The sequence below is a fragment of the Elgaria multicarinata genome, chromosome 11, assembly GCF_023053635.1.
Source record: "Elgaria multicarinata webbii isolate HBS135686 ecotype San Diego chromosome 11, rElgMul1.1.pri, whole genome shotgun sequence".
Taxonomy (NCBI): Eukaryota; Metazoa; Chordata; class Lepidosauria; order Squamata; family Anguidae; genus Elgaria; species Elgaria multicarinata.
The window spans coordinates 11490104-11770645 of record NC_086181.1 but is presented as its reverse complement, the minus strand read 5'-3'; the positions used below and the strand labels follow the sequence as shown (position 1 = coordinate 11770645).

General features: G+C 44.1%; 3 protein-coding genes across 3 annotated transcripts; all 3 read right to left on the bottom strand.

Moving 5' to 3' along the window:
• Window positions 1–42387: 42387 nt before the first annotated feature.
• Window positions 42388–51868, bottom strand: LOC134406226 (T-box transcription factor TBX21-like). The gene is made up of 2 exons (XM_063137545.1): window positions 51450–51868; window positions 42388–42444 (listed from the first exon to the last, which is right to left on the bottom strand). The coding sequence occupies exons 1-2, from the start codon at window positions 51836–51838 to the stop codon at window positions 42441–42443; spliced, it is 393 nt and encodes a 130-aa protein (XP_062993615.1). The 5' UTR covers window positions 51839–51868; the 3' UTR covers window positions 42388–42440.
• Window positions 51869–153985: 102117 nt separating this feature from the next.
• Window positions 153986–223878, bottom strand: TBKBP1 (TBK1 binding protein 1). The gene is made up of 10 exons (XM_063137368.1): window positions 223849–223878; window positions 206447–206727; window positions 205042–205164; window positions 200124–200228; window positions 198815–198956; window positions 193749–193939; window positions 190239–190300; window positions 157798–157916; window positions 156355–157076; window positions 153986–154580 (listed from the first exon to the last, which is right to left on the bottom strand). Exons 2-10 carry the CDS (start codon window positions 206666–206668, stop codon window positions 154452–154454), a joined length of 1815 nt encoding a protein of 604 aa, XP_062993438.1. The 5' UTR covers window positions 206669–206727; window positions 223849–223878; the 3' UTR covers window positions 153986–154451.
• A 13648-nt stretch (window positions 223879–237526) lies between these two features.
• On the bottom strand, window positions 237527–278867 carry KPNB1 (karyopherin subunit beta 1). The gene is made up of 22 exons (XM_063138516.1): window positions 278300–278867; window positions 276637–276695; window positions 268897–269079; window positions 268388–268588; window positions 267276–267428; window positions 264920–264979; window positions 262877–262966; window positions 262653–262763; window positions 261945–262046; window positions 260114–260338; window positions 258152–258343; window positions 257649–257779; window positions 249149–249296; window positions 247689–247760; window positions 247013–247157; window positions 243825–243907; window positions 242669–242776; window positions 241570–241713; window positions 241377–241482; window positions 240534–240648; window positions 239522–239683; window positions 237527–238734 (listed from the first exon to the last, which is right to left on the bottom strand). Coding segments are annotated over exons 1-22 (2631 nt in total). The 5' UTR covers window positions 278340–278867; the 3' UTR covers window positions 237527–238733.
• Between the last annotated feature and the right edge of the window lie 1675 nt (window positions 278868–280542).

The window sequence follows — 280542 nt, the reverse complement described above, 5'->3', positions numbered from 1 at the left end:
GGCCCGTAGTCAGAACGGACATTGCTTTTAAAGAAACAATCACAACACTCCAGGATTTCCACCTCTTTGGACAGCTCAGTCATGGAATTTAGTTTTGGTGCATCTAAGCAGAGGAGCTTGGAAACAGAAAGCCAACGTGTCATGTGCTACTCACAGGTAGAAAGGGGCTACCGGGCAGCATCTCTGACTGGGACACCAGTGCCACATGGCTAACACAGCCTGGCCCAGACCCATCATCTCTGCATTACCATGGATGTCCGTGACGAGGAAGCTTAAAGGTGTTACCCAGACTCTGGGACCCCGGTTGCTCTTAAACCACCATAAACCAGTTAGAAGTGTGACCTGAAACAAACTCCTGCAGAGTGGAGCACTGTTGTCCGGAGTAGGAACGTACGAGGATTTCACAGATCATGCAAACATGTCTCAATCACAACACCGAATGCGAACAGGAGTGCTTCCTTTTGAGAAATGTTTGCATTTTCCCAAATTTGTGACTGCATTACGAAAAATGGGAATTGGCTTCTTTACGTAGAATGCCCTCCCCTCCATATAGGTTCTTCACCTCTGGTTGCCAAATGTCTTGGGATGCCCCTGCAGAAGTCAATCAAACACAGGGCCCTTTCTCTCAACTGTGGCCTGCCAGGTTTCTCTGGGAAACTTACAGAGCACAGCATGATGGGAAGAGCCATCTTCTGATTCTCTCCAGCACCTGGTAATCGCACATATCGTGCTACTGAATATGAAGATTTCATGTTTATCTATCTTGGCCTATAGCAATTCATAAGCCTAACTATCCTCCATTCATTTGAAAATCCCCTTTTCCAAAATCACTCTCACCTACTGACCATCACATCGGCTTGCAGCAGAGAATTCCAACCCATATATTAATGCTGCTTTGTGTGAAGAAATTGTTCCTTTTCATGCCCTGAACCTACAAACACCCAATTTGATTGCATAAGTTCTAATTTTGAATGAAAAGAATAAATTACAGCATTTGCAATTGTATAACCGCCCCCTTCCAGTTATTTATTTAACTTCAGACCATGCCTGGGGAGAGAGAAACCCAGATTCAAATCCTCACTCCACCACAAAGTTCATGGGTGATCTTGATCCAAACACGCTTTTGCAGCCTAGCCTGGCCTACCTCACAGGGTTGTTGTCAGGCTTGTTGTTGAGGGCAGAAGAACTTTGTACGTTGCCCTGAACTCCTTGGAGTAAGGACACAAGATCAAAGTGTAATGAATAAAAATAAATTCTCATTTGTACCCTATCCTTCCTCTATAGAGAGCTGCATGGTGATTGTAGTGGTGGCGGGAAACGACGTGGTGATTATCTCATTCTCTCCACACAACAACCCTGTCAGGTAGGTTAGGCTGAGAGATAGATTGCTCAGAGACACCTAAGTGGTCCTTTCGCGGCAAGTGTAAGGATCTGAATCCAGGCTATCTCAAGAGACGTTTGGCATTCCCATCCTCACTATTCCAATACGGACTTGTCTCTTTCCCCCGAAACGGATTCGTGTGTGTTTGCCACAGGAGCGTTTGTGGCTCAAATAACTAGAGGAGAGGAGGCATCCAGGTTCTTCTCCCACTGACAACTCTTGTAGGATGGGTTTTTCCCTTCCGCGGTAAACTGGCCTGTTCCAAAAGAGGAAGAAGGCTGCACTTCCCTGCTGCACAAAGAGAGCAATGAGCTTCCCATCGCTTCCCTCGGGGAGGGGAGGGAGGATGTACCGCCGTCCTCCAGCTGGCTTCATCAATTACTGCACCAAGCCCTATTAGTTCAGTTCTAGATGATCTACTTTCCAGCGGTCAATATATTTCCAGGCCATTCCCCAGCCGCCCACCCTGTCCCAGCAGGGCTGCTCAAACAGAATGATACACTCTCCATCTTTTGCCTCTTCAAGGTCCTGCTAAACAGACGGAGACAGGTGTGGAAGTGGCTCTGTTTCTTTCTTACCCTCACTGACCTTAACCAAGTTCTCTACCTCACTCCTTCCCTTTTGCTCCCCTCCCCACTCTCTCCCCCCCTTCCCCTCCCCTCCCGCCACATTTCCGGTTCAGAAATAAGACACCGCTTCTATTTTCAGAGAAAGCGAGAAGGGGGGAGAGAAAGAGAGAAAGGCTCCAACGGATGGACAAAAAGCGAATGACTTGAGAAGCTTATTCCCAGGGCAAGCCTAAGACCTTTTGATATCTGAGGTGGAAAATCCCTCCCCCTCCCACCCCCACCCCCACCCCCATCCCAAGCCACATTCATTCATATGTGATTCAATCCACAAAGTAGTTTTCCTGGGCAAGATTAATCAAAATTAACAAGAGCTCTTGCCTTTGCTGTTCCCATTCATCATAATGGGGCTTGTGCAAAAGAACTTCTCAGTGAATTGGGTCCTGGCAAGTGTTAGATTTATCCTTCTTCTACCCTTCCAGGGAAGGGACTGAATTCTGCTCGTTAAGACAGATATCGACATGGTTTGCACATAATGAGAAGTCACTGTGGGTGAATTTCCCACAGGGAATTCTTGTTACTGTAGCGGCCGCCATTTTGATTACTCGAACTGTGGTGTGGGTACACCATAACTTGTCTTTATGTGCAAACCCAACAAGGGTGTATTTTTGAGGTAGTTGACAAGCCACCCAGATCCCATTGGCTGTTTTAGGGTTGCAGGTGGCTTGTCAACTACCCCACCCTTGCCGGGTTCACACATAACAACAAGCTACGTAGTCTCCTCACTGTAGCTTGGATATTCAAAATGGCAGCCACTGCCGCAATGAGAAACCCCACGGGGAAATTCACCCACGATGGTTTCTCGTTACACGTGAACCAAGCCTCTGTGTCGTGATAAGATTGATTATGCTAATCAAGGCGCAACTCGTTAGTGATCATCGACCCCCACCCGCTTCAGTACAGCCAAGAGAAACTAAAGCAGAAAGATCAGCTCTAAAATTGTAGACCCCTCCCCAACTCAGTGCATGCCATTTGCGTGAGGGAGTAAGGTTCCCTCATGCCTGATCTGCTGTACAGGGTACAGGAAGGGCAAGAGGCTGCATCAAGCATCACAGTAGCACATGCGAGATCACATGATGAAAGGAATTCTTTCACAGATTTGGAAGTTTGGCAAAATTAATCCATTCAACCTATTGAATTGCAAATATTTTGGGGTTTTTTGCTGTCAGAAATTCAAATGAGGAGGGGTGCTTTAAAAACAAATGGAACACATTAAGATTTAGGGCACGATCCTATCCATCTTTTGACACACACAAAAGTCCTACAATTCTGAGTGTTCCTCAGCCAGACATGCTTTTTTTCCTGTCAATAGATGCATGGGATTGCACCGTACATCAGTTGCACTTAGTTCTTATTGAAATCAATGGCTAAACTCACAGTTTAAGTCTATATTTGTCTACCCAGACGTACGCCCCACTGAGTTCAACAGGACTTACTCCAGGGTAAATGTGTATATGTTTGTGCTGTTAGTCTGGATTCAACAAAACACATGTAAGTCTTGGTAATAAAGAACCTCAAAACAAAAATATTGATTTATCAAAGCCAATAGCTTGTTTTTCTTTGTTTAGAATATCCACCCAAATCCAACAGCATCTATAACATGGAATTTAGGGAGGACAGGGCAAATAATAATCAGCATAATATAAATGCAAAGTGCCTTTATCTACACATGAATGTATTTATTTATTTATTTAACATCCCACCTTTCAGGCCAAAAATAACAGGTGATTGATTAAGTATGAAGGACAGAGAAGATTCCCTTCCCCCTCAGCAAACGTTAGAAAAAAATAAAGCACAATCATTATGCTAAAAATATAATGCCTGATGATATGACTAAAATATTCATTATTAGAAATGTTTAGTACATATTTGTGGTCATGAAGTACTGAAACATTCAGAGGAGTACATGGCGTGTGTGAGTCAATACTTAATACCAAATCAAAACACCTTACCATCGCCTCCAGAAGAAGCCCCCCAAACCAGGAAGTAATACAGAAGATCATTTTAAGTATGTTTGCATTTAAAATGGATCACTAACTAGCACTGTGTGAGATAAGGAAAAAATTAATAGCCAGGTTAATAGCTCCACCCACCCACCCACAGATGCATACAAATAGATTTTGCTATTCTAAAAATGTGTTAATCTGAGTGGAATTTTCCAACTGCCTCGTCACTAAGTCCTAGTGGAAAGAAGCCTGTTGGACCCTCCTGGGATCAATCAATGGGGGGGTGGGGGGTGGAGGAATTGAAAGACGTCTCAAAACTAATTCTCATAACTCAAATTTAGTTGGAAATATTGAAATCTATTATTCTCCTGATTTTAATATTTTTCAAGTTCTCCAGCTATGGATGATGTTGGAAGTATGTGCAGTGTGTGTGTGGTGTCACAGAATAAGTAAGCTTATTGAAAACCGGCACCTTATAACACACAAAAAGTTAATATTTCTTTTTCAGTTTCAAAAACAAAACTCTATTGCTTTTATATTCCTAAAACAAAACTTGATTGCTTTGATATTTCTAAAAACGTGAACTCAAATTCTGAAAATGCAGACTGTAAAATTGTGCAAACTAGTGTGCTTATTGAATTAATCATTAATGCCATTAATATCTTGGGTATGGGATTGCAGCAAAAATGGCTTCTTTTTGCTTCTTCTAATAACTGAATCCAAAAGCCAACATAGCTATTTCATCCAATTTACAGACCGCTCTGGGAAATGTAGAAAACAATTCAAGCATCCTGTATAAAAAGACCTCAGGTACTAAACGGTATGTATTTTACAGATTACAGCAATCGCACAACAAGATTACGTTCAAAATGTACTTTTAGGTGATGAGTCAGAATTTGTTCCTTACCGCAAAAATGCATTTGCATGCTACACGTTTACTGAAGTTTATCTAACTCTAACACCCATGAGGTCTAGAAACATTTTAAGAAAAATTGGATTTGATGCAATTTTGTACTTATACTCTGATGGTACCTACTTTAAAGATATAGTCAGCGCTTTATTGCTAAATTGGAGGGCTCAACTTTATTTGGAAGCCATAGCCTCTGCCCTGGAAACCCTTCCCCCTAATCCCAGGTTATGTAAATAGGATTAATTTGAGGCTGTCTCAGGCCAAGCTGGAAACCTGTTTTCAGAGCCAGGGCTTAGGTGTGTATGTAGTAATAACAAAGAGTGTGGCCCTAAACGTGTCTGGAGCTCATGGCTCAACAGTTTACTTTGCAGATAACCGCAAAGGCAAATGCCTAGTTAAAATTCAAAAGCTGGGACACAAGCACCCCACTGCTTATGCTAATGAAAGTTTTAATTGAAAACTGAAATTCCCCACTCACCCTGATTATTTGGGGGACTGACAATAAAGATGTCCCAGGGTATGAATGGAAGGAACATTCCCTTTGCTGAAGTTAACCATTCCCTTTGCTGGAGCTAAGTCAGGCATGCATAGGATTGTGTCCTAAGTAGATAAAATAACATTAAATGTACACACACATATCGTCAGCACTCATCTGGGGAATGATGGAAGTTGTAGGAGTTGCAAACACGCATAGGATTGTGCCTTTAACGATGAAGTCTTATACTCACTCACAGAAGAAGGTTACATTGAATTCAGTGGGACTCGCTTCTGAATGGACACACCTAGAATGGGGCTGTCAAATATTTATACCTGTTTTTTTTTTTTTCATCAAGGCAGGGTAGCGTCTGACTTTTAACACCTACATCATTGAGCCAGTGTGGTGCAGTGGCTAAAGTGTTGCTGGGAAACAGGAGATCTGGGTTCTAGTCCCCATTCGGCCATGGGAGCTTACTGGGTGACTTTGAGCCAGTCACAGACTCTCAGCCCAACCTACCTCACAGGGTTGTTGTTGTGAGGATAAAATGGGGAGCAGGAGGATTATGTACACCGCCTTGGGTTCCTTGGAGGAAATAAGGCGGGCTATAAATGTAATAAACAAACTTAACGCAGTGCTGAAAAAGAGGAAATGTAATAACCAGAAGAGGGGGAGGAGAGACATATTTGCATAAAATTTGCAGACATTAATGTTTATATATAGATACACATTTAGAAGGAATTACCAAAATTTAAATTTTGTACCATATCGGGAAAGACTGTGACCAGAGGACCTCCTCAGTTTGCTATCCAAGTGCTAACTGTTGATGGACAATTCCAGGGCCCCTGCTCTCTCTTCAGATGATTTTTTATCTTTAACTTGGACTAAGATTCGACAGCTCTTCAAATAACAGATGCCTTCAAACAGAGGACTGTTCCCGGTAAAGTAAGATACATGCCCACCCTAATTAGACCAGTGTTAGACCACATGGGATCTTATATATGCTTTATTGTGTTTCATGGAAGAACAATGGGATACAAATGAAACAAAAGCTTTTGAAAATCTGCTGTCTGCAAGAGCCCCCTGTACTAAATTTGAGTTTAAAAGAAACTAAATTCCTTCTGCTCCATATCAAAAGTTAGGAATGGATAAGAAATTTCCCAGTTAGAAGCATATATCTTAAAGCTGAAGGTAAAAATGGCTCTTCACAGAAGTTTTGCAAAATTCTCATTAAATTCGACTGGTTGACAGCTCTAGAAAAGTAAACTCTTCAAATCTGTAAAAATATACCGTATTTTCCGGTGTATAAGACGACTGGGCGTATAAGACGACCCCCAACTTTTGAGAAGATCTTCCTGGGTTAAAAAGTCATCTTATACTGGGCGTATAAGACGACCCCCAACTTTTGAGATGATTTTCCTGGGTTAAAAAGTAGTCTTATACGCCAGAAAATACAGTAATATGTTTTGCAGAATGCATGTTTTTGCCATGTATATTGACGATGTTGCTATATTGTTCCTGTTGTCAACAACAGTTTCAGAAAATGGGTAACCGCCCCAATCCATCAAGAAGGGTTGCTACATCGGTTGAAATCTGCACAACTGAAAGGATGCTGCAAAAGCTTGGTAAAAACAGCAACACCAAACATCTCTCCCCTTAAGCTGACTTGCTCTGCTTTATTGGTTTTGATACTGTTTTACTTATTTTTTTTTACATATATTTATTTGTTTTATTTATTATTGCCTTTGTATCCCGCCTTTTTTCCCTCCAAGGAACCCAAGGTGATGTGTACATAATACTCCTCTCCATTTTATCCTCACAACAACAACCCTGTGAGGTAGGTTGGGCTGAGAGTCTGTGGCCTTAGCTAGACCTACCTTTTATTCCACGACGGAGGAGGGAAGATCCCGCGATGTGATTGTCGCGAGATCCCTCCTCTGTTTACATGTGAGGTGCGACGACCTCAGGAGGAGAGATGATGCGCCTGCCATTTTTTTTAAAGCAACAGGAGCGCACGAGTGCTCGAGCGCCGAAAGGTAAGTTTTTTTAAAAAAATAATTTAATTTCCCCACACACCCCACACTACCCCCGATGGGTGCAGTGTGGCTCCTGGCTCTGCAGCAACGGGCCACACGTTCCTCAGTCTCGGGCTCAGCCCAAGACCGTGGAAAAATCAGGTCCAAGATGTTGGGCTCTATCCCGGGGCAAGGGAGGGATGATCCCTCCCTGATCCCGGGATCTCCTGTGTGTCATGTGGATGCACAGGGACGATCCAGGGGTTCGCCCCGGGATAAAGCCCCGTCTAGCTAAGGCCTGTGACGGGCCCAAAGTCACCCAGTGAGCTTCCAGGGCTGAGTGGGGATTAGAACCCAGATCTCCTGTCTCTCAACAACACTTTAGCCACTACACCACACTGGCTCAATGATGTAGGTGTTAAAAGTCAGAAGCTACCCTGCCTTCATGAAAAAAAAACCAAGTATAAGTATTTGACAGCCCCATTCTAGGTGTGTCCATTCAGAAGTGAGTCCCACTGAATTCAATATAACCTTCTTCTGTGAGTGAGTATAAGACTTCAACATTAAAGGCACAATCCTATGTGTGCTTCCAACTCCTACAACGCCAGCATTCCCCAGATGAGTGCTGACGATACGTGTGTGTACATTTAATGTTATTTCATTTACTTAGGACACAATCCTATGCATGCTTAGACCAAAAAGTCCTGCAACTCCCAGCAAATTGTAGGACTTTTTCTGTCTAAATATTCACAGGATTGCACCCTAAAAAATGGTATCCTGTAAAAAATCCTACAACTCCCAGCTTTCCCTAGCCAGCCAGACTTTGGCTGGGTTCACACAACATGCTAACCCACCGAGTGTGGGTTGTTGTTGAACCATGGGTTATCATGTTTTCTGAACGCAGTGTGTTTTCCATGGGGTTTCTCATTAACCATGCAGTGTGGCTTGTTAACCTCCCTGAACAACCCAACAACAAGCCATGGGTTCTCAAGGTGCCACGTTTGACGAAAGTAAACCACAGTGCATGGTTAACAAGCTACCCTGCGGAAAGCATGCTGCGTTCAGACAACATAATAACCCACCCTACGGGAAACGCAGAGCGTTCAGAAAACATGTTAACCCATCCTGCAGAAAATGTGCTGCATTCAGACAACACGCTAACCCATGGTGGGTTAGCGTGTTGTGTGAACCCAGCCTAATTTTATGCATAGGATAAAATAATATCAAATATACATGCACAGACCTTCAGAACTCAGGGTGCTATGCGCCACAATTCCCAACACTGTTGGGAATCCCTTAAAGGAGGGCTGGTTCTGAAAGTGTCAGCAGTGGTAATAATCACACCAGCCAAATGTATGGGAAGGGCTGAATCCAGATGTGGATTCTCTTTCACACCCCAGTAGCTTAATGTGCTGTTCCATTTGCTTGGAAAGTTCACATCTTGAAACATGTGCACAGAACAGTTTGTGGGTTGAATTCAGACTTGGTCAGAGTAGACCCATTGAAATCACTGGGGCGTTAATCATGACTAACTTTAGTCCAGTTTTCTATGGTGTCTACTCTTAAGTATGTCTAAGTGTATATCCAACCCTGTGTGTGCAAGCTCATGGATCGGGGCCAAGGACAAAATATTTTTATGTAGTCACATTACACATATGAATGTAAACACTCGATCCCAATGCTTGTTTCGTCAAAAGTTTTAGACTTAATTCCAAGCAAGTGCGCATAGGATTCCAACCATGGGCTCATCTGACAACAGACTTTACCAGGGTTCCTGACCTCCAACTCATCAGGATTGTTCCAGCATTTCTCAGCCAGAACTGCAAAGAGGGCTCTAAGCTTTGCCAGACACATTTAGAAACCAAAGGAAAATAAATAAATAAATCCAAATGTGTAACCCAGAATGGATCACATTACCTAAGGTGACCATATAGAAAGGAGGACAGATGTATAGAAAAGGGAATTTCAGCAAGTGTCATTTGTAAGCATGCAGCACCTGGTGAAATTCCCTCTTCACCTGTTAAATCTGCAGGAGCACTGCCCTCTTTTGTATCTGGTCACTCTACAGAAGAGGGCAGGGCTCCTGCAGCTTTAACTGTTGTGATGAAGAGGGAACTTTATCAGGTACTGCATTCAAATGACACCTGTTATAATTCCCTTTTTTTATTCAACAATTAAAGATATATAGGAGCCCTGTCCTCCTTTCCATATGGTCACCCTAACATTTCATTTAGCGATTTTAAGCCTAGAAAATAGATTTATTTATTTATTTATTTTAAAAAACACACTCATTCATCCTTACAAGAATGGTGTGGGAGGGTAGGCTGAGAGGTGGTGACTTCTCAAAAGCACTCAAGTGAAGTTCAGATCAATTTTATGACTGAGATTTGAACTAGCTTCCCCCGTGTCCTCCAGTTCCACACTCTATCCATTACACTCACTCCTCTCTGTGCCCCATTCCTAGTTTATTGGTCATGAAAAGTATTATTAGTCTAATAAAGTATTTGAATCAGGTTTCTGAAAACAAGGTTTGATTGAGCTACCTAAAGTATCGTTTTCAGGAGAAAGATGGGGTCAAAATTCAACTAAGAAATAAAATAAACAAATGAATGAATAAATAAAATCATTAGCCAATATTTAACAGGCATTCATAATGATGCCACTTAGGCTGCAATTCTGTATGCACTTATTTGGGAGTAAATCCCAACTGACGTCCCAATACACATGCATAAGATTTCATCATCTCCTTTTGAAAATGATGTTTAGAGCTCATTTCCTGCCGACTGCTTGAATAGATGGCACCAGACCTAAGCCAGCATGCAGTTTTGTTCAGGACAGGCATATAAGAGTGTTTCAGAGTTTGCAACAAATTCCTATTGTCCTATGAAAAATCCTGTACAACTTGAAGCTTGTCTATTCCTATGTCCAACAGAACATTGCCTAGTTAAAAACAACACACCCGGAACATACACACACACACACCCTCCAATTTTTAGTCTATTTTGTGAGCACCATATAACATCATGACTGGGAAACATAGTCAATGTTTGCATTCAAAACTCATCCCAGAATCCACAGCAGCTACTCTTGGGGTTGCATATTTGAAATGACAAGGATAAAACGTTTAAAAATCAATCTAATTTCATGGAATCAAGTTAAAGTTCCCTCTTCCGCTTTCTTCCTTACTGATACACAACTACCCGGCTTCCAGCTTCCCTCTTCCATCGCAGAGGTACACCCACCTGCCCTCCAGCTGGGAACATCTCTATGCAAAAAGAAGCAATCCATTCTCTAATGGCCAGCTCCCCAGGAAAGGCTAGGTCAATATTTTAATCCCATTAAATGGTACCGTTAAATCCCAAGAGGAAACAGCCCATCCACAGGTTCTGCTCTGATGGAGAAAGGATGGTGGTGGGTGTTCACCCCTCATTAAAAGTATATTGTGCCTCCTCCGGATTTACTCTGTCCTAATCAGTTTCTCAGCCTTATCCACACCACCAACCATCACACACACACACATACAAATCCAACTCAAGATCCAACTCAAGATCAAGGGTTAAATTTAAAAGGGCATTTGAAATAGCACCTCTGAGTATATGCAGAGTTTATTTTCACTGCTGAAATATAACACCAAGCATAGCTATCAAAGGAGTTCTAAATTAAATTCCATTCTGAAGGAAGCCCGTTTTATCTTCGCTGTGATGGCCTTCCAAAAGACAATCCTTTTTACGAAGGCATTTGGCCTGTGAATTGCTGTTTTAGTGAATTTGATTTTGAACTGTCTGGTTTTTTAATAATATTATTGCTGTGCTCTGTTATTTTCTCCTGTTGTAATAGTTTTGTATTGTAAGTGTTATTTAAAGAGTAATAATTTATGATTTTATCTTTGTTGTTAGCCTCCTTGAGCTCTCCAGGGGCAGGGCATAATATTTTAAATATTTTAAATAGATAGGTCAATAAATCAATCAGAGAATTTGATTTGAAGTCAGATTTGAATTCCAGCACCTTAAAAATGTAATAATAAGCAAACAGCAGATGTGATCGATTTCCTTTCCCCTACACCTATGAAATAATATGCTTAGCCTCGTTCTGTAGGGGCGTTCTATTATTGAAATTAGAGGGGCTAAGGTTCAACCTAACCATGTGACCCATAGCCAGAAATTCTGTGGTGGGTGAGTGTGTCCGGGGTGGAGTGGGGAATCATAAGTCATGCAAGACAGCAAAAAATTAAATAAAATATAATAGATTCCAATTCCAATTATTTAATTTACTTTTTTTAATAAAACATTATATTTTAGGTCACAAGTAATTGCCAAGCACCCCAGGACTTTACACCAGAAGGTAGGAATGAAAGCACCATAGGTAGGGTGACCATATTTGGGAAACCAAAAAAGAGGACACCTAGTGTGTGTGGGGGGAAGCAGCTTTCTGAGTCCTGCAGAAAGTACGTTATTCCCCCGCCACCTTAAAGAACCCGATTGGAGTGGAGGAGGGGAAAGGATTTCATTCTGCACCACCACCATCCACTCCAATTGGGGCCTTTTCTATAATGTCCACGAATGACCCACTTTCCCCTTTAAGACCTCAATTGGAGCTCGGGGTGGGGGAATGATGTGCCTCAAGAAAGCATGTCACTCCCTCCTGCCATGCTAATGGCAGCCTTAAAGGGGAAGGTGTGTCATTCCAGGACATTATTGAAAATTATAGAAAATCCCCCCTGACACCATGGAAAGAACAAAAACCAGGACAAATCCGTGGAAATCCTGACAGTTGGTCACTCTAACCATAGGCACACACACGTTTCCTAGCTTCATGCTTTCCTGCCATGTTTCAAAGGCCCCGTTCAGAAGACACCTTAAACCATGGCTTTAACCATGGTGGTTAACCCAGAAAGCTGGGCTGTGTTCAGAAGACATCAAATATCAGGAATGCCAACAGGCACATAACTGCGTAACAATTTTAACAATACAGTCAAACAGTGGTAATATACAGAGTGAAAGTAATGACTTCTATTTTATATAGTGCTCTCAAATAGAACAATTCAAGTATACAAAATTATAAAGATGACAACACAAGGCAGGACAAGGCAATAGTTGCTTCTTCTAAAACCTTGGCAATAAGATATAAAGACAGACTAATATACTGTATTATTAATTATGATAAGGTTCCGGCTATCTATCTTTTCCCGTTTCATCAGTTCATTTCAGACTTCCTCAGACGTATATTCTTTCAAGTCTGCCAATAAATAAACATTACTTAAGTAAATAAACTGGTCATGTTAATGAAAGTTGATGCTTCAATCAGAAGGCACCTTAAGCCACAGCTTTAACCATGGTGAATAAAGCAATAAGTCTTATTCATCACGGTTAAAGCTGTGGTTTAAGGTGTCTTCTGAATGGGCCCAGAATCACATCCCTTTTCTCTAATCTCAGAGGTGTAGGGTTGCTTATGGTTACTCAGCGGTCAAGGAAAAGCACTCTGCATGTGCTTAGAGAAACCTCATTTTTCAGGGCAAAGCCCTGGCATTGAAGGCAAGTTCTAGGGTAGGAGACAAGCGATGGGGGGGGGGTCCCCATGCATGAATCTAAACTCATTAATGATCGAAAAGGGGGGTTATTTCTCTATCCAGAATACCTGCTTCCATATTGAAGTCCCAAGAAATTTTGGAAGAAGTCTGGATTTACCCTCAAAAACTAATGCACTGTACCACTGAATTAACACCAGCAGGAATTCCAGTTATGAAGGGGTGTGTGTGTGTGTGTGTGTGTGTGTGTGTGTGTGTGTGTGTGTGTGTGTGTGTGCAGAAGTGGGTGGGTGGGTGTGTGCATGTTCCACACCCTCATCTTCCTTAGTATTATGTCCTGAGAGGGAAGGAATAAATACACAGCCAAGAATCGAGTATTCTCTAGCTGCTGAGTCATATTTTCCATGGAGTTCTCATGGGTCAGAGTGCTCCTGCTCAACAGGCCTCCTAAAAGCAGGGGGGAAATGCTGAAAGCCTGCAGTTTTTACACAGGTAGAAATTTCCTGAGTAATTTGTGTCCACTCATCCCCTTTTTAACGGCTCTGAAGGGAAGGGATGCTCAATCAATGTTTCTGGCTTTAGTCCACAACTCTGAGCCTGTCCGTCCCAGCAGAACAAAAAGTATTAAGACAAATCTATGGATCATGTTGAGTCATTGACAATAATAGAGGGACAACTGGAAAGAATTCAGAACTTTATATGCTGCATGAAGAACTACCACGTCTTGCAGCAAAATTTAAGGAAGATTCAGATGGATTGGCTGAGATAGCACAGCAGCTGAACAGCATGAAGCAGGAAACCCTTTGTTCAAATCTCACCTGGGCCACTAATTCATTAGGCAACCCACTGTTCCCTCAGCTCAGTGGCACCTCCAGATTTTCTGGAGTGGGGGCTGCTTTGGCAATATGCCTTCAGCGGGCCTCTCTTAATAACCTGGTTTGCAATAACAATAACCCATAGGTACAGGGTAAGTATTGGTTGTTGTTGAATTGTGGGTTGTTGTTATGTGCAAACCCTGCACTACGGTTTAACTATGGGTTGTTAAACACAACCAACCCAGAGTTTACAACCCAACAAAAAACCACGGGTTCTCTTCCTGCGTTGTTCGTGGTCAACAACCCATAGAGGGTTCAAATATAACAACAAACTACAATTCAACAGCAATCCACAATTCAACAGCAGCCCATATTTAGCCCATATGTTGGGTTGTTAGGTGTGAACCAGGCCTGAGTGGGTTTTCCCCGCCACTATCAGTGGTGCAAATAGGGCTGGACCTTGGAGCCAAAGTCCAGGGTCCTGTACCCCAAGCCCCCCCCCAAATTACCCATCTTATTCTTGTAGTCATGAAGATGCTATGATTTAAGTGAATTTAAAATGCAAAATTGCACATGCTCAGAGTATTTTTTTTATCAGGGTTGGCAAGCAATCTTCTAACTTACCAGGAATGTAGATGTTTTAAAGCATGGAATGGCAGTTGGAGAGAGGCAGTGGGGAGAGAAATAATAGTTCTGTGCTTCACAACTGAAGTAATACACAGGAGAATCCAAAGAGGAACCCATAAGACCTTTAAAACTAGGGTATAAAATAGTCTGGCTGCACCACTGCAGATAACAGGCAGCAGCAGCAAGGAGGAAGAGGACAGCCAGAAGAGTTCTGGGAGTCAGAAGTGAGGCAGTGGTACAGTGAGACAGCTGGTTCAGGCAGCAGATGCTGTGTTAGGGAGAGCAGTGGTAATAGGTTGGAGGACCTTTCTTGTGGTGGCACCCAAATCATAGAACCCTCCTCTCCCTAGGATTGTTTGCTTAGCCATGGTTAACCTTTACATCAGGCATGGCCTGAACTATTCTCTTGGGCTTTTAATGATATTTAAAAGCCCAAGAGAATAGACTTGTCCTTGATTCTAGCTCTTGCTTTTATCCTGACGTTGTTTGCTGATTTTTAATGGCGGTCACTGATATTTTTATGTTGATGTTGTATTTTACTGTACTTTATTTTTAAAAATACAGTAAGCTACTACCTTGAGGGCATTACTGCCACAGCAGAGTGCTTCCACTCAGTTCCACCTATGTAAAATAATGGGTTAGATCCACATTTAGTCATATTTAGAGTAGACCCATTAGAATCAATGGGACTTAAGTTAGTCATTGGGCCGGTTAGCACGTCACGATAAGCCACCCTGAAAATAAGGTGGTTTGATTGTTCACTCGCCAGGCCAACCCACATTACTCCTGACAGAGAATCAGGCACTCTGTGGCTTAGTTTACCTAGGGTGACCATATGAAATGGAGAACTGGGCTCCTGTATCTTTAACAATTGTATTGAAAAGGGAATTTCAGCAGGTGTCATTTGTATATATGGAGAACCTGGTGAAATTCCCTCTTCATCACAACAGTTAAAGCTGCAGGTGCCCTGCCCTCTTTTAAATCTAGTCACTCTAGTATAGCTCCTGCAGCTATATAGCTCCCTATATACAAATGACACCTGCTGAAATTCCCTTTTCTATGCAACTGATAAAGATACTGTCCTCTTTTTCATATGGTCACCCTAAGTTTACCCCTTAGTCCTCCTGTCTGCTCCCAGCATATACAGTATCTCATGGGCCTTTGTGGAACAACTTCAGCAGCCTACTTTGCTATTGAGTGCAAATAAACTCACTAGTGGAATACAGTTTATTTTGTACTTCAAAAACTCGCCTTTGGGGAGATTTGTGCATATTTAGTGTTATTTTTTTCACCTTCGGGGAACTTTGCATAAATTTAACTTTATTTAATTTTTTTAAAAAAAACACTTTTGGGGTGATTTGCCAAATTTGTTAATGCGCAGTAACTCCTGCACTTTCGTAAATTTGTGCAAATCTCCCTAAAACATAATAAAATATATAAATTTAAACTTGTGCAAATCTCCCTGAAGGTGAAAAAAAAGTAACTTTAAGTATGTGCAAATCTCCCCAAAATAGGAGGGGTAATGTGTCACTAGGGAGGTGACAAAGTGAAGGACTAAATTGAATAGCGTCATTTCAACATGTAATAAAGACGGGATATTGTTAGTGAGATCACGAAGAGTAAACAGGCTTTTCGCCACACTTGCCAGGTGGCTCTGTAGCCTTTTTCCAATTAGCCAAGCACAAGCCATTGTGCTGGGTTCACACATCATGACAAGGCATCTTGAAAATAAGCCTCCCTGAACATCTCAACAGCAAGCCATAGGTTCTTAGAGTGGATTGTGTGTGGTTAACAAACCATACTGAGGAAACAGTACTGGGTTTGGACATCACATCAAGCTGCCCTGAAACAAACAAGGCTGACAACCTACCGTGTGTTGTCGTGTCATGTGAAGCAGGTCATTATGTTATCTCCCACCCCATATCTTGTTTCTGGACCAGGGAACAATCCAATTGAATGGCCTAGTGCAGTGGTTCCAAATTGGTGGTCCGTGGACCCCATGTGGTCCACATAACCCACCTAGGGAGTCCGTGGCACCATTCACATATTCACCATTCATTTCTGGAGTCCACTGACGATGAATTCCTACCAGAAGTAAAACATAACATCACTGAGCACCTGCGTGATTTAGCAACTAGCTTCAGAGATTACTTCCCTGCACCTAATCCTGAAAACTCATGGAGAAGGAATCCTTTTGAAAGTGGTGATGTACAACTAACAACTCTGTCTGCGGAAGACCAAGATGCACTTGTTGACGTGGCTTGTGATGGTTCATTGAAATCATTTTTCAAAGAATATAGACTGGACCAATTCTGGGTGACGTTTTTTCCTGATTATAAGAAGTTAGGTGAAAAAGCTTTGAAACATCTAGTTCCCTTTTGTTCCACATCTCTTTGTGAACAAACGTTTTCGACATTTTGTTATATGAAGAACAAGCATAGAAATCGGCTTGATGTTGATCCAAATTTGAGATTAAAAGTAGGAAATATTGAACCGGATGTGGAAGGGATTGTTCGGGACAAAAAGAGGCATGATTTCTCCCATCACATTTAGGTTTAGTAGCTGCTAGAAAAGTCATAATTTGTTCAGTTGTAAACTAGACGTTAGTCAAATTAAATTCGTCTTTATATTCCTAACTAAATCATTGTCATTTTTGCGTGGTAATATCACAAATATCACAAATTTTATGGTCTGTTTTTTAGCATACCTAAAATCTTTTGCTTATTAGGGGTACCCCTAATTTTCTCCAAAAAATTGCTTCGCACAGGTAACTACCATAGAGATAAGCCTCCCTGAACATCTTATTTTTCAAAAGTAGGGGGTCCATGGGTTGGCATTTGAAAAACAAGGGGTCTACAGTACTTAGCTAATTGGGAACCACTGGCCTAGTGCTTGTGTGGCTGGGGAAGAAAACCCATCCTTGGTAGTGGTGGGGAGACAAATATATCAGGAATTACTTAAGATTTCGAATTGCTTGCAAAAGGAAAAGAAAGAAAGAAAAGAAAGAGGGAAGGAAGGAAGGAAAAGACAGCATAAAAAGTAGTTTTATAGTTGGTGTTTCTCAACCATTATGCCCCTTTCCCCTAGACTTTGAGGGGTCTGCTTTATTATGCAGATGTGCATTAGAATATTAATATCTATCAATATTGCCTGTATTAAAAAAAATGAATAATAATTGAGCAAAACATAATTGGCACAATGCCTTTTAACTAACCAATTAAGTCTGGTCAGCTTGCTGCTGCTACAGACAGGAAGTGTGTATATAAAAAAAGAACAGGAGGTTGCCAATATACAAGCGGAGACATATTTTCTCTTCTCAAGTTTCCCAAACATCACATCAAGGAATCAGGCATGCAATCACACAGAGGCAATGAGTGAGAATATAGGAAATTTTAGTGCAATCTTCTTGCAGTTCTAATAATTAGGGCAGCCATGCAATTATTAAAGAAATTGTAATCAATTAATCAAATGAACTTTAATCAATTAAGGATTCAATCCTATGGTCCCTGAGAGATAGCATACCAGGCGTTGGTTTGTTTTTCAAATAAAATGTAAGCTATTCTCATGAGCAGAGGCAAGGAGAGCATTTTTAAAAAAAATTGAAAAGCTGGGGAAATTTTAATTGTAATTTTTGTGTGTGACAACCCCCCACACAACAATTCCATTGCCCTGGGCCCCCACATTCCTTTGGATGGCCCTGGCATTGTGTGAAATTAAAATGGTGGCTTGAGTCAGCCACCTGGTGCCATCTGTAGCGCTGTTCAAGTCAGCTCCAAAAGGCCCGACTGAGGAGACCTATTAGAGGTCCTGTCAAAGCTGGTCTTAGCTGCAATGGGTGTGCAGTGAGGGAAAGGGTTAGAAAAGGTCGAGACTGAGATACTTGCCACTTCCTTTCAAAGATGATACAACCTGAATTGACCTCCTGGCTCATTTGCTAAATTATGTAAAAGAGCGTCTTCCAGAAAGGCAACAGGAAATAAGTTTGCTACTATTAGTAGCTGCTGGGGTGGTATTTGTTTGTCAGGCATTGGAAGCAGCTCAGAGCCAAACTAGATATGAAGTGGGAAATCAGTGACTGGACTTCCTGGTGTCTTGTTCTTTGGTTAAAAGCAGTTGCAAGGGCTCCCACTTTGGATTGGGGCTATAGCACTGAGGGATAGGAGGTTTAACTGTTTACCCCTGCACCATTTCGCTTACTTAAATCCCACCCACCCCGCCATGAAGGGGAAAATAACAGGAACATTATAGGACTTGTTCCCCCTCCCATAGCTAATAGAAGCTTTGGGGGAAGGAGGGGGTTTAAGTCAGGGAAACAGAACAGGAAGAAACAGTTAAAAAACCCAGATTCAGATCCAAATCCAACAACCAGAAGCCACTTTTAAATTGGATGGTGGTGGGTGGGTGGGGGGGGAGAAACTGGGATATATGATGAAAACAGATTCTAAGCAATATTTACTATCCAAAGTTTGTTTAATATACATTAAGACTGCAATTCTACACACTTATCTGGAATAAACGTAATTGAACTTACTTCTGAGTAGATAGGCATAAAATTATACTGTCAGGCTCCACTCTTGTACTCATTTACATGGGAGTAAATCCCATTAAACTCAGTGACACTTACTTTAGAGTAAACATTCATAGACTGAGACTTAAGGATTTAAACTTTTTGTGTGGATAAATAATTGTTACTGCAAATTGGAAAAATAATGCCCTACAGACAATGCATTCCTGTTTTGTCTAACATGTACTTCTATCTCAGCATGTTTATTTTTATTTATTTATTGGATTTATATACCGCCCCATAGCTGAAGCTCTCTAGGCAGTTTACAAAAGAATGTTAATATTATCCTATATGTACGGAGAGAGAGGGGGGCGGATATTATTTGAAAGCTATTTGTATTGAGGATTCTGAAATATTTTGCAAATATTTGATGCAATCCAGGACACCATGTGAGGGGATGATACAGGGATAGTGATGTGGGAACCTTCTGCGAACAGGTGCTGCACAAAGAGTGGACTAGATCACATCCCTAAATTGTTGGCAGGAGAGATGCGAAAGAATTTCCTGCAAATTCAACATTTAACACGTTTTTGACATTTGAATCCAAAATTTCGGGCACATTGAACATTCGTATATTTGCTTCTCCAAAAGGGACAATGAGAAACTGTCAGAAAAGGCTGCTTCTGAAGCCGCAAGCCACGATCTCTGCCCTGGAGGTTCTGCTGCCCCCTCTCTGAAAGAGACCAGCAATTTGGCAGATCTGCTTCCTGTCCCACTCTATGACCTTTTGGTGGATCACTGGCATAATATGGGCGGGGGTTCACTTTGCATAGACTGACTTTTCAGAAGGGGAGCTGAAACCCATCATCACACCATGGCAAAACAACAAAAAGAACTCAAGAGGGTGTGTGGTGGGCTGCTTACTTCCTGAGCCAATGTTGCTGGGGGAACGTGACACGGCCCACAATAACCACTCCGAGAAGATGAGCGGGAGGCAGCACAAGCCCTCCTTAACCTCCCCCCACCTCCAATGCCATCTTCCAGCTTGCTGCAAACCCAGAACTCTGCAGGTGTTGTAACCACTAGTCAATTGTATAACACGTTCTCTGGATTTAAACCTCATATAACATTGCCATGAAATTAATTTCTATTATAGCCATCTTACGGATGGGGAAAACTAAAGCTTGCTAAACTGGGGTGTAAATTCAAAGATCCCAATTCTGGAATGCGGTCTTTAGACCACACTGCTATGTTAAACGGTGACCAAAGGAGGATAAGGCTCCTATATCTTAGGCCTCATCTACACTAAGCAGGATATTGTACTATGAAAGAGATATGAAAGTAGTATATAAAAAGCAGGAGCTACACTACTGATTTATAGCGGTATTGAAGTGCACTGACAACTGTTGGGGCCCATTGACCCATACCTACAGTGACCATACATCCGGATCTGCCCGGACATGCCCGAAAAAGGGGGGGCAAAACCGGGTCTGGCCGGAAATGCCCATTTTCCTCCTTTTGTCTGGGAAAAAATGCGCCAAAAAGGCCCTCCAGGCTTCCATCGGGGCCTCTCCTAGGTCGTCGTCACTACAGCGACCAAAGAGAGGTCCCAAGGGAAGCCTGGAGGGCCTTAAACCGCGTGTTTCCGAAACGCGGAAACGCCCAGATTAAGCCATGCCCACCTCGTCCATCCGGGCCTCTCCAGTCGACGTTATAGGAGAGGCCCGGATGGACGAGGTGGGCGTGGCTTAAACCAGGCATTTCCGCGTTTCGGAAACGCGCGGTTTTGTTACAAAAGCGGCAAGGGCGGAGGCGGCAGAACAAGTGGCAAGGCGGAGGCTGCGGAACAAGCGAGGTGGAGGCGGCGGAACAAGCGCCGCCACTGCGTCTTCTTGTGCCGCTGGCATGCCGCTGCCAAGACACGGCGGGTGCGGGCGACAGAACAAGAGGCAGGGCCGGCAGCAGCGCAGGGACTGGAAGCGGAAGGGAGAAGGACACCGGCCGGCCACAGACCATGCAGCAGCAGGACACGAGGTGCGAAGGGAGGAGGCAGCTGACTGGGCTCCAACGTGGGAAAAGGTAGGCCAAGGCCACCATCCTCCTTAATTTAATTTTCTGGCATGGGGGTGTGGGGGGGAGAGGCTGGGACGTAGTGTTTGTTGACACATAAATTTAACCTTTAAAAAGTAAAAGCACTGTATACTTGTATGCCATATACAGGAATAGAGCCAATTCTCTGTGCCCCTGTGGAAAACATGACCTATAACAGCAGCAACCACCAGCAAAAACAAACAACCCCACCCATAATCACAAACTAAATGGCCTCCTGGGATACAGTATATCAGTGCAAATGTACATAGCACATTCATGTTAAAAGGGCTCATACATGATAGGGAAAGGCGGGGAGGGGGAGGCTAGAGCTTGAGAGTTTCTTCAGCCACTTCTGAAATGCCCAAACATTTGATGATGATGATATTTATTTATTTATATTATTTCATTTATATCCCGCCCCATAGCCGAAGCTCTCTGGGTGGTTTACAAAAGTTAAAAACAGCAAACATTAAAAAGTATAGAAAATTTTAAAACCATCAGAAACATAACAATATAAAAACAACAGTTTATTGATAATGATGATGCTAATAATGCTCCTTCTGTTGCTGGTGGTGGTGTTAAAGGATGCTGATGCTAATATTAATAATGCTCCTTCTGTTGCTGGTGATAGTGACCGAGGCCACGCCTCCTTGGGGGCCGGACATGTTGAGTTGGCTCCGCCTTGTGGGTGGGCATGTTGGGGTGGCCACGCCTCCTGAGGGTGGCCATTTTGTCCTCCTTTTTGGTTTCCAAAATATGGTCACCCTAACCATACCATATACTGCTTTCATACCGCTATAACCCTGGACTTTCTTCTCCTGCACCCCAATTTAACCTGCTTGCTTACCTGCCTCTTGCTCTGGTGGTGGGGAGGAGCAGCAGCAGGAGATGCCACGGCCTACTCTCGCCTTGGCTTTCTGCCTCTCAAGCAACCAAGTAGTAGCAATGTTGAGAAAGAGGCGGCGGAGCACTAGCAGCCGGTGATAATAGGGGCTAGAAGATAAACTCACTGACTGAGGGGGCCATTAAGGGTGTCTTGCTCAAGGGGCCCTCAAAAACCAGGCAGTACCACCAACCTACTGGATTCTTTCGTGAGAAGTAGTACAATCTCTGCCCTAAACTTTGCAATCTTACGAATTCTTTAAAATAATCATTCCCACCCATCTCAAGATTTAGTTCACGCACAACTTAATTTTGTCTTTTGTTGACAATACACCTATAATTATTATTTATTATTTATTTTTAATCACAGCAAATTCTCTTAAAATACAATGGTTTTGTTTGTTTGTGTTGCAATTTTCTTTTAATGTATCCGAGGATCAAACTAGATGAGATGATGGAGACTGGTGACCAAGGGCTTGTCTATACACCTTGGTCATGGCTGTGCAGTGGCACTGCATTGTATATATGACACAGCCACCAGCTCACAGCCACATCGGGTTTCCCCCCCCCCCAAAAAAATAATGCGCTTTTTCATGGTGTCGTTTTACCACGACATTTTCAGTTGCTCCAAGGTGACTTCAGTTTGGATTAAGGAAGTGGCCGTTGCTACGGGTCGATCCAAGTGCAGGCTAAGCCCGGGAACTCAGGGCAAGGAGCGGGCTTGACAAGCCAAATGTGGCTCTTAGCCCATGCTCCCTCCTGTCATGTAACGTTATCGATTCTGCCTCGCAGCAGCAATGCTACAGGGTTTTGAGGGAATCGGCTATCAAATTGGCATTGTATAGATATCCCCCAGATCGCCCATCTTTTAATTTTGTGTGTGAAAAACAGTCATAGGGAGAGGTTGGGGCAGATTTGGGTCAGGTCTGGAGGACGGCGTTCACCCTTTTCTGCTGTGTTGTTTTCCTAACGAAAATAATCTGAAAACCTGATATTTGCTTTGTAAGTAAAACTGTATAGGTACATGTAAAGTTTCCCTAAGAAGACAAATAGCAGCTATGAATGCAAATTTCATCAGGAAACCAATGCAGGGGGAAAGGGTAACCTCTCCTCCCCCAGCACCATCGACATGATCAGAATCCCTCTGTAAGAGACACACATCTCTCCGCACCCCCATCCTCCCCCTTGGATACCGTCCTGCTTGGCCTGTAGGATGCGCTAGGTGCAGATCAGGTATATACAGAGGGACGATCAATCCAGGCTGAGATCAGAGCACATGCAGTCAATCAGTCAAGGTCAGGCAATAACAGGAGTAGTCACAATAACAGGCAAAGGTCCAAACACCATGAACAGTCAGTACATTACACAGTCCAGAGGCAGAGTTGTTAAGCAGTCCAAAAGGTCAGTAAACAGGGGGCATGAGTCAGGAAACACGGTACAAGGCAGGATGGACCGAAGTTGTTCCAACACTGGTTGATTCCAAACGCAGGCTTTTAAGCCCAAAGCCTGTTGGGCCCCACCCAGAGCTCAGCTGCGGTAATCAAAGCTCTCCTTTCAGTGCCCTACTCCTGAGGAGACCCTTTCTCCCTGAGGAGACCCTTTCTGCAGATGAGTACTCTGTTGCACAGGAGCGTTACTCGCCTGTCGCTTGAGGCGACGTCGCTCCCGGGGGGTCAGGGGGGTGCTCAGCCCCCACCTCACAGGCAGAGTCCCTGGCAGGGATGGTCCTGCAACTACCTCCCCTGAGGGCTCAGGCCCTGCGGGTCTGATGGTGGTCTTTGGTCTGGGGCTTCGGCTTCTGGGGCACCCTGGGCTTCTAGCTCCGCCTCTGAGGAGGACTCCTCAAGTAGGGGCATGACAGATTGATGCTTACAAAATTTAAAGAGATGAGAGTTCTGGTTACAGAGCTGTATCATCTCATCTAGCTTGGCCCTTAAACCAGGCCTTCGGACTTTGCTGAGTCTCCCTACACCTCCACCCTGAATCTGAACTAGCACTCCTGTGAATATTTTCTACCCACCTTGACATAAAACAATATAGTAAGTGGTATTCTAGAGCTTAACTCTCAGCACTGTCTTTTGTTGTCGACTTTATGCCACAAAACCTCAAACGTTTGACAGAACTGAAGGCACAAACCTCACGGCAACAAATCAAAAAACTGTCTTATCGCAAAGAGGTAACATTATTTCTTTAAACACTTTGTTCAAACCTCCCATCCTTACCCCCAAGATATTACACACAGAGAGAAAGAGAGAGTTTTCCAACAATGCCCAGCCAGGAATCATAAAGAACATCAGAAGCAAGGCATTAATATCTCTTCTTCACCGTTGGATGGTCGAAGCACCGCATCTCTGGACCTCTGGCTCTCATGGCTAGTAAACGTATCCTTCATCACTCCAACTCAGAGAGTCATGGGAACAATAATAGAAGGCTACTTTCACACAGTGACTCTGTTCAGACAACATACTAAGCTAGGGTGACCATATGAAAAGCAGGGCAGGGCTCCTGTATCTTTAACAGTTGCATAGAAAAGGGGATTTCAGCAGGTGTCATTTGTATATATGGAGAACCTGGTGAAATTCCCTCTTCATCACAACATTTAAAGGTGCAGGAGCCGTGTCCTCTTGACCAGATACAAAAGAGGGCAGGGCATGTGAGATAGGACGTCCCTACTATTGTGTTGCTGAGTAGTAGCTGTTTGTAGATCCATGTATCCCTCTCAGCAGGGATTTGCAGATCCACACATAAACCTAGCTTTGCAACCATTGAACTCAATGGATCAATTACATATACTGGGGAAGGTTGGATATGCAAGTGGCCACATCACTCTGAGGCAATGGGTTCCAAAGGCTAAGTAGGACTGTCATCCAATTAAAGATATATTAGCCGAGGAACCCTACAATTTGTAATCAATTAAAGGATTAATCAGTTGCCCAAATCTGCATACTTTTGCATGTCAGTAAAGAAAATATTTCGAAAGGTGGGGAAAGGTAACTGCATGCAAGTGTCACACCAGGCACCTTTTTGGGCCTAGAGGGAAATATTCATGCAGAAAAATCTCCATCCACAACCTAAAACAGCGCAGCTAAGGCCTAATTTTACCAGCTGCCCAAGTAATCAGGAGCACCATCTTCTTTATCAATGGATTAACAAATGTAGCAACCCATCGAATTTGCATTGTTCTTAGAAGCACTTCCTTTGGTTAAGGCTAAATCTGCCATTTTCTGTGGAAAACCTCAACGTCTTTTAGCTTGTTTATGCAGGGTGACCATATGAAAAGGAGGACTCAGCTAAAAACTTTTCTTTTCCCTATAGCTTTTAAATATTGAGTTTGTTCTGACTCTATATTGTTAGCTTCACCCTACCCGGTGCCTGTTTACACTTCCCTGTGCCTGTTTGCATTCTCCTTCCCTCCTTATTGTTTACTACAACTTTATTAGATTGTAAGCCTATGCGGCAGGGTCTTGCTATTTACTGTGTAATCTGTATGGCACCATGTACATTGATGGTGCTATATAAATAATAATAATAATAATAATAATAATAATAATAATAATAATAATAATAATAATAATAGGACAAGGCTCCTGTATCTTTAACAGTTGCATAGAAAAGGCAATTTCAGCAGGTGTCATTTGTATGCATGTCACACCTGGTGAAATTTCCTCTTCATCACAGCAGTTAAAGCTGCAGGAACTACACTGTGACCAGATTTAAAAGAGGGCAGAGCACCTGCAGCTTTAACTGTTGTGATGAAGAGGAAATTTCACCAGGTTCTCCATATATACAAATGACACCTGCTGAAATTCCCTTTTCTATGCAACTGTTAAAGATACAGGAGCCCTGTCCTCCTTTTCATATGGTCACCCTAGTTTATGGGTTTGTTTGTTTGTTGCATTTTTAGAGGAAATTAATTATCCCCAGGTGGGGACTTGAACCTGAGTCTGCCCAGTCTGACACTCTAACCACTACACCACACTGGTTCACATTCCAGGCACTGATGTTCTAACATCTGATAGGTATATTTATTAGCTCCCGAACAATGGGAGCGCACCCTTCCTGCAACGGCTGAATCTTATATTGCCTTGGGGCAGTCCACCTTCCACAATGCTCATTCAAGTCAGGTCTCAGGGGTGGGGGCCACACTTTCTGGGACATAGTGATGCTTCTCGGATGTCCCTGCACCCCAGAACCATCAGAATGTCCCTGGTGCACCCTTAAGTCATATGTATTTATCTAATGTATTTATATGCCACCTTTCTGCCAAGGCACCCAAGGCAGTTTAAACTTTTAAAATACAAAAACAAGCAGATGGTTTTTTTTAAGAAAGCTGCACAGAGTTCTCTTGGGTCAACTAACGGTCTCTTCAGGAGCTCATGGCCTGAGCTCCATGGCCTGGGCATCCTGCCTTCCTTCAGGGCATGGAGGTTTTAAGCAGCCCTTGGGAAAGTGAGGGAGGGGAAGTCCTCTCAGGCCACTGATGACCTGTGTCCCAACAGATGTTGTTGGACACCAATACCCAGGAGCTTTAGAGCAGCATTGAAGTGCACTGCAGGATCTACACCACTGCTTTATAGTGGTACTGAAGTGCACTGACAACTGTTGGGGCCCATGACAGCAGGATATAACACTATGGGCCTTGGTAGACCTACCTGTTAATCCAGTGGGGAGTAGGGGCGAGCCCACGCTGCAGCTAACGTGGGCCGTCACCCCAGTCTACACGTGACACGTGACGGGGTAAGGGAAAGCCCCGTCGCGTCAGCCATTTTTTTTTAACTTAAAGGGGCCATGTGCACAGGAGCGCACCAACGACAAGGAAGGTCTTTTTTTTAAAAAAGGGTTCCCCGCTCCCCCCTGCCCCGATTTCCCCCCAACAATGTCTGATGCCCCCCGCCATGTCCGATCCTCCGCCCGCCCACCCCACTTGCTTGCTCGCCTGCCCCCCGCTCACTCACTTGCTCGCCCACCTGCCTGCTCGCCCACCATGTCCAATGCCCCCTCCACTCCCCCCCCCGGCCGCGATCTCCGATCCCGCCGGCTGCGATCTCCGATCCCTGGCTCCGCTCTTCCCCCCCTGGCCCCCTTCCCCCCCCCCCCCCCCCACTGGCCTGATGGGCACAGCGCTCCTATGGAGCGCTGTGCCCAGTGCCTGGTTTCTTCCAGCTACTCACGAGTAAGCCACGGAACCGGCTAGACCTTCCGCAGCCCTGGGCTTAGCCTGGGGCTACGGAAATACCGGGCCACAACCGGTGCAGGTTATCTTGGGTCAAGGGAGGGTTTAGCCTAGGCTGACCCCGGGATCCCCTGTGCGTCATCTGGATGCACAAGGGTGAGCCCGGGTATCAGCCCGGGCTAAACCTTCATCTAGCAACGGCCTCAGAAAGTGGTATGAAAGCAGTATAAGCCATGCGTCAATGGGCCCCAACAGTTGTCAGTGCGCTTCAATACCTCTATAAAGCAGTTGTGTGGCTCCTGCCTTTTATATACCGCTTTCATAGTGGAATATCTTGCTTGGTGTAGATGAGCACTAAGGGTGCTGCTAGACACTGATGGTTCCTAATGCTATCCAGGCATTACTCTTCAGCTATAAAGTACCCATAGCATCGCAACTGACTTTCTTCCACACACTGGGTGGCTACAGCACTTTTTGTATGTAGGTGCATCCTGCTATGTTCCGTCCACACTAGCAGGTGTGACATAGCCACAAGGTGGGAAAGCAACAATTCTCCTAAGCACACCTTTTTAAAATCACCTTTTCCCAGGCAGTTTTTAAAAATCAATTTTAAATTTGCACTAAAAATTGCACTTCTTTATTTAGATGCTGTTGCATGATTACTTAAGGTTTTTTTGTTTTTAAAGTGTTTTAGCAATAATTAACAGATGAGGGGCGGATAAATACAATGCTAAAATGGTGCTGACCATAATGACCATATAAAGATCCAGTGATTGAAAAGTAATTAAAGGTTTCTGTATGTCTGCTGTTCACCCATTTTACCATCATTTCAGTAATGCATGTTATGTACTTGATAGCTCTGTACTTTTAACTATATGTAGTATTGTATAATAGTAAAGTAAAAAATTTAAGTTTGTATGTGTTTCAATGATCTGTGGATTGAACAATAAATGTTTTGTAATGGCAACATTATTTTGTTTGTTTTAAATCAATGTTTAAGTTTGTGCTAAAATGAATCATAGAATAGCAGAGTAGGAAGGGGCCTACAAGGCCATCGAGTCCAACCCCCTGCTCAGTGCAGGAATTCACCCGAAAGCATCCCTGACAGATGGTTGTCCAGCTGCCTCTTGAAGGCCTCTAGTGTGGGAGAGCCCACAACCTCACCAGGCAACTGATTCCATTGTTGTACTGCTCTAACAGTCAGGAAGTTTTTCCTGATGTCCAGCTGGAATCTGGCTTCCTTTAACTTGAGCCCGTTATTCCGTGTCCTGCACTCTGGGAGGATCGAGAAGAGATCCTGGCCCTCCTCTGTGTGACAACCTTTTAAGTATTTGAAGAGTGCTATCATGTCTCCCCTCAATCTTCTCTTCTCCAGGCTAAACATGCCCAGTTCTTTCAGTCTCTCTTCATAGGGCTTTGTTTCCAGACCCCTGATCATCCTGGTTGCCCAGGATTTTAATGCTTTTAAAATTAAGAGCCATGATGCAAATGTCTTAAGACCTAATAAAAAATAGCTGAAAAGGAGGTTTAGTGCAAATTAAAAGATCAATTAAAAACAAAACTCACTGATAAAATGATGGTTACATGAAAGATGGGGTTACCTGAAAAGGCAGCATATCAATCCGTTAAAGAAAATAGCATAAAATAATAGGGAAAGTGTGCTGTCAAAATCACGCTTCATTTTAAACACACACACACACACGAGCACGATATACCCCGACAGAGGTTACACTACTGTTCTGTTCTTTCCACCAAGAAGGAAAAAGGTTAGATGTTCTGCAGTCTGAAAAAAAGAAAATGCACCAGGGAAACACTGGATAACATCAATGGCTCATAGAAAGGGTGTGAACAAAGTTTGGTTATTCCACACTAAACATGTAGTGTGAAAGGAGCCTTTGCCTAAATGTGTGTAACTGAGCTGAACATCTGCTCTTCTTCTGACTACCCTCCTTCTTCCTCCCCTCTCTCTGATGCCTCTCCTACGTTGCACTTTACTTTGTAAGCGCCTTGACACAGGGAACTCTACTTTTGTTGTTACTTTATAAAGTCGGACTATATAAATCAGGGGGGTAGAATCGTTTTGGGGCCAAAAGCTGAATTCCATTTTTGGAAGGGTCTCGGGGGGTGGGGCACATTCCAGAGGTGGGCAAGGCCTAAGATAAAAGGGGCGTGGCTATGAGCAAATTGGGTGAAGCTAGGGTGACCATATGACCAGATTTGCCCAGATTTGCCCAGGTTTTTGATGGCAAATCCGGGAGGGGGAGGGGAAATCCGGATATATATTTTTTTTAAAAAAGAGCAGCTCTAATGGGAATTAACAAAAATGCTTATAACTCCATCATTTTTTAAGCTAAAGACATGAAACTTGGCACAATGGTAGCTCTTAGGAAGGGCTTTAGTCATACCAAATTTGAAACAGATCCATTCATTCATTGATTTTTTAGGATTTTTTTTAAAATTGAGGTTTTAAAATTATTATTTTTAAAATCGTCATTTTTAAAGTTAAAGAGATGAAACTTTGTACCATGATAGGATTTAGGTAGAGCTTTAGCTACACCAAATTTGAAACAGATCCATTCATCCATTGATTTTTTTAGGAATTTTTTAAAAATTGAGGTTTTAAAATTATTATTTTTAAAATCGTCATTTTTAAAGTTAAAGAGATGAAACTTTGTACCATGATAGGATTTAGGTAGAGCTTTAGCCACACCAAATTTGAAACAGATCTGTTCATCCATTGATTTTTTAGGAATTTTTTTAAAAATTGAGGTTTTAAAATTATTATTTTTAAAACTGTCATTTTTAAAGATAAAGAGATGAAACTTTGTACCATGATAGGATTTAGGTAGAGCTTTAGCCACACCAAATTTGAAACAGATCTGTTCATCCATTGATTTTTTAGGAATTTTTTAAAAATTGAGGTTTTAAAATTATTATTTTTAAAACTGTTATTTTTAAAGATAAAGAGATGAAACTTTGTACCATGATGGCTTTTAGGTAGAGCTTTAGCCATACCAAATTTGAAACAGATCTGGGGCCAGTAGCAAAACCTGTTAACAACAACAGCAGCTTGCAATGAGTGAAGATAGTCAGAAAAGATATTTGAGGGAAGGGGAGAATGTAACACACAGAGTAGAGCAAAAGCTTCAAAGTACAGCAAAACCTACAAAAGTAGGAGTGAGTGAAGTTAATTTCAGATACATTGAATCTCTCACTTGTTCTTTATTTCAGTGATTTTAACATTAAGATGTTATGTAGAACAGATTTGTCTTAAATGTGTGCTGTAAAATCAGACATGTGACCAAGGCTATGTTCGGGTGGGCACACCCCCTTGGTACTGATCACGCCCCCTTGGGGGCGACCCTGTTGTCCTCCTTTTTGGTTTCCAAAATATGGTCACCCTAGGTGAAGCCAAAGGCCAGAGCTTATTGAATTTAAAAAAATGCTCGGTTTTATGTATGTTTAGTCAGAACACAAAGCATTTTAAAATCCCAAAGTAACATTCAGAGATCTTTTCTACACATGGCTGTTAATCAGCTATTAATCCACTGTATCTGCTTTCAGTTTTGTCACAGAATTGGGATCTGAACGCTATACGAGAAGTGTTTCCTTTTCCTGCTTTTCCACACATAACCTTTAGGTGGCACTGTCGTGGAACAGCACAAATACAAAAGAGGAAATCACACTTTCTTTCAGTTTCACAATTTAAATGCCGCATTTGCCCTGCTGTAAAAAAAAACAACTCACCAGCATTAGACACAGAAGCGAAACTGGAGGGTCACATCATCATCTACAGAATCCATAATCAACCGTAAGTAGGGAATGACGGCCTCATAATAAATGCTTTGTGTAGAAAAGCCTGGAAATAACCCACATCACACACAAAGCAATGCAACTAAAGGCAAAACTATTTTTTTCCCAACAAATATTTTTTGTTGGTAGTTTTATAAATACTATAAATAAAACAAATACAAATAACATTTATGCCTTCCCTTGGGCTGGTACCAGTGCCCACATGCCAGCACAGATACGCAGGAACAGTGTTATATAGGCCTAGGGCTTCCCTGCTGCTCTAATAGCCATAAAGTAATGGATGTACCCAGTGTGGCAACTGACTCACAGTGGAATCCTACCCATGTCTACTCAGAAGTAAGTGCCACCGAGTTCAATGGGGCTTAGTCCCAAGCAAGTGGGTTATAGCCTAAGCAGTGAGCCCCATTGAAACCAATGGCACTTACTTCTGAGCTGCCTTTTGGCCCTTTTCAAAGCTCAGTGATTTCCAGAATCTGGCAGTCATTGATCTCCATAAGAGCAGTGTGCTGCTTGCTTCACTCATTTGCAGTCCCTTTCCTAACAAATTCCCAACTCTGCCCCATGCACTAGGTCCAGAGATCCTTATGCAGAGAGATCTCCCCACCAAACATGTGGGAGGTGCTGTCATTGTTGACAGTGTTGATGTATTGGAAGGGAAGGGCAGGGCCAACATCAAAGGTAGGCATTTGCCAAGGGCCACGCACCGGCAGAGGCCCACTCACAAGAGCTCCCTGGAGTTTCTCCTCGTCACCATTGCCACCCACTTGTTCACCTGCCTCTTCCACTAGCCCAAACGCAATAGTGATGATAAGAAGGAGAAGCAGTATTGGCCTACCTGCTCACTCGTTCTTTGCCTATCAAGCGGCAATGACGAGAAAGAGGATGAGGAGCAACAGCAGCTGGTGACAATGGCAGTGAGAAGGTAGAATCCTTGAAGGGGGGCATTGAGGGTGTCTTGCCCAGGGCCCTCCAACTGTGGAAAGGGATCAGCTACCAGTTCCAAGCTCCTGGGGGCTGTCTCGAAATGTCTTCTTTGCCTCGCAGTGGCTGTGCGGTGGCGCTGTATCAGTTACATGACGCAGCTGCCTACTTACAGCCACCGCGGGGCTTTTCCCAGGAGTTGCGCTGTAAAAAAGTCAGGGACTTAACCTGACTTTTTCCTTGGAAGTAGGTCACCATGGGCCTTCTGTCGTGTGACCTTGCTCCGGCATCAATCCGGGGATGTTCGGGGGGGGGGGATGGTGACTGGTGATTGATCGCTCAAAGCTGGGAAGAGGGTGGGGTGGGGGTAGGGGACTCCAGTACCTGGGTGACTGCCGGAAAACGCTGCGCTCCCTCCTGGCGTGGGAATTTCCCCACCCCCACCCCTCATCAGGGATACTGTGGGGTTTCAGAGGGAAGGATCAATGAAGCGGCGCTGTGAAGACAGGGCCCTGTTCTCTAGCTGTACACATTTTGCAGACTTGATCCATCACAAGAAATGGAAGGAGCCACTCTTGACCCTGGATGTCTTTATGATGTTTTCAGGAAGTTTTAATAATGTGTAATCTTGCCAGACCCAAGCCTGGCCCTGCTGTCCCTGCCCAATGCTCTAAACCACTCCCTTACCCATAAAGAATTGGTATTTATCCTCCTTAAGGTAGCTCGTTTAGAAATCGCCGAACACTGGAAGGATCCGAAGGGCCCTACACCCACTGGATGGAAAGGGAAAGTGTGGGATATAGCCTGCTCTGAAAAATTAACCTACCACCGCAGAGTCTCGTCGGGCCAACTTAGCTATGACCCATTCAATGAAATAGGGTCTCCTTTTCTCGATTACATCAATGGCACAGATGTGGCATCCAACTCTGGTTTAACAAATCTTCCTCTGACCACAGTAAATTGAAGGAAACAAGCTCGGTTCGGCATCTACAGAAATCGTGTTTGTGTATTTATTAGAAACGCTGTCTGACTTGTGTGTTTTTATATATATTCTTAACTTGAGTTAAATAAATAATTTTTAAAAATGTGTACTAGGTTTTTGATTCAGTTTTATGTATTTTATACTTATTGTTGTTCTCCGCCTCGGAGAGGCGGATAAGAAATACTATTATTATTGTTGTTGTTGTTGTTGTTATTATTATTATTATTATTTGTCAGTGTATTTAATTTCACGCAGCACTCTTTTCTGCGCACAGCACCTGATCCAGAAGAAGATCTAAATGAGGAAGCTTGGCTTTGTACACAGACAGCTTTTGTTGTATAAGGCCTGCCGTGTGCTTTTGCCTTTTTCACTGCCTCTCTGCACAATGAGACTGTGGTACACTTTCCGCTGTGATTGCTTTTGCAGTTGCTTCTCAGCATTAAAACTCCTCTGCCATCTTATTCAACCCTTCAGCCGAGCTTTTAGAGATCCCGCTTGGGTTTTATCATCATCTGCTTGCCATTTTACAGGCCATCTCAAAAGACTTCAGTGTCATTTGCAAACTAGGTTATTACACTATCGACTCCTGTGTTTCTACATTGGTTATAAATATAGGGATTAAATCTTGCATAAATTAAGAATGACAGCTAATCTCAAATGTAATGCAGATTTTATAGAATAGTGGCGCCCAGTTCTAAGCATAAACAACATGGCTAACTAAAAGTGCGAAAGACTGCTCAGATTCTCTTCAATAGTACTTTACCGATACATACATTGTCCTATTTTACAGAGGACAGTCCTCTGTTTTTGAGAGTTGGCAGAGGACAGCCCTTGATTTGAAGGTGTCCTCCATTTGATGGGCTGTCTGGTTTAAAACAAAGTAACCGTAGGCTGGGTGGGCAGCCAGCAGCCTTGAAGTTGCCCATCCACAGTGAGCACCTGGACAGCAGGCGGAGAAGGTGGACAGGTCACTTGGTCAGTCTTCATCATGTTAAGGTTGCATTTCTGTTTAAATTATAGCTGTTGTTTTTAAATTTGCACCTGTCCATATAAATCTGTGTATGCAAATGTTATGCACATTTATGTCCTATTTTGGTGATACAATCCCTCTTTTGGAGCAATGTGTAATTGGCCACCATAATACATACATGAATGCGCATTACTGATTTTTTTTAATGCACGTATCCAAACAAATCTTTGTTACCCTATATACTAATACTGAAATTCTCTGAGGATGGATCCATACGTAGCCAAAAACAGCACAGTCCATATACAAATGGGAGGTGTCAGCACAGACTGAGGGGAACATCAAGATTTGCAGAAGTACAAAAAAAAAAAAAAAAACCCTAATGGGAAACACCCCCCAAAATAGCACAACTAAGGGTGAATCCTATTGATTGAACTCCAACCATCCTTCTAATCAACTTCTAATTATCCAATGCAAAGTGGGAAGAAAAATTGAAGCAATCTTTGCCTCCCTGTCCTCCCTCCCTACATTTTCCAAAAGATGGGCTTTTTGCCCATCTAGCAAGGGCACTTTGGAGGGAGAGGGAAGGCGGCTGAAGGTAGCTCAGGATAATTTATATCCTGACCTCTCTGGTCTCCTCCCCTCCACGCCCACTGTAATGCCTCTTTTTCTCCTCCTTCGAGGAGGCTTTTCAGACCTACAAGACCAGCTGACATGGTTCTTTCCATGCCAGTTGCGAAGGGGCAGGGGAGGGGTGGAGCTCTGATTCCCCCTTCCGAGTTTGGAGAACTGTCTCTGACCTCGGAGGAATCCAAACAGGTGTATGGTCCCTCAGACACTCTCCCCAGGACCATAGGATTGCTCTCTAAAGACTGAATATGGTCAGTGGACAAGGCATGGTGGGAAAGGAGGGGGAATGGAATACCCTGGAAAAGGTCATGGCTGGCTGGCTGGCTGGCTGGAACCCTGAACTGGTGCACTCCACACTGCCCCATTTTGTTGCACGTTCCATTTGTCCCTTTAACTTTTCCGGAGTTTTCCAAAGTCTCTTCCTTGATGTTTATCTGTTAGTTTATAGGCCATTATTCTAAATTGTTTCCCACCTAAAAGGCTCTGTATTATTTATTTTAAAATATAGTATGGGGGCTCTAAAGTACTAAAGTTTTTTTTTCTTTTGAAAGATGCTGTTTCTGCAAAAAAAAAAGTTCCAGAAAAGCAACCCTGAAAAGCAAATCGAGGGAGTGTGTGTCTTAATGTGTTTGCGACACCTGACTAGATGTAAATGTCACCGTTCCTATTCTCACATATTGAGTGCACTAATCCCCCTTCTCAATTTCTTTAAGATTCAGGGCAGGATACAACATCTCTAGCTGATGGTGATGGAGCAGCCTTCTCCAACCTGGTGCCCTCCAGCTGTGTCGCCTAGCTGGCTGGGGCTTGCTGGGAATTGTAGGCAACAGGGCTGGGACATACCAGGTTAGAGAAGGCTGCTTTAAAGCAACCAAAATGGGACCAAACGGGGAAGCATCAAGGTTCGAGCAACCTGCAGAGCAGGGGGCATCTGTTTCCATCCTATTTGGGGTCAGGAGGGATTTTTTTCTATGCCATCTCCAGGCTGACCTCAGTGAGGGTTCAAATCGGGATCTTCTCAGGGAAATGGCAGCCAGCTCGGAACTACCCCAAAATGGGGCGTTTCACCTGTTGCCGCCAGCAGTAGCTTTTGACTTGCAGAGCTCTCTGTGGTCACAGCATTATAGATTTCTCCACCTTCATTATCACCAGAGCTCACCTTGGCAGGCAGCAAGGGCCACCTCCATGGATCCTGCTTTTTTAAAAACAACATCACCACCACAATCCTGGTACATGGAAAACTAGGCTTGAATTCTTTCATCAGATATACTACTTTTTTAGATGAAGGGTGTTGTAGTTTTTTTAAAAAGCCCCTTGTTTCATTTTGTGTTGAGGAGCATTCCATTGGGTGCGCCCTTCGGTGTGGACTGAAGAAGAGCAGCCCAGGCACAGGTTTACCATCTCGGGGAGAATTAGGCCTGGGTTATTTTTATAACCTACTAACATCTCGACTATTCACAGTTTAATCACAGCCTCCAAAAGCCAGTCAATGGCCCACAGAGCTTTCTAGAAACTGTTCAGCCTTAGTCTTCTATTGCAATGGAGTGGAATTCCACATCCTTGAAGAAGGCCCCTGACGATAGCCCTAGCTGACTCCCTTTCTAGGCCTCATTTGAACCAGTGCTGTGCCCCCAAAACTGGTTAGAATGCTAGGATTCACCCATACAAGATGTAAATTTAAAAAGAGCACCTGTGCATGTACAAAGTCTATTTCCATTATCAGGGAGTAACCATAGCTTGGTCCCGGATATCTGGCATTGTAGTGGTGGGGAGGTCTTTCAGATTAGACATATGGGGCTTTTCTACACAAGGCATTTATCGTGCGGTCGTTCCCGCCTAATGGTTGTTTACGGGTTCTTTTGACAATGTTGTGACCTTCCAGTTTCGCTTCTGTGTCTAACCAGCATTTTCCGTAAGTTTTTTTGGAGCAGGAAAAAATGCGGCATTTAATTGTGAAAACAAAAGAAACCATTATTTTCATTTATGGATTCATGCTATTCTGCTGTACCATAGTGCCACCTAGAGGTTATGTAGCTGAAAGCAGGAAAGAAAACACTCCTCTTGCAGTGCTCAGATCTCAAGTCTGCCACAAAACTGAAAGTAAATACGGTGGATTAACAGCCGATTAACAGCCTCATGTAAAAAAGCTTAAGCTATGGCTCCATGACAGCAGGAGCTCCAGTATCGCCTTCCTTTGTTTTTAAAAAAGAATAAATTTCTATGACAGGAAGTAGAGCTGCCCATGTCCTGGGCTAGGAAAAGCCACATGGACAAGCTCGGGCCCCCATCTTCCCTGCTAACATTTGGAATTTTTGTCCACATTCGGAGGAGGCTGGTTAACGAACATGTGGGTTGACAGCTTCCCCAGAGGGATAAAGAGCAGGCACTGGGTGCCAACAGCCCCTTTGAGAAAGGAAGGTTCAGCAGAGGAAAAATTAACAGATATAAACACTCCCCGTGGGTGTGAGAAAGACGCAGCCAAGATCTTCATGGAAGAGACATAATTTGAGGCTTGGGGAAGTGGCAGGCTGTGGCAGGGCGGGGAGAGGATAGAAGAGGGAGACATATCTGGGAGGGTGATACAGCAGCAGGCCCACAACTGGCAACTTGCTCCACATTCCCCAGGCCCCCTTGAAAACATATCACAAGCTAGAGGGTTGCAGCTGGTTTGCATATCTGCCATCACACTTCATTTGCATATCATTTGCATCCACCTAGCACACACATTTGGGCCTCTTCTGCAATTGCACCCGGCGTGACACTGCACGAGCAAAGTAACTTTGCCCATGTTGAACTCAGCTGTGGACTGTTTTAGAAACTGGTTTGCCTCTCTCAGCTTCTCTCAATGAAACCTGGAAATGGTCGTTTTGCACTGTGAAGTTTCAGCCCAAACTATTCTGCATGCAGGAAATGCAATTTTAAAGAGAAAGAAGAAGAAGAAAGCCCCTTGACTTTAAAGTTGTTGTTGTTGTTGTTGTTGTTGTTGTTGTTGTTATTATTATTATTAGCCATACGATGTAGTGATGGTCACTAGTTTAAATGACTTTAAAAATGCATTAGAAACATTAATGGAGGTTAGGTATCTCCATCGTTAGGAATTCCATTAATTAGGAATTAGGATAGTGAAAAATGGAACCTCTGTTTTCAGGGGCGGTTTACCTCTGAGTTCTTCTGTTGGGGGCCCTATCTTGCAGAAATAATTTCTCTGAGATACATTATTTTTTATTATTATTTATGTACAGCATGTTCACTGTGCTCTTCAGCAGAAAAGGCTCCCAGAGTGGCTTACAAAGATTATTATTTGACCATCTGACAAATATATATTAGTTGTGGAAGGATGTTCAAAGCAAAAGTAGCTGTTTGGGTTCATTGGGTTTTAAGGTTCTTGCTGCAGTCATGTGTTTGTTTTACTAGATGTCGTTTAAGCTTATGCGTTTCAGTGACTGGATGTCACATCACATATTTTTCATAGCGAGGTGACTCATAAATAAATTTCCAGCTGTTGGGGATGTGAAAAGGGGGAGGGTGGAGAGAAGAAGAAAGGCCTGAGCCTTCTCAGATGTCAGGAAACACTTTTCTTGTAAGTGTGATTAAAATAAATGGGTGGTTTTTTTAAAGCCCAATGTGTTTCGAGCAGAATTTTTTTATCTAAGGGCAACTATATAGAAAAAGACAACATGCAGTTATTTTTTTGTATCGATATCCAGACTGTGGCCATACTGCACAACTACAATCTATTGCAGGAATGCGGCGGTTTCCATCTTGCCATCCCAACTCAGCTGCCGAGGAACTCCTGAACATCTGCCACGGGGCTCCTGTGCAGAGGATTCTGGGATATACATATTCTAGGACACATTCTTGATTCATGCGGGCCACTGGCTAATCTCGTTGGGCCCCACTGCTACCCTATGAGAACAGAGACTGGACCTGGAATGGATCCACCCAATGGTCCCTGGGGTTACACACTGCTGAAGAAGAGCAGTGTTGGTGGGTGAAAAGTTTTTTAGACCTTGACCACCGTTACCCATCTTCTCTTTGAGAAATGCCTGAGAGACTTTTGAGGAAGTGCTGGTTCCAGGATTCTCTCAGTGAGCTTGTGTCCCTCCGCCTCACTGATGTTGCCCATTTGCTTGCTCGTTCCATCAGGGTCCACTGTGCACGACCTCCCAGAGAGAGAGGAAGAGAGAGGTCAAGGTATGGCAACATTACTGCCCCTTTTGCCTCTTTCTTCTCACTGTTTGCATGCTTGGAAAGAGCAAGTAAACAGGAAGCACCTGAGAGAAGGAGAAACTAGGAGAGTCCAGAGATTGGCAGCGGGTCACCTATTGGACCATGAGCCTCAGAAGCTACCCAAAGATGCCGACCCCTGATGCCATCACTGCCTGGAACGCAGTTTGACTAAATGCTATACTGCAAATTAAATATCCAGTACAAAAGAGATCCAGTGTGGTGTAGTGCTAAAGTGTTGGACTGGGAGTCAGGAGATCCGGGTTCTAGTCCCCACTCGGTCATGGAAACCCACTGGGTGACTTTGGGCCAGTCACAGACTCTCTGCCCAACCTACCTCACAGGGTTGTTGTTGTGAGGATAAAACGGAGAGATGGGGCATGGCTAGATGGGGCGATTTCCCTGCAGATCACCCTGGGATCGTCCCTGTGTGTTCACATGATGCACAGAGGATCCCAGGAGCAGGGAGGGATGATCCCTCCCTTGGCCCGGGATATCACCCTACCCTTTTAGGCCACTTTTTCTGCAGTCTCGGGATGATCCCGAGACCGCGGAACGTGTGGCCGGGCATCGCAGGTTGTCCCAGCTCCTCGTGAGATGGGGTGGGGTGGGAGGAGTGGGGAATTGTGCACCACGTGTAGGCAGAGGGGGAGATCTCACGATAACCATATCACGAAATCCTACCCCCTCTGTTGCGCTAGATGCAGTAAGTCTAGCCATGGCCGAGGAGGATTATGTACGCTGCCTTGGATTCCTTGGAGGAAAAAGGCAGGCTATAAATGCAATAAATAAATTATAATACCTATACAAACTCAACTAGAAGCATTAGGGATCACACTTCCCTGCCCCTAAGAATTGCTTTCCTCCTCCTTTGATGTTGCAACCCACTGTGAACCTCTGGACATGGAGCGAGCTAAAAACAGACATGGTTTCATTGATAAATACATCAATAGCAAGACACCCCACATCATAGAAGCTGCACTGGGAGGCATCTTTTGCCCACCTGGTGAGCTACAGGAGTGATTTATTTTTTTTAAGGGAACCTTCTCAGGCACTAAAAAGTGAAAACAGAGAAACAACAAAGTCCCACCTTGTCAGAACTGAAGTTGCTCTCCAAGAAAGTCAACCCATTTACTGAGGTTAAGAGGCAGGCAGAGTGGAATCCCCAGAAAAGGAAGATTACAAGTTTTGGAGCAGTGCAAGCAAAGTTTTATTTTAGACCTAGCTGTGGATATGTTCAGGATAAAATTCTCTATGTTGGTATCTATTTTCTTTCTTTTCTTTCCCCTGATGGTGGTATGTTGCTGAAACGCCCCGGAGCACAAGACGGAGGGGTTGGGGGGGAGTTCTTTTTCTCTGATTGCAAACCCTTGAAGGGTGTGCAGGAAATGAAGCAGCTTTAATGCATTTAGACTTTCAACACATTAGGAGCGGGTTGGTTACAGCATCAAAGTGACAATCTCTGTCTGGGGCTTGAGAGCAAGGGAGGATATGAGAGAGAGAGAGAGAAGGAGAGGGAGGGAAGGAGCACACTATAAACAGCATGAAAAAGAAACAAAGAACTAGAAAAAAGTGTGTGTGTGTGTGTGTGTGTGAGAGAGAGAGAGAGAGAGAGAGCGAGAGAGAGAGAGAGAGAGAGAGATGCAAGAATCTGTAGGCCATTTCACATGGATTTTGCAGATGAACGTTTCCGGTTATATACTTGTCCGTTATTCATAAATACCGGGTGCATTTTGTGCATGAGAATAGGATTCTATCCTGAGTAAAATGTACTATATGTTGGATTTCAATTCTATAAGTCAAAGTGTTCCAGAGAGAGAGAGAGAGAGAGAGAGAGAGAAGGCATAAGAATGAAAGCAAAATGAGTATAACAAATAACGTAATGTGTTGTCACTCAGTACTGCCTTGAAGGATCTCACCAAGAATCCATCTATCTTCCAACAGTTTCTGGAAAGCTTAGAAGCCAGAAGTGGTGATACTCCCCCTGGTGTTTGCCCCAGCAATCGCAATACAGTCACAGTAACATGCTTCCTCCAGTGAAGTCTGGTGGCTCCGATGTCACCAACATCCACCAGCACCTTGGAGAGCTCCTTTAGAGTTCTGACTGAAACCCAGAGCGGATTCATTGCCCCACTGACATTGGGGCCACCCGCCTTTACTGACTTCCTCTGAATATGGAGGACCCCTCTAGTGATCATGGCTAAGAGATATTGATAGATCCAGCCTCCATGAATTTCACTAGTACTTTTTTTAAAAAGTCTTTCCCCGTTATAGTGAGATGTATTGTCTTTCTATTTAAATCATAGCAACTATTTCTACATGTGCATCCATACATATAAATTAGCAAATGCAAATTTTATGGAAATTTATGCCCTCTTTTGCTCTCTTTTTCACTGATCCATTGCCTCTTTTTTTGCCCATGCATAACTGGCCACCCTAAACTCAAGCCAGGGCTCTGGTCTCTTTAATAGTAGGAAACGGAATATCGGCAGGTCTGAGAAAACAAGGAAAGGGCATCCAGGAGTGAGAAATTATTTTTCTTTATAGCAACTAAAGGTAGAGGAGCCCTGTCCTAAGTATCTGGTCATGTTTATGTATGTTCTGAGCATCAGGTCCACACATTCAAAGAGAATGTCTGCCCACACTGGTCTTCATGTGTCCACATGGCACTGATGCCAGAATTCCTGTGCTAACCAGGGGGTTGGACTAGATGACCTCCAGACCCCCTTCTGGCTCTAAAATTCATGATTCAATGTGCTGCATGCACAGATAGCTTCCTCCCCATTGCTGTATCAGGACAAACCAGGCAAAGAGGACTCTGTTTTTTCTGGATTCGTCTCAACACCTCAAAGAGCCAATAGGAAACCATGTTGAAAACGCCTACTGCCATCTGATTCCTACGGCCTCCTGATCCTGCTATGAATCTTTCGCTTTATAATCTTGCAACACATAGATTCGGCGTGGGGGACACTGTTGATTACAACCTTTCATGAGATTCAAGATAGGGAGAGAGGGAGAGAGGGGGGAGGGAGAGAGAGAGAGAGAGAGAGAGAGAGAGAGAGAGAGAGAGAGAGAGAGAGAGAGAGATTAAGGTTTATTTTGTTCCCTCCTCTTTGGGGGAATGGCTGGTTCCTGCTTTTCAGTCCCATTTGCACAGAAGAATTTCCTGGTATGACTTATGCCCTCCATTTCCACATTTCGTGTATCTACTACAACAGCATGAAGCTTTAAAATTTTTGTTTTGTTCCCCCCCTGCAAAAAAGAAAGATTCCAAGATCAAATTCCTAAATGTGAAAAGCAGTTTATACATCCAAGCAGAAAAATGTGGTAACGCTCTTCTTGACCTGTCCCACTTCTAGCTGCAAGTGAGGGGTTAAGGGGGTGCGGGTGGAAAAGAAATCATCCCTGCATTTAGAAAAGTAACACATTAGAAAGTAGGCAAGGATGAACTTTCTCCATGAGATGCTAGTTTTCTACATTACGCGGGGGTGAATAGTGGAATATTCAAACACGGAACTCTCTCACATACACACCCCACACACACGCCTGCAGCCAGAATTTGTACCATTTGGGAAACATTTTATCAGTTGATTTTGTTGAATGTATCAAATTGTACCTATATTATTGCCTACTACTAATGCTGAGATCAAGGCTAACCCCACCTTTCCCTATCTCTTGACTTGTCTAAGCCCCAACTTGCCACCTCCATCCATGTAATTTCAACCATGCTGGCGATGAGGAAAGATAATGCCACAGATTGGGGGGGCGGCAATGGAAGAAACTAATTCTTAAATCTGAAAAGGAATGTGGGCCTAATGTCTCCGACGGGACTCATGAATGGAAATAACCCAGCAGACTTTATGATGTTTAACAATGGAATCCTTTACCAAGTAGTTTCATTTCTTCAAATTTCCTTGCCCTCCTCAAAATATCACCTTGAGGAGGAAATCAAAAATAAGAAAGTTTCAGAATTGTTATTACCGCTGCCCACTGCCCGCCACAAACTTCGAGAAATGACTTTGCAAATTTGAGAGGCAACATTCTGCAATTTGTGCTGGCAACTGTAACGGGCAGTTGTAATGACACTTGTAATTCATCTTAGTTGATTAATCACTTCATTATTTATATTTATTAGTCACCAATTCACACAGCCTTCTATTTGTATGGGTTTTAATTGATTGATGAATTAATTGATACGATCTGCACATATTTGCCTATGAAGAAAGCAATCGTTTGGAAGGGGGGAAAGCATATTTTGTTGCGAAGATTATTCACACAAGTGTCACAGCTAGCGCCATCTCAGCAGAGGTATTTCCGAAAATGAAGAGGAATACATCTTCTAAGATGGCACCTTCTGCTTGCAGGGTTGTTTTTTTTTTAAAGTACTCACTTTAAAAACAAAACAAAACACACAACCAACTTTATATATGCTGCCCAGTAAATCAGGGATCCCATTTTATTTAAGGAAAAGTTTTAAACTGATGACTCTGATCAATTGATTAAACATTGCACCCCTAATCATTATCCTAATGAAGAGCCCTGGGTGACTGAAGTTTGCTTAGTGGTTCATTCCCCTAGAACATGCTGGGGTTTAAACTTTCCAGGAAAGCCACACACTCTGATTTGGAAGCCGGCCTTCTAACCCAAATTTTGCAGGAATAAAACTAGCAGTAGTTATTCACTAGTGAGACAAAATGCACTCTGCACATGTTCAGAGACATTTTCTTTATTCTTTTACATGTTCTAAGATGGCTTGTCAAACTCATATCCTGAGCTTTCTTTTGATCCAAGCCTCATTAGAGCTCAACTGCCACCCTGCAAACCTCACAGGAAATACAGCGTGTGTCCATTTAAAAAAAATGTGTCCCTTTAGCGCAAGGCTTCTCATGTGGCTAAACAAAAATTCAGAAATATAAACTAATAAAATCAAATTAATAACCATAAATCAACAAAGCAGCAGACATTTCACACACACACACAGAGCGGCCAGGAGTATAAAAGGAGTAGGAAAATAAAAGGGCCTTTCTTCCTGTCCCCGAAAACATATCAGAGTGGAGTCCATGCAAGCCTCACTGGGGAGTGCATTTCGAAGGCAGGTGCCAATATTTTAATGGTTATCACTCGCTTAACTCCTGAGGGATGAGGCACCTGAATAAGATCCTCAGAAGGCTGTTTTATAGTACAAGCAGCTTCACGTGGAAGAAGGTAACCCTTCAGCTACTTTGGTCCCAATCTATGTAGGGTTTTAAAGGTAAGCATTAGCACATTGTGCTTGGGAATGGATTGGCAACCAATGAAACTGTCAGGGAACCGGCAGGTCTGTTCAATCACCTCGAGGTAGTATTATGGACTTGCTGAAGTTTCTGAGTAGTCTTCAAAAGGCAAAAAAGAACCCCAAACAAACAGAAAAAAATTAGCTTGGATCTGTGGTAAAAACTTGTTGATGTGTTCATTTGTAATCTGCCTCGGGACTGTGTTTCCGAGGATGGCAGGTAAGAAATGAAAATATGGAAATCCAATATGATGGTTTAGGATGCAATCCTATGTGTGTTTAAGTAGGGGGGGGGGGGTTCTACAACTCCCAGCATTCCCCAGCCAGCATGCCTGGGACTTGTAGGACTCTTTTCCCATCTAAACTTGCATAGAATTGTGCCCTTAAGAGCCATATTTCCCCCACCTTCACCATCACTTTCACCCAAGTAAGCAAAGTTGTGTTTGAAGGGGGACAGTGGGAGTGTCTTACTTTTGCGGTTTTCTCTTACTCTACCCCCCCTCTCTCTTTCACACACTCACACACACTTACTTGAAGTGGAAGAGTATGTCCCCCTCTTATATTACTACCACCCCACAAAGAGCATCCCATTGACTGGAGTCACAGGAAGTGATCCCACACTTCTTGGGGAGCCAGCTCTACCATTTAGGCAGAGTGAGGCCTGAGATAGCCAGTTTGGAATGTCATGCAAGGTCAGTCAACGGTTATTTAACTTATTATTGCTGTATTTTTACTGTTTCAGGGGTGGGGTGGGTGAGGTGCTCATGGTATTTTCTATCTCAGGTACCAAAATAACTTGACAGGCCTTGGCTTCTATGCACTTTGACTCGGTGGATGGAGGCTGTTTGCTGCTGACCCGTGGGCAGCAAAATGACTTAGGCTCGTCCTCCTCCCAGTAAAATCTTCTATGCCTTGTGGAGAGATGGACCCCTGAAAAGGGCTTCTGCAACTACTAGGGCAGGAATAGACAACATGGTGCCCTCCAGATGCTATCAGCCCAAGTCAGCATGGCCAATAGAAAGGGATTGTGGGAGTTGTAGTCCAAAACCTCTGAAGGGTGCCAGGTTGCCTACCCCTGTACTAAAGTAACATTTGGGCCAGCCAAAGACATTTGGCTGTCTGAGGCAAAGGATAAGATTATGCATCTCCCACCCACCCCAAATTCCATGTTAAAAAGCCAAATGGACAGATAGTTCAATTTTAGTTTGACATTGGTGAGAGGAATGCAACTTCCACCGCAACTGAGGGTTGTCCTCCAACATCTTCCTGCTGCTCCCCTTCTCCCCAGCAACTGCTGCCTGAGGCAGCTACCTCACTCTGCCTAATGGCAGGGCCGGCCCTGCTTCTCCCAGTAAAATGTAACTACATTTGCACATATTATAATCCACCCAGAGAATATTGGCAAGATAATAAATAAATAAATAAATAAATATTCATGCCTCCCATTATAGCTTCCCCTCTCCCTCCCCTCACCCCCCAACCTCTGTTGTCTCTGCCACTATTGAACATTAGGACTAAGGGCTAAAACTACAGGTGACATGAGAGAGATCGTGTGATTGCATCTGCTGCAGGCCTTTTTTCCTTTTCTTTTTTTAGAGAGAGTAGCGCAATCAGGGTAGCCACTTACGAATCATCAAAAAAGAGTACAAAAGAGGACGGAGATCTGCAGGAAACATGCTAATTTATAACCATAGATGCAAATTTAGAAAGAATTTCTATAAATCGAAGAGAACTACAATACATATCAACATAGTGGGGGATACAATGACCAGGTGACCCTTGGCCCGGCTCAGTCTGGTGGCCAGCAACTCACTGTGGAAGGGCAACTTCAAGGCCCCTTGCAGCCCTGCTGTCCCTCCTTATAGCTCTCTATCCTTAAACCGGACTTGGACTGGACAGCTCTTCAAATAGAGGGCTGTCTGGTCATCCTAAGTGCAATGGAGGGAATTGCATTAATACACCCTAACAGAGAAGGAAGGGGGAGGATTTATTTACTTATTTATTACATTTCTATACCGCCCAATAGCCGAAGCTCTCTGGGCGGTTCACAAAAATTAAAACCATAATAAAACAACCAACAGTCTAAAAACACAAATACAAAATACAGTATAAAAACCACAACCAGGATAAAACCACGCAGCAGAAATTGATATAAGATTAAAATACAGGATTAAAACAGTAAAATTTAAGTATAAGTTAAAATTAGGTGTTAAAATACTGAGAGAATAAAAAGGACTTCAGCTGGCGATGAAAGGAGTACAGTGTAGGCGCCAGGCGGACCTCTCTGGGGAGCTCATTCCACAGCCGGGGTGCCACTCCTCCTGCCTCACTTCCTTTGGCAGGGGCTTACGGAAAAGGGCCCCTGTGATGATCTTAAGGTCCGGGCAGGTACATATGGGAGGAAGCGTTCCTTCACATAACCTGGTCCTAAGCTGTTTAGGGCTTTGTATGTTAGTACCAGCACTTTGAATTGGATGAACAATGAGCAACCAGTAAAATAGAGTGGGTGGGTGGGGGAAAAAGAAACACCTTTCTCAGTGCTGCCAGGCAAAGAAAAAGGCCATAGGGAGTTTCAGAGCTTTATCACACCAGCATTATACTGTGCAATCAATGCGAATTGCATGCAAAGGACTCAGAAGTTTTCCACCTTATAATCTGCTTTGATTGTGAAATACTCCCATGCATCCTGCCTTAATTGTGCTATAAAGCCAAAAGATTTGCCGTATTTAGCCCCTACTTTTTGAGCGTGTCTTCCGAGCCGCCGCTGGGGCGCAGGAGCAGGATTTTATAGAAATGCTTACATCTGCGTAAGCTTTAAAGATAAAGACACCAAAATTGGCACAGTAATAGATATTAGGGAGAGCTTTAAGCGTACTAAATTTGAATTGAATTGGGTCATCCGTTGATTTTTTAATGATTTTTTACATTTCCCCCCTTCAATTCATTTCCTGGTAAGCAAAGGATTGCTGTCGCCCGGTAGCACAAACAACAACAACTGCGAAAGCTTAGCGCTATGGGGATAATCTGAGGGAAGCAGGTATGTGGGATGAAGCTTTGTGTCCCACACTGAGGCAAAAGTCAAAGTGCATAGTATCCAACCCCAGTCAATTTATTTTGGCACTGAAGGTAGAAAATCCTACAGGTGCTTCTCTCTTCCTCCTGGCAGTAAAAAATACATAATAAATTAGGGGATCAATCCTATGCATGTTTAGAAAGAAAAAAGCCCTGGCATTCCCCAGTCAGCATGGCTGGGAGTTGTGGGGTTTTTTCCTGTCTAAACACACATAGGATTGCACCCTGACAATTGGTTGCCCTTTCACGACACCCAAAATCAGCTGCCTGAGACAGTTGCCTCACTCTGCCCAATGGTAGGGCTGGACCCTACACATGTGCCCTTCGGACATGACATGTGCATTTTAATGTATTCTACATGTGTCTTTTGTACAATTCCAGCGCAAAATATGAAGTGAGAGCTAGCCCTCAGTTAGAACAGAGGCGGACTTGGAGCCCACTGTTAGCTATCTGCTCGACTTGAATTAAGGCTCCGTGTGAATAGGTCCAGGGATGGAAACGTGACTTTGCAGGGAGTGTGACTTTAAAAGGCCTGGAATGCACAAGGCTGAAAGAGGCGGAAAGGATTTTGGTGTCGCTGCAGCCTGTGTGGCTGTGACCCATATCATCTACTGCCTGGGGACCTTGCTTGTCTATGAACCTTGGCATCCATTCAATTTCTTTCTCCTAACCATCTCGCTCTCTTTATCATCGGCTCATATGGAACTCAAAGCAAGGCCTTGCGCAAGTGGAGGTGGGGGTGCAGTGTAGAGGAAAGGGCGAAAAACAAAAGCTCTTCTGCTCTCTTTCCCTCCCCCCCCCAAACACTAGCAAGATTGTGGAGGGGGGAATTCAGGTGATACATGCCTGGAGGAGTCCTCCCCCTCCCAGTATTGTAGAACTGATGCCTGGGGATTTCCAACTAGGTTGAAAAAAGTGCCTCATCACCATACCAGCATCCACAGGAACCTGAGCAGAAATGAAGAGAGGAAGGTGGAAAACTGAAGTGGGGGAAGAGGAGGCGGTGGTGGGGAAGGTGGTTAATAAAGAAGATTTGCTGACCTGACAGTGAACAGCCTGGGGGAGATATGTGGAAAGGTGAGAGAGGTAGGTGTAGGGGGGGTGCGCTCGCACTCACTGATGTTTTCAGTGCTTAATTTCTAGAAAAAGGCATGTTGACCTGCAAAAGTCTCTAGACACGCCACACTCTCATCTGGAAGCTCTTTTCACAATCTCTGATGTGTGGGAACTCTCCATAGTTACTCAGTAGTGAAATTTATTTATTTATTTATTTATTTATTACATTTGTATAATGCCCAATAGCCGAAGCTACACTCTGTACTTGCTCAGAGACACTGTATTCTTACTTCTCATTTGAAACAAAATGCCAAGGCTGAGCCCTCACACAAATCAAGTTTTCTCTCTCCATAATAAAGTCAGTGTAGATAAAATGATCACAAGCACACTCATTTTGTTTATTTAAAAGATGTAGATTCCCTTCTTCTTTGAAGGGCTCACAAAAGAGTTGTTGTTGTTTTTTATCCCTGTTCCATCCCCATCATGAAAAGCCAGGAGGTGTATTCACACATGACATTCAGTTTTGCTTTTGTTGGCTCTGCCATGGGGACACTATTGGCTAGTAGTGTGCACGGTCAAGTTTTAAAATGGCACTCTTGCAGTGACAAAATAGGTGCCCACGAACGCCACAAGACAGTTGCCACGGCACATTTCAGGCCAAGTGGGGAAATGGAAGGACTGGGGCTGTAAACTAGGATTCGGTGACTTTGACCCTGGGCCAGTCCTGTCTCCTCACATACTAACCCTCTCCATCCTTTTAAAGGTTCCTTGAAATGCCTGTAAGCTATATGATCTGCTCTAAGCTCTTTGGAGGAAGGGCAGGATGCAAAAGTCAAAATAAGTTAAAATAAAAGATAAATAACTGCACAAAAGTATGCATGACCTATTACTTCTTTTAAAAAAGAAACCCAGATCAGGCCAGGAATGAGTAACTACCAAATGTTAATAGAGATTGCACTTGTACAGTAAAAGTGTTTTCAAGCTATAAGAAAATCTTATAATGTTACTTCTCTTGGTTTGGATTTTGTGCATATTATGTTTATTGGCCTCTGCGTTCACACTGCTGTGCCTCATCACAGGTGCTCCACAACAGGAATGCCTTTAATGGGGCTTAATGACTCATATGTGTTTTAATTTGGGAGGTAAAATTTGTCCTCCAAATGCACGCACACACGGAATACAGGGTGTAGAATCAAGTTGCCCCGAGAACACAGTCATTGGCCAACTCTGACCTAGAATGTTTTCCTAAGTGACAAGAACATCTCATCAGAACATGCCACTCATGAATGTTATGACAGTAGGGCTACCAACCCATTAAAAAAAATAGTTGGTTAATCATCTGCCTTTTAGCTCATTTACAGTGCAATCCTATATATTTCTACTCAAAAATAAATCCCATTCAGTTTAATGGGGCTTATTTCCAGTATAGCGTTGTGGCTTCTGTTGCTTGCAATCAGTGGATTTCCAGATTATCAAGATTTCATTTTCATTTTTTATTTTTTCAAATGTCCCTTTTGGATATTGAAGGGTGTGTAACGTAATGCACAATTTAAGAAACGGAATCTGCCACTCATTGTGAGGCCATATTTAATATTTTCTTTTTAATTCCCTCTTACAGGAACACACCAGAACCAAAATAGCCTCATGGGGAAATGCATAAACAAAAAATGCCTCTAACTTTTAGCCACACACCCGTTATTAATCAGACATAACTCCCCCGCCCTTAAAATTGGTGTAAAAGTGATCAGATGTAGGAAGACAAATATGTAATTAGGACTTAACCTGTCAGGATCAACTAACTAAAGCATTAATTGGTTTATTTACTGGTTTAAATGATAAAAGTTGCACCCCTCTGACAAAGATAGAAAGTGGAAGAGCACCACTGAAAACATAAACATGCACACACACGCACACCGAAAAAAATCTATGTAATGTAGCTTTTACATTATTTTTAAGTGGGGAAGTTTTGGTAGCAGCCAGGTGCATGTGTGATCAAACCTTTGTTAAAGAAAGAAGAAAAGAAAAAGGCTTTCACCATGACAGGACAATCACACTCAATTCACTGAGAGCCAAATTTTTGTCCAATTAGAACCTGCCCTTCCCTTGCACAATTTTTTAAAAGTGTCAACATCCCACCAAGGGTTGTACACTGTCATGCCTCCGCCACTTTTCTAACTATACTGTTATTCTGTTAATCAGCAGTAGTAGTAAGTCAGTGCAAACTTACTTGGGGTGCACAACACTAGTGCTGGCCCCCTCCCAAATCTGAATTAATTGCAACCCCTATAGCCCAGAAGACACACTCTCAGAAACCTCCTGCCTTTTCTCTGCTCTGATTTCTTATGTAGGGAAACAGGTTCAAAGTTATAAGACAAAACTGTCTTTAACTCCAGGACCTTCACAACCCAAAGCTTTCCTTAGAGCCAGAGTCCCCAAGGCTTAGCTGCGGTATTTTCAATATTGCACCTCATCCCTGGGGTCGGGGTGGGGAGACCTCTGAGCATGTCCAGAGCACCTTGTTGCACCACTGAGAAACACAGGTCTCCCGGGCTTGTGGGATTGGGAAGCTGGGGCTCCAGGGTAGGGTGTGTGATAGTCAGACCTGAAGTCTGGCAAACAGCAGCAGGCCCTGGTATTATTCAAGAAACAGGGGGCTCAAAATGACTTATCGACCTTTCAGTTCGCTCCAAGCAAAATCTTTTCTTTCACCATGCGCTTCGACTTGTGCACCCTTGGCAAGGGCCAACCCAAGACAACTTGCTGCCCAAGGCAGAACTGCAAATGGTATTCACACAGGCACAGCCCTGTCCAGGCCAAAGTGCATAGAACCCTAGCTCCTCTCACCCTTGCGGCTAACAAAAATACAACAATCATAAATTTAACAACAATTCATGAAACCCCAAAACAGCCGCCTGAAGGAGCATCTCACTCTGCCCCAAACGGTAGGGCCGGCCAAGCAGATTCGCCTTCCTTGCCTGCCCCCCCCCTTTTCCGGGCACAAAATTCAGGACTGGGATGGGGAACCTGTGCCTCTCCAAATGTTATCAGACTCCAACTCCCATCAGCCCCAGCCAGCATGACCAGAGGTGATGGGCATTGTTGGCCAACAACATCCAGTGGGGTGCAGGTTGCCCACCAGGAATCCTAAATAGGGTCCTAAACCAGAGTCAACAACCTGTCTCTCTTTGCAAACACGGGGTAAAATCCAACAGAAGTCCTACTTAGAGTAGACTCATTGAAATGAATGGGGTTTAAGTTAGTCCTGGCTTAAGTGGGACTTGGGTGCCCCCAAGAGAAGATGCCCTGCCTCTCTTAACCATCTTCTCGGGCTCCTCTCCTGGCGGGCTTCATCCCAGTCAGACCCCAAAGTCCTCCGCGCAGCCCACACCAAGACCCCGTTCCTTCTTCCCTCTCCTAGCTCTGGATCCCGCCACCCCAGAGCCGCCGCATCCAGCCCCGGGGTTCCTCTGCCCAGCAGCCCGCCCCGCGCGGGTGCGCGCCTAGGAGACTGCTTCCCCGCGCGCCCTGGGCCCGGCTCACCTGCCCTGTTTGGTGATGATCATTTCCGTCTGGTGCTTGTGGAACTTGGCCCAGAGAGGGTAGTTGTTGAGGACCACCTGGATCTTCCCGGAGACCTGATAGCCGGGCACTGGGTAGAGGGGCCCCCGCGGGAACACGTGCTGGACCGCGGCCGAGTAGCAGCCTTCTCCGCCGGGCGCGCTGGGGTACAGGTCCCCGGCGCTTGGATAGATCTCGCCGGCTGACACCGAGTAGCTGGGGTTCCCGGGAGGGCCGGCCGAAGAGGGTGCGGGCACGGGCGGCGGCGGCGGCGGCTGGGGTCGGTAGGCAGAAGAGCAGCTGTTCACGGCTGGCCCCAAAAACCTGCCCGATGGGGCCGGGCTGCTCAGCCCAAACCCTCCCTGTCCCATCGGTCCGCCATAGGTCAGCCCCAAGTTGCAGCCGCCTTCTTGCATGTGAGGCTCGGGGTAGTAGAACCGCTCCTGGTGGGCGCCGATTTTTAACTCGGCGGGGTCTTTGGTGGTCGTCGTGGCTCCCTGGAGGTCTGGCGGCTCCTTGGCAAAACTTTGGCTCTCTGCCCCGTTCAGCATGGTGAGGGCAGCGGCGGTAGGATTGCTGGTGCCTCCGGTGATGGAATCCAAAGCGCCCATTGAAGAAAGGCGAGAGGGAGGCGTTCGGAGCCCAGGGTGGGGGGTGGGGGGAGCGGGAGGGAGTTGGCACCGAAGCGAAGGAGGGGTGGGGGAAAGGGGGGAGGAAGGCGACACGTCCGGAGGAGAGGCTGGAGCCCTCAGAGGCTCATCGGGGCTGGGAAAAGGGGACACCCCTCCCCGGGCGCACCCCCTCCCCTCCTCCACCAGACCGGCCTGGTCAATTTCAACAGCAGTCTGTCTGCCTGCCTGGCCAGTCTCCTTCCTTCGCGCCGCGCGCTTAGTCAGTTTCACTCCTCACTCTTCTGAAAAGCCGAGCTTTGCCCCGCATGGCTATGAAGGAGGAAACCTCGACAGAAGTTTTGTTGTTGTTTCTTTCCCTCACCCCCCCCCACCCTTTCCCTGTGCTGTTGCTGGAGGCGTTGTTTAGACGTAAAGATCCGGTTGGATGTGGCAGCTGATGGGTCAAGAAAGATCACAGCTGCTAACGCCGGATTTCTTCGCTACTTTCCCCAAGGATCTGAGCGGGTTTTCCTGCACGGTTCTCTATCTCTTCGTTGCCACTCTGCCAACCCATCCTCAGCGCCTTCGAAAGCGGCTCTCTCGACCTGCCTCCTATTAAAAGAACAGCGTTCCAGCTCTCGTGTCGGCTCCTCTTCCATTGGCTGGCTAGAGTTTGCAAGACACGCCCCCCCTTCGCTCTGCCTTCCCCTCGCAAGCTACAAGCGAAGCTTTCTACTCGAATGAATTAAGACAGGGCTCTCCCTCCGACTCTTGTTGCGTGTTTGTTTGTTTGTTTCTGGTTTGGGCTACAGCAGAGAAGTGTCTGGACTATACCACTTCAGGCTGAATGCGCCTCCATTAAAAAGGAGTAGGGGAAGTTACATCGAAATCCCTGCACATCGAAAACTAAAGTGTGCGGGGAAATGGTTAGGTAGAACTCTTCTTCCTGACATGCTAGCTTTCTATAGCCTTGTTCCGTTGTTATATGGGGTGTGGGGTAGGGTAGGAGAGCAGAGCAACACCGTACATCCAAAACACACCTTCATTATAAGGCTTGATAGAGCTTCCACACACTGAACTGTATGGATAGAGGTGACTGGGGGCCCTGAAAAAGCCGATCTTAGAAAGCTTGTTTGTTTATTTGAAAGGGAGAAGCATTCAGTCAGGTGACTCTGAAGTGGTAGAACCCAAACTCTGTTATTTATTTATGTTCAAGGTTGCAAATGCAGTTTCCCTCCACCCCTATCCCAATTTAATCCTCACTACAATAACCCTTTGAAGTAGATCGTTGAGAAACAATGGCTGCCCTAAGTCTGTCGCCCACTACGCTTCATGGCTCAGTGGGGATTTGAACCTGGGGCCTCCCAGCCCAACACTCTAACCATTAAAGCACATTGGCGCTCACACTGGTTTTACCACCTCGGTGAGAACTTGGACAGACTAGCAGTTGGCTCCCGGTGTTCTCCCCAAAGATGCCTCTGTTTTGGGGGTGACGGGGACAGTGACCCCCTGCCTTTTCACCACCCATTTGTGGCAGAGAATCCCGCCAAGCAGGTACATTTGTTCCAATGCACAGAACGCAGCTGCTGATTGCCATGCTGATCTCCTGCCCTCCTCCGACAATCCCTGCCCTCTGCCCCGCCAGTGTCTGTGGGCACCAGCCAACACTGGTTCCCCCTCCAAGAGACTGTCAATAGCAGCTTAGCTCTAGGGATGCTGCAGCATCAGATGCTCCCAGGTCATTCGGTGGGACAGGGCTCTTATCTGGCACTGACAGTGTGGGAATCATAGCAGTACCCCACTTTCCCACCCCACCAGGGTCCTTGCTAGGCAACATGGGTTCCTCCCATGGGTTCCCCCAGGCTTCTCCTTCTACCCTGGCAGTGTGGGAAAGAGCATTACTGCTGCAGCTCCCACTCTGCCAACCTAACGTAAGAACCCAATCTGGGCTTCTCAGCTTTTATCTAAAAGGAAAACCATTTTACATGTTTTAAACTTTGCATGCCCACTCAGAAGGATGCCCCAGTGAAACAGCTTTCAGGCAAGCAAAGGACTGCTCAATTCCATGCATCTCTACCCCTACTTAGGATCATGGGGTGATGAGGTTTTCTTCAGAGCCAAGGTGGGAAATCCATTTCTTATCACCAAATTGTGACTGGAGATAAGAGCAATTGAAAAGCATTTCAACTTTAAATACCTGGTTAAAGAGCAGGATGTTTAAACATTGGACCTCTCTAGGAGTGTCATCACACAGGGGAAAACTGTGTTTCCTTACTGTCACTTCTCCACCCACGTGTTTGTCCCTCATTACTTCCTCTTTCGAAAGAGGAAGTAAACAACGTGTAGGTGGCCCATTCAGTGGGACGTTTTCATCCCGCTGCTTCTCCTGCACACAGCAGGAGATAGCAGCAACTTCCGTCTTTAAAAATAAGTCGGACTCACTTGGTTGTTTTTTGTTGTGCGAAGAAGGCTAGAAGGGGCAGGAGACGCGCAAGAGGCAGACAACAACATGAGAGGGACCCACAAAAATCCGTGAGTGCCCAGCAACAAGCGTGAAATAAAACGCTTATCTGATGGAGCTCTAGATCACTGATCAGAGATGAGAATGGGGCATCCCTGCTGCTTGCAGTGGCCTTTTTCTTGGAGCCCAGCTGATCAGCTTAGGAGAGGGGGCACAAGCTGCAGCTGAGGGCTACATGTGGCCTACAGGTCACAGGTTTTGCACCCAAGTTTAAAAGGATGGGTCTGGTAATAATTGTGCCAGCTGGTACACCAGTTACAGCCTCTCCTGGACAGGGATAAGCTTGGCTACAGTGGTGCAGGCATTAGTAACCTAAAGACTGGATTATTGCAATGTGGGGCTGTACTTAAGTCTGGTCTGGAAGATGGAGCTAGTGCAGAATGCAGCAGCTTGGCTGCTTTTGGGAGCTGCCCCTTTTCAGCATGCAACTCCTTTGCTGAGGAAACTGCACTGGCTGAAATATTCGCTACCAGGCCAGGTTTAAGGTTTTGCTGCTAGTATATAAAGCCTTAAACAACTTGGGAACAGGATACCTGAAAGAGCGCCTTCTCCCCTATCCACCTGCCCAGCCACTGAGATCATCAGATGGGATGCTCCTCATGGTTCAGTTGGAGTCCACCCAGAGAAGATCCTTCAGAATGGTGGCCCCTTTCCTTGGAAACTCCCTGCCTCTAGACCTCAGGCAGGCATCAACATTGTATTGTTTTTGGCATCTGCTGAAGACATCTTTATTTGTTTATTTTATTTTTATTTTATTTATTACATTTCTATACCGCCCAATAGCCGGAGCTCTCTGGGCGGTTCACAAAAATTAAAACCATTCATTGTATAAAACAACAGTATAAAACCATAATATAAAATACAATATAAAAGCTCAACCAGATAAAAACAGCAGCAATGCAAAATTACAAATTTAAAACACCATGTTAAAGTGTATTTATAGATTGTTAAAATGTTGGGAGAATAAAAAGGTCTTCACCTGGCGTCTAAAAGCATATAATGTAGGTGCCAAGCGAACCTCCTTAGGGAGCTCATTCCACAGCCGGGGTGCCACAGCAGAGAAGGCCCTCTTCCTGGTAGCCACTTGCCTCACTTCCTTTGGCAGGGGCTCACGGATAAGGACCCCTGAGGATGACCTTAGGGTCCGGGCAAGTACATATGGGAGGAGGCGTTCCTTCAGATATCCTGGCCCCAAGCCGTTTAGGGCTTTAAATGTTAATACCAGCACTTTGAATCGGGCCCGGACCTGGACTGGCAGCCAATGAAGCTGGAAAAGGACTGGCGTAATGTGGTCTCGTTGGCCAGTCCCTGTTAGTAAGCGTGCTGCCCTGTTTTGTACCAGTTGAAGTTTCCGGACCGTTTTCAAAGGCAGCCCCATTTATTTCGACAAGTCTTCTGTGATTAACCAGCCATGTTTTTTATTGGCGTTCTGCTTTAAACAACAACAACAACAACAACAACAACAACAACGTGTTTTATTTCTTTTATTGTTCATCGCTCTGGAATCTGATTAGATGTGGAGTGGTACATAAATGTAAATAAATAAATAAAATACACAATGTTGTTAAATACAAAAAGGGGGGGATACCCGAATAGGCTCCATATAACGTCTTTAATAAATAGGAGTGATTTAAATACCAATGCTATTATATGGAAACATAAACACACTGGTGGTTCTGTGGCCCAGGTGCAAATGTGTGTGTAGAACTCATGACACATAGGGGCTACCTGTTCTCTTTTATGCATTCCTCAAAATTGTCTGTGTACAAGGAAGATTTAACATCAAGGCAAGTAAGGATCCTTAGAACTTCTTTCCAGCCCATAGATTTGCCAGTTCAAGCATTTTATCTTCTTCACTAAAATCAAGAGATAAACCAAGTGCATTGCTATCAATCATCCCCCATTGGTAGCAGATCCAATAATAAAGAGAAATCAAACCCCAAAAGAGGGTTTGGGCAAGGAAAGCTTCCGTACACTTTGCAGTACTTTTCAAGCCGGTCAGATCAAAAACATGCCCTTCTCAAATCAGTTTTCATAAGAGCCACCTGAGTTTGAAATACTGATCTTAAAACTCCTTGACAGGGCTCTTTTAAAAAAGAGTTCACTGCTTTAATTTGAAGGGTATATACTTTTTTAAAAAAATCAACCCATTTGGGGTCTTCCCCCCCCCCCTCTCTCTCACACACACAGAGAGGCAGGAAGTAGGGCTGAAGCAATTTATGGCAGTAGGCACATCCTAAGTTAAATTTGCCTCTAAGAACTCCATGTCTTTGAAACATTTTCAACATTCCCAATTATAGTATTGCGGGTGGGGGTGAAATCAAGGTATAAAAGCACTGACCTCTGCAAGCAAGATTCTTCACATCTTTGATTAAGTATGCTTCAAAGTCAAATTGCAAAGACAAAATCAGATTCCTCGCCCTTCAATAAATTGAATACTGGATTTTTTTATTATTATTTTTTTTTGCCATGTGCAGTGTGTGTTTTCTAACTGTAGCCAGGGAGTTGAATCACTACAGTTTCTGGTTTGGTTCTCGTTCACACAGAGTGCTTTCAGACAAGGTTTTTATTATGCAATCACTCTGCCTTATCTGTGGAAATTTGTGGGGTCCTCTTATGGTTTCCCGCAGCTTCTTCCATATTCTTTCTTTACGCAAAATAAATAAAAACCTATTTTGGAAAAAAAGATGGAATAGCTGCAAAATGAGCGCTCCCAGCGCTAGCAAACTAAAGGCAACGAACAGGTTTCCCCATCTTTTCTTCCTTAGCAGATTTTTTTTTCCAGTAAGAAAAAAAGATGAAGGAAGGGGTGGAAAAACACAGGTGGGCTACCAATTGAGGAGACATCATCTGGATTCCCCATAAAATTCTGTGGCTAGGCCATGTGACTGCACAATCACAGCCTGATCTGAAAGCTCTGGATATCTTTTGACTGGTAGAACTAGGAGTTATTTGTCCGGAATAACTATGGTATGGCCTGAAGGCACATGAGGCACCTTGTTGGAGCTAAGCAGGTCTGGGTCTGGTCAGTGCTTGCAACCTGGGAGCCGTTATTATCATAGACCTTGAATTCTATGATAATGATAATGATAATAATAATAATTTTATTTCTTACCCACCTCTCCATTTGGATCAAGGCAGGGAATAACAACAAGTATAAAATACATAAAACTGAATTAAAAACATAGTATACATTATTAAAACATCCTAAAGATATCCTAAAATTCCACTGGATAGGCCTGCCGGAATAGATCGGGGAAGAAAGGCGGCATATAAATGAAATAAATAATACAATAAATAGAAACACCTTGCAGCTTTCACAGCTCAAGCCGGTAAAGGTGTGGTAATGGATTCAATACATCTCTGCAAACTGTTCATTTCTGGTTCACACGGTGGAGCAAGTGAATGGGTCTTACACACACACTTTTTTTTTACAGCTATCGGCCACGACCCATTAGCAATATAAGTAATGTATTCATGACATAAAAACAACAAGAAATTAAGAATCGCAAGTTTTCAATTTGCACCGTTACAAAAGAATACAAATTAAATTGGGTTGCATTTTAACTTTTAAAGCAAGGCAGAGGTTCGATAGGGCCCAATTCAGTTTTGGAAAAACTTGGGGAGGGGAGGGCACATTCCAGAGGTAGGCGGAGCTGAAGGCAAAAAGGGCGTGGTGCCAAAGGCAAAGGGAGTAGAGCCAAAATACAAATACTGCCAGCATGTTTTAGGGTTTATCTACACCAAGCAGGATATTCCACTATGAAAGCAGTATGAAAGTGGTATATAAAATGCAGGAGCCACACCACTGCTTTATAGCGGTATTGAAGTGCACTGACAACTGTTGGGGCCCTTTAACAAATTTCGTATACGGCTTTCATATCACTTTCATAGTGTTATATCCTGCTTGGTGTAGATGAGCCCCGTGAGTGCCCAGTAACGAGCGTGCAGTAAAACGCTTGTCAGATAGAGCTTATTGTCAGGTGGAGTCAGAACTGGTGGGCAGGACCGGCTGTGCCATGACACAGGCTCAGGCACCGGCTTCAGGCAGCAGAGTGGAAAGGGCTGCGGATTCCACTGCTCCCCCTCCCATCAGGAGGGACCACCGGCTGCTGCCTCTACACCCCCTGCAGCAGGTGCTCTGGGGTGCTCTACCAACCACTCTCTCACTGTGCCATTGCCACAGCAAGAGCGCAACGGGCTGAGTTCTCTGGAGCAAGCTGCTGTCATGTGCCGATTCTTGGCCTTACCATTGGTGCAGGGGCCTCGTGAGAGCTTGACCAAACTCTTGCGACCCTTTGATAAAATGGGAGCCAGAGTGAGCAGGAGCAAATGGCCTTGCTTGAGGCACATGAAACATTGGGCCAGGCCTGCTGGTTGGAAAACTGTATTCAGAGAAGGCTCACCAAGGGCCCCTCCTTAACTGGAGAGCGGTTTCAAGTGGGATGGCGAACGACTCGGTCGTGGGCCCAGTGTGCTTCAACACTTTTATCAATGACTTGGGTCAGATTTACACCAAGCAGGATATGACACTTTTATTTATTATTTATTATTATTTATTTATATAGCACCATCGATGTACATGGTGCTGCACAGACCACACAGTAAATAGCAAGACCCTGCCGCATAGGCTTACAATCTAATAAAGTTTGAAAGGGGGTTGAAAATGATATATGGAATGTGTCATGGGCCCCAACAGTTGTCAGTGGACTTCAATATTGTTACAAAGCAGTAGTGTAGATCCTGCCACGGATTGCTCACATGAAGTCATCTGCCTCTCGTGCGTCTTCCGCTCCTTCTGGCCTTTGTTGCGCTGCAGACGCACCCCCACCCCAGAAAAAGTCTGGTTGCTGCTCTCTCCTACCGGACTGAATGGGCCTAATTACTTCCTGTTTTCAGGAAGCGACGTTGGAGCGACAACAGAGAAGCAACGGGAGCCGCGCATTTCGACTTTGATGTGATGGGGCTTAATATCAAATGTTTTGCTGAAATCTAACATCAAGAGAAATTACATCCACAGCCTTCTCACAATCCACTAAGTTTGGTTCCTCATATAAAAAAAGAGCAAAGCTTCGAGTGGCAGGATTTGTTCTGACAAATCCATGCTGGCTTCTGCTAATCACTGCACATTGTTTTCAAAATGCTTACAAATTTTCTCCTTTATAATCTATTATCGTATCTTCCCCCAGCGTGGAAGTCAGAGTGACCGGTTCATCATTTCCCTGATCCTCCCTTCTCCTCCTTTTGAACACAGGGAAAACATTTGCCTGTTTCTCCAGTTTTATGCCGCCTCATTCGTTTTCTCAGAGATGATAGACAGACATTCTGAGAGCACATCAGCAAATTCCTTAAGTTAAATCTTAAACTTTGTTAAATTTATACCTGGTGTTCCTTTGTTTTACTTAAAAACAACAGCATCCTTGTTAGGAATATTGACAAATATACAGATGGAAGATTATAAATTCAACATTTTCCAGGCAAATTATACTTGGGAGATGTTGACTGAGATTCTGAATGCCCTTTCTGTGGAACTCCCTGCCCCTGGAGTTCAGGCAGGCACCAACACTGCATTGTTTCCGGCGCCTCCTGAAAACAGTCTTATTCCAGGAAGCATTCCTTGACCAACAGCCAAGGTTTCTATTGGCATTCTGTGTTTTTTAGTATAATAACGGTGGTTTAATTTTTGTATCTTTTACTGCTTTAATTCTTACGTTTACTGCTCCGGAGCCTTTTAGATATGGAGCAGTACACACATTTTGTAAATAAATAAATCCCCCCATCCCTGATGAACTCTACAAAATACATATCAACTTGGTTTAATGCATGCCAACTGCAGAGCACCTTGGAGATCTCCTTTCGAGTTCAGCTTCATCCCACGTACCTGCTTCCCTCAGATTATCCCCATAGCGCTAAGCTTTCGTGGTTGTTGTTGTTAATTTTGCTACCAGGCGACAGTGATCTTTTGCATACCAGGAAGTGAGTTTATGGCGGGAAATGTAAAAAATCATAAAAAATCAACGGATGACCCAATTCAATTCAAACCTGGTATGCTTAAAGCTCTCCCTAATATCTATTACTGTGCCAATTTTGGTGACTTTATCTTTAAATCTTATGCAGATGTAAGCATTTCTTTAAAATCCTGCTCCAGCGCCCCAGCGGCGGCTCGGGAGATACGCTCAAAAAGTAGGGCTAAATATGGCAAATCTTTTCGCTTTATTGCACAATTAAGGAAGGATGCCTGGGAGTACTTCACAATCAAAGCAGATTATAAAGTGGAACACGTCTGAGTCTTTTGCATGCAATTCGCAGTGATTGCACAGTATAACACTGGTGTGATAAAGCTCTGAAACCCAGAGCAGATTCACTGCCCTACTGACATCGGAGCACCCAGCCCCCACTGCTTTCTAGCCCAGGGTTTTCTACTAATAGTGGCCAACCAGATGCTTACTGGAAGCCACAAGCAGGATATGTGGGCACTAGCACTCTCCTACTCCCGCTCAGGACTAGTAGCCATCAATAGCCTTATCCTCCATGAATTTGACCAGTCCCCTTCTAGAGCCATCCATGTTGGTGGCCATCGTTACATCTTGTGGAAATGAATTCCATAGTTAAACAATGTGCAGCTTGAAAAATTACTCCCTTTTATCTGTTGTGAATTCTGTTTCATTGGATGATCTCACGTTCTAACATTATGGGAGAGGGAGAGAAAAAACCATCCCCTGATCCACCTTCTTCACACTATGCCTGTCCCTAGAATTGAAGCCTTACACTCAAAAAGACATGAGCTATGAAGCCCAGCTCCTTCAATCTGTAGTGGGGCTCTTGCTTGCATTACTCTGCGGTAAGATAAAGGCGCTCTACACCTGCTCAAAGGCACATTCTTCTCTAGTACTATTTTGTATGTTCCAAAATTGTTCCAGGGCACAGAAAAATACAATCCCAAGCTAAAGTTTTCATCAACAAAAACTCAAATCTCCCTTTTCCCTGCTATAGAAATTTGAGAATTAGTTGTTGTTATTCAGTAGCAAGAGAAAAGCACTCTGCATCCACTCAGAGATGCATTTGTCTTTAACACCCATAATGGAAGTTAAACTCATGGCTGATTTACAGAATTTAGATAATGTTTCCATTTGCAAGGAAGAATGGATTGTTTCAGTTCAGGACCTGATGGGAGATCCAAGAATTGTATCCAGAATAACAGTATGACCCTATGCATATTTAGTCAAAAGTAAGGTCTTTTCTACATGAGGCGTTTATTGTTGACTTGTCATTCCTACTCATGTTTGTGTATGGTTTCTTTAGATGATGTTGCGACCCTCCAGTTTCATTTCTGTGTCTAATGAGCAGTTTCGGAGAGGTTTTTTTAGAGCAAGGGAAACGCAGCATTTAGTTATGAAAGCTAAAGAAACCATTATTTTCATTTGTTATTTTGCCACACCACAGTGCCCCCTAGAGATTATGTAGCAGAAAAGCAGGAAAAGAAATGCTCTTTGTGTAGTGCTGAGATCTCAATTCTCTGATGAAACCAAAAGTAGATATAGCAGATAGGGTGACCATATGACCGAATTTGCCTGGATTTGTCCGGGGTTTTGATGACAAATCCGGGAGGGGAAATCCGGATTTTTCCAAAGAGCAGCTCTAATGGGAATTAACAAAAAATGCTTATAACTCTGTCATTTTTTAAGATAGTCATGAAACTTGGCACGATGGTAGCTCTTAGGAAGGGCTTTAGTCATACCAAATTTGAAACAGTTCTGTTCATCCATTGATTTTTTAGGAATTTTTTAAAAATTGAGGTTTTAAAATTATTATTTTTAAACTGTCATTTTTAAAGATAAAGAGCTGAAAGTTGGCACCATGATAGCTTTTAGGTAGAGCTTTAGCCATATCAAATTTGAAACAGATTTGTTCATCCATTGATTTTTAGGAATTTTTTAAAATTTGAGTATTTAATTTTTTTTTAAAAAATGTTATTTTTAAAGATAAAGAGATGAAACTTGGCACCATGATTGCTCTTAACAAGAACTTTAGCTATGCCAAGTTTGAAACAGATCTGTCAATCCATTGAGTTTTAGGATTTTTTTTTAAAGTTTGAGGTTTTAAAATTATTATTTTTAAATGACATTTTTAAAGATAAAGGGCTGAAAGTTGGCACCATGATAGCTCTTAAGGAGAGATTTAGCCATGCCAAGTTTGAATCAGATCTGTTCATCCATTGTTTTTTTAGGATTTTTGTAAAAGTTCAAAGTTTTAAAATTATTGTGTTTTAAAACTGCTGGAGCCATAGCCTTCAAACTCAGGTTGTCAAACCTCCTCTTTGGGGTGTTGCATATTGAGCAGTTTCAGCCCTTGACATTAAGGGGATCTCCAGCCTTTAGATAAGAAGTCCTGGGCAAGCAGGGCACCTTTCCTGTTGCAGATTTGGTGTGCAGTCGGGTACCTGGAGCTCAGCAGAGGCAAGGCATCCACAAATCAAAATGTGGGAAATGAGAGGTCAGTCAAAACAGAATGGGCCAGAGGCCTTTTTCTCAAATGTCCACATCATGAGCGATGAAGGGTCATCTTTAGAGAAAAACCAGTCGAGAGAGAGGCTCTCTTCTTTGCGGATGCCCTGCTGCTGCAAATGTTCGAACCTAGCATATCATTGCTTTGCTTCTCTACCACTTCCCTTCCATTTCATTTTGTACACTTGTGAGCTAGGCTCTGACTGCACTGCTGGGATGCAATGCAGAACATTTGAAATGCATACCAGGGAAAAATAGATAGATTTGCGGCTTTGGCTGGCTGGCATATCTCTTAGAGACAGAGTTAGACTGAAGCCACAACTCAGAGATGGCTGTAGCTGAGCCTTGAGAGACTGCTGTACCACACAGAGCCTTTTTAAGAGTGTCTCAGAGTCTAGTTTTGGTGCAGGCAGAGGCGGCTGATGGTGGAGTTTTTTTAAAAAAAACAAGAGTCACTGGATGCAACCAAGCCATAAGCTGTTGCCCTACCCCCAGCCACAGGGTACAAGTGCACAGCCTGGCTGGACCGTTGGGAGACTTTGGCAGAGAGAGATGGGTGGGTGGGGAATTATTTGAGGCTGGAAATGTTGGCAGGCTGGCATAAGGCAGAGAGAGGCTGGAGGCAACCCAGATGCACCTGTAGCTTGGTCCTGAGGCTGGCTTGCCACACAGAGTGTTTTAAGAGTGCATCAAAGTTGTGCAAGAGGAGAGGGGGTGGAGGTGGCAGAGGTTTTTAAAGTATTGAGCAAAAGGTGGGAAATAATAATAATAATAATAATAATAATAATAATAATGATGTAAGAGTCACCAGACATGACCAAGCAATAACCTGCAATAAGCAAATCCCAAGCCACAAGTGTACAGCCTAGCTGGACCATTGGGAGACTTTGGGGGAGGGGAGAGAGAGAGGTATTGTTTGAGGCTGGAGGCTTTGGTTTGTCTGCAATGAGAGTGAGAGACAACAGAGGCTGCACAGACAACCCAGAGACATCTGTTGTAACTTAGCCCCATGGTGCTGGCATGAAACTTGAAAATATTTATTTTTATTTTATTAATTACATTTCTATATTGCCCAACAGCCAAAACCCTTTCCCTATTATTGCAACTCCAGGCTGAGGAAAGTGATGGCAAAGTATACAAAGAAATATTACCTATCTTCACAATGATGCAAGCTGCACCTAATGAATTTCTGCCTGTCATGTTTAGGCATAAAGGATGGCTGGGGGTAGGTGGGCGGGTGGAAGATCAATAGGCTGACCTAGGCATCAAAGATCCTTTTTGTGGTTTTGACTCTGACTGCTTTCACAATCGCCTGTTGTCTTCATCCCCATTTTATTTTTTAAAGTTAGATCAGGAAAGAAGTGCAGACATCCAGACCACCAGCAGGAAGGCCTGTCTGGGTCTATGGTCCCAAGTATACCCCCTGGGAAACTGTGAGAAGGAATTACTTGATGGGCCATGTTGTCCCCCCAGGGGGGTTGTGTATTGTGTCATCAGACAGAGTTTAGCAGCCATCTCAGACCATTCACAACTTACATTGTTTTTAGCTGTTTCTTCTTTTTCCTCTAGCATGCAAAAAAACCCTTTCCGGCTTCCTGAAAATTCCTCTGGGCTCTGTGAAGTTCCAGCATCCCGGAGAGGAAACAAAAATTATATAGGAAAAAAACATCTGTTTCGTTCTAGGATTTTACGAGTAGAGGTGTAAAACCAGCAAAAACAGAAACAAAGACAAAAACAGAGTGGCAGCAAAATCAGAACCGTGAAACCTGGAGGCAGGCAATGCTTTTGAAGGGAGCGGATGATGTTATGAAAGCAGCGCTGTTGCCTACGCTGTGTTTTCTTTTGTCCTGCTATCTTCTCCGGTCAAACAGGTGTGCAGGATTTGGAAGCACCACGCAAACCTGCAAAACCTATTTGCCAGGTTCAACAATGGGATAAGTGTACAACTCGCGAGCAAGGATTTTGTAGCAGCAGGTGTGGGGAACAGATGCGATGGGAGTTGTCGTACCGCAGCATCTGGGGGAACACTGCATTCCCCACACCTGCTTTAGAGACTAAAGGCGCAATCCTATGCACATTTAGATGGGGAAAAAGTACTACAACTCCCAGCATGGACTAGATTCCACTTCACGAGATGCAACAGATGCTTATCTGTACTGTCTGGCTTGGATCCAGCTTTAAGCATGTGCAGCTGAACTGGCAGAAGCGGACTTTCCTACACATTCTTCCTTCTGCCTGCCCACCACCCCCCAAGAACGTTAAATAGAGCATCAGGGACCTTGCTGAATGGTGTAGGCTTTGGTAAAGTGAGGGGGGGGATCCCCCAAATTGAGCAGAGGCACCTACTGTGAGCATAGCCCCTGCTTAATTTTCAAGGACCCCTTCTTCCCCTCATCCCACCGGCACCCCAGCCTACCCCATTCAGCACTATGCTCTCTCTGCAAATGGTAAGCTTGAATTGAATAGTCACATTGAAAAATCTGTTGCATTTAATTTAATTGCAATCTCTTTTGCCTTTCATTGCCAAGTAATGACCTCACTCTTTGCATTCCTCAACTGCACCCATCGTGCGCCTGCCAACTGGGGATAACGCGCTTTATGCATCCGATGAAGCAGACTATTGATTTATTTATTGCATTTTTATACCACCCAATAGCCGAAGCTCTAGCTCTAGTCCAAGCTTATGTCGTTATAAATGTGTTAGGGTGCAATCCTGTGCATGTCGCAGAGAGAAAAGTCAAGTTTGAATCAAGTTTGGTTTATGAGTGTAAACCACCTTGAGTGCCATTTTTCTTGATAGAAAGGCAGGGTACAACTCTAATCAAATCAATTAATTCCTACGGCTCCCAGCATTCCCCATCCATTCATACTGCCTTTAGTCTTTCAGGGTCCCATGTGGATTCTTTGTGTTTTTTATCCATTGTTGCTCTTTCCTTGGGGAATGTGGCCTTGTGACTTTTATTGGATAATGACTGCCGTGACAGCGCTAGAGAGAAGCAATGTGATTCCTCCCCCTTCTCCATGCCACTCCCCCAACACACACACACACACATTTTGCTGCCTTTTCCTTGCATGTTTGGTGCCTGCACACACTCCCACACTGTGCCCCCAGAAGAATCCCCACAAAGTGAGCTGAAAAAAATGCATGACCTCAAAAAAGCAAGGATCCCCCCTCCTCCTCCTCTCACATTCCCCTTGCCATTTCCAGAACCTTTTTATCCCCACAAAAGCTACCTGGCTTGCTGTGCAAATCCAGATGCATAAAAAAGCAATTTAAAAAAAACTTTATATTCCCCCCATATCTCTAGTTTATACCTAAAACTAGCAGATATTTTCCATCTAAGACAAAGCTGCAATAGCTTTCCCTGTAACAAGAGCCCTGGGCAACTGAAGGTGACAGTGCTCAGTTGAAATCAATGTCAGTGTGTCTTTTCAAAACCCTGGATCTCTTGCATTCCTGATGTGCCTGAAATCTTGGGTTGGGCATTTTTCTTTTTTAAATAAAAGCCGTCTCGGCTACCTGGACCCATGGTGCATCTCATGGGAGAAAGATACGACGCAGCCATCCTGAGTCAGGTTACCACAATTACTCCTGAAGTTTGTGCTGCAAGAAATTAGTCGATGAAACGGTGAAAGACTCCTATGAGTCCCATATGTCCACCCACAAAAGGAGGCTGACTGGTGCATCTCTCCATGACTCACTGTTCTGGCCTCAACTATGTCCAGTCCCTTCCAGGGTGGGATTATTTGGGCACATCTCTGCTACATCAGGTATGATTGGACCATTCAATCACTCCCAGTGGAAAATGATGATGATGATGATGATGATGATGATGATGATGATGATGATGAAGATGAAGAATTGCTTGTCCTCAAAGGATGCTGCCCATTGCACCTCTGAAAGATTCTCTCGTTCCAGAGAAGAGAACATTAAGGGCTCATGCAGAAACACAGAGACTGGGCTACTCTGAGAGCAGGAATTCGTAGTCTTTACAAGGCCTCTTCCAGATGGACAGCTCCTGGTGCTAGCAATCAAAAGACATTGAGGAAACATTGTTCTATCTTTTCCTCCTTAACGGATTTTCTTTGGTAAGAAAAAAGACAGAAGACATGGTGGGAAAGCAAGAGAGGGTTACAAATGGAAGATGATGATACCGGGACACAAACACCCCACCCTGTAAAATTCCATGACTGAAGCAGGACAATTGCACATGAAAAAGCTTCAACTGGAAGCACCCTCCACGTATGCCTCCTGTTTTATTATTTTGTATTGCCTTCAAAGGCCTTTGGCTTGAGAGGGATGGGCAGCAGGCTAAAGGTCTGGAGCAGAACCAGTGGCCTTCATGCAGCACTTGGACACTGTGTAGCCCACACAGCCGTTGGGGCCCCACTCAGAGTTTTCTGGGCCAGTACTAGTGTTAGTTAGGAAAACCTGGGCCTTACCTTGCCAGGGCCTTATCTTTTGATCCCAGGCCATGAACCATCTAGCTTAGCCTTTCTCAACCTTGAATCCCCAGATGTTATTACAACTCCCATTGTCCCTGAGCATTGACCATGATGGCTTGGAATGATCGATGTTGTAGTCTGGGGACCCAAGGTTGGGAAAGGCTGGTCTGTTTTTATATTATTTGCTTTGTTACATTTTTATCCTGACCTTCCCCCCAGGAACTCAGAGTGTTGTACTTTTTTTTTTTTTACCCTCACAACAACCCTGCAAGGTAGATTAGCTGAGCAGTAGTGACCGGTCAAAGGTCACCCAGTGAGTTTCATGGCTGAGTGCGGAACTGGAGTCTTTCTACACTGCACTCCATCCAGTGTTTCTGATCTTTGCTCTGAATGCAAAAGTCTGTAAAACAGTCTTGTGTAACTCAAAAGTTTGTTTTCAGTATTGTAAAGACAGATTGGTCTAATAAAAGGTCTCTCTCCTTACTTTCTGTTTGGTGTCAGAAGATAATGTTCCATCTATAATTTCCTGCACTAAGTTGAGAAGAATTTGTTCGTGAGAACTTATTAGGGAAAGGTTGTAAGGGGGTGTTATAGCATGAAGCTCCTTGATGTAAGAATGTGTTAATTCATTCTAGTTTTACTTTCTCCCCTGCAAAGGAAAATAAAAATAAATGTAATGATTACCTTGTGTAATCAAAACCTCCCAGACAGGAAGGGAAGAAAGTAAGCCACGAGAGGCTTAGAGCTAAAATGTCCCCTGTTTCAGCAGGCATACGTTAGCGTAGTCCACTCTGGACTTGTTCACATAAGCCAAACTAAAAAGTGCTCAATACCTCTCTATGTGTTATCAAGAATTAATTGCCTTACAAATTGCTCTTACCAAAGGTCGGAATCTGATAGTTTGCAGAGGGCTTTTGAAATCAGGCTGCACCCCAATATAATGAACATAGTGGTTACCTTCAAAATAGACATACTGGGATAGTGGTCCAATTGAAGAAATCCCCCCTTTTTTTGTTATTGATTGATCGATTGATTGATTGATTGATTGCATTTCTATACCACCCAATAGCTAGAGCTCTCTGGGCAGTTCACAAAAATTAAAACCTTTTAAAGTATAAAACAACAGTATAAAACCATAATATAAAATACAATATAAAAGCTCAACCAGATCAAAACAGCAGCAATGCAAAATGACAAATTTAAAAACACCAAGTTAAAATTTATTTATAGACTGTTAAAATGCTGGGAGAATAAAAAGGTCTTCACCTGGCGTCTAAAGGCATATAATGTAGGTGCCAAGCGAACCTCCTTAGGGAGCTCATTCCACAGCCGGGGTGCCACAGCAGAGAAGGCCCTCCTCCTGGGAGCCACCTGCCTCACTTCCTTTGGCAGGGGAAGTGTAAATCCCAGGTCACCATGGGTACTAGTATTCTGAGGGCAAAACATACTGTTCTTTGACTCCCACTATGTCAGTCCTCCAGAAGCTGTATGGAGGTTACTTTCCTTCAACACAACCAAGGACATTCAGCCCTCGCTTCCTCACACCCGTTGCCCCTGAACGACATTCATATCTTGCCTTCGGGCCTCAAGCCCACCTCCTTTCCTCTTCCCCCACATTTCAAAACCTGGCTTTTCGTAGGACCACTTCTTCTCCTCTGCCGCTGCCTCAGAGTGTTCACCACCACCACCTCCACCACCATCCTTGCCAGCAATATGGCCACTCTGAGGGCGGGCTTGACTCACAAAGCTTAAGACCCTCTCTCCATCTCCGCTTTTGAGTTTTTCTCCCTGCACACCTGCACCGTGCAGAGCTACATAGGAGCTATAGTTCCCCAGCTGCCTCAGGTGGGAACATACTGTTTAGCTATTAAAGCTTGAGCTTTGAACTTTTTTGAATTTTCAAAATTTTCTGCATGTCTACACTGCTCAAATTTCAGTTTAAAACAAAAATGAGCAAAATCGGTCTAGTAGATCTTGAGTAATAAGACTTACACTGCCATGTTCTTATATAAGATATAGTCCTCTGAGAAGGAGACATAACATAGCAAGTTGTTGTTGCAAAGGCCTCTGGGATACTGAAGGAAGCATGGACACTAAGCAAACAATCCTATGCATGTTTAGACAGGAAAAAGTCCTACAACCCCCAGCATTCTCCACCCAAAAGGCAGTTCCCCACCTACTTTTTGTTTCCAAAATATAGTCACCTTAGTAGGAACCTTAGGGGAGAGAGAGAGAGAGAGAGAGAGAGAGAGAGAGAGAGAGAGAGAGAGAGAGAGAGGACCTAGAGAGATGGAAGGAAAGAAAGTATTACATCAATAAATTAAAGGACACAGGCCTTAGAGCTTCTTTTGACCAACAGCAAGGAGATGAATGGAAGTGGAAGTGAATTGGGGACAGTGGGGGAAGTTGTGGGTGTTTTTCTTTTTCTTCTTAATTAAGATCTTTGTTTCATTATTAAAAACACCAAACAAACTATGACTAACTGTGTCTCAGGGTAGAAAGTGGAGGCAATACACCCACATGGGAGCATTTGCATCAAACTTCACCCAACTGTTCTTATTTCAAAGCACATACAGGCATGGGAGACAAAATTGCTCACTGGCAAAAGCTACATCTGTAACAGCTGGCAACCCCCTTGGGAAATAACCAACAATCCCCACACTGAAATAGCTGCTGAGTCACTGTGTGTGTACACATGTGCACACCGCTGCAGCCTATGGTCAGCAAGTAGTGTAGTCTACTCTGCTAGAGTCCAGCAAGCTACATTTCTAGTTCCTGTAGGAGTTGGAAACCAAATGTATAACGATATAGCAGTGGAGGCTGGTGGCTCCAATGTCAGTGGGGCGATGAATCTGCTCTAAAGGAGCTATCCAAGCACTTTGGATAGCCTCTTTAGAGTTCTGACTGGGACCTGGAGCTGATTCCCCACCCCACTGACATCAGAGCCACCAGCCTCCACTGTAATATAGCCAGTGCTTGCTTTCTCAAATGAGGGGTGCCAGGCTATGATTTTTCTGGGCAGCCTTGGGGTAACATCAGTAGGTTTGGGATACGTGCCTGAGGGCTAGAAACCTTTTGCATAATATGTATGTGTCTTTTGTCTGTATTGTAATGCCCATGTCTGAGAAACTAACCCCAAAGCTGGCAATTAAAACCCATACCTAAAGGTGATCTTCCTGATCAACTGAGAGTCCACACATTTGATTATTCCACTGGTGCACCACATCTGGACAACAACGGTATATTGCAAGTGGAGGCAAAGCACAATGTCATGCACATTTCAGAGTCTAGACTTTTGAATTCAAAAAAATCCCCAAGTCTCCCTTCTGTATGTTTATTTATTTAAAAGATTTGCAGTCTGCCTTTCAGCAAAAAGTGTCAAAGCAGCCAACAATCAAAAGTTATTTTCAAATAAATAACATTAAATTAACAGAGCAATTATATGGGGTGAAAATAATTTGTGGTGCGGGAGCCACCACTTTCTAAGCCCTGCTTGACTCATGCCAAGGCAGCTTTCCCCCTTTTTTCTTCAGTCTTTTTATCACTGTTTTTTTTTAAAAAATCATTCCCTCCCATTGATTTAAAAGGGAGGTAAAAGAATTACACCAGCTCCAGGATTGACATACATTTCCTCCAATTCTGGGTGTGTGGGGTGCTTGGAGAACAAGGTGGCTTTGGATCCAGATAGTCCAAAGTCTTCCCAGATCTGCCCCCAGCATGCAGCGATGACCCTCCCCCCCAGTTGCCCTCCCCAGGAGCTTAGGATTCCTTCCTAAAATAATAAAACATATCTATATATATATAATGCTAGGGCAATGTATGGCACATTGGAGGTTCCAATCTATGAGAAGAACTTTGAATGCTGGAAGTTCCAAGCTATGAGAAGAACTTTGTACACTGGAGGTTCCGAGCTATGAGAAGAACTTTGTGTTGCTAAGGAACAGCATATACACACATACATCGCTGGGAGAGGGAGGAATGGCGGGGGGTGGAGTCCAATGGACTCCTGGTCAGCCTTGTGCCAGGCTTTTTTGGGAGCATGTGGAGATGATCTGTGCAAGTCAAGCTAGTTTTTCGTAAAACACAAAGCAATTGCAGCAAAAAAATTAGAGAAATAGCAAGAATAAAAGTGCTTTCATTTGGCATGGAAAAAGCTAATGAAGTAGGCACCATGAAAGTGTCTCTGGGGAGAGTATTCCATCTCCAATTGCGACCTGTCTCACCTCTAAAAAACAGGAATTCTGACACATCTTCTCAGAAAGAAAGTTGATTTTGCAAACATTTTAAAATGTTGTGGGTTGGATCCAGTTTTAGGTATGTGCAACTGGAGTTGTGCAAGCAAAATTTCACACCCTTCTTCCCCATGGCAGCCCTGCTAGCTCCCTAAAAATGCTACACAGAGGGGGGGGGGACTTGCTGAATGCAGTGTGTGTGTGTGTGTGTGTGTGTGTGTGTGTTGGTGGTGGGTCCTCAAAAACTGGTCAGCAGAGGCACCTGCCATGGACTGAGCCATGGAAGGCAGATCCTGGATCTAACCCAATAAGTATTTTTGTGGAATTTTAAGCCAGTTATGTTATATATCAACATTCTTGCTTTGTTTTTTAACTCCTCCATCCCTCATCACCCACCTTGAGGAAGGTTAAACAAAAATCCCTATTAGGAAATTCATTCATTCATTCATTCATTCATTCATTCATTCATTCTTGAACCTATCTGTATGCTAGTTTCAGCATCTAAGGCCATCCTCCAGGTGTCTCCTCTGAGGAAGGCTTGGAAGGGGGAAACAAAGGAAAGGGTCTTCTCAGTGGTGGCCCCCCAATTATGGAATGATCTCCCCAATGAGACCCACCTGGTGCCAACATTGTTATCTTTTCAGCGCCAAGTTAAGACCATCCTCTTCCTTCAGGATTTGGTAGCATATGATGAGTTTTTAATCAAGTCCTGAATTTGTCTTATGGTTGTTAACAATTGTTTTAGACATATGTTGTCTGTGAATATGCTGTCTATATGCTTTTATGTAAATTGTTTTACACTTTGTATAAAGCATTTTAAATGGTTCTTTAGTTTTGCAAACTTTCAAGGGAGCTTTGGCTATGGGGGCGGTATAGAAATGTAATAAATAACTGAATAACTATCGGTTCCCTACCAATTTCCAGTCCGTTTCCCAGCCCAGTCCAAAGTACTGTTGTTAACCTTTAAAGCCCTAAAAGCTTGGAATCAGGTTACATGAAGAATCACCTCCTCGCATTCATTCCCATTTGGATCTTGAGTTTGAGTTCATCATCAGAGCCCCCTCTCTGAGTGTCACTACCAAGTGAGATCCTGTAGCTAACTACAGATGGGGGAGGAGGAGGGAATCACATTTCCCCACGGTCGCTATTTCCTCCTGCTGCTGTCCCACAATAGCGACTATTTCTTTACACGGGGGAAGAAAGAGGAAGCAGCAGCAACCACGTGGCCCATTCAGTGGGCGTTTTTATTGCGCTGCTTTTCCTGCACACAGCAGGAAATGGCAGCAAGTTTCACTTTAAAAAAATAAGTCGGATTTACCGGGGGTCTATTTTGTTGTGGAACAAAGACCAGAAGGTGCAGGAGATGTGCGGGAGGTGGACGTCGTCATCAAAAGGCCGTGTGAAAAACCATGAGTGGACAGTATTGAGCCCGCGATAAAATGCTCATCTGATAATGCCATACAAGAGAGAAGACCTTCTCTGTGATACCACCTTAGTTGTGAAACGATCTCCGAGAGGTGGGGTCACCAAGTGTCCTACTTTACAGAGGACAGTCCTCTATTTGAGGGGCTGCTATAGGACTGTCCTCTATTGTGCAGGCCTGTCCAGTCCAAGTCCAGTTTAAAGATAAAGAACCAGAGGGGAAAGCAGAAGCCTTGGAGCTGTCCATCCTCAGTGATCAGCATACCTGGTCACAGTCTCCCCCACTATGGGGAGATATATTGGATGACTATTTAAATCATAGTCATTATTTCTACATTGTCATCTATACGCATGAAGTAGCCTAGGCAAATGTTAAGCACATCTGTGCTCCCTTTTGTCCCCTTTTTGGGTGATGTGTTTCCTCTTTCGTGGCCACGCACGAGTGGCCAGCCTACTTCTCTGACACCTACTCTGAATTCTTTTCGTTACTAGGCAGAGTCTGTTTTTAAAAATCCCCAGGCTTTTAAGGAGCACTTTGGGGGCTTTTTAATGGATTTTTGAGGTTTGGGCTTTTTAAAATTTTTGAGACCTGTATTTAATTTGATGGCTTAATCTTTGCTTTCCATTTATTGTTTATTGTAATTGTATTTTTACTATTCATGTGGCATCTTTACAGTTTTTTGTGTACCCTGCCCAGAGTACTTCAATTATGGGACAACTCAGAAATACCATAAATATCATAAGTAATAATAACAATGACAATAATAAATCTGGAATCTTGCATGTGTTGTGTGCGTGTGTTGCACAGTTGATATAACATGTGGGTGGACCTACAGAAGCTGTGCTTTTCCCCTCCCAACAAAAAAGACCCTCACTCCCATGTAGCGGTATATGGGGTTTTTTTTTAAAAAAAATGTTCCAACTGTGTCTCACAGATTGTCAGGGATCTTCCATTCCATCGTCCATTTATTGATGGATTATTATTTTTTCCCCATCAGAAAAGTACACCAAGAAAAGTCAGATGCAATTCAAATAACTTTCGCTGGCATGCAATAGTTCATGCCTCTGGAATCTCTTTAGATGTGGAGCATGATGGGAATGTTGTCAATTAATAAAATAATTAATAAATACTCATTTTGCATATTTTTCTTAGCTCAGCATACAATCAATGTGCAGAGGGCATTTAAAAAGTGTGCTACACAGTGGAGGCTGAAGAAAGGTCAGAGATGTATAAAACATTGTGGGTTTCTTTAAATGATAGATAGATAGATAGATAGATAGATAGATAGATAGATAGATGTATCTTCCAGTAACTTTTGTATGACTAAATTTGCATACAACTGCAGAAAGTAAAGAAATGGTCTCCAAGTCTGCAGAAGCTGTATGACTTGGAAGACTGGTTGAACAACCACTACAGAATTCATGGGTTGGATTCATAGAAACCCAAAGTTATTTGAATCCGTTTCAGATTTCTCCGACATCCATACTCCCATCTGCTCAGCGGTATTGTGTTCAAGTCGCTTTCCGCACAGCGGTCCCCTGTGGACTTGCATTTCTGCCTGCAAACAGTCATTGTGCATGCGGCGTAATGTATCCCTAAGCAAGACAGCTGTTCTCCTGCAAGCAAACTTAACACAACACTCTTTCTGCACACACCTCCCTCCGCTTTGGCTCCATGCATGCACGCACGCACACCACACACACACACACACACACACACCTCCCCTCAGAAGAATCGCCCATTAATTACGAAGTTAAGGAAATGACAAACTGTTTTGTTCCAGACCTGACATCTTGACTCAGGCTCAGTGTGCGTCTGTTGGTCTCTGTGTGAATGCCACTTCCTGCAAGATGCTTGCCCTCAAGATATTGGCCGCTCTCCTGCCTTCGATGCAAGCTGTCACCTCTCATCAGGAAGGACCACTCCTGGAGATATGGGAGGCATTCCAGGGCTCCTTGCTTGCGAGTTGGAAGGCCTTGCCAAGTAGAATTTCAGACACATGAAAAGAGAAGGATGAGAAGGGGCAAAAAAGGCTATCAAATCCACCCATGTGCACTCCCAGATACATTACACCAAGTTGCCAGCTCACCAGATAGTGACAAACTAGCATAGCCTTTCCCAAACTTGGGCCTTCCAGCTGTGCTGGACTGCAACTCCCAGAATACATCATCTCCTGGTTGGGGGATTCTGGGAATTGCAGTCCAACACTGCCGGTGGGTTCCAGGTTGGGGAAGGCTGAACTAGCAAATTACTGATATTATGCTCCCCTTTATAAGCAGAATGCAGCCTTTGTCTGCACCCAGGAAGGAGTCCGTATTGCCGGATGGTGTCTTGCATATCAGCTATTTACTTCTTGGACAGAATTGCTCCAATCATTCTGACTCTATTCGATGTCAGAAGAGAGTTGGGTTTTCAAAGGTTCTACCTATAGAGAACGCTTCCCAGGCCTTGTATTTAAGCACTAGGCCTCATCGCCATAAGTGAGACGGGCTTGTGTGCAGGCGAGTGAGCAGCCTGGAGGAAGAGGGGCAGAGCGCTCCAGTTCCCTCTGCACCCAGCATAGTGGCCGGCTATAGGAGGGATGGAGCTCTCTGTCCCCCTTCTTCCATTACCCAGCAGACTAGTAAAATATAAAAATATTCTGAATTTTTGTGGACATTGACAAAGCAGTGCTTACTACATTGACATATTTGTGAAGGAACTGCTGTGTGACTGGCATAAGATCCCTGTGCATTACACAGGATTCTGGATCCTAGTGGCACCATTAGGGTAGGACTTTGGGGGCAGATGTCAAGGGCCCCACTCAGCAGAATGAACAGGAGGGCCTCCAAATGTAGCTTACCACATGCTGAAGTAACAGTGAAGTAATGTCGATTACAGTCTAAAGAGAAGGGCCCCTTATGGCCATTAAATCCAGAGCCTAAAATTACCTTACTGTACTTGTGTAGGGGAAAACCGCTCAGAATTTCTGTAAACCGCCCAGAGAGCCCTGGGTATGGGAGCGGTATATAAGTGCAATAAATAAATAAATAAATAAATAAATAAAAGCAGGCCAGGAACTGGGCAAGTGGATGTTTAACATGATTGCTTTAAAGCAAGGGGAGGGCAACGTTTTTGGGTTGTTGAGCACATTTGGGATTTTGAGAGATCACCATGGGCACTCTCACAAAATGGGTGCCCCTTCATAAGTTGGCTACCATGGTGGGTATGGTTATTCACAAAACACTCATTTTAGAGAAGGCAGACTGGTGAGACTAAAAAAAAAAAGCCCCAAATAAGTGCAAAGTAGAAGAGGAGTCTGAGCAACAAAACACAAAACCCTAAATGGGACCAGGGTTTCTAGCAGACCATCTTCCCCTATGTATACTCAGCCAACCTTTAAGCTCTTCAGAGGAGAACTTCCTGGTCATTCCACAACCAACAGAATGTCACCACGTAATTGCTTGAAGGCAGGCTAGTGGTGGCCGCAATGTCCACTGTCTAGATTGGGTGCCCAATCTGGGTCATGATTTCAATAAGTGGCGCAAGCAGCGATATAGCAAGGGTTTGTGGTAGACCTTCTCATGCCTGTGTGAATCTCTCCTAGCCTTTGTCCCTCTGCCTCCAAAACCAGATTATGACATGCTGAGCCCAAACCTATGTCAAGCTTAAGAGGCCCCACAGCATTACCATTACCATCATCATCATCATCATCATCATCATCATCATCATCCTCATCATCTTTATCTAATAAAAAGGGCAATGAAAATAGAAATAATACAACTTTATTTTTACATGTATACTTGAGAAAGATGCAATGAAAAATAATAATCTAACAAAAACATCTCTCTCTCAATAAGCCTGTTTGCGTTAGAAATACCTTTAAATGAAAAGACATTCTGATTTCATGCTCGGCGTTGATGAAAACTTTTAAGATACATAAACACAAGAGCAATTGCACAGTTCAGCATCACTTAATTGAAGATGCACTATGTTTGTTTCAATACATATCGCATAACATTTAAAACCTTTTCTTTCGTGGTTTTTGGTGACCAAAGTGGTTGATAGATTATGAAGTTTATAATTTTCTATACACATAATGGTTAGTGCAGACATACTTTAGTGCAGAAAGAGAAAAGAGGGTGGGAGGAAGAGAGAGAGAGAGAGAGAAATCTGTGGCAGAAAGAGAAAAGAAGGTGTAGGAAGATTGAGAGAGAAAGAAAGAGAGAGACATCTGTGGCAGAAACACAAAGAGAAAGGGTTTTTTTTTCTGATTAAGGTTAGTTTTACTGGATAAACAAGGAAAATACTGGCTGGTTGATAACCCTATACAGATAACCCTATACAGCTTCCTTAATCTTCTTTTCAAAACCATCTTCCTGTATATGCCAGCCATGCTTCCCATGTTCAGTTTTCAAATGGCTGTTATCCCTGCTGCCCCCAGCTTCAATATACAGGGATGCTGAAATTTTGGTGAAAGTGCTTAGCAGGCCTGTAACGTGTTCATGAAGACAGACTATCTGAGCCGAGGCCTCCTCCTCCTCACACATCTTGTTTGTACGCCTGCCTTGTCCTGGAAAGGCTCTTGACACATTCAAGCAGTTCAGATGGTCCCTGGTCGACAGCTGGTTGGCCACTGTGTGAACAGAGTGCTGGACTAGATGGGCCCTTGGTCTGATCCAGCATGGCGCTTCTTATGTTCTTAGATCCCACCAGCATTTGTGCAGTGAATGTATGCCAGAGGGGAAACTAGGCTGGAATATAAAAACTAGGGAAGCAATTTCCCAGGATGCATGCATAAGAAAATTTGTTAGTCTTTGGGAGGTTTGAATCTGAGCCACGGCAACTGATTTTGACTAAAGAGGCAGCACCTCTGAGCATAAACAGAATGATTTTATTTCAAGCGTTAACAGCCACAGGCCAGCCCCCGCACCTCTAGGACAAGAGGCAAAAGGTCCTCCCATGCTGAGTGAGGTTTTCAGGCAGGTGTGAACACCTAGCATCTCTCTTTTTGGAAATTAAATACTGCTCTCTTCAATCATAGCCTTAAAATGGAACTTGTAGCATCTCGGAAACATGTGCAGGGAGAGACCAAAATACCATTAACTCCAGCTCCACACCTACAGGAACCAGTGAGTAGAATGTAGTTGTTGTAGTAACCTCAAGGTCGGAGGAATGCATAGTGGGGATAGTGGTAGTCTGAACACATATATGTTAGGCCACTAAGCAAAGAATCCACAGTTCTGTAATGCAAAACCCAGTAACTTGGGCAGAAGCGGCCTCATATTTTAATTTAAAAAAACCCAGCACATTTCTAGCCCTCATTGTTTAGGCAAGTCTGAAAGGGCTCCTGGCCTTTCTCTAAATACTGGAGATTCTCCGTGAAACTGTGACCTCATCTACACCAAGCAGGATAGTGCACTATGAAAGCAGTATATAAAAGGCAGAAGACACACCAAGCAGGATACAGCAGTATGAAAGTGTATGTGGCTTGTGTCAACGGGCCCCAACAGTTGTCAGTGCACTTCAATACTGCTATAAAGCAGTAGTGTGGCTCCTGCCTTTTATATATACCGCTTTTATAGCGCAATCTCCTGCTTGGTGTAGATGAGGCCTGTGTGGAAACTTGATACTTCTTCTGACATCCTTAAATAAGAGGCAATTCTGTGAAAGTAAGGGATATCAGACAGGCAGGCCTAAACCCCTGTCAATCCCTCACTACTTCGAAAGCAGGGGACTTAACAGGCCCGATTTAGTCAGCTGGGGAGGGTGTCATTACACTGTCCCGGGGCAGCTGAAGGAATATTGGCCCATGCTGAGGGAGAGACAAAGATCTAAGAACCTGTCCCTGGGATATTCATCACTAGTTTTAGCTCCTTGTCAACATCCCTGGAGAGAGAGGGCTACCAGTGAGGGCTCCTTAATCTTCTGGAAGGAAGTGAGCTCTAGTTACGAGAGCACAATCCGATACTTGCCAGTGTAAACAGAGAGGAACAGGAAGGAAAGCCATTAGCATCGTTCAGTTAATGCCATCCAAAAACAGCTTGAAATGGAGGGGGGGTGGAGAGAGAAAAGATTCCAAAGGGTTAATCCCTTTTCAGCCACATCCCTTCTCCAGTGCTGAGACTTGAAAGACAGAAAGAGGAGGTCAAAGCCTGCCTCAGCCTTAAGTGCGACAGGGCAGAGGGCCATTCACTCTCGCGTGTCCTGGGTGTCTGTCTGGCACTAAGAGATACACTGCGTCCTAACATGAAGGCTCTCTGTTTCACTATCATAGTCAATAACTGCGGATCAAACTAACCTCCACGTATTTGCCTAATCCCCTTTGAAAGCCTCATCTAAGCTAGCGGCCATTGCCCCATCTATAGCAGTGAAGAGTGCAAGTTGATTATGCCTTGGTTGAAGAAGCATTTCCTTTTGTCTATCCTGAATCAGCATATGGGTGATGGCTTACATGTATAGTGAAATTGTAGGCATTGGCACAGTGTGTGTGTGTGTGGCAGCAGAAGGGCTTCAAAGATCACAACCACGCCAAGATCTCAAAACAATGAAGAGACTTGTGGCATCTTAAAGATTAACACATTAAGGCTGTAATCTTATGCTTGAATAGACAGAAAAAAGTCCTACAACTCCCAGCATTCTCAGTCAGCCGTTATTGGCTGGGGAATGATGGGAGTTGTAGGACTTTTTTCTGTCTAAACATGCTTAAGGTTGCATCTTTTGTCTGGCATACATTTTTGTGCCAGACTAATTCCTGTCGGTTACAACTGTCAACCATCAACAGTATGTATCTAAAAAGCAGACTGAACGGTTAGGCACACAGATCCCCTGGTCACCCGGTATTGCACATCATAGTGAGAGGTACTATTTCCATTTAAATTATAGTAAATATTTCTAAATTTGCATCTATCCATATAAATTAGCCTAGGCTGCAAGAAGTCACGTAATTGTTTATGGAACGATTCATTGGGTTAACAGAGTATAAACTGATAAAGGTAAGAGATCAGACAAACAACAAAATCGTATGTAACAAGTACCAAGATGTTCTTACTGTTTTCTCACCTCATCAAGTTAATAATGTATTGTTGAATTTAATAAAATTATTTATTTAAAAAGTTTTAAAAATTAAAAAAAAAAAGAATTAGCCTATGCAAATTGAATGCAAATCTGTGTCTCCTTTTGCCCTCCTTTTTGCTGGTGCCTTTCCACTTTGTGGGGGCACCGCTGTGGTAGGGTGCAAGGTACAGGAGACGGGGAAGGAGGGGGATAGGTAGATAGAAAGCACTGGAGAGGGATTTGAGTCAAGTGTCAGTCTTGGAATGCTTCCAGTCCCAAGAGTTATAGTATGAAGAATATGTGTGACCAATTCACCAAGTCCTTCCAGCTCAGAAGGGGGACTGGAATGTTTGCTTCCTTGGAACGGCAGGAGAGGAATGTTGGTGGCGGAGAAGCGTGCTGGGAGAAATGCCCTCTGTTTATCCCCAGCTTCTTAAGACTTCCAACGGAGAGATCCAAATGCTTTTTCCACATCTTGGGAAAATACATTTTACCAGCATTTAAACTCCTGCTGGATTCAGAAAATGCCAGGGGTAAAGAGAACCCAGTAGCATCTGCTCTCTTAGGAATAATCTCTGGAAAGATTGTGGCCCCCCATTTGGGAGCCAGCTGAAGGAAAGGACAGTTTAGCCACTGGGTCAAAACAGACGTTACTTTAAATTCGTATGTAGGAGCTATGGGTCCCCCCTTCTTCATTTTTACTCTCAAGTAGATGCAGGGGAAATCCATAGTGAGACCGTAATTTGGGGATAGGAGGCTTTTAAGTTCATATCAGACCGATTGCACCCACTTGAGTGAAAAAATGGAGTGGGGGAGATGTACTGTTAGATATGGATTCAAAGTAATGTCTGTTTTGAGCCTCTGAGGTTCCACCTTGGACTCCAGCCTCCATCTTGGAGGGTATCTAACAGGCTGTAGCTGTGGTTCATTGGCCCCATTTTGTTGCTCTGAGGGTGACCTGTCCCTCCCCAAAGGAGGAGGCCATCGCAGCAGCGGACCTGAACTAGGCATCTCCCTACAGTTAAAGGAACAACAACCCGTTTCTCAAACAACCAATCCTTGTAGACTGAATACAGATTAGCGGTGCTTCCGGACGGAAAGGCTCACGCACTGCCAATCGGAAGGTGTGTCTTAGGACACAATCTTTTGCCTGTTTAGACAGAAAAAAGCCCTATAACTCCCAGCGTGCCCCAGCCAGACATGGACTGTCTTCGGTCTAAACATGCATAGGATTGTACCCTTAATTAATTTCCTGTGGTAAGACAAAAGACAGAAGAAGCTGTGGGAAAACATGGGTGAGTTACTAATAAAAGACATTGTCATCTGGACCGCTCCTAAAACTCCGTGCGTAAGGCAGGGCAACTGCAGGGTGAAAGCCTCTTCTGGAAGCAACTGATGTCTTTAAGTTGGGCCTTACCCCTTGGAAAACTGGAGTTCTGTTCTGTACAATAAGGTCGGGGAGGAGCAGGAAGCTACAGTGTAAGCCAGTGGTTCCCAAACTTTTTCAGGTCACCGCCTCCTTGGTTCCACAAACTCATGCCCAGCGCCACCCTACCCTACCCTATAAAAATCATTATTCAGAATAGCGGTTTTCAAGAACCCACTAAGGAAGATAATAACAATAAAATTCAGAACAGTAACAATTAATTGAAAATTTATTCAAAATCCAATTACATTTTTTTTTAGTTTATTCAATTAAACCTAATTGATGAACTTGATCCAGTGATATCATCTTTTCAAAGTCTGATAGTCATTTAGCAAGAATATTAGATATCACATTTAGTAACTAGGGTAGATAGAGTACCTCACTATTCTGTAAATTCTTAATGTGATGGATGGGCTTGATGAAGTGATACCAGTTTCCCAATGTCTAGTTTAAAGTCACTTAACACGAGTCTTAAATCACCACGTTTAGTAATCTGGAGTCGATTTCTTTGCTTGGAGAGAAGTAGGCAGACCACACTAAAACCACATTCCATCAAATATGATGTTGGAAATGCAACCAGGAGCTTCTGAACCACTCTGCATAGTGCAGGAGAGCGATCAGAAATTTCCTTCTGTAACCAAAAACTCCTGGTACGGAAAAGACCACCTTGAGCGCCCCCCCCCCCGCCACCCCCTTGCCTCTTAACACCCCCTTATGCAATCCCACCCACCCCAAGGGGGCGGTACCGCCCACTTTGGGAACCACTGGTGTAAGCTATAGAGATCCTAAGGCTAGCTGTGTCCATGCATTAACTAACTAATTACAATACTGCCCCTTTTCCTGTATCTTGCAGCCATGGTTGCAAATTTTCCCAACAGCAGTAGGGGCAAAGCATGCCCTCTCTAGTACAGATGCTGATGCCAGAGCTATTTGCTGCTATCTGTCCCCCATTCTATGGGTGGTCATTTGGGGGTGAACTTCAGCCCTGAGGATCAACCCTAGCTACACCACTGCTAAGATCTTCCGCATACAAATCATGTATTCTCCCACCCAGCAACGGGTCCTCCCTCCCCGTCTCCTCCTTGACCCATGGAATGTAGAATACAATCACTGCCATCAGCAGTGGCAAGTTTTGGTGATAAGAAAGAAAAAAAGATGGGGAAAGCAGTGGTCGCTCATGGGAGGATCACAACTAAATGACTGTTATCTGGCACTTCCATAAAATTTAAAATTGTGTGAACAAACTTGGCGATGGCACAGTAAAAATCTCATGTGCCGCCTACCTGTGTTTGCTCTTTGATGAGGGGAAAGTACTTGCCTTCGTTACTACTTCACAAGTTTTAGGACACGTCAAAACAGGATCCAGACGGATCTCAAGTTGTTAAGCTGTGCTAAAACTGGAACATAAGTGATGAATGGCAATAAAGGTTGTAGATTTTTAAAATCAAAATATTGCACTCAGAAAGCTACATCCTGCAACCTGTGTAAATTATGTGTTAGTCAAATTGTCATGCATGTTCCTGTTTTGCAGTTTGATCTGCTTTGGCTACTCATGAAGAGGGCTGGCTATGCACCAAGTTGAAGGTGCAACGCTGATCCCTTGAAAGCTGACAGAGCCCCCTCTGGCTCCTACGGTTTCAACGGGCCCGGCTTCTCCCACAGTTTCTCTCCAATCTTCAAATTTTAGCCACAAGGGCTAGAAACTTGCATCTTTAAGCTGATGTTCCCTGTATGCTGAATCCTATACCCGCTACCAAACTCCATGTTTGCATGCAAAGTGTGTGAATACACTCAGCTCTGATCATAATCTCTGAAATGAGTGTTTCCCCTTCGTATTGTCCATCTTATTTCATTTTTGGTCTGTGCTCTGCACCTCCCTCCCCACTTGCCTCCTCCCTCCCCCTTCCCTCAGCAATCTGTCACTCCACCTCTGTCTCCTTCTGCGTGCTCCTGATTCCACACCCACCCAAATTCCCTGGTGCCCACATTCCAGAGCGGAGAGCGAGGGCAAGCTCAGTATATGACAAGATCATTGACCCTTTTTGCTTTTTTTTGTCAGAAGTTGTAACACATGTTATATTTACCAGTTCTTCTTAGCGGTCAGTATCCATCATTTCCTCGCCTTTTAATCCTTCTGATGAAAGGAGCAGCCCCTCTGGCCATCCGCCCCAAAGACTCTGATTTCCAGAGTTACGCTAAGTCGGGCCGACAGGGTTTGGAGTAACCCCACGAGCGGTTAGAAAGGGGAACGCTTGTTTTCAGACACAATCTGGTTGCCTCTGAAACAAATTGTGCTGTACAGAATCCACGCAAGAGGTTAGCGGGAGAGGTGCAGGAATGGCAGGCCTCTCCTTTTGGGATCCAAAGGCACCCCCTACAACAAAATAAAGCAAGGCCTCAAGTGGCAGATTTTGGTGCTGTCAGAGAGACAGAGGGGGGTAAAGGAAAAAGAGAGAAACAGGCAAGGGTGTTGCTAGGCCTGGCCCCATAGGGGCCTGTTCCCAAATCTATTTCCCAGGGGCCCAGATCTATTTCCGAGGGCCCCAAATCTATTCCTCCAGGCCCCAGATCTATTCCCCAGGGCCCCAGATCTATTTCCCAGGGCCCCAGATCTATTTCCAAGGGCCCTAAATCTATTCCTCCAGGCCCCAGATCTATTCCCCAGGGCCCCAGATCTATTTCCCAGGGCCCCAGATCTATTTCCAAGGGCCCCAAATCTATTCCTCCAGGCCCCAGATCTGTTCCTCCAGGCCCCAGATCTATTTCCCAGGGCCCCAGATCTATTCCTCCAGGCCCCAGATCTATTCCCCAGGGCCCCAGATCTATTTCCGAGGGCCCCAAATCTATTTCCCAGGGCCCCAGATCTATTCCTCCAGGCCCCAGATCTATTCCCCAGGGCCCCAGATCTATTTCCCAGGGCCCCAAATCTATTCCTCCAGGCCCCAGATCTATTCCACAGGGCCCCAGATCTATTTCCCAGGGCCCCAAATCTATTCCTACAGGCCCCAGAACTGTTCCCCAGAACCCTAAGTGTCCATTGGTGCCAATGGATTTTTTTTCTGTCTCAGCTTAATTGCCATACAGGGGGGCTGTTTCAGCTTAATTATCATGCACCCCAGAACTCTAATGGAGATATCCAAAGTGTCAAACCCTATCCACCAAATAGTCTCAGTGCCTTGGATAGCACCTCTAGAGTTCTGGTTGGTTCTGAATGAAACCCAGAATAGATTTACAGCCCCTCCAAACTCGGAGCCACCAGCCTCCACTACTTGTAAACTTGCCAGAAGTGTTTGGCTGTTCTCTGTTGGAAACAATGGGCTGGACTCGGAATAGACAAGTGACTTGCCCAAGACAACAAACTGATTACAAAGTGGAAATGGTGGCTGAGCCCTAACCCCCCAAAAAACACCCTTTTAAAAAGTGCTGTAATGCCATGGTCTTAATTGCACCTTCTCCCATTCCACCCCGTTCTGCCAACATCAAACTTGGTGCCCTCCAGATGTTTTGTACTACAACTCCCAGTAGCCCCAGTCAGTATGGCTAATGGTCCAGAATAATAGGAACAGTAGTCTAAAACATATAGAGGGCAATACGTTGCCTACAGCTAATCCCAGGGTCCCCAACTGTTTTGAGTTGGTGGGCACATTTGGAATGTTGAGAGAATGTTATGGGCACTCTCACAAAATGGCTGCCATGATGGCAGCAATGCTTTACTCATTCCTAATGTGGTTTGAGGACATGGCCAGTCACAAAACACTCATTTGGTGAGACAGGAAAAAAGTGACTTTCCCAAGAACCTAAGTAGAAGACAGAGATGAGATCCAAAATGGGAACCACTCTATTAAATCCAAATAAAAATGGTGCTGGAAGGCAACATTTTACTTTGCATCATGCCAGAGTCCCAGTAAAAAAACAAAAAAACCTTTTAAAAGAAAATAAAAAGCAGGAGGGACAGGGAGCCTAGTGGAAGAGATATCTATGGGCATTTTGGTACCCATGGGCACCAGGTTGGGGACCCCAGCCCAAGATACTATAAAGGCTGTACAGCCAAGCTAGTAGGTTAATCTGAGGACCTTGTTTTGTGTGTGAGGACTCTCTTTCCCTGACTGCTACCTCAGATGATGTGCCTTCAAAAAAAGGACAGTCCTTGGGTTGCTCTTCAAAGAGAGGACTGTTTTCTGTAAAAGATGACACAAACAGAGTTGCTTAAGAGAGCAGGTGTCTTTTGTGTGGCCATGGATGGAAGAATTGGAGGAGAGAAGACCATGGCAGAGAACTATCAGGACACATCTACAGGACTGTCTTCTCCTAGATGAACCTGCCTGTCGATAAAGATCTTTAGAAGAAGCTCTTCTGTGGGTGTGCCCACCATTGGAGGTTAGGTGGATGGTGATCAGATGCAATGGCCCCTTCTTTGGTAGCACCCAAATTGGGGGACTCTCTTCCTTTAGATGCGTTTGCCTGCTTGGTGCCATCTTTGGCTCCCATTTAGCCACCAGGGAAAAGTCCATCCTGTTCTCTTGTGCTTTTAATGATCTCCTTTTAATGGTGTTTAGCTTCAACTTTGTTCTGCTGTTTTATCCTTGTGCTCTTAATGTTGTTGTTACTATTTGTCAACTTTTATTTATTTTTATTTTACTATTGTCGTAAGTCAACCTTACAGCTGCTTGCAGTCAAAGGCAAAACTACATTAGAGAAGGGGACAGAGAATTGGTGGTGCGGGGGAGACACAATTTATTTCATTTATTTATGTATTTATTGCATTTCTATACCACCCAATAGCTGAAGCTCTCTGGGCAGTCCACAAAAACTAAAACCATGGAATAAAATTCAAGGTATAAAACAACCACAATATAAAAGTACAATATAAAAGCACAACCAGGATAAAACCGAGCAGCAATGCAGAGATTTATACAGATTTAAAATACAGATTTAAACAGCAAAGTTAAAAGACTAAGAAGGTAAACTGTTTAAATATTGAGAAAATAAAAAGGTCTTCACCTGGCATCGAAAAGTCTATAGCGTAGGTGCCAGGCGAACCTCCTTAGGGAGCTCATTCCATTTCCTTTGCCAGGACCTCTCATGGAGAAGGACCCCTGAAGATGAGCTTAGGGTCTAGGCAGGTATCCAAGTTTGTGAAGAGCTTTGAAGGGAATGATGAGAATTCTGCTGGTTGTAGAAGGGAAATCAGACACTAGGGTAGAGATCTGAGGTGGATCGATACATGCTGTGAATAAGAGGAGAATTATCTTGGCAGTAGAGTTCTGGGTTGAGAGGCAAAAGAGGATTGATGCAAAATGTCTCCGAACTTGAACTTTTCTTCACCGCTTCCCATTATGGATGCTAGATTTTGGAATTTGAACTGTGTTTGTATCAGGGTGGGAGGGTGTGTGTGCACAGTTACTGAACTCAACAAGATGGTGCTTATATCAGTACTGCCTTAGCATGCATCAATGTCAATTTTAAGATAATCCCTCTAGTCCAGCCTTCCTCAACCTGGGGTGCTCCAGATGTGTTGGACTACAACTCCCAGAATGCCCCAGCCAGCTCTGACTGGGGCATTCTGGGAGATGCAGTCCAACACATCTGGAGCGCCCCAGGTTGAGGAAGGCTGCTCTAGTCAATGGTGGGTGGGTATGGGTGAACTTCTCCAAATTACCCCCCCCCCCATTTTAATTCTGAACTTTGAATTTGTGAAGTTCAGGTTCTGCTCCCTAGAATCTCCATATTTCTGTTGTATCGTCTAATCTCCCTCCACTCAGGCCTTCTCTGATTCCATTTCCAACCCCAACTGTCTTTCCTCACCTTTATCCTGCCCATCGTATTTAAATTTCTGTTAACAGGACTCTGCCACACCTGTGGATAAACAGGAGTATTAACGGTGGCTCCAGCTCTTCTGATGCAAAACAGCAACCTCTGACAAATAATCATCTTTCCCTGGTGGGCTATTGGGGGTTTCATAAAAACCCTACATTTCCTATGATGCTATCATAGCTTTGCTATAGTAATACCCACTAGTTTCGGTTGGGAGGGAGGAGAGTCAGTTTCAATTCCGAATAACACGCACATTTAAAAATAATGATGAGTTCCAGTCGAGCGGAAACCAAACCTCTGCCAGTAGCAGCTGTAAGATTTAGGGATGGCTACTCACCTGACCTCAACTTGGCCTGTACATAATCAAGTGGCAGAGAGGGGAGGGGGAGAGGATGTGGAAGCTATAAATAGGGAGCTACCCCCTGAATGGTTTATAAAGATGGGAGAGTATTACGGGACTTGCTGAGGCAGACGCAATGCTCCACTGAAGAAAGGAATGAAACGCTTTCAAGATGAATGGATGAAGATAGGGTGCAGTTCATTCTTTTACGTATTTGCATTGTATTTTGCTCTTTTAACTGTTTGCAATTCACCCACAGGATTCTTGTTATTGGGCGGATTAGAAATACAAGGTTGGGCTCACATTTATGGTGGATCAACCGTGCTGACGCAAGTGGACTTCCCCACCCACCTCCTTCCCATGGCTCCACCCACCCCAAAAATGCTACCCAGAGACCCAGGAGACCCTGCTGTGTGAGCTAAGCTGATCTCTTCCTCTTGCAGAAGGCAGATCTTAGGTTGAAAGCCAGATTTGGGCTGGAAAGGAAGATGATGGGGATACATGGAGAGATTATTGCCCCTATTTATTCACTCTGCCCCCACCCCCACCCTAGTTGAGTGTAGATCTCTGCCCCCCTCTAGTGGTAGTTGATTAAGTAGGAAAGGTCGCTACCAAGGGTACCTGAGCAAGAAGGGCTCCAATAGGCTGCTGGTGGCTTTCAGCCTAAGAATACACCAATAGCATTTTGCCATTCTTTTGACTTTCCTCTTGTTGGTCCAAACTGCAGTGAAAGGAGAGGCATTTCAACCTTTTTGGATGGGGAAGAGGCTGCCCAAAAGCCAGGAAACTACCAAACAATCAGTGGTTGGAGGAAAGGGGGTGTGGCCAAGTGAAAGAGGTGTAGATATCTGGGGAACCCCAGAGGGCTGGATTGGGACGCCAGGCCTGAGATCCCCCACCCCTGGTTTAGGCTGTCCCCCTTCAGGATCATTGCCAGTTCACTTTTACTTCCTCTTGTCTCTAAATGTGACACAAACACAGAAATTCCCCTTTTGTTTAGCTCTTTTCTTGCCCTGTTCTTGTAATGCCCCCAATGGTTCCATGTGATACCCCCCTGAAGTCAGCTGACCATGGTACTGTATCACTTTCAGCTGGACCGCAAGCTTGAGTGTCAGCCCAGCCAGCTAGGAGCTCTCTTCCGTATCTCCCCAGTCTCCCTCGCTGCCAACTGTCACCACTTCCAACATTTTAGGAGCAGTGAAAAGTTCCTCATAGTCTGTGAAAAGTAATGCCACCTTCTTGTCCACCAGATCATTGCCTTTGCCAAAGGTACCACTGTATCTTCAAAGAGAGATATAGAGATAGATCGATCTGGTGTTGGATCCAGGATCTGCCTTCCACAAGAGGAAAAGCTCTCATGGAAGGAAGATCCGCCTGGTTTGGGGGAGGTTTCCTCTCCCCCTGCACCACAGCTCACCCCATTCAGCAGATGTCCTGTGTAGCATTTTCAGGGGGCTGGAGAGGCTGCCATGGCAAGGAAGGGTAGAGAAGTCCAGCATAAATCTGGGTCCAATTCCTGATAATGTGGCCTCTAGAAGACCTTTCCTGGGAGGGTTTCCCCGCCACAACAGTAGGGTTCACTACTGAGAATACCTCACTGCAACATCATTAAGATACTACCTGGGGGAAAAGATGGTGGGCTGCCTCCAAATTTAGCCATACTTAAAATAGGCCTATTGAAGTCAATGGACTTAAGTTAGCCATGACTGACTTCAGTCCCATTAACTTCAATGGGTCTGCTCTAAGTATGGCTAAATCTGGAGCCAACCGATCATTTTTGTCAGCTGTTCCTGATCTTACGAGCCACCTTGAGCATCCTCTAAAGGTGAGTGATAAATATTATAAATTAAATATATGAATAATTGTAACAGCATATACTGGAAGAGAGTTTCCAAAAGATATATAGGACCTCAAATACTTTAGTACTTTATAAGGCCTAATCTATAGCAGTAAGCCTGTGTGCACCAGTTACTGGGGAACATGGGTGGTAGGGTGTTGTTGCACCTGTGTCTTGCTTGTCGACGGCTGACTGGCCACTGTGTGAACAGAGTGCTGGACTAGATGGACCCTCAGTCTGATCCAGCAGGGCTCTTCTTATGTTCTTAACATGGCCCTCCAGTATTTCCATTCCTGAGACCCACTGTGTATGAGAGAGAGATAAAATAGTCAATCAAACTCTGCTTTCTTTCTTTCTTTTTAGTCTTCTCTTCCTTCCCATTATGCATTGCTTTCTGCTCCTTCCCTTCCAATGCACCCTAACCAGGAAAGAGCCAGCACATGGTTTGAGATATTCAAGGCATGAGCTGCTGCACAATACCATGCTGCCTCTCAGTATGTTTTCCGATTCCCTTCATTTTCCTAGTCATGCAAGAAAAACACATCCAGTGTGTTGCTTATAATGTCCCTTAGTGAGCCATGCAAAACTTGCTTGTCTGAAGCTGTCCTCGCCCGCTGTTGCCTCGCTAGTTTCCTCTCGTTGCTCCTTCCTCTGTGGCTTCCTTGGAAGAGCCATAGGACATGTCTTCCTGTGCCGTGCAATTTTGCTGCATGTGCAGAGAGCAAAACTGGCCACAGCAGGTACGGAGCTTTCCAGAATTGCTGAAGGAGATGTGCGATGTGGGAAGCAACCGATTTTCTCCCTCGGTGCTTGACAGGAGCTCTCCAAGGTACTGATCCCTTAAACAATGAAACCAAATTCCTTCCTTGCCTTCAGAGAACTTGATCGCTTATTATTAAAGTAACACTCCAAACAATGTAAGTGCCTTGTTCACAGATCTCTTGGTCCTTCATATGACTCAAACATTTTCTCCTTTTTCGATGGAACGATCTCTCAGGAAGCTTCCATGTGCCCACTTCTCACTTCCTTTCACCTCCTCCTCATGACCACCTCATAGCCTTTGGTCCCCAAACCTTCTGTTACTAAACCTATGTGCAGGGCCAAAGGTAGGGATGGTTGGCCACCTGTCAAGGGCCCAAATCTCAGCAGGGGCCCACTGACAAGAGTCCCTTGGAATTGTGCCTCCTCTTCACTATGCAACCTGCTTGATCACCTGCCTACCCACTCGCTGGCTCTCTGTCCATCAAGAAAGCAAGTGAGATGTGAAAGAGGATGGAGGGCAGTATAGCAACAGGTGACAGTGGCAGTGAGAAGGTAGACTCATTGAGGGTGCCTGGCCCAAGGGCCCTCCAAAACCTGGAGCTGGCATGGCCTACGTATATGTTGTCACATATTCTTCCTTTGTCTAGCCATGCCTTCACTTTCCTCCCCTCTGTTGTCTCCCTCCTGTCATTTTCTAGACTGTAAGCCTGTTGCAGTCAGGAACCTGTTGTTTCATTTTCTATAGATCTGGGATGGGGAACCTGCAGCCCGAGGGCCACATGTGACACTTAGCTTCTCGTGGCAATCTAGACTCTGCAGGCCCATTCTTGCTCTCCAGACCATCCCTCTGGGAATCGCTTCCTCTTCTCCTTAGAATGTGTGGTGTAGGTGTGGATATAGGCATGAGAGAGGGAGGATGGCAGCACAGAGAGAGAAATTGCTATGTAATGCTGCAACCTCTGCTCTGGCTTCACTCACCATCGGCTGCAGCCCTTGATTGACTTTTCCTATGAGTCAATGGCCCTGCTTAGGAAATGGCTTCCCCACCCCTGCTCTAGATGGACAGACAGACAGAAGTGAGCTATGTCAAGAGGAGCCTGAGCAGCCAGAAAGTTGGCAGGCATGACACCGTAATACCGGGATCACCTAGTTATGCTTTCAGCCACCTTTTTGCTTTTCTGTGTGGGAGAGGAGGAAGATGAGATCACTCTCGGTTAGTTGTGTTTTACGTGTGCTAACCACAGCAAACAACCACCGGCACATACAATGGGAGGTGGAGAATTCACTTTGCTATTGCAGCAGTATGTGTGGAAGTGGGGGGGGGGGAGACAGCCTCACACAGGGAAGGACAGCTATTTCCCATGTTGCCAGAGACATGTGAATAAGTGAGATAAAAGAAGCACAGTCTCCAATGGATTTAATTAAAGGCAAATAAACTCTGTGTGTGTGTGTGTGTGTGTGTGTGTGTGTGTGTGTGTGTGTGTGTGTTTCAGGGTCCTTGGAGTTTGAATGTGGGACTGTGTGGTCCAAGGCTGGCATGTGTGCTTTAAAATATATGTGGAAACTGTGGGCTCAACTACACCAAGCAAGATATTCCACTATGAAAGTGGTACGAAAGCTGTACATAAAAGGCAGGAGCCACACTACTGCTTTACAGTGGTATTGAAGTGCACTGACAACTGTCGGGGCCCATTGACACATACCATATATTGTTTTCATACCACTTTCATAGTGTTATATCCTACTTGGTGTAGATGTGTCATGGGCCTCAACAGTTGTCAGTGCACTTACTACTATGCTACTATATTACTACTATCAGTGCACATTACTACTATAAAGCAGTAATGTAGATCCTGCAGCGCACTTCAATGCTGCTATAAAGCAGCGGTGTGACTCCTGCCTTTTATATACCACTTTCATACCGTTTCCATAGTGGAATATCCTGCTTGGTGTAGATGAGCCCTGTGTGTGCTGCGGTCCCCAGTGTGGAAAGGATGGGGGGGGTGCAGCATGTCTCCTTATGATTGGCAAGCACAAGGAGGTTTCTGGGCTGGCACACTAGAAGTCATGAGTGGGGAAACTGCAGCCCACAGGGACTCCAGTTCAAGCCCGCCCCACCCCACCAGGCATGAGTCTTTCGAAAAGCACCAATAGGAGGCTTTTGAAAAGGGTGAATTGCTGCCTGGGGATGGTTTGGGGAGGTGGAGAGAGGAGAAAAGGGTTAGCCATCATCTCAGTGTGTGTGGTGTGACCCTCCCAATGCTGCAATTAGGCTGGAAAAAGCTGTTCTCAGGCCTAATTGCATCATGGGGGTGGGGGAAGTGTGTGTGTGTGTGTGTGTGTGTGTGTGTGTGTGTGTGTGTGTGAGAGAGAGAGAGAGAGAGAGAGAGAATGAGGGGGAGTGAAGTTTGAAAGCATGTGCATGTGTGTATGTAAATTAATGGGTGTGGATGTGCATGTTCATGAGAGAAAAGGTGTGTGTGCATGGGGGAGGTCTCATCTATCTTTTTTGCAGGCAGCCCTGCCCAGTTCTATCATGCAGCTCCCAGAAGAGAATGTGCACCTTGGGCTGGAAAAGTTCCACGCAGCCCCCGTAGAAGCAGTGATTTTGGTGGGGCTGTGAATCCACTCTGGGTTTCAATCTGAACACCAAAGAAGCTATGCAAGCTACTGAACGCACTCCCCAAAATATTTTTAGCACCTTGGATAGTGGATTTACAGCCCCACCAAATCAGAGCCATCGGCCTCCACTGAGTAAGCACCTGGCCTTCTGTCTTTGACTGGTCAAGAGAAGAGTCCCTCCTACAGCACGGATGCAAAACCTCAAGCCTGAGATTCCAAATCCAGCCTGCCTGGGTCCCAATCTGGCTCTCTGGGGTTTCCCAGAAGGCCACACCCCTTCCCCTAGACCCATGGCATTTCCCCCAACCACCAATTCTTAGGTGGTTTCCTGGCCTTTTGCAGTCCCCCCCCATTCTAAAACTTGAAATGCTTTAAGCTGCAATATACTGGTTCGATTGTGTATGTTTTGCCCCAGCCCTTTCCCCTCCCCCCACCCTCCAACTCAACCCACCACCCCTGGAATGGCGAAAGAGGCTTCCCACCCCTGGCCTAAGCAGACCTCTCATTCTTTAATGTAGCTGAAGGTGCCATTATCCCCCCCTCCTCCCCCGCCACCAGCAAAGGGCGTTTCAATTCAGGAGCAGGACCGCTTGGACTGAGTTCTGGACTGGGTGAGCGCTCCAGATCGGAGGTCTCCAGCATGTATCCGTTGGTGTGATAGCGGGCCAGATCTCATCATTAAAAGGCTGCAATAGCTTTCATTTTAGAAATGTTTGGGGATTTTCATCGGTTTATAAGGCACGCTGAACTCCTGCAGAGGGGCTGGATAATGGAAACTAAAGAGTCTCCAAACGAGATGAAAGAACTGCAGTCCAGAAGTGGAGGGGGGAGAAGAGGGGGTGCTTTCGTCCTTTATGCCCCTCTGACTTCATCAACACTGCTACTTGCAACAACGGGCTGCGTCCCCGAGTGTGCTCCGCTGAAGAGTTTCCAGCTGACCTGATGGACCCGGCTCCCAAATTGGAACGCTACTTGGTGACAGTGGGAAATTTCCCGTCAGCTTGAAAGTTGGTGGATCAATCCTGGGACACAAAATTGCTCAACCAAGTCTGGAAGGGCTGCACCATTGGATCATCTTGCGTCTGGGGGATTAAGGAAAGGAAGATAATTAAAAATGAAAAGCACGCTTTGGCCTCACAACTCATCAAAAGCAATTGCTACTTCACTTTCACTTAAGCAATCATTCTCCTCCCATTCAATAAGTATTCTACTTCCATGAGAACCATCTCTACTCTTGTAATGGCCAAAATGGTGTCTAGTCCTGCTTGTGGTTCCCCCCCCACACCCCATAAATGAGCTGAGGAGGGTAGGGACTCAAGACAGGGCATTCTCAGTGGCGCCCCCCCCCCATTTGTGGAAGTCTCTTCCAGGTGAGGTGCAATTAGCCTCCACTGTGACTATTTCTAAACCTAAGTTGGGGTGCAATCCCATGCATGTTTAGCCAGAAAAAAGGTCCCACAACTCCCAGCTGGCTGGAGAATGCTGGGAGTTGTGAGACCTTTTCTGACTAAACATGCATAGGATTGCACCATTAATGACCTTTTTATTTACACAAGAATTTGGCTCCTGAGTTGTTGGTTTGGGTGTTTTTCAGCTACATTATTATTGTCGCATTTTCATTGTTTTAGCATGAAAGTTTATTTTATGGCTGTTTTATTGGTACTTGTTTTATTAATATTGTAAACCACTCTGTACTCCTTTTGGAGGAAGGGGAGGGTGTAAGAATTTTAAATAAAGTAAAATAAATAGCCTTGCACTGCCTAGTGCTGGCTACCATGAGTCAACGGATGTGGTTCAAAGGAACTGAAACTGACCAATGAGAAGTAGGTTCCTTCTCTCAGATCTGATGCTGAGTTCAGTGCTGTAACATCATTTCAGGGACCCAGGTAGGCTCCCGGTTCTACATCTCTTCCCTCTTGAGAAGTGGCACGTGAACAAATTAGAAATGGTGGTTGAAAAGCTGCTGAAATTCCAAATTTGCACTGCTCAGTTAGTTTACTCCTATTTAGAAGCTGTTGTGCAGAAAAGCTGCTATCCAGTGTTGCATGTTTGGGAGTAAGAACACAAAGAAGCTGCCTTATATTGAGTCAAACCACGGACCCATCTAGCCCAAGACTGACTGGCAGCAACAGATCTCCAGGGTTTTTAGGCAGGAATTTTCCCAGCCCTACCTGGAGACACCGGGAATTGAACTGGGGACCTTCTGCATGCAAAACTGGTGCCCTGCCACTGAGCCATGGTGCCTCCCCCAACACACACACAAGCTGAAAGGGCAGTACTGTTGCACAGGGACAGCGAGAGGCTACCTGGGTGGCTGCTGCCCTCACTAAACCTTAGAAGAAGTTGATGTTGTAATGCACCATCCTATAGGCCAGACTTTCCCAACCTTGGACCCTCCGGATGTTTTGGACTGCAGCACTCATCATCCCTGGCCAACATGACCAATAGTCCAAAACAACTGGAGGTGCCAGGTTGGGGAAGAGATTCTCTCCTTGTGGAGGCACCATCAGCCAATTGACTGGGTTCACACAACACACTTACCCACACTCAGTGCTTGAGTGTGGATTGTTGTTAAACTATGGTTTGTTTGTTAAACCATGGGTTAGTGTGTTGTCTGAACCCAGGATGTTTCCTGTTAACAATGCAGTGTGGCTTATTTTTCTCAAAGAAGCCACCTTGAGAACCCGTGGTTTGTTGTTGGGTTGTTCAGGGCGGTTAACAGGCCACACTGTATGGATAACAAGCCACCCTGCACGTGGGTTAGTGTGTTGTGTGAACCCAGCCATTGTGAGCATGACTGGGATGGATGGACCAGTGATGGTCTTCCAACAGTCTATCTGAATACAAGGTAAGCATAACATTTTGATCTCTCATGATGAACAATAAATAAAGAGAATTGCTTCCCTCTTTCTCTGTGCTGTGAGCAGGGCAGAACACAGACCCCGGGCAATGGGTGAAGGGGAAACCTTAATGAAATAAATACAGTCAATAAGTGGACACACATACATGCATAATGCAATCAAAACTCAGCACTATGAAGCTGGAGGAAGAAGCAGGGGGTGGGGGGGAGAAGAGAAACGGATAAGCGTTTTGTTTCATGTGGGAAAAGGGCTTCTCAAAATTCAAAGTGACAAATGACGGCCCCTGCGCTTTAATTGATGTGACGCTGGACTGACATCGCAACTTGGGGAGAAGGCGGTGGGGGGAGGGTAGAGGAAACAGGATGAGTAATGTTCAAGTGGGGCGGGGGGAGACCAGATCCAATCAGATGTTAGAAGTAGGTCAGAAACAAGGAGATAAAAGCAGTTTTAATTTCAGTGGCTTGATCCATAAAAAAAAAATCTTTCCCTTCCGCCCATGGCTTCCATCCCTCCATTCTTCTACAGAGTTCTTAAACATGAGTCCATATAGCGACATCTGATCAAACAGACTGGCCAGGTCCTGTGGCAGGAGGGGAAATGGGACAACCAACCCAAACGGGTTATGAAATTCAGGCCCTCCCCAGCTGGCTGGGGCATTCTGGGAGTTGTAGTCCAACACATCTGGAGCGCCCCAGGTTGAGGAAGGCTGGGCTAGCCCATAGGCAAAGATTTTGGGGAGCCATTAGGTAGCGATGGGAGAGCCAGCAATTTTCAACCTCATTTGAGTTCTCTGAAAATCAATTTGAAGCTGGTATCCACTTGCTCCCGCTTTTGGTTTTTTACCTCTTTTTCACCTCGTTGGAATGGGGAAAGTGCATATTTGCACATATTCTGTGCGTATTTTTCAAAAGTGCACACTTTCTCCCACTCACTAAAGCAAGACAGTGCTTTAAAAAAAAAAAAAGTACAATTCAAAGTGCGCATTTTTTAAAACAACAACAACATATGTTTGAATGCAATTGATAATTCAGGTATTTGCAATCATTTCTCGGAAAAAGCACTCCCGCTTGCCTTTGCATTCGGGATTGTGAGTAGGACACATTCACATGATTTGTGGCCAGAAATGAAATTCTCATACCTCCATACCATTAAAGCCTGCAGAATTGAAGACAGACAGATCTGAACAATGGGTATATCAGCACACTATTGGCATAGTAGGAGTAGAACTTGGAAAATCCAGGTTCAGATCCCTACTCATCCATGAACCTCACATTATCTCTCAGCCTGCCCTGTTCTACCTCACAGGGGTAGTCATGTTAGTAGGTTGCAGCAAACACAACAAAGAGTCTTGTGGCATCTTCGAATCTAACACATTTATTATTGCATAAGCTTTCGTGGACTAGAGTCTACAACTTCAGATGCACAACATATAATTTTTATGTGGGATAATGTGTATTATTATTATTATTGGACATTAGAGTCTTAACTCACAAGGTTGTTGTGAGGATAAAATTGGTGCTCCTTGGGATAAAAAAGCAGTCAACATGATAGCTCCTGTCCATTTCAGTGGGGCATGTGTGCGGGTGACATTTGCCCCACTGAATTGCACCCTATGTCTATTAGTAGAAAGGGGGATTCCATTTGGCTTTCCAACCTTACACTCCAAAATATAGTTCTGGTCCACTTTTTACAGTGCAAACCTATACATGTCAAGTCCCAGTTTTAACGGGACTTTCATCCAGGTAACAGGTAAAGGATTGCAGCCTTAGGCTGGGAGTTAAATCTCATTGTCAGATGTATCGCTGAAGCTGGATGTTTGGTGTGTGTGTGTTTATTAACTACAGAGATCTAACCCTCTTGATTGCATTGCACTCATTTGATTGTCAGTAACCCTTCTACCCTCAGAAGGGTCATAAAAAGTTCAGACCAATAGAGATACCAACAATTTATATTGACGCATCTGGTTGCTGCAACCTGCCAGGCATATACTATATTTAGAATGGGGGGGGGGGAGAGAGAAAGGAAAAGATATTGACAGTGTTATTTATTTAAACTCTATGTCCCATTTGTCTTATACAATTCAAACGTGTCTGGTAATCATCTTTCAGAAAAATTCAAAAGACTAAACATGATGGAACGTTATACTTAAATAGTACAAGATAAAGCAACTCAGACTACCATTATCCCTCAGTTTATGTAACAAATTGATTGTTTTATTTATATCCCACCTTTCCTCCAAGGAGCTCTAGAAAGCAGACATGGCGTCCTCCAACCCATTTTATCTTCACAACGATGCTGTGAGGTAGGTGAAGCTGAGAGATGCTGACTAGCCTCAATGCGGACACCTGATTTTTAAGGGCCCTTGGACAAAGCACATTCAATGGGCTCCTTCACTCAGCGAGTCAACCTTAACATCGCCATTGTTAGGGAAATTCTCTGTCACCATCGCCACCTGCTGCTATTGCTGCTCGTCTTCTTTCTCATCATTGCTTCCATTTGCTTGCCTGAGGGGCAGAGGTCCAGCCAGCAAGTAGGCAATGGCATCTACTGCTCCTCTTTCTCACTCACTCCGTTGTCTGAGCCAGAGCAAGAGGCAGGTGAACAAGGACGATGCAATGGTGAAGAAGAGGAGCAAATCTAAGGGACTCTTGTGTCAGTAGGTCCCTGCTGGAGTGACAGCCCTTGGCAAGTGCCCAACCACGCCTACCTTTGACCCCAGCTCTGACTGGCCCAAGGTCACTGAACGGGCTTCACAGTTGAACAGGGATTTGAACCTGGGCGTCCCCAATCCTTGTCTGAAAGTAGTAGCTAGCCAGAATGGAAACACTCCTTAAACTGTATCAGCCAGGATGGCACAATCCCATGTCATGATGCCCAGTCATGATGAAAGCGGTGGTGGTGGAATTTCAGGTGTCCAGGGGAACTATTAGAGAAGACTATAGAACAGTGGTTCTCAACCTTCCTAATACTTTAATACAGTTCATGTTGTGGTGACCCCCAACCATAAAATTATTTTTGTTGCTACTTCATAACTGTAATTTTGCTACTGTTATGAATCGTAATGTAAATATCTGATATGCAGGATGTATTTTCATTGTTACAAATTTAACATAATTAAATATGTGTTTTCCGATGGTCGTAGGCGACCCCTGTGAAAGGGTCGTTCGACCCCCAAAGGGGTCGTGACCCACAGCTTGAGAAACACTGCTATAGAACAACAACTCCCCTTCCCATTGCTCTCACCCTTCCCATAATCCTGTTGCTCCCAGCTGGGTTCCGATAATGGAAGTGAATCGCTCTAGAAAAACATTCCTGGGAGAGGTGGAGGCGGAAGCAGGGAGGCAGAGGCAGGGAGGCTGAGCCCCCCCCCCAACCCATGCATCCTCTAGGCACATTCAATCACACTCTTCATGTTTATATCATTCTCCCGCTTGATGTATCAATATGTACAGGGCTTGGAAGTAAAACCAGCAGCAGCAGGGAGGTGGAGTTTGAAGGAGGAACAGGAAGTGAGGCGACAGAGGCAGAATGGTTAAGAGGCAAAGAGAGAACAGTAAGGGCCTTGCTAGACCTACCGGGTGTTCCGTCGTTGAGAAGCGGTGAAAGCGGATTTTCCCGTTTAGCCGTGACGCCTCATGATCCACACCTGCCTTCGATTTGTGGCGGAAGTTTGCGCCGGTTGTGCTGCTGCCGCCGCGAGCACGGTTGCGCAGCCACACCGGCCTGATTGCCGCAGCTTTTTTTTTCGCTCGCTGCACGGTTTGCGCACGTCCGAAAGACCGCAAACTTGCGCAGCCGTCAGCGATGCCGCCGCCGGCCCTGGCGGCGGCAGCGGCGGCAGTGCCAGTGCCAGCTGAAGTGCTGCTGGTGCTGTTGAGGGTCAACATTGATGCGCTCACTTCCTGATGGGGGTCGTGGCGGGTGTCATATGACCCGAGGTCAATCGTCTGCATGGCCACTCTGTGCCTACATCTCCCATCATGCCTCTGAGGTGTCGGCAGCGATGACCGCCTCTGTGCCCTGTGCCCCATCCCAAGGAGCCAACCCACATCTGGCCGTAGCCATGGCAGCAGCCCACAAACAGCTCTGCCCTCTGCCAGCCTGGTACCCACACTAACAGGCAGCGTACAGCACCGCCATTATGCGGCCACGGTAGCTGCCCACCGCAAGGAGTCACCAGCCACTTTTCCGGTCCTCCGGTCCTGTGCAAACTGTCACTGGGGAAATAAAAAAAAAACCACTAGAACAGGCGCACATCCCCCACCCATCCCCCACACACCCCAGCAGCACACTAGCCACTTTTCCGTTCCTCCGTTCCTGCGCAAACTGTCACTGGGGGAGTAAAAAAAAAAAAGCCGCTCCGCCGCGCTGCCCCAGCTGGCGGACTGCGCGCAAATGGCGGAGGCGGCTTGACCGAAGCCGCTGACCACTCCCCCTTAGCACGCCTTTTCCTGCCCAGTGCGGACCGCAGTGACCTCACATCCTCCCACACGTACTCCAAATTACCGCGGGACGGCAGGAAAAGGCGCCCTAAAACTCACTTTTTTAAAGTCGGGAGAAAGAGGCTTCACCGCAGGATAACGGCGGATCCTCGTGAACGTCATCTGGAAGCCTCGACGTGACTGCGGAAGGTAACGCGCGCTAGAGCCTCGTCTAGTAACGCCCTAAGGCCCTGTATCTGCTCTGTAAGAAACCATCTTAATAAAGAACCCCGTTTATATGAAGTTGGAGTTTTTCCTTTGATTACTTACAATGTCACGTTAAACAATTGGGAGGTGATGGGGCAGGCATGTGTTTGGAGATACAGATCTGCCACCATCACAAGTAGCTGTTTGGGCCACCACAAAGGAAAATCATCCTCTTATGATGGAAAAGTGGGGTATCAAGCACCACAGAACTTGAATTAGCAGCTCTGCTAGCCAGCTGCTGGTTCCTTCCTTCTGGGCCACATCCATTTGGATTGGATCAGTAACAGCAGAGACCAGAATTCTCCTGGTCTTGGATCAGCTGATCCTGGAGAATCAATCCCATGCCACGGCCTGCTATAAAGCTCACAGTCCTGGTGCATCTTCATCTGGGCATCTCATTGCTTAAGGGAGGGAACCAGGCTCTGTACTGCTAGCATATCTGTCCCTCTGCCTGTATGTTTGTCTGTCCCCAGCAAGTCCATCGATCTAATTACCTGCCTGTTCCAGATACTTTACTGACGTACTTAAATGGGAGTTAGAACAACAGGGATGATTTTGTTCTAAATTAGACCAGACCCAAGGAGCTGTTTTGCTGGGCAGAAGGCCCTTAAGCATCAGGCTCAGGAGGACTTTGAAGTCTCCCAGAGAAGGCAGCCAGAGAAGGCCAATTCTAATCTTAAATTGGTGCTATTTATTTATTTATTTATTTATTACATTTTTATACCACCCAATAGCCGAAGCTCTCTGGGCGGTTCACAAAAAACCACTCTCTTACTGACCTGGCTTCACTCTCTTACTGACCTGGCTTACCTGCCTGTACTGGCTTTTGTTTCTGTTTTTATTGGTTGCCTACGTGCCCAGGTGGATCCCTGGGGAGGGGGGTAGGAACAGGGCGCCCCTATTGGTATAATCTTGGGCAGAGGGAGATATGGCGTTGAAGGTTGGACACGTCTGGTGAGGGAAAGGCAGGGCAGAGATTTGAAATCTGTCCCAACTTTTGGTCCTTTCATCTCTAAGCAAGGCCTGGCAACTGCCAAAGCCTGCCCTCCAGCAAATCTGCCAGGGATTTAAAGAGGAAGCACTCTACCTTGGAGCTATGCCCTGTGATGCTGTTTCATGGCTTCAGATTCTGCTCTCTGCCTTCTCCAATAGGGACCTTGGCAGAAGAATAGGCTTTGGCTGAAGGGTGGGCTGATCCAGATTTCTCACCCAAAATGTCCACGCTCCCTCTCCTAGGTTCAGAATCGGCAAGCCATCCTCAGAGGTCCTTAAGCGGTTCCTCATCTGGCAAATTCTGGTGCTGTGAGATCTTGGAGCTCAAACTGATGATCAAAGGAGGCCTGGAGGTCAGGTCACAACAAGGCCCTTGTTGTAGGCTTAGGATTTCTTGGGAACTGTTTAATTTAAGCCCCCTTTCCTGTTCTTGGGAGCTTCAACGTTCTCCATCAGGGCTCGTTATGGCACAGGATTCTAAAATGATAGATATGAGGGTCAAGCTAGGTGTGTCACTCCAGGCTCACAAAATCGGGAGCAGCTGCTATAACATAACACGATTCTGTGGTAAAAATAGACAAATCCAGCTGCTATAATAATCCCAACACATTTGAGTGGGTGCTCTTCTTTAAGGGGTTACACTTGGAACAGAATTTTTTGAAGTTCCATCTCTTAAATGCTGCTGCTTTGTTTTGAAGGACCATCCCTGAAACAAGACTTAACATCAGAAACGACAGGTTTGTTTTTAAAGGACTGCTAGATTCTCCCAGGTCAAGAAAGAGTAAATTCAACAAAGGTGCAAATATAACTGTACTAAATAGCCCAACACATTTTGAGCTTTGAAAGCTCTCCTTCAGGGGGGAAAACGTACAAAACCAATAAGGAAATAACATAGATCCACTCATGAGTAAATGGCACAATGTTCCTTCGACTAGTAAAACAAAACAATAAAAGATAGTTCTTTAATCTTTTGACATCTCTATACAAAATGTCAAAAATTAGACAGATTTGAACATTTTGCATTAAAGCATTATATTCCTAAAATCAGTTAATAAAACGTTATGACATAGGAATGATAAATAATACGGATTGGTGGAGGTGAAACACCATGTTGCCCAATTCCTTATAAACATGCAAATCAGAGGACACATGTCACCTTAAATTAGTAGATCTGACTAACAACTTTTTGTATACATAAGGTGATCATATGGAAATGAGGACAGGGCTCCTGTAACTTTAGCAGTTGTATAGAAAAGGGAATTTCAGCAGGTGTCATTTGTATGCATGCAGCACCTGGTGAAATTCCTTCTTCATTACAACAGTTAAAGCTGCAAGAGCCCTGCCCTCTTTTGTATCTGGTCTCCCTAGCTATACTAAAGTGAAATTCCTTTTCTATACAACTGCTAAAGATACAGGAACCCTGTCCTCCTTTCCATATGGTCACCCATCTAAGAAAGAATGGAAACTCTGGAAAGCAGCAAATATCAACTTCTGACATTCGTTAGAGCAGGAGTAGGCAACTTTTGGGGCCGTGGATACATTTGGCAATTTGAGAAACTGTTCTGGGCAGCATCCCAAAATGGCTGCCATGGGAAGTGTGGCAAAGGGCAAGTAACGTGCCCAAAATATGGAGTACAAGGCAGAGGTGAGGTCTGAGCTTCAACACACTAAACAACTCTTTTGAACTCACAGTTTTCACCACCAACAGAAATCTTATTTCACAGCTGCTGGTAAGAAAATGTGCTATTAATAAAACAAAACAAAATAAAAGGAAGTTTGGTGGGCACCAAGAAAGGTGTCTGGGGCACATTGGTCAAATCATGGATAGTGATTGTTTTATTATGAACTGACCTGGCATTCAAAAACAGCACCAGCAGATCAGAGGGTGGGCTGATAGGGCAACCTGGATCTTGAGACATGGGGAAAGGACCAAAAGTTGGGACAGATTTCAAATCTCTGTCCCACCTTTCCCTCACCTGACGTGTCCAACCCTCAACACCATATCTCCCTCTGCTCGAGATTACACCAATAGGGGTGCCTCGTTCCTTCCCCCTCCCCTGGGATCCACCTGGGCACATAGACAACCAATAAAAACAGAAACAAAAGCTAGTACAGGCAGGCAGACAAGCCAGGCCAGTAAGCGAGTGAAGCGCCAACTTAAAATCAGAACCGGCCTAGTATACCTCCCTCCTCAAGCAACGTTCCACAGTTATACAATCACACAAGGCTGAGGCCCAGGTTATGGCCAGTCCCTCACCCTAACCCACTGAATTCTCGCCTGAGGGATGGTTGGATCTCAGCCACACCAGCTATCCTACACTCTCATCCTAGGATAGCTCATGCACTCTTGCCCGAGAAGGGGGTAGGGCCCTTGCCCTTGCCACTCCCCGATGGGGCTACCTAAAGGGGTGCACCCACTTTGGTGTCACCCGCTTTAGAGGCATCTCCACCAGGAAGCAGACCCGTCACCTCAGCCTGCCAGCTTATACAACTTTTTCCAAAGATAGGTGGAAGCTGTCAGCAATGGCTGGCTCAGTACCTGGGGGCGGGGGGGGGGGGGGGCTGGTCCTGTAGGGAGCAGCAGTCCTCCAGGCAGGCAGAAGTCCAAAGGCAGAAATGGTAGTGGTGGCAGCACAGCCGCAGACACTCCCGCTCTCTCCCGGATGATGGTCTCTCTTTCCCCTGCAGATACTGCCTTGGTTGAGTAATTGTGGACACTCACCTTAGCACTGCATAACCGTGTTATGTTGACCTTTGTAGAGCACTGAACTCAGTGGGACTTGCTTTTGAATAGGCCTGCATAGTATTACACTGTAATTTTGCTCTCTACTCCTACACTCCCCACTTTACACCAATTTTAAAATCACTTCACTGGCTGCCAATTAGTTTCCGGGCGAAGTGTAAAGTGTTGGTTATTACCTTTAAAGCCCTACATGGTTTGGGTCCAGGTTACCTGCGGGATCGCCTTCTCCCGTGCAATCCGCCCCACACACTCTGGTCCTCTGGGAGGAATTTACTTCAGTCAGCAAAGACCAGGCTGACAACCATTACCCAGAGGACCTTCTCTTCTGCTGCTCCGACTGTAGAATGGCCTGCCAGAGGAGATTCAGCAACTTAACAGTCTTTCCAAATTTAAGAAATCTGTAAAGACTGATCTCTTCCAGCAGGCCTATCCAGTTGAATTTTAAGATGTCTGGCTGTTATTTTAATATTGTATTAGTGTTATATATTTTTAATCAGTTTTATGTATTTTATAGTATTTTTGTATTCAGTGTTTTCCCTGCCTCGATCCAGAGGGAGAGGTGGGTAAGAAATAAATATGTTGTTGTTGTTGTAACTATTACACTCCACCTTAAGACTGTGACTGGGGGCTTTGCTAGACCTGCCTGCTTATCCCGGCAGGGAGGCGGGGCGGCAGCGCGCTGACGTTAGCGCGCGCCGCCGCAGCTTCCAGACGCCGGATGCGCAGGGACGTCGGATCCCTGCAGCGTCCACCATTTTTTTTTTAGTTTTAGTTTAAAGGGGCCGCGTGCGGCCCGAAGACTCCGGACTGGTAAGTCCTTTTTTTAAAACGGGGGTGGGGGGAAGGATGGCAAGGGGGGAGGGCGGGTGAGAGAGCACTGCGCGCAGCCGCCCGAGCAAGCAGGTGACTGGCGCTTGCCCGGGCAAGGCCTGGCATGGGGCGGCATTGCCCGGGCAAGCGCTGCTCGCCTGCTTGCTCAGGCGGCGGCGCGCGGCGCTCTCTCACCCGCCCTCCCCCCTTGCCATCCTTCCCCCTGCCCCTCTCTTCCCCCCCCCCGGGCCAATGGGCACAGCGCTCTTATGAGCGCTGTGCCAGGTCCGCAGCTTTTCGCGGCTAGCGAGTAGCCGCAAAATGCCGCTGACCTTCCTAGACGTTTCACAGCTCCGGCCTTAGGCCAGGGCTGTGAAAAAGGTGTGCCATAAGCGACTTTGCTTATGGCGCGTTGGAGGAGGCCTCAGTGCGGCCTGGGCCCGGATTCCCCTGTGCGTCATGTGGACGCACAGCAGGGAAACCGGGTCTCAAGGAGCGCTAAGGCCTCATCTAGCAAGGCCCTAAATGCAGACTACTTGCCTTTAATATCAAGCCGGCTTCTCACCCCACCCATTCCTCATCTCCTGTTTAACATCCAGCCTGATAAAGAATTCTGGAGAACTTGAAAGCTTGCTCACTGTTTTGTGACATTTTCATTGGTCATTATTATTATAGATTTTAGCATTTTTCTTATAGACCAGTGCGATTGCCGTTGCTTTTTGTGTCATAAATGTGGGTGGAGTTCTGGGCTCATCTACACCAAGCAGGATATTCCACTATGAAAGCGGTATATAAAAGGCAGGAGCCACACTACTGCTTTACAGCAGTATTGAAGTGCACTGACAACTGTGGGGGCCCATTGAGACATACCGTATACCGCGTTCATACTGCTGTATGCTGCTTGGTGTGGCTCCTGCCTTTTATATACCTCTTTCCTAGTGGAATAGCCTGCTTGGTGTAGATGAGCCCTCAGAGTGCACAAACAATACCTGGCAAAAAATATGGTGAGATCCATCCTTCATCTACCTTGCAGAATGCTTGCACCTCACTCTTTAATCTGTGTTATTCAAAGGGGGGGGGGTTAATCCTGCTAGCCACACATGTAAGCCACACACCCCTCCTTATTTGGTAACAAGCAATGCTTTACCATCCTCTGATTTCCAGACATCTCAGCTCACTCCCCAAGTGGTAACACCATGGCTGCACATTGATATGCTCTCAACGAGCCCCACGTGTGGTCTTGTCTCGGCATTTATGGCCGAGGGAGACTGAGCAAAACAGACAGCAACTGTCCAGCGCTCAAAACGCATTTCACAACATTTGGATTTTGACACCTCCGTTGACATGTTCATTTTTGCCTGACTCCTCAGGTCCTTCGCCAGAGGTTTTGGATTTTGTATCTATTTCAGATTGGGAGGATGCGGTGAGAAATGTGCTTGGGTACAACTGGACGGGTTGGCGTGTGTTGGCTTTCCACGAGCGGGGGTAAGAGGTTGCTCTTTTTTCCAATTGAATTACTTCGTTGGTAGGAGAAAGGAAGGCTTGATTTGAACCAGGGCTTATCAGGGTTCAGTCTTAGAACAAATTTCAGATTCCAACGCTCAGCCCTAGAACAAGTGTGGAAAGAGTGACTTTGAGCATGTGCAAGGTTCATTTGCTGCCCCACTAAATAATCACAGTCATTGCCAAAGGATCTAGTTTTGTCTTTCCCATGTCAGCCGACACAGCTTCCAGAAAGGCCTGAGACCCAGCAGCTCTTTTACTTTTAAAGAAATCAGTCAGCTGGTAAAAAAAACAAAAAAACAAATTTGGTGTTGCTGTTTCAATTCCCGGTTTAGTTTTTAAGACAGAACTCTCTGTGTCCTGCCCTGAAGTCTCATCTCTCAACTTTGTTGTTTGGTCAGTTTCTTTTTCCTGATTCCACTCCCCCTCCAAAAGTTTAGCTTGTAAAATCAAAACAGAAACGCTTTGCAAAGATCAAACATTAACGTCGTGGAGCAGCTATTAAACAACAACGCTTTACAAGACAGCAGCCCTCAATTAAGAACTACTTCTCACTGATAGTAAATGAGGGGGTAAACCCCCTGCTTCTTGGCTACATCACTGCAGAGGCTTGGTTAATTGAGCAGGGATTTTGTTTGTTTGTTTGTTTGTTTGCTTGATTATTCTCTCATAGGAGGCCCCACCTGCATTCTGAAATGGTACAGCCCAGAAAGAGGTTAATCTCTCTGTATGCTGTTAGGAGAATTAGTGGAATTAGATAAAAGTGGAAAACCAGTGTGGTGTAGTGGTTAGAGTATTGAACTGAGACTTGGGAGATCCAGGTTCTAGTTCCCACTTGGACATGAAGCTCACTGGGTGACTTTGGGCCAGTCACAGACTCTCAGTCTAACCTACCTTGCACGGTTGTTGTGAGGATAAAATTGAGAGGAGGAGGATTATGTAAACCACCTTGGATTCCTTGCAAGAGAGGAAAAAGCAGAATACAAATGTAATAAACAAACAAACAAATAAATAAAGCTGAGTAGCAAAACAGCTCAGATCTTCTGACTTGTGTGTGGTAACCAGACACAACGTTATTTCCACTTCAATTTAAGAAGCAAGTAGACAGCTCAGATCTAGAGAAGATACATTCTGCAGAACAGCTCAGTTCAAATGTCTTCCAAGCAGTCTTTGCTGTAAATTGGGGATGCTGTAAGTTGTACTCTGACGTAGCTAGAGAGCACCAAGGCTGGCTGGGGATGCTGGGAGTTGTAGTCTGACACAGCTGGGGGAGCACCAGGATTGCCTGGGGGATGCTGGGAGTTGTTAGTCTGACATATCTAGAGAGCACCAGGACTGCCTGGGGGATGCTGGGAGTTGTAGTCTGACATAGCTAGAGAACACCAGGACTGGCTGGGGGATGATGGGGGTTGTAGTCCAACTCATCTGGATGCCACCAGTTTGGGCAAGACTGGCTTATTCTAACTAACAAGTGTATGTGACAGGTGGACTGAAAAGAAAATATTTCAAAATGAATTTGGCCAGGCTAAGAGAAGCAGTTCCAAGAGATTCAGGACCATGGCTGTTGCTTTGGAACTGATGATACCATGTTTGCCTTCCGACGAAACTGCTTTCTACCAAGTCAGACCCCTGACCCATTTTGCTCAGAATTCTCTTCTGGAAGCAGCTCTTCATTATTTCGGACAGGAATCTTTCCCAGCCGTGGCTGGACGGGCCATGAATTGAACCTTGGATAGTTTGCCTGCAAAGCATGTGCCCCTCTTCCAACCAACTACCCCCCCTTTCCAGAGGACAGAGTGTCTTGGAGGCAAACTCTCTGACTGTTCGTCTGCTTGCTTACTACTTGCTCAATCTGTACATATTGGGGGGCAGCAGGAACATGGTTGACTATCAAAGTCAATATAAGTCTCAAATACTCTCATCCAGAAGGAAACTGATCTTGTAAAAAGGTTTGGAACTTTCCACCACTTGGGGAAATGGAAAACGCAAAACAATACCATATTAAATTCATACTATGTAAATATGCCAAACTATGCCTACATTTGATTTATAAAAAACTTTATTAATGCATTCAGGGTTTTTTTTAAAAAAATTGATTCATTCTCACAACACTCTTATGAAACAGATAGGTAGATGTATGTTCCCGTTTCATAGCAAGTGGAACTGAGGCTATAGAGTAAGTCCATGGCGGAGGTGGCAAAACTGAACTCAACAAATTTCACTTGTTCTTAGAAGCTGATCTCTCTTGCCTTGTAAACTTGGGTGATACAAAAAATAAAAAAAATCAAATTATATATAAGTGATCAGGAAGGAAAACAAGATCAGCAGCTGGTATATGGGTGCTAAGGGGCATGAGCAGCAGGAAGCCCACTGAACCCTGCTGGAAAGGAGGTTGGCGTGGCAATTTCTGTGCCACCCGCTGATCATGTTCCCACTGCCTTTGCTAAGTTTGCTCTCATTGTTTCCCTCCCTCTCCAGCGCCATCGGCCTTCAACCAGCAGAGGAGATTTGCATGCAAGCCAATCCGAGTGGAGTCCATTGGGACAAGCACCTCAAATCAGATGGGGAGGGGGTCCAGGGGGGAGGGTGGCAGCAGCTGACATGGAGAGGGGCAGCTTGCGGGAGAGGAGGAGAGGGTGGATTGATAAACAAACACCCTTTGATGTTTGATACTGATGACCCCAAATTTAACCCCACTTACTGCTTTGGAAAATGTTACCCCCAACATAGATCAACTCTGACAGCTGAGATCTGCCCCCTCGGCAGGGTTTGCTGAGGCATTGTCCATAGCAGAGAAGAGAGAGAGAGAAAATATATAGAGAAGGGGGAGTCCAAGGGGGGAAAGTCATGTATGGTAATGTCATGGGAAGTTCACTTCTGTCACCTCCTGACAGCGAGATCACTTGCCCTGCGGCCCCTCCGCACGCTCTGTGTCTTGGGTATTTACACACACACACACACACACACACACACACACACTTTCCAAAAACAAACAAACCCAAATGTGCCATTTCCCCAAAGCTGCAACTTCTTATTCCCCCCACCCTGCACTTCTGGATCCTTCGATCTGGGAGAGACGTGTACACATGCCAGAGCTAGGCCTGTCTCCACCTTTAATTTTAGGTCACCGGCCTTTGATCTTTGGCGCGTGTTGATATTTCGTCAGGGCAGAGAGCGAAATGTTGGTCGCTGGGATGGAGGGAGCTTGGTGTTTTGAAAGGGAACTCTTCTCACTCTGGTGTCAGTTGCTGGGGGCAGGGGAATGAAAAGGCTGTTACAAATCCCCTGGCAATGGGCAGGAGGGGGGAGAGATGTGGAATTGCCTTTGCCTCCAAACTCTTACACCTCTCTGTCAGCGGTTGCTAGCAAAATTAAAAGGCCAGCAAGCCATGACAGGAGGGGGATGAGACAAAGAAAACCCCTGAAAGGGCTATGTTTGGGGCTCTATGGAGGAGAACAGCTTCATGGCTGTTGTAGGTGAGCCATTTGCTTCCCTTCCATCCCCACATGCACACTCTGAATTAAAAATGGCAGTGGGAGATGTGGTGCGAGCATACTTGGAATACCGTGTACAGTTCTGGTTACCCCACCTCAACACTAGGGTGACCCTATGAAAAGGAGGACAGAGCTCCTGTATCTTTAACAGTTGCATAAAAAAGGGAATTTCAGCAGGTGTCATTTGTAAATATGGAGAACCTGGTGAAATTCCCTCTTCATCACAGCAGTTAAAGCTGCAGGAGCTATACTAGAGTGACTAGACTTAAAAGAGGGCAGGGCACCTGCAGCTTTAACTGTGGTGATGAAGAGGAAATTTCACCAGCTTCTCCATATATACAAATGAGACCTGCTGAAATTCCCTTTTCAATACAACTGTTAAAGATACAGGAGCCCCGTCCTCCTTTTCATATGGTCACCCTACTCAACACTGATATCGTATAGCTGGGAAAGGTACAGAAAAGGGCAACAAAAAGCTTCGGCTATTGGGCGGTATAAAAGTGAAATAAATAAATAAATAAATAAATAAATAAACAAAAATGACCAAGGGAGCTGGACCAACTCCCTTATGAGGACAGGTTACAATGTTTGGGGCTTTTTAGCTTAGAAATAAAGACAAGCAAGCATGTGGGGAGAGACATAAGATGCATAAAATTATGCACGTGGTGGAGAAAATTTAGGATGACCATATGAAAAGGAGGACAGCGCTTCCGTATTTTAAACAGTTGCATAGAAAAGGGAATTTCAGCAGGAGTCATTTGTATAAATGCAACACCTGGTGTAATTCCCATTTCATCACAATTAAAGCTTCATGAGCCCTGCCCTCTTTTGTAGAGTGATCAGATACAAAAGAGGGCAGGGCTCCTGCAGTTTTAACTGTTGTGATGAAGAGAGAATTTCACCAGGTACTGCATGCATATGAATGATACCTGCTGAAATTCCTTTTTCTATGCAACTGTTAAAAATACAGGAGCTCTGCCCTCCCTTCCATATAGTCACCCTAGAAAATTGATATTCTCTCATAATACCAGAATTGAATGGTGGGAGATTTAGGACAGATAAAAAGAAGTACTACTTCATACTGTGCATTGTTAAACTATGTAATTCACAATGCTGCCAGCTTGGACAACTTTAAAATTCATGGAGGATAAGGCTATCCAGCACTATTAGTTATAGTTGTCTTCAGTATCGGAGGCTGTATCCCAATTGCTGGGGAACACAAGCAGGAGGGTGTGGTTGGGCTCATGTCCTACTCTAGGGAATTTCACCAGGGTTTCCATATATACAAATGACACCTGCTGAAATTCCCTTTTCTATGCAACTGTTAAAGATACAGGAGCCCTGTCCTCCTTTTCATAGGGTCACCCTATCCTACTGTCCATGAGCATCTGGTTGGTCACTGTGGGAACATAATGCTGGGCTAGGTAGGCCTTTGGGTGGATCCAACCCTGTTCATCTCATGTTGTTATGATACGGCTGTAGTTAACGGAGGCAGGCAGAACTGATGAGAAGAGGGAAGGGGCTTGTTGCATGAAGGCCCAGTAATCTAAGCAGGTCCATGAGGGAATCCATCATCAGGTCAACATCACAGCTTCGGCACATCTGAGACAGAGCAGGAATGTCACAAAGTTCACTGCAGGACCTGCCCTTGACATTTGTGTATCAATTCAAGACATCACCTCTACGTTACTCATTTTCATTTTTTTTAATGGCACATGGCTGACAATGGAGGTGAGAGAGGCAAAACAAAACTAAACAAATCTAAACCCAGTTCTGACTGAAACCTGGAGCGTATTCACCTCCCCACTGACATCAGAGCCACTAGCCTCCATGGATTCTAAACATCATTGCAAGTGGGAATGCTGAAACTGAGATTGGAAGAAGTACCCAAAGGTTCTCTGGACAGGCCAGAGTTGAGAAATACACTAGTCTGTTTCAAGATTTTATATATTTATATGAAGTATTTCAAGCCAAGAGCCCTCCAAAGTGGATTACACTATAAAGACTCATGCAGTTAATATATATATATATATATATATATATATATATATATATATATCAATTGCAGTGATAAATCAGCAATCATTAACAAAATCAACAAACACCAGCAATAAAGTGTCTAGTCCAGACGATACTAAAATCTCAAACATATTTCCAGTGAAGACCAGAGCCAAGATTAGCCTTCCTCTAGATCTTTCTCCCCTGTGCAGATATATTTATTTATTTATTTATAATATTTATATACCGCTCCCCATTGAAAAAATTCGGAGCAGTGTACAAAATAAAATGAAAATAAAAACAGAATAAAACAGTTAAAACAAAATTTAAAAGAAGCAAAAACAGAAATCCAAGGCTTCTTGGAATAAAGATGTTTTCAGGAGGCGCCGAAAGGAGTACAAGGTTGACGCCTGCCTGACCTCCAGAGGCAGGGAGTTCCACAGGCTGGAATATATGGCCTGGAGTTCAGACCCAGCCATGTTTAGTCTTCCCAAAAAGTAACATGAAACTGTCACCTTGGGCAGCACAACAGTCCAATAAGACATAATAATCAGGAAAAGGTAAGAGAAAACAGGTAAGTCTACAGGGCCTTCCTAAAAGCTTGCAATGATGGAGCCCGATGGAGCGCCAATGGCGATCCATTCCAGAGTTGTGGACACTTTTCAAAAGGTGCTCTCTAATGTACTTGCTCACTTAAATGTCTTCAAAGGCTTGTGCCTAACCATATTTACAGTGGGCCTTGTAATGCTTTAAGCCAGGGATGGTTAGAACGAAGATCTCCAGATGTTTTGGACTTCAGCTCCCTGCATTCCTGACCATTGGCCATACTAGCAGGGGCTTCTGGTAGTTGAAGTCCAAAACATCCAGCAGCAGGTCATTAATGGATGAGAGGGTGATAGTCTACCTGAACCAAACACCATAGCCTCACCAGAAGACAGTCCTCCCAATGGAGCTGAATTCTTGCCCTGCAAACTGCCCTTCAGTTCAATGAGGAAGTTCAAGAGAACTTCCCGATGAATTGCGTCCAAAATTCTTTAGTACACTAGAAATCATAAGGCATTTCCCATTGTCTTCCAGTGTCTCCCTGTTAGTTTGGTTTATCTTCCATTGCATCACAGTGGAGGGTTTCTCTCCTCCCTCCCTCCTCGCCCACATTTCATTAGCCGACACTGCCTTCTTCCCCATCTCACATACAAAGTGAACCAATTTAGTGCTTTCTTTTGATAGATGAACCAGGCCTTCTCTCCTGGGCTGCCTCTGGCCTGGTGACGCTCGAAGGATTTTCAGCACTGTGGTTGAGCATGAACCATGTGATACGTTGTGACAAGGAGGGTGCGCTTGTGCAGTGGATTTCGGCTACGCCTCCCACCCTGATCTCTTCCTCCTCCTCCCCATTGTCCCTAGAGGCTCATCATCACCTAGAAGGTGATAATAGGAGAAACACGTTCCGTTTTCTCACATTAAGAATGAGAAGGGTGACAGATAGGAACTGTGATCCTGCAAAAGAGAGAGATTCATATAGCTCCTTCCCCCGCTGCTCGTGCTCCGGGATTCATAATCCTAAGGGACACCCAAATATAGAGTTGTACTAAGGGTTTTTTTGTAGCAGTGTACTGAGTAAAATCTGGTAAATTAAGTGACAAAAAAATCAGGGGGAAATTTTGCAAAAGGCATGAAACGCCTTGCTAAAAAATTCTGAGGAACTTATTCTCTAGCAAAAAATTCTTACTGAAGTTTGCTTGCAAAAATAGAGATTTATATTTCCCCGATCAGAATTTTAATTACTTATTGCAATCCTGCTTAGTGGTACTAGTGGATTTAAGTTGTTTGCGGAGGGTATATAAAAGCAGTGAATGTAGCAAGTTAATGCTTTAAGATGAACGCTTTAAAAGTCATCTACAAATGTATATCACTCCTGGCCTTAAGGAGAGATGTAAAATGTACGTATTTCTAAAAGTATTTGGCCAGGGAATGAAGGTTGTGCGTTGTGTTTTGCTGGGTAAATCTGTTGTCTGTGTTTTTAAAAACCTCAGCAATTGATTTTAATATTGTAATTCATTCTAAAAGTATTTGGCCAGTGAATGAAGGTTGTACGTTGTGTTTTGCTGGGTAAATCTGTTGTGTGTGTTTTTCTAAAACCTCATCAATTGATTTTACTACTGTATTTCATTGTTTCGATGATGCAATGATAGATTTTGCATTGTTGTCAGTCATCTTGAGACTGTGGGGGGTGAGATAAAAATATTAACAGTCCTCAACAAGCCTAAGGCCCTTGATTATCAAGACCAGCTACAATGTGAGCAGGCTTTCTGTTCAGCAAAAGGCATAATTAAGCTAGATATTAAGATATAAAATGGGGTGGGGGAGGGGTGATGACAAAGTTGGCAATGGTCTTAAGATGTACTGGAGGAGGTGTTAGACAGAGTCAATTAATGTAAAGCATAAGTGGTGCAAAACAATCTCAGGTTCTGCCTAAGGCAACAGAGGCAGAGAATGGCTACAGCTATTCAGTGCCACCTCTTAACACTAATTGGAGCACGCAGGCCAGAGCAAGCTGCAATAAGAAGCAATCCCCACAAAAGCAGTCAATTAAACATTGTTGAAAATCAATACCCAAAACAAATATGATCAGACTGGAGGTGCTGGAATTAACCTGGGATCTTCTGCATCTGCAAAGCATATGCACGGCCACTGGCTATTAAATTGATTATTTATTAAATAGAAAATCTATTGCCTATCTATTAAATAGAAACACCAGCCTACTTTTTTTTAATACCAAGATATCTCCCTGGAAGGCAATTGTTATTGCCTTCCTGGCAGATATCCAGGAAACATTCCCAGTGTTTCCTAGAAATCTGCCAGGAAGGCCATAACAATTGGATCAATGATTCCAAGAGGTGTGTTAAGGCCTCCTACTCCAAGTCCATACCAATTCATGTCGGCTCTGGGCTTTGGAGGGCCTTTGCACAAGCCGTCCTCCGTGAGCCCCCCTCCCTCGGCAAGTCTATCTTCTCACCACCATTATCGCCAGCTGCTATTGCTCCTCATGCTCTCTCTGATTGTGGCTACCACTTGCTTGCTTGATGGGAAGAGAGCCAGGGAGCAAGCAGGCAGTGGCATCTAATGCTCCTCCTTCCCACCACCTTTGTTGTCTGGACCAGAGCTAGAAGCAGGCCACGCGAACAAGCAGGTTGGAATGGTATGGAGGAGGAGCAACGCCAGAGGGCTCTCTCCGGGGGACCCTGCTGAGTGCAGGCTCTTGGCAAGTGCTCAATCATACATACCCTTGATGCTGGCCCTGCTACCAGCCATAGCGTGACCATATGGAAAGGAGGACAGGGTTCCTGTATCTTTAACAGTTGTATAGAAAAGGGATTTTCACCAGGTGCTGCATGCATACAAATGACACATGCTGAAATTCCCCTTTTCTACACAACTGTTAAAGATACAGGAGCCCTGTCCTCTTTTTCCTATGGTCACCCTAACTGGGTTGTAACCAATGTTAGTCCAACAAACTTAAGGTAACCATATGGAAAGGAGGACAGGGCTCCTGTGTCTTTAACGGATGTATAGAAAAGGGAATTGCAGTGGTGTAATCTGTATGCATGCAGCACCTGGTGAAGTTCCCTCTTCATCACAACAGTGAAAGCTGCAGGTGCCCTGCCCTCTTTTGTATCTGGTCACTCTAGTATAGCTCCTGTAGTTTTAACTGTTATGATGAATAGGGAAGTTCACCAGGTGCTGCATGCATACAAATGACACCTGCTGAAATTCCCTTTTCAATACTACTGTTAAAGATACAGGAGCCCTGTCCTCCTTTTCATATGGTCACCCTAACCAACCATCCACTGCTTTCCTGTTCAGTTCATATCCAGTCTCCTCTTGCTTCTCTTCAACACCCTCTGTGGCCTAGAACCCCTTCTCATCTCTCTGTGTCCTCACATCCTGATGTAATTCTGCCCGAGCTGGCTGCAGGTTTAAGGGGGACCTGGATGCAGTGTCCTCTAACGGGCCTCCTCCACTGTCAGTGGGCCCTGGTGGGCTTACCGAGCTGTGACAGCAGCACTCCACTCAGTGTTGGGTGGCTGGGTGGCATGCATACAGAAATAATTACTATAATTTAAGTAGAAAACCCAAACATCTCACCAAAGTGGGGAAGACTGTGACCAGGTGACCTGTGGGCCTTCAGAGCCTGTTTTCCAGGTGCTCACTGTTGATGAGAAACTTAAGGGCCCTGCTGCTCTCCCTTCTTACAGTTTCTTATGGTTATCTTTCATATTGGTCTTGGACTGGTCAGCCTTGGACTGGTCAACCTTCAAAGAGAGGACTGTCGTCTGACAGACCTTCAAATGCAGGACTGTCCCCTGTAAAGTAGGCCACCTGGCCACCCAAGAATGCCCCAGAGTGATGCAAGATCCAGGGCATTGAGGGAAATTAAAAGGGCAGCTAGGTCCAGCTGCCTGATGCTGCTCAGAGTGCTTGGCCAGAAAATAAAAATTAAGGGGATGGGGCAAGGCAGGCACTAGCAGCTGCCCAAGGTCTTGATGCCAACCCTGATCGCTACCCATGATCCTCCCCCAGTCGTGCCACCCTTGGCTGCCCAAAGATCTCTTGCTCTCTTAAACCATGCTCCCTTGTTCCTGCAACTCTCACCCAGAGCACCTACATCAGCCTTCCCCAACCTGGTACCCTCCAGATGTGTTGGCCTACAACTCACAGCATCCCCCAACCAGCCAGAGACTCTGGGAGTTGTAGTCCAATATATTTGAAGGGTGTCAGGTTGGGGAAGGCTGACCTACATGATGCAAACTTTCTCGCTTCCTTGAAATCCTTCTTCAAACCCCAACTTGACTGTGAAGCTTTTGATTATTTAGCCCCTTCCTCATCTTCTAGAGCCTAAGTCCATATAAATGTATTAGCATACATATTTCTACTACCTTTGCTTCTGATTTTCTTCCTTCTGCTCTGCCATCACCGACAGCACTGCCTCCCCACACCATTCCTGAAATTTAGAGTTCCTCAGGCAACGATCCGTCTTCTTGCTTATATTACTCTGTAAAGTGCTGCACACATGAATGATGTTATAAAAATTCACCATCTCATGGGCTGGATATTAGGTACGGCCTAAGGAGTAGGCGGACTCCTATAGGGAGATGTTTTCCCTCAGGAACCTGGAGTCTTCTCCAAGAGAGAGCTGCTCTTCTCACCATCCCTCAACCTCAGAACGGTGCACAAATAATGCGAAGATCCTTTAATACAGGAGTGTCAAATACAAGAGGGCTAGATTCAATCTTGGGGGAGTTCTCTGAGGTGGTTGGGAGGAAAAGAGATGGGGCCAAGAGGCAAAAGGGAGTGGGGCCAAAATACCAAGAATATCAACATATTGTGGCTAAAATCTTGTACAGTCAACACCTGGGCCTTAGGAGAAGCATATCGACCTCTTAGGATGAGGGAAAGTCCTCAAAAGCTGGAAAACATCAAACAATAGGCAGTCAGAGAGAACAAGGCCAGATCTACACTACTGCTTTAAAGCGCTTTATAACAGTTATAAAGCGCTTAACTGCTTTAAAGCGCTATAAAACTGTTATAAAGCACTTTTAAGCAATAGTGTAGATCCGGCCCAACAGATGTAGGGAAGGGAGCATTTGGAAAACCCCAGAGTGCCAGATAAAGACCCCCAGGCAGGGTGGATTGGACATCTGGAGAGGGTTGCCATATTCTGAATCCACAAAACCAGGACAATTTTTTTTGGGGGGGGGGAGGTTTTTTTTTTAAAAAAACAAACACAAAACTGAGCAATATATAAAGGTCTAGGGAAAGTCCAATTTTTGCAAAGCCCAATTTTTCAATTAAAACATCAACAACTGTAAAACCAGACATCTTCCAAGTAACAGATTTGAGGCTTGCAACCCAAATCCAAGGAGGTGGGTTTTTGAAGGGCGATTTTTGGGGGAGTGACTTTTCTTTCCTTTCTCCCCTCTCTCCTTCACCCCCTCGTTCCCCACTCGCTTGCTCCCTTCTGTCCCCCACAAAACTCGCTTTCTTCCCCCACAAATAACCCAGCAGCTCTGCCCCGTGCTTACCCTAAAGGTCTGACCACAACCAGCTAAGCTCACCAAACTCCTTTGCATTGCATGGGACTCAGGCAGCCTGAGGAGAGCACGTGCGCCTTTCCTCCCTGTTGTTCCTCTTCTACGCATCCGCAGGCGCAATAAGGCGAGTCACGGTGAGCGACTCAGATGAGCCTGTGGAGGAGCGGTGATGCTCTGGAAAAGGCGCCAGATTGATGCGTCTTTTTCTCTGCTGCCGCCGTTCCACTGAACAGGCTCAAGGCACCATCTTGGAGGTCAGAATTTCTCCAGCCAGCTGGACCAGGAATCCGGGATTCTTGCCCAGCCAGTCGGGACTTTTCATAATCTCCTGGAAATCGGGACATTCCCGGTTTTCCAGGATGTATGGCAACCCTACCTCCGAACCTGAGCTTCAACGCCCCTTCTTCAATATCATGAGAACTTAACATCCTCCACTTTCAGTTCGCACATGGGATCATGGGCCATCCTGCCAAAGACTGCACCACAGTGGCTTGCTTCTGCTGACCACTTGCAACCAGATGTTGAGCCCATCTCCTTGTGGGTCCTGCCAGGACTGGCTCTACCATAATACAAAGTGAGGCGACTGCCTCAGGCAGTTGATTTTGGGCGTAGTTAGATATTTAATGTTGTTGCTGCGTTTTTACTCTCTGAGAGGGGCACCTGTGGGATTTTCTGCCACAGGTGTCAAAATAACTAAAACTCAGATATGTGTGAGGCGGGGGGGGGGGGGCATATGCTGTTCTGCCTCGGGCACCAAAATATCTTGGGCCAGCACTACCTGGCCCACACTGGCCCTTCCTGCAGCAAAGCTACACTTATGAGGTAAGAGCACAACTTTGACAGTAAAGAAATTGATTTACTGACTTTTTCAATGAATATACAGCTTTTTCTGAAATTCGTTTTTTTAAAAAATTCTCACACCACACCATCTTTTCCCCTGCACAAAATCTCCGTGTGTAAGTATTTGCATAATTTCTTCCAGACTATTTTTGAAAGGGCAGAATTCATGCCCCTCTGCAGGTCCCCCAAACTGCTTTTTTCCGCACAACCTCTGTTACGTTGTGTGTGTGTTTTTTTTAAAAAAATCTTTCTTTTCTCTGGTTCACATGACACAGCAGCTTAAAACTGTGGTTTGAGCATGGCACATTTCAGGTTTGACTCATGCCTGCCTCCGTGTGGACAGGAAGCTGTGGGAGGAGAGAAAGCGTTTCTGCCTCCCTTGACAGGTGAGCGGACTTTCGAGTGAAAGAGAGAGAGAGAGAAAGATACGCACATACAGAGATTTCTTTGCAGAGCTTTCGATCTGGTTTCCTATAAAAGAGGAAGCTTCTCTGAAGCGAAGCCAGCGAAGTGCGTGGGGCTGGGAGTCCCGTGACACAATCCGCAGGCTTTCCCAAGAGTGCCTAGGCAGGGGGGAAAAGATATGCGGAGAGGAAGCCAACACCAACATGTGGTTCACCAGGTATCTGCCTGTTTCTGCAATCAGGCAAGCCACTGGAGGATTATGTAATACAGGGTCCAAAGCAATCTCTCTCAACTCTTGCTCGTGATAAGAGAACTGGGCATTTTATTCTTTCCGTCCCTCCCCTTTAAGCTTTTCAGACCTGGGGTCCAACTTTTTAACTAATTAATTTTTGTGAACCGCCCAGAGAGCTCCGGCTATTGGGCGGTATAGAAATGTAATAAATAAATAAATAAATAAATAAACAAACTTAAAGGACATCAAACAGTGCCCTTCCCACCCCTTGTAAGGTGGCCCTGTGCCCTCTTTTACAGAGGACAGTCCTCTCTTTGAAGGGCTATCAGAGGCATATCCTCTGTTTAAAGGTACCCTCTTTTGGGGGTGCTACATTTCCTCTTTTTTTTGTCCATTCATAAGCGGCCACCATACTATGCACCAAGTCAAGGTGCATAGTATTTAAGGCTGACCAAGTTATTTTAACACCTGAGAGAAAATCCCACAAAGCCCTTTCCCAGGGAGTAAAAAAAAATCAGTAATAATAAATTAAAAAGTTAAAATGTCTTGCCCTTTTAGTTTTATGACACCTCCTGGTGTCACAACTTGGCATCCTAGGGCAGCTGCAAGGGGCCCAGTCAGGGCCCTGGCAGGGCCCATCCTTACCTTTATTCTGGCCCAGCAATCTGAGCTGTGCCAGGCAACTGGATCTAGCCACTCTTTTAATTTCCACAGTGCCCACATCCCAGCATCATTCTGGGGCATTATGGGAAATTAAGAGAATAGCCTCCCAGTGCTGCTTGGAGGGCCGGCAGCACAACCAGATAAGCCTGCCAGTGACCACTGACAGAGGAGGGGCCCACCAAAGAGCACTTTGACCCCAGCCTGCTCAGACCTGGAACTGGCCTTGGCAGCTGCCTCACTTTGCTATTCGGCTGGGCCAGCTCAGCTAAAAACTTTTCTTTTTCCTAAAGCTTTCACAACTTGATGCTGTTTGGACTATATACTGTTATACTGTTAGTTTTACCCTACCCTGCGCCTGTTTACCCTACCCAGTGCCTGTTTGCATTCTCTTCCCCTCCTTATCGCTCTACTATGATTTTAATAGAATGTAAGCCTATGCGGCAGGGTCTTGCTATTTACTGTTTTACGCTGTACAGCACCATGTACATAGATGGTGCTATATAAATAAATAATAATAATAATAATTTGTTTTACTCTATGTGACTTGTTTATAACTTCCTTTCTCCAGGGTCAGCAGACAGAAAACGGGAGAGGAGCTCCTGTACTGTTCTGAGTTGCCCAGAAGAGGGAATTTTGGCAGACCCGGTGTCTCACACAGCGGTAAAAATGCTGAATCTGCTAATGCTTGTTTGTCTGCTCGACCATGAAAGGCCCTTATTTCTCTAGATCAAAACCACCCTTTTGAGACCTGCCGTGATCTCAGGTAAAGCTGGGAAGAGAGACCGCTTGATCCCTTCCCGACAGGTTTGCCACTTACATGTTGCCAAAAAACAAAATCGAAAAAGGGAAATGGATCACCCAAAAAGAAAAAAAATGATATTAGGACTGGGATGAAAAGCTGTGAGGGCAGCGAGGGAATTTAACTTTCCCCTTATGCCTCTTTTGGTATAATAATCAGAGTCCCATTTCCTGCTTTATATGTGATTGAGGCAGACCTGGGTTAAATAAAGAGATTATCACCGTCACATACAGTTTGACACTGGCCCTGCGTTCATGCCCAGCCATTTTAATTACCTAGGGTGACCAAGGCAGGATCTACACTATTATTATTATTATTATTTATTTATATAGCACCATCAATGTACATGGTGCTGTACAGAGTAAAACAGTAAATAGCAAGAGCCTGCCGCATAGGCTTACAATCTAATAAAATCATAGTAAAACAATAAGGAGGGGAAGAGAATGCAAACAGGTACAGGGTAGGGTAAGCAGGCACAGGGTAGGGAAAAACTAACAGTAGAAAGTAACAGTAGAAGTCTGCACAACATCAAGTTTTAAAAGCTTTAGGGGGGAAAAAAGTTTTTAGTTGAGCTTTAAAAACTGTGGTTGAACTTGTAGTTCTCAAATGTTCTGGAAGAGTGTTCCAGGCGTAAGGGGCAGCAGACAAAAATGGACGAAGCCGAGCAAGGGAAGTAGAGGCCCTTGGGCAGGCGAGAAACATGGCATCAGAGGAGCGAAGAGCACGAGCGGGGCAATAGTGTGAGATGAGAGAGGAGAGATAGGAAGGAGCTAGACCGTGAAAAGCTTTGAAGGTTAACAGGAGAAGTTTATATTGGATTCTGAAGTGAATTGGAAGCCAATGAAGAGATTTCAGAAGCGGAGTAACATGGTCGGAGCGGCGAGCTAAGAAGATGATCTTTGCGGCAGAGTGGTGAACAGAAACCAACGGACTGATGTGAGAAGAAGGAAGGCCAGAGAGAAGAAGGTTGCAGTAGTCCAACCGTGAAATAACCAGTGCATGAACAAGCGTCTTGACAGAAGAGACAGACAAAAATGATCGAATCCTGGCAATATTATACAGGAAAAATCGACAAGATTTAGCTACTGCCTCAATATGAGGAATAAAGGAGAGCGAGGAGTCGAAGATAAAGCCAAGGCTACGAGCTTCCTTGACCGGAGTAAGCGTAACATCATTGACAGTAAGAGAGAATGAGAGATGAGGAGAAGGTTTAGGAGGAAAAACAAGCAATTCAGTCTTTGCCATGTTAAGCTTCAAGCGACGATGAAGCAGCCAAGCTGAGATATCTGAAAGACATGCCGAGATACGATTGTGAACATCAGGAGAAAGTTCCGGAGATGACAGATATAGTTGTGTATCATCGGCGTACAGATGATATTGGAGGCCATGAGATTGAATAAGCTTGCCCAAGGGCAACATGTATAAGGAAAACAACAACGGGCCAAGCACCGAGCCTTGCGGAACCCCTACTGAAAGGGGAAAGGAGGAAGACGAGCTGCCATTAGTCAACACGCTGAAAGAGGCAAAGATTGATAGGAGGCAAACCAGTTATAGACAGAGCCACAAAATCCAAGGTCATGAAGGGAATCTAAGAGAAGATCATGATCAACCGTGTCAAAGGCTGCAGTTAGATCAAGGAGAATAAGAACGGAATAATGGCCTTTAGAGTTGGCAATAAGGAGATCATTGGTGATCTTAGTAAGGGCTGTTTCGGTGGAATGCAGAGGATGGAATCCAGATTGAAATGGATCCAAAGCAGAGTTACTAGAAAGAAAGTCAAGACAACGAGAGTAGACCGCACGCTCCAGGATCTTTGAAACAAACGGCAACAAAGAGACAGGGCGGTAGTTAGACAGAGATAGCCTATCAAGAGTAGGTTTCTTGAGAATGGGAGAGACTGTAGCATGTTTAAAAGCAGAAGGAAATGAACCAGAGGACAGAGAGAGATTAATAATATGTAGCAAGGAAGGGAGGATAGCAGGAATAAGATTAATAAAGACGCGAGAAGGAATCGGATCACGAGAACAAGTGGAAGGCTTCGAAGAGCGCAGTATTGTAGACAGTTCATCCGCAGAGACCGAAGGAAACACAGAGAAATTTGCAGGAGGAGCTGACAGATGAGGAACAGGAACTGGAAGAGGAGCAGAGCTGGCCAGATCAGAGCGGATAGTTTGGATTTTAGCATTGAAAAAAGAGGCAAAGTTATTAGCAGACAGAGAGGCGGGGAGAGATGGCGGATTAGGCTTCAGAAGAGAATTGAAGGACGCAAAGAGCCGCTGAGGATGCCTAGCATTTGACTGGATCAGCGTTGAGTAGTACTGCTGTTTGGCCAGTGAGATGGCAGAAGAGAAAGAGGAGAGTACAAATTTGTAATGGACAAAGTCTGCCCGGTCCCTGGTCTTACGCCAAAGGCGTTCAGCTGCCCAGGAACAAGAGCGAAGGTAGCGGAGGGAAGAGGTGAGCCACGGTTGGGGTTGAGAAGGGCGAACTATCCGAGTTGTAGATGGAGCAAGATTATCAAGAGTTGAAGATAAGGAGGAATTAAAGAAGGAGACAGCTGAGTCCAAGGAGACAGCCGAACAGACAGAAGGAAGGGAGGAGGCTAGAGACTGGGAAAAAGCCTCATAATTGATAGATTGCAAGTCACGACAAGAGCGAGAAGCGGGACGTGAAGGAGGAGGATTATGAGTAATATTGAAAGAAACTAGGTGATGATCTGACAGCGGAAAGTGAGCAGTAGAAAAGTCCAACACAGAGCAATTCCGAGTGAGAACAAGATCCAGACAGTGTCCAAGGGAATGTGTGGGTGCATCAGACCAAAGCTTAAGATCATAAGAGGAAGATAATGAGCGAAATCGTAGAGCTGCAGCATCTTGAGGGTCATCCACATGAATATTGAAATCACCCAGGATAAGAGTAGGACAGTTGTCAGAGAGGAAAAAGGACAGCCACGAATCAAATCTGCTGCTTATAACGGTTTATAAGGGTTATGACAACTGTTCAGGCCCAAGACACATTACATATACCGTTTTCATACCACTTTAAAAGTGTTATATCCTGCTTGGTGTTATATATGAAAAGGAGGACAGGGCTCCTGTATCTTTAACAGTTGCATAGAAAAGGGAATTTCAGCAGGTGTCATTTGTATATATGGTGAAATTCCCTCTTCATCACAACAGTTAAACGGGCAGGAGCTGTACTAGAGTGACCAGATTTAAAAGCAGGCAGGGCACCTGCAGCTTTAACTGTTGTGATGAATAGGAAATTCTACCGGGTTCCCCATATATACAAATGACACCTGCTGAAATTCCCTTTTCAATACAACTGTTAAAGATAAAGGAGCCCTGTCCTCCTTTTTATATGGTCACCCTAAATTACCCACAATGCTCCTGAGCAACACTTCATTGGAGCCCTTAATGAAGAATTGAGCAGCTCTTCTGTTGTGCCTGGTCACCGGTAGCAGCAGCAGCAGCCTGCTAGGAATCCCACCACAGGGCCCTTTGCAATTTCCTTGCAACTTTGAATTTATTCAGCATTATTCATTTCCTTGTAATATTGAATTTCTGCTATGATAATTTATGCTGGCTTTGTTTGAATTAGTTTGATGTTTTATGCTAAGCTGGGTTTTTCAAATGTTATGTTGTATTTGGATATTCATTTGATGTTTCTTCTGAGCCGCTCTGATAAGGTTACATATAACTAAACAAAATCAAACTCAACTAAATTTTGCTGTGGGGGAGGGGGAAGGCTTCAGTAGGGTGACCACATGAAAAGGAGGACAGGGCTCCTGTATCTTTAACAGTTGCATGGAAAAGGGAATTTCAGCAGGTGTCATTTGTATATATGGGGAACATGGTGAAATTCCCTCTTCATCACAACAGTGAAAGCTGCAGGAGCTATACTAAAGTGACCAGAATTAAAAGAGGGCAGGGCACCTGCAGCTTTAACTGGTGTGATGAATAGGAAATTCTACCAGGTTCCCCATATATACAAAGGACACCTGCTGAAATTCCCTTTTCTATGCAACTGTTAAAGATACAGGCGCCCTGTCCTCCTTTTCATAGGGTCACCCTAGCTTTAGACCTGGAGCAAGCCCTGCTTTCAGGGAAGTGTGTCTGCCATTACTGATCTTCTAAGTTCAGAACCTCCACTAAGTTTCCAAGGAACCCCAATGCCCCCCCCCTCCAGACTACAGTGTGAACACATCTGCACTATATCATAACTGTAATGAGATCCCTTTTAAAAGGTGTGTAGATAGGTCATTCTACGCCTTGAATGCCATTTTTTTAGTAGAAAAGCGGCATACAATTCAAATGAATAAATAAACAAACCTAGTCCAGGGCTTGAACTATTGGAATGGGGGCGTGGAGCAGAGAGGGCCTGGTCCTCTTACATGATTTCCCCCTTAGCTATTGTTTTTAGAAGGATATGGCAGGGGGCATGATTTGGCAAATATAATGGGTTGGGCCTCGTGGGTTTCAGAAAGGGCCCCACTACCTTTCTTCGCATAATACAAGCACTCCTTGGGCTCACTTCTCCAGTGTTATCCTTCCACTGCATATAATCTCTGCTATGGTAGTGCTAGGTCCTTTCTACACCTTTGTTTTTTTTTTTGCGGGGTTGGCCCTGTGCATCCAAATGACACACAGGGGATCCTGGGGTTAACCGGGGATGACTCCAGGGAAACAGATAACAGGTAGTTCCCGGGTTTTCTGCGGTCCTGGGACCATCCCGGGACCTCAGGTGATGTGTGGCCACCTGCCCCTACTTCATCCCACCTCCTCGCGAGTAAATGTGAGGAGGTGGGAAACGGGCACAGAAACCTTTGGGCGCTCTGTGCCCATCGGGGGGAAGCAAGGTTGGTGTTGTTGTTGTTGTTTTTAAGTTGCATTTTTGTTGGAGCGCAATTGCGCTCATCTCCCCTTTTTAAAAAATGTTTTTTTAAATGGCGGGCGCGAGATCCTTCCTTCCTCCCGGGATGTCGTGCACCATGTGTGAATCCAGGGGGATGATCTCGTGAGCAGAATATCACGAGATCCTCTTCCCTCCTTCCCGGAAGGCTGGGAGATGCAGAAAGGGCCCTAGGGTGAGCATATGCCCTTCTTTAGAGAGGACAGCCCTCTATTGGAAGGTGTCCTCTATTTGACGGGCTGTCTGGTCTAAGTCCACTTTAAAGATCCAGAACCGTAGCAGCAGGGACTTTGCTGTTGCACCTGGACAGCAGACTGAGAAGGTCTGTGTATGATCTTTCAGCCTCAGCCCTTTGCATGGGGATAATACCAGCCCACCCTACAGGAGTGTTGTAAGGAAGGATATCTCAGATAATATATGTGGAGCACTCAGCCCCACTGTAAACTCTTTTGGAAGAGAACACCACATTGCACGCCCTTCTCTTCCCCTGTCGTGAACCCCCTTCCCCTTACGTTGTCAATGCTGCATTGACTCTATGCGCCCCAGCAGCTGAAGAGGGAATGAGGGAATGCAATGAGGGGGAAATGGGGTGGGCAGCTGCTCCAGCAAGCCCCACCACTGCTGTCTCACTGTGTCAAATGCTGGAGTACCCATTGCCAGCAATGGCAGGCCCTCTTCATGCAGTTTGCCACTCTTCCGACTTTGCTGCCTGATGCGGGCACCTCACCCTCATTCATGCGAGGGCTAGCCCTGAGAGCACTTTGGATGCTCTAAACGCACTATCCAAAGGCCAAGCATTATTAACAAAGAATGTGGAGTGCTAAAAAGCTGTGAAACCCCCCCACCCCCTTGCAAGGGCAGAGCAACGGTAGCAGTTTCTGGAAGGTGCTAAGCAAATTCGTAACTAGCATTCAATTCATCCCTGCCAGCCAAAAACCACGGGCATCTCCTTAGTGAAAAGCATGAAGACTTCTTTTTATGTTCCAGGGCTGAGCCCTGGTTTTGAAAATAAGGTACCTGTTCAGACTCCTGAATGTACAACAAGAGAAAGATGCTTGTACTTAAGTCTGCCACGCCGTGACCGCCCCACTGCTCAATTTTGTACTCCTGCTTCACAATCTCAGATGCTAGCACAAGGGAAGAATGCAGTCTCAAATGGCTGAAATCACAAGTTGCGCATCTAATAAGCTATGTGTGCATTTAGCCCTTTCTTTCTTTAACCTTCTGAAATATCTGGTTGATTTGCCTTCTATTAAGATGAGAACAGCCTTTTCCTGGGCAAGGTTAAATGTACTCCCCTTGGCAGACTGTACGGGGTATCCCCAAGGAAGCCAGAGGTTGTCCTTGCAAACTTTTAATTTTAGAAGACATCACTCACTTTATTTTAGAATGCGAAGTCTACTCCGACATTAGGAAAAATTATATCCTTCCTTTGCTAGTTCAGATGAAGGGAAGGTCATCCCTTGAAAAGCTGTGCTTTGTATTGAATGGTTTAAATAAATATGTAACTTTTAGAACTGCTAGATTTCATGCGCTGGCCCTGCTCTTGCGCACAAAGGCCAAGGGGATGGATGAATGTAACACACCTATGTGAAACTGTATAATGGCTGGTTGCTAATTACAATAAACTTGGCTTGGAGGTGCAAGCCATGGTTGTACAGGGGGGAATAAAAGCCACCCTGCAACCTACTCTTTACGATGACTTGGCACATTTCAAGGATTTGAACTAAAGAAATGATCCCGTTGAACAGCGGAGAGGCTTGCAGGAAATAAGCGAAAGGGGGAGGAGAAAAGGAAGCAGGTAAGGTAAGGGTTGAGAACATCTTTGGATATCCCAAGAACAGAGCCGGCACGAGCCAGGTGGATGCTATGGCATCTCCTTTTTTTTTTTTTTTTTGCAGTGGAGCCTCTTGTGAATGAACGCACATGAGATTTCCCATATCGCCTGCCCTTTCCTTCACTTGCGCTCTGCTTCTCACCTTCTCTGCTGCCACATGGCAGGCTCTGGCTGGGCTAAATCAGTTCTGACACATTCGTGAACCTCACCCGCACTGCCCACGCTCGGGCTGGGCAGGCCGCGTTCCCAGCGGTGTTCTACTAAGTGCTTCGCACTTTGCAGCCACAGATACGAGGGTATTTCACCCAGGCTTGGGTTCAGCAGAAGGGCAAGTGGCATTTCTGGAGTCTCCGTCAAACACCTCTGACATTTTGCATGTTCATTTGTTTGCTCAGTCTCCTGCTCCCTTTCAGCCCAATTGCTTGTTTATTCCCAGTTTTCAGAGCCAGGGCTGAGCCTCAGAATATCATATGGAAGGTCAGTGCTTTTTACCAAAAGACCTTTCAAGATGCAGTAGTTTTGTGCAAGGAGGATGGGAGGACACACCTTCATTACGTGTTTGTTTGGCAACTTGGAAATGCTGCTTGCTTTTTCCTTCCAATGCGACTGCCGTTTCTGAGTGCTCCACCTGTAATTAATGTGGAATTAACAAAAGCAGGCAGGGAAACAAATCTGCAAACACCGCACACGGCTCCCTTGCAGAAAACCAGTCATGTATAGATTGCCCAGCCAAGAATTCTGTGTAACTCCAAAGCCCACACATTCTTTTACTGACATAATTGGATTGGATAAGTAAAAGGGAATCAGGCTCCCCGCTTTATAGCTTTTAGCTCAGGGTAGAAGAAACTCCCCTTGGTTCCAGCCCTCTTGTGGTCAAGTTTAAAAATCAACCTAATTTCATGGAATCAAGTTAAAGTCCCCTCTTCCGATTTCTTTCTTACTGATACACAACTACCCTGCTTCCCTCTTCCATTGCAGACATACTGGGGTGACCATATGAAAAGGAGGACAGGGCTCCTGTATCTTTAACAGTTGTATTGAAAAGGGAATCGCAGCAGGTGTCATTTGTATGTAGAGAACCTGGTGAAATTCCCTCTTCATCACAACAGTTAAAGCTGCAGGTGCCCTGCCCTCTTTTAAATCTGGTCACTCTAGTATAGCTCCTGCAGCTTTAACTGCTGTGATGAAGAGGGAATTTCACCAGGTTCTCCATATATGCAAATGACACCTGCTGAAATTCCCTTTTCTATGCAACTGTTAAAGATACAGGAGCCCTGTCCTCCTTTTCATATGGTCACCCTAGAAAGGTGGAGTAAACCATGCAGCAGTAAATTAATTTTTGAAATGGGATGGGGCGGGCTCAAACTGCAGTTGTCACACCCTGAAACTCTTTTCTCCCTAGTCCCAATGGTATACAGGCTGGCTGGCTGTGATTACCTAGTGTGATAGCCACTCCGCTATGGTGACCATATGAAATGGCAGACAGGGCTCCTGTATCTTTAACAGTTGCATAGAAAAGGGAATTTCAGCAGGTGTCATTTGTATATATGGAGAACCTGGTGAAATTCCCTCTTCATCACAACAGTTAAAGGTGCAGGAGCTATACTAGAGTGACAAGATTTAAAAGAGAGCAGGGCACCTGCAGCTTTAACTTTTGTGATGAAGAGGGAATTTCACCAGGTTCTCCATATATGCAAATGACACCTGATTAAATTCCCTTTTCAATACATCTGTTAAAGATACAGGAGCCCTGTCCTCCTTTTCATATGGTCACCCTACACTCTGCACATTCTCAGAGGCAACCTCCCCTTTATTATTATTTTACATATTCCACTTAAAAATATATAGCTTGTTTGGCTACATCCTTCTGAGCCCTGGAACGCAAAGTAAACTGAGAGGCCACCTAAAGGGTGACGGTCACATGCTTTCCTTATCTGTATCAGGAAACAAAAACAAAAAGAAATTCACTTTGCACAAGTCTCTCCCCAAACAGATGCAAAAACAAAAACACCAGTTCTACACTTCAGATCCTATTGATCCCATTAAGAAAAGGGAGTCAAGCGTACTTATTTTTCGAACACATGGCATTCTTTATTGACTACCTGATATGAGTGTGGGAGGTGATGCCTGTCAGAATGATACGAGGAATTTATGGCTTGAGAAATGTGTCTTGAGAGGGGAGATTCAAGCAACCCCATGTGTTCCAAGCACAACTCCCTACCAATCATGCTTTGGGCGTGACCCTGCACATATGTATATAGAGCTCCTTGCATGGGAGAGCAGAGTGTGTGTGTGTGTGTGTCAGCATGCATGTACAGCTCTTTCTCTTCCATACAGAATCTCATACAGCTCCATCACACCAGAGGTTAACTATGGTTAACCAAGGAGGACAGGGCTCCTGTATTTTTAACAGTTGTTTGGAAAAGGGAATTTCAGCAGGTGTCATTTGTATATATGGAGAACCTGGTAGAATTTCCTATTCATCACACCAGTTAAAGCTGCAGGTGCCCTGCCCTCTTTTAAATCTGGTCACAGTATAGCTGCAGTATAGCTCCTGCAGCTTTAACTGTTGTGATGAAGAGGAAATTTCACCAGGTGTGACATGCAGACAAATGATACCTGCTGAAATTTCCTTTTCTATGCAATTGTTAAAGATACAGGAGCCCTGTCCTTCTTTTCATATGGTCACCCTAGGTTAACATGCTCCCTACCTTCGTGTTTCCATTCCTCAAGTTAATAACTCTTTTCAAAAGAGGAAGTACGCAATGAACAGAGGCCCATTGAGTCTGCTGTTATAAGGGCGCTGCTTCTCCTGCACACCGCAGGGGCTTGTCTGTACAGCTTCTTTACCCTGAACTAAATGCGCATATTCGTGTTTTAGGTTACATGACGCAGCCATCCATTCGCCTCAGCACTGGGTTTTAACTGCAATAATGTGCATATTTGCATTCGTGATTTACAGCGACTTTTAGATTGGGTCCAACTTTGCACCGTGTTATGGCTGTGTGTTTTTGGGGGAGTTATGTCGGATGTTGACATGTGGGCGGAGCTTTGATGGTAGGATAACATGATTGGCCCATTTCACCATTTTGCACCAATCCGCTGCCTCCTTCGTTCGCGCTGATTTTAGATTGAAGTCTCTCTGCGGAGCTCTGCAGAGAAAGCTTCTTAAAACAATATATATATATATATATATATATATATATATATATATATATATATATATAATATTCTGTACCGCCCAATATGCTCTCTGGGCAGTACAGAAAGAAAGAGAGGGAAAAGGGCAGCCAAACGAGGAGACATGTTCTGCTGCCTCCTTCCTTTCCCCCTGTAGCCTCGTCCCTGTCCCTCCCCCCCACCCACTCCTGGTTCATGGAGGCTGTTTCTTTGAATTTCCTTACAAGGAGCAATGGGAACAAAGCAGGAAACAGGCAGCCAGCCTCCTTCCTTTCCCTCTGTAGCCTCATCGTCCCCCCAACCGCTCCCACTCCATTTGTGTGTTATATTAGTCTGTGGAGCTCCACAGATAAGATTTATAGCTTCATTGGCTTCTACTCTTTATCATCGTATATGGGATAATGCTATAATGTGCATGTGCACATTAATAACTCACTATAAAAAATATAATTCAGGAAATAAATTGCTGTTGCTGCTGCAGTGTGATGCTCTTTACCTACATTCGAATCAACGAAAAATCGGGTTTTTATTTAATGAGGAGCAATCCCACTGTCATATAGACAAGAGCCAGGAGAGAGCAGCAATTCCGAGTTTAAAAAAACATCGGACTTAAAGAGGGTATTTTTTGTTGTGCAAGGAAGTCCAGAAGGGGCGGAAGGAGTGCAGGAGGCAGATGATGTCATGTGAGAGACCTTAGCAAACTTGGTGAGTGCCCAGTAATGCTCATCAGATGGAGCATTGTCAGGGGGTAGGGCTAATTTGTGCAGCCCCCTGTTTTTCTTACATGTTCTTTAAATGCATTGGGGAGGTATACGTGAAACATTCCCCACCCCTGAAATTATGATGGATGGCCAGACAGCTGTGCAAGCTATTCAGATTCCACCTTTGGGAATTCCGGAATCTTTTGAAGACACATTGCTATTTTATATTCAAAACCATCAAGACTAGAAACTTGGCATTAAACACACACACACACACACACAAAGCATAGCATCTAGAATTCCATCTCAGTAGGTACTTTGCAGAATTCCCAGGGATTAAGTTATAAAAAATGGTGCTGGGGCTCAATTTTCCTTGGAAACCTTAGCCTTGACACCCAAGGGTCCATGCTAGCAAAGAGGAAATGCATTTTTCAGAGCTGCTTCTTCCCGTGCTTAAACCCTAATGGGTGTTTGACTCAAATGAAGCATCTGCTGTATGGAATCAGATAAAATATTACTTTAAGAGGCTTTGTTTGTTGTCTCTCTTAACTAATACATTTGTGCAGTTTGGGTTTGGAGACCCTACCATTTTTCACTGATACAGGCTTTAATTATAAGCATTGCCTTGCAGGGGAGAAATCAACAGATTCAACATCCCCCCTTTTTCTGTGCTGGGAAGAGCAGCATCTGCTGAATTTCTGCCTAGCACAAAATAAATAAGGCAGCAACCTTAGCTCTGTCTCAAATCATGGGATTGCATCAGCTTGAGGGACTCTCTTGAGCTTTTATAATGCCATGAGTTCCAACCAAACATTTGAAGACTGTCAACCGGAGGCCAGTTGCTCCCCTCCTCCTCCTCAATAATCTTAATGAACCTTCTTGACTCCTACACTTTGCCCTCGCTGGAAATCTCACCCAGGCAAGTGAGGAGTGAGTAATTTACGAGTCAAATCGCAATCACTGCGGTGGTGTTTAAGAATTATCATGTGATTTAGAAAAATACAAGGGCCTTCTCATCATGAAGTGGGGATGTGTCTGCAGAGCCTGCTCAGCTCCTCAACAATAATATTTTGCTAATATTATTGTTGAAGATTACTTGGTTCCACCCTTGCCTTTGGCTATTTTTTACAGCTCCTGATCCACCAAGCACAACTCAACTCCAACTATTGTGGTCTGCCAAGTTATTGACAAGTCCCATGTTTGACAGGGGTCCTCACAGTGAGGCCCCCCTCCTATGCTGATGGACCCCCAATGGATTTACCTAGTGGTGGGCGGCAACAGCAGATGTACTCTGATCAGTGCCTGCTGGCTGCCACTTTAATATCCCACGGTACCCCAGACATAGCATACCTCTACATTCAGCATGTCAATGACAAATGCAGGGTACACAGGAATGTAATATCACATTTTCTTATTGGCTCGATAATATCACATGACATTATTTATGGGACAGCATTGCAAGCCAGGAAGAGTTCTAAGGCCTCAGCATCTACAGCAGCTCCTCAAAACTATGTAAGGCTATGACTGCAACAACCTTGAAATGGGAGCAAGATGCTGGGACTATTTAGTAATAATGGCACCTGCTAGAAAGGTAATTAGCAGACGAAAAAACAAAAAGCAAAACAGAACGGGTGTTTGTTAGTCCAACATGCACTCAGTCTGTCTTACAATAATAAAAGGACACCACACTCTTCTTTGGTGAAGAAAAGGTCAAATGGTTTTATTCACAAACGTTTTTGCATATAAAATGCCGGTATAGCTTAGAGTTTCAAAAAGAGCTTGTTCAGTCCATTTTGTGTTTCAATGCACAGGCAGGAGCAAGAGAGCAAACGCACGTGCTCCCAGCAGTGGAGGAGGTCAGAGAGTGAAAGAGGGGGAAGGAAAGGGAGGAGCAAAAGAAAGAAATCATGGGAAACCACATTGGACACTATAGATATCCTAAGGGTAACTGTAGACAAAATTCCCTTGAATTAACCAACTGCAACTTTGCCCCCTTCCAGTAACTTGCAGACAATGTTGCAATATTCCCAACACAAAAGACCTTTAAACAGAGTGAATTTTTGGAGAACATTCCCATAAGAGCATGGAATACTGATACTGCAATGTTGATGAAGAATGTGGAATACTAAATAAAAGGGTTAGACCCAGACTTAGTCACTTAGGTCCATTGAAATCATTGGGACTAATTTGAGCCCCGTTGATTTCAATGGGTCTAACCTAGGAACGGATAACTCTGTTTTGCTTTTTATAACATTTGCTTTTTTCAATCACAGGTTCATTTCCATAACAGTTTCTAAGGCTGTAGCTAGACCTAAGGTTTATCCCAGGATTGTCCTGGGGTCAAACCTGTTCATCTAAGTGCCACACAGGGCATCCAGCACTCAAGCAGGAACAAACCCAGGATGATCCTGGGATAAACCTTAGGTCTAGCTACAGCCTAAGTTTTTTTTTTTTTAAAGGTCTGCACAAAACACGTATATTTTTTTCATGTGCATTCCCTGAATATCCACTTTTTTGCAATCACTTTTCCTGAATATATGCCTTTTTGCACGCGTTTTTTCCTAATGTATGCATTTTTGTATGTTTTTTTTTTATTGGACAACTTCATCGCAATATTGGGAGAAATGAAAAATCCGAAAGGTGTGTTCTGGTTGACATATTAATTCAGAAAGCATGAACTGGGTGAGTTCATACTTAAAGGCAAACCAAACAATTTTGCCCCACTCCTAGTCTACTCTAAGGGCCAGAGTACATGATAGTTAAATATGTAGCATGCAGCTGGTCCTCACCATTTTGTGTACCTTAGTGTAAGGATGCAGGGCCCAATCTGGATTGGGACCACCAAACGGATAGGTGAGGTTTAATCCTTCAATTGACTCCCCCCTCCCATTCAGCCTCTATGGGGGCTAAACAAACAAAACCCACATGGGCACCATTGAGGTAAATATGGAGTGGCTGTAAGTAGCCCAGTGGAAAAGTTTAAACTTTCCTTACCTGCATGCAGTGGTCCTGATTTCCCCACCACCTGTACTTTCCACTCCCGCCCTCGGACATCCTCACGTAGATTGCTCTTTTCCCACTGCTGCTAGTGTGTGTGTGCGTGCGTGCGTGCGTGCGTGCACGCACACACACACACACACACACACACACACACACACATAGCAATCATAAGGCTTGAGCTGGCTCAGGGTACACAACCTCTCCAGACCTAAAGGTTGTGCATCCCTGACCAACATGACCCTGCCCAAGCCTTACGGTTGGTTTTGGAGGCTCTGCCCTGCTCCCCCTGGAAAGAACGATTTATGACTTAAGGGTCAAAGCCTTCTCAGTGGTGATGCCACCCTTCTCGAATGCACTCCCCAGTAGGGTTTGACAGGCTCCTTCTCTTCCCACTTTCAGACAGGCAGTGAAGACATATTTACTCAGGGAGGCTTTTAGTGGCTACATTTCTGGTGACCCATTGAGGTCAATTGAGTTCTGAGTAAAGTATAGGATTGCACTCTCTTTGCCTTATTTAAGTGGGCTTCTCCTATTTTTTTTTTTTTTAGCAGAGCGTTCTGATACCACAACTTGATAATCAGATAGTGGATACTTCTGCCCACACTCCGTGCAAGTCACACATTTTGCTTCTTGTTCTTTCACACACATTCTGGTCTGGGAGCCTAACCCTAAACACACCTGCGCACAGCCCACAGTGAATGATTCTAAAGCGTTTTTCATTGTGGGTTCTTTTCTTTTTCTTTGCAAAATGCAGAGGTTAGTTTCTGGCAAGGCTGCTGTGCCACAACCTCTCGAAAGCATGGGTTAGCTCCTTCACACCTCCTGGCCAGCCCTTTGTGCAATTCCCCCGCCCCTTTGCAAGCCACAACAGGGGCTTCAGAATCGAGTAGGGCAAAGGGTCAGCTGGTTGGGGGAAGTGGGGAACAGAACTAAGGCAATTTGAGAGACAAACTACACCCTATCCACAGATGCGCCTCACAAAGGCCCCATGGGATTTTATTTTTATTTTTTTAAAAAAAGGCAACTTGAAGAGGCTGTCATTTTGAATGGAGCAATGGGCTGGGGTGCGCTGTTTTAACCCTCCCCCCATCAGCCATTTTTGTGCTCAAAACCACCTCCCCCAAGCCATTTTCTAAATATGTGTTTATGCATAACTGTGGCGTGAGAGTTGTCTCCCCTCAGCGTTCAAAATCCTCATGGACGGGGCTTTGGGTAGCCAAAGCCCTTTCCGGCTGAAGCTTCTGTGACTTTCACAGGAAGGAATACAGCAGATGCATTGATTTCACCAAAGCTTCAGGTGTGAAGTTCTCCATTGCACAGCATAGTAGCCTCTGTCAGGGGAAGGAATTGGCAACCCTATTTGTGCTTGGGTTTTAAGGGTCCAAACCTATTTGAAAGCAAAAATCTCTGACCCTTCACTTGCACCCAGCTCAAGCTAGTTGGCTGCCTGAGGCAAAGGACAAAATGGCATATCCCCTCGACTTATGGAAGCCAGCTGAGCTGGCAGACGGATCTTATTTCAACACTGGCAATGTCACATCCTTCACATGGGAGTACAGCCAACAAGCTTAGGGCCCCGTATAGCCCATGGGACATTGCTCCCTATCCCTCAACATCTGTTGCCTGAGGCATCTGCCTCACTATGCCTAATAATAGGGCTGGCCCTGCGTTGATTCCAGTGGACAATGGGAAGGGGGATGCGGAGATGTTCAGCAATTGTGGAAAGTCACTCTGTACGATCAGAACCACTCTTCTTCATCATCACCACAGATTAGTCTGACTCTGCCAGGTATCTGAAATTAGTTTGAAAGAGGGATCGTTGCTGCTTGTGCTGTAGACGCACTCCACCCGATTGGCGGCAACATTGATTGCATTTCGATGCCAAGTAAAAACATGGCTTTTTAACAAAGCCTTTGATGGTTAAACTCACTGGCACATTGTTGTAACTGCATCTATTGCTTTTGAATTATACATTGTTTTAACTTGGATCATGGTTTAATTTGTTTTTAACTGTGTATATTTATTGTTTTATACTGTATGTTTTTATCTGTACGCCGCTCTGAGATCTTAATGATATAGGGCGGGATATAAATGTTTTAAATAAATAAATAAATAAATAAATAAATAAATAAATAAATAAATGGCAAACTGGTTTGAAAGGTTTTTTTATTTAAAAAAAATTGCCCTTCTTATTTGACCAGTTGGGACAAAGTGTGTGTGTGTATAACGTACTATAGGAATCAAAACCGATCTCAAATCATGCTTTAAACACTATAATCTGTCTCCAACCTCAAATGCCCCACCTGAGATTAAATGCTATTTCACACATTATGTGGCAGCAACTCAAGTTTGCCACCAAGTCTCCATTCAACAGGAAGCTGTGGCCAACCCTCCTCCCTGGTGATAGTACCTGAATGACATTATAGGTCTTGGTAAAAGTTGGCTGCACACCCACTTTTATGTTTTTAGGTGTATATATTAAAGATCTTGGGTATGAGGAAGCCACAGCTAAGCACCTTTAAGTCCCATTGATTTTAATGGGAGAACAAAATGCCTACTCAAACCTCTTCCATTGAAATCAATAGAACATAAAAGTGCTTTGGTGGGTACACCAGAATTATAATGTGTGAAGTGGCCCGAATTGTTTTCTCCCTTCATGGACATTCTGTGGTAAGAGAAAAAGATGGAGGAAGTGGTGGGAAAACATAGAAGAATTATGAATGGAAGACAATGTCATATTGACACCGTTCTATGACTGAGGCAGGGCAATTTCACCATAAAGGCCTTGACTACAAATACCTAAAGAGACACATTAAAGTCGAGCACATTTATTATGGCATACGTTTTTGTATGAGTGGAGTCTAATCCAAGGACGTTTATGTCATAATAAATTTGTTAGACTTTAAGATGCCAACAGACTCTTTGTTTTTATTCAGTCTTGCTAGCCACCACCTCACCTTCCTCCTTCATTACTGGAGCCTTTCTTTCTTTATCTGAATTGATGTCATTCCATGTACATACATAGTGCAATGCTAAGCATGTTTACTCAAGAACAAGTGCTGCCATGTTCAGTGAGACTCAGGCCTTAGCTAGACCAGGCTATATCCCGGGGCGAACCCCGGGATCGTCCCTGTGTGTCCACATGACACACAGGGGATCCCGGGATCAGGGAGGGCTCATCCCTCCCTTGCCCTGAGTTACAGCCTTACACTTTGGGCCCGCATTTTCCGCAGTCTCGGGCTGAGCCCAAGACCGCGGAGCGTGTGGCCCGTTTCCACGGGTTTACCCGGCTCCGCACGATTACTCATGCGGATCCGGGAGCTATGCCCATTAAGGTTGGGGGGGAGCGGGGAAATGAAATGAAATTTTAAAAAAACACTTACCTTTGCGCATGACCGTTCATGCGCTCCTCTCCCTTTAAGAATTTTTTTTTTTAATGGCGGGCGCAACGCCTCTCTTCCTGAGGTCATCACGCCTTACATGTAAACGGGGCCGAGATCTTGCGTTAATCGCAACATGAGATCTCCCCTCCTCTCCCCTGGACTTTCAGGTAGGTCTAGCTAAGGCCATAATCTCTAGTAAGCATGCATGGACACTTCATTTTTTCCCCTGCTGATAGTAAGCCAGTGTAGGATATAGTAAAGTGCTGGATTTGGACTGGGGAGACTTGAGTTCAAATTCTAGCTCAAACATGAGACACTTTTCAGTCAATTGCAGTTTCTCAGTCTCATTTTTGGTTAGGATAAAACATGATCCATATACTGACTACCCTTAGCTTCTTTGTGTTGGATATGATGAACCATGTTTCATTTAACGAAAATTAAACTGGAATACTTTATGAAGTCCCCCATTCCCACCAAAAAGAAAAAAAAAGTTTTTATTAAAATAAAGATGTACTGATCCATCTCTCTCCCCCGACCCCAAATCCAAAACCCACAGTTAGGAAGTACCTTTAATAGGACCAAGCAAAATGCCACAAAAGTGTGTGCAAGCTTTTGATTTCTCTAGAATTCTTCATCAGGCTCGGTGGTTATAGAAAGACTGGGCGGGGGCGGGGCAGGGCGGGGAGGGGGGAAGAGAAAAAGAACAGTCCAAAACTTAGGCCAGATGTGGCTATGAAGTCTGCAGTTTAGATTCAGTCAAATGGAGATTGCAGTTACTCCAGTCTAGCATTTATTAATAGGGAAAAATAATAAAAATCCAAAATTGCAGTTCTGGGAGGAGGAAACATGTATATACAGGAATGTGTCATGATTTGCTCCCCCACCCGCAGGACTTTGGGCATATCTACACTATGGACTAACTGGCATAACTATAATTCCCTTTTCCCAAGGAACCCTGGGAATTGTAGTTCTGTGAGGTGTGATTAGGCATCGCAACACCTTACGAAAGTACAATTCCCAGGATTCTGTGGAAGGGAAACCGTGACAGTAAAAGTGAGATAAAGCTGATATAAGTTTGGAGCCTTGTGGGACTGGAAATAAAACATCACGAGTGCGCTAGATACTTCTTGGAGTTTAAAAACAAGTTCAGGGGGTCTAGCTTCAACTCCAGTGCAGTCCTGTTCCAACGTCTGCGAAAACTGCCGCAGCTGTGCAGCCAGTTCTGAAGTACCAAATGAATCTTGCCAGTTTTAGATAACCCTGAATTGCTTCAACTCCTTCTTAAGAAGCAGTTCTTATTTGAGTCAAATTGGGTCAGCTACACTTAGCAACAATAAGAGAAGTTGAACAGCCGTGTCTTTGTGAAGGAGAGTGAGGAAGAGGTGTCACCTTCTCTAACCCAAAGAAGGAAGAGCTTATTAACACCTTCCCCGCATTCTTAATAATGAAACAGGCCTCTGCAGTGTGTGGGTTCGGGTGGTAGGTTTCTCCCCCACAATGAGCACGAAGTATCAGCCACTAATTAAGTTCTAATTATCCTTGGCAAGTTGATTTCCATTAACACGTCTGATTCACAAGCAGGTGTATGATGCCTTAGCTTTAAAGAAGACTTCATTAGCGCCACCCCACACCTGTTTCCGGAAGCATCCAGTTAGGGGAAGCCATCTTGCTAATTTAACCACAGACGGAGGCCTAAACCCAGCCAATTCTTTTTATACACCATCCCCTGGACGAGAGTGGAAAGTTTATCAAGAGTTGATTTATTTCAGACATTTGCAATAAAGTTATGCCTTCAAAATGTTTTCTTTAAAAAAAACATTTGGAAGTCTTCTTTTACTATATTAGAATTCTAGGGTATTCAAATAATCTTGTGGATTCCAACTACCAGGGGGGATATGCAAAGCTAACTGGCTTCTGCACCATTATTATTATTATTATTATCATCATCATCATCATCATCATCCCTGTTGCTGTAAGCCTAGAAGGCAAAAGTCCCCCTAAGCTATAGACCAATGGCATAAGGATGTGCTTGACTTAGCACTGGGAAGGAAGGTGGTATTCTGCAGAAGAGGCATCCTGGAAACTTACTACTATTAGTCTACTATTATTAGGATGTCTACTAAATATATCTCCTGGAAGACTAAACTGATGTGAAACTTAACATGACATTCTCTCCTCTAGACAATAAAGTACCTTCCTTTTCAAGTGTGTGTGTGTGTGTTTTATTTTGCGCAAGGTCACTGCCAGGTTTTTGAGGGCCTTTGGGCAAGGCACCATCCATTGTCCTGTCCTTCAGTGAGTCAACCCTCTCATCACCATTGGCATCTGCTGCTATTGCTCCTCTTCCTCTTCCTCCTCATTGGTACCACTTGCTTGAGTGGCAGAGAGGCAGAGAGCACGTACAGAGTGTATCTACTGTGCCTCCTTCTCACCCGCTCCATTGCTGGGGCCAGAATGAGAGGCAGGTGATCAGGCCGGTTGCAATGGTGAAGAGAAGCGATTCCAGAGAGGTCGGCAGTGGGGCCCTGCAGGGTTGTGGGCCCTTGGAAGATGCCCCAAGGTGCCTACCTTTGATGCTGGTCCCCATGCAAAGCAATTCTATGCACATTTACTTGAAAATCAGTCCCATTGCGTTCAATGGGGCATATTTCCTTGTAAGTGTGTTCACATATATGATTGATCTGGTCTAGCGGCTAAGGGGTTGAACTTGAAATCAGAAAGTCCCTAGTTTGAATCTCACCTCTGCCATAAACTCATCAGATGGCCTGAGGCAAGCCACTCTCTGGGCCCTTTCAGAAGACACCTTAAACCATGGCTTTAACCATGGTGGTTAAGCCAGAAAGCCCAACCATGTTAAGACGACACCTTAAACTACGGCTTTAACCATGGTGAATAAGCCCTTTTGCTTTATTCACCATGGTTAAAGCTGTGGTTTAAGGTGTCTTCTGAACAGCGCCTCTCTCAGCCTCAGAACCTCCATCTGCAACCAAGGGGATGATTATATTGAATTACCTCACACTGTAAGGCTTAGCGTTATTTTAAGGGTTACAACTAGATAATACAAGTAAAGTGCTTTGAATACTTTAAAGCACTATACAAATGCTAAACAGAGTGACCCTTACTTCTGTGTAGACATGCTTAGGTTTGCACTATTAGTTAATCATCCTGTTTAGATGACCACGGTGGTTAAGCATTTTGAGCTAAACATTATGGCTTACCGTGTCATGTGAATCATGACTTAGCGTGTCATGTTGTTAAGGTTCCTCCTTTATCTGGACCCCTTGATCTGCTCCTTAGGGGTCCAGATAAAGGAGGAACCTTGACACATGTCAACCATTCCTAACCATGGTGACTACATAACCATGGTTTAAACACATTCACTAGCCATTTTCTGCAAAAGGGTTAGTGCCCTAATCATGGCTTAGCATGCTATCTGAACAGGCTCACCATGTTTCTGAGCGGAAGAGGTGTAAGAGGAAATGGGACCTATAATGAGAGAGATATAAATTGAGATAATTTATATTTAATTTATAAAATAAAATCTGTTCAATAAAGGTTGAGAGAGAGAGAGAGATCATATAGTATGTATCTTATGAATGCAGAAGTGTCGTTGTTCAATATTTGGTTCAATGTTTACAATTTTAGTTTTTTTAGATTCTAGTTATTCTTTTTAAGGTATAATTTTATTGTCCTATTGCTAAATTTAATAACTTTAAAAAGTTGGGTAATATACACACTTTTGCAAAATAAATATTCCTCAATCACAACAACACATTAGAGAAGAGGTTCTGTGCCTTTTTTGGTAGTGTACCAGGCAGAAATACAACCTTAACTCCTTGACATGGAAGAGTCTGTACCTGTTGGATTTCTGTCTGCATAAAACTCCAGAATCTTGATCAGGGGAACAAAAGTGGCAACCTTTTATTGGGCAGCAGTTCTGCACCTTTAAGAACTGTATAACAGAATTGAACAAGTATATATATTTTTCCCTATCGTTGCAGCTGCAGGCTGGGGAAAACTTCACTTGTTGATTTCTGCCTGTTCATTAAATAAACCAGTTGTTATCATGCTTTTAATCCATTCCAGAAATGTAAATGTTTGAAGTAGCCTATGAATCAGTTCTACAAAGAACTACTTCAGCAACAAGGACAACAAAAATGTAAGCATGTAGACAACACCAATGAACTATGTGTCCATTATTTCAGTAATCCTTACTACAACCTTGTAAAGTAGGCCAACATGATTAGCACTACATGAATGAGGCAGGACCAGTGCTGAGAAACTGTGCAAGTGGCAGCCTTGAGGAAGCCATTCTTTCTCAACCTAACTGCTTCGCATGACAGTCAGGCACCTTCGCCATGCAGTTTCCACTTAATCCCAGGTTTCCGCCATGCTTTGGAGTGAGGGACGTGAGAGAGAGCACTGCACAACTGCTCAGACGATCTTGCCGCCGCTCTCTGCAGCTCCAAGGTTGGAAGGAAGGCTGAGGTCTTGGAGATCCCTTTGCCCCTCTCCCCAATTCCTCCCCCCGCCCTGCCCCAATTTCCCTGGTCTGTTACTGGAATGTTAACAGTGGAAACGGGTAATAAAAATTTAAAACAATTAACTCAAGGAATGGTCCCAGACAGCTCATTACTGTTCAAAAGCAAGCGTTCCTTCCGCCCCCTGGTGTTATGGACATTAGCACTCTATTCAGTGCCATGCGGAAACATTGTTTTAATTCCACTTCCAGCTGATAGTGGAATAGAACATTCTCAGCAGTGTTAAAAAGCTGCGGTGTGGAAGTAGCCTCTTCTTTCCCCTCAGGAATGATTGGAAGTAAGGCTGGAAGGAGCATTGGACACAGCTTACGGAGAGCCCTCCCTTACCTTGGAGAGCCACACGACAATCAGAAGTGGCCTCCTATTATTATTATTATTATTTATTTATATAGCACCATCAATGTACATGGTGCTCCTAGGTCTCGTTGGACCTCACCTGGATTTTGCAAGTGCCTCTCAGCCACTTCTTCTAGCCACAGGGCTCTTGAAGGGGGAAATAGAAGGTGGGTGGGTGGCTTCTCTGGAGAGCCCTGCTGGCTGCTCTTTCACTGCAGCAAATGCCAAGGCAGGAGTGTGGACGGTGGGGCTCTGTAGATCACCTGTTGGAGGTGGCTGGGCAGTGGCACCAGGCTCTCCTGGCTGTGGAGCAAGCAAGGCAGGTGAGTGGGAGTGGCACAATTTGGGGCTTCTCCAGCTCCGTTGCCTGACGCAGGCGCCTTGCCCTGCTTCATGGATGGGCCAGACCTGAGAAAGTGAATTGAGCTCTCTCCCTTTCATAAAGCACTAAAACCTGGAGTCATCCAGTTCAGCTGAATGGTGAGAGATCCAGGGCTGGCCAAAGAAAGTACAGCCTCATACAGAGCATATTTAACCTTTTGAATGGACAGCCCCAAGAGGTGGTGATGGCCACCAATGAAGACAGCTTTAAAAGGGAATTAGACAAAGTCATGGAGTGTAAGTCTTATCAGTGGCTACTACTAGTCATGAAGACTATATATTACTTCCAGTATCAGAGTTGGCATGTCTCTGAAAACCAGTTGCTGGGAAGCAAGAGCGAGAAGTTGCTAAATTGTGCTCATATCCTGCTTGTGGGCTTTCCAGAGGCATCTGGTTGGCCACCATGGGAGCAGAATACTGATCTCGACAGGCCTTTGGTATGATCCAGTAGGGTTCTTCTTATTCCTTTTGTCCTGAAAAGACATTCCAGAAGTTGCCATTTCGTCAGCCCAAGGAAACGTTAAGACTGCTGAGTGGCAAAGTGACCCAATAACCTGGCAGCCACACCGCCTGAATCAGTTTGATCTTAGTTTTGTTTCAGATTTACTGTGGCAATTTTCACACACTAGTAATCTTAGAACACAAAGTACTCTGTGTGTGTGTGTGTGTTTGTGTGTGTGTGTGTGTGTGTGTGTGAGAGAGAGAGAGAGAGAGAGAGAGGAGGGGTGGAAATAAAAAACAGGGCAGCAAAAAGGGGAAGCAAAAAATTCTCAGCAGAACTTAGGAAATTCAGAGGGTAGAGATGATAAGAAATGGGTCTATTATTGAGTACAGGCAGTTAGAGATTTGCACAACTAACTGAACACAGATACCGAGGGATTAATTCTGCTGGATCAGCAGTGATCCACTGAATTCCAACTTGAACTGTGATTTATCTCTGGGTAGGATTGATTGTTAAAGTTTATACCCCAACCAGTGTGGTGTAGTGGCTAAAGTGTTGGTCTGGGAGTCGGGAGATCCGGGTTCTAGTCCTCACCAAGCCATGGAAACCCACTGGGTGACTTGGGTCAGTCACAGACTCTCAGCCCAACCTACCTCACAGGGCTGTTGTGAGGATAAAACGGAGAGGAGGAGGAGGTGAATTATGTACACCACCTTGGGTTCCTTTTTTAAAAAAGTGGGATATAAATGCAACAATAAAATAAAGAACTACCCCATCCTTCCATTGCAGTCACCAAGAGCAACTCTGGGGTGGTTTTATGGGTGACGGCAGCTGACAATCTCTTCCATTGGGAAAGGCTAGCTCTGGAACAGCAAAAGTCAGGCATTGGGGAACTATGCCAGAAAAACAAGTTTACATCCCAAGTTAATAGCCTTTCTTGGTGCCATTTTCAAACATCTCTTTTTAAATCTAGGCATGTATAGAAGGTTGATAGTTCTTAAATGCATTTATGTGTTAACTATTGTGTAAATTTGTTTTTGTGTGTATGTGTTTTTGTTTGAGACGGATATTCTGGATGCATTTGTTGTTTTCTACCTTGAGCAGCTCATCTGACAAGGTGAGTATAAATCCCCAAAGAAAACATATAAAAGATAAGGAGGATCCCACGTTATTGTGTGATTCACACCTACAGTGTGGGATAATGGGTAGTCCTGATTACATGAGTACAATTAAGGAAAGGCATTCATGGTGGGTGTCTCTAAAAGTTGTGGAATTCTCCCTGGGAGACTCAGTAGATAGAGACCTCCCCGCCCTCCCCCCCCCCCCGCCCCCGAATCTGATTCATGAACAAGGGCTTCCCCCTTTTTCTTTTTAAACATGGTAAGAATGGCCTTCCTGGGTAATTACATACACCAGTGGTGTAGAACTGCTTTCAGCCTGAGAACTGAACTCAACTTTTGGAGAATCTCTTGGGGAGAGGAGCAAAGCCAAAAGGGCCGAATAGCAACTTATTTTAGCTTAAAGCTCTTATCACAGTAACTAAGCCATAGATCAGGCACTTCAGCCTTTTAGAACGGGTGGGGGTGGGGGAAACTGCACAAAATCCAGGAAACCACAAACTAATCAGCGGTTGGGGGAAAGGAACCGAGGCCAACTGGAGAAACATGGAGGGCTGGATTGGGACCCCAGGGAGGACAGCTTTGGCTCATAGGGTTGAGTTTCAGCAGCCCGGCTATACACATTCTAATTCAGCAGGTGCTCCCAGCAGGACCCAAGCCAGATGAGTCTAGGCGCTCACAAGCAGAACGTGAAGGTGGCAGCCCTCTCTTTGCCATCAGCCCCCAACTTCTGGCATTGAGGTATACTGCCACTGAACATGGAGGCTCCATTTAGATGAAATAGCCATGACAGCCAAATTTTAAGATAAAATATGCTGGAATTTTTTGATACTTTGGTCTCATCCCTTTTACCTTTGACCTTGCCCCTCACTGGCATACAGCCAGCCAAGAGCTTCTCCAAAAATTAATTTGGCCTTCTGGCTTAAAGTGGTTCCCCACCCATGCTTTACGAGAGGGGGGGGCAGGAAATCTCCACCTCACCAGTCTTTTTTTGAACTTTTCTAAACAATGCTTGAAACTAACACAGAGGTTTTGTGGGTATTCTTATTATTAACTTCCTAAACCTCAGAAAAGCAGCTTATTGATAGGGCCCCATTTTGTTTTCAAAGACTGTTGCCTCAGAGATCAGGAAAAAAAAAAGACGGCAATCCCATCTCCCCAAAGCATTTGAACACTCTCTTTACACTAAAAGGGGGCCTGCCATGGGTCAAGATGAGGTGGCTCCCTCTCAAGCAGTGGGTTTGGTCTGCTATTAATGGAAGCAACAGAGTGGGAGACAAACAAATCTGGCCAGTGGGGGCGTAACCTCAGGTGTAAAGATCATCTTAGAGGCCCTTCTCTGGTTGCCAAATAAGGTGAGGAGGGTGGACACTACGGAGATAGCCTTTTCGGTGGTGGCATACCAGTGGTAGAATGCACTCCCTAGAGAGGATTGCCTGATGCCTACACTGTGGTTTTTTGGTGCCAGGCAAAGAAGACCTTTTTATTTTCCCAGACCTTTTAGTTGTTTCATTTTTAAAATAGTCGTTAGTGCATTTTTAGACGTTTTGCATTGCTGCTGGCTTTTACTCTAGTTTTTGCATTGGTTTTATTCTGTTGTAAAGCTAAGGTTTTTATATTAGGTTTTACCATGTTATTTTATTTTATGGTTTTAAGTTTTGTTCTGTGAACTACCCAGAGAGCTTTGGCTATTGTGCGCTATAAATATGTGAAAAATAAATAAATCCATTTGGGTGTTTCTTCTGTACAAGCCACATTGAAATGAAGAGGAACCACGTAAGAGTGTAATGTTTCTCTTACATGGCTCCTGTTCATTTCAATGAGACTTGCAGAGGAGAACTTGCAAGTGGATTGTGACTATGATTAATTAGTGTGCAGGGGGTGCCATATGGATTTTCCACCTCAGGCAAAATGTATCTTGGGCTCTTCTAGACTTCAAGATCGCGTGATATGGATTATTTATCCCATAACATAAAGATGGTATTTATTCATTTATTTATTTATTTATTACACTTATGTACCGCCTCCATAGCTAGAGCTCTCTGGGCGGTTTACAGAAATTCTAAAATTGAGATAAAAATGAGTATACAAAATTTAAAATTCTAAAACACAGAACATACATACATAAAGCATTAAAATCATTTAACAATAAATATGTGGGTCATTAAGATGTGCCGCCATATGCCTGGGCAAAGAGGAAAATCTTAACCTGGCGCCGGAAAGATAGCAGCGTTGGCACCAGGCGAGCCTTGTCAGGGAGATTGTTCCATAGTCCGGGGGCCACCACCGAAAAGGCCCTGTCCCTCGTTGCCACACTCCGAGCCTCTCTCGGAGTAGGCACCCGGAGGAGGACCTTAGATGTTGAACGTAGTGACCGGGTATATTCACGTCGGGAGAGGCGTTCCGTCAGGTATTGTGGTCCCAAACAGTGTAAGGCTTTATAGGTCAAAACCAGCACCTTGAATTGGGCTCTGAAACATACAGCCAGCCAGTGCAAACGGACCAGAGCAGGTGTTATATGGTCGAAACTTCTGGTTCCCGAAATCAATCTGGCTGCTGCATTTTGCACGAGCTGCAGCTTCCGAACCGTCTTCAAAGGCAGCCCTATGTAGAGTGCATTGCAGTAATCTAACTTGGAGGTTACCAGAGCATGGACAACTGAAGCCAGGTTATCCCTGTCCAGATAGGGGCATAGCTGGGCCACCAACCGGAGTTTGTAAAAGGCACTCCATGCCACTGAGGTCACCTGAGCCTCAAGTGACAATGATGGATCTAAAAGAACCCCCAAGCTATGAACCTGCTCCTTCAGGGTGAACCTGCCATACAATTCATGCCCAAAGCAACAAACCATGGTTAACATAAACCATGGCTTAATGTTACATGTGAATGCAGCCAGTGCCATAATCTGTATAGAGCAGGTATTAGCCACTTGCTATTGTACCTATGCACAATACCCAGACACAGCATTGTGAGCATTTTAACATGGGGGGCACGAGTGAAAGTGAGGACCAAGAACAGGAGTCAGCTTTGGGGGTGGGAGGTGCAGCTGCCCAAGGATGCTAGGCCTGTATAGAGAATAAACTTTTCCTCAACAAGATGTGTCTGAATCATTTCCAAACATTGCTAACAACAGAAGAAAGCAAGCCATTAATGGTCCAAGAAACAAAGCCGTAAATGAAAATGTCCATCAATTGGCAACTTTTATTGGACTTATTCTGTTTCACATAGCACAGAATCTCTTCAGAAGAAAAACACACACGAAAAAAAAAAAGAAAAAGAAAAAGTTCAGGACAGTACAGACAAACCAGTCTCTCTCCCAAGGGTTTTCCTCAGCCAGGTAGCTAAGAAGGCCTTCTTTGCTTCTTTACATTTGAGTCAAGGAAGCTAGAGAGAAGGGGGTTAGAGCAGAGATGTCGATTTTCTAACAAATAATGTCATTGAGTAATTTATGTTCAAGAGGTGCCAAATATCCCTCCCTCATTTTTGTGGGAGCATTCAGGGAAGAATACTTGGTGGCTTTTAGGAAGGTAGGTGAATTTAAAGAATTGTTCAGGGGGCCTTCCCTTTTTAATGATGAGGTGGCCGAGGGTTTTTTGCTTTTTTAAACAAAGAAACAAACAAAGCCTTGCTCTTTTCCAGCGACAGCCTGGTTGTTCCTGGCCATGCTGCATTCCTAGGACATTCTGCAGGTAAACGCTACCCATCCAGCTCTTTAAATTTGTCAGCCCCTGAAGATTAATACAATCTTTGGGGCATTCTTTTTTTTTTTTTTTTGCCACTGAAACTTACAAAATTCAGCCCAGCACTACTTATTTAAGAGGGGGAAAAAATACTAATCAGAAGAAAGTGTGTGATTGTAAGGAAAGGGAGTAGCAATTAGGGAGGCTATTCACAAGAGCACTTAAGATGGATTAGCTACTCCATAATGCACTTATCCACCTTTGTTCATTCTGTAAGCAGCATTATAAATACCGTATTTCTTCGATTCTAAGACGCACTTTTTACCCCATATAAGCATCTCTAAAAAAAGGGGTGTGTCTTAGAATCGCAGGTGTGATTATTATTCTTAGAATCAAAGCTTTTTTCTGTTGTTGGTACTGAAATTAGTGTGCGTCGTACAATCGATGGCGTCTTACAATCAAAGAAATACGGTAGTGGCAAATGATGGACTACTCTGAATCTTTCAATAAGATATTTGGAGTGGAGATTCTAGTCTATCTCAGCAATTGTGGGAATCCTCTGTGTTAGTTAATATGGAACAAAAGACACAAAACAGAGGGTTGGACGAAAACTCCCACAAACATGCATTGTAAGAGTGTGGAAAAAGCCACTCAGACTTTAACCGTGCTCGTTGTGAGAAGAAAGCGTACAGCATGTTAAGAATCAACACGTTACATTGACCTGAAAACATAGCTTCAATAGTTCTAAGAACATAAAGAGCAGCCCTGCTAGTTCAGACCCAAAATTCCAGGACGTGAAGGCAACCCTCCCTCCCCCGCTTGCCCCCAGAAACGCCTGTCTCTGAGCATGGTTCTTCCATTTAACTATAATGGCTAACCCCCATCAATAGACCTTGTACTTGTAGACGGATCTAACTTGCAACTTAATGGTATCAACTGAGAGAACAGAACCAGTTTATTTTAGTGCATAGGAATGATTTTTGCACCCCAGAGTAATGTACTCTGGAGTATGTGATTCGTGGTTGTGCATTTATAATTGACTGTAGGGTCTCATTCACTGGTGGTTCTATCATTTTTAGGTAGGATGTATGTGTTAAATAGATTTACAGAAGGGCCCGGGGGTTATAATTGTGCGGACAGAGCAATCTTATGGCCCCTAAATGGCATCTGGGGCTCATAGGAGAGTTCGGATTCCTGGATCCAAGGTCAGAGTCAGTGCTGCGACCTTGGACCTAGGAGCCTGAGCTCACAGCCAACCATGCTGGTTGCCTTCCGAGGTTGCAAAAGCGACCTTGGAGGGAAGATAAAAGGGGCCGTTCATGTGGGCGGAGAAGGGGCTTATGAGGAATCCTTGGGCCTTCCCCCTCCTTCCCATCCCCAGCGCCTCAGCTAGATGGGTGAAAAAACTGTCTAGCTGAAATGCAGAATGGGACAAGCACATAGGTAAACATCACTTCCGCTGCTCCTCCCGCTCTACAGGCCTCTGAGACTTATGGCCATCTCCAGTGGATTACTCCCTAACAGAAATACAGGAATATTCTGCCCATGTCAGTCCCATGTTTATATTCTTACAAATGTATTTTTTCTGATATCCCAGGGAAAAAATTATGTCCTTAGACACCATGAGAATGGATATTCTTTGACTTTGCCTAAGGCTACTTAATGAGTTTGTGGCAAAGCCAAAATTTGGACCAGCTTGTGGGTCACACAGCCCAGCTGCTTAGCCACCATGCTACATAGCTCAAATGGGTAGGAAGGATCTTGGTAGGGATTACATGTACGTCTTTATGGCCATTGCTTCCCCATCATTGCCCAATACTCCTTGAGGTTTTGGTTTGGTTTTTCAAAAATTGTGAAGCTTCAGGGTAAGGGGAAAATCTGGATAATATTTGAGCCCTTAAAATATGGTAGGCTAGAGACTATTAATATTATTAAAAAATGAAATCATACAGTGAATTCCTTTCCATCACTCAACATCCCCCTCCCCTGACTATTTTTTTGCTTGTTATCATTCCTGCTTCTCATTATCTCTGAGGTAGATTTCACATAGAGAAACAGAAGAAAGGTGACGAGTTGGAAGAGATGTGTTTTCAGCCCTGTTCCAGAGAATTTGCTGTCTTTCCCCTCAGACCCCCCCCCCCCCCAATAATCAGGTAAATAGTATGACTTATGAGAATGGATTTTTTTTCCGTGGCTAATTTTCAGGGTCAATGTTAGGGAAGGTTCACACAAGATGGCTGCCAAGAGAAGGCCTCTTTAAATAGATGTATTTGGTGACTTCTGAATGCATGTGCAGAGACTTGCCACATTAACCAGGGGACTTGCTCCATACTACCACACGGTTTTTAATTTTAACTAATCTACACTGTAGGGATAACTTAGTAGGAGAGCTTTAAAGTGGGCAGCTCCGTGTGGCAGCTGTGAGAGGTATAACAGCCCTTAGTTATAAAAGAAATGGGAGAAGGGTGGTAAACGGGGATAGCAAATGGGGCCCAGCGGGTGGGAGAGATTGATCTGTCTTGATTTTGAGGAGGCTGCAGGAGAAAGTGTGTGTGGGGTAAATAACCGGAAGAACTGTCCAAGGGCTCAGCTTCCAACGGGAGATCTCTCGTTTCCTAACTGAGTGGTGAACCTTCCAATTGGGGCAGGTAGGAAGAGACGGGCTACGGAGTAAGAACTTGGGTTTGCAAGGGAGAAAGGGTTGATATAGATGAATTCTAGTCAATATAAACTTTCTGTCCCTCTTCCTTTACTGCAGGGTTGGGGAACCTCTTTCAGCCCAAGGGCAGAATTCCATTTCGGAGGAGCTCCGGGGGTGGGGGGCACAGTAATAGGGGTGGGGCCCCAAATACCAGCATATTTTGGCTTAAGGCTCTTCCTGCCAGTAACTAAGCCTTAGAACAGGCATTTCAACCTTTAAGAATTGGGGGGGGGGAAATGCACAAAAATTGGGAAACCCTAATCAATCAGTGGTCAGCGGAAAGGGGCCAAGGCCAACTGGAGAAACCTGGAGGGCCGGATTGGAACCACAGAAGGGCAGATTTGGCCCACAGTGTTCAGTCTCAGCACCCCTGCTATACTCCAGATGGGGACCCCCAGCCTGAGCTTCTCCACCCTTGTTTAATGCATTCTATAGGGACACAACTGGCTACGGGGCTGCCTGTAGGACACAGCTGGACACAAGGGCTCTCGGCCTGCGTTGGGGAAGCGCCATAACTGTCCTGAGGCAGGAGGGCAGAAGAATAGCCAGTGAAGGGGGTGCAGGGTCCACCAACTAAAATAAGATCTCGGAACAGCCACTCCATTTACAAGGGACGTGGCTGTGTTTTCACTCAGTGCGCAGCACCGCTAAAGGGGAGGATCCAACGCCAAATGAGAACCAAGATGGTGGCTCTTGGCAAGTGGGCTCCTTAATGCAGCCTCCCCCAACCCAGCACCCTCCAGATGCCTTACACTACAGTTCTCATCATCCCTAGCCAGCATGAAGGGCACCAGCGCTACAGCAACAGTCCAACCCTCCTGGCGACATGCCAATTGGGAGTTCTTCTTCTTTTTTTAACATGCCAAGGTGGCTTCGTTCTAAAACTGACCTTCGATTTCAGAAGGGATTAATCTGAACCTGGTGGCTTTCTTTGAAACTTTACATATAAAGAGAACACACATCTTGCAGAGGAACGAGGCCTAGACCAGCTGAGACCACATTCCCATAATACTTGGCCTGTGCTCAACTTTCGTTGGTAGAGGGGTTGTGTTCCTCCTCACAAAGGAGCTAGTAAAATCTCAGAGACTGGAAATAATTCTGGCGAGAAGGAATGCAGCCAAGGTAAGGAGGTGTTAAGTAGCAGGAGGGAATCCGTGAACAGAGAAAAGGTCCAGCACCTCTCCTGCTACCAACTACATCTCCAAGTGACACCACCGGGCCGCCCCTGGCTTCACATTTGAAGACATGGGTCTGCTGCCATCATGTCTAGTTCCATCTTCGGTAGAGGCAGGACTCAGTTAAAGAATTACTATGATGTTAATACACGAAATGGGAAGTGAAAGTTCGATGAAAGGGAGAAAATATAGCAATGTGCAATTTTGACAAGAGAACAATCACAGTTAAGATGAGGAGGATGAAAGTGATAGGTTAGTGATGGTTTCAAGTCATCAAAAAAACAAGTTGCAGTAGAGTACAATTGGTTTTACGGGGATAAGGGAGTCGGAATAAAGGAATTACAAATAAATGAACTTTCTATTCTATGTCTCATTTTTGAATTCTGTTCTCTTCTTAGTCCCCACACGATTAGACTGGGATCTACAAGGACCCATATCTATTTGCCATTTGGCATCCTGAGACCTTGGGATAAGGCAGGCTATAAATCTCAACATAAACATTTGTTAATAAAGAACCTGGTGATAGGAAGACAGTTGCCTCAAGAGGAGAAATTCCATGCAGCTCTTTTTTTCTTTTAACCAAGGCCTGATGTATGGTCAGGAAGTTTTCAAAGAGACAGTTCTCACAATACGGAGGCACCACACATCCGGAAGCAGGAGATCAACCAGAACGTGCCCGTTGTTTTAGAACAGTACAGCAAAAGATATGCTCGATAAGGCCAGTGAATGAGAGAGAGAGAGAGAATGAAAGAGAAACGGTGGATGTCAGATATCAGAAAGGTGTTTACATTTATGTTGTTGTGAAAAACAGTGTCCACATGCTGTCAATGCAGAAGAAGAATGAGGCAGAATGTGGCGAGTACAATTTTTGCTATACGGGAACTATCTAAAGCAAGGTGAGGAGTTGTTTATGAGAAAGGTGGAGAACAGTCACCAAAAGAGAACACAGACAGTCACCGGGGGTGGGTGGGTGGGTGGGTGGGTGGTGGTTGTGGGAGAGAACGCTTCCTGGAGCTCTACCCAAGCCAGAGGTCCACAATTCCTCCGGTACAACTCGCAAGGAACCAGCACGAAGGAGAGAGGGGGCTCCTTTTGTGGGGAGAGCGGGGGAAGCTTTGTGTGTTACAATGTCCAGTGCAATAACATAAGAACGTCCATGCTACACCTCTGGAAGCTGGCTCTATTTCTCAGCAGCATCGTTAAAAGTGGGCTTTTAATGTAAAAGACCAAGACGAAGACACTTGAGCCCGCAGCTGGAGGCCAAGGCTTTCTATGTCCGATAAATTACCAACCCAATTGCCCTTCACAGTAGCTGAAAAGGGTGGGGGGAGATTTGACCCACTTGGATACTCCTGCAAAAAATGAAACCGTTCGATTTCTTACACCTTGCAGGCGATGCCTTCAGTGGGTTGGAGTTCATCTATCCGTCCCCCCACCCCCACCCCCAAACACGCAACCATGGGTGATTTCTCACTCATCCTACCCTGAGATCTTCCAAACACACCCAAACTGAACCATGTAGACAGAGCACCCCCAGAAGGCAATCTCAGTTCTGAGTATTCAGATGGGGTGGGGGCTATGCCCTGCTAAAGTGTGGTCCACACATATTTCTTGCCCCCTCGCCCACCTCCATCGCTGGTTCAAGCATTGGAGAACTATTGCAGGCCCTGCTCATAATGAGCAGGAAGGAGAGGAAACCCACGTTACAAACCAAGGCCAAGAGAAGAGGACAAGGGGGAGGCAAAACTCTTCACGGTTCAGTCTACCGGAGACTTGGAGGTATTTTAGAGAAAGCCCCTGTTGCACCACCACTTTTCATGCAGCATCCAAGAAGGGTGGGGGTAGGGCGAGGTGGACAGGTCTCATTAAGGAAGCCAGAAGAGGAAGGGCGGCGGTGCAGGCCTCAGATCTTACTGTTCTCCAGGTGTGAATCAATGTGTTTTATCAAAGCATCGTCCGGGTAACCAATGGGAAAGGCCACCTGGCAGAGAGGGCAGCTTCGGATGTCGGAGTCCACCGTCTCCATCAGCAACTAAAGGATACAGGGTTGGTGAAGGAAGGCAAATTAGAAAAAGGTGTCGTTTAAAAAAAATATCCAAACTTAAAATATGTATAATTTGTTAATTAAATTAGTTCTAAAAGTATCCTGAAAAGCATATCCGTCAGACATGGTCCTGATCAGCATTGCCTCTGTAAAAGGACTTGGCCAGTCACAAAAATCACTGCATAGAGGTGAAACTGTTTGGTTGCTAAAATGGAGAAACTTCACAGGGAAAGCACAATACTGGCTCTGGGAAACTCCCATGGGGTGGGTGGGATGCATGACACTGTGAATGGTGCTTTTTAGAATCCTCTCTATGACATGGTGTGGGTCAAAAGGTAAAATATAGGAACATTTCTCAACACTTGCTATCAGCTCTAAGGAGAAAAGAAAGGAACCTCTCGTGCAAGCACTTGAGTCATTGCTGACTCCTAGAGGGACGCCTGCTTTCGCTGACGTTTTCTTGGCAGACTTTGTAGCAGGGTGGTTTGCCATGGCCTTCCCCAGTCGCAGTTACCTTTCCCCCAGCTAGCTGGGTACTCATTTTACTGACCTTGGAAGGATGGAAGGCTGAGTCGACCTGAGCCGGCTGCCTGAGAACCAGCTTCCGCTGGTATCGAACTCAGGCCGTGGGGAGAGTTTCGGCTGCAGTAACTGCCGCTTACCACTCTGTGCCACACGAGGAGAAAAACTGTAGCTAATTTAAGAATTGGCCACCAAGTGTAGCAACTACCTGTGGATTTAAATCTAAAATGTTGAATTTATGAATAAACTTTGAAAACAAGTATATCTGCCACAAAGCGTGTTGGAAATAAAAATATAGAATGGAAATATTTTCATTATCTAACTGTTAGATAATCACAATATTTTCATGCTATACTTTTCCTCCCAATTCTTGGATTCAAAGTCATGCAAAACAAAAAGGCAGCCAGGTTGGCCACGAGAAAAATTCCAACATCCGTATGGTGTAATACATTAGACCAACTTAAAGATTAGCAAAAAAATGTGTAATAGCTGGATTTTATATGTTCCAAAATCGTGGATCAACAATTCTTTGCTACTTTCTTGTTTCCAGTGGTCCTAGGGGCATTGAAACTGAAAACCATCACATCACCAGGCAGATCCAGTGTAAATGTCTGCAAACCTTCCTCCTCTGTATCATCTTAAAACTCTAGCCTTGTTCAGCCGTTGGCTTGAACGTGTGAGGGCTTAAAAGTGGGCCAGGGCTGTGCACACTGGCCCAACCACCCCTCAGTTAAATCTTTGCCATTCCTTGCCATGTTGATCTGAGATCGAATGGAGCGTTCTACTTGCGTTCAAGCGAACACGAGTAGAGTTCCTGTTCAGACCTTGCCAATTCAACCCGGCAAGGTCTGAACTGAGGAGGGTGAGGCCCCAATCCTTTCTGCATATCGGCAAATGCCTGCACAGGGTTTCTAGCTATGCAGACATCTTGATTATAACATTTAATCAGCCTGTCCTCCTACTCTATTTATTCCCAACCTGCTTTTTGTAACATCTTGCCTGATGAAGCATTACTCCTTCCCTATCTTGATTCAGCCTTTGGCCTCGGACAGTCAGATACTCCACATTCACATACTTACCACAAAACCCTCTGAACATATTGCAAACCCTTGGTTTGTAAGACAAGTTTGGCAACGTAAGAAAATCTATGCAGATGCATGTAAGTGATTCTGGATAGCAGTGCATTTCAACTAGGGCGAGGGCAAGGCACAGAACATACACAGCATGGCACGTTGCTTACATTGATTGAGGGCCAGGACTGGGCATGTTCAGCCCTGGAGTACGAGGCATCAGTCCGGTGCGTGGAGGTGTCGGGGATGGGGAACCCTGCACAGAAGGAGGCGCAGCGGATGCCCCCTGCTTCGGGGCTGGGGGGACTTGGGAGGGCCCAGTCGTCTTCGTCCGAGGACTGCTTCTCAAAGCGCAAGTGCTCCTCGAAGGCGTCTCTGGCGTAAACCTCGCCGTAGGGACGGTGCTTTGGTAAGGTGGACGCTTCCGGCTGCAGCCAGAGAGAGCGGTTCTGCTGGTACAGACTGGCATCGCTCACCTCCGAGTAGCTCCGGCGGCCTTGGAAGCTTGCTTTGATGTGGTGGCTCGAGGGCTTGGAATAGCCCAGATCCATCATGCTCCTCTCACCGCCCGGAGATCTGTGTTGCGAGGTGATGGCGGGAGACGAGCAGTTTGGAGCCGGCGAGCAACGCTGCTGGGCGGGAGGCTGGCTGGGCGGCGGGGCTGGGGATCGACGCTGCGAGACGGGCGACTGGCAAGGCGGCGGGGCTGGGGAACGGCGCTGATGTGCGGGCGACTGGCAAGGTGGTGCTGGGGACCGTCTCTGCAGGGCTGGAGACTGGCATGGAGGGCCGGAAGCTCTGCCTTGTTGAGCTGGGGAAGTGCACTGAGGAGCTGGAGAGTGGCGTTGCTGGGCGGGAGAATGGCGCTGGGAGTGGGGAGAATGGCGCTGACCTGGCAAGGATCGGGAGCAAGTGAGAGAAGAGTCATGCTGTAGGAGGAGCAGATATTCTCAGGCTGCAACACACACACACACACACACACACACACACACCACAATATCTGTCTGCTTTCTACAAATGGCCTGGGCAGCAAAACACTTTGTACCAGTAAGAGGTCACTTTATTATTATTATTATTATTATTATTTATTTATATAGCACAATCAATGTACATGGTGCTGTACAGATAACACAGTAAATAGCAAGACCCTGCCGCATAGGCTTACAACTTGAAAACCCATTGCCTGGGAAGTATTTCTAGTTAGTTCGACCTCATTTTTAACAGGAGCCATATGTTGTATGTAGCAAAGGCAACGCTGGCTTTATCCGCTGACTCATTTCCACGGTCGCAGGGGGCATGAACCCATGAAGGGGCTGCCTGCTGATATAATCAGTCTAGAAGAGCCTCTCAACTCCAGCAAGTTTTGGTTTTGCTCATACTCAGGATCAGAATGATCACCAAATCAAATTGATTAGTGAATTAGGAGGGGGTGAAAATAAATAAATAAATAAATAAATAAATAAATATTGCCCTTCCTTCGTTCCTTTTTAGTATGATTTCTGGCTTCCCTACATACACACACACACACTCCTGGTCTTGCTTTAGGAATTACGAGTCATGCCCAAAGCTCAATCTTCTTCTGAATCCTGCCCCCTGTCCCCTGCCCAACTCACCACCATTGATGGCCTGCTCTTGCATAAGCGTCCGGAGAATCTGGCTTTGGAGAGAACTTAGGTTCCTCAAGCGGCATAATTCCTCAGTCAGCTCTGTGTAGGCAAGGGCCAGGTTTACCCTAATGAAAGAAATGAAACAAGAACAGCCCCCAAAGGCATGTAAGCTGCAGCCTCTGCAATAGGAGACAATTGAGTCTGAGGGTGGAAAATGAGCTGGTTTAATTCAGAAACACCCCCATGCTGCTGGTCAGACTAGGGTAGCCTTCGCCAACCTGGGGCTCTACAGATGTCTTGGACTGTAACTCCCATGCTGTCTGAGCAATGCTGCGAGTTGTAGTCTATCATACCTGGGGGACACCTGGTTGGGAAAGGTTGGATTAGGGCAGTTAGGGGGTTCATACTGACTGGAAGGCACCCTATCAGTCATTGTCTTTGTTGGGGAAGCTGGGCTTGTAAGAAAGGAGTCCACCTGTAGGGAACCTCATACTGCCTCCCAGCCTGTAATATGGCTAAAGGAAGCTATGAAAGAGACCTCTCCTTCTCCATATATAAAAGCCACACGCCTGTCTTCTCACATGAGCAGGATAAGGGATACTAAAAATATACGGGAATCGTTGTGGTTCTACCTCTGAAGAATCTAAACAAAAGGGCGTCTTGCAGCCTAGTCTACGTCGCAGGGATGGAGGTGCAGACACACCATTTATCGCACTCCCCCAAAGTAGTAAAAATGTGATTAATAATTATAAAATAATATCTTTATACTGCTAGGCTAAATTGACATTTTGCTTTCCTTTCACGACGCTCCAAATTTTAGCTGAGGAAGATTTTGAGATACCACGATTAAGGCTTAGCCCTATATCTCATCCTGTCTAAAAGTAGGGCTAATTCTTTAGAGGTTTTTTTGATGGAAGATCATTCAACTATGCAATGCCTTAGCTTGAGTCTGTAGGGACCGTAGTTCAGTGGCTGAGCACCTGCTTTGCTCACAGAAGGCCCTTGGTTCAACCCCCAACTTGAAACTATCTCAGGCAGCTGTATTGGGAAAGACCTTGACCCAGGGTTCTTACAAGCCTGCTGCCAGTCAGAGCAGCTAAATGGACCAAGAGTCTGGCTCAGCCTAGGCAGCACCACATGATCGAAGAGGTATAGTCCAGGAACAGATTTTACCATGTCATCGGTTGCTTGTGTCAACTAGGTCATTATGCGGTTACTTCCTACACAAACATCATCTGGTAACTTTTATGTGGAAAGGAATCACATATTTTGGCCCACCTACGTGGGTCCTTCTGATTCATTACTGGATCCGTGTGGGAAGAAGCTGCAGGGAAGCAGTTCCCCACACCAGTGCAGTAACACAACACAACACTGCAGCAATTTGGGCCACAAAGGAATCTAAGGAAGTGGGGTGAAGAGAACCAGGGTCACAGTATTCCCAGCATTGACCAGAATGAATGTTTTGTCATCATTGGTAGGGCAATCCTAAATGCTTTTGCATCCACACTGGATCCAAAGAACAGTTGCACAAGGAAAATTGTCACAGGATCATACAGCGTTATAATAATATATAAGCTTTATAGCTACTGACGTGCTTCCTTGCTTCTGCAAGAGACTGTTCAGGGACAACAGCTTTGGACTTAAGTTTCCCTGCAGGGGTGGACAGATTTGTGGAATCTACTTTGTTTTTTTACTAGGATCCTGAGATCCACCTATCGATGCATGAGAAATTCATTTCTGTTTTTGTTTGTTTAAATCAGAATTTACTCATTGCACACCTCCAGAACCGAACATGGACTCACATGCAGTAGCAGTTGAAGTCAGTACATTTCCAGGCTTGCAATGTGATTCGCAGCCCCACCAGCCCCACCCCACAAAAAAGTGTTTGACAACATGCATACATTTGAAAACTGTGCATTAAAAAAAGCATTCTTTTGAAAAATGCACACAAACACACTTTAATTGATGGGACAAGAATGTGTACATTTCAAAGATGGGTACAACTGATTTGGGAAAATATGCACAAAACAAAAAAGGAAAAAAAATCACAAAGATTGCAATCTCATACAGAATTAGATAGAACAAGGTTTGAGGTGGAATTTGGAAAAAGTCTGACAAACTCAAGTTTTGCTTGTTCGCACATCCTCAGGTCCACCAACTGGAGCCAGAAAAGAAATGGTGGCTCAGGATACTACAACCCATGAACCATCCTTCCCCAAACTGGTACCCTTCAGGTTTTTCTAACTGTAACTCCCATCAGTCCCAATCACAATGGTCAAAGATGATGGGAGTTGTAGTCCAAAACATTTGGAGGGCATCAGGTTGGGGAAGGTTACATACATATCTACATCTGAATTACTACAGATCACAGATTCCAATTAAACATATAAACCTATAAATTGCTATTGTTAAACTATCAGGAGATCCATGCTGATCTACTGCAAATCACTCGGATGGATCTTCCAGTAGATGAACCACCCAGACAGCTTCAGCTATGGGGCGGTATACAAATGCAATAAAATAAAATAAAATAAAAAATAGATCCCAATCTATTTTCTGCTCATTCCTGAACTAGAACAAAGTGCAAAACAGCCAAAACTACATGCCATTTCTACTTTCTAAAAGAAAGGAAACAGCACCCTTGCTTTTCAGAGCTCCACGGTCCCTCACCTTCCCATGTCTGCTAATGGGAGGAAACTCAAAGTCAATTCACTATGAAACTCACTGAATTTCCAACCAGCAAAGCAAAGCAAAATTGCAGCAGGCCACAAAGGAACAGCACTAGGAACTTGCAGCCAGCAGGACAAGGCAAAATTGGATAGGTTCCCTTCTCTTGTGTTTGACCGAACAGTTTTGCTTAATTTTTCCTGAAGACAGGTTCCTGTTTCAATTTTCCATCCCTCTGGCTAATCACTTCCAACTTGTCAATGTTAAAAATTCTCAAACCCCAATTCAGAACTATGCTAAAACCAGAAATGAGGGCATATCATCCAGAGCAGGGCTTCCAGCCCACACTCAGGTATGCCATTGCGAAGAGAAGAATGCAGAAGTCCAGCCCTGTGAACACAATAACGTTAGCACAGAGAGATGATGTGGAAACTCTTCCTCCCTTGAGGGGCTGACCCACTGCCCATCAACGCCCTGACAAAATCATCAACTCTCGCAAAAGTCTTGCCCTGAACTTCCATGTCACCTTGAAATAACATATTGGGTACGTTTATGAGAATGGAGAACCTGTCTGATGAGGTTACCAAAGGCATGTCACCAGGAGGACATCTTGCACTAAGAAAGCCATCGAGTTAAACTGAATGGCTGTGACAAGAGGGGGGGAAGACACGAGAGATGGGGTGCACCTAACTCCAACAGACAGCTATTCCCTTTCCATAGATTTGTCGCCAATTGTCTCTTCAATGTTCCTGAGGGGGTAAAAAAAAGGATGATTCAGTTCTGCCAAAAGAAAATTAAATTGTATTCCTTTTTTCGCTCCTGAGTTTGAAACAGAACAACAAAATCCCCTCTGAAGGTGCGATAGTTTCTCCCAACGTTTGGAAGATTTGGTTGAGGGGTTTTGATAGGCCATGAAATAGAATGCCTTGAAATACCCAATTTTGAATGACCATCATAGTCTGACAAGCAGCGGTGCATTGCACATGAAAACAAAGCAAAGCAAAACAAAAAATGAGCAGTTCTCAACTGGGGCAGAGGATGTATCCTGATGCCACAGATACCATGTCTGTCTCGAAGACGGTGCAGCTAGAGCAGCCTTTCCCAACCTGGCAACCTCCAGAGGGTTTGGACTACAACTGCCAGCATTCCTGACCATTAGCTGTACAAGGTGGGGCTGATGGCAGCTGAAGTCCAAAACATCTGGAGCGTACCAGATTGGGGAAGGCGGACCTAGAGTCACCTCCGTAGCTACAGTAAAAGGTGTACTTTTCCTGCAGTTTAGCTCACACTAGCTTTAGAATGCACTAGCCTTTCCTCTTCCTTGAATTATTTAATAAATTGTATCTGCTACTTCCCATCCAATCTGTAGTTCCAGGTAGCCAACAGCCATGCTGGTTGGGGATGATAGGAATTGTAGTCCAACACACCTGGAAGTCTGGAGGAGGCTTGGCTTAACAAAATGCCAAGCATTTCAAGGAAACAAAATATCAAGGGTCCACAAATCTGGGCACAGCTGGCAGAGAATCTTTCACTCCAATGAGAGCACAGCACTAGGGAGAGTCCCCACCTTTCCCTTGAGCCTTAAATAAGGCGGGGATTTTCCCTCACACCATCTTGACTTTAAGACACACTTGAAAGACACGTTCCCACTGATTTCTGAGCATCTCTGAAGCTCAGCAACGTGTAAGACAGTGTCCTGCCCTCCTCTGGAGCTTGAAAAAGAGGAGAGGATCTCCCTGCTGCTCCTCTTGTACCAACTTCAGAAGTGCTACGTAAGCAGCAAGACTGGTGCCAATAGAAACTGTCTTCCCAGTAGTGGAAATGGCAGCTTTGAAGGAGGGATTTTCATCAGCTCCTCTGCGAAGAGGGAAAGGGTTAAACACGCCTCGTTGCAATCGAGATCATTATCCCCGCAAAGCTGGCTGCTATTTGCATGTTTTTTAAAAGTACACTTTAAATGCTCAACACCGCCCACCCCGCAGTCTTGCTAAGCCTCTAGCTCAGACAGGAGGACACCATCCCTCCTCATAGGGGCAGGCAGGGTCATGACAAGCACATTTATTTAGCTATTAAGGTCGGCCAAAATGTGCGACCTCTGCAAAATAGGCCATAAAACCAGATCTTTATAAACTAGCAATAAAAATAAATAGCATAAAAATGTGTTAAAACACCGCCTAGACAGCTGCCTCAATGTCTAAAATGTGGGCCATAAACTAACGACGCCAAACTCTGCTGGAAGAAAAAACGTTCCCTGCTGGACTGAAAGGGTCCATGACTGCCATGTGAAGTGGTGTAGTCACAAGTTCACCACCTCAGCGAGAACTGGACCACAGAAGCCTCAGGCCTCTTCTCATTATCTCACTCTCTCTCCCAAGCTCTGACCCTAGACATGGGCAAGGCCTTCATTTCCTAGCCTCCTGCAACTTAGGTTCAGCCCTTGGGCTCAACAAATGGCAGCCAGAGATTTTCAGGATTTGAGTAGATCAGCTGCTAGCATTAAGGACTCTTCTGCTTTGCATTGGGAGAACTAAATCATAGGAACAAAGGAAGCTGATTTATACGGAGTCAGATCCTTGGCCCATCTATTATTATTATTATTTATTTATTTATTTATTTATTTATATAGCACCATCAATATACATGTACATCTAGCCCAGTATTGTCAACACTGACAAGCAGCAGCTCTCCAGCCTTTCAGGCAGGATTCTTTCCTTGCCCTACCTGGAGAAGCCAGGGATTGAACCAGGGACCTTCTGCATGCCAAGCAGGTGCTCTATCACACTGAGCTACGGCCCCTTCCTAGCTACGACCCCAATTACTGTCAGAGGATCAGGGTGTTCTCAGATGAGGCTTTTTTTTTTTGCATAATCCCCCACCCCATCCACTGAATTTTACTGGAGGTCCAGATCACGTTTCTTTTGTCTTTTTTCTTACCAGAAAAAAAGTGAAGCAAGAAAAGATGAAATAGCTTCTAGGAACCCTCCATCTGGAAGCACCAAAAGTTCAGACTTGCCAACTCTCTAGCTGACAGCATTTCTGTCAAACCCCACCCTTGCTGCCTCTGAAACACTGGAGAGCTCCTTGAAGAGAAAGGTTTCTGGGCCTGGTTGAGGCCTTATAGCCTGAGCAACAGTCCATTTGGCCTACCTGTGCATCTCAGCCTGTTTTCTCTCCTGGCCTATCTTTAGTCTTGCCCTATGTCCTTTCTCACTCCTCAGGGTACCCTCCCTGCTCATTCTGCTGTAGGGAAGGGGGCTGGATAGCTGCCTAAAAGCCCTTCCCTGATGGCACCCAGGATATGGGAGTCCCCAGCTCAAGAGTTTTGCCTGTCCCCACCCAAGTAGTTTCTGCCATCACCTTAAGCCTTTCCCACCCACCCCCAGGCAAGCTTTTTGTTTATCCGCTACCCAGTAGATTCTTTCAGTTTTAATTTTGGGTCTTCCCAATTATGTTATTTTTGTTTTTTAAATTGCTGTTTGTATATTTTATGGAAATTCAACAAGTGCAATCCCCCCTCACTATGCAGTTGCAGAAATAGAAAACCTGCACTTGTTGGGATTTCTTTGCATCGTACAGTAATTAGAGAACTTCTGGTTTTTTTGTTTTTGTTTTTTAAAGATGGAGGCGTATTGCTATATATAAATAAAAGAATAGGTTTCTAGCCCTCATGGTCATAGGAGAGAGAGAAAATCTTCAATGCTTATTCCATTCTTAAGAAAGTAGAACTACTGCAGCTGTGGTTTCATAGCCCCAACTGCAACCACCAGCACTCAGCATTAAATACACAACTTTGTGGTCTAACTACATGCTTGGTTGAGCTTCAGTTCACCTAGAAACTGATGAAACCACAAACTTTGTATTTTAAGGCCCCCATCCAGAGAACCATGGGTGTAAACTAGGCTGCATGCATACAGCATAGGGTGGGCTGTCACCTTTGTTTTGTTGTGATGTTCGAACCTGGTGCGGTTTCCTCAGTGTGGTTTGTTAACCATACACAAGCCACTCTGAGAACCCATGGCTTGTTGTTTAGTTGTCCAGGGTGGCTTGTTTTTAGGGTGGCTTGTTGTGACATCCAAACCCAGTAGAGTGGCTTGTACATATTTTGTTGGAAACAGCTACAGAGCCACCTAGCTAGAGTGGCCAAAACCCAGCCACTCCTCACAGAGGAATGGGCTGCAAGGAGCAGCCAAGGGGGCTTTTTTTTTAAGTGTTAAAATAAATAAAACCCTCAACCACCTCAATACTGAAAAGAAAGGTAACTCTACGAAAATATGGCATATATATCTTCAGGTGCTTAGGAAGGCAAGAAACAGGGCGGGAGAATCGCATCACAGCAGGAATATAGAGAAGTTGTGCTGCAAAGGCTCCTGGGATACATGTTGAGAGAAGGCTGGAGGACGAAGGCGGAAACATACCATGGCAAGGCAGTGATCACCCGCTCATCTGTCAGCAGCAGCATGACTTCGTGAGCAATTAACCAACCCACCATAGCTTGTTTTCAGTGTTGCTTACTGTGACATGTGAACCAGCCCACTATGTTGGTAGTCCTTACAAACAGCCCTGTAAGGTAGGCCAGTCATATCTGGTGCACAGACATATCTGAACCCCAGCACTTAAAAATTAAAATTAAAAAGCAAGGATAATAAGAAATCCAAAATACTGTACCCTGCTTTCCTTTTCAGTTCAGTTTGCAGATTTTTAACATTAGTTCCACACTAGAATCCTCCATTGCCTTCTGTGAATTTTGAGCCCTTTCCTAAACTTATGGTAAACTAGATGAGATGGGCTTATTTCTGATCACAGCCCCATATTAGCGAAGACCTTGTCAGAAGAACAAGAGTGGAGCAAAGAGAATAGTGTGAAAACGTGCAGCCAGGACAGAAGATGCTTTTGTGTTTCACACCCCAGATATTTTGTACTCTTGCAGGAAACTAGAGCAAAACAAATGTACCTTTTGCAATTAGTTTCAAAAACAGAACAAGAGCTTTTCATAAAGTGGCAGTGTGATGTTCCTGAGTGGGGTGAAAGGGAAATTGCAAAAAGTTAGATTTAAAAACAATAATTGAAGCAAGAGCTCAATAGGTCTGCGGGGGGCAAGGGTGGGGGTGCTTTCTTCAGAGGGAAAAACTGTTGGTTTGTATATGAGCCAACAGTGAGCTGAATTTTCCAAAACCATGTTTTGGGTTGTATGAGGCCCAGAGCCAGCATACCTCTGAGATGAAGTTCAAACTGGGGACAGATTCACACATGCATCTTTACCACCCCATCTCCCCTACACTTGACTCCCAGGTGAATGTGTGAATGGATGCCACACCATGAAGCAATGTGAAGGTTCTCTCTTCAATGATCTCTTCACACATGATATCCATCAGCGGATTCTGAAATCATCAACAGATGAAGATCTTCCATATGTGTATGAAGTAGCCATGAGACTGGGGAACATTCCTACTGCAGAGGTTTTCAAACCTTCAGAATGTTGCGTTACTGAATGCTGCAGCTATGTTTCCTTCCTGAAATCTTTTATGCTGCAATCCTACACTCACTGATTTGTTAGTAAACCCAATGGGTAGTGACTTACTTCTGAGTAGACATGTATAGGATCGTGTTGTTAGTAATGGCAGCATGCATTTTCAGACAATGGACTTTTAAAGTAATTTTCAATAGTTCTTATTTTATGCAACCCCCAAGATGGTTTTACATCCTCAATTAAGAAACCTAATATAATAAAATGAACAAAGAGGTAAAAATCAGAGCCAGCTAAAATGCAATTCTATTGCAACGGCAATAAACCCAAACCAGAAGAAAAACTTGAAGACTGTCCAAAAGAGTTTCTACTGGATGTCAAAAACCCAATATGGATAAGGATAAGGATGCAAGCCTAAATACACTTACTTCTGAGAAGACATGCATATGATTCATTATAACTGGGCTTTCCAAATTCAATATAAATTAAAATCATGGCACCGATTTCTTACACTTTAGAATATCCACACTTAAACATTTGCAATTTTTTAAAAAACCAAACACAGAAAACATCCTGCAATACATCCAGCTTAATTACTAGTTTCTTTTAAGAAAAACCCACCAAAAATCTAAACTATTCCATGACAGCTCCCTTCTCTAAAAAGATTAATTTGTTTTTGCCTGTCGTTTGATTATTTTAATTGGCTGTTTCAAGTCATTTTCCATTTTTCTAAGATGCAGTTGGCAAATTAATTTGTTAATGCAGATAGGCAAATTAATTTGTTAATAAAAATATTTTATTGGCATATTAATATATTTTTAATTTGTTAATGAAATATTGAGATCTCAGGCTTACCCTTCCCAAAGGCTGGGTGTAATATAAATTTTAAATGCATGCATATAACAAGGTTTGCACACACATTGAACAGAGAGAGACTTACTAAAATGGGGTTTACTCAATGGTAAGCATGCATGGGATTTTAGTATGACTTGGATGTAAATGCAGTTGAAATCCATGGGATTTACTCTTGAGTAAGGGAACAGCAGATCTCTATTTTATGAACGTGGAGATGCACAGCTTCACAAGATCAAAAGAAAGGGAAATCGATCCTTCGCACTGGTGGACTTTCAGGAAAAGGAGAGAAATTTTAAAAATCCTTAAAAATCAAATTTGGCATAGCTAAAGGATCTCTATCTTTAAAAATTACGCAGATATAAACAATTTTGTTAATTTCCATTTTAAAAATTCCTTAAAATCAAGGGATGAACCGATCTGCTTCAAACTTGGCATGCTGAAAGCTCTCCTTAAGAGAGCTATCACCATGCTTGATCGCTTTATTTTTAAAACTTATGCAAAATAAATTAGTTAAAATGATTGTTCATCTACCCACCCTTCGAAACGAGCAAAACAAACCTTCACTCTTCCTCCCTTTTAAACCTTTCCCAAAGGGTGGGGCAGGAGCACTCCAGGTGAAAAGATACATGAACTGAAAGAGCGCAACAACGCAGAGACGTGAAAGTGCCCACCACTCGTCTCACTAAGGAAACAGAGGGGGAAACCGCGAATGAAATCTGGATAAAAAAATAGGTGTGATGGAGGTCTTTGGCGGGCTGCAGGGAGCCCAAGTCTGCTAGGAAACAAGGTGCGAGTCCCTGGGTATTTCAGTGGTGCAGGGGCAACGGTGGTGGTGACCAGAGCACACACCCCAGACAAATGACTGTGGCACGCCACGTCATTGCCCACTAGGGTGTTGCCCACCCTAGTGTATGGGACTGCAGCCTTCATCACACACATAAAAACACTCAATTCCCCTGGCATGTATTGAATCTGTTGCCTAAATTTTTTTAATTAATATATATGGACCGAATATTTCTGGTATATGCATTGCATTCTCGGGGTTACTGTCTAGAAAAGAAATAAAAGGGCACTAAATTGTGAGAAACTCCTCAGGCCTTCTTTGACTGCTATTTCGTTTCAGGGGATGGGGCAATTTTTCCATAATTGAAATCTGCCAGACTTTAAAATGCCCCCTTCATTCTTTAACATTGCATTTTGAACAATGGGCTTTCCATGGTATGTTTGTTTGATTGTTTGTTTTAAACACCCCCAGCAAAGCTGTCTATTTGCATATTTAGCATTTTTTCATTAGTGTATCTCAAGAACCACCACCATCTCAAGAGGAAATAACACATACGTAAACACCAGGAAAGCCGAAAACAAGTAACTCTACTCAAGTACCATACAACCTCAGAATTTAGCATTTGGAGGATTTCACCTTTATTTATTTTTAAAGAAAGAAAAGTTTCTAGTCCTTATGGCTCTGGACAGTGTGGCATGATACTTCTATGATTCTTCATTGGTTAAAGAGAGAAAGAAGGAGAGGCGGAGTTCAATAAAGAAGGGCTTTGCTGGTCTTTTGCCCATACTCACTACAGCGGCTTTTCCCAACCTGATGTGTTGGTTAAATTGCAGATTGTTGACTGCACTGCAACTCCTATCATCCCCATCATGCATCAACGCCATCCATGAGAGAGGTTTGGAAGTGTTTATGCAACACCTAGTGAAATCTCAGAAGTGGAGGGGGTCACTAAGTAAGCTTAGCAATAACATACGTAACACTTTGCCCCTCAACATGCCTAGCAGAAGTGTCAAATTAAGCAAAAATGCACAATGTTATTTAATGTGCATAATTTATACAGAGGGCAAATTTTACTTACTTATCAAAATGTTTATCCTGCTCTATGGCAGTGCTCTCTGAGTAGTTCACAACGCAAAATAAAATTTAAAAATCTGAACAGAAATAAAACAAAACAAATTCAGCAAGATTTAACCCTAAATGCAGAGGCAAGAATTAAACCTAAATTAAGACGTCCTGCTCTCTGATGTTTCAACCCTTTCTCCCTTGCTGCCCCACATGCTTAGAATAGCCTCGCAAAACACCTGCATGCAGGGTAGCCACAAAGTCTGCCAAAAAACAGGAAATACATTGCCAAAAAAGAAGACAAAGGAAAGTGTGGATTTGCATAACATTTGCCGATACTAATTTAGTTATAGGTGGAAATTTAGAAATAATGACATAATTTATACAGAAATCTAATGCATCTCCTCATAGTGGGGAAGAATGTGACCAAGTAGTAACCTGTTCACCATGCTCAGTCTGCTGTCCAGGTGCTCACTGTTGATGGGCAACTTCCAAGGGCCCTGATGCCTGCATTCCCTTCTTATGGATCTCCATCCTTAAACTGGAGTTGGAATGGACAGCCCTTCAAACAGAATGCTAACCTCTGGACATTTGGACCCATGGCAACTGTACCTTCACAATGCCAACTCTTGCTCTTCCTTTACATCCCTCCTAAAATCCCAATTTTTCTCTGCAGCCTTTGGCACAATCCCCTAGTCCTCATACCCTATTATAGCTAAATTTAAATATGTGTAACTGAACTAAGGAGGTACTGTTAGCGGGTGGTTGGTGATGTTCACACTGTCCTGGACAGGGTTGCACTCCCCCTAAAGAATCGAGTTCGTAGTTTGGGGGTGATCTTGGACCTAGAACTGTCACTTGAGGCACAGGTGAACTCAGTGGCAAAGAACACCTTTTATCAGCTTAGGCTGATATACCAACTGCGCCCTTATCTGGACGGAGATAGCCTAGCTACAGGTATCCATGCTCTCATAATCTCTCGTTTGGATTACTGCAATGCGTTATATGTGGGTCTGCCTTTGAAAACAGTCCAAAAACTTCAACTGGTACAAAATAGGGCAGCATGTATTCTAACAGGGATTGGCCAACGAGACCATATCGCGCCAGTCCTCTTCCAGCTTCATTGGCTGCCAGTCCAGGTCCGGGCCTGATTCAAAGTACTGGTATTAAGATTTAAAGCCCTAAACGGCTTGGGGCCAGGCTATCTGAAGGAATGCCTCCTCCCATATATACCTGCCCAGACCCTAAGGTCATCTACAGGGGTTCTTCTCCATGAGCCCCTGCCAAAGGAAGTGAGGCAGGTGGCTACCAGGAGGAGGGCCTTCTCTGCTGTGGCACCCCGGCTGTGGAATGAGCTCCCTAAGGAGGTTCTCTTGGCACCTACACTATATTCTCTCAGACGCCAGGGGAAGACCTTTTTATTCTCTCAGTATTTTAACAGTCTATAAATTTAATTTTAACTTGGCTGTTTTAAATTTGTATTTTAAAATTGTATTTTAGCACTGCTGCTGATTTATCCTGGTTGTGCTTTTATATTGTATTTTATATCGTGTTTTTATACTGTTTGTTCTATACTTTGAATGGTTTTAATTTTTATGAACTGCCCAGAGGCTTCAGCTATGAAATAAATAAATAAATAAATAAATAAATAAATAAATAAATAGAAAAACATAGCTCCCATTGAAGTGGGAACAGGGCAGAGAGCTGACCCCTTGTACTCTGTATAGTAGTGCCATGGCATGATCATCATCATAATTCCAAAGTTCATTTTAGGGCAATATCTTTATTAGGTCAATCCCAAGACCACAAGATAGTGTGCTAATTTTGGGTCCTCCAGAACTTTTCATCTGGCTAGAATGGTAAACAAAGCAAAGTGGGTGGGAGGGAGAGGGAGAGAGAGAGTGAGTGAGAGAGAGAGAGAGAGCTTATGATACCAATGTAGATGATGGTCAACACAGCTTATGATACCAATAACTGTCGTGATTTTATTAGTGCAGAAATTTGCTGGGTTCTAATCCCCATTCGGGCATGGAAACTCACTGGGTGACTTTGGGACAGTCACAGACATTCAGCCCAACCTACCTCACAAGGTTGTTGTTGTGAGGACAAAATAGAGAGGAGAAAGGTTATGTACACCTTGGAGGAAAAAAGGTGGGGTATAAATGTAATAAAATAAAATAATTAGATAGAAAAAAGTCTGGCTGGGGCATGCTGGGAGTTACTGATGATGATCAGTGGACATTTTCTTCACAAGCACCAAAAGCTGGAAGATGTTTGTTCAAGGTCTGATTAAGAGTACCCCTCTGACTTTGGACTTTAGTTCTCCAAAAGGTCCACACAACAATTATTTTAAATAGTATCATCATAAAAGCAATTGCTATTAAAACTCAACAAAACACAAGCATCCCAATCACATAAAAATAATAAGCAAAAGCCATTAATTAACAGACTCAACAAAACACAATTAATCAAAGCCTACCAAATGTCATTAAAACATTGGATAAATAGAACAGTTTTTATTTGGCACTTAAAAGCCATCAAAGTTGGTCCCGGGCTACCAGATATGGGGAAGGAAGTTCCAAACAGAGGAGCAACCACAGAAAACACTGTGGGAATAGTAATAACTATGAACCTAAATTCAGACCAGGCCTGTGATGAAGATCTTTACAACTGTTCTATTTCTGGGCAGAAACAGACACTCCAACCAGTCTGGACGAGACCAAGACCTATGTTCTGATGCTGTATATGAGTGTCTAGCAGAAAATAGGCTGCGTTCAGAAAGTGGGGATGGGGGGGAGCTGAATTTTATAGCTGACTCGAAGAAGTGAGTGCTAAGGGAGGGGGTGCTATGTGCTTTTGTGGGAGAGGGAACTGTTATTAAAGCTTTGCACATGTCAATTTGTAAACAAACAGATATTACACACACCTAAAATGCCTTAAATCGCCTTGGGAAAGGGCACCAAACTCAGAAGTAAGTCCTACTGAATTCAATGCGGCTTACTTCCAGGTAAACAGATACAGGATTGCACCCTAAACCTTGTATTGCTGCGTCTGGAACTTCTCGGGGAAGTGAGGAGCACGTAACAGTAAATTCCAAAAGGTTCCCCCTTTTTTTGCAAGAAAAGACTGTGCAAAATATGCCCCAGCCCCAGCCCTTTGCTACTTCCTAAGGCCCCTCCATTCTCCCTAGCAGCGTAATGGAACGGAGGGTTCTCTGTGTGGTTTCAATGTGGTTGGGGGGGAGTCTAAATCTATAGCCACTGCAGGTGGAAAGGAGCGAAGAGCATGCCTCATAAACAAAATCAGCCCAACGCAACCAAACAATAGAACAGAAAACCACAACCTTATCTACCATCTCGGCACGGCTGAGTGGGCAGAGCAGCAGAGCTATGAGGGGACAGGAAATGGCCAGGCAAAACTATCACACCACCCATTTAAAAAAAAAAGTATACAAGAGAATGATTGGGGCCACAATACCCCTAACTAGCCACAGATGGCTGCTTTTTTCGTCTTCTTTTCTTTTTTAAAATTAAGCTTCAGCGCTTACATACACATTACTCTATAGCAGTGGTTCTCAACCTTCCTAATGCCGCGACCCTTTAATACAGTTCCTCATGTTGTGGTGACCCCCAACCATAAAATTATTTTCGTTCTTCTCTACACGATCCATTGTCATGGGATGGTTTGCTAATGAAATAATACATAACAATAGCTTTAATAATACAAAAGATGATACATGACATAGTTCAGTCAATACAGTTTCCAAAGACCATCGGAAATATGTGTTTTCCGATGGTCTTAGGCGACCCCTGTGAAAGGGTCATTCGACCCCCAAAGGGGTCCCGACCCACAGGTTGAGAACCGCTGCTCTATAGGGAGAGGGAGGAACTGCAAGGCCCCATTTTAAAGATGAAGATTATCAAGGATGCTCGTGTACATTTGGAAGATGGAGAGCAGAGGGATCCACTTTGGGAAAACTTCAGCTGAATTTCTGAGGTCTGGTGGCTTAGGGAGCCAAAAGGGACACACGAACTTAAGGCAAGAGAGAACTCACCAGAACCCCTTTCCAAAGCAAGAGCAGTAATAAAATAGGATGCCTCTGATAGTGGGCAGAGGGCCTTTTCCTTACCAAGGGTGTTTCGGGACGAGGCTCTTATGAGGGAATCGCCCCGTCTCACTCATGGAACTTTTCACGAAAGATGCTTCTATGAAGGTGTCTTCCATTTGTAACCCTCCCAGAGTTTCCCCAATGCTTCTTCCACCCTTTTGCTTACCAGCAAGCACGGTTAGCTAGCTCCTCAACACTACACCTTCTCTCTTGGATGTCTTGCCATCACCGAAGGCAGAAGTGGGGAATATGTGGACCTCCCGCCAGCGTAGCCAATGGTGACCACTAATGGGTATTGTACTCGAACAACAACTGGAAGGCCTCATGTTCCCCATCCTTGTCCCAAGGCTGCGAATGTGGGGACTGTGGTTGTGTGGGGTTGGGTGAGCAAGCAAGGAAAGCCTCCCTACTACTCACGGCCAGAGGTAAACTCTTACTTCTTATTGCTTTCCTTGTTCCAAGGCTCTTTTCGAAGAGGTTTTGGTGAGCCTGCTCTTGAACTAAGGTTAGAGTCTCTGTTTTCTTTTCCACCAGATTTCGGAAATGCAACCACAGCTTTGTCTTCCAAATGCAAATGAGGGCAGAAAAGAAACACCTAGCAACAATTTATGCAGCCTTGCTGTGTGTTGCTTTGTTTTCAAGAAACAGGATTCCCTTGGTGAGCTCAGAGCATCAAAACAGGGTTGCAAAATGTAAACATGCTTCTATGAAAAAAAAAATCCCAGCTGGATAGATGTGTTAGTCTGCTACAGCAAACACCAACAGGCAGGTACTGTGGTAGCAACTTAAAAACTAACAGATTAATCATGACACACAAGCTTTTGTGGAATAGAGCCTGCATTCCATGTATTTTTGGCCCCCAGAATTTACCATCACACAGCGCACCAGGCTGAGAAGGACACCAAGCTGAGCTTAGTGGCTGTGGGGTTTTTTTTAATGTAGTCTGTACTGAGCTAGGGTGGCAAGAATCAAGTGTCTAAAAACCTTTTTTCCTAAGGTTTTACAAGTTGTTTGGGTACTAACTACAAAAATGATCTTCCTTCAATAAGCTTTGAAGTATGTTTCTTTTTCAATTTCTACTTTCATGTCATTTACGCTAGACAAAAATCAGTGAAACACAGCTTTAATTTGAGATAATTGAGTGCATCAAATAGTGTAAACATGATAAGCACTATATTAATTATAATAATAATAAACAACTTAGGATTCCAACAAAACATGAAAATCAATCACTCCACAGTAAAAACTCAACTAAGACTACAATACAAAACTCGCCTATCACAAATCCTAAAATTCAAACTCAACTCTACAAACATTTTCAATACCCATCTTCACATACTCATTCAGAATCATACACAGGTCACACACTGAACTCGAAGAAATAAACAGACTCAATTGCACAGAACTCACAAAACACTGCATGCTCCATCCCAACTCATGCACTGAAAGAATATCAATCAGCAGGAAAGAAGGAGGAAGAGGTCTGCTGGACATCAACACAATCCATGCTAAACAGATAAAATTACTCAGATTTGTTCCACACTAAAAACACCCCCATCCATAAGGTGGATAAAAGCAGATAAAAACTACACCCCACTCAACCTAGCACTACAAAACGAAGACCAAACACGACCATTCTCACTCACAGAGAAAAAAGAAAAATGGTCACAAAAAGCACTCCACGGGAAGCACTACGACATAATACAGAACCCACAAACGAACAAAGAACAATCATATGAATGGCTCAGGAAGGGTGAGCTATTTCCAGAGACAGAAGGATTCCTAATAGCTTTACAGGATCAACATTTGATTCTCAAATGTTTCAGCCACAATAAAACTATTCATCTTTAAAGGTGTCACAAGACTATTCATTTCTTTTCTCCCAAATAAGGTAGTGCTCCTGCCAGCAGGAGAAGTGAACTCTAACCAATCGATGCAGAACAAGTTGAAGAAGAAACATAGTTCTAAAAGATATTTGTAATATTTAATGCTACCTAAATGGCCTCGGCTGAACATGCTTACAGAGCTGTTGCTACCATACATGCGATCTAAGCCTGGCATGGTGCAATTCACCTGGCTAGGCATAATTCAAGGGGCTTGCGAGTGCTGCATTGGAATCAGTGTGCAAGTGTAGCCAATTGCAGCATGGTCAGTTCCCCAAACAAACTGAAAACCAGCCGGGGATCTTCTCCATTCACACAAGGAGGTAGCCATTATGGAAACCACAGTCAGGATTTGACCTGAAACTTTAGAAGTTTGCCCTTCTTCTCAAGAGGCGCCAAGGAACAAAGAGATTCTCACAGCAAAGGGCCACTTATTGGCTCTGTCCCCACATCTCCCATCAGGTCCACCCTGAGTCACTAACCAGGGTCTTCCCAAGCCAAGCTAGATGCTATCCTCTGCCTCCAACAGGCCCTGCCCCATCCCAACACAGGCCCTACGAGACCTTGCTTCTATCCCAACAGACACCATGCTCTGATCAACCAGGCACCATCCCTTCGCTCCCAGAGCCACAGGATGAACAAATCTTACAAAATAAAATAAAAACCAGAAGTGGCTAGGACCCTGGTGAGCACCAAGAGAGGTGTCTACAGGTACCACACTGGATATCCCAGCAATGTATCTTTGAGGTAGCCGTGCATCACTCCACCTTCATCTCCATTCCTATATTCTACCATAACCTAAACCAAGCACACCCTCTTGAGTGTACCATCTACGAACTAAAGTTGGACTGTGCGGATGCGCAGTGAAGAGTTTCAGCAGTTGCCCTTCAACTGTGGACCATTATTCCCCTTGGACTCTAAAACGCAAGCCCAAGGGATGAGTTGAAAGAGGAAGCATAAATGAGTCATGTCTCCTCTTTTGGCAGTTAGGGGGTAATGTGTGAAGGGGGGAATTTGTATGTTTCCAGAGAAAGCCATCACAGGCATCAGAGTAAGCTATGTTTAAACCCACAAGGTACAAACCACCAGGAAATTCTCCTTCAAAAAGCCCCACGGCAATTAACAGGTGTCTCCTGTACAGCCCACGGTTTACTTCAGTGGGGCTTCTGCAGGCATATTTCCCAGCAGATCGTGCCCCATGGTGATTAATAGAAGGTGGACGGGTCATCTGAGGTTTCAGCCTCAGAGGCAAAATGTCTCTGAAGCTCTTTGAGGCAGCATACAAGATAAAAATATATAAATTGAATACAGTAAAAATAAAAAAAATCATATTCAATAAAAATGTTAAAGACAAAACAATTGTACAAAGATATAAAATAAAAACATCATCCCAGAACATTACCTGAGAAATGCAAAAGGGAGAATTTGTGACTCACTTGTACTTCCTGGCAATGTGTTGAGTATTGTTGAGTATTGTTTTAAGTCATGGATAGGGTGATATGAGAGTTCTGTTTTAATATTCGCAAGGAGTTTCTATTTTTAAAATGCTGCTACTCTGTCTAAACCTTTGGGATGCTATGAACTGCAAAATGAATAAATGCATAAATTAAAAAATAATTTTCACTGAACTGCAGTATTTTCAAATTACTATTTCCATTTCACCATATGGAACGAATGGCAACCATTCCCTTCTATGGAAGAAATTAAAAGGGCCTTCTAGTTTGACATTTCTGAGTTGCGGAACAATCTTCTACAGCCTTTTCATCTGCCCCCAGCCCTTCTGATGTTCAGTCAGCTGGTTAAAGGTGCAATCCTATGCATGTTCAGACAGGGGAAAAAAGTCCTACAAGTCCTGACTGGAGCATGCTGGGAGTTGTAGGAGTTTTTTTTCTGTCTCAATATACACAGAATTTCACCCTTTTTTGTTTCAAGATGTTTTTATCACAGCTAGTTCTTGTGTTTTACATTTGGTTGAGACTGTTTTGTGTTGTTTGGCTGTGTTTCTGTCAGAGCTATTTTAGTTGTATTTTTATTACAATTTTATTTTTCAGTAAATCACTTGGATGAAAAGCAGTATGTGAATCTAGTAAATAAATTAAAAGAGTGTCCTGCCGCTGCCACGGACTCCATGCACAAATCAAGCCTCCCTCTGTTTGTGTAGCCCCAGCCTGGGTTGTTTCTTGTGGTCACACTAGAGTGTGACAGAATGCTGGGAACTGGCATAGATTAAAGTAGGTTAAATTGAGAGATTGATATCTGGTCTTTCTAGCAATATAGTCTTTTTTAAAATCTTATTTTACACTTTTGTTTTGTGTCATCTATTAAGTATTTTTGCTTTCTGAAATGGCATTTGGCAGATGCAGTTGTTAAATCTAATCTAATGTATTCTCTCCCACTCAGTTTTGCCAAGTTATCATTGTTAGCTTGGCTCCTGATCTGTAAAATGGGAACAATAATGACTACAGACCCAGCAATAAAGCTTGGATGGGTACTGCTGAAGAGGATGTTAAAAATTACTTAAAAGGCCAATTGGTTTATCGCAGCGCAAAGTGTTTTTACCCTATTTCTTCGATTCTAAGACGCACTTTTCCCCCCTTATAAACATCTCTAAAAATGGGGTGCGTCTTAGAATCGCAGGTGTGTCTTAGGGGTTTTTTTCTGTTGGTGGTACTGAAATTAGTGTGCGTCCTACAATTGATGGCGTCTTAGAATCAAAGAAATACGGTATATGCAAAGGGCCAAAGGCAAACCTCATTAGATTATTAAGTGGACATTCGGGGCAAGGTAGAACTCACTGCACCAACACACTATTATTGCTCAGACTGGTTGTGAACCCCTCTAGAACTTCTTCGGCTATAGCGTCTTGATTAAAAGTAAATAAAGTGGGCATTTATTTGGATTCTTAATATTACAAGTGCCTTGGAAACCCAAATGGTTACCCTTATAGAACAAAAGAGCACCTTTCTGAGTGCTGGCACCCACTTTGTGGGACACACTTCCTCTTGTGACCGGATTGGCTCCCTCATTTCTGTCATTCCAATGACAGATGGAAACTTTTCTGTTTTGAAAGGCATTTCCTTCTGGCAGGCATGTGTGCTTTCTAAAGCTTTCAGCCTATTGCTAGTTTGGTCTAGCTTGCTCTTTTGGTTTTGGGGGTGTTAATGTCTTTGGGTTTTGTATTGTTATTCCATGCTGTTTTACTGTACAGTGTCTTGCATTGTCTTCCGATGGAGACTGTAATTTATGAATGCCTGAAATAATAGCAACAGACTTCTATGATTTACACCTTCAAGTAAATAAAAGTACATGGGAATATTGTCTGCAGACTTCTTCCGCTAGTGTGTGAACAAGCTACACGGGTGCTTTGAATCGAGGCTGGCACAGTTAACATTGCCCATGCATATCAAGCGTGTGTAATGACGCCCCCTCCCTCTCTCCTCACTTTGCGCTTTCATTTTCCAATAAGGGAGAAATGAAAGGAGGGAGGGAAATAATGAATGAGAAGAAGGTGATTAAAATTTACAATTCCCTCCGCCTTTTTGTGGGTAAGGTTTGGGGGAGAAGTGACTAGTTCAGGAAGTTTATGAGATCAAAGGAAAGAGAAGGCATGTATGAGATATATATGTATATATATATATATATATATATAATACTGCATATATATATCATACACTCCGTTCTGCCAAGCAACGGAAAAGCAGGGTTTACAAAAAATGGAACTGCAGTTATAAGAAAACCAATTACAAGAAAGCGAAAACCACTGGGTGTTTTTTTTCCTTCTCAAGGACTAACATGGCTGCAATGCCTTTTGATGGACAATTTTTTCCTGTCCACCTTACTTTCCCCTGCAAAGGATTTCTTCAGAGTTGAAGCATATTGATTTGCTCTACATTTATTTGGCCTCACGTATTACGTCAGAGAGTCTAAACCAGCATAAACTAACGTTCATCTTGTGATCACTGCAACATCATGTGATGACATTTATTTATTTGTTTCTAAGATTTATTTGTCACCCTGTAGCCAATAGGTCTCAGGACAGTGTACAACCCAAAGAAAATCTAGATAAATCAAATCAAAGCATAAAACAAGCAATGAAAACCAAGCAACTAAAGCGGATATCAATTAAAAGCAGTGGAGGCATTTATGAATGAGCCATCATAGAGAGACCACGACAGATATAATTTTCACAGCGCAGAATCTAACTTCAAATACAATTATTTTTGACTGAGCCAGTATTCACACATTCAAATCGCAGGCATCCCATTTTGAAGAACCAAGCGTTGGGTAATGAAGTGGAAGGCACGTGCAAGCTTAGAGACTCCATCAGTAGCTAGTTTCGGTAAATTGCATAGAGATGTGCCAATTATGCATTGTAAAAGTGCAAACAGGCATCTTGAACCAGCTAGGAATAGGGCCTATGATGCAGAATACTGAAGTCACAACGTCCCCAACGTGACACCCTTGGATGTGTGAAGTATGTTTTCAATTGTATGAGTGAGGGTAAGGACGGCCTTTGAAGTTACTGTTGTACAGTGCCTAGGTACTTTAGAAACAAATGTAATAAGAAACAAATAAACCCACTCATAAATATCCTTAACCATTGATTGATTGATGTATTTATCTGAACTTTTAAATATTTATTGTACTTAAATAACCCGAGTTACATGAAAAACATACAACATATCTATTAAAACAAAAAATAAAAACATAGAACAAAATGAAGAGAAAGCCAACCAGAAAGAATACAACCATTACAACATTGTAAAACCAGATTAAAACTAGCAGCAAAACAGAATAATAAAAGCAGAATTTAAAATGCCTGGGAGAATAACAAAAGCCTTCACCTGGTGCCAAAAAGTCCCTCACATGGCCCGTTTCTACACCTGCCTCCCCCCCCCCCCCGGGATCATCCCTGTGCATCCAAATGACACACAGGGGATACCGGGAGCAAGCAGGGACAATCCTTCCATTTTCCTGGGATAATCCTTAGGGGTAGAAACAGCCATAGTCACCAGGTGAGCCTCTCTGGAGAGAGCATTCCACTGAAAAGGCCCTCTCCTTTGTAGCTACACAGCTTGTCTCATTTAGCAGGAGCACCTGGTGGAGGGCCTTAAACGATGATATTAATATCCAGGTAGGTAACTTTTGTAAACCGTCAAGACAGCTTCGGCTATGGGACGGTACATAAATGAAATAAATAAATGAATAACTAAATATGGAAGGATATTTTCCCTCCGTTTCATTATCACCTACCTGCATGTATTACATAGGCCCTGCAACCCCCACCCCCGGGGCAGAATGGTGCTACGTGATGAAAGTTTTTGTGGCTGATCAGTCACGTTGAATCAAAGCGCACCATGTACCCACTGAGAAAGAGCAATGAAACCATAAGATGATGACCTCTCAGTCATATCCCATTTCCTACCATGGTTAGATTCTGGCTAACCACCAAGAATTTGGGAGCCGAGATAGATGAAAACGAGAACGACACTGTGGGAAAGGATGTTGTGAGTACTGTATCAACTGCCCTAGTTAAATCCGATTTTCCACTGCTCATCTACTGAGCAGCTGTCAAGGTCTGCAGACACCTGCCCCTACACTGCAAACTGCAGAATCTATTGCACTCCATGAGTTCTCCATCCAAACTAACCAGCTAAAACAAATAAATATCAAAACCAGAGCTGTAACATTTAAGCAGTTTAGGTGGCAAATGAGTAATGTTAAAGCTTCAGTAGATTAATCAGAGGAAGACTGTTTTAATCAGTGAGGCTGGAAGTTCATCATAATAATACTTAGAATTTATATTGCACTTTCAGGTGTTCAAAGCACTTCACGTAAGACTTTGCATCACCTCTGGAAGGGAGGTCGATATTGTTATCCCCATGTGCATAAGAAGGGGCTGAAGGAGAGTGTGTGTGACTTGGCCAAAGCCATGTGAGTCATAGCAGAGTCAAGATTCATAAGATTTTAAAAATGAAATATATGCCCTCGTTTGCTTGGTAGGTAACTTCATTTTTATGAGACTGTAAGTTTAGTATGCCTATGATGAGATTTAATTGTAGATACATTATTTTGTTTTAAGCGAGAGAGAAATTTAACATTTATTTATGATCTTTTTAAAAATAAAAAATTGATTTAAATTTTTAAAAAGCAAATTAAAATTTTTAAAATCATCAATTTTTATCCACCCTGAATGATCTATCACACCAAAAGTCCAATAAACCGAAATTATTTATGTGCTAGTTGTATGTAACCAGTACCTGATATTATCCCAATGGTTAAATACTCTGCTTTTTAATATAATAATAAATAATAACAATAATAATAATTTCTTACCCACCCCTCCCTCTGGATCAAAGCAGGTTACAACACAAATACAAAACACCATAAAATACATATAATTGATTAAAAACATATAAAACTAATGTATTATTAAAAATCATCACATTATTAAAAGGCATCTTAAAATTCAACTGTGTAGGCCTCCCGGAAAAGACCAGTCTTCAAGGCTTTCTTAAATTCCGGAAGACTCTTAAATTGACTAATCTCTCCCAGCAGGCCACTCCACAGTCTGGGAGCAGAAGAAAAGTTCCTCTGGGTAATGGTTGTCAGCCTAGTTTTGGCTGAGTGGAGTAAATTCTTCCCAGAGGACCTGAGTGTGTGGGGCAGATTGTACGGGAGAAGGCAATCCCGCAGATAACCTGGACCCAAACCATATAGGGCTTTAAAGGTAATAACCAACACTTTATACTTCACCTGGAAACTAATTGGCAGCCAGTGTAGTGATTTTAAAGCTGGTGTAATATGGTCACCCCTAGATGTACCAGTGACCAACCTGGCTGCCATATTTTGCACTAGTTGAAGTTTCTGGACTAGGCACAAAGGTAGCCCTATGTACAGCATATTGCAGAAGTTGAACCTCGAAGTTACTAACGTTACTAGCACTACCATCTTTAGGTCTTCCAACTCTAGGAAGGGGTGCCGCTGGCATATCAGCCGAAGCTGATTGAAGGCACTCCTGGCTGTCGCATCTATCTGAGCTATATCAGCAAGAGTCCATATGCCAAAATCTAATTGGGCTTGGGGGTCTGTTATATTGTTTGCGTTTTCTCTTGTAATTCTTAGAAACACAGTTACTATATATATATATATATATATATATATATATATATATATATATATGTAAATCTGACTTTTATTATGTAATTAGTGAACAGACCCAGCTTTGCTTAGCTTGAAGTAGCCCTTAATTTGATACAGTAAAGCCTTCAAGCAAATGTAAACCGCTGTCAGAGTTGGTCCCATTGTGCCATGCCCACTGGCACTCCTAGGGACAGCCCCTGCCATGGTGTACCCCCACAGCCCCATGAGGGAGATGTCAGTCCACCCTATTTCCCTGAGAGGGGCTGCCCCAGGGTGGCAGGGGGGGAGGAACTCCAGAACTCTGTCTCCCCTGGCTTTAAACTGTAAAGATTTTTGTGAACCGCCCAGAGAGCTCCAGCTATTGAGCGGTATAGAAATGTAATTAATAAATAAAATAAATAATAAAGATTTATAAGGCTTTGCAAGGACGTCTGACTGAAGAAGTTACTGCAGGCTTCAACCACATAGGCACATTAAAATTGATTACAATTATTTAAACTGTTTTAAAAACAAATAACACCAAGGTGCACATCCCTTAATATGCATGCCAAGTTTTAAGTTTTGCAGTCTTAGCGATATGGTGCTGATGGACAGACCCACATACTCTTCTATTATAGATGTCCCATAGCACAGGACAGACAGGCTATGGCTACTTGGTGAGGAGGGAAAGGCACTCTGCTCACGTTCCAAGAAAGTCTACATTATTATTTCCCATGTGTCCAGGGCCAATCCTTGGCATCAAAAACAAATCCTGAGGCTGGAATATCAAATGCAGCCCTGGGTGGACCATTGCTCTTTCAACTGATGGATCAAGTTCTTAAAACAGCCTTCGTCAACCTGATAACCACCAGAAGTGTTGGACTACAACTCCCACTATTCCAGTTAGGATTATGGGAGTTGTAGTCTAAGACATCAGGTGGGCATCAGGCGCTGAGAAAGGCTGACTTACAACTATATGAAATTCAGCAAGTGACCTCAGCTCCCCTACATTTTGTAGTCCACATTCACTCAGACTTGCACGTATTTGACCCTAGAACTGTCTGCCTTTTGTAAACCTTCATTAAATCAACAGATCTCCATGCGAATTGTTCGATTGTGAAAACAGAAACAAAGGGAAATAGGAGCCCCTAAAGCCCTCTAGCACCTCTCCGCCATCTGCACTCCAACACTTCCGCATTAGCCCCTCCACACGATGTCATTCTCTATCTGTCCACAGGTTGGGATATGGCTTTGTCTCCCTGATTTTTGTCTGCCTTCACACAGAGTGGCACATGTGATCCAGTTTATGGAAAGTCATCACTGTGTTCTCTTTGAATAATGCATCATTGTCAAGGACCCTCTCGCACCTCTTGAGGCGTGGGTAATCTGGACAAGGTCGAATTTGACATGCCGGCAATAAAGAAGCAAAACCGATAAAATATCTAGACACAAAACAGGAGACACAACTTGGCTTGAGAAGACTGACAGGGTCCTTTGCATATGCAAGTTCAGAGGAGCGGCGGGGAGGAGGAATGACAACACATATAGCATCAAATTCTCCCAGTGTAAGTTAGATCAGAGGCACAGAGAGGGTAGATCAGGATCTACTAGTAGATCTCTGGGGGATTTAAAATAGATTGGAAACGATATCTAACTCTCAACTGTTTAACAATGGCACTAACAAAATGACTCCCCTCCTGTCCTTGAATTATACTGCTGAAATGAAAAAAAGCTTGGGATAAAGACCAGTGGATTATTGCGAAGAAGGACTGTGAGCTCAGCTAGTTCAGGTACTCAAAAACAAATTCCTGGGTTCAGAATTCTTTAATTCTTCAGGAAATGCAAATGAATTGGATCTCCTTAATCAAATACATTATCATACTACAAATTCTTTAGTAAAACAAAGTGCAACTAGAAATATGAAAGAATTTGAAAGTACATTATTGGAAGACATGGTCAATACAAAAGGATTAGTTTCTAAAATTCATTCATATTTTATCAAAATAGCTACTAACGTGTCAGGTGGATTGAAAGTAATATAGGAAGATGATATTGTGATAACAATAGTGCAAAAGTGCCAGTGTGGTGTAGTGGCTAAAGTGTCGGACTGGGAGTTGGAAGATCCGGGTTCTAGTCCCCACTCGGCCATGGAAACCTACTGGGTGACTTTGGACCAGTCACAGACTCTCAGCCCACCCCACCCCACCCCACAGGGTTGTTGTTGTGAGGATAAAATGGAGAGGAGGATTATGTATGCCGCCTTGGGTTCCTTGGAGGAAAAAAGGCGGGATATAAATGCAATAATACAATGGCCTGGTTCAGACAACACGCTAAACCGTGCTGCTTAACCACAAAATGGCAATGCATTCCCTTAACCATTTTGTGGTTAAGCAGCATGGTTTAGCGTGTTGTCTGAACCAGGCCAATCCAATCCAATCCAAAAGGTATGCCATAAAGTATGGACGATACAATCAAAGAAAACAGCATCAACAATTCTCAGGGAGAATGCACTGAAATTGTTGCACTGATGATATATTACATCAGTACTTCTGGCAAGAACAGTTAACACAAGCAATACAAAATGTTAGGAAAACTGTAATCAGCAAGGTTTATATATCCGTATGTGGTGGTCATGTCGTGTTTTGTCAGTTTTGGAACGTCATATTCTCAGAAGTGGTAAATATCACACATCAGAGCATACATGCTACATCAGCACCAGCCCTATTAACAATATAGGAAGAACAAAATGCAAAAGTGACATCTAAAGGACTAAATTGGATTCATGCTGATGGCAGTCAAAGAGTGATACCTAAAAGCTGGAAAACTCCAGAACTTCTAACACTGAAATCTTGATATACGGAACTGTGGCAAATAGCCATGGCAGATAGATAGATAGATAGATAGATAGATAGATAGATAGATAGATAGATAGATCAACTGAACTTACCTAAAGGCAAAGGCAAAACATCTGACTTTCATAAAATATGGCAGGATTTTATTTTATACATTAATCAGGGACATTCAAGCAGTATTTGTCAAAGCCTTTCCTCAGACTCTGGAAAAGATACTAAATTTAATCTGTTATGATGGAGAATTATAAAGAAAAACTCCAAGCAGCCTATGGATACCACCTATATCTTGGTTCGTAAGATGAAGGGGGAAATATACATATGTGTTAAATGTTCTACTCTATGTCAATAAATAGATTTAAATCCACCGTGTTTCTTTTTATTTATTTTCTTGTTTTGTTTCATTTTGTTTTGGAAAACTCATACAATCCCAAAAAAGAAAGGAAAAAAAGAATTCTTCAGTTCGAAGTGTGCGTTGTTTGCACCAGCCCTGGTTGTTGGATTATAGGGTTCCAGTAAAAACAAAGTGGACCTCGTAAGCCTGCAATCTGCCAACCCTTGAGTTAGACAATCCACTGCTGTGCAGAACTGAAACTAGTGAGTTGAAGGCGGCATTAGATTGCTGGATAGCAGCTTTAAAATGACTCTATGGGTTTTTCATGGACCGTTAAGCATGATCCACAGGACCAAAAGCCCTTTACCAGGTTTCCCTGCCATCTGAAGAGCACTGGTCAGTTAGTTACAAGTAGTGGTGCCAGTAGTGTGGAATTGTCTCCCAGGACAGTTTACCTGATGCCTACACCAATGTCATTAAAGCCCTTTAATCTAAACCATTTTTATCTTCATGTGGTTCTTCTTATGCAGGGCTTCTAGGACTAGAATTGCTTTTAGTCCGTCACAGTGTTTTGAAAATGCTTTTTATTATATTATTTTATTACGTATTATAAACTGCCTTGGGAATTTATAATTCCCAAGGGTGGGATACACGTTCTCTTAACTAATTAATTAATCAATACTACTGATCTGCAGTGTGTTTTTAGGCAATCCTCAGGGTCATAGAGAAAAACACTGAAATGCTCTCTCCAGCTCCTTCTATATTCTGATGCATCTGTACTAAATACACAAAGGGAAAGGGATAACCATTTTGTTTGGTCTGTGCATTGCCATATCATAAAGATATTTGTCAGCTGAAGCATTCTTTCCCTGAAAACTGGTGTCTTTCACTGTTTTCAGTGACATGGAGAGTTCACAAACCTGTTCATATCTGTCCGTTGCCTAGCAAGGCCTCCATTTTTCTCATACAGCTGCACCAGAGTGTGGAAGGAATTTGAGTTTTTGTCCAGAAGCCTTACCAAGCAGCCTCTCAAGTAGGAGCAGATAAAAGGAAGTACTTCTTCACGCACCACAGAGTTGCATTGTGGAACTCACTACCACAAGATGTAATGACGGCCGCCAATGTAGATGGCTTTAAAAGGGGATTAGACTAATTTGTGGAAGATAATGATGACTATATATTACCTCTAGTATCAGAGGCACTACGACTCTCTATATACTTAAGGAACATGAGTGGTGTATGTGTGATAATACATTCATGTACTGTTTGTTGACTTCCTGTGGTCATCTGGTTGGCCACTCTGAGAACAGAATGCTGAACTTGATAGACCTTTGGTCTGATCCAGCACAGCTCTTCTTATGTTTTCATGTTAATGAAAGAAACAGTACTCTGCAGAGAAAAAGCAAACCAAAATAGCAATTTGCAACACAACAAGTTTTTTTTTTAAATCCCTATATCATTTTAGAATGTCTTAGATTAGAAGTTAGATTAAAAGATTAGATCTGGCTTTTTTGTTCTTTTAAAAAATGCTCTAACTGCTCAAAATTATTCTAGCAAAGCACAGGACATCTGCGAATCCACTGCCTATTTTTAGAGTTCTTTAAAAAGATTATAGATAGTAAAGGAAGGAAAGAAACAGAGAATGGGGCAGGTTTTAAGGATGACTTTTTAAAGTTTAAAGTTAAACAATCTTCCTTTGCCAAATAGTGGAATAAAGCTTGAACAAAGCCGACCGGATAATGAAAACCTTTCTCATCTTGTGAATATAAATTTTCATCAAATATTTTATTATTCTAGTCATCGGTGAAGTTTAATAAACCATTTAGAAAAAATGGGAGAAAGATGAAATCAAGTCAAGTCAGATGGGAAGAATTAGAACGTGCCCACGTAGTCAAGTATAGAGGCCTTTTATATGTGGTTAAACATGTGCACTGTTGAGTAGCAAAAGTCCCCATTTCAAATCTTTATCAACAACTCACCAGGTAACAAACTGCTCTCTCAGCTTCAGCTCTACCTTTCCCCCCGGCATACTTCCACCATCCACAGGAAAGTAATAATAATACGTTCACTTCATAAGGCTGTTGTAAGGCTTTCTGAGGTATTGTGTGCCAAGCATTTAGAGCATTTACAAAAAGAGCTGTATAAACTGTTGTCTTGTATTTACTAGATGAAGGGCCTGTGAAAGTTCACCTGGGCAGGAAAGAGCACCATTGTTTTTCCCTCATTCTCCTCATACCAGCCTCCTGCACTATGCTCCCGTGTCCTTCCCTCCCTCCTTTCTCTCTCTGAAACACACACACATACACACACACCATGTTCTCCTGCCTCCTCCCATCATTCACCATTATCCTCATTGCCCAAATTACACAACCTTAGAGCAAACCACACTGGCATTCTAGCTCCTTTGCCCCATATCTACTGCTTTGTTTTGAGGGACAGAAGAAGCTGCAGCAGTGACAGGACATTGGCGAAAGCATGGAGTAGTGACAGAATGTAGGGGATTAGACCCTGACCTCACAATGCAGGCCTTGTCAACAATTGCTGGCAGCAGGTAGCAGAGGGGGAAATAGGTTATCTGGGTGAACCCTTTCACTGCTACATTAATTCTGAAACCGCAAGCTCATGACATGGGAAACTGAAGTACCATCAACCGAATTATCTATTTGTGCACTTGTTAGCAAGGTAGAGGTCACATCTGCTAATGCACCAAGAGAACCCATATGAAGTGGATCACAACCCACTTCAGGAAGGGAGAAGGACAGAGAGCACTTTTAGCCACCAGGTAACTGTCTCTTCTGGATTTCAGCTGAGTCAGGATGATGACTAAGCAGTTCTATTTTATAGAGGAGGTGATCAGTAGAAAATACTTACTGTTCATTCAAAACCACCGTCCCTTTTCTCCCTTCATGCCTCCATGCAGAGTTCAAAGTTCTATGGCTCAGAGGCCTCTTTTCGCACTCAGCACGAATAAAGAGCGAGGTAGGTGTCACATCAGCTCCCTTTGACACATTTTAAATTCACACTTCACACCCCCTTTCTATAATCCCTCTTCCCCTTCTCTCTTCAAACCTCAATTAATTAAAAAGAACATGCAAATAGAAATGCCAGGTTTTTAAAAAAAAATAAGCAAAAGGCAAACCCTCCTCTCTCTCAAAACCTCCTCCACCAGGGCTCATCCTACAAACTGCTAAAACGTATGCCTTGTTTAAAAGAACACACAAAACAAACAGTTCTTTCACCTACCAAATATGCATCCTTTTTTATTCCATTTTGCATGGAGGACCCTTTCTCTAGCCACAAAAGGTAGTATCTAATAGGGGGCCATGGTCTGGCTAATAGAAACCACTCTCACAACCCGTCCAAACTTCCAGAGAGGTCACCATGTTAGTCTGCTGCAGCCAAAACAATGAAGACTCCTGTCACACCTTGAATAAATTCATTCTGTAGACTAGAATGATGGACTCTAGTCCACAAAATTCATTTTGTGGACTAGAGTCTACCTCATCAGCTGCATCCGATAAAGCCATCTCTAGCCCACAAAAGCTTAGTCCATAATCAACCCATTATCTTTTAAAGTGTTACAGGTTTCTTCATAGTTTTTGCTACAACTCAGCCAAGAAGATCTAGTTTTGGAGAGTGTAGGGCACTGTTTTAGCGCTTCTAATTTCCACCGGCAGGACATGTGGGGAAGTCTGACAGGATCTAGTGCAGGGCCAGGGTGGGCTCTACAGCCCCTTGCCACACACACACCCAGAGCCTTCCACACACCCTAATCAGATGCCTCACCTCCCCTGGACCTAAAACTTCTGGAGCAACTAGGCCATTCTTGCTCAGTAGCATATCCTGGACAGGGGTCTGCTCTTCCTCATGGTCACCATGGAAAGTTTCAAGAGCAGTAGTTGGAACAGTCACACCACTAACTAAGGCCTGGGGAGTGGACATTTCTCTCTCTCTCTCACACACACACCTTATTTACTTATTTATTTATTTATTACATTTTTATACTGCCGAATAGCCAAAGCTCTCTGGGTGGTTCACAAAAATTAAAACCTTCATTAGACATCAGTGCATTTATATATTAATATTTGCTCATTGTGAGTCATCTTGGAGACATGTTGTCAGGCAGAAAGGCAGGATGTAAATATTCTAAATACACACATAGATATGCACGCAGCTGGCTCCTCATGGCAAGCTCTTTGGGAAGGTACAAACACAGTGGAGGCTGGTGGTTCTGATGTCTGTGGAGCAGTGAATCTGCCCTGGAGTTCAGTCAGAACTCTGAAGGAGCTATCAAAAGTGGTTTGCACCTTGGAGAGCTCCTTTAGAGTTCTGACTGGAACCCGGAGCAGCTTTACCGCCCCACTGGCATCGGAGCCACCAGCCTACACTGTACAAACATCTCCATTCTGAGGGTAGCTCTTTAAGAGGGGAATATGAACTGGGCCTCTTTCACTGTGCATGCCGTTGCCACATGCGTATGCACTGTGTCAGTAAATTACGCAGATTATATCAGCCCTCCCAAATCTGGCGCCCCCCAGATGTGTTGGACTACAGCTCCCATCATTCCCGGTCAGCACAGCATGCGGAAGATGCCAGGATGGGGAAAGTTGTATAATATCCTCCCCACTCAATGATCTTTTATCCTCATTTCACCCTCCAAAGTTTACAGAAGTACCTCCTTAGAAGATACACAGTTTGCACTACCGTCATTCAATGATGAAGTCACCTTCTGCCACATCCCATCCTTCCAAGTTATCTTTACTCCACAGGTAAGATGACAACCCACCCTAGCAGGTAACCAAACCCACTCTTCCCGGGGAGCCCTTTTTACAACAGATCCAGACAATGCCACTTTCCATTTGTAGCCCTCCTGTGTCTTTCCACTGCTTCTTCCAACTTCTTCCTTACCAGAAAAAAAAAATCCATGGTGGGAGGAAAAGAAGGAAAAGCGGCACAACACTTTTTTGGTTGTTAGCACTAGGAGCCCTCCGTCTGGAAGTAACCCATCTTCTATGAGGTATCTTTCAGCCACACCCCATTGTTATACCACACGTCGTCCTGATGTGCTAGTTCTTCCACCTTATCTCACCCACCCCAAGTATTCCTACAACACAATTCCCATTTGTTCAAGTATCCTTCCACCACCTTCACCGCAGGTTAGATGACGCTTCGTAAGAGGTCCTTTTCTACACCTTCTCGGGTATCCCTTGCCAGAAGTCCAACACCTCCACAATACCTCAGGCTCAGAGTTCTGCTCAGCCACACCCACGGAATTCAACCCCGACAAACAAACGTTCACTCAAAAGAATGGGCACTTACTGGTCATCTCCAACTTTCTTCACCCATGCCATGTCCCTCTCCGACTGACCAGTTGCGAGGTCCTATGGAACATTAAGACAAGCCCTGTTATGATGGAGGGAGGGAAGGAGAAGAAGAAGCAAGCAAAATTCCATTCATTCACAGACTCACAATACCAAAAAGCGGGGAACCCCAAACTCCATGAAAAGGAAGCTTTATTTCTTTAAATCATTTTCTACTACCCTTTCTAGCCCCAAGGCAGCTCGTAACAATAATAAAAATACAAATCACCATTCACAACATTTTTTTAAAAAAACAAGCCTAAAATGCGCATAAAAGAAGCACAGCCATATAAAACTAGTCTAATAACAGAGCAACAAGATCGGATCAAAGATTCAGCAAAATGAAACCATTTTCACAATTTGCCTAAAACCCAACAAGGAGGAAGCCCATTGCGCCTGCCTAAGGAGAAGGTTCTATAATTTAGGTGGCGCTACTGAAAAGGCCATGTCCCAGACAACCAAACATTGGAAGGAAATGGCATGTGGAGGAAGGCCTCAACTGATGATGGCACCTAGATGTGTTATGCAAATTTATGTGGTATATGAGATAATGCCCTGTGGTTCATCCAAATATGCAGTTGTGGGTTTCCTGTCTTGCATAGAACCCAGAAGCACCGAAAGGCTGTCCAGTACAACCTCGAAAGCCCCAGTCAGGTCTATCCATAAGAGCCCCCCATTGATTACACCACTGAACCCAGAACACTGTGTGTGATAAGCAGAAAAAGGATGCACTAAGGTGCAGGCACTGTTTCTGCATTGTCTGAATGCCTCAAGTCAATGACAGATCTAGCCGGAATTGGGAGCAGGAGGTGGGGCTGGGGGGATTCTTTCCTGACTGCAGATACAGGGCTCAGTCAAACTCGAGTGTGCAGAAATCTACGTGGAACTTTTACAGGAGCACAAGTCAACATCACCCAATATCCCTGAGGTAAGAAACATGAAGCCCGCAGGCACCACTGAGCCTGCAGACAACTTTCCCAGCGCCCATGCAGTGTCCTGCCGATACCTGCAATTTGTTTTTTTAATGTAATTAAAAACAGTACTGGTGGCTGGGAGCGTTCCAAAGTGAAGCACTGGCCTCCATGTGCTTGCCATCTTTATACTCCTGAATGCTTCTGGGGCCTTAGTGGACCCAGAGATGTTCTTAGGAAGTAAAGATGGCCGGCGGTTGGAGACTAGCACTTTGCTTTGAAGGTCTCCAGGCCACCAGGGGAAAAAATGGAGGGAGGGACCAATAGCAGCTGCCTGGTAAGGACAGAAGCTTATGGATGGCTGTGGGGAAACCAGGGGAGAGCTGAGGGTGACCTGATGAAATGAGAGGAGGAAGTGGAGAGAGATGGAAAGAGGAAGTGGCTGGGGTGGAGATGCTTGTGGGGTGACCCAATGGGGAGGGGGAGAAAGCAAGGAAGGGGTGTGAGTGCAGTTTGGGTATATAGCACGTGTGTGTACACATGCATGTATATGTGCCAGAGAGTGAATTTTACGGGTGTGTGCCCGCCCGCCCCCACACACTAAATTGTGAACCTGAAAAAGAGAGAGAAAATAGTGACTGGGATACATAGATATTGTTTGCTTGGGGTATTGTTTGCTTGCTGCAGCGGACTGGCTTTTTCCGAATTGTGCAGATTCCTGGCTGATTTTTTACTTTTGGGTTGTAGTGGGGATTTGTGCAAATTTGTACTTGCCCTCATGCACATTAGTGCAAGTGTGCACTTGAACTGATGCATATGATTCCAAGTGTGCACTTGCACAAATGGAATAAAATTCTTGTACATCCCCAAAAAAATGAGTGGATGATGGAATGAAAGATGCCTGACAATCAGCAAAACACAGATGGAATGGATTTAACAAAGTCTGTACGTCCTTACACTGTTCCAACAGAGGTCACGGCACCCTCAGAAAACTACAAGCCCCAGGATTCAATCCAAAAACACAACAAAGACTCAGGGACATCCCTACTATGAGGCAGGGTGAAGCAGCCACCTCAGGTCTCAGATCTGGGGAGGTGGCACTAAGGTGTTGGGGAGACCTGAGCACCATCCAGCCTGCCATGCTGCCTTCAGGTGCAGTGAAGGTTGCTTTCCCATTATCACTGTTGAGTGCAAGAATGCAAGAAGAGCCATACTGGATCAGACCATGGATCCATCTAGTCTAGCATTTTGTTCACACAGTGGCCAACCAGCTGCCGACAGGAAACCTACAAGCAGGACATTAGTGCAACAGCACACTCCTGCCCATGTTCCCCAACAACTGATGTACATTGTCATCCTGCCGCTGATACTGGAAGAGCACATAGCTATCAGGTCTAGTAGGCACTGGTAGCCGACTCCTCCAAGAATTCGTCCAATCCCTTTTTAAAGCCATCCAAATTAGTGGCCATCGCTAGATCTTGCGGAAGTGAATTTCATAGTTTAACTATGTGTTGTGTGAAGAAGTGCTTCCTTTTATCTGTCCTGAATCTCCCTCCAATGACCTTCATGGGAGATTCAGTTTGAAGACAGATTCACCTGCCAGTCCAGGAGGCTTCTTTCTGTACATGGAATGGGAAAGGCAGCCATCTTGTCTTTTGCCTCAGACAACAAAATGTCTTGTGCAGCCCCTGCTAAGCTGGTAGTGTAGATGAGTCCCAAGATTCTACATTTGTTGAAGCTAGGAATGCTATCATAATCACAACCCAGGAAAAATATTCTAAAATTCTTTGCAGCTCCTTAGTTTCCTACAATCCCTCATGGTTCGAGCAAGAAGCTATGGAATTGGGGATAGCATTTTATTCTGGAATTTCTGTGCTTGTTTTTATTACTCCAAACTGCCTTGGGGTGCTTCCAGATGGTGGGCTCCTTAATGCTACCAATCTAAAGATATTGTGCACCTATTCCATCTCCTCCTTTTTAACAGATTTTTTTTCTGGTAAGAAAAGAAGATGGAAGAAGCAGTAGGAAAATATGAGAGGGTTACGAAAGCAAGACGATGTTGTCTGGACCTCCCCACCCCATCAAATTCTGTGTTTGAGTCAGGATGATAGCAAAATAAACGCCTCATCTGGAAGCAACTTTGGTTTCACGGGAAAGTGACATAATGTTTTAAATAACATTATAAACAATGGCGCCTACACTGTACTCCTTTCGTCGCCAGCTGAAGACCTTTTTATTCACTCAGTATTTTAACACTTAATTTTAACTTAAATTTAAATTATACTGTTTTAACTCTGTATTTTAACCTTATATCAATTTTGCTGCGTGGTTTTATCCTGGTTGTGCTTTTTATATTGTATTTTGTATTTGTGTTTTTAACTTGTTGGTTGTTTTATGATGGTTTTAATTTTTGTGAACCACCCAGAGAGCTTCGGCTATTGGGCGGTATAAAAATGTAATTAATAAATAAATAAATAAATAAATAATAAGAACCTCCCCATTCCCCTGTCACAGACCCACTGCACTGGGATTTCCCAGTAAACTGGTTTTAAAGTTACCTGCGCCCGTGTCTCCTGTAGTTGCTTCACCTCGGCCTGCAACCTCTCACACTCAGCCTTCAACTGCTCTTCCCGGTGCTGTGAGTTCTGGACTTCCTGCCTCGTCTCTTCCAGTTCCACTTCCAACCTCTGCACCTCCAAGCTTTCCACCTGGCCCCGGGGACTCTGCCAGTTCATCGAGCGGTCCAATACTAGGAACAGAGAGACAAGGAGGGAGAAGGAAGTTGAGGCACAAGTGCAGAGCCGAGGACAGACAAGGCAGCCATTTTGTTGGCAACACCTCACCACTGGAGTTACAAGGAGCCTTTATTCATATTTAAAAACCATCTGTGGCATCCCACTTTGAAACGATCTGCCATGGAAACAGGCAGCGGTAATGGTAAGTTGACCACAGGTAGGGTCATCACCTGGTCAGAAATTTGGTGCAAGCAGGTTTTTTTGTAACCTCTGGACCTGCTGTCAGAATTATGAGGCTATGAAATGAGAAGCACTTAATATGGGTTATTAGTGTGGGCACATGGACACAAGCTCATTGACACGTCACGTGCTGGTGAGGGGAAGGAACCGTAGTGGTTTTATTCTTTGCTGATTTTATCTTGGTTATTGGGTGGTTTGAAAATACAGTAAACAAACAAACAAACTACATTTGCAATGTAGTTTGCACATTATTCCATCATGTAAAGAGCTGTGTGGCCAGGGCTGCTTCCAGATTTGAGGGGCCATGGGCAAAGTGCTCTCTCTGGTGGGCTCCTCCTGTATTAGTGGGCCCTGGCAGGCTTATCTGGTTGAGCTGCCAACACTTCAAGCGACACTGGGAGGCCATGTCTAGCCATTTCCCACTATGCCCCAGAATGACACTAGGACAGGGGCATTGTGGGAAATCTACCCACCTGTCTCTGCTGGGCCAGAGGGCCCTGTATGCCTAGTACTGACTCCAGCCCTGTTTGTGGAAGTGATTGGTGGCATTATAGCAGGTGCATTCTGCAAGGTTGTGCCTTGCTGTCCCTAAAAGGTGCCCCAGCCAAAAAGTAACCACTGACCAAATCCTCATATATGGGATTAGAGCAATCCGTCCCTCTGGGATTCCGCAGATGGCCACACCCCTTTCACTGGCCACACCTTCTCCCTATGACCGCCAACCATTTCTGTGGTTTTCTAGGTTTTGCATAGTTTTTTCCCCATTCTAAAAGGCTGAAACCATAGTCTTAGCTTCTGGTTCTAAGAGCTTTAGATGCCGCCCGCTTTACCTACTGATTTCTCCAAAACTCCACAGCATTACTGATACGAAGCGGCATTACACAGCAGGAGTGAGCACAGGCTATCCAGCCAGGAAAAATCATAGCACTGTTGTCAGATGGCAGGAATGAGCTGCAACTATCAAGGGACCGAAAATGCAAAACACCTTTTTTTTTCTGGAAACTGCGCAACTTTGAAAGCCTGTAGCAATGCATCTGCGCAGCTATAGATCATTGAATTTATGCATTATATATCATAACTGCCCTTATTTTCATTCCCCAGGCTTTAATATCGCCACGGCAGCCATTACTAGGCTTCTCAAGCCCGCCCCCCGCCCTGCATTCCCGCACCTACCCTGCATTAGGATCCACCCGTAACTAGGCCCAAACTGAAGCCACCACTGACAGATGAACAAACAACCACGGTGATATCAGAGCAATGGAAAAACTCATGGTAAAACAACACACTGAAAAAGTGCAGTTCCATGGGGATTACCACGATGTGGCTGTGTCACACAAGCAACGGGGTGCAATGGGGTGTATAGACAACCCCTGGGCATTCAGGTCAGCGTGTATCACTGCTGAAGTAGGCTTGAGTTCCAACACTTTTAATTTGAAAAAAACTCAACATCTGTCTGATGCACCTCCGAGATCATGAATCTGTCAGGTTTTCGTGTTAACCTTAACAGTAATTAATGTCAGATCATTGGCTGAGACTTGCAAGCTCAGAACACCTGTTGGTGTTTGAGTGAAGGGAGTAAAAAGCTCGCTCTTTCACAGCAATATGCAGTCAGCCAGTGGAGGTTTGAGGGTATGGCGTAAGCTGCTGCCGCTGCCATAGAAAGGAGTATGCTGTTTTAATGCAAAGCCAACTTTGGTCAAGGAGAACCGTAAAGCTGTTATGCTTACTTTGATTTATGGTGAGACAATTGCTTTGTTATAATTTGCTGCTACAAGCCTGGTTGTTTTGTTTTTGAAGAACTTCTCTAAATAAACTGCGTTGAAGATTCAAAACTCACGCTTGCGTTTATTTGCAAGCTGCGGAGGAATTTGTACAACAATACTTGTTTCTCCCAACAGAATCCTCATCTCCTGCATCCATGGGCATTTCAAATCTCCCAGGAGGTGGCCAGCTGCCATCTTAGCAAATGTGGGAGCAACTGACTCACCTTGTTACAAGAAGTCAATGCGCAGTAGCTTCACTACATAATCATCTTGTAAAAAATAAAAAAGACTTTTATTTTCTTAGTATTTTAACACCTAATTTAACTTAAATTTAAACTTTGCTGTTTTAATTCCATTTTTTAACCTATATCAGTTTCTGCTGTGTGGTTTTATCGTGGTTGTGCTTTTTATATTGTATTTTGTATTTGTGTTTTTAGATTGTTGGTTGTTTTCTTATGCTCTTCATGGTTTTAATTTTTGTGAACCGCCCAGAGAGCTTCGGCTACTGGGCGGTATAAAGATGTAATAAATAAATAAATAACCAGTCAGGAGAATTGGCTCATCATGGCAAGTTCGTTTTTAATTTCTTCCTTTCTCCATCCCAGGCTTTTTTGGGGGGTGGGTGGGGGGTGGACAATTTCTCTTAGGAATTCTAGATGAGCTGAGGGTCAAAGAGTTTTTATGCTATGTTTTAAAAATCCCATGTACAAAAATCAAGGAATCGCAGCACCATCTACTGGCCAGAAACTGTGCCTCAACCTAAATAATCCCTATTCATACCCAGAAAATCGACAAACTAGATTATGCTGGTCGGATTAATTAGGCTCTCGTTATGGATGTGACTACACCAACTGTTTTTCCAGGCCCCTGGAAATATACCTCAGGACACCCTGGGAACAGCTCATTCAGTCCATATTTCATCCACCCAGTATCCTGTCTTTTATCTGTGGCAATCCAGGTTTGTTTTGCTTTTGTTTTTAACTAGACTATTCATGGACAACCCCACCAGCTCCTGATTCCAAGAGAGGAACCGTGCACATAGCACCTATTTGCTCACATAGTTCCCCATTCAGTTTGAGATATTTGTATGGTGGCCTGCTTCCATGACCATCATATACTATACGTCCCACAACTGTACTGAGGTGTGAGTATGTGTTTTAGAGTAACATAGCAGCTACCCTTATTATTACATCCTTATTTCAAGTGTTCAAAACATTTCACAGATATCATCTCATAGCTCAATATTATGCATAGCTAGTCAAAAGCATGTCCCATTGAGTTCAACAACAATTACTCCCAGGTTAAGCTTGTATAGGATTTCATCTTCTGTAAATGAGCACAGCACCCTTTTATGCAAAAACAATATTCTTATTAGGATGATCAACCAATTTAAAAATCTAGTCAACCAATTTAGAGGTTTAGTTGAACCAATTTTTCCCCTCTTCCCTTCCCGGCCCTTTTCCCCAGTGTGGCAGGTCTTTTTTAGATTATAAGCCTGTGAATAGGAACAATCTTTTGTGCTCATTGATTGTAAGCCATTCCAGGAGCCTGTTTTTGGTGAAGAGGCGGGATAAAAATACTTTAGATAAATACTAAATAAATAAAAATAAATAAGTTAATTAATTAAACCTTCATCCATTTGCCTATGAGTAAAAATCAGGCAAAAAGCATACTTATTTTGCGTGGCATTGTAGACTGCTGGATGTGGGAGGGCTCAAACCCACCCCTCTGGCGTTTGCATCTTTCAGCAAACCAGGCAGATCAGGGTTTTCCAACCTGGTGCCTTTGGTCGTGCTGGCTGGGGTGATGGGAGTTGTAGTCCAACACATTTGGAGGGCACTGAGTTGCAGAAGGCTAGGGTAGATTATGTTCTGTGGACAATTTAGGCTGAAGTTCCAGCCTGAATACAGTCAGCTGATCCCCACAGCCAGATCCTTATCAGCTGACTTCACAGGCCAATGGGGATACACCAGACTGTATATAAGGCTCTCACATCCAAGGCATCCTCAGTGTGAGCAAATCATCTGGCCTGGTCTGCCGCCTCCTCTGAAATTTGGGCACCAGCCTTGTCTCCCGTCTCTAGTTTTTTTTATCCTTGTTTACAAATGCCAGAAGTGGACCGCTCCCCCAACTGCATCCTATTTCAAAGTTTGGCTATGGCAGGGGTGGATAACTTGCAGTCCTCCAGATGTTCTGGCCTACAACTCCCATCAGCCCTAGCCAGCACAGTCAATGGTACAAGATCATGGGAGTTGTACGCCCAAACATCTGGAAGGCTACAAGTTGCCCACTCCTGAGCTAAGGCCTGACAGTCACAGCAGGCAGAAATTTTAGCAGAAGCATTCCCTTCTGTGTGGTGGGAAAAGAGAAATGCCTTTTTTAACATGATGCTATCTATCTGTATTTTTTTCAAAAAATCTGCTGCCTGATTCCTTAGGGCACCTTTTTAGTCGATTAAAGGGGCAATCCTGTGCATGTTTAGACAGAAAAAGGTCCTACAACTCCCAGCATTCCCCAGCGTTGTTAAATTGGTTGATCTAACTAATTAATCAACTAAGCGTTGCAGCCCTAATTCCGATTCCTTATTACTCATTCTGCACACGAGGAACTGAGACTGAGAGATTAAGCCTTCCCTAAAGCAGCCTAGTATATTCCCGGCTGAGGTGAGATTTGACTTGGAGACCTCCTAGCTCATGATCTGGGTCACTATATGATCATCAGTTCATTTCTCACAGCGAAAGCTGCAACCTCCCCTCCCAGTCTAGACAATACGTGGCTCAAATGTCCTGCCACAACTGGGATCAGGGAGAACACTCTGCAGAGAAGGAAAATACATGAAGGAAAAAACTCACTGCTTTACCCCAGACCAGAAATGGAAATATTCACCATGGCTGCCATGAAGCGACAGGTATTGGACTTCCTGATTTTGAAGCTGAGAGTTGAGGTTCTGGAAGGAGCTGCCATCTCTCTGCCTCAGCTGCTGCTCCAGGCTTCGGATCCGATTCAAATGTGTCTCAACCAGCGCTCTCTGCAGGGGGATCAGGACAGGAATGGCGGGTTGGAAAGAGCGAGAAAGGGAAAGACTAGTGAGAAGAAATCTGTAATATCGCTGCACTGCATTCTTGACAATCAGCTGCCTTTATGCCAGGCCAGCAGAAAAGGTGCTTAAATCGGAAGGCCCTTGATTTTAAGTCCAATCTCCAATCCTCTTACTCTGAAATATTTGGTCCCAGTTCTGCTTTGCTGATCTGCTTCGCCTTCATTTTGCTTTCCTGAACAATTACACTGGCTTTTAAAGAGTGTTACAAATCAGATCAAAGCGGAAACCTAAATCTTTTCTCTTGTTTTTCTATTACACTGCCTTTCTTCTTTCTTCTCTTCCTTTATTCTGTTTAACCGGATTCTCCCCCCACACCATGACTCTTGTTCTCAAATCCCTTTTCTTCTTCCCTACTTTTTTTGGGGGGATGGGGGAGAGACAAGCTTCAATTCCCCCCCCCCCCAATTCTTCTCTTTCCTTTTGCTTTCTACCTCTATTGATCGTATATCGAGTGCCTTCTTGGTTTTTCTCAAATCTTCTTTACCACCATACAGAGCCTAGTAAATGAGACACATTCATGGGTCATGATCGGTAAACATTTAACCCCCTTATTCAGAGGCAACATGTCTCTGAACCGTTGTGCAGTTAGGTAATTTTAGACTCTGGATTTTATAATGGTCTTATAAGGGCCCCATTCTCTAGATGCCAATGTGTATTATTTTACTTATTTCAAAGTGCAGTAAGCCAGTCCTGGCCGATTTTGGGACCTTCCTGCTCATTCTGCTGAGTGGGGCCTTGAACCTCTGCCCCAAAGTCCTACCCTAATGGGACCAGGTTTTTGTGTGTGAGTGTGCAAAACATGCAATAACATCAGGCAAGGCAATACCCTCCATGAGAAGTTTTAACCTTATCACCCAATGCCAGCGCAGCTTGAATGAAAAAAAAATTCTGTGTGATTCAGGAAAGCCTATTGGGTGAGACCTTTGGCAGTTCTCCGAAAGTTCATCTTAGAACAAGGTGTGTTTCAGCAGTGAAGCTGAAGCCAGGGCTGCTGCAGACACAGCCATCATCTCACTTTACATGCAAACAGGTACATGCAAAGGAGGGCACCACATGCCTCGCAGCCTCACTGCAAGAAGGCTTGGCAGAACCCACCATCTGGCCCAGCTCTGACTCAAGGTCCGTCTTCTCCACACACAGCTTTTCATAGGCTTGGATCATCTCAGCCAGCTGTTCTTCCCTCTCCTTGCTTTTCTGCAGCTGGGGGGGGGGGGGGGGGAAGCAAAACAAAAATCGTGATTCAGCAGCAAGCAAGCAAGCAAGCACTATCTGAATCTGGGATCACCCTATCTCAGCTGCCGGAGACAGACAATAGCAGACTCAGTCCCTTTTAGATGCTCAGACCATCTTCTTCCCAGACATAAACTCAAAGGAAATCCATTTTTCTAGTCTGGATCAGAAACCCAATTGGCTGGCCTTTGTGTCAGTCACAAAGCCACGCATCCGCTTTCTCGGAGTAGCCTTTCGAGTTTTAAGAAGGTATAAAATAAATAAATAAGGTGCCTTACAAAGATTTGTGCAAATAATCATGTTGCAAAACAAAACGAAACAAAACTGGATAGCCAACAAACCACACCGTATTTGTGAATGTGTGTCATTTGAGGAGAGGGGGTGGGAAACGTGTCGTCTCACCATTTCCTTTGGTCAAACAGGTGTACTAGGGTGACCATATGAAAAGGAGGACAGGGCTCCTGTATCTTTAACAGTTGCATAGAAAAGGGAATTTCAGCAGGTGTCATTTGTATATATGGAGAACATGGTGAAATTCCCTCTTCATCACAACAGTTAAAGCTGCAGGAGCTATACTAAAGTGACCAGATTTAAAAGAGGGCAGAGCACCTGCAGCTTTAACTGGTGTGATGAATAGGAAATTCTATCAATGGCACCTGCAGAAATTCCCTTTTCAATACAACTGTTAAAGATACAGGAGCCCTGCCCTCCTTTTCATATGGTCACCCTAGGTGTACCTGGTTTTAGAAACAATAAAATACAAGCCCCCCCCAAAAAAGGGTCTTCAGTTCCCTTAAAAACAAATACTGCTTTTCTCCTGCTAAATTTTCTCCCCTCCCTTAAAATTCCAAAGCAGTTGCAATTTCTGCCAAGGAATTGTATTTCTGAAGTTCCTTAGAAAAATCAACAGCAATAATAATGATGAAGCTAACACATCCAGTTAGATGTTTAAGAAAGGCGGAGAAGAGTGAATCATTTTCAATAGTGGAGTAATATTTGGAGACAAAAGGTAGGGACAAAAGGTAAGAACCGATCTATGACTGTTTTGATAAAACTGGTGAAAAATATCTTCCATTTTTCTGGCACAGGCAGAGCAAGACTAACCCCCAATGATGTTTGGCAAAGGACGCATCAGGATTGGGTGGAAGAGTCCCTGTGCTGATGGAAAGGAACTCACCTGGCATCATCCACCACAGAGACGCCTGTATGCCCATGGAAAGTCCTCCGGCCAATTGTCTTTCTAACAGTATATTAGGGAGTCCCACGGGTGGAGTGGTGGGTGCCTTTGGATCTATTGGATCCAAAGCCCCCTCGCTCTCCTAACACAGCCCCGTACCTTGATAGCCTTAAGCTGGTCTAGGTATTTTCCCTGCCACTGGAACCAACAAGAGGGGAATTTTCAAATATCAGCTAGGGAAGCAGCAGGCAAAAAAAAAAAATCCTCTGCATTCCCCTCCCTCCCTGGTTAGAGAGCCAGCAGAGCTTGGAAGTAGCTGATCTTCTATCATCTTATTCCCTCCCTCTTCACACACACAAACACACACCTAGGATTGCTCTCTTGTTAAAGATTGATGTTAATTTAACAGCCACAAAAATGCTGAATTTCTCAGCCCTCACTGAAACGTTCCAAAATTGTAGGGTGACCATATGAAAAGGAGGACAGGGCTCCTGTATCTTTAACAAATTTAAATTTTAACTTAAATTTAACTGTTCTAATACTGTATTTTAATTTTATATCAATTTCTGCTGCGTGGTTTTATCCTGGTTGTGCTTTTTATACTGTATTTTGTATTTGTGTTTTTAGACTATTGGTTGTTTTATTATGGTTTTAATTTCTGTGAACCACCCAGAGAGCTTAGGCTATTGGGCGGTATAAATGTAATAAATAAATAAATAAAATAAAATAAATAACAGTTGCATAGAAAAGGGAATTTCAGCAGGTGTCATTTGTATATATGGAGAACCTGGTGAAATTCCCTCTTCATCACAGCAGTTAAAGCTGCAGGAGCTATACTAGAGTGACCAGACACAAAAGAGGGCAGGGCACCTGCAGCTTTAACTGTTGTGATGAAGAGGGAATTTCACCAGGTTCTCCATATATACAAATGGCACCTGCTGAAATTCCCTTTTCTATGCAACTGTTAAAGATACAGGAGCCCTGTCCTCCTTTTCATAGGGTCACCCTACAAAATGCTGAGGGAGTGGGGTGAGGATTTATCCTCTTCCTGAAAGGAAATATGTCAATATGAACAGGAAGTTCCTGAAGCTCAGGAGGCAGCGTAGAAAATGTCGGGATAGTTGGACCAATGGTCAGAGTCAACTTTAAGCGCTCATGTGTAAGTTAGCACTCAGGAAGAAACACATACTCATTAACTAGGGATATCCTAGAGAAAGCTGCTTTACAAAAAACAACAACACCCACCTTTTGTAAAGCAGCTCTGATGGTTTTCAGTGCATTGAAATGCAACACATTCTTTGGTGGAGTCTAATGAGGGAGCTAATATGCTCTAGAGCTTGGGAATAGGGCGGTGGTACTTGGATTTCTATATTAAATACTCCTAGGGTGACCATATGAAAAGGAGGACTGGGCTCCTGTATCTTTAAGAGTTGTCTAGAAAAGGGAATTTTAGGAGGTGTCATTTGTATGCATGCAGCACCTGGTGAAATGCCCTCTTCATCACAACAGTGAAAGCTGCAGGAGCCGTTCAAAGTGACCACATACAAAAGAGGGCTGCGATGCCCCAACTACAGACTGCCCTTCCCCGGAAGCCCCATCTTTGCCAGAACAAAAGAAAGCATAATTCGTGTATGGATTCATGTAAAACTCTATTCCAGCCTAGTACTACAACCTCCATCATCCCTTAGTCGAACATATCTGGATGGCGCCAGTTAGTGCTCTATCCACTAATTACACTGCACTGGCTGTCATAACTTTAAAAATGCTTCTGTACTAGACCCTGGTCACTGGTTTACTCACTCAGTTTACTCACTCATTCACTCCTGAAAATTATTCAGGTGACATTTCTCTCAAGCCGCCACGTTCCCCTTCCCCCCCCCCCCCCCCACTGCAAATGCAGCACGGGAATTTGAGATCCACACAGCATTTGAGAACGAAACTGGCAGCGCACGGCACCCTCGCCTAGTTTGAAGGGGTGATTTGAGACCTGGGTAACCCAATCTTCCTGCCTGCCCTTCGCGATCCTTCCCTGCTCTACCACGCCACCTCAGCGCGATGGAATTTCTGGAGCGGAAACGGTAGAGTTTCGCCCTCTCACCTCATCCTGCCTTGAAACTATAATGGAACTGCAGAGGTGCAGCGGGGGAAGCCTCGTCAATTTTACCATTTTAATTAAAAAGTAACCTATGTACTGCCCACTGCCTCGCTCCAGCGCTGGTGTGTACACACAGTTCCAGTAAACTCCGGCTCCTTGAAGCCGTGGCAGTGGGAGCAGGAGCTCTTTCTGCGGAAAAGCGTGAAGAAGCGGACACGCGAAATTCCCCTCACAGAAGCAACAGATTTCCCATGATTAAAGTTACTCTCAAGCAAGCTCCGACAACATCACTCGCCACGGCCGGTAGTCTGCGCCCGACTGGTAAGCACGGCGAGCCTTTCTCCCAAACATGAGGCTTCTGAGGTGAGCGGGGGTTGTCCAGCCGTTGTCCAGCGATCAGTACTAGCACCATGTTTTCAGACGGCTCCTGGGCAAAACACCCTCCACGGGCCCCCTTCCCTCAGTGAGCCTCCTTCCTCAACACAGAGTTTCCTTGGGCCAACTTAGCTATGACCCATTCGATGAAATATGGTCTCCTTTTCTCGATTACATCAATGGTACAGATGTGACATCCAACTCTGGTTTAATTCATCTTCCTTTGACCACAGTAAATTGAAGGAAACAAGCTCGGTTCGGCATCTACAGAGATCGTGAGGTCTCTGTTTGTGTCTTTATTAGAAACGCTGTCTGACTTGTATGTTTTTATATATATTTTTAACTTTTTTAACCGCTTTGTTAAATAGAGTTTAATAAAAAAATTTTTTAAAAAAACACCCATTGTCACCTGCTGCTATTGCTCCTCATACTCTTCCTCATTACTGCTACCATGGGCTTACTTGACAGGCAGGGAGCAAGTAGGCCGTGGCATCTCCTGCTCCTCCTTCTCACCGCCGCTGTCTGGGCCAGAATGAGATGCAGGACAACAAGCCGGCTGCAATGCTGAGGAGAGGCGCAACTCCAAGCGGCTCTTGTCAGCTGGTCCCTGCTGGGCCTTGGGCAGGAGCCCAACCATGCCCACGGTTGACACCAGCTCTGCCAACAACCCCTTCTCCCTCCCCACAGCTCCAAGCTTGGTAGAAAGGCAAGGAGGCAGTTTGGCAACTGCATAAAGGCCAAGGCACCTAAAACACCTCTGTTACATAGGACCAAACTGGCATGCCCCCCCCCCCCGTTTCCTGCTCCAAAGTGGGAAAGGGAGCCAAAGGGTTCCTCAGTTAGTGCAGTGGAGAGGCACGGGGCACTCTGGGCACCAGCAGCCAGAGTTGGCACTCTTTGTTCCATAAAAGCTCAGAGTCTTCCCTGGCCACCACTGTGGCTTGGTAGGAAGCAGAAACATGATGTCTACCATTTGGGGCCGAGTGGCCAAGGTCATCTGGAAGTAGTAGATCCCTGCCCTTGCACGCCAAAATTCACGAGGCAATGGTACCTCAAACTCCCTGCGAGAGGCAAGCCCCACAAGTGAAGACGACCAAGTCAAGTCCCTCCCAAGCATGTCGGGAAGTCTGGCTCACCTCGCGCTGGAATTGATTCAGCTGTTGCTGGAGGTTGGCTTTCTCGCTTTTCAAAAGAGAGGTCTCTTTGGAGTCGTAGGATGGGAAGATTCGGTCCTCTCCAAACTCGCTGATCAGCGGGAACTGCAGCCAGGAGCACAAGGGAACCAAGTAAATATGGATTTTCACCCCCTCCAATATTATGAAAATTAATAACCCGCTTCTCCAAATATTTGTGCAAAGAGGGAAGTTATAATAAATCAGTATGCAAAATTCACAGTACTAATCTTCAATGTCAGAGGGGTAGCTGTGCTACTCTGTTAAGGGAGACACAAAAGGGAGACTTCTGGCAGGTTAAAGGCTAATAGAAGTGGGGCAGTGAATCCGCTCCAGGTTTGGGACAGAACCAATCAGAACTCAAAAGGCAATCTTCAAGGTGCTTGCGAACCTTGGATAGCTAATTTAGAGTTCTGACAAACCCAGAGTGGATTTACCGCCCTCCTCCCATCGGAGCCACCAACCTCCACTGACTAATAGCTGCATTGTGGAGCAAGCTTTTGGGAGCGAGAGCCCATAATCTCAGAATAAAAACACACCCAATTTTAAAATACAACCATATCAATTAATTGGATATTTCCTTTACCAGTAGCCTGCCTGTGTCTCGTGACGTTCTGCTGAGGCCCTACTCCACGCGCCTGCCTTATCAGAAGTGCGCTGTGTGATCACAAAGGAGAGGCCTTTTGCAGTGGGGCCTAGAGTGGTCAGGTGCCCTACTTTAAAGAGGACTATCCTCTGTTTAAAGGCATCCTCGGTTTGAAGGGCTTAAAAAGCCAAGTTTTTGTTTTTTAAAAACCCATAAGAAGGGAAAAGCCAGCAAGAGGCTTTGAAAATGCCCATCAGCAGGTGGCACCTGGGCAACATAACTGACTGGGGAATGCTAGGCACTGTAGTACTTTTTTCTGTCTAAACATGCGTAGGATTGCACCCTAAGACCTTCTTATTTATCAAAACTTGTACAATCCTTCCGCCTGCCTTGTAATTTTGTGTTTGCTGTCTTTTATTATGGTTGTTAATGTTAGTGGCTTTACAGTACGGTATTAGATCTAAAATAATGTATCCATATTGTTGTACACTGCCCTGGAACCTGGTCTGAGGAAGAGCAGTATAGAAATGCTTTAAATAAACAAATTGACACTAATAAGGTTGATAAAGCAAGTAATCCTGTGGTCCTTAAGAGAACATTACAGGAGCCATCAGAAATGACAAATCTTCCCCTGCGACGACAGAGGGAGAGGTCCTTGAATTCGGACACTGCAGACAGCCACTTCTGTGGTTTATTGGGCTTTGCCAGCCCTCACCATGGTTACAAAAAATATAAATAGGGTGCACCGGAGCTCCTGGACATATCTACGAGACTGCCACTCACCTTGATCTCGTACATCTTCAGCTTCCGCTTGAGGCTAGTGTTCTCTCGCTCGAGCCCCGTCAGGCGGTTCTTGATGTCATCGTAGGCCGTGATGAGAGCAAAGTGAGAGGCAGAGCACATCTCACTGGAGAGGTCAGTGTTGGGGCTGTCCAGCCACTCATCATCCTGGGCCAGGACATCTTGGGTAAGGATGCTGATGTCATCTTCAAACATGGAGTCCATGGCACAGTCCGGAACAGGGGGGCATTTAGCAGGAAACACCAACACATGGCAAACGCCAACTATAGCAGAGGACAAGAAACAGGAGTGAGAAGCCGAACGGTACTGGTTCCTTCCTCTGCATTTTTTTCTCCACACCCCCTTTCCTTCTAATGTCTTCTTTCTTTTAGTTTGTAAGCCTGAGGGAAAGACCTGTGTCTTATTTTCATCCGTGTAAAGCATCTGCCAGTGGCATTGTGAATTGATTTTTAATTGCTGTGAGCCACTCTGGGACACAATTTTTTGCCTGGAATGTGGGATAAAGATATAATAAAGAAAAGAAGAGAAAAGGGAAAAGCAGCTTGGTAATTAATATCTGGTAATCTAAGAAGAATGCTTCATTGTATCAAAAACAACAGAGAATCTTGCCGCACCTCGAAGACTGACAATTTATTCGTTAAGTCTTTAAGATGCCACAGGGCTCTTTGTGGACTTTGTGGCAACTGATCAAGAGGGCCGCCCCACCGGAAATCATCACATCAAGACTTGTGTCTATGCTCTCATTAGGGGTGTGCACGGACCCCCCGCTCCGCTTCTCTTCCAGATCCGCGATTTGTGGATTGGGCCGCTCCGCCCCCGCTCCGCCTATGTCTGCTCCGCTCCGCTATGGAGCTCTAGATCCGTATCAGAGCTCCGTTCCCCCCCCCCCAATAGGCTTGCATTAAGCTAAATAAGTATACAACTTTTTTTCTGTTAAAGTTAGAAACCTCAAGTTTGGCACCATGACACCTCATGGATGTGTACACATGCACGTCAAGACTCAAGGCAATCCCATCATCCCGATTTTTGGGGAATTTATGAAAATCGGGCACCCCATTCACACCCCTTTCGATAGCTCCATCAATTTGCACTTTAGAAACCTCAAACTCGCCACCATGATAGCTTATCCAGGGATACACATGCACGCCAAGGTACAAGCCAATGGCGACGGCGGCAGAGCCCGGTAAGGGACCAAGGGGGAGGGGGGCCTTACCTGTGTCCGTCTGCGGTCCGTCGGCTTCTTCAATTGAGCCCGCGGTTCAACCAGGAAGTCTGGGCCGCAAGCGGCCCAGACTTCCTGGTTGAACCGTGGGCTCAATTGAAGAAGCCGACGGACCGCGGACGGACGCAGGTAAGGGAGAGGAGGGCGGGGGTGTTACCGGGCCCTGCCGCCGTCGCCGCATGGGCGACAGCGACAGCAGCAGGGCCCGGTAAACCCCACTTACCTTTCCGGCGGAGCTCCGAATCGTGGCGAAGGATCCGCCTTCACCTCGATCCTCTTCGCCTCCGCCTTAAGGGCAGGCGAAACCCCCCACTCCGCTTCTAATTCGCCGGTCCGATTAGAAGCGGAGCACATCCCTAGCTCTCATTATCTCCCCTCTCCATTTGGCTTGGGATACCATTGTCAAACCCATATGTGCCTCCCACTCCTACCATAGCATCCCCTTTCATCTCAGCTCCTCACACGAGCTACCTGCCACGCTCCAGTGCAAGTTCAGACTTCTCCACTTCTCTGCCCCAGACACAGCAGAGAGGGTCTCACAAGACCCACCCATGGGAGCTGAAAGTATGTGTGAAGTTTGTGCCAGCTAGTCCCACCTGCTTGAACATGCCAGCCATATTCCTTGCCTGTCATGAATTGGGCGACCATAGGAAGGGGGCTTCATGTCCCCAGCAACTCCTCGTGAGGGTGAATCCTGGTGTCAGAGAAAAAGGAATAGTATCCTCACCACACAAACGTCAATATAAAAAGGTAAAAAAAAAAACCCTGCAAAGGTTACTGAACAAAGAATATATTCATTCTCCCTCCAATCCCTCTCTCTCTCTTTCTCTCTCTGTCTCTGGCCCTTTCTACACCTAAGGATTATCCCAGGGAAATGGAGGGATTGTCCCTGCCTGCTCCCGGCATCCCATGTGTCATTTGGATGCACAGGGATGATCCCAGGGGGAAAAGGCAGGTGTAGAAACGGCACAGAGAGAGAGAGAGAGAGATTTATGAAAGACTAATTTAGGGCCCAATGCTCATAAGCCTCTAAACATGGAGGATTACAAGTATCCTATACAGAGCTGGAGTCGCAGTGGAAGTGTTCATTGGCTCTGCTTCTCCTCTCACCCTGCATTTCAGCTAGACAGGCTTTTTTGCCCATCTAGCTGGAGCATGCCAGAGTGGGAGGGAAAGAGGCTGGAGAGGCCCCAGGATAGCTCATATCCTGGCCTCTCCATTCCCCTCCCCTTCCAGCCCAACAGAACACCCCCTCTATCCCCTCTCCGAGGTCATGTTTCTGACCACAAAAAGGCAGCCAGCACAGTTCTTTCCATGTTTGCTGCCCGGGTGTGAGGTCAGAGGGAGGCTGCAAGGTCAGGGGGAGGGGGAGCACAGATTCCCAGCTCCAAGGTCAGTCTCCAAACAAAAAATATATTCATTCTCCCAGCTGGGAATCCATAGTGTCCTATGGATACTATGGCTTTTTTGCCCATCAGCTGCTGTCTAGGGGCAACAGGATTGCTCTCTTAAAAATATATTGAGAGCTAAACATTTTGGCTTCCATTTTGTGCTCCACTGGTCAGATCTGACTTTCTCCTCACTCTACTGGCCCCACAAATCTGGCATGTGAGGCAGCCACACAGTTTCATTTCATGACAGAATGGTCTCTGCATACTTCCTTACACACACACACATTCTTTCACCGTCTGTTTCGAATGCCTCCCCCCTAAAACGAAAGGGGAAATCTGGGATTTAAAGGCTGAGTGAGAATTTTCAGCTCTCAGACAGTTGAGGGAGAAGGTGGATCAATCAACCCAACAGACAGATGGCGAGCTCAGACGGCTGTACAACTTCACAGTCGTGGCCTTGAAATGTGAAAACACCACGCAAATGTTATGAAGAATGGGGGAGGAAAGAGCAAAGAAAAAACGCAGCAGCGAACAGGGCAGAAATCCGGTATTAAGGAAAAGCACCAAACAGGAAAAGGTGGGAGTCCAAATGTGTCGCAGCTACTTGGGAGGCGTAGCTGTGCTTTTTTTCTTCTCTTTTTTTTAAACAGAGTTGATGTGGGTGTATTTGTCACAGAAATGAGGCTGCAAACACCATTCCCAAAAAAAACCCACCAGAAAAATGTTGAAAGATTTTTGCAATCAACGATGAATGAATGAATCTTATGCCAGGTACATAAGAACACCCCCTCGTTCTCTGTGATAAAAAAAGAAATCTGGAGTAATTGATCTGTACTCACAACCATTAACACAGCTAGGAAGATAGGAAGCTCACTGCCTTATACTGAGTCAGACCACCGATCCATTGAGTTCAGTGCTGTCTACACCAGCAGTGGAAGAAAACAGATTGGGATTTACTGGTAGGTTTCTGGGCGAATTGCAGAAGATCTCACATACCCAGGTTGACCTTGAAGATCATCCGAGGTTTTGCTGGGCATTCCAAAACAAACAAATGTCGCCACACAATACCCTGAAGGCGGGCCTTCTTGGTAGTGGCACCCATCCTTTGGAAAACCCCTCCCTCATGCAGTTCGGGAGGCAGAAAATGTGGCATCTTTTGAACACCTCCTGAAAACACATTTGTTCACCAAGGCTTTCCCTGAGCTGTGATTAAATTAATCACACTGCTCCACCTTACAGCTCCTCGTATGGCTTTTACTGTAATTGGAATGATTTTTAATGTTGTGTTTTTTAATACTGTACTTTAAATGTGATTTTAATATTTATATGGGAACCACTGAGGGACTTTATTATAATTAGTGGTATATAAATATCACAAATAAGTAAAATAAATGCATCGGTAGCTCAACAAGGCTTTTGTTGAATAGTAGCAAGAACTAAAGGGCCACAAATCATCCTAAATTAGATTGTTGAAACAAAGCCTGGGAGGAACCAGGAATGGATTTTTGTCCTGGGCTGAGCATGCGCACAGAGGCATCTCATCCTTAATTCCTTGGCCTAGTTGACACGTAGCGACAATCCAAAGTACAGGTTGAGTACCGGTTAAGTAGTTTGAGTTTGGCTTGTCGTTGAATTGCAGCTTCTTGTTGAATTGTGGGTTGTTGTTGAATCATGGTTTGTTGTTACATGCAAACTCTGCACTAGGGTTTAATTATATGAAGCTGTATTTGAAGGGCTACTAGAAGATTGTTCTCTGTTTTGAAGGACCATCCAGTCCAAGTCTGGTTTAAAAGATAGATCCAACAGAAGGGAGAGGCACCCAGGCACCTTGAAGTCACCCATTATCAACAATGAGCAACTGGATAGCAGATCAAGGAAGGCACACAGGACACCTGCTCAGTCTTCCATATTATAGGGCGAGATGTACTATATACTATATTTCTAACGAGCGTAAAGCCCATGTCGCCATGGGCGGTAGTAGTCCTCCTTTCCTGCTTTTTTGCCCCTCAGTCCCCTCACCCCAGAGGGGCTCATGAATAATGCAAACGTGGCTCATGCATAATGAATCCCCTCTCCAAAATTTGCATGTGGCACAGCCCTGCCCCCTCCCTTGCAAGCCCTGATTGGCCGCCTCCATGCCCTGTCCCCACCTCACTGGCAGCAACAGCCTAACAGCACAGCCGGCGTTTGCACCACACTGATTGGCCGAGCAGAGCTATCTGGCAGAGTGGCTGCCATGTCTGTTTGGCACAGAGGAAATTAGCTGTTATTAAAGCTCGAGCTTTCAAAGTTTCAAAATCTTCTGCGCATCTACACTACTCAAGCTTCAGTTTAAAATAAAAATGAGCAAAATCGGTCAAGTAGATCTCTAATAATGAACCTGATACAACCATACCTTTATATGAGATGGTACTAATTATTTCTAAATTTGCATCTATACATATAAATTAGCATGTCCAAATTTTATGCAACAGGTGTCCTTTCTTTCCTTGTTTTGGTGAATCAGAATGGCCACCCTACTCCCAACTGCAGTAGAGGCAAATGTGGAGTCCTGCTCGCTCCTCTAGGATAGGGAAGAGGGTAAATAAACGGTCCAAATGGGGATTGGGTGGAAGCAACTACCTTTGCTTCCCTTTATAACGGTATGTTTAAAGCTAAGGGCATGTTCTCTGGGTTACAACTCCACAGGGGCTACATTTTGCCACTAATAGCAGCTTTCGGGGAGGGGGGGACGACACAGGAACACAGAACAAGGAAAAAGGGGGGAAAGAAAAGGGGAAAAACCAACCACCACCACAGTTCCTCGTGGCTGCTGTGATTAAAAAAAGAGGAGAATCCCAAGCTGTGTTGTTGCAATAGGGAAGGAACAAGGAAAAGTCAAGGTGGCCTTTCTACCTTTTCTTTATTAAATCATACATTATATTACACTCTTTCAGAATTTCAAAAGGATATGCAGCTATCCCTTCTCTGAAAATGTATTTAAATTTGACCACTGCACTTATCCATTTGAGTAAGTTAGATAACTTAACGGCCCACATCTCTTATTACCAGTTGCAAGGGTTTGCTATTATGACTCCTTTACACATGGAGAACTGAGGCCAAGTGACTAGTTCAAGGCCCTCCGGCCGTTCTGTGGCAGAGAAGCGACTTGAATGCACGTCTTCCAGATTGCAGCCCAGCCTTCCTCAACCAGGTGTGTTAAACTGCAACTCCCATAATCCCCCAGCCAGCCAGCTGGGAATTGTAGTCCAACATCCATCTGTCAGGTATGCTTTAGGGTGGATTCCTGCATTGAGGGGGAGTGGACTTGATGGCCTTATAGGCCCCTTCCAACTCTACTATTCTATGATTCTATGATATTTGGAGGGCACCAGGTTGGGGAAATCTGGGCCAGTCCCTATGCTGACATGCGCCAAATCCAATAAGTGGGGTGGATGGGGAAAGAGCAAGTAGAGTTAATGCTAAAAACTGAACCTGTCGAGATTTATTCAACTGCCCACCTTGGCTGATTAGTCTGTGCATGTTTAACGAGCCAACACGATAACGAGCTACATTTCCAAGCTAATTCCAGGCGGGAAGTAAAGCTGCAGCTTCAATAAGCAAGAGTAATGCCCTTAAAAGTCCATGTGTGACGTTTCTGCTCCCTACACCATTTCTTGCTGCAGATCCATTGTGGGGGGTGTGTTTTGTTTTTTGGGGTGTGTTTTTTGCTGGCATGATTCCCCCTCCCCAAAGAGGGAAGAGTTGTGGTTACTAAAGGAATTAGTATTTAAATGCATTCAGTTAAATAAAAGCCCACACACATCTGTGAGAAACGCATCATTAAGATAAAAAAGCGCACCGCCCCTGCCTGGAAGTCAAAACATATTTTTTTTAAAAAATGAGAAAAGCAACAAAGCAGAGCAAGAAGTTGGTTCAAATCCAAATAGGATTTATATCCTAATTATAACCCCCCTACTCTTCATTTTATCTTCAAAACAATCCTGTGAGGGAGGCTAGGTTGAGAGTTAGTGGCTGGCAAAAGTCACCCAAATCCAAATAGGATTTCCTTGCCGTTATGCACAGCAGGCACCCACACAGCCACAATTACAACTGGGACAGCACTGAAGGTGAAGGGTTTGAGGGGCCCTCCCGCACCACCAGTCCCAATCCTGCTCAATGGTCCCATGCAGCAACTGTTCCATTTTAAAAACAACACAAAAAACTTGCAGGGCAGGTTTGGACCTCAGATGCCTGATCTTGTGCCTCTCCACACCAACCATCAGGTTGACTGGTTTTATCCAATCTGGTGCCCTCCAGAGGTTGTGGACTTCAACTCCCAGCATCCCTGACCATTGGCCATGCTGGCAGAGGCTCATGGCAGTGGATGGCCAAAAGATCCAGAGGTCACCAAGTTGAGGGAGGCCGATGCGTAGAGAAAAAAAGAACATTTGCTCTATGAACATGAATGTGGATGAACACATGCCTGAGCGGTTGCACTGCAACTCAGAAGTGGGTGGACGACGGTTCTCTGCAACTAAACCACAAGACTGAAATGTGATTGGCTGTGATTGGCCCTCTGAATTGCCTCGTTCCCTACTCCAACGTGATTTGTTGACTGTTTGACCACAACACATTTAGCAAATTAACAGGCCGCTTCCACAAAACTTGTTGATTTTATATGTTTATAACTTTTAAGACTATCTTAGCATTATTTGATGGTAATACATTCATCTCTCTCTCTCTCTCTCTCTCTCTCTCTCTCTCTCTCTAATTCTTCCCCGTTTCACAGAGCCCATGCACCAATCAGATTAGACCATCTTGGACTAGCTGGACCAAAGGTCTACATTAATGGGCTAGTTTGCATGTCACACTAAACCATAATTCAGCATACATGAGCAGGAAGGAGCCATCGCGAATCTATCTTTCAAATCCCACCCTCCTCCTGCGTGGCCAAGACGACTTCAGCAGGATTTAGTTTCACTTCCGCAAAATCTCAACTTATTGTAGGGTGACCATATGACCAGATTTGTCCGGGTTTCTGATGACAAATCCGGGAGGGGGAGGGGAAATCCGGATTTTCTCCAAAGAGCAGCTCTAATGGGAATTAACAAAAATGCTTATAACACCATCATTTTTTAAGATAAAGACATGAAACTTGGCACGATGGTAGCTCTTAGGAAGGGCTTTAGTCATACCAAATTTGAAACAGATCCGTTCACCCATTGATTTTTTAGGGATTTTTTTAAAAATTGAGGTTTTAAAATTATTATTTTTAAAATCGTCATTTTTAAAGATAAAGAGATGGAAGTTGGCACCATGATAGCTTTTATGTAAAGCTTTAGCCATAACAAATTTGAAACAGATCCGTTCATCCGTTGATTTTTTAGGGATTTTTTAAAAATTGAGGTTTTAAAATTATTATTTTTAAAATTGTCATTTTTAAAGATAAAGAGATGAAAGTTGGCACCATGATAGCTTTTAGCCATACCAAATTTGAAACAGATCTGTTCATCCATTGATTTTTAGGAATTTTTTTAAATGTGAGGATTTAAAAAAAAAAATTAAATGTTATTTTTAAAGATAAAGAGATGAAACTTGGCACCATGATTGCTCCTAACAAGGACTTTAGCTATGCCAAGTCTGAAACAGATCTGTCCATCCATTGAGTTTTAGGATTTTAAAAAAAAGTTTGAGGTTTTAAAATTATTTTTTTTAAATAATTTTAACATGTCAACCATGTTGTCCTCCTTTTTGGTTTCCAAAATATGGTCACCCTACTTATTGTGTTGTCCAGACCAAGAATCATGCTGTACAACAAACTCTGGTTAGTTTAACAAGCCAGCTTCAGAAACGATGGTCTAAAGTTGGCTTGTTTTGAAACTGATCAGAGTTTGTTATAAACCACAATTGCTATTCTGGATGACAGGACAAACGGAGATTCAAGGAAATGGATGGTGCGGGGAGGTACAGAGCTGCTGAAGTCCTCCTTCTGGCTGTGCAGCAGGACAGGGAAGCAGGAAGTGTGCGAGCCAAAGGCTCACTGCAGTTCATTCCTGCTCATGCACTCTTGCAAGCCATGGTTTAGCGAGATCTGTAAACTGGGCCACTATAAGCCAACTACATATATTCTAGTATTCAATGTTTAAGAGGTTCAGTCCTAAAGTTCTGGTACCCTTTCCTGGTAAATTACTGTCCTGATTTTACCTTTCGGAAGATGCCTTTTTAAATAGTCGTTACCACTCCGTAGGTTTTAGCCCCTTCCTCTGGTTAAACCTCTGAAGTGCTCAGTAAATGCAAATGTATGCACTTGAACACATAGGCACTCTGGGTCTGGTGCATAACTTGCCATCAGATCAGGAGCAAGACATGAGGTTGATTTCAGACTTAGCAATACATAAGAGTAAGGGTTAATGAAAAAAATCAATGATTTTTTTAAAACGAAAATGGATTTTTAAAAAATAAATTGCATTTTTAAAATTTAAATTATGTTTCTGAAATTTTCTTAATACAATTAGTAAAAAAAGGAACCGAAGTCAAACATATCATCACGAGTACTGATACAACTTCTAATTATATTCTATGAATATGTTAACTGCAGTTTATGGAGATGGGAGTTAACCTGATCAGTCCTATTCTGCACTGCAGAATAGGTGGTGTACAGAAGTGCATAATCGCTCTCCCAAGGCCTTGCCTTCCTCTAAGTGTAAAGATGGAGAAGGTCAATGAATAGAGAATTTGGGGAGATGGAGTAGATCTGAACAAAGAAGAGGAGTCTGAATATAAATGCAAGGGATAGGGGAGAGGAACAGAAAGTGAAACCAAGAGTAAATGGAACATATTCAAGCAATCCAGACTCCTGAGGAAACTCCTGCTGTATGTATCCTCCACTGTAGTAGGGAAATACGTAGCGTGGCACCTGTCCTCAACTGTGAAACACTGATAATCCACATGATTTGTGTGCCTACTGCTGTTGGGTTGGGAGAGTTCAACTTGTTCATCAATGATCTGGAATTAGGAGTGAGCAGTGAAGTGGCCAAGTTTGCTGCTGACACCAAATTATTTAAGGTCGTTAAAACAAAAAGGGATTATAAGGAGCTCCAAAAGGATCTCTCCAAACTGGAAGAATGGGCATCCAAATGGCAAATGCAGTTCAGCGTAGGCAAGTGTAAAGTGATGCATGTTGAGGCAAAAAACAACAACCCTTACTTCAAGTATAACCTGATGGGATCTAAGCTAGCAGTGATCACCCAAGAAAGAGATCTTGTAGTTGTGTTGAACAGCTTGATGAAAATGTCAACCCAATGTGCTGTAAAAAAGGTAAACTCCATGTTAGGCATAATTAGAAAGGAATTCAGAATAAAACTGCCCGTATCATACTGCCTTTATACAAATCTATGGTGCGGCCACACTTAGAATGCTGTGTACCATACCATGTTGTGTTCTGGTCACCATACCTAAAAAAAATACTGTAGAGCTGGAAAAAGGTGCACAAAAGGGCAACTAAAATGATCAAGGGGCTGGGACATCTCTGGTACGAAGGAAGGTTAAAACAGCTGGGATTGTTTAGCTTGGAAAAAAGGATTGTAATGGGAGACATGATAGAGGTGTACAAAATTATGCATGGTGGATACGGAGACATTTTTCTCCCTCTCTCAAAAAACTAGAACCTGAGATCATCCCATGAAGGTGATTGATGGGCGATTTGGGACAGATAAAAGAAAGTACACAGCCCGTAGTTAAATTAGGGAATTCACTACCACAAGATGTAGAAATGGCCATCAATTTGGATGGCTTTAAAAAGGGGTTAAATAAATTCCTCGAGGAGGCTATCAGTAGCTACTAGTCCTGACAAGTTATGTGCTACCTATGTAGCAAGCCTATGTAGGCCAATTGCTGGGGAACATGGGCAGTAAGGTGCTGTTGCACTTGTGTCCTACTTGCGGGTTCCTGGTTGACAGCTGGTCAGCCACCATGTGAACAGAATAGTAAACTAAATGGACCCTTGGTCTGATCCAGCATGGCTCTTCTTATGTTTTTATGAACCAAGGAGTCTAGGAAAGGCTTCCAGGCAGCACAGTGCAGACCAAAACTGGGACAGGTGCAAACACTACCAGCCTGTTTCAAAATGTTATGTCCAGGAAGTGCCACAGATCTGTGGCTGAGCGTGTGCTTTGCTGGCAGAAGGTCCCTTGGCATCTCCAGATAGTTGGATCAGGTACAAGTGATCAGAGCAGACAACACTGGGTAGCTGGATACATAGGCCAGATCTACACTATGAAAGCGGTATATGGTCTGTGTCATGGGCCCCAACAGTTGTCAGTGCACTTCAGCACCAGTATAAAGCAGTAGTGTGGCTCCTGCCTTTTATATACTGTTTTCATATTGCTATATCCTGCTTGGTGTAGATCTGGCCATAGACTGATCTGCTGTAGCTCAGCTTCTGTTGTTTATTCCTGCCTTCCCCAATCTGGTACCCTCCAGATATGTGGTACTGCAACTCCCATAATTCTCAGTGGCTGGGAATTATGGGAATTGCCTCTGGAGGGCACCCGGTTCGGGAAGGCTGGAATAAATCCTCCTAGCAGGCCTGTAAATATTATTGTGGCGCCAAGCAGTTGTGAAATCTTCCGGCGTCATTCTGTCTTTCTTGCCCCATGGAACCGGAACCGTCCCTCCTGCTAGGCAGTGCTTCAGTCACAGGAAGGAAAAGAAAGGTGGCCAGGGAATCGAAAGCAATTAGGCAAAAATCTTCGTCATTGCAGCCAAGTAAGTGGCAGAAGGGAAAGAGAGGCGATGGTCTCCTTAGAGAAGAGAGAGCCAAAATGGATGCTGCTTGCTAGAAAGCAGCTGGTATGCAAAGTTACCTAGACTCATCCAACTGGTAAGGATCCCATGGGGCCATTCATCTAACCCTACATCCCTGCCCAGACAGGGTCTCCTGTACATAGGAATTTGGCATAGCCAAATTCTGCACCCGAAACCAAACAACTTAGATTCTAAAACCTTTAGCAAAGCATGCAAAGCAGCACATTTCCCCCAGAATTTATCCCACATGTCAAGAAGAAAGGCAAGGAACTGTACTGGCTGCTGAAAGCAACAACTACCCGCAACCTCACGCCCTCTTTATATATGTCTAAGAATTCACGAGGCTTTGCTCATTCAAGTTTATCTTGATAGTCATAAGAGCTGGAAATGTTGGATTTTTGCAATTAATAAGCAGAAGAGGAGAAAGCTGAACGCTAATGTTTAGTTTGAATGATGTGCTGGAAGAATCCACACAAACCCACCAACGCACAGGAACACTTGCAAGCACTATGGACAAAGAATGCATTTTCGATGAACTTTAAATATGTAATGTATGTACGGAAGAAATATCCATTTGCAAAACCATGGTAAATGCACATACACGTACCAGGGAGGCTGGATTGCCCAGGATTCCCCACCATATGTCTAAATGTGGGTGGGTGGTGGGGGTATGCATTTGCTGCTGTACAATGCGCAAAGTTCCACAACTGTAAGGGTATCTGCCAAGTATTCCACTTCTGTGTACCCTTCTGTGTACCCTTCTACAGACTGGGCGTGCAGATGGCACAGTCAAAAGGTCGAGATTTCAGATCACGCCGGAAGAGAGGGGAGGGGACGACCTGAAAGCGCACAAAACAGCTGCCTCTTTGCATCACTCAGAGGCACTGAAACTTTGCAACACGGAGGACAGCTGATCTGCTTTGCTTCTTCTTAGCTCTCCCTGTAATAGCAAACTCAGTACCAACAGAAATGGATCCAAAATGGAACCACTGCGAAACAAGACGGCATGCACAGAGCAACCACACATTTTTGCAGAAATAGAAATTCTAAAAACCCAATTGGGGGGGGGGCAATCTCCCTCCCACCCCACCTCCCCAAAAAGCCCAACGAGAACTAAGGGTGTTCATTGATCACCAGGAACCATGAAATATTGAGTGTCAGTTGAGAAAGAGAAACGGAAAACTGAAAGGGGAGTGCGGAGATAGGGTACAGCCTACTTGAGCCATATCCAACTTATAATATCCAGGAGGAGGGTATGACTGGCTGGCATCCAGAACAGAAGCATTACTGTCAGGGGGTGAGGTTACCCTGCAACATTCTGTTGCAGATCCCACTTGTAGCCACTAAATGGAGAGATGCTTGAAAGAGTTCCCCATGAAACCATAACTGCTCCATTTCCCCCACCCCCTGTGGCCATGATCAATGAAGTGATAGAATGGGGGCATGGAAAAGAACCCAGCACATAGCAAAGTTTTTGTTTGTTTTAACATTCTAATTTGCACGGTTGAAGAGGCAAGCTTCGGCCTAATCTATACCAAGCAGGATATTGCACTATGAAAGCGGTATATGAAAGGCAGGAGCCACACGACTGCTTTATAGCGGTACTGAAGTGCACGGACAACTGTTGGGGCCCATTGACACATAACATATACTGCTTTCATAGTGCTATATCCTGTTTGGTGTGGCTCCTGCCTCTTATATACTGCTTTCATAGTGTAATATCCGGCTTGGTGTAGATTAGGCCTTCTTCTCACTTTAAAATGATCACACTGAAACAGAGAAATGGGTTTCCTCTTAAGCGTGCAATAGAAACATTCAAAGCAAGACTTTTCACCCTTCAACATGAGAACATGAGAAGTGCCATGCTGGATCTTCTAGTCCAGCACTTGGGTCACACAGTGGCCAACCAGCTGTCGACCAGGGACCAACAAAGCAGGACATGGTGCAACAGCACCCTCCCACCCATGGTCCCCAGCAACTGGTGCACATAGGCTTACTGCCTCGGATCCTGGAGGTAGCACATAAACATCAGGGCTAGTAGCCACTGATAGCCTTCTCCTCCAGGAATTTAAAGCCATCCACATTGGTGGCCATCGCTACATCTTGTGGTAGTGAATTTGATAATTTAACTAAGTGCTGTGTGAAGAAGTACTTCCTTTTATATGTCCTGAACGTCCCACCAAGCAGCTTCATGGGATGACCCCAAGTTCTAGTATTTTGAGAGAGGGAGAAAAATGTCTCCCTATTCAGATTCTCCATACCATGCATAATTGCGTACACCTCTATCATGTCTCCCCTTAGCCTCCTTTTTACCAAGCTAAATAATCCCAGTTGATGTAACCTTCTTCATAAGGGAGATGCTCCAGCCCCTTAAACATTTTAGGTGCCTTTTTTGGCACTTTCCCCAGCTCTATAACATATATATATTTAGGTGTGGTGACCAGAACTCTACACAGTATTCTAAGTGTGTTCGCACCATAGATTTGTATAAAGGCAGTATGATACTGGCAGTTTTATTCTCAGTTCCTTTTCTTATAATGCCTAACATGGACTTTTCCTTCTTTACAGCTGCCACACACTGGGTGGACATTTTCATCGCGCTGATGACCACAACCCCAAGATCTCTTTTTTGTTTGGTCACCGCCAACTCAGGTCCCATCAGGTTATACTTGAAGTTGGTTTTTTTTGCCCCAACATGCATCACCTTACATACTTGCTTACATTGAACCGCATCTCATTTCCCCCTCTCATTTACACTTCTACCTCGGGGGGCACCTGAAAGAGCTCCAGAGAACCCTGGTGTCCTGAGACCACAGCCTGAGAACCATTGAACTAGTAAGAACCCATTCACATATAAGAAGGGGGTGGGGGAGTTCAAAATGGAGGAGAAAAATTTAGAACTGCAGGTACAAGGAATGTCCCCTTACCCCACCGCATAGGATGGCCTACCCTGGACACTCTGCACATGTACAGAAGCATTCTCAGCTGTTACTCTGCATGTCCCAGCACTGAAAACAGTTCCCAAGGGATGCCCTTGTACAGCTCCTGTCTATGTCAATGGGGCTCGTGCTGAAGAAATTCCCATTGGATTGCTCCCCCACCGATACACACACAAAGTCAGACATGTCTGCCTCTCACTCTGCCGCCCTTTATGTTGAAACTTTGCCCTCTACAACCAGAGCCAGCGCCAAGAGAAGGCATGGTTGGGCACCTGTCAAGGGCCCACACCACAGCATGGGCCCAGCAACAAAAGCCCCATGGAGCTGCTCCTCCTCTTCCCCTGCTCATTCACCTGTCTCTTGCTCTGGCCCAGACAACAGAGAAGGCCCCAGTCAAGCAAGCGGCAGTAATGAGGAGGAGGAGGAGCAAGAGCAGCTGGTGGCAATGGTGGTGAGGAGGTAGGCCCACTGAGGGAAGGGGACCCATAGAGGTGTCCTGCCCAAGGGCCTTCCAAATCCTGGAGCCACCATTGCCCTATAGCAGCCTTCCTCAACCTGGGGCGCTCCAGATGTGTTGGACTGCATCTCCCAGAATGCCCCAGCCAGCTGGCTGGGGCATTCTGGGAGTTGTAGTCCAACACATCTGGAGCGCCCCAGGTTGAGGAAGGCTGCCCTATAGGAAGGCCACCTCTGGAGAAGGGAACCTTGGCAAAGGATTATGGTTGCCACATGATCAGGGTGCAGATGTGTATGGGGGGGGGGGGGAATCCCAGAAGCCTTAGACTGAAGCCTAGTACGATTGGGAAGCTGGATAACTGTAAGCAGGGCTGGAGGAGAAGAGAGAAAATGGGGATCAAGGGTTCAAACACAAAACAGTGTAGTGTAGTGGCTAAAGTGTTGGACTGGGAGTCAGGAGATCCGGGTTCTAGTCCCTACTCAGCCATCGAAACCCACTGGGTGGCCTTGGGCCAGTCACCGGCTCTCAGCCCAACCTACCTCACAGGGTTGTTGTTGTGAGGATAAAAATGGAGAGGAGGATTATGTATGCCGCCTTGGGCTCCTTGGAGGAAAAAAGGCGGGATATAAATGCAATAATAAAAATAAATAAAACACTCAGGCCTCTATCACATCCTCTCAGTTCCCCCTCTTCTGTTACAAGGCTATATTATCAATAAGATGCAAAAGAATCCGATACAAAATCACGGAGAAACAGAAGAGGCAGCCTGTGCATCCTGTATCTAGCAGGCTGGGCTGGGAGGGGAGCTGCGCTTCTCATCACCCCAGATACGCAGGAGTGATCTGGGCGTCCTCAGTGGTGAGGAAAGTACACTCTGCATGGACTCTTCCTCTATTCTTGCTTCACAAATCAGGTTCAAATCAGACTCAGATTTGTATAGTTTGATTAGGCACAGGGAGAGATGATGGGGGACAATACAAAAAAGGGAAGAGGAGGAGGAGGAGGAGGAGGGTGAGGGTAGGGTGAATCTGCACAGGGGAGGATAGAGGGGAGAATGGGAGCAATCAGGCAGGCAGCCCATCATGCAATTATAAATTATAGGGGGGAACGCAAGGTCGCTGGAATCCAAAGGGGCTAGAATGGTATAAAAACCTTTGGGGCAAGGAGATTAGAGTACAACTATGTATTCCATACTTATTTAGTACAGCTCCCATCCCGCTTTGCTTCTGTCATGGAACCCATGGGGGCTTCCAGGCGGTCTCCCAACCAGGAACCGATCGGTTAAACGGGCAGAGAGAAAACCTAGGATCAGGGTCAACATACAGGGTGGCAGTTTATGGTATACAGTGGGACAGCAACCAACACAGGGAAAGTGCAGGGAGGCACACAAAGATGCAATCAGAGTGGGAATGGGCGGGTGAAGGAAACCATATCCTGGGAAGAGACGTGCAATAGGATAGGAAACGGAGGGGAGCTGGGAGAATTGTTGGAGGCCCTAAGCCAAGATGGTGCGAGATGCTGTACATGATGTACACAAGGTAGGAGTAGAGGAAATGGGAGCAGAAGGACGGAAAGGCCAAGAAATACAGTAGGGAGGTGGGAGCCTGGCTCCTAGCAGCCAGTGTGCTACAAGAAGGGGAAAAGATAACATGGGAAGGAGGGAGGGAAGGCAGGTGCATAGATCCAGGGAGCAGAAGTCCAAATGGAATGGAAAGTCAGGGAGGGGAGAAGGAACAAATCCTGAGAGTTACGAACAGGATGGGGTAAGGATAAGTCCGGTCGGTGGCTGCAGCTTTTTGCCACTATGCAATTAGCAGGATGCCATCAGATGTGTGGGGGAGATAAGCCACAGAAATTAGTTGGGATGAACATTCAAAGTGGGGACAATGTGGAATTGGGCCAGGGGGCGGCATGCAATTCGCACGGGTGGGGCATGGGTGCTGAGGGGGTGCACGAAGGTTGGGGGGGTCGGATTTGACGGAAACCAGCTTAAAAATCCGATAGAGAACGAAGTTGAAGGGGCAGCATGGAACTGGGGGTCAAGACAGGCAGCATGAAAATTAGTTGGGGAGGGGCACATATCTTCGAGGGGGGGAGCATGCAACTGGAGATGGAAAACGAAAGTGATTGGGGGGGGAGGCCGGCTGCTACGGGGTGCAATTCTAGGGAAGACAGAAATGGGGGTTCAGCAGCCATACCATTAAATGGGGAAGGAGGGACAGCAGACCCCATAACTGAGGAGAGAGAGCCTGGCCGTGTGCTTAGGAAGCTCCTTCCCCAACGAGGCGCTGGGCCGCGGCCACGGAGCGCCCTGCGGCGCCCCCCTGGGTGGTGGGGGGGGCGGTCATGTGGCTGGACCTCCCCTCTCCCGGGAGCAGCACCGTCATCTCCCCCAGGGCTCATCGGTGGGAGCGCATTCTGGAGGGGAGGCGCCACCTTGGCTGCCCCCACAAATGCTTCTTCTCCCTCCCCCCCTCCCCCCGGCCGTCCTTTCTCCTTTTTCGCCAAGCGGATTCCTGCGCGCGGGGAAGAGGGCAGAGGCTGGGGGGGGGGGTTGCGATTGGGGGCGGGGGGGGGGCTGAACTTACATCACCTCCCAGCTTGGTTGCGAACGATCCTCCATCCTGAGGCGCTGAAGACGGTGCAAGCGGGCTGCTTCAGGGAGGTGCTTGTTGGGGGCCCTTCCGTGGCTCCCCCCTCGTCTTGTTTTCGTTGCTTCTTCGGCCCCCGACCCCTCCTCGGTCTCCAGCGGCTCGCTCCCCCTCCCCCAGGCTCACACCACAAAGTGTGCCATCCTCAGGCCGGCAGAACCACAACGTATCCCACGTGGTGGCATCACCTTTTGTGGCCTAGGGCGTCTCTGCCACACCTCCCCATGGCCAAAAATAAAGAGGCGGGCGGGGGGGGGGAGACGGCGACGATCGCAACGTTGGGAGGAAAGGAAATGTTTGTAAAGGTTCCTCTTCCTCCTCCGCCTTTGCTGGCTGGCCTGGTATAGCCTCTTCTTTCTCTCTCTCTCTGTTTCACTTGCTCTTCCAGCTCCTGTTTCCTGCTCCTGATAATACACACGCGCGCGCACGCACGCACACACACACACACACACACGCCAGAAGCAGGAAACAGTCACAGAGCAAAAGAAGTGCCTACTGGGCTTTTAAAATTATTTTTAAAGAGAACCGGCAACAACAACACTCTCCCTCCCCGCCGCCCCCTTCCAAAAAAAAAAAAAAAATGATCACGGCACAAACAGCCAAGCCACAAAACCAAGTTGATGTAACTCAGATAGGAGATGGGGGGCCCTTTCTGTTGGGATTATTTATTCATTCATCCTTGGTTTCAAGTCACAAGTTACTTTCGGAAATCAGAGGTAATGAGAGTGTTCCTGACTTGAAAATATATATATACACACACACTGTATTTACAGCTCCGCATGCTGTTGGAATTGGGGTGGGAAAACAAAGGCGAAGGTAGCTAATCCGGAAACTTGACCCGGATTAGTCAGCAAGACTTCGGATGTAAAAGGATCCGTCTAAGTGACATTAGAAAGGCAACAGTTGAAAACATGAATTAGGATGTAGTTAAGAACAAAAAGGCAAAAAGCCATCTGTAATTCTCAACAATTGCCTTATTTTGAATGCATGCAAAATTTATAATTATTTTCCATCTCCTATTACAATTTTTAAACACACACATACAATGTTCAGTGTAAACCTATGAAAATAAAAAAAATATTAATGGAAGATGTTGAACACAACACATTATAATGTCCAATAAAAACCTATAGAGGTAAACATATTAATGGAAGCTGTCAAGGAGAAAATTATGTCACAAACAATTATACAGTGGTTTATTGCCCATAGCCAGCCTAAATGTTTTTGGGGGGAGGTACCAATAAAGTATAGGGGGCAGGCCTGGTTTGCAGGCCTTTTACAATCAAAATTTAAACTGTTTTTAATTATTTGTTTGATAAAAAAAAGTGTAAGACAAAAAATAATAATAGGAGAACCAGCACACACCCCAGTTACAGACCTGATCGAATATGGCTCATAAATACTGTCAGGCATAATAGATCTATTCAAGAGTAAAAAGTTAGTGTGATCAAAGGGCCAGTCAGGACTTGCTCCCTTTTCAGCACCCTTCTGGTCCTGAAGATGATAATCATGAGTTGGGAAGGAGGAACGAAGGAGCCGGTAGCTGAGAATACATGTTTTTTGCTCAAATTGATGATCCTGGGTTCAATTCTCAAGCCCTAGGATTGGCCTGTGGAAAATTAGTGGGTGAAAAGATCAGCTCCATCCCATTAAAAGCTCCAGCAGCTGATCTCTGCACAGCACAGGATTAGGGCATGCCTGTTTCCTTCTGGAAAACAGAACCCAATGGGCCTGTTCAGAAGACTCCTTAAACCCTGCTGGTTAAGGGTTTTGTTTAAGCAGCAGGGTTTTAAAGTGCCTTGTGCAATGTATTTTGCTAGACCCTGCTCACTCACTCACTAGCTTGCAGCAGGGTTAGCGGCTCTAACCATGGTTTAAAGTGTTGCGTGTGACAGCACAGCTTGTGGTTAGTGCAAACCACAGTGAACCACAGTTTCGCTAACCACAGAGCCTGAAGCATCGTCTGAACAGGCCTATTGAGGTTCTTTGTGTAGTGTTATGGTTAGAGCAGCCTCCCCCAATGCAATGCCCTCCAAATGTGTGGGACTGCAACTCCCATAATTCCCAGCCAGTGAAGACGGCCATTGGCTGAGAGTTGCAGCCCAACACATCTGGAAGGCACTGCATTGGAAGAGGCTGGGTTAAGGTATCCGTCAAAATTTCAGACTGAACTTCAACTCCCACTCAACTCACACTGGGTGACCTTGGTTGTCATATCTTTGCCTAACCCACTTTACAAGATTGTAATGAGGATAAAAGGTGTGATGAACCACACATGCCACCATGAACTCCTTAGGAAAGGCAGGATATCAATGCAATTAATAAAATTAAAGCTAAAAACCATCTTGGGGAGCAGGGATTGGGAACATCATGCCTTGATCTCTTGGAGAACTGCTGCCTCTCCTGGTACATGAGTCTTTCTGAAACTGGTGCCCTCCAGATGTTTTGAACAAAAACTCCTCTCAGCACCCACAAGCATGGTCAATGGGCAGGCATGGTAAGAATTGGGCTACATCAGGTTGGGGAAAGCTGGATTAGACCATATTGGGCTAAATGGACCACTGGTCTAACTAGGAAAAAGGTAGCTTCAGATAGCTATGTAAGAAATATTTATTTCATACATTTATGCCCCACTTTTCTTCTCAAGGGAAGGTACAGAGAATGTCTAAATAGTCTATCCAAGCACTGATCAGACCCAGACCAGCTTAGCTTCAGCAAGGTGGCAACATCAAGTCCCTTCTGACCATGGCCTGGGATCCTGTTCCTACCTTAGATGTTCATCAACCACTTTTCCATACAAGATCTCTGGAAAACATGATCAGCCTTCCCCAATCTGGTGCCTTCTAGATGTGTGAGACTACAACATCCATTATCCCCAGCCAGCATGGGCAGTGGGAATTGTGAGTTGTAGTCCAAAACATCCAGAAGGTACCGGGTTGAAGGTTGGTGTAGACCCTTGAGCCACCTCTTATACTACTAGGAAGGAGAAAACACACAAGGCTAGTGAGTCAAAGTCACTTTAAAATGGTCAGAGATGGGACAGTATTTTGGAATTGGCCCAAAATCTGCTTGTGGGACGGAAGGTAACTGGTAGGGGCTTTGCATGAAGCCTCTACTTAGGTAAGTCACATAGACACATCTCATATCGTCTTCTCAAAACAAGCCAAGTCTGTTATGGTTTCACCACCGGCTGTGCGGCCCACCGATGTTCACCTTCTCCACCTCTTATCAGGTATGTTTTCCTTATCCTTATTACCAACCGAGGTGCCAAGGTTGCCCCTTTGCTTCAGCCAAAGTTTCAAGCCGCTTGCATGGAGTTGGGCTTTTCCTTTGCTGGCATCCGTTAGTCCATCATGGCTGTTCTGATGTTTTATGAAGCCAGTGGTTCCTTGTGCCCAGGGCCGGCCCTCCCATTAGTTAGAGTGAAGCCATCTCCATAAGCAGCAGATGCTGGGAGGCAGCAGCAAGGCGTGCAAGGAGAGAGCTGTGCCCCACATGGCCTGCTCTGCACCCTACAGATTAGCCTACTGCTTCCTGTTGCAGTGGTGGACACGGTCTCCATCAGTATTGAAGACAGATTCATCTGCCAGTCCAGTTGACTATTTATACATCGAATGGAAATGGGCACCATCTTGTTCATTGCCTCAGGCAGCAAAATACCTTGTGCCAGCCCTGCTTGCATCTAGCAGTTTAGTGTCTAGCAGATTTAGCTGCGGCAGCAGCAGCCACCACCTCCTCCTCCTCCTCCTCGGGGTGAGCAGAAGGTAGATCTTCAGATGTTTTGAACTTCAACTCCAAGAAGCCCTTACCAGCATGGCCAATGGTCAGGAATTCTGGGACTTGGTCCCAAACATCTGGAAATCAACTTTTTGCCCAGCCTTGTTCTACCCTATGCAATCCAGGATGCAAGAATTCCACAAGCCAACGCAAATAAGCCAAGCCTCATGTCGTCCAACCCGAGTATTATCCAACCTGTCTTACCAGAAAATTCCACACCAAACCCCAAACCAACTATCCGTTGGAATCCAAGCATAAGCGAAGAAAAAGAATGCTACCTAAGTCTCTGGGCTCTACCTTATAACCCGTATTATATGAGGATGCACAGAATAAAGAAAAAGTGAGGAGGAGGTGCTAAAGGAGACAGATATTTTAAACAGAGCAGACAACTTTTGCATGAACAATTGCAAAAATAGCATTCTAGCCATGAATAAGTCTGGTTCTGCAGAATTTAGATTTCTGGCTTGTGGAGTTTTATCTTTCATGCCTTTTGGTAGAAGGGAGGGAGGCAGCCTGTTACAGCCTATATATTAGAGTGGCCGGTTAGTTATGCATCACCAGAAAAGAGGACAATCAGCAGGAGCAAATTTATATGTACAGATGCAAATTTAGAAATAATCACTATAATTTAAATAGAAACACAATGCATCTCACCGGGGGTGGGTGAGGGGACGACAGTGGCCAGGTGAGCCGGGTGCCTCCTGCTCAGGCTGCTTTCCAGGTGTTCACCATGGGTGGGCAGCTTCAAGGCCACTGTCCTCCTTTCTGATGTATATCTTTAAACCAAACATGGACTCGGCAGCTCTTCAAATAGAGGACTGGAATGTATCACACATGGGCCACCCTGCTATATATACATTGTGGGGCTGTTTTTTTGTTTTTGTTTTTTTAAAAAAAGCAATTATATATATATGAGAGAGAGAGAGAGAGAGAGAGAGAGAGAGAGAGAGAGAGAGAGAGAGAGAGAGAGAGAGAGAGGAGGTAGTGGGGTGTGGGAAAATCCTTTTGGCATCCAGGATTTAAAAATAAAATCGCTTGCTCACAAATAGGTTTATAGAAGTTGAAAGAAGAAAGGAAGGAGAGAGGCAGGCATTATTTCCCGGCTGGGTTCCCCCCCACCCACCCACCCTTTTCTTCTTCTTTTCTCTCCCGACTTGCTGTAGAATGCTTTGAAGTACAAATTAGGGCATGCCATCAGGCTCTGATGTTAAAGTTGATGGAAGGGAAGCAAAAATTATTAAATAAACTGCGCAAACAAATCACACACACACACACACACAGAGCATTTCTCCCATCTGCCTAGCTTTGTGTGAGACTAGGCAAGTGAATCAGAGGCAAAATGTAACATCTGGAGCTATAAGAAAATCAACATTTTACTGTCAAGAAGCAAAGAGAGGAAGCCCACCACCACCACCAGCCTTCTTGGGCTTCTTTCTCACTGGGGTGGCAAAGCTATGCCTGAGCTGTACCATTTCAAGGATGGGGGTGTCAGACTACAACTCCCACCATCCCCAACCAGTATGGCCACTGAAATGGAATTGCAGGAATCATCAGAAATGCAGTCCAATCCCTCTGGAGGGCACCAATTTGAGGAAGGTTGGCCTAAAGGATCTTGGAGTAGGACCAAGTTGGCATCTAGTAGAGACAGTGACGTGTGAAAGGACAGGTTGTTTACCTGTAGCTGTGGTTCTTCTCATGGTCATCTGTGCATTCACATATATGGGTTCTGTGCCTATGTGGAGCCTCAATTTGAGAAACTTCTAAAGCTGAGAAAGTTTTGGTGGGAACCCTCCCCCACTGTCCTACGGTGCATGTCGGGGCAGGCTCCTGCCTATTCCCTCATTTCATGAGACCTCATTGTGGCCTCAGAACCGAGGTAGATAATATAACGTCTCCGTAACAATGTGCAGTACTCATCAACATTTAAACGGGGGCGGTGTGGGGGTTGTGTGAATGCACTGGAAGAACCACCGTTACAGGGCAGCAACCTGTTCTTTCTCATGGTCTCTGTGCACCACATATATGGGCGATTAATGAGCTCACTTACTGGAGGTGGGTAGGTGTTGTGATGAAGCTCTGATGAAAGAATGGCTCGCCCAAATGAACAATCTACCCTGTATCACACATCCAAGCAGTAATGACATATGAAAGTGAATGGCCTGGACTAGTAATGACATATGAAAGCAGTCTCTGGTATGGAGACTGTCGACATCGCCCTGGTAGATGAAGCCTTGCTCCATCTAAAGGCAGAACTTCAATTTGGGACCAAGCCTCCTAAGACATACCTGCCCATCTTAACCCCAACTATTGACTTCGCTCCACAGTCAGCCTGATGGTGGACAGTGTTGATCTGTGGCCTCGCTAAATTATTCACCTCCTTTTAGAACACCTTGATGAATTCCCTCTGGTCTTCAGATAGTTGCATAACAAACCGATTTCATCCCATAAAAAACTTTTGGGTATCTTGCCATGGTGGCTTGATAGCTGGGTACTTGGGACACTTGGAGGCTCAACACTGCAGATGAATAGATCCTGTGACCTATCAAATCCAGTCATCGCCCTTCCATGTTTATGGTGGCTGAGTGGATTTTTTGTGATCGGTTCTTGGGGATTGAAGCAGATTCAACAATTGTCAAGTTTGTCCACGGTTGTGTAAAAAGAAACTCAGCATCCTTTTCTAAGACCCTATACATACTTTCGAACCATTTCAAAGTGAGTGTCATAGAAGCCGGAGCTTTCCATGATAGTTGAAGAGTCTGTAAAAGCATTGGCAAGAACAAAATAGCTACTGGCATGTATGTCTCGACGTTCACCGTATCAAAAACAGGGTCTTTCAGCCTCTCCACAGGTTGCTTTTCAATCCCCAAGGACTGTGCTATTTTAACAAACATAAGTGTGTAGAACAGTGGTAATTAGTGGCTCACCAGAGGTCTTGGCCTACCATGATCCTTCACTATTGGCTATGTTGGCTAGGGCTGATGAAGGTTGTAGGCCAAAACATCTGGAGGGCTAGAAGCTGCCTAAGGCTTTATGTCCAGTATGTTCTAGAAACCCTTTTCAGGTCTTCAGGTTCGGCCTTGATGCATGCAAAGAATTTGTGTATGCATCTCCACTGTGTGATCCCAACCCAGCATCCGGGATATAGGCTTTAGGGGAGCTGCCTGCAATTAGAATTAATAGTGGGGAAATATGGTGCCTGGAACGTTGGGCATAGTGGACAAAATATCGCTCCTCGGGTTTCAAGAATGTGAGGTTCATGCTGGCTGAAGAATGTTGGGAGTTGTGAGACTTTTTCCTGTCTAAACACACAGAATTGCACTTTACAGATTTTTTTAGTAAGTCAGCCACAATGTCATTTGTTTACTTGCATTGGTGTCGATACATTAAAAGCAGGTGCTCAGGCCAGATCAATTGAAGATCAGGTGACAAAGAGGATGTGGGTGGATGCCACACTCAAAAAGGAGCTTGAAGGTTACGTTCAAGGTCACACATCACTGCATGGCATGGGGTAAGCTTCTTTCGGGGAAACTCTTGCAGTTTTGAAACCAATGAACCTCTGGATATAGCATACATCAAAATGAAGGTAAGGAGATGTACAACCAGACATATAATCACAGAGATAACCTTTGAAGTGTGATAGAAAATCTACACACAGTAAGATTATACACACCGGATGCTGGGGAACATGGGCAGGAGTGTGCTGTTGCACCTATGTCCCACTTGTAGGTTCCTGGTTAGCCACTGTGTGAACAGAGTGCTGGACTAGATGGACCCTTGTTCTGATCCAGCATGGCTCTTATGTAAAATCTGGTACTGGTTTTAGGTGAAAATAAACTCAAAGATATCACAGAAAACTTCAGTGCTCAACACAGTAGCTTGATTCAGACGTAACAGCAAACCAAGATACTTAGGATTCTAATTTACCGTTACAATGGAACCAGGTCACTGTGGTGAGCCCTTAAAACCAGTACCAGAGTATGCCTGATAGATTTCTTTAGAATTCTGGCTTACTGGGGACTAGCAAGCATGCTGGTGCATGCTGTGCCATTGCTTCTGCTTGGCTAAACAAACCAAGAAGCCTCTGTCCGTAGTTTCTTTAGCATTATGTCCTAACTGGGATCCCTGGTTCGTTAACCTCCCAACAAACCAGAATCATTAGTCAGGGTTTGATCTTGGCTTATGACTCTGGCTTCTTGGGAGAGCATCATGTGTCTGCAGTGCCATTTGTTCCAATCCTGCTGCTTATCAATTTCCTCATACCCTTTAGGCAAGAAATTAGAAGCCGACTTATTCGGTAAACATTGTACCTTCACATTATTGAACATGATTGCTTGTAAGCAACTTATATTGGTCATTTTGTATCTACATGCATGTGTTTTTATCTTGTACCTGCTTCAAAGAGTATGACTGTTTCCTATTTATGGTCGTACTTTAGTAATCAATTCAATTTGCTCATTCCATGCATCAAATTATAGGAAATGAGTTGGCCAACGAATATGTAATGGGCTTGAAATAGCTGTGTGATAGTTAAAACAGTAGCAGTCCAAAACCATCGTTGTTGTTTTTCGCCATAATTTGTCACTTAAGCCATTATAGCATTTCACTTATCAAAGATAAATCCCCACAACTATTGTGTGTATGGTTGCACATTGCCTTAATTTCATTTGGTGTCTAGTATATCCAAAGTAGTTCATTATTTTCAGAGCCACAAGTTTCTCCAAGCACAGCCTAGCTCATTCTGCACTGTGAGATGGGATTCTGAAAATGACCCTCAGGATCATTTGGGGGGGACGGGGACAACACACATCCACCCACACCTCCTTCTCAGCATATGTACAATTGATCTAGGGACCTCAGCCCTCGTAAGGCCCCAACCTGAGCTTCTGGGGCTGCCCAGATGCCTTCCCTTGGCCACACCTCCTTTCCCCAAGCCACTGAGCGTTGAATTGCTTCCCAGCTTTTGTGCAGTATCTTCCCCGTTGAAATGTCTGTCTCAAGGCTTAGTTGTCTATAGTGAGAGCTTTAAGATAAAAAGGCAGGTAATTTGGGGTTTTGGCTCCAACTGCTTTCGACTTTGATCCTGCCCATCGCTGGAGTGCAGCTTCAAGAGTGTCTCCAAAATGCAATCTGGCCTTCGGACTGAAAGGGGTCCTGCACCCCTAATTTAGATGGCAATCAGCATGTATTGCTCCACTTACTCCAAAATATGTTAAGCCACCCCTACCTGCATTCAGGGGCCCTTCTGCCCCTTAGTCCTGCCCTAACAGCACCACTGTTGGGAATCTCAGATGCCCCCCGCCCTCACCTCCTACTTTGGCTTTTCAACATCGGGTAAAGACTTTTCTGTTGTGCCAAGCTTTTGGATTATCTTAAGGGGAGGGCTTTTGGAATCGTATTTTTGCTGGCTCTTAAGATTTTTGGGGGCACTGTTTATTTTATTTTTCAGATTCTACTAAGTTGCATCCAAGCTTCAGCATGCTTAGAGTAGACCCATTGAGTAGACACACTGTGGCTTGTTAACCACGCAAACTGGGTCAGTGTGTAGAACCTGGCTTCAGATCTCCACTCGTACATGAGTAGGAGAGGTTAGTGTCGAGACCAGTATTGCAGAGAATTAAATCCGCACTCTAGCATGTAGCTCAAGGTAGGTGACCTAGGGTAAGGTGACCATATGGAAAGGAGGACAGGGCTCCTGTATCTTTAACAGTTGTATTGAAAAGGGAATTTCAGCAGGTATCATTTGTATATATGAATAACCTTGTAAAATTCCCTCTTCATCACAACAGTTAAAACTGCAGGTGCCCTGCCCTCTTTTAAATCTGGTCACACTCCTCCACCTTTAACTGTTGTGATGAAGAGGGAATTTCACCAGGTTCTCCATATAAACAAATGACACCTGCTGAAATTCCCTTTTCTATGCAACTGTTAAAGATACAGGAGCCCTGTCCTCCTTTTCTTATGGTCACCCTAACCTAGGGTCATTCACTGTCTCTCAGCCTACCCTAACTCACAGGATTATTGTAAGGAAAAAATGAGGGGCGGAATCATGCACAACACCTTGAGCTCCTTGGCAGAAATACAAAATATAGAACTTAAGTAATAATAAATGAGGCTCAGCAGACCTGGGGTCAGCCACTCCACTGTAGCCCAAGCTCACAGGGTTTGCGTTTCATCTGCTTAACAAAGCAATCACCATCAACAGGTTCTCCCAAAAACGAAACAAAAAACCCTTCAGAGGTGAAGTAGGGAGAATAAATCACTTACAAAATAAACCACTATAGATTTTCTATACAGAGAGATTTATGCTAAAAAGGATTAGGGAACGCCAAGGCCATAAATTTGGTTTTATAATGTGCCCAAGGAGCACCTTAAGCAATTTTAAAGCAGGAAAGGAAAAATCAGCTTTATTTCTGAACACAACTGCCAGAAGTGGCACTACAGATTAAGCCTGTATCATCAGCCCCAGGGTTTATCATTGGTGGCAAAAAGTTCAATTTGGCATCTAAAACCTGGATTTGTGAAGCAAAAATGCAAGTGCCTGAGTATGTACAGAGTGCCTTTACCTCACCACTGAGTAATCACAACACACCCTCCACGTAGTCTGAAGATCCGAGCAACAGTGTTCCAGGACACTTAGTAAAGGCCCCAGTACCTTTTTAAATAAAGAATAGAAATTAAGCAATAGTGGCTTGGATTTGGCCTAACATTTTCCCTCCTTAAGCAAAACATCACTTGCCTTGTTCCAGCAATGAATAAATGCATTTGTGTGTGGAAAAAGGCTTCCACAGACAACCTGCTATGCAAGGTGGGGCATGGGGAAAGAGTATTAAAGTCTCAAAATACCCTATATTTGGAGAATAGAAGTAATTCCATCTATAGCAGCTCACAGCCACATTACATCACTCCATGAGCATTTTTGCTGCCTCTTGCATTTCTTGGCCTTTTCACCCCATTGACCCCCCCCCCACACACACATTATACTGTGTAATGTATGCCTATGTATCTGCCAACCAATTATACACACATGTATTGGATAAATCTCTAGCTTTGAAAATTTGTCACATTGATTTAATATGCCACAAAATTAGTACAATGAACTAAATAGCTACCCCCTCTGGAACTGAACAAATGAGTCCTGTGACCTTAAAATAGTAATATTTTGTGGCCTCCGCTTCTGCATGCTGAAACACACTTGGCCAAACACATGAAATGGATATGAACGTGGCGGCGGGTGGGGGGAGCTTTTTGTAAGGCGAGAGAAGCTATCTGAATGTGTTTGCAGATCTATAGGAATCCTATAATGGATTCCTATAGAACCACAAAGGCCCTGAAGTATTTCATATTGCTGGGGGTTTATCTTGATTCACGGAACCAAAATGCCCTTCTTTGGTTCTAATTTACACTATGCAAAAAACTGAAAGAAGAATAAAGGTGCTTTTTATATATATAAAAAAGGCCATTCCTGGGCCTTGTGGCCATAAAATTAAATAGAATTATAAAGCTGCAAACCTGTAGCCAACTTTTGTGAAGTTTCGAAATCCAGGAGCTCCTACCATGTTTCATGTTGGGTGCAAAGAAACCCAACCATCCTCTTCCAGCCTACTTAGTCGAGAGCATAACATTCCTTGTCAGTTATGGCTGCCGCCAGGTAAGTGCTTAAATACACAGCTGCATTCATGATAGCTTTAATGTTAATAGTTGTAATAATTTTACAGATCTTTCAATTAGCAGACTAGATTTCTTCATTCCTAGTTCCTACACTAAACAGAAATGCAACAGAACAGTGATACAATTTGGAAGCCACTCACAATGGGTGAGCTCATTAAAAGCACTGTGAAAATGTATGAAGCCTGCATGTATATGTCCCCAAAGCTCCTAGAGACATACCTGTACAATTTTTGACCTATAAAGCTGGAGTTCACAAGGCACTCAAGGCCTGCGTCAGGAAAACCTGAACTGCACAGCTTTCATGTGGCAGTATCTGTAAAGCGGCTGCTGTCTTTCTCAGTGCAGAGAAGCATAGTATGATCACTCTGTTCTTCTCTTTGCAAAGAGAAAACGGCAGCCTCTACACAGTGGGGAAAAGAGCAAGCGCCCCAGGTCTTTCTGCACAAAGAATGGGCACGGATGACATTAATGGATGGGACTTAAGGAAAGGAGGAAACGGCATTGAGCAGGGGGTTGGACTCGATGGCCTTGTAGGCTCCTTCCAACTCTGCTATTCTATGATTCTATGACATCTACCCCCTTGGTTGGTCCCAAGAGGCAACTCACCCCCAGGATCAATCCAGTTCCCCACCCCTTCTTATAGAGTAGCAACCCTTTGGTTTGCTGTGCAATGAGGGCATTTTGATACACACATTAATTTGGATCACTTAGCCATTTCCATCCATGGAACATTTCCTGTTATCCATACAAACAGTTGTACCTTGACTTAAGGTAAAGCAGGTACGCAGTTGAAATTGGCAAGTTCCCAGATGCATTCCATTAACTTTAAGACCTCCCAGAGAAACCGAATTCCACTGCCTCTCCCCAAATGTAGGTAGGAAGGGTTATGAAAGGTGTGCATATTTTTTAAGTACAGCAGCTTGTTGTGGTACTAAGCCAAGGAATTATGAGAAATGGTAACAGCACTTACTTGACAGATTCTCTCTTGGAGCATGTACAGGGTGCCCCTCGCTGAATAGGCAGTGGCTTACAGAAGCGTAAGTTTATGGGAAAGGTGTTTTAAAGACAGAGGCTGACTTCAGCTCCAGCCTCTGCCATTTTAGGAATTAAACACTGAATGGCAAGAGAAAAAAAAAGTAAGACACAGTTTTTGGTTTCCACTACTAACTCAGTGTACTTTATTCGCCTGCAGCCTACAGCTGAACAGCCAACACTGGACAGAGTTCAGTAGCACTGAGGAATGATCAGATCTCCCCTTCACACACCTCTCTCCCCAATTCAGGAATGGCTTTCGTTTTGTGGGCGACTTTCAAAGAAAACCCCACCCCAAAGAAAAAAGGCATTAAGAAAAGGTGGACCCAGGTTTGTAAAAAGCCCATCTTTCAGACTCACGCTGGAACGTCCTGCTTGGTCTTTTTTTGTACACTGGTTCAAGAAGTCAGCACTTGGGGGCTGCAGTTCTGAACCTGGCACTGAAAGGCACGCGTCAGATACCCTGTGCAAGAAACTGGCATGCTTGCTTTCCAATGAGGATAGGAAACTGAAGAGGATCCCAAGATGAGGCTGAGAAAAGTGCACAGGCAGAGAAGGGATGCGAGAGAGAGGCTCTTTTTTTAAAAAACAAAATGAAAACAAAATGCTTCTTGGAAGGCATTCGATTCCCTGCCTAACAAGGCAAGCTGGTAAAGCGCGCAAATTTTAAAAGCCCCTAAGCATCAGTAGCTGCATAGTTAGAAGTAGGTGTGTGTCTCACCCCCTCTGCCTTCCTTTAAGAATTTTGAATAGTTACAAAACTGCTGCTGCCTCTCCCCATACACCGTAAGAAATTTAAGAAAAGGATTGTTTTAAAAAGTTATGAAACTGCATGGAGTTTAACAGGTACACTGTAGACCCATCCAGCTATCTTTTTTTGTAAAAAAAGAAAAAGAAAAAAGGATTTCCTGCTTACTTGAAAGACCAATAGAAAATAAAAGTAGTACTGGGGGAGAGGGAATGTTTGACACCATTTTATTAATCTTCAACTGCAGTGGAAAAATATAACCTTTTACAAGTGCCATCCTGTGTAAGCTCAAGTCAGTATATATATATTTATATAAATTTTTCCTTTTTGAAGTGCAGCAAGACTAATACCGTATCAGAATCAAATAAAGAGAACAAATAGGCCAAGAGGTTTCCAAATCGTACTTTTATCTTTTTGCTTTGTTAGAACATTTGAATTTCAACCTCATTTTTGCAATCCAAAATATTTCCTGAAGGTTTTTTTTTTCCCCTCTTGTTTGGACTTGGTTTCCTTTTTAACTCTTTGGCACAGTTGTATGTGGTTCGGGCTACTTTGTTCACGCCAAGAGAGGGGCTTTGTCCCTTTGGATTTGTTTTCTGTTGCCAAATCATAACAGAGTTGTGTTTTGTTTCAAAGCCTCACATCCCATTTGGAGATATTGGATCCTAATCTCTCTACTAACACGCGAGAGTTTTTCTGGATACCCTCCCCCCTCCCCCCACCCACCCCCTGGTTTCTACATTCACAGTTGAACAAAATAAGGAAGGAAAGGCGCTTTTTAATGAAACAAGATCGTGAAAAAAGTGTCACGACGGGAGCTTTGAACATCCCACCAGCGATTCCCTAAAGAAGCCCTATATTGAGCTACTTCTCTTCCCCCCTCCCCCCTTAAACTCTCTTACTCTTCTGCTGCTTCAAGTAGACTGAACTTGTTAGTTTATGAAATGCAACTGCTAATCTCTTCAGTATTTCTTTTGGGAAAGATTAACTGCAATGACTTAAAGTTGAGAATGTAGATACCGCCTCATTCACACACACTCACTCTTGAAAGAAAATCCTTCACCCTTCCCGTTTCTCTCGTGCACTGACAGCGTTGTGCGGCCAAAAACTCCCCTCCCCCTCAAAAAAGGTGACTGAGGTGGGCTGGGGATCCCACCTACTCCTCTTTTTCTCTCTCTCTCCAGCAACGAAAGCCAGACCTTATTATATGAGCACTCAAATTGAACCTGAAGCTAGCTTTCCTCTTTCCATCATCTCCCCTCTTCACTGGCCAAAAGACACAGAAGTTAGTCCTTGTCTCTTGTCGGAAGAGACTGCATTGAAGTATGGAAATCAATCGTTTTCCACTTCCTGGAGGCAAGCGATGACAAGGTTTTGTTGCTACGCAAGTCAGTGATTAGCTCCATTAACAGCGCTGCTGCTGTTCGCCGTGGCTGGATTTTCACCGTGGTGTGTTTTAAGCCTCTCACTCACTCATCCTCTCATTCCCAAACACTCAGCATCCGTGCACACTCCTCACTTCCGGGTTGGGTTTTTTTTTCTCAATAGATTGGAGATTTCCAGTGGGGGTCTCAGGTGTCATCCCAATGGTAACAGATCTATAAGAAAAGGGAAATGGTGAGAGGACAAAGCCAGACAGAGACGACAAAAAATTGCAGGCTCTTTAAGAACAAGATCACTTCATTAACATCATGAATGTTCAAAGCTTTTAACAGCGAATCCTTTCCACCTGGAAATTTGCCTGTCACATCACACACTGTGTGGGATTCTAAAGAATTTTCTAGGGCTTGCTGCCTATCTGCTGGGCTTCACTGTCACCTTAGGTGAACTGGGAATGTGTTCTAGGGCAGTCCGTAGCGGCAGGAAAGATTTCTTTCAAGCTTTCTTATTTCTAATCTTCTCAATGAGGGATCGCTGTTAGGCTTCCAAGGAACCCAAGAGTTGCCCAGAACACAGGTGGAAAGCTGCCAAGTTCACACATACCATGATTTAAACCAGGAACATGCAGCTACACATCACAGAAGCTTCCAGTAAGCTGCACCAACTACATGCCAACAACCAGGGTTGTATGTCGAGGACCAAGGCTCAAGCAATCTGAATTAAACAGATCTTATTATTTGCTATAATTTATTCTGATATGGACTTTTTCAGCAAGTGCTGGGAAAATAAAAAGAAGGAAGTAGATATTTGGAATATGAGGACCTTAAGAGGCAAGGCCACATACTAGAAGCTGCAAGGTCCCTGCTACATATTTGTTATGTCCGAGAAGAGATTTTCACTGAGAATTTAAATGTCTCCACCTGGCATTAGTTCTCTGAACTTCTAATGCGAACTACGTAAGAGCAACTCAGCTATTTTGAGGACAATAAACAGCAGCCGCCTTACCAAGCTTGATTCTTCAGTTTTCTCAGCTCTTTAGTGGCCCAGGTAGCAAGAGTTTTTGTTTTGTTCGTCTTTGATCTTCTTCCTTCAGTTAGCAGTTCATGTATCATGGGCCTAGCTTCTACCAACTTAAGGACATCTTTCCCAAATGCTGTGCACAAATCCCTATGGGAAAACAAGATTACAGAGAGAAATCTTTTTTCTAAGTGTCTAGGCTCAGGAACACTCCTCCTAATTTCAAAGAACATTGTAGCATATTCTGTGCCGAGTTTATAGTTTCCTGCCCCTGGAAAGGAACAAGCAGATTGAATTGATTCCTGCTGCAGCTTCAAGGACTTCGGTAGTTTTGGGTTTCAATGCAAAAGGTGCTGGTTTTGACCTTGTAAGGCATCTAGGACCTCCACTTCAATACCTTTGCCTGAAAGAACTCACCCCACCCTGACTGAAGCTCTGCAAGAATGGCCCAGCACCTCAAGACAGCTGAGAGCAGGGTCCTTTTTGCTGTAGACCCAGGGCTGTGGAAGGAGCTCCCTGCAGAAGTATGGCCATATACATTTAAGAAGGGAACAGCTCATCTCCAAATGCTTTTGGAGAGTAGGAATGCTGCTGGTGGAATTTTTTATTATCTTTTCTATTGAAGGTTCAGTGCTATTTTGATGAATTGCTGCATCATCCCTCCAACAATGAAGTACCACAAGTAGGAACTGTTTTTGGATTAGTCAACAGATTTTTAAAAACGGCATTTGCAAAAGGAGTGAAAACAGAACAGCTTTGGTGGTCGTATGACATTCAATGGACTACTCAGGTTGTTCTACATCAACATGCTCTTAAACACCTCATACAAACTCTGGCTTCTAAAATTTAATGGTGCGGGGGTGGTGGTGGTGGTAGGGCACAGTTAAACATCTCATCTTGCCTTTATGGGAGGTGTGATTCACAGGAGGCCTGAGCTTTATTGTGGAACTTTAATGCTTCCCACTCCTCCCCCAAATATAAAGAAGTCTTTAGAACCTACCCTATCAGCCCAGCCGCACAGGCTACGACCCCATCAGTATGATCTTCATCTGCGGCAACATGGTCAATGAAAGACAAGATGAATTCTACTCTGGGCTGCACCAGCATCACATCCGCTGAAAAGGAAGCACCATTTAGTTTTATAGGCTGGTTGCTATTTTCTGCCTGCCAATATTAAAAATCCTAAATCTTGTATGTACTGTAGTTAAATATTCCTTTTAGAACCTTTTCCCACAAAGGCAGCCTATGCTCCAGGTGAGGTCTACAAAGCTTCTGTCCTCTTCCCCCTGCCATTCCCCCACCTCTCTTGTGGTTGCTGGCTCCCTGAAACTTATCACTGCATTATGCATGCTGATATTATGCATGGGATGTTAAACGGCCACCACACATATACGGCACCAATGGGTATCCAAGGTAAACATTTAGTAGCTTTTCTTCTCTTGAGAAATGAATGTGTGTAAATGTACTGAAGCCAAAGCAGCCAGTGGTCCCTGAGCAGGGCAAACATGAAGGACTGGTTATTGATCCAGGCAAACAGATCATAGGGCGAGACAACCTCCCCACTGTTACACTATGAAACAATACAAAAGGCTTCATAATAACCCTGGAAGGCAGCTTTGTATAACACAGGTGGTGAGAAACTGGCTCAAAAGGCCATCTGGTGACTTCAGACCACGAACCTGAAAGTAGGTCACTTAAGCTTAGCTCTACCTCAAATAGCCAAACATATCCCACATCCTACAGAGGGTCTTTAACTCCACTCTTATGAAAGGCAGCATCCAACTTGGTAGAAATTAAAGGTCATCTTCAGAGATTAGGTGTTTGGGGAACTTGAAAGACTCACGATGCACATTCTCTTGATCTCCTTTCAGTCCCTGGATGATGCCTGTATATGCTTCCAGACAGCCTTCACGCAGTTCATTCAGGTAGTCCACCATGTCATAGTCAGACTAAGGGGAAACACAAAGAGAAATCAGTTTGGGGTTGTTACCCCGATGTGAGATGACTACACAACAGCCGAAGTTTCCAGGCCTTACCTTATCAACCTGGGCTTGAGAAGCTTGCTGTAGAGTATTCAGTACAACATCTAAGTATTTCTTAAATTCTCCTCCAATTGCTAGAGCAATGTCTCCAAATACCGAGAGAATCTGAGGCTTCACAGATCGATGCACATTTTCATTCTGCAAAGACAAATAGCTGCTTTATTCAGACCATGTGCTTAACAACAATCACAGTGCAAGTGTGAAATCTTGGACATTTCGTAGTACTACCATACCCTCTCCCCAAAGTGCTCAGGAGTGATCTCATTTTATCATAACAACCTTGTAAGGCTGTTCAGTCCTACGCATGTTCACTCAGAACAAGTCTCAACACTTCGATGGGTTTTAGGCCTAAGGCCATGCAATAAGCTTCACAGCTGAGCAGGATTTGAACCCGTTTCCTCAGTTTAAGTCCATGATTATCCACAACATCATGCTGGGATTAGCTTCCCTGTTTGCCTCTCTCCAAGGAATAGCTAGCTCAAGCCATCTGGTGCTCAATAGGGAAGGATGCGAAGTTCTTTTATGGGCTGTTAGAAGTTGCATTTTAAATCCAGCCTTGCAGTTTATTTTTCCATTTACCAAGCAAGCTGCACATAACCTTAGGGAGAAGTGAAAAGGTCCAGCAATTCATCTTAATGATAGCAAGAGACAAAGATAAAATTTGTGCTATTTGCCTGCCTAGTTCTGGCAGTGTAAGAACAATGCTCCCAGTGACTGCAGTACTATCCATCACTGGATAACAAGCTTACTTTTGGGACAGGGGGAACTATTGTGACTTTTGACCCACTATCAGACAGCTTTTAGTGAAAACTACAATGGAGGAAGAGGAAAGGAGAGTAAAATGCCATGTGCATATTCAGATCATTCAAAGGGAACACTCACAAGGTTACAGCTTCTTGCCTTGATGAAGTGTATCTCCTGTTTACACACCTTACTCCCTTCCTTAAGCCAAAAACCTAATCATTGACCCTGGAAGGTCTTTCAATGTATTAAGGGTTTTTTCAACGTTCCATGTGGAACTTTTCTTCTCTCATTTCTAGCTCATCTTTGCCAGCTACCTTGTTAAGACAGTTCATTCTGAAGGAGCACTCACCCCCAAGTTTTCTAAGAGCAGCTGCATAACCTCATCACAAAAAGGCAGGATGTTGGACTGAAGAGCCCGGCACAAGTCACCGACTAGGCCCACTGCAGCCAAACAGACCTGTGAAGAGAAATGCAGTAAGTTATACACCCACCCAAGCCATGAGTCACTTTCCCCCCTCCCCACTCCAGTGCTGATCATTTCATCCGTGCCCTATTAAAACGCTAAATAAAGCCAGCAATGGCTCAATGGTGACAGGCTTGGAAGAGTCATAGCTTTTGTTAACCATTTAATGGTTATCTAATCAGTTTGCTGGTAGAAGCAATACTTTGGAATCAGCTTCCCAATGGTCTACTACAGGGGTGCACAACCTGTGGCACGCATGTGACCCCAGGCACATATTGTGTGGGCCCCATGCCACCACTACACTCCTCATCCTGCTGCCATCTGCATCACTAATTATCTGGATCAGGGCCCCATTGTGGGAGTGAGGAGGGGTTTAACCCTTCCCCCCTTCTGTGGTTTTCATCTAGATGGGGGCCCCTGCACTTGCAATTTGCATTAGAAAACTGGGATAGCAGACATGAGAGGCCTGATCCAGACTGGGACCCCAGAAAGGGTCCAAGACTCCCTAACCCCAGCATAAGGAACTAATCTAGATTAATCACTAATATTTGCAGTTTGCTGCTTTTCTGTGTTCAGTGGGGAGGAAGAGAAGTATCTCCCTCTGCAGTCAGCATAGAAGTCGAGGAAGGGGCGTGATTGAGGAGAGATCCAAGGGATTGGATGGTAATCCTCCAAGGGCTACATCTGGTCCACAGAGGTTTCTCATACCGCCACTACAGAAACTATCTACAGCCAGGAGTTTTCCAATTTGAAACAACCTCTTCTTTTCAAAAGCTCAGGTCCTACTTAGCCCACATTTCCAGGATTTAGGAAGTAGATATTCCCACACCCATCCCAGTACTCTTGGGGTTATCCAGCCACATCTAGTTTGATCCCTCTGCCTTCTGATACTACATTTGAACCAGACTGTATCTCTACGGGAGCTCTCAGCACTGTTCCTAGACCTATTATATTGATTTCATGCTTATTTAAATGTTATGTTCTCTGAGGAGCCCAACTACCAAAACTAACGTGTTTTATGAGACAAGGAAGGTGACCTCACCTGGTATTCAGCATAGTTCTTCAACCCAATACTCAGGAAAGGTTTGAAGGCATCCATGTACTTGAGAAATTCTCCTCCCAACACTGCAAAATGGAAGGGGAAAGAAACCAGGATCAGACATATAAAATTAAGAGCCTGAAGACCACAGTCTAGACTCTTGCCAGACGTAGCAACATATAGGCTGGGTTCTGCCAAAACAAAACAAAACAAACACTCTCCATTAAGCATGCAGCAAATTTAATTTTTGTTGCTCAATTTTATAGAGAATTGGTACTTGTAAAGAAGCACATTAAGGAAAACAGTAAAATTGGATATTTTGAGGCAAGCGGACTTCTAATTTATGCAAAAAAGTGGAGCCAGTATGCCGCTCTCACACCAAATTGGAGCATACTAGTTTCTCATATGTTTGTAGTTTGAAGAACTACATTAAAGCAATTAGCCTCCAAATAAGACAAATATTGCATCCATGGTTACCTATACGGCATATCTACTCTTACAAAGCCTGTCATAATCTGCTGGGCTAGCCTAAAAAGAACTCCACACACAGAGCACTCATTTTACAGATGGGAATCCAAAGCCAAGAAGAGACTACCCAAGGCCACATTGAGGTTTCTTGTAGAAGTGAAGTCACTGCCCAATTTTCTAAATATTGTTAGGAAATTGGGAGCACCCCACAGGCTTATGTGCTTCTCTTCCTACCCACAGGCAATCCGCTATTTCTTTGCATTTCAGAGATAATTTAGTGTTACATTGGTATGGCATTTTTTGCAGACTGAAACTAGCACCAAGCCAACGATCATAAACCTGGTAAGTGAAAATGGCAGTACAAACCTCAGCACTGATCAAAACAGAAAGGGAAGGGAGAGGCCTGTGCTATGTTACACCTGCTTTGAGCGGAGTGAGATTTAAACCCCGGTGTTCTATATGCAGAAGCGATACCTAACTCAACTATTTGTCTGATTTCTGATTTCCCAGTTTCTTGTTCAAGTGAACTTTTCAGCAGCCACCTCTGAAAAAACAAACAAACGGTCTATGTTGCCAGCTATAGCAACATTCTTTTTTAAAAAAAGCTTCCAACTGTAGTGTGACAGTACACACATGCCACAAAAAGAGACAATCAAGTGTTGCTGCCTAAACTTCAGGATGAATCATTTCTCAGCTACTGTGTGGTTATTAAATGGGGAGGGGGGAAGGGAGACGTTGATGCGATCAAGTACTCCATAAGCAACAAATCAAGCAGCAGGAAGCCATGAAGTGTGTAGAAAGTAGCACTGCAGGTGATGACTTCTTCTGAATCAGATTCCTTTTTCATCCCCAAGCAGCCTCAAAGCCATTCCCACATTACATGACTAGCTCAGGATGCAATCCTATACATGTTTAGACAGGAAGAAGTCCTACAACTCCCTGTGTTCCCCACCACCTGCATGGGGACATTTGTTTTGGGCTCCAGGTGGACATTTCAGTATTGCACTATGCAAAGAGAAAAAAAATAATGTTAAGTGGTTGACTAGGCTTAACTCTTATTTGTCCATCACATACATATTACATGCAACAGGGTTTATTTATTTATTTCTAGTGAGCACCCTGAAGAGATACAAGCCCAAGACAGGTTTTATTGCTTGATTCAGCTGCATCTATACACTGGGCTTTATTGTGTGCAGCTGAGTATCTAATTACATGTAATGTGCAAGCCAAGCATGCATAAGGTAACCTTTAAAGAAGCAAACACTACAGCTTCAGGCAGTGGGAATTCTGAGTAGGGAAGCAAAAGGGACTTGGTTAATTCTTCCTAGCTTCATCTTCTCCACCTTACTCTTTCCCTGGTTGCAGCTCTCTCCCCTGCAAGCTGCTTTCCTTTAAGCAGAGTATGCCCTTGTTTTGAAACCCTGAGAAGAAAGCAATTTGGAGAAGAAAAGCTGCAGGAAGTGAGAGTGGTTAAGATCCATGCCCCTGCCCCCACCCCCTTACACACAAACTGCTTCCCTGTTTGAAATTCTTCCCTCCCAAAGCTGCCTTTTTAAAAGGTTGTCAGGACTGGTGTGTGTGTGTGTGTGTCACACATACACATCAACCCCTAAAAGAATGCTTTTAACATTCTGGTCTAATGTTGCTATTGTTTAAAGGGTACGATTGGGACACTACCTCATTGATAGGGCAAATATTGACAAATTTTCATGAAGCTGTGCCTATCATGGTAGCATTACTCCTTGGTCTTGCAGGAGTCAAAGCATGCTGCTACCATTTACACTACACTATAAGCCATAGCTCCTTTTTCACACTTGGTACGCATGTTTCATTTCTTTTAAAAAGAAGGTCTTTGAGGCTACCACTTGATTCTGGGATGGCAGAAACTACTATTCAATTTCTTTATTTATGGACGTTCAGGTGCCCCAAGTGGGTTGGATCTAGATTTAGTCCTATTTAGCAGACTAACTGAAATCAATGGATTTTCAGCATAATTTATTCCATTCCTTACTACTTATTACTCTTATCTTTTACTAAGACACATTTAGGGATACTCCAAATGATCAGTTTCCTAACATATAAATAGAGCCACCATATCAGAATATGGAAGAAAATATGCATTTTTGACAGTTTGGGTTTTGTTCTACGAAGTCCTATGTCCATTTGTTTTTAAAGTAAACACAAGTGTTATGATTCTAAAATCAATGCTTCATTAAGTATTATTGACAATATCTGACTAGTCTGTTGGCCGAGCGGTGTTTGATCAGTCAACAAACCATAAACTTAAATTCAAAACCCAAAGGGGAAAGGTAGTTATTCTTTCAACCAACGTTGTCCACAAAGATACAAGCTGCACATCCACCCTCACATACTTTTCCAAGCAGCATGTACTCTTTCCAAGCAAATACTTCCTTCTCTTAAGCAAGACGGAATCCCCTTCTTGCCTATTCCTTATCGCCAAACCATTATCCTTTAATGGCCAAGACAACAATCCAAAGAATTCAAATGCCTCCAGTTTCCTCTCCTCTCATAGCCCACCCACCCTTCATCCCAAGAGCATTTTCTATCCTAAACCTAGACAGAATCCCCCAAACATGAAACTTCAGCATTAAATCAGCATTTGGCAAGTTAGGAGGCCATGGAATACATCTACACAACACTCACTTCATATAGTAAAGAACTGCTCCCTCTAAGGACCCTGCTGCACGGAGTCAAGTACTGACCTTCTACCAGAGTGCTGACAGCCATGAGGGCATCCTCTTGGACACCTCCTGATCCCGCCGTGCTCTGGAACATCCTCAGGAGAGATGCCATGACCACATCTGAGATTTGCAAAGCATCTTGGTGCTGCACTTTACGAAGGACATTCTGAGATTTGGAGAGTAAAGGGGAGAATTTAGAAGGAGACTTTTCCCTCAGAGCACTTTTTTTTTTCTTTTTAGTCAAGCCCCCACTTCCCACCTTAAACCCACACACCCCTGAAAAGTCATGAAACCTGCAGTTGAAATAAATCTACGAACAAGCCTGTAAGTGGGGATCTGTTATTCATTCTACAGACTAACAGTTTATTCTTTTCCCCACTGAAGGAGCTTCTTTTAGAGGAAATGATTTTAGAGTGGAAGGAGATTCCAACATTGGGATGAGGGACACATACACCCAACTTATTTCTCATGACTTTAACCATGACACTTGTGTTGTATATGTTTAAGATTTTTCTAGGCAGCATCCTTTTTCAAAATTTGAAAGGAAAAAAAATCCCATATTCAAGCCAAAGAGGTGTTCCTAGTCTCTTATGAACAAGCCTAATTCAAATTTGTTTCCCCCTTTAACACTCCTCAGGCTAAGTGCATCTAGTATGTCCTGGTATGTGCAAATAGTTTTTAAGAACAAGTTTTTTACCTGTAAAGTGGCACACAGCAATGACTGAAGATCATTGAACTGGATTCTGTCAGATGTGCTCTGGATATGGGACTAGAAAGATGATATTCTTTAGCATTCAAAAGGAGATTTAAAATTTTCAATACTGTCAAAACCGCGATCCATATCTAAGTCATGATTAGGAATAGCAGAGTGCATTGATAGTTCTACAGTCAGAATGAACTCTGTTCCCAAATCCCTCATTTACAACTGTGCATGTGAATAGAGTAAACCCTCATCTTCAAGAGGGCTGAGGGTGAAGTTGGTGGTTAGAGGCAGCTAAACGCATATAAACGGGGCACAATAGTGACAACAGTGAAAACTGTCCCACTCATAGTAGTTAGCATTTCCTCCCACCCTTCCCCACCCGTTTTAGGGGAATTTGGCAAGAAATTGTGGAAATCATAAAAGAATAAACAAAGGTGTGTGGGTGGGGAGGTTTATATACTACTCCATTAGGCATCATTCATGCCTAATCTCAATCCAGACAAGACTGAGATGCTGTTAGTGGATGGTCCCTCTGACAGGTGTTCAACCTGTTCTGGATGGGATTGCACTCCCCCTGAAGGAGGAGGTTCGTAGCTTGGGGGTTCTCCTAGAACCATCTCTGTCACTTGAGGCCCAGGTGGCCTCAGTGGCACGGAGTGCGTTCTACCAGCTTCAGTTGGTGGCACAGCTACGCCCCTAACTGGACAGGGATAACCTAGCTTCAGTTGTCTATGCTCTGGTAATCTCCAATGCGCTCTACGTGGGGCTGCCTTTGAAGACAGTTCGGAAGCTGCAGCTTGTGCAAAATGCAGCGACCAGATTGATAATTGGAACCAGAAGGTTTGAGCATATAAGACCGACTTTGGCCCGCTTGCATTGGCTGCCTGTATGTTTCTGAGCCCAATTCAAGGTGCTGGTTTTAACCTATAAAGCCTTACATGTCTTGGGACCACAATACCTGACGGACCCCCTCTCCCGACATGAACCTACCCATACACTATGCTCAACATCAAAGGTCCTCCTCCGGGTGTATACCCCGAGGGAAGCTCGGAGAATGGAAACAAGGGAGAGGGCCTTTTCAGTGGTGGCCCCTCAATTATGGAATGATCTCCCTGACGAGGCTTGCCTGGCGCCAACATTGTTATCTTTTCGGCGCCAGGTCAAGACTTTTCTCTTCTCCCAGGTACTTAACAGCATATGCTGAGTTTTTTAACTGACACCAGAATAGTTGTTTTTAGATTGATATTGTCTGTTTTTGTTTGTATTTTATGATTTTTATGGTTTTAAATTTTGTATATTTCTTTTTAATGTTCACTGTTTTAAACTTTTGTAAACCGCCCAAAGAGCGAATAATAATAATAATAATAATAATAATAATAATAATAATAATAATAATTCATTTGTTGGGGCACCCATATCTTCCAACATAAACAGATTTTTGCCATTCAGCCAACCTCCATCTGGAGCACTTGTTGCAGCCGTTCCATAATGACTAAAGTTGTCTTCTGGACAGCAGGGTAACAGTCCTTGGCGCTGTTTTTCACAATCTCCATTAGAGCTTCATATGCAGCACTCCTCAGGTTATTCTGGTGTCCATCAGGCCTGAAGCAGATAAGGTAAAGATTTATTTTTAGTTTCTTAGAAAACAGCTACAATTACGATCATAACTTTAAGTGAATTCCTTTGTAGTCCCTGCTCACCCCTCTCCTAGCATGACATTGAAATTTGAGGCTAACAATGCCCATAGGAAAAGTTCAAACAGAAACCAGAGGGCAAATGATACTGGATTTAATCCCGTGGCACTCAAAGCCTAATGCTAGATGTAAATGCTGAACTGATTGGAAACAGTGTAAATGGGAAATTGCCAAGAAAGTCCAATATAGTCACGTTTGACTTCAAAAGAATAAAAATTTCAAAGACACAGGAACTGGAAAAAAGGAAGGTAGAAGTAAAGAGGGACAAATCTCTCCAGAGCACTTGGGGGTTACTTAAAACCACAACAGAAGCTCAGGTATAATATATACTGCAGGTGAGGGAAAGTACGTCCAAGAGGTCACCAGCATGGTTAACAAACAGTGTCAAGGAAGCTGTTAATAGAAAAGGCTTCCTTCAGAAAATGGAAATCTTGTCCAAATGAGAACAAAAAGAGAAACTTGCACAAAAGAAATGCAGAGACAAAGGATGCAAAAAAAGCATTTTGAGGAAGGTAGCACTTGTAACATTAAGACAAACAATAAAATATTCTTTAAATACATCAAAAGCAGGAAACTGACTAGAGAGCCTGAGTAAATGAGAGGCAAACAGTGGTGATGAGACATTAAATTCTAGACTTTACTGACAAATGGAAAATACACGAATCACTGATGGTATCCATCTGAGAGTGATTACAGAACTCAAATGTTACATATTTTTATAAGACAATCACCAATGTCACACAGTTTGGCGGAAGTACCAGAGGACTGAAAACTGACCAATATGTTTTTAAAAGATTTCAGGGGGTTTCAGGAAATTACATGCAGCTTAGCCTAATGTCATCCCAAGTAAAGTTGTGGAAAGCTTTGTTAAGGATAAAATAATCAAATATATAGAAGAACAAGTCTTGAAGAAGAATCAACAGGGCTTCTGCAAAGGCAAGTCCTGTTTCATTAACTTACAGCTCTGAGTCAAGCAGCATGAGAGTAAGTGTTATCTGGTAGACATTGTTTACAACCAAAATTATTTAAGGGGCTGGATCAACTCTCCTATGAGGAAAGATTACAATATTTGTGGCTTTTTAGCTTAGAAAAAGCAAGTAGGACAACAATTTGATAGCGGTGTATATAATTATGCTCGGTGTTGAAAAAGTAGAGAAAGATTAGAATTTCTTCCTCTCACAATACTAGAACATGGGGTTATTCCACGAAGTTAAGTGGTGGAAGATTTAAAAGGACAGACAAAAGAAATAATCCACACAGCATACAAACTATAAAAATCGCTTTCGCAAGACACAGTGATGGTTGCCAAGATGGATAGCTTTAAAAGGGGATTAGACAACTTCATGGAAGCCAAGGCCAACAATGGCTACTAGCCATAATGACTATATATTAATTCTAGTATGAGAAGTAGTATGAATACCAGTTGCTAGGGAACGTGACTGGGAAGGTGTTATTGTGCTCATGTCCTGCTTGTGAGCTCCCCATATGCGAGTCTTTGTGGGAACAATTGCTGGACTAGAATGCTGGTCTGATCCAGCAGGGCTCTTATGTTCTTAAAGGGTGGGAAAAGCCAAGCAGGTAGGATTAGAAGTTTCATAGTACAGGGGTTAACAAGGCCATTGTGCACTATTAAAAATTTTCAAGCAGTTGTCTTCAAATTTTTATTCAGTTTATTTATAAAGCCTTTTTTGTCAGTAAACCAAGTCACAATAGGTTTACCTTTGGAGCAGATGATTTTCAAGGTGGCTTCACACACATTAACACTATACAAAAATACCCTACTTAGCATCTTAGGTTCTTGTGGCATGGCAAGAGACTATAATGGCCTTTCCTTTGCTTTGGTAGTCCCAGGACAACTGCCAGCTGGTGCAGTGCTTTCTGCCACGAAAAGGGGAAAATGGGATGCTTGCACTGTTCATTCATTTTTCCCTTGCCACATTATTTTAAAGGAGGAAGGCTTTGCCACTTCCCAGTGGCCCAAGTTCCACTAATAGGCAGCAAAGATCCGAGCGCCTTTCTCAGTACTTCTGAAACCCCAAGGCAACGGCCAGTTTGGAATAGAGTTCTCTCTGGAAATAGCCAGAATGTAGTCTGCCAATTGTTTTAAAAATTGTAAGGCATGTTAATGGGTTCATTCAGAAATGAGATGAAGATTGACAGCCTCAGTTGAGATAGCTGGCTGTACAACTGAAAAATATGGACACAAAACAACACATATTTGTGCCTACTCCAAGGGAAGCTCGGAGGATGGCAACAAAGGGTCTTCTCAGTGGTGGCCCAATTATGGAATGATCTCCCCAACAAGGATCGCCTGGCGCCAACACGGTCATCTTTTTGGCTGACGAAGGAGGCGGCAAACTCCTCAGGAAAGAAAGTTTATTGTGCTCTACGCGTTTTGGAAGGGATACCTCCTTCAGGAGCTGTTTTGTGTTCTTTTTTTAAATTCCTTGTCTCTAAGAACAATATTTTCTTCTTTTTGAGTGCTCCTTTTTCCTGTTTTTCGCTGAAGTGTTTGATCATTGGAGCTCCCACCCTTTAATGTCTTGGGCTGCATAGGTGCTCCCCTATTCGGAGTTTTAAAGGTCTTTTAGTCTTGCCAATGTAGATTTTATTACAGGGGCATGAGATAGCATAAATTACTCTTGAGGAGTTACAATTTAAAAAATCAGTAATTTGAATATAATCTCCTGTGCTTCGGTTGACAAAGGATGTTTTCTTTTTTGTAAACTTACAATATGTGCAGCGGCCACATGCGTGGTGTCCTTCTGGCTTTGATGTATTGAAAACTGTGGTTGTGCACTCTGGTTTTTGTTCCATGTGTACCAACCAATTCTTAAGGTTTTTTGTTCTTTTAAACGTTCTGGCTCTTCTTGTTAAACCTGGTAAATCGTGGATGAGATGCCAATTGGAACATGTGCGTGTAGTTTTTTTGTAACTGGATTATATGGAAGAACATATACTGTTGGTTGTTCATTTGAGTCGTTACTTGCTGTTTTTGGGGGGCCACAGCAGATTGTCTCATTTACAGGCATTTGCTTTATTCATGGCTGATTTTACAACCATGGTAGGGTATCCTCTTTTTTGAAGATCTTCTGCCAAACCCGATGATTCTTTTTGGAAATCTTGATCTTTTGAGCAGTTACATTTTATTCTTAAAAACCGACTATACGGTAGGTTGTTCCGAAGGTGTGCTGGGTAATAGCTGTCTTTTCTAAGAAGAGCGTTTTTGTCAGTGCGTTTATGAAAAAATGTGTATGTTTCTTAACTACAATATCCAAAAAATTAATCTGCTTGATATTATGCATTGTTTCAAAACTGAGATTTGGATCCCGAGTTGACCCACTGAAAAAACTCTTTTCGCTTACTGTGTTCGCCTCTCCAAATCAAAAACATAATGTTAATGTATTGTAATCATGTGGATTACATTGTAACTATGGGGTTATTGAAAATAAACTGCTGTTTGAAATTTTGCATATATAAACTGGAGATTTCAGGAGCCATGGGGCACCCCATGGCTACCCCTTTTACCTGCCAAAAGAAACCCTTGTTAAATGAAAAATATTTTTTTCGTAAAACTATGTCAGCCACGGAAACGCCAAAGAAATAAAAAAACGAGTAGATGGTTTTTTCCTTCCCATTGTTGCAACGTATTAAATATAATGTCCAGTACTTGGTCTTGTGGAATGCTGGTATATAGAGATCTCACGTCCATGTTGGCAAGAATGTCACTGCCTGTAACTTTATAGAAACTTCTGCAAAAAATGTGTAGAATCTTGAATCATTTCACAGATGAAATGAAAGGCTTTAAAAATAATCAACAAATTGGGATATAGGCTCTAATATTGAGCTTACCCCTGACACTATGGGACACCCTGGGGGAGGATGGATGCCTTTATGAATTGTTGGCTAGACATAGAACAAAGGAACTCTTGGAACTTCTTTAACAAAATTTGTTGATTCTGAAGCGCTAACCCATCCCATAATTTGACCTGCTTCCAAAACATTTTTTTTAATGTGTATGTTTACTTCTTTTGTGGGGTTGCTATTTGCTGGAATGTATGATGTCTGATCCTGTAACTGGTGGAGCACCTCTGCTTCATAGTCACTCCGGTTTTAAATGACAATTGCACCCTCTTTGTCTGCTTCCTTGATGATGATGTCTGAAGCTTTTGATATTTGTCTTAGTGAATTCATCTCTATTTTTGTCATGTTGTGCCATGTTCTTTGTTCATCTGCTACTAGAGCCTCAAGTTGTTGAAGGATACATCTTTCATAAACTTGAATAGCTGGCTCTATCGGTCCAGGTGGCTTGATTGTGAATGGAGTTCTAAATTTTGGTTGTAATTCCTGGCGTTTAGTGCCCTGGTTCTGAAAATAATGTTTCAATTTGATATTGCGAAAGAATCTGTATAAGTCAAAACATGTCTGAACTAGGCTGTTTTGGAATGGCAAAAAAAAGAAAGAAAGAAAAAGAAAGAAAGAAAGAAAGAAAGAAAGAAAGAAAGAAAGAAAGAAAGAAAGTCCTTTTTCTAAAACTTGCATATCTGTTCTTGAGAGGACCTTATCTGATAGATTAATCACTGGGGTTACTGACCGCTTGGGGAACAGTTCTGACATGTGTCCCTTCCAGCCCCTCTGGTATGTATTCAATTGATCCTTTCTCCTTGGAGGATCCTGAAAAGAATGGTGTCATGTGGAACTTGTTGATACATCGCTGCTTTCTCCCATGGACGATTCCCCTTTATCATTGTTGAATTTCTTATGTTTATGTTTAAAGTCTTAATTCTTCATGGAACTTCTTTAGTTCTTGATCCATGGAAGCAAGTCTATGTTCAAAATGTTTTGTACTGAATGATGATTTCAGAGCTTTTATTTCTTCCTCTATTTTGTTTTGTATTGGCTCATTTGCCTTTAAATAGGTCTATCAAAAGAATCATCAGATCCTGAGAACATTTGTTTAATTCACCATTTCTTGGTGAAATCTTGGTCATCTCGAAACATACCTGGTTCTTTTTGAATTCTGAGTCCCCATGGAATCCTTTGATGTCTGCAATACTCTATGAGAGTTGAGGCATGAAGTTCATTTTTTATCTTGTTTTTATGTAGCTTCATTAGTTGGTTCCATGAAGAATGCTCAGGAGGCGTTGTCTGTTCAAAGATAGAGGGTCTGGAGAGAGTTTGTCCAAATACTCCTTGGAAAAACTGAGCGTGTTGTCCCATTCCATTCCCAGAGGAAACTGGCAAAACGTGGAGGGAAAGTGCTGATGAAGGAGGAGGCAAACTTTGGTGCTCAGGAAAGAAAGAAAATTTTGGCACCAGGTCAAGACTTTTCTCTTCTCCCAGGCATTTAACAGCATATGCTGAGTTTGTAGTTGCCCCCAGATCTGCTGAGAGTTTATAGTTGTTTTGTGTGTGTGTGTGTGTGTGTGTGTGTGTGGGAGTATGTATTTAAATGCTTTTATGGTTTTAAAATTTTGTGCTTTTATGGTTTCAAACTTTGTATATTGATTTTTAATGTTCAACATTTCAATCTTTGTAAACCTCCCAGAGAGCTTTGGCATGGGGCAGTATATAAATGTTGATAACAACAACAACAACAACAACGAAAAGTGTTTAACAGTGAGTGGAACATAGTTACACACACTCACAGGTGGACTGCCCCCCCATATAGTGATAGCTAATGCAAAGTAAGCTGAACAAGTTAAGACCCATATTACAAAGAGTTCTGCAGCAAAGTAATTGCTCCCAAAGGAATATTCTTGCTATAGTTTGAGGTAAGTAAATGTCTTAAAACTTGACTATCTGAAAAAATAGCAGCAAAGCTGTTGTACGTTACCCAATAATAGTAGAACATATTAGAATTGCTAGCACTGTTTACGGGGTTTCTCAGCTTGTAGAAGCTGGATAAATGGCAGCTTCCAAAAATGTCTTGGTCTAGGGTGGAGGTAGTGGTATTGCAAAAGCAAAGTTATTTAGGGGTAGAATTAAAACGTTCCTACAACTGGAAGTAGGTGTCAAGTCAGAATCCAAGAGCTTCAAAAAAGTAAACATGTTCTCCCTATTAGGGCATGAACACACTGCCCCAAAGGAGTTGTTGAGGCAAGATTAACAGGGCCAGACAGAGTTGCACACGACATATGCTCAGTGGCCATTCAAATGATTCTGCATGGGGGGGAGAAAAATGCTCCACTGCCCGGAGTAATTTCTTAATAGATATGGTCCAGTTTCCTCAAGCCCAATGGCTTTGCGGTATTGTACATCGTAGAACCATAATCCAGTTTACCGGACTGTAGATTCAGCAGTACAGACATGGTGCCTACTTCCCACAAGGTGCAGAACAGCCACAGAACATTTAAATGCTTCCCTGCATGCCATGATTAGCTGGCATAGCTTCCTGTCCACTTAACTCTCTGAAATGTCAGTGTCAGTTCCAGATTAGAATGTAAACTAAGCCTTCAAACACACATAGAATCTTATTTCAAAAAGAGGTACAACCATTTACTATGGTGATCAAAAGGCTTGCTGTAGAGTAGCCTTTCAATGAACTGCATACTAGAGCATTCATTACAGGTCTGGAAAACTACAAACTGGCAGTTGTGGATCATAGAAGCCAATGATGCAGCAATGCCATTAATTTTGAGAGAGAGAGAAAGAGAGAGAGAGAGAAAGACATGGGCACACACTCTGAAAACACTGCCCTGAGCAATGGGATGCCCACCTCCAACTCAATGTGAACTTGGAATCAATGGTTCTTCAGAAAGTTCTGTAGCTTGCCTCTTAATCCTAAGTTATAAAGATCTCAGAGGATTGTTTTCAAGACATGACACAAGCCCAAGACATGACATAAGGTAAAGAAAAAAGAAACCAAACCAACACCTGCTGTCTGAAGAATGCTTTGCAAACTAGTTTCCAACCAAATCAGGAGATCAATTGTAGGCTTGACTGTAGAAAGCACCGTGAGTATTTTGCAAGTACGCCACGATGTTCAAGGAATAAGACCAAGAAGGAAGTGATCAAATGTTACTCAATAGAATGTCACAGCTGATGCCTAGATCAGAACAAGATTTAGTATTTCAAAATTGGTATTTTGATGGCAGCTCATTAAAGCTGATGCCAGACCCAGTGAAGTTCCTGCCAGACTCACTTAGATGAGGAGCAGATCGTGCTTCATTTGGGGGCCAGTTACTACTTAATAGAAAAGTCTCCACTTGGGCAATTAGAAGTTGGACATGGAAGGTCTCCCCAATAACTTTTACAATAGCTTTCTATTGCATTAAGACAAAATGCGACTGAGAAAGTTTGAAAGGTTCTGAGGATCTCAAACACCTTTAAGACTAATACATGGATGGGGAGCCAGTGGCCCTCCCAGTGCTGTTGGATTACAACTCCATCTTTGCTGATAATTAACCATGCTTGATGGAGCTGTTGGGTGTTGAAGCTCAGCAACAACTAGAGCTCCTCCCCCCCCCCCCCCCCGTCACTGATATCAGTTAAACAATGGCTTCAAAAGTCTCTTTAGCAATGGATCTGGTAGGCTACTGCCGAGGCCTTTTATGAAGACAGCTAGTTAGCCTGAAAAATATAATAATGGAAAATGTGCAAAGCGTGCGTCAATTCCTGTTGTCCTAAAGCACAGGCTATACTCAATAGAGGGGCTTACAAACAAGTTCTTGTTGATGGCCAGAATATAGATTGCTCCGAGAAACAAACGTCCATTAAATATTTCACCAAGGCATTAATTTCTCCACTCAAAAGATGGTCCCCGAGTGGTAGAAAAAAACTAAAGAAATGCTTCTCTGTCAAAAGGTATTTAAATTATGCAAGTTGCATAACTAGTGGAAGTTAAGCAAATCTGCAGATTTAGTTATAATTCTGTACCTTTTACTATTTTACATGATCTATGCTACCTCTGTTGTCATGAGAAACGGAATAGGAACTTGACAGGGCACCACTGAAAGTCTTACTCAGCCACTCTTCTGGCTTCTGAGGTTTTCAGCAGATACTGCCTGCATATCTCTTCAACAATACAGGCTACGATTTGTTTTTATTAGGTGCTGAGATTCTTAGGAAGCTGCATTTTGTGGCTTTTTTGCACTCCTGCTGAATCCCAGCACAAGCGGAGCCCAATCTCTAATGACATTAGTTATATTCTGCCTTACCCCTAATAAGAGTCTAAACTTCACAACAGGAATATCCTTTAGACAACCTGACTCACTGTAGAAAGGCTCAGGGTCTACTGGGGAGGGGGCGGCTTAGTTACCTGTCTGTCGTCTCTAAGAGTTTCTGAACTATTAGTTCAAAGGATGAGGATAAGCAGTACGTCGCAGGCTCCTCCTGATCATCAGCCACATCAGCAGCTTCATAAGCAGCTTCTGCCAAACTCGAGAAAGCCTGAAAGACAGTAGGTGTCAGCTTAGAAGGAACTCACCACTTCAGGAAAACTTGCATATCCTGTTAATATGCAATCGTTTTCAGCTTTAACCATTAACTCCTTAGCATTCAAGTCCAAGTCTGACTCATTTGACCTCTCCATACGTTCTCCCATCCCCACCACTATTACATAAACTAAATTGCAACATCACTGTCACCACAAACCCTTTTCATCTTAGTCAGCACAAAGTCACTCCTAATATTTCACCAGTTACACGCACACCCCTTGCCAATGTTTGGGAACAGCAAGTGGATGGACTGAAAGACTACCCATGTTTCATTGATGAACCCAACCAAGTCAAGTCTCACCCCAGAAATAGGATCATGTCTTACCCAGCATACATTGGAGGCCACTCTTGGCTCTGCGCTCAAGCCTTCAATTAGACATTGTAACAATGGAGCGAGGTAAATATCGTTTATGGCTGCTTCAGGGAGCAGCTCACAGATCCGACCCACAGTCCATGCAGTTGTGTCTCTGACCACGACGCTGGGGTCCTTCATTAACTCTATTAGGGTAGGCATAGCCTAAGAAAAAAGTGAGTAATTAAGTAGTTAAACAATGCACTTGACAGGGTTACATCCGGCCTTTTAGAAAAATTCCAAGGTGGCTTACAAAAGTAAAACAAAACACTTCAATTGGCCTGCTGGGCCAAGGGGGATCAGTTAGATCCCCAGGTCCACTGCTTGGGGAGGTATATTCCTATCTCACATATAAAACACACTGCTCTGATATCGAAAAGGATTACATTGCAATATTGCAAAACACTGTGTAGCAGTTAAAGTGTTGAACTAACTCCCTACTCAGCCACAGAAGCTCAGTGGATGACCTTGGGCCAATTTATATAAGGACATTTATATCCTGCTCTTCTACAGTAATAATAGCACTCCAGGTGCCTTACATCATTTAAAAACATATACAAATATTTCATAACATTAAACAGCAGCAAATAAAAGCCAACTAGGGCTAGATCCACACTACTGCTTTAAAGCACTTTATAAGTTTTGACAACTGTACATGGAGTGTGTCCTGGGCCCCAACAGTTGTCAAAACTGTTATAGAGTGCTTTAAAGCAGTAGTGTAGATCCTGCCTAAGATATCTGGATCAACCATTAAGAAGCAAATTAAATTAAAACTAGTCTGAACTTTAAAAATGTTAACTAAATGGCAAAAGACAGGCAGAGGGGAAGGCGGCCAAACAGGGCACTTGAATAAGGGGCAACCAGTTAGGCTATGGCCAAAGAAAAGAGCTTCCTCTCACATCTTATGGAATGGACAATATGACAAGGGAGAACACAGACTTTTAGGGAGCTTGGGCTCACTCCACTTACAGGTAATCACCAGCACCTTTAAACGTGCTTGGAAATGAATTGCTAGCCAGTTCAGATTTTGTAAAATGGGTGTGATATGCCAATCTCTCTCTCTCTCTCTCTCTAGGACCATGTATGCTGACTTGGAGGAGCAAAATATAAAACTAAAAAACTCAAGCAGACACAGGACAGTCTCGAGCAGGAAGCTAAGTGATTTACGATAGATGGAGAACTCCTGATATATATCCCTCAAACAGCTGCTCTACCAACATGCCTCTCGACCCCGTCCACAATTTTGTTTCTTCCCCATTTCCTCTTTTTATACTCTCCCTCTTGTTTATATAGTCTTATTAAAGAGTTTCTTAATGGGAAGGAAAGTGAATGCTTAGCACCATCTAGAATGATGTAATGAGGTCTCATTTTTATTTTCTATAAGCCTCTTCTTTACAAAAAAAGGTTAAGACACAACCCTTCTATTGATCAAGCAATACTTATCCAGTGCCTTTCCTTCCCTGGTCAGTGGCAGAGGCCAAGATGTCTTTCCCCTTGCTTCTGTAACTGACTAGCCTTGGTATTCTTTTCTAGGAGATGTAATATCCTAGTGGCTCTTGTCCCTCTGCAGTCCCAGGGTAACAAATTAACTTTACAAGTTGGAAGGCTTTAGACTTTTTACTAAAAATAAAAGACAACACATACAGTATTTCCTATTGCTGTGTTCAGCCCATGCCTGATTCTTGATCTAGTGAATGACTATACAGAAAGTGCTCAATACATTTAAGTTGAAGCCACACTGGTCTAAGGGTCTGCATCAGCATGACCACAGATACATACAAGGTCTCCAAAATCTCCTTCTTGCTAGGATGCAATGAAGGATTTCTACTCAAAAGGAAAAAACTGACTATAGTGGCAAACTCACACCTACAAACTGGATACCCTCATGGCTCGGAGGATCAAGTGGACATACATATAAATCTCAGAGTATCTCACCTGAATGACAAGGGGTTTGAGCTGGTTGGGCTCTGGTCCTTCCAAAATGCATCCAAATGCCATGACAGCTGCGTCTCGATATCGCCAGTCAGGGTTCTTTATGTGTTCTTTGATGAAGGGTAGAACATGAGGGACAATGTCATCTTCACAACAGGTCGCCAGGAGCATGAGACAGACCCCAGCAGCTTTGCAGGGGTTCCAGTCATCATCGTCGTCATTCTCATCCTAAGTGGGGTAAAGACGGATAGAGGCAGCACCCAAGTAAGCCTCTGTCTAGATAATAACCTTTCCCCCTTCGTTTTACGCAATCAGGATCCTTTTATTCTGCTGCCATGGAGATACAGCTACTTTGCTGAACTATACATTTTAGAACTATCTCAAGCAGTAGTCAAGGCTGATAATCCAAGCCCAAAAAGACTACTTTGGACCAACCTCACAGATCGGATAAAACATGTGGGAAGCTCATGCCGTGCATGCAGAAGGTCTGAAGTTCAATCTCTGGCATCTCCAGGCAGGACTGGAAAATTCCTGGAGAGCTGCTGCCAGTCTGTGTCTACAATGCTGACCTAGATGGACTAATCGTCTGACTCAGTATAAGGCAGCTTCCTATGCATGGAGCTATATATAACTACCGGTATAAATGGTTGAATTGTTTTTTTAAGCTTGGAACACTCTCTTGCGAACGAAAGTGATGTTTTTAATACTATGAAGTCTCATTATTTATGAAGCAGGTTGACAGCAAAGACCTAGAGAATGGTAGCAGGATGAATGGTTCTTCTAAGGGCAGTGTAGAACCACAATGCATGGGCTCTGGGCCCAACACTTCATGCAGTGGAAGCAGGTGCTACTTTGGCGCAGGGCAAGGAGACCCGTGCACACAGACACAGAATATGTGTGTTTTGATCTCCAGCAGTGCAAATGCAGGTGAGGTTTAAACTGAATCAAAAGGATCCACTCTAAATAAACAACTGACCCAATCCTTCTGAAGTTCTGGTATTGTGGTTTCCAATTAGTAACACAGATGCAACAACTTGATACAACAGGAGTAAGCAAATACTATTGAGGAATCCAACGGACTCCCTCGTGTCCGTCCCCCTGACCCAGTTGGGCATCTGCAGGATGAAGCGTGGACCTGCGCTCAAGAGGCCCCGGAGAGCGTTCAGCAGCTGTCCATCCCCGCTGTTGAAATTGTGCACTTTCCCCAGCTGTGTCAACAGGGCTTTTAAGGCCACCATTAGTGTAGCGGGGAGGAAGTGCACAATTTCCCATCTGCGTCAATAGTGGCCATAAAGTCCCCGCAAGGGTAAAGGCGCAAACACTACACTGCAGTGCATAATGCAGGCTCTGGAAATTGCGCATTTTCCCCAACTGTGTTAATGGCAGCTGTAAAGTCCCCACTGCCGCAGCAGGGGGAAAACACACAATTTTGGCAGAGGGGGCAGATAGCTGCCTAGCACTCATCAGGCCTCCCCTTGGCCTCCCCTTGCCTTGGAAGAAGCCCGCACGCCCTGGCAAGCAAGGGTGGAAAGCAGTCAGAGAGTACCCAAGTGTTCTGGCTAAGTAATGAGAATGGTGCATTGCTGATCAATAGGGCAAATGCAGTCACAAAGACCAAGGACTGACATGGGTATTTCAAACCTCTTGTCCAGTAGCCAGTCCCAGAAGAAGCCAGACACATGGGGAAGGTACATTTTGCTAAGAACATGCTTTTTTATTTACTTTAGGAGAACTGGATACATTTCATCTTTGCCCTTCAACTTCCCACAGGACTTAACGTAGGCCCTGGAACCTGCTACTCTGGAGAGTGGCAGCAAACATATCCACCACCTACCTGCTTGGTCAGTGTCTGTGTGAGAATTGGGACAAGATACTGAAGTGCACCCTTGGCATAGAATTTGCTGGTATGCTCCGGAGGCCTTCCTTGCTCTGCAGCCTAGAAAAAAAATCACACAAATCTCCATCAGTTGCAACTATTCATGCACCTAAAATGGGCCCACCTATTTCAGATTTAAGTAGTAGACACTTATGCTGACAACTGCAACTAGATTACCAATCCAATTTCATTTGTGGCTTTTAAGTATTGGATAATTTGTACACAACTGGGAAAGAAACTTGAAAAGGAGATGCAAGTCCCAGCTTAACAATGAACTTTATAAGTATGGGCTCTGATGAAGAAATTCTCATTCTCTCTCAGTTCTCTAAACTGTAAAATATGAGCAACCAACTATCACAGGATTAGTGTTATGAAGGAGAATGTGTGCAGTTCTTTGTAACCTATTTTCACATGCATTCTGCCATGGCAGACACAAAATTACTTAGAACACTTCAACGCAAATACATATTTCCAGAGGAACAAAAATACAGTTACTTCTGTTAGCAAGGTTCGGTCTCAGAATTCAAAGGAGATGTATGCATCATTTGTAAGTCAGAGTGGTGCATGGTGTCTCATCATGGACCAAAGGCTGCTACACAGGTCAGAACTGTCATCTCTAGTCAATCACAATTTGAAGAACACACTGTTGGAGAGTCTTTAACTCACTTCTGATGCCTCGATCGCCAGGTCCATTTCTTCATCGCAGACATTTGACCAGAACTCAATTCCTTGCAGAGCCACCTCATCAATGTCACTTTTCATAGCTTCAATTGTGATCTTTAGAGGAACAAAAGGGTGTTTCAGAGTGACCATCGTTTGTGCTCCACAAAGACAATACACTCATTAAGCAGCTACATTTCCATTCTGGACTCCCTGTCTTGAATACTCACAGCGAAAAGTGCAGGACCCATATATGTCTCCATGTACTGATAATAAAGGGACATAATCTTCACCAAGTTTTGTAAGGCAGCTACACGCACCTAGAGACAAAAAAAGGGACAAGGCGACAAGTCAGGCCCCATTTTCTCTATGGGAATAAGTGCCTGTGTTGTTTTTGTAAATGTCACAATAATGTGCCTTACCAGCTATGAAAAATATCCACAGGCGTAGGCCATAAAATATTACTGCAATGCACACAAACAAAAGCAACAATACACCCAAGCCTGCCCATCTTCCCAGGATTGTTTTGAGAGCACATTCAAGAGACTTGGAAAGAAGCAACCGACTCCATCCACTTTCTTACTCTAAAGCATCACCTCTTATAAAATATCTGTGAGGTTCAGTTACCACTTCTTGAAAGGTTCATATTCTACCATCTTTCAGGGCAGTATCACTTTGTCAAAACACAGAGCAATTTTTCATAGGACTTCTTTGAAAAGTCAGGACATCACTTCTGTTTCAAAATGTCTGTGTGAATCTGCCTCAATTATATGCATGTATGTACAATCATTTAGCAAGCAGAATCTTGACAATTTAAGGATACAAATTCTTGGTAAGCTAGTGATCCTTCCAAGCGGGTAAGGATAAATTCACCAACAAAGTGGTAAGGATAAATTCACCACCTTCGAATTTCCAATTAGGTTCAGAACTCTTCACCATTTGGCAGGTGACAGCTTACTACATGGTTGTTAAATGGTGTCGCTTGAAGATCATTTGATCAAAATAAGTATGTTACCATGGTGAATGGTTGTCTAGATTCACTATGTTTTATAATTGTAGCTAAGGTTGCTGTAACACCACAAAGCTCTTCAATCAAAGCCAACATGTCTTATGTTAGTTTATCAGCAGTGAGTATAGCTATGTCACAAAATAAACTCAATATTCTCCGAATAGCAGAATACAAGCAACAAGGAGTAGCTACACTCTCATCAGAAATGTGTTTGTTTGGATAGAGATCTCAGGATCTAGCCTAGAAAACTTGAAGCTAGGCATGAACAAAACTGGAAGTTGATTCCTCCTCCCCCTAGGGAGTGCACTTCAAGCCTAATTTGCACATGCCTGCCTATCGGAACAAGTGGGAGCAGCAGCCAGTCCAAGGATATCCTCCTCCACTGCAGGAAAATGGAAGTATGGTCTCGATTACCAAGTGCCGGAGACAAAAACAAGCAACACTGCTATGTCTTTCTTAACCTACTTGCTACCATCCAGGCAGTGTCTGGCAGTTACCTATTATTGGAGACAGAACACTGGGCTAGACAATTGGCAAGCACCACCTCTTCAGCAACATGTAGCGATAGCTTTATATTTGACTACAACCTCTTTATTTTTATAACAAAACAAAGGGGGGAACTGCAAACAGTAACACCGATAGGAAGAACATAAGACCTTCCTCTTTTCTTCCCAAATTCAATGTTTCCAAATCATATTGCTTCTCCTTGTTCAACACTGCAAAAATTTCACCCCTTGTTCTCCTTAGCATTGCTCTACGTAGGCCTATACAATTATTCCACTTTATATCTGAGTCATTAACTTTGATCCTGTCTTTCTCAGCTGCCCTTCGCTCTTGATAGACCTTCCCCATTCTTCTTCACTGCCCTAGCTAAAAGTCCTCCCTGAACATGCCATCCCTCCCTCTCTTCCGCTAAAGCTCTGCTCAAGTTTATGCTCTCTGTGAAAACTTCTAGCTAACCTTTTAGTCTTCACCCCAATTGTGAACAAGCTTAAGAACATACTAGTAAATTTACTATTTGATGGTCAATTTTAGATTTTAAACTTTTTGGGGTCATTTACTTTTTTTTCTGTTTACAAAAGTCTATAAAGCACCACATATGCTGATGATGGTCCTATATAAAGTACTGTTAATAAAAGGATAACTTACAGGATTTTTACATCCTCGTTTTAGAGAGGCAAATCTCACACTTTGGCCTGTTCCATACACTAAGACCAGCATTAGCTGCAAACTCTTTTAAACAACAGTTTAGGACTTAACTTACCCTTGTATCCGGACATTGTGTCGCTTCACAGACTACTTGCATAATAAAGTGCCTTTCAGACTGGAAATTTGGGGCGGGGGGGGGGGGGGGGAGAGAAGAGAAAAATATACAGAATTAAGTCTGGAAGTTGCAAATGGAGTCTACATACTCCTTCTAGAACTCTGACATTATTTTGTTTTGTTATAAGCTGTCTTTAGCATTTTTAGATAGAAAGGTGGAACAAAGTATTTTTGTAAATACATTCCACTGAAGAAATATTCAGCATTTTAAGATTTATCAAGAACTGGACTGCAATATCAATCCAGATGTTTTGGATATTGTCCACCAAGTATAACATGTAGTCAGGCAAGTGCTGTTCTCAGAAAAGCAATAGGTAATTAACTCATCATGGTAAACCATGGTTAAGAGCGACATAATTTACAAAGAGCTCTGGGCTAATGAGCTCCCTCTTGATTTCACTGCTTCACATTTTCACATCATGGTTTACAACTATAGACAGATTAAAACAAGCCAGCTTCATAAACTATGGTTTGAATTTGGCTTGTTTTGAACTGACCATAGTACCCAGGTCAGACAAGACAAGAAACTGTGGCTAACTAAATCCTAAAATAAATGTTTCTAAACTCCCCTGAGCAATGCAGGAGACAGCATGCAAGCCTGAGGCTTGCTTCATCTTGTGCAAGTCATCATAAACCAAGGTTTATCGGGACATGTGAATGCAACCAATACACATGACTTTGCCACAGTTCTCCAGCTTTTAGTACTTCAAATATAATTCTTAGTGCTGAATAAGTCACCCATAACTAGACATGAACTTTACAGGAATTAGCAATGTCCCATTATGCATTATGATAAATGCTGGATTTAACCAATAATACTTGTTCTATGGGGCCTAGTAAGATGCATCAGAAAACTGTGTAATTAACGTTCTCGACATTTACACACCTGACATTTGGAAAATGTCTTATCTGGAAAGGAGAACAATTTTTGGATATTTATGAGCGCACTTAGTAGGCTGACAAATTGTCATTTTAGTGTGTATGTTTTTAATTGACTCTTGGTTTCATTTTGAAGTTAAAGCAGGATATAAAATACAAAAAAAAATCTACTTAAACACAGGAGTTCTAATTTTCATAAATTAGAAACCAATTACAGTACTCCTAGCTGACTCTGCAAGAAAATTTAAGAATCACTTATTGTCACCCAGAATACTGCAGCTATTTTAATTTTTTCATAACCCAATTAAGTAGGGACATCTCTAACTTTTCTGGGAGAGTTAGATAGAGTAGGCAAGAGAGAGATTACTTCAGCATTTCCATTTTCACGTGCAGGACATTTGAGCCTTGAATAATGAAAAAGCGCAAACTTAACAGTGTAGGCACCTTCACCAAAGGAATTGCAAAGAAATAATTGTGCCCATTATAATACCTGAATGGACACCTTAATTTAATTTGGAAGCTCTAATACAAAAGAGGTAAGGACCAAGGCCTTGAATTAGGTTAACAGAGAGTGTCTTTAATGCCTCAACCGATTAAAGAAAAAACAAGATCTGACTCCTAACAAGGGCATTTCAAAGGCAGCATTAAAACCTGGATACCAGATCTTTAATAATTTCAAAGATATTTCAAGGGTTCAGGGAAGGGGCAATGTTGTCCATATTGGCTTTTAAGATCTGGTCTACATTATACTTTCAAGACAAAGGATCACTACCATGAACTCCTCAGCTTGGAAATGTGGGTAAATATTGCGCAAATGACTCTGAAAGACACTAAAACACATGAGCTCCTGTATGAAACGTACTGGCAATGTTGGAAACATAGCATGCTGCAAATTAGGTAGGTTGTGTGTGTATATTCAGATGCAGGAACTCATCCACTGGCAATATCACACCCCAAGATTGGGGGGGGGGGGGCAGGGAATGCAAACCAAGCTACAGAGTACAGATTGATTAGAAAGCAAACTGCAGGCCCTACATACTCAAGAGATTGTCTCATTCCCTATGTAATGAAGTGATCTGCAACAAGGGCATGCAAGGAGGTGCCCTCAATGCTAGCTCACAGCTACAAAGCGCTTCTACAAGAGAGTTGCCAGAGTCCCTCCAATAGCCACAGCTATCAGTTAAATGTTAGCGGATCATTTTTAAAGGTATTCCATTTTGGTTTATTTAATAGTCTTTAAACTTTTCACAGTAAGCTTTTAGCACACACAAATCCAAGTCTCAGCAGAAATGGGAGTCCATCAGAACTCAGCGTGGTGCATGGTTTCTCATCACAGACCATGGATTATTTTTCAAGTCCCCAGTGGCTTCCCTTTGAAGTCACTCTTCCTGCCCCCCGCCCCCAATCTGTCCACTTACCTCTTTGTCAAAGTTTGCTTTGGTGAATTCCAAAGAGTTCAGGAGTGCATTGGTAGCTGCTAGCTTCACATTATTACTTGGCTCTTCTTTCCTCATGCCCTGGATAATGGCTGTCAAGATCTCATTGGACTTGTCCTGAAGCTGTTCGGGGTCCTGAAACAAGAATCAGAACAAGGTGAGCTATGTGAGCAGTAGTTTTGCATGAAGTTATGTCAAAAGGAGATTCTTTGCTAGACCACAATTGTGGAGTTGTCGTATACAACAGCTGAACACTCAAACTCACTTAAAAGTTGCAGTCTAGGGCTGTGGATACTTTATACAAGCACAGAACTTATATATCATTCAGAAATGTTACTTCAGGCCAGCAGCATGCTAGACTTTGTAGGGAACACAAATGATAGTCTTTGAACATTTCTGTAAACCGCCCAGAGAGCCCTGGTTATGGGAGCGGTATATAAGTGCAATAAACAAACAAACAAATAAACAAATAAAACATTTATGTTCCCAGAAGAGTGGTGCAGAGGAAGAGCAAAAGGTGATTTATGGCAAAAGAACCAGTGTAATGGTTGAAAGAGATGGGAAGTGAAACAGAAAGAACAAGCTTTAGAGAGAACATTCATATTTTTACCTGCCTCCTGAGTGAGCTTTCCTGTATAACATAGAGGACTGAAAGTCATACCATGCTTCAGAGGTCTTATACTTTGTTATAAGAAAGGAGCAGACACACAACAGGCCTGTCTACAGACCTGTAATATTGAAACAACCTTCAAATATGATGGAGACAGATGAAGAAAGCACAAGTCCCTAGTCAGGGTAAATGCAAAAGACAGGCCCAAACACTTGTGCTTCTCATTTATCATGGCTATCATGCTTGAAGCTGAAGTCTCCAGCTGGCTTGAAAGTCCAGGCCTTCAATCCTCATTACAAAGACTTAGCACATGCTCAGAGGGAGTATTGCTTTGTTACACATAGCAGGGTTGAACCCTGACACTTCATAAATTTGGAAAAAGAGCCCACTGGGTTGCATTTCTGATTCAAATTAACCCATCAAGAGAAGAAGGAGAACAGGTACATATAAAAAAAGCACTACAGACACAGAGGGCAGCACTTACAATATCCTGGCAGATGTAGCCAATGGCCTCCAATGTTGACTCTTTCATGTGCTCTGTGCTATGTTGATTTGTAACATTGGCTACCAGCTGAGGAATAAGTTCAGGCCACTGATTCATGGGGATCTCTGCACAGGCGATGCCAGCAACGCACTGTGATGCTGAGCTGGGCCTGTAGGTTTCTGTACCCAAGGTCTGCAAAACCTGCAAGAGAGAGAAGGGGTCAACATACCAGTAGATGAATCTACCACACTTTGAATAGTGTTGGCACTAGACAGCAGGACTATAGAGTGACACTTTCAATTCTATTACAGCTTCTCAAAGAAGGCTCCTGGAGGTAAGAAAACTCTTAGAGGTTAAACAAATACTTTTCTTGACTTGGGAGAACAAGAAAAGTAAATTGAAGAGCAAGACCTCATAAACAAAGATGTAGAGTGACATTGTGTATTCACTATAGAAAGACAAGGAGACTATCAAGACCGGGAAGTAAGAGTGCTGGGAGTGTTACATACATAATTCTTGACTTCTCGGCGAGCATTGCCATCGATTGCAAGCCATCTCTGCTGGTGCTGGGCCTTTACTTCAGGATCTTTCGACGTCAGAGAATTCTTGATCTGCAAACCAGCTGCAACTCTGGCAACCTGGCTGTTTCCTGGGTTGGCCAGCACTCTGGACAGTTCCACAAGGAAAGTGGGCTGGCCAATAAAAGAGATGAAGACATTTCAATAAATGAAACCCACTACATCCTTCCCACTAAGGAAGGAATCATGTCTGAACTCGAAGCTTTAAATGAGTTTAACTGACAGTATTTTCAACTGAACATTGACTAATGAACGAATGAATAATCTCAACTCTTTGTTGAGTATCCAAATGCATCTATTTTATATTGCATTCCAAGAAATGAGACAGTGAATTGCTCAAGGGATCCAGTGACACCATGTCCAAGCTCACACCCAAATCCATCTGTCAAAGATCCTAGTCCATTGCACCAAAACTATGAAACTGACCTTTCCGTATTACCTCAGTCAATCCAGAGATGGTACATTTATGATCATTCTAGCCCAAGACATTTTGGGGTTCTGCTTCAGGCAGCAAATGGTACACACATACACCCACTAGGGCGAATACTTTAAAAAGTCGTGTAAAATTCTGCCTTCATCTATCCTTTTTTGCAGGTCCACCTGAGGCAGATCACTTAACTCTGCTGCATGGCAAGCCCAGATATCAGCTCTTTCCTCAAGCCTCTACACTGATTCCTTATCTTTACATTCTAGCCTTCTACTCCCAATAACCTTCCCTCCCATTTAACTCTGTTATCATATTCAATTCAAAATCTGCTTTTTATTTATGTGCAATCAGATCTTAGCTTCCAAACAAATACTTATTATACTTATTCTTAAGGACTATCAATATCCAATCCAAATGCATACAGTTTACTATAAAGGTAAGCAAGAGAGGACACACATAATGCTCCTAAAATAGGATTGTAGCAAGGGCATTTCAGGATTCTATCAAATTGCAGGATGGGGAGGGCAGAGAGAAGGAGCTATATTCCTACATACCAACTAAGAAAACCCCCAAATTACTTTAGACTCATTTCTCAAGTACGCATAATCATGGGATCAAAGGGCCAACAAAATGATAGAATACATCACATCCATCAACCGTGTTTTGTCCCATGATGCTGTACCCCGCCTCAATCCAGAGGAAGAGGCGGTTAACAAATAAACATATTATTATTATCTCCACAGTATTCAAATTACACTAAATTCACAAAGGTGTTAATTAGTTGTCTCTCTTTACATCATAAAATTCAATGGAAACTTCACTGTTGAATAAGCTATTTCTTTATTTCACTTATATACCGCTCCCACAGCCAGGGCTCTCTGGGCGGTTTACAGAAATTCTAAAATTAAGATTAAAACAAGTATACAAAATTTAAAATTCTAAAACACAGAACATACACACATAAAGCATTAAAAACCATTAAAAAGCTAAAACATGTCGGTAATTAAGATGTGCCACCATATGCCTGGGCAAAGAGGAAAGTCTTAACCTGGCGCCAGAAAGATAGCAGCGTTGGTGCCAGGCAAGCCTCGTCAGGGAGATCATTCCATAGTCTGGGGGCCACCACCAGAATAATTTCTTATTCTGTTATAAGAAATTAAAATTTGACTTCAAATGCCTAGAAGTCACTAGCAGTGATTTTTGAAGCAGGCTGTTTGGTTCATGTGTTACAACATAAGCTTCTAATAAGGAAACTCAGAAAGGTCACCAAATGGTCTGTGATTACTGCAATGAACTAGGAAACTCTTAGCCAAACCACACCACTTTCAGCCATGATAGCTCAGCAAAACTAAAAGACAGAGATACCAGCATGGGAGCAAAGGACAATTTACACAAAAGGACCCATCTGATTTAAAGTCCCTCTTTATTTCTAACTACATTGGGGTGCACTGGCAGACAGGCCACCCATGAAGTAATTTTCCACTGCTGGTAAGTACAGAAAAAGGGGGAAGGCGGACAGAAAAGGGTAAAGGTAGGGTGACCAGTTTGGCTAAATTCACAGCCCAACATTCAAAAAAGTATGAAATAATCTTAATATGCTAGCATCTACAAGGTACTTGTAGAAACCACAGACTGGTCAAAATGAACTATGCCTACCTATGGGGATTCTTTTCTTTTTACCCTTTTTTGAACAGCAGTGTACTTCGTGCTATATCACAAGCTGCTTTTAGAAGTCCCCTTAGCTAGAGAGCTGTTTAAGAAGCACACATCCAAAGTTTCCTGGCACTGTGGAACTGTGCAGTTTTTTGAATCTCAGCCTCCCATCCACCTAGTGCTATCTAGGGCTGCTGCCTGAAAAATCCAATACTGGAATATTAACAATCAGCCTTCCTACAAAGCTCCATCCCAGCTCCCCCCTCCCTATCCGGTGTCTATCAAATCATTTTTCCTCATAATGTCTACCTAGATTGGGATATCTGAACATCCTATTCCTGCTTTTAACCAAGATTGGGATGTGGATAAACTTTCTTTCTTAGCCTAAGGGGGACAGGAAGAAAGTCTGGACAAGTACACCAAATGTGATCCATGCTCTACCATTTAAGTCAGAGGTAGAGAACCTGGTGCCCTCCAGATGTTTTGGACTACAACTCTCATAAGCCACAGCTAGCATGGCCAATGGTGAGATTATGGGAGTTGAAGTCCAAAACATCCAGAGAGTACCAAGTTACCTATCAAATTTAGAACATAGAGAGTTATGGAATGTTTATTATATTCAACTTCTCTGTCATATCTCTTAAACCTTTGAGCAGTTGACAAGTGTGAAGGGGCTTGAGGAAAATATATGGCTAAAAAGTATGCACTTAGGGAGTTTAGGAGGAAAGAGATGGTTGTTTCTATGATGGTTAAGCTGATCTGTAGGGTGGCCAATTAAGGTGGGAATGTAATGTAAAGCATGCAGACCCAAGGTGAGGCTTACATTAGAGTTAGACTAGGTTACTCTCAGATCTTTTTTATTTATTTTATTTTATTTTACCCCTTTTTTATTTTCTTGTCCAATCATGATAGATTTTGTAAATATTTGATGTATTATGCATAGCTTTTAGATACATATGAAACTCTGCACTTAAGGGACAGAGACTGTTATGAGGGTAAATGGCAGCTCAAAAAGATAAAAATGTTCAAGATCCCCATTGTAACTTATGAGTTCAACATGATGAGTGTTACATTGTGAAATAGGACTGGCTGCACATGGGCAAAATTGATCTGCTTCCATGTCTACTATACAGGTAAGGAACTATGGGCAGAACTACGTATTACCCTGGTGTAGCATAATTTGAAACCATTATCTGCCAGAGTCAGCAAGGGTGAATTAGTGCAGGAGAGGGTACTTACCCCACTAATTCTCTTCTGAGACAGGTTTAATGGTCTCAGAAACATAAGAACATATGAAGTACCATGTTGGATCAGACCAAAGGTACATTTGTCCAGCATTCTGTTCACACAGTGGCTAACCAGCCATTGGCCAGGGATGAACAAGGAGGACATGGTGCAACAGCACCCTCCCATCCATGTTCCCCAGCAACTGGTGCACACAGGCTTATTGCCTCAAATACTGGAGATAGTACACAACCATCAGGGCTAATAGCCATTGATAGCCTTTGCCTCCAGGAATTTATCCAATGCCCTTTTGAAGCAAACTGGTGGCCATCACTACATCTTGTGGTAGTGAGTTCCATAATTTAACTATGTGCTGTGTGAAGAAGATCTCCCACCAATGAGCTTCATGGGATGACCCCGGGTTCTAGTATTTGGAGAGAGAGAGAGAGAGAAATGTCTCCCTATCCACTTTCTCCACACCATGCATAATTTTGTACACCTCTATCATGTCTCCCCTTAGCCTCCTTTTTCCAAGCTAAACAATCCCAGTTGATGTAACCTTCCCTCGATGCTCCAGCCCCTTAATCATTTTAGTTGCCCTTTTCTGCACTTTTCCCAGCTCTATATCCTTTTTTAGATGTGGTGACCAGAACCGTACACAGTATTCTAAGTGTGGTCGCACCAAAGATTTGCATAAGGGCAGTATGATACTGGCCGTTTTATTCTCAATTCCTTTTCTTATAATGCCTAACATGAAGTTTGCCTTCTTTACAGTGGCCGCACAGTGGGTGGACATTTTCATTGAGCTGTCCACCACAATCCCAATATCACTTTCTTGTTCGGTCATCATCAGCTCAGATCCCATTAGGTTATACTTGAAGTTGGGTTTTTTGCCCGAATGTGCATCACCTTACACTTGCTTACATTGAACCGCATCTGGCAATTGGATGCCCACTCCCCCAGCTTGGAGAGATGCCTTTGGAGCTCTTCACAATCCCTTTGTGTTTTAACAACCTTAAATAATTTGGTGTCGTTGGCAAACTTAGCCACTTCACTGGTCACTCCTAATTCCAGAGTATTTATGAACAAGTTGAAAAGAATTGGTCCCAATAATGATCCCTGTGGGACCCCACTATTTGCTTCCCTCCATCGGAAGAATTGCCCATTTATTCCTACTCTCTGCTTTCTGTTCTTTAACAAATTATTGATCCATAAGAGGACCTTTCCTCTTATTCCATGTCTACTAAGTTTATTCAGGAAACTTTGGTGAGGGACTTTTATCAAAAGCCTTTTGGAAATCCAAGTAAACAATGTCCACCGGATCACCCCTGTCTACATGTTTGTTGACACTCTCAAAGAATTCTAGTAGATTAGTGAGACAGGACTTGCCTTTGCGGAAGCAGTGTTGATTCTTCTTCAGTAGGACCTGCCCTTCTATATGCTTATTAATTTTGTCTAATAATGCTTTCAACTAATTTACCTGGAACAGATGTCAAGCTAACCAGCCTGTATTTCCTGGATCCCCGAATCCCTTTTTGAAAATTGGTGTTACGTTCGCCATCTTCCAGTCCTCTAGTACAGAGGCTGAGCTTAGGGACATATTGCATATTTTTGTGATGAGGCCCGCAATTTCATATTTGAGTTCTTTGAGAACTCTAGGATGGATACCATCTGGGCCTGGTGATTTATTTGCTTTCAATTTGTCAATAAGGTTGAGAATTTCATCTTTTGTCACCATTATTTGCCTCAGTTCCTCAGACTCCCTTCCTGAAATTGTGAGAGTAAAACAGTCTAAACATAACCTGTAGGCCATTTGTGAAGGAAGTGATTGGAAAAATAGTGTTTGCCTCACAATGTGTGGTTCTGCTCTGCTTTCTCTACGCCCCCCTCTGTACACTTGATTTTAAGTGTATTTAAAAGGAAGCCCTGATGACTAAAAGTTTTGAGATAGCACCCAATTATTGGCTTTTTTTTAAATCTGTGGGCAAGCCTAGCTCCTAATCACCAAAGGAAGGCATGGGTAACTGCATCTGGGGAGTGGATGAGATCCCACCAAACCCTAAATGGACCAGATGACACCAGGAAGTGAAACCACATCTGGTCCCCGATCGAAGCACCATCTGGAGCTCCTCAAGACAGAGCTTCAATAAGGGACCTGGCTTTGCTAGGCAGGGGCTTTGCCCAGCCAGGGAAAGCCCACGTGCAGCCAAGCTGCCCCGGCTGAAATACCAACTAGAGGACTGTTCCTCCAGCTGGTGACTCAGTCAGGAACCCAGTTTCACTGTCCGTGGGCTTTCACTATTGGAGAGGATGTTGGGCATATGAAACACTTAGTGCACCATTCACCTTCAAATTAGGAGAGCAACTGGCATGTTAAGCGGAATCCCATAGCCAAGACATTTTTGGGCAAGCATTGCAATAACCAGGCACTGAGCCCTTCATTAAGCTTATGCTGCTTTTAACAGAACATGTGAGATCTTTAGAGCCAAAGGCATTTCTCACAGTACAACAGTACTTGAAGTAGACTAGTATGACACCACACATACATTTAGCAAGGCACTTTTGCTGATAAGATTATGCTTACTTCTGTAAGCTTTAATGCCAAGAACAATGTTCACCCATCCGCAGAAGAGGATGAGAAGTCATATGAGAACATCCCAAAGTATTGCTGTACTGTTTAGCTTTCTAGAAAAGCAAGTCACACACTCTATAAGCAGAAACACTAGTGGTGAAGAGCACTACTCTGGCAATACGTGCATGAACTTTTCAGCAGCAAAGATATTTTACTCCTCACATTTTATACCACTTTTATTTAGTGTAGAAAAACTACACTGAGCCCTTTATAAGTAGCAAGTTTGTGTGTCAAATACTTCAGTGCAAACTCGCCCACAGAATATTGCCCTGCAAATTAAACACTATTGAGGGATGGGAGGAGAAATATTCTAAGCACCTGTCTGAAGAGTAAGGAATCAAAGTGACTGTTGTATACACGCAGCCAACAATGCTAATACAACACACAACATGCAATTGACAAAAGTTTTTCTCCCTCCAGGATTGTTAAATCAACCCAAAGCCTCAAGGAATCCCATAGTCTTTGAAGGTACATCCCTTGAGTCTGAGAAGTCAGTTAAGAGCAGCGATTGAGTCTCTCAAGAGGTGGATGCCACACGCAACAATCCACCCTCAGTAACATCATTTTAATAGTTGATTGGGACATGCTGTTGGTGTTTACAACATATGTTGTACAATCCTTCCTGAAGGTCTAAATAGCCCATTATCAACACAGGTTCAGTCACCTTTATGAACAAGCTATATTACATCCAATTCACCTTTCTGTTCTAACCATTAAACTCAATGTACACCAATCAGGTGCCCATTTCTCCTCTGATACATACTGAAATAAATTGTGAACTGTATTCTATACTATCATACTTTATGTACTTTCATTTTAACTAAGTTCAAACTACCTTGTTTCTACATTAGTTTAGTCAGTTACACACCCTGGACTCCCCTTCAGCACTTTATCCCTACCAGTCATGCTCCAAAGCGAGCTTTTTGGAATTTAGGGATCAATGGTTACTTCTCAAAGCATTAATAGGTAGAAAACGTTTGAGAGATTGAGAAAGACCAATTTCAAAATGGGGCCTAGACAAAAAACAAAACAAAAACCAAACACACATACACACCGGGGAAACATTAGTTTTAATGAAATTACATAAAAGGCTTGAATAAAACCGATTGAAAGCGAAAAATCCTGGAAAAGTAGATAAGGTAGGGCGGGATGCTGGACAAAAATGTAAGAGAAATTAAGTAAAACAGACGGGTGAAGGTCCGGAGGCACAGCATGGCAAGCCTTAAATTGCATGGGGTGGGGTGGGGTGGGGAAGAGGAGAACGTAGCAAGAAAAAACGAAACCTAAAGTAGGCCCGCCTACGAGCACATAGGCGGAAAGGCCCGTTTCAGGCAGCCTCCTCCTCCAGCTGCGTCTAGATAACTACTCATGCCGGCTTCCCCACATGGCCGGCCCCCGCAGGCCCCATCTATCCACCTCCCCCACTTTCCCTCCATGCATGCAGCGCGGCAGAGCTAAACTGCCCTCCCCTTCCTTTTCCCTCCCGCGGGCCCGGCTCGCCTTCAGGATTGGGTGGCGCGACTCCCGAGAGCTTTGCCATTGGCTGCCTCTTTCATTCTCCCCCCTCCCCGCAAAAAAAGAGAAGAAAAAAAAACCTTCGGTTAGGCTGCGCCCCTCTATGGCGGTTCGGCCTGCTATGGGTTTTTTTTTTTTTTTTTTAACCACACACACAGGGAAGGGATCCCGCTTTTCCAAACCCCACCCAAGGCCAGCGCAAGCCCGGTTTTTCTCTTACCAGGTTCTCGATGGCTGCCTGTTCCAGGAACTTCTGTGCCGCCTCGAGCTCAGTGCAGTCTGCAGCAGATGGGGGTGGGTAAAGAAGACACACGAGGGGGTGTCAATGGCGGCCCTCGATCCCAGTCTCAGCCCAGCATTAACCCCACACCTTCTCTTTCCCAGCTTTAAAACCGCTTTTCCTATCGCCAAAATCAGGGCACCGACCCCACCCCCGCATGAAGCTTCTCATACCCACATTCCCACAAAGCGTCCAAGCCCAAACTCCTCCCGATACAGAGGCCCCTCGGCGCCTAGTCAAACTTCGTTTCTACCAGCAAGAAACACACAAAGATTGGGGAGGGGGTTGTCACTTGTTCTGTTTCACTCAGAAGAGCCGAAAGGGGGGGGGGGAGGCAAAAAGAGAAGCATTCTCTCTCCCAAGGCGAATGGAGGGGAGGGGTCTTCCCTACACCATCCTGCCTGATTAGCCGGTGCTAGTCTCATTCTACAGAGAAAAGAACTCCCCACACACACTTAACACTCTTTTGGAGGTGGGGTGGTGGTGGAAGAGATGTACTCAACTTCCATCAGCTTGTGCTGAAACATGCCTACAGCCCCAACTTCATTGCTAACGTAACTCTTGACAATCAGTTACCGATCACTGCCACCCACCCAACGATTGGGGCCTACACCCAAGCTGGAAGACCACCTTAGACAAACACGCTCCTGTAGACATGCATCAATTCCTGGTGCTTCTCTTTCTCTCATTCCTAGGGCCAGCCCCGTCTCCACATACACGGAGAAACCGGCCTTATGCACGCACCTCTACGTGACCCCACATGGGGCCATCTGCAGCCGTCCCCTCAGCTTCCCTCTCACTCATGTAAGCAAACACATTGGTGGAGAAACTCATCGCCCTTCCGACACAAGTACTAGAAGCCTTGCCCCACAGCCATATGCCAAGCCCAACCGCAGGGACAATCTTCACCCCACCCTTTTCCTCATGCCACGAGTGGCGACTCCATCCCCACCCTCAACAGGACCCCCCACGACTTTCTCGTTTCTTCTCCCCTCCCCACCCCCACTTTTGCGCAGCGAGACTATTGACTCCTATCCCAGCGACCTTCCACCACACGTGCATCACTACAGTCCCAACTGACCCCTAGCAATTCAGACACAAGAAAGCCGTTGTATGCCTCACCCCCACCCCCACCTCCTCCTCCCAGACCCACCACATAAGACCACACACGGGCGAAGGGATCATCCCCACCTCCAAGTTATTTCAATTCACCTTTGCCCAGCCCTCAGTCGAACCTCTTATCTCCCCACATAAGAGGAAAAGTCCCGCTTTTTTTCCAACTGTCCCGCATCCGGGGGAGGGGGAGAGACGAGACACACACTTTACTACTCTTATCTCCCCCTCCCCACATCTCCCATTCTCTCACTTCCAAATGTCTCCCCCGCTACAAACCCCTTCCTCACATCTACGTCTTGGGGGGGGGAGCTTTCCCCGACTATCTACCACATCCCCCCAGCCACAGATACCCCCCACTATCCCCTTCCCCACATCGACGAAGGGGCTCTTTTTCTCCAGCCACCAGGCCCTATATGGACGGGGTGGTGGTGGTGGTGGCGGCGGCTGCAGGATCGCCTCCCTACCTTATCCAACCCTTCCCCTTTACCTGGCGAGACCGTCTTCTCCAAGATAGTAATGAGCTCCATGGCGGCGGCGGCGGCGTGAGGTTAAACAGGGAAGGGAGGAGGAGGAGGGGGGGAGGGAAAAGGAAAGAGAGGACGGAGTCGGTGGTGGTAGTCGCCGCCGCCTCTCTGCTTGCTCGCTCGGCCGGCCGGTCTCTCCCTTCGCGCGCTCTTTACTTCTCCCTCAGCTGCGGGGCGGCCCCACCCCCGGCGGAAGCGACTCCTCTACTACTTCCCCTCCCCCTCCCCACACACAACTCCTTGTGGCGGCGGAAGAGAATGAGGGGAGAGGAGGGGGAGGGAAAAAGAGAGAGGAAGAGGGGAGCTAAAAAAACCAAAAAGAGCGCGCGCGGCGAGGTGAAGCGAAGGGATTCCAGTGAGTGCGAGTGAAAGGGAGAGAAGGGGAGGAAAACAAAAGAGCACGCCCCCCTCCCCCCACGCAGCCGCCCTGAGGGGAAGCTAATTCGCTTCCCTACACCTAATTCACTGACTGGACTGGTCAGGCCTGCCAGGCCCCAGCCCGCCTTCAGGCACGTAACGTTCGTGCGTATACAACGTGTTCACGCACGCCCAGGTTCCTGCTAAGACGCATATGAACCGATCAGTCTGGAAGCGCCTCCCTCTCGCGTTTTCAACCGGCCGACGCCCGCCTTGCCCGACCGCGTGAGCCGATTGGCCTGTTGCGACATGCGTCATGACGCTGGCAGGTCAAATTGAACGCAGTTTTTTTTTTTTTTTTAAATCTCTTTATAAATACTTAGGTGAGATATGCAGGCTTAATTAAGACTGCAGACCTGAGCTCCCATATTTGGAGTGAAGCCAGTTGAGCTATGCGGTATTTACTTCTGAGTGGTGGATGTGTTTCATATGTTTTTATATTAAATTGAGACTGTATATTAAATATAACATATTTAATAATTATATTCCTACGTTTTCTCTTGCTTATGTTACTCTGCAAAGCGTTTAGCCACTCTGATTAGACCTAAATAAATTATAGAAGTGTTACTGTATATTTCTTGTGATGTATACATGCTTCCAAACAAGGCTGCTTATACTGGAGTCAGACCATTGGTCCATCTAGCCCAATATTGTCGACACTGACTGGCAGTGGTTCTCCACGGTGTCCTCTCCCCATCTGGAGAAGCTGGGAATTGAACCTATGACCTGCAGCATGTATTCTATCACACTGAGCTATGGTCTCTCCGTTCCAGATGGACAGTTAACACTACCTATCAAAAGGAGGATAGTGTAAAAGCCAAAAAGTAATAGCTTCTTTCTTTAAAAAAAAACACATGTGAAAACTAGTGGGATATATATTAAAGATGCTTAAAATAATAAGAACTGAAAACCTTTCAGTATTATAATTTTATTAATCCTTTCAACACCCAGAAGTCATTTGGAACAGAACAGACTGGCCCGAAATGCCAATGTCCGAGCTAGCTAAACCAAACAAATTCACCAGTCACACATGATCAGAAAGGAATGATACAATAAGCCATAATACCGCCACAGAATCCATGTTGCAGCCTTGTCCTTCCCAGACAGCCTTGTCCTTCCAAGACCATAGATTTGATCCAGATATTTGTCTACCATTGTCAAAACCCAGTTCCTCTTGCTTTTATCCAAAATTCCACTACAAAAATCTTAATCGCATTCCTTGCTCAGACTTTAGGATTCCTCTCCTCAAATTTATTTTTTATTATTTTTTAAAAAAATGTCTCTTAATCATTCTTCGCCCACTGGATTTCAGGGTTTATTACATGACTCTTATCTAGTTATGTGTGACTGGTGAATTTGGTTGGTTTGGCTAGCTAGGAATTTGCTTAGCCTGGGACAATTTCTGGAATATGGATTATTATCCAGAACGGGTACTGGAAAATGGTTTCTGTGGAAGTTTTCTGTCTTATTGCATCTCTCCAATCTAGTCATGTGTGGCTGATGAATTTGGTTGGTTTGGCTAGCTCTGAAGTTGGGATTCTGGGCTAATCCATTTTGTTCCAGAAAACTTCTGGGTGATTTGAGGAAGTATAATATTTGTTTTCTGTTCTTAAATATTGTTCTCAACTTTTTTTCTTTTTAAAATGAAGGAGCTGTTTCAGTCCAGCTTTTATACTATCCCATCAAGAGGCATTGTGTAGCTGTTCTGTTTTTTCTTCCTTAACAGTTTTTCTCTTTTTTTTTGTAGGAAAAAAGATGAAAGAAGTAAAAAATATAAGAGTTACAAACG

What these genes read in the sequence shown, in the direction of transcription:
- LOC134406226 (XM_063137545.1), bottom strand. Translation starts at nt 51,838, where the DNA reads ATGGGACAGGGAGGGTTTGGGCTGAGCAGCCCGGCCCCATCGGGCAGG.
- TBKBP1 (XM_063137368.1), bottom strand. Translation starts at nt 206,668, where the DNA reads ATGGACTCCATGTTTGAAGATGACATCAGCATCCTTACCCAAGATGTC. An exon ending in TGAATCAATTCCAGCGCGAG is followed by an intron (nt 200,229 to 205,041) that starts GTGAGCCAGACT and finishes CCCCCCCCCCAG; the next exon opens with CTGCAGAAAAGCAAGGAGAG. An exon ending in AGTCCTGGCCCTCAATCAAT is followed by an intron (nt 154,581 to 156,354) that starts GTAAGCAACGTG and finishes TGTATCCTTTAG; the next exon opens with TTGCTGATGGAGACGGTGGA.
- KPNB1 (XM_063138516.1), bottom strand. Translation starts at nt 278,339, where the DNA reads ATGGAGCTCATTACTATCTTGGAGAAGACGGTCTCGCCAG. An exon ending in TCAAACCCCTTGTCATTCAG is followed by an intron (nt 258,344 to 260,113) that starts GTGAGATACTCT and finishes CTTTTTTCTTAG; the next exon opens with GCTATGCCTACCCTAATAGA. An exon ending in AACAAGTGCTCCAGATGGAG is followed by an intron (nt 247,761 to 249,148) that starts GTTGGCTGAATG and finishes TCATCTTTCTAG; the next exon opens with TCCCATATCCAGAGCACATC.